The sequence below is a fragment of the Bufo bufo genome, chromosome 7 (genome assembly GCF_905171765.1).
Source record: "Bufo bufo chromosome 7, aBufBuf1.1, whole genome shotgun sequence".
Classification (NCBI taxonomy): domain Eukaryota; kingdom Metazoa; phylum Chordata; class Amphibia; order Anura; family Bufonidae; genus Bufo; species Bufo bufo.
Genome location: NC_053395.1, coordinates 188,409,045 through 188,697,402, shown reverse-complemented (window position 1 = coordinate 188,697,402; position 288,358 = coordinate 188,409,045). Strand labels below are relative to the sequence as shown.

The window sequence follows — 288,358 nt, the reverse complement described above, 5'->3', positions numbered from 1 at the left end:
AGCAAACTATGCTTTGCTGAGACTACTGCCACTCTCTGGATTTTATCTGTCTCACCCATCTGAGGTACCTGAAGTGGGACAACACACCTTCCAGCACTGTTCACATTACCACAGTATATGTATATATATAAAAACAAAAAAGTGATTTAGAGAATACGTCATTTTCTGATGTCACATTCCCTTTAAAGTCTAGGTATGAAATTGAGAACAGCTGCTTCACTTAAATGATGGTGATCTGAAACGTGATAACTTGCTCCATCCCTGGCTCCTTCTTCAGGCCTGTCATTGTGATGTGGTGTGAACTGTAACAGCGAAATAAAAGAGGGCGTCTGTTACAGTTCAATAAATGAGAATCGGATCCTGTGGCATCACGTGGTGGCTCTTCTCAGGCATCAAAGCAGACGACACCAATGAGCTGGTGAGGCAAAATGCATACCTTATGTGCAAAATCTGGAGTGCTCATCCTAGTGTAGAAAAAAGTAAACAAGGCCTCATGCACACGGCCGTATTGCGGCCCGGAAACGGCGGGTCGGCAATCCACTGCCGCCGGCCGTGTGCACCCCGCATGACGGATGTGGACCCATTCACTTGAATGGGTCCGCAATTCCGGAGATGCTGAACGGAGTCACAGAACGGAACACCGGAAGCACTACGGAGTGCTTCCGTGGTGTTTCTTTCCGTTGTTCCGCACCGCAAATAAATATGACATGTGATATGGGTCCGGCCCGCTGCACGGATGTTGCCCGTGCATTGGGGACAGCAATTGCAGTCCCCAATGCACGGAACGGCCGCACAACGGCTGTGTGCATGAGGCCTAAGGACTCGTGTACACGGCTGTCTCCGTTTTTGCGGTCCGCAAATCACGGATACTGGCCGTGTGTGTTCCGCATTTTGCGGAACGGGACACCCTGCCCTCTATAGAACAGTCCTATTCTTGTCCGTAAAATTGATTTGCAGGGCTGCGGAACGGACATTCGGATGTGGATAGCACACGGCGTGCTGTCCACATCTTTTGCGGCCACATTGAAATGAATGGGTCTGCAGCCGTCCCGCAAAAAATGCAGATCGAATGCGAACCAAAAATGTGTTCATGTGCACGAGCCCTAAGTTTCACATGCTGATCTCCCTGCAGACTTGTGTATTGTACTGTACTGTGCTGCAGACTCCTCTGCTCCAGTGCAGAATCTGAAAACCTACAGGTGAAACTCAAAAAATGAGAACATCGAACAAAAGTCCATTTATTTCAGTAAGGCCTCATGCACACGACCGTTGTTGTGTTCCGTTCCGCAAAATGGGGTTCCGTTGTTCCGTGATCCGTTTCCGTTTTTGTTTCCGTGTATCTTCCTTTATTTTTAAAGGATCACCAGACATGAAGGAAAGTAAAAAAAAGTCTAGGTCAAGTTTGCCATGCAAATGATAGGAAAAAAACGGACGCGGACGCGAATGACAATCTTGTGTGCCTCCGTGTTTTTTCACGGTCCCATTGACTTGAATGGGTCTGCGAACCGTTTTCCGTGAAAAAAATAGGACAGGTTATATTTTTTTGATGGACTGGAACCACGGATCACGGACGCGGATGACAAACGGTGCATTAGCCGAGTTTTCAACGGACCCATTGAAAGTCAATGGGTCCGCAGAAAATCACGAAAAACTGAACAACGGACACAGAATAAAACAACGGCCGTGTGCATGAGGCCTTATGCAAATAAAAAGGAATTGCATTAATGCAGCTTAAAATTAGAATTTTGTAAAAAAAAGGTTCAATATTCTAGGCTCAAAGTGTCACACTCTAGTCAGCTAATTAATCCATACCCCCTGAGCAAAGGGGACCCTCAACATTGTGACTTTGGGGTTTCATAAACTGTAAGCCAATTGGATCCTCCGGCTCAGTGCTGATGAAATTTCTTTGGGTCTTCCACTTGAATTTTTTGTTCCATAACCCTCAGGATCATTTAAGAAATTCCAAATGACTGTCTTACTGTGTCCCACCTCAGCAGCGATGGCGCGCTGTGAGAGACCCTGCTTATGCAGTTCAACAACTCGACCATGTTCAAAAAGGGAGAGTTTTTTTTGCCTTTGCCATCACAACGTGTGACTACCTGACAGAAAATGACAATGAATCCACATCTTTGCATAGATTTGGCCTTTTAAAGGCATGTGGTCCTAAACTTTTGATCAGCTGAAAAACAGCCTGTTTCAGTTTAATCGTTATTTTCAATTAATTGAATGCTCAAAAAAATGTTTTGTCTCACTCTCATTTCTTCTTCTTGTTGCATGTTGAAGCTCTACTTGGAACCTTGTTAAGATCCAACAATGTAAAATATGATTTTTTGCCATTTTTCAAGTGGTCTTAAACTTTTGATCAGGACTGTATGAACATGGGACCAACACAGATGTCTTCAGCTGCCAAGCGCACATGTAACAGGTCAGCCAGTGTCATAGGTACAAATCTGCTGACAGATGTCCTCTGGTGTAAAACACGTCATGATAAATCTCCTTCTATATTCGGGAGAATGCAGCATACAAGTTGGCTTATATCATCACTGCGTTCATTTTTGCTCAATATTAAAACCGCAGGATGAATAACCAGGGGCGTTGCTAGGTAAAACATTCGGGGCCTGGGCCCCTAATGTTTTGTCCCAGGCCCCGAATGTACCGCCTGCCAGATAGATAAAACTGTATTGCCATCCTCAGGACAGCAATACAATTGAATCTAATGCCCGGCAAGAGCTGAAGGACCTGTGATGACATCACAGTCCATGTGATCAGTTCTTAATGCAGGAGCTGAAAAGGACCTGCGATGATGTCACCGTCATGTGACCAGTGCAGGAGAGGACGGCTCAGCAGTGAAGAGAATTCCTGGGAAGAAGCTGTGGTGAGGTCTGCTACATGAGGAGAGGTAAGTGAATAGAGAGGCAGAGCAATGCTGGGAGTTGTAGTTATTTAACTGGGACTGTATGTTAGGGCTAAAGGGAGGGAAGTTATTTACATGGGACAGTGGGGTGGAGTGATGTTATTTACATGGGACTGAAAGTTGAGGGGGTGATGTTATTTACATGGGAATGCATGTTCAAGGTGGTTGGGGCACAGTGATGTTATTTACATGGGACTATATGTTGAAGGCAGCTGTGGTAGGGAGTGATATTATTTACATGGGACTGAATGTTGAAGGTGTCTGGCGGAGTGATGTTATTTACATGGGAGAATATTAGGGAGGTGATGGGACTGTATGTTGACAGTGGCTGTGGAGGGGGTGATGTTCTTTACATGGGACTATATGTTGAAGGTGGCTGGGGAGGGGGTGATGTTCTTTACACAGGACTATATATTGGAGGGGGCAGGAGAGATGGTGTGATGTTATTTACATGGGACTGTATTTTGGAGCGGGCTGTAGATAGAGAGGGATGTTATTTACATGGGACTGTATATTGGAGGGGGCTGGAGAGATAATGTGATGGTATTTACATGGGACTCTATGGCGGAGGGAGGGAAATAATGTTATTTACATGGGACTGTATGGTGGAGGGGATGAGGAATTATAATTTCTGAGGACAGTAAACGAAGGAATATAACTACAGGGGGCACTTCAGGGGGCATTATAAATACTGGGAGGGCTTCAGGGCGAGCATTATAACAGTAGAGGACAATATAATTACTGGGGGCACTGTAGGGGTATTATAACAGTAGGGGGTGATATAAATACTGGGGGCATAGTAGGGGCACTATAACAGTAGGGGGCTAAATAAATACTGGGGCACTTTAGGGTGAGCATTATAACAGTAGGGGGCATTATAAATACTGGGGGGCATTTTAAATCCAGATGACATTAGGAGTTCTTATTACTACTGGGGGCTCTATAGGAGGGACTTATAGAGCCGCATTATTTCTACTAAGAGCACTGTGGGGGCCTTATTACTACTGAAGGGTCTGCAGAGAGCTTTATTACCACTGGGGGAACAATAGGGGGCCTTATTTGTACTGGAGGCTCTGTAAGGGCATTATTAATACTGGAGGGCTCTTCTACTAATGGAGGCACTCTTGGGGAGCATTATCACTGTTGGGGGCAGTATTACTAATGAGGGCATTCTAGAAGGGAATTACTATTGGTGGGACTATGAGGAGCACTATTACTATGGGAAAGATTATCTGTATGGCACTAACTTTTCTTCAGGATAGTATTTGGGGGTACAGAAAAGTGAGGAAGCTAATATGTCTGTGTGTCACACTCTGCAGAGACGAGGCGGCTGAGAGAAGTTGTCCGGACTGAATGGAGAAGATGATGACAGAGAAGATCTACATCAGAGGAGACGTCACCTGGGAGGACCTGGATGTGAGAGGTATGTGTTACTGTATAGCAAGTACAGTAAAATGTCTTCAGTGCTAGTGTTTGCGGGGGAGGCGGTTGGTCGACTTAGAGAATTGGGCAATATGAATTGGGGCTTGGGTCCCAGATCTTTTGAGACCCTAGCAACGCCTTTGGTAATAACTATACCGGAATAATTCTATTGCCTTCCATTTACATTAAACTATTAAATAAATAGGATTAATAAAGATGTTCTCGTAAATGTGCAGAAACAGGTGTAGCTGTGTCTTTGTGTGTTCTTTCATTGAAACACGTATTAGTACTGTAAAATGACTTTCATATTGGAATCCGGTATTTCAGAAATTCTGATGGTCAGGTGCTTGTTTTTGGTACAGAACAAAAAAATAATCTAGAATCTCAGAAGATATGAAATTAAAGAATAAAAAGAGAAAGCTGTGTTATTTCTAATTGGCTTTTCTTTCTGGGCCTGAAAGTAGTGTTTTCTATTACACTTTTCTGTGACCGTACAGAATACCATTTTGGAGAACATATGATTTTTTTTTTTTTTAACTATAGCTTTTTATTCAGTTTTATTCAGTTTTTTACAGTGTTCACCATGGGATGGGATAAATACGCTTATTCTAACAGTGGGCGTTTTAGGACACAACAATGACTATGATCTACCGTATATGTTTTATTGTTTATTTATTTTGGGGAAAGAGAGGTGATTTGATTTTGTTATATATATACAGTACACTGAACAGAAATATAAACGCAACACTTTCGGTTTTGCTCCCATTTTGCATGAACTGAACTCAAAGATCTGAAACATTTTCTATATACACAAAAGACCCATTACTCTCAAATATTGTTCACAAATCTGTCTAAATCGGTGTTAGTGAGCACTTCTCTTTTGCCGAGATAATCCATCCCACCTCACAGGTGTGGCATATCAAGGGACTGATTAGACAGCATGAATATTGCACAGGTGTGCCTTAGACTGCCCACAATAAACAGCCACTCTAAAATGTGAACAGTTTTGCCTTACAGGGGGGGTCAGAAAACCAGTCAGTATCTGGTATGGCCACCATTTGCCTCACGCAGTGCAGCACATCTCCGTCGCATAGAGTTGATCAGGTTGTTGATTGTGGCCTGTGGAATGTCGGTCCACTCCTCTTCAATAGTTGTGTGAAGTTGCAGAATATTGGCAGGAACTGGAACACGCTGTCGTATACGCCGATCCAGAGCATCCCAAACATGCTCAATGGGTGACATGTCCGGTGATCATGCTGGCCATGCAAGAACTGGGATGTTTTCAGCTTCCAGGAACTGTGTACAGATCCTTGCAATATGGGGCCGTGCATTATCATGCTGATACATGAGGTGATGGTCGTGGATGAATGGCACAACTATGGGCCTCAGGATCTCATCACGATATATCTGTGCATTCAAAATGCCATCAATAAAATGCATCTGTGTTCGTTGCCAATAACATACGCCTGCCCATACCATAACCCCACCGCCACCATGGGCCACTCGATCCACAACGTTGACGTCAGCAAACCGCTCACCCACACAACGCCACACACGCTGTCTGCTATCTGAACAGTGAAAACCGGGACTGATTCGTGAACAGAACGACTCTCCAAGGTGCCAGACACCATCGAATGTGAGCATTTGCCCATTAAAGTTGGTTAGGATGACGAACTGCAGTCAGGTCCAGACCCCGATGATGACGACGAGCATGCAGATGAGCTTCCCTAATACAGTTTATGCAGAAATTCTTTGGCTATGCAAACCGATTGTTGCTGCAGCCAGGGGAGCACCCAGGAATTTTGTCTAGGGGGGGTCCGAAAGGCAAAAAAATGTGGCATGTGTAGTGCGCTGTGCTAATTAAATTTTTCAAAGCCCCCTTTATATTTAAAAATGCAGGGAAGGGGTGTAGTGTGTTGCGCTGATTCTTTTACTTGGCGATTCTAAAAGTACTGCAGGAAAATAATAATGCGGCACGCCCATTATTAAAAGCCCCTCCTACATATAATAGGCCACTCCCAACAAACACTGTACAGCTGACATTCTATTGTTGAGGCCTGTCTCTACACATCATACGGAGAGAGGGGGAGGCTTGTCCTGGCTGCACTGCCTGCTTCACATAATACAATAAACAACAGGCTACAGCCAGGAAGCTCCTCCGCTCTCCTCCCTCCCCAGATCCTGCTCAAGGCCTGTGGTTCCCCCCACCATCTGCCACCCGCCCGTGGCCTGCTGCCCCCCTTGACCGTCCTCACCCAGCTCTGAATCCTCCTTCTGCAAATGGCAGGGGGAGGAGCCGGAGCATCTCCTCTCCTACATAGCGCCCCCTACCTCTTACATCCAGTGATGTCACCTTTGTTGTATACGTTCTCTTTCCTCATCTTCTCCATTCAGACCAGACCGCCATGATGATTTTTCAGCCATCTCCCATCTCTGCAGAGATTAACAAACAGACATTAGTTTCCCACATTTCCATCATCTTCACATCTTCTGAACACCCTCTCCTGCCACCCCCAATACTATACTGCAGAAACAGTCCCCCTGGAAATACTACTACCACACAGATAGTGCCCCCAATACTGTGCCTGCTGTGCCCCCAATACTATACTGCAGAAACAGTCCCCCTGGAAATACTGCTACCACACAGATAGTGCCCCCTTCAACAATTATTGGCACACAGTGCTCTAAAAAATAACTGCGCCCAGACACTAATAGTATAAAGATAATGTCCCCCAAAAATTATTGTGCTAAGCTGATACTGTGGCAGGGTGCCCCCCAAAGTAACAGTGCTCCCCAAAATAGAAATAATTCTCTGCCAGAGCACACTTAGTAGTAATAATGCCCCTATAGTGCCCATACTAGTAATCATGTTCCTCATAGCCCCCCAGTATTAGCAAAGCTCCGCATAATACCTCCTAGTACTAATAATTCTCCCTACAATATGACAGTACATGAAATACCCCCGCTTAGTGCCCGCTGTTGAGCTAATGTCCCCATAATGTATGCCAGTATAAAATACCCCTATATAGTGCCCCAGTAAATGCCCTCATAGTGCTCCTCTCCCCCTTCCCCATAGTGTCCCCCATAATATGCCAATAAAAAATGCCCCTTCTAAGTGCCACCATATGCTCCAATAGTGCTCCACTCCCCCTATAGTGCCGCTCTCCCCTATAGTGCCGCTCTCCCCTATAGTGCCTACCATAATGGGCCAGTAAAAAAATGCCCCCTTAGTGCCACCAGATGCCATAATGCCCCCATAATGTGCCAATAAGAATAAAGGCCCCTTTAGAGCCCCCACTTCCCCTTAGTGCCCCCAAATAATGCCCCTATAGTGCCACCAGATGCTCCGTAGTGCCATTCTCCCCTATAGTGCCCCCATAATATGTCAATAAAAAAAAGCCCCTTTAGACCCCCCAGATGCCCCCATAGTGCTCCTCTCCCCCATGGTGCCGCCCCATAATGTGCCAGTAAAAAATGCCCCTTCAAAGTGCCACCATATGCCACAATAGTGCTCCACTCCTCCATAGTGCCGCCCTCCCCTATAGTGCCTCCCATAATGTGCCAGTAAAAAATGCCCCCTTAGTGCCACCAGATGCCATAATGCCCCCATGTGCCAATAAGAAAAAAAGGCCCCTTTAGAACCCCCACTTCCCCATAGTGCCCCCAAATAATGCCCCTATAGTGCCACCAGATGCCCCATAGTGCCGTTCTCCCCTATAGTGCACCCCATAATGTGTAAAAAAAAAAAGCCCCTTTAGAGCCCCCATAGTGCTCCTCTCCCCCACGGTGCCCCCCAAATAATGCCCCTATAGTGCCACCAGTTTCCCCCTAGTGCCTTTCTCCCCTATAGTGCCCCCCATAATGTGTAAAAAAATAAAATAAAAAAGCCCCTTTAGAGCCCCCATAGTGCTCCTCTCCCCCATGGTGCCCCCCCCCCCATAATGTGCCAGTAAGAAGTTTCACCTAAAAAAAAAGTACCACCAGATGCCCCATAGTGCCGTTCTCCCCTTTAGTGCCCCCATAGTGCCAGCTCCCTCCCTCCAAAAAAACAAAAACAAAAAAAACAAAAAAAAAAATACACTGATACTTACCTCCATCAGCAGCGATGCGATGCAGGCTCTTCCGGCCTGTGTCCCTGCTGTGTGCTGCCCGGCTCAGGCGCGTGATGATGACGTCATCGCGCCGCCTGAGCCGGCCTCTGATAGGCTGCAGGCATTAGTGCCTGCGGCCTATCAGAAGAACAGGGGAGGGACACACCTCTCCCTCCCCTGCCGCAGCACAGGCATCTGTATCGCTGTCCTAAGGACGGCGATACAGATGGATTAGATATGGAGATGAGCGCTTCCACAATGGAAGCGCTTATCTCCTAGTACTCCTACTGGCCCCCCCCACCACCGCCGCGGCCGCCGCAATTACATCCAGGGCCGCGCCGCCTGTGGTGATCGGCGGTGCGGCCCTGAAGGATTAAAAAAATATATATTTGGGCTGGTTGTTCTAGGGGGGGTCCAGACCCGCTGGACCCCTCCTGTAAGTGCGCCACTGGCTGCAGCTGTCCGGGTGGCTGGTCTCAGGCAATCATGGAGGTGAACATGCTGGATGTGGAGGTCCTGGGCTGGTGTGGTTACACGTGGTCTGCGGTTGTGAGGCCGGTTGGATGTACTGCCAAATTCTCTGAAACGCCTTTAAAGACGGCTTATGGTAGAGAAATGAACATTCATTGCACGGGCAACAGCTCTGGTAGACATTCCTGCGGTCAGCATGCCAATTGCACGCTTTCTCAAATGTTGCGACATCTGTGGCATTGTGCTGTGTGATCAAACTGCACATTTCAGAGCGGCATTTTATTGTGGGCAGTCTAAGGCACACCTGTGCAATATTCATGCTGTCTAATCAGCACCTTGATATGCCACACCTGTGAGGTGGGATGGATTATCTCGGCAAAGGAGAAGTGCTCACTAACACAGAGTTAGACAGATTTGTGAACAATATTTCAGAGTAATGGGTCTTTTGTGTATGTAGAAAATGTTTCAGATTTTTGAGTTCAGCTCATGCAAAATGGGAGCAAAACCGAAAGTGTATAATATAAATATATATTTAAAAACTTTTTTTTTTTTATTGCTTTTTACACTTTTAAATCTCCTTAGGCTACTTTCACACTTGCGGCAGGACGGATCCGACATGCTGTTCACCATGTCGGATCCGTCCTGCGGCTATTTCGCCGTGCCTCCGGACCGCCGCTCCGTCCCCATTGACTATAATGGGGACGGGGGCGGAGCTCCGGCGCAGCATGTCAGGTTTTTTAGTCCGGCGGCCTTTCGCCGTGCACCGCCGGGCTGCGCCGGAGCTCCGCCCCCGTCCCCATTATAGTCAATGGGGACTGAGCGGCGGTCCGGAGGCACGGCGAAATAGCCGCAGGACGGATCCGACATGGTGAACAGCATGTCGGATCCGTCCTGCCGCAAGTGTGAAAGTACCCTTAGTGAACTTGAATATCCGATCGTTAGATCACATCCCATAGACTGCAATGATTTAACATGTTCTATGGAGGCCTGCAGGTACGTACTATTGCTGTGGTAGCCTTGGATCCTTCAGAGAGACTGAGGCTACTACAAGGAATGAACAGCTGCACTACGGTATCTGAGGGGTTAAAGGTCTGTGATCGGCATTATCGCTTATCACAGACAATAGCCCTGGATGTCTGCTGCTTAAAATAGCAGAAGCCTGGCTGCTATGGTGCCCACTGAGCTCAGGAGCATAGACTTCTGTTGGCTGCCACTGTAACCTAATCCATCAGAGATCTGCCAAACAATGAAACAACAGTTACTGGTTAGCTCAATTTATGTTTTCTCTTTAAAAGCTGCAGATTTTGTTTTGCGGACAAGAATAGGCATTTCTATTATCAGTGGCCCATTCCGTTCCGCAAATTGTGGAACGCACATGGGCGGCATCTGTGGTTTGCAGATGCGCAATTTGCGGACCGCAAAACACGGCATGGTCGTGTGCATGATGCCAAAGTTTGCCCATATAGACTTTTGCTGATAAAAAATTGTGTTCACCATGCCGAACAGATACCCGTCTTGGAAAATAAAAATAACGGCTGTGGGCAACTCTTTCATTAGATCCCCAAAACCTTCATTGTGAAGTGATGTCGTAAGTGTATTTGAACAGTGGAATTTTCCTCTGTTTCAAGTAAGTAGTTTCTCGGTATCAATCAATTCTCATTTGCATTTCACTGTTTAATAAAAGAAATGGACAGCGGATGTCATCACATATTTGCATGAAAAAAAAGCGGACATATTTCATGTAGTTAAGGACGTGAGCGCCGCCTACTGTTTAAAAATGCAATAAAAGATTTTATGTAAAAAAGGTCATTTGCTTACAGAGAGGATCCTTGTCCTGTATCACTCCGGTAGACATCTTCTATTAAGTGAAACATATCTTTAGGGCTCATGCACACGACAGTATGCCATCCGAGACATACGGTGAGCGGGCCATATGTCCCGGAGCGGCATACATCGTGCGCACGGGGGTTACTAATATACTGTGCGCATCGGACCGGCCGCGGGACTATTGTCCTGCACTCATAAGATCATATGATGCTGTGCACTCCCATGCGTACGATCAATGCCGCTCAGGGAAATATGGCCCGCTCACGGACCGTATGTCTCGGAGGGCATACGGTCGTGGGCATGAGTCCATATACTGATAAATAAAAAAAGTCTGTTTCTGGTGTTTATTCCCAGGGATCAAAAGGCTTAAAGGGGTTCAGAGCTGAACCCGGACATATCCCCTTCTTCACCCAGGCAGCCCCTATGAGCTGTATTGCGCAGGGCAAGGGCTGTTTGTTTATATTTTTTACACTGATAGGCGGGGGCTTCCACCTAGCAGTGTATTCGGTGATGTCACCAGCACTGATGTGCGTGCTTTAGCGCTGCCCTAGACGTTCTCTACAGCCCATTAGTGTCAGTGATGTCACCGGGCTCACTGCTGGGCAGAAGCCTCCACCTAGCTTTACCCATGGAGAGCTCGGTACGTCACTGGATCTCCAGAAAAAGCCTTTGCCCTGCACGATCCAGCGATCCTTGTCAGGGGGGGGGTGCCTGGGTTAAAATATGGGTATTTTTTATTTTATTTTTCATCACTAAGTGTAAATTCACCTTTCTGGTCTATTCACAAAACCGTATTTTTCGTCTGCATGCACGTTAACTTGCACGCCACTTGCACCATTGTTTTTCAGCATGGACCCTCAGTTTGAGAACCTCAGGGAAATTCTTATCTTGGTCTGTGCCTCACGAAAAAGTAAGGACGGTAAAATATATCAAATATGTAGGTCAAATTGTAGAAAAAAGATGCGACATTTATCAAAACTGGCGTAAACAAAAACTGGTTTATTTGCCCCTAGGAACCAATCAGATGGATCCTTTCATTTTCCAAATGAGCTCTGATAAATGAAAGGTGGAATCTGATTGGTGGCTAGGGGCAACTAAGCCAGTTCTTCTTTACACCAGCCTTGATAAATCTCCCCCATGGATCACACAAACATGTAATAATTTATTGCTTGTCAGTATCATTTATAAACATGTACAAGACGCACTTAATGCACATTTTCGCCAAAATATACAGGCCCATCCACCACGTCAAGGTGGCCTCTTTTGAGTGGGTCCCTACTCTAATTGGCAACATGGTGACCACTGCTGCTGCAACACAGCATCTGCAGGTGGTGAGACCCAGTGGTACCTGGGAAGAGACCACCTTGACGTGGTGAGTGGGCCTGTGCATTTTGATCAAAACGTATATTAAAGGGGAATAAACATATTCTACGCTTTTCAAACCAGCACCTGGTTCTGAATACTTTTATAATTGCATGTAATAAAAAAGTTTGCATAGCCACTGAGTTATTCAATCAAATTTATCAAATTTATCTATATAGCGCCACCTGGTGTTTGTTCTTTTCCTTTGTTTTTTTTGTCCACCTCACTCAGCGGATCCAACATGCTCAGTTTAAATCTTCAACTGCCGCCAGCCATATGTTCTGTTCGAAGCTGTGGAAGTTACAGGGAGAGAGAGCTGAAGCAGAAAGGACACGTCCCCGAGCTGCCAGACTGAAGATAAATCTAGCAGAGCAATTGGAGCAATGAATGGGAAGATCTCTGGATCTATGTGAGGTACAGGGCTGGTTCTAGCTTTGTTAGAAAGAGATTGTCATGTATTATATGATGTCTCATTTCTCATGGCATAACCTCTTCAAGTGCCTCGCGTACATGTTTATAAATTATGATGAGAAGCAGTATATCACTGCATGGCATGTGCCATCCAGATTTATCAGAACTGGTGCCAAGGAATACGGACTTACTTACCCCTAGCAATCAATCAGATTGATCATTTTACTTTCCAAAGGAGCTCTGAAAAATATAGGGTGGAATCTGGTTGCTATGGGCAACTAGGCCAGTTTCTGTTTGCACCAGTTTTGATTAATCTCCCCCCCCATGTCTTTTTTTCCTCTACATTTTGACATATCAACTATTTATTACTATAATTATTAATTAGTATATATAGATATATAGGGATAGATAGATATTTTTGTAATGCTTTTAATATCATTACTATTAGTAATATATAAAATAATATGTTACTTAATGAATATTAGTAATATAATAAATATATATATATATATATATATATATAACAGTCTATATATATGTGTGTGTGTGTGTATATATATATATATATATATATATATATAAAAATAAATAAAATGTTATTTGCAGCTTGTGGCACAGTGCCAGGAAAATGGATATCTCCAGTCCGGGTGACCTCTGGGAGGGCTCAGGAGGTGGGGATGGGAAGAGAGGGACACTTTCTATTATTACAGGGGAGCAGCTGGGATACCAAAATAGGATGTGCCATTCCCTCCCCTTTGCATAGCGACTCTCCACAATCCCAGATCCCCGTGTGCAGCTCATGCCAAAGATGGTCAATGAGGAGGCGCTGCATCCAGTGGCATCAAGCCTGGGAAACACTGCAAGCGCCAAAGCAGCTGACAAGCCATTAACACTTCGCAGCCCACGCTGACAGCTCTGCAGGTAAACAAAGAGAAGGCATGTGAACCAATACGACGTGATAAAGCTCAGGGGGGTCTGCACACAAATGCAGGATGCACCCATGTGCATGTGAGCTAAACCCATTGACAGAGAGGAGACAAGCCAGAGACAAAGAGGTAATCATCAGGAGCATAGAAGTGAGAGGGGTTTTGCAGCGGACTATACATAGGAAGTGCATCCCCAGCCTGTGATCTGCAGAGGCCATCGGTTAGGGCATCTATTAGCTCTTGGCACATATGCTCTATAGATAGGAAGTTGTAGAGCGGATATATTATTGCTTGCATTTGCATGCTTGTGGCTGTGTGCCCTGGTGTAAGGTGCACGAGGGAAGTGACTTTATCCTAAGGCTGACAGCTGACAGCTAATCCTCGGGGTGGATAAGAGGAGGCATTGATGGTAATAGCTTTGCAGTCGAGTCTTGGCTTTATTTACAGTAACACAACCGCAGAAGCCTGCGCAGGAGGCTCCCCACACAATAGCATTTCATTATGGTTAATATTACGATGACGTGCAGCGATCTGCGGGAGGGGGGCATTATTTTGGGAAGCTGGGGTATAGTCAGGTGAATAGAAAATGCTCCACGAGGCCGAATCTGATTGTTCTGTAGGCTGCAAAACAAGTGATCGAGTGACCTGCGGTAATGTATCCAGAATATACCGTATCGTATGTGTCTTTGTACTCTAGAATAGAGCATTGCCACTGTGTAGCCTTGTAATGTATACGTCGTTCCTTTGGTTTGGTTTTAGGTATCATCACAGTCAGGGGTTGTGTGCCCTGCTATTGATTTTCCAGTCCACAGATGACAAGTATTAATCTTATTATGTCTTTTCTTCTTCTGATCCTTCCTTGTCTTATTTTTATACAGCCATGTCACAAAAGGAGCTGGAAGATTACTGTCTTTTATACAGTGGCCCGACCCACCATGTCGATTTCCTTGACTCCTTCAGGACATTTTATAAAGAAGGTCTCTTCACCGATGTCACGTTGATGAGCTCCTCCGGTAAGATTTTTCAGTGCCATAAGGCTGCTTTGGCTGCCTGTAGCCACTACTTCAAGGTAATGTTCACAGCGGACATGAAAGAAAAGTCCAACAGTCAGATCAAGTTGTCTGGCATCGATCACTCCACCCTCGAAGCTCTACTGAATTATACTTATACTGCACAGATTAAGATAACAACTAAAAACGTCCAATGTCTTCTGCAAGCGGCTGACCAGCTCCACTTCGTATCGGTCAAAGAGGCTTGTGAACAGTTCCTGGTGAGACATCTGGATGTTGACAACTGCTTGGGAATGCATTCTTTTGCCGAATTTCATGTGTGTCCGGCTCTGGAAAAGGAATCTAGAAGAATCATTGTATCTAGGTTTCAAGAAGTTTGGACTCAAGATGAGTTTGTGGACATTGGTGTTGAGAAGCTGCTGTATATCTTCTCTCAGAAGAACCTCAATGTGTGGACGGTGGAGGCTCTTCTGCAACCTCTGGTTAGGTGGATTGCACACGATTCCAGGAATCGCCTAGAACATATTTACAAACTGTTGAGATGTATTAAAGTTGACGTAGATGAAAATTATCTCAGGAACTCTTTGGAGCTGCATAAGAAGAACTTGCTCAAAGAAAATAAGATACACTCTTTACTCTGCTACGCTTTACGGACTAAATCACAAGAAGTGCCCAAAAGATCAACAGCCAACATGTTTATAGTTGGGGGCTACTACTGGCATCCCTTATCTGAAGTGCACATCTGGGATCCTAAGAGCAACCACTGGGTTCAGGGAGCAGACATGCCTGATCATACCAGAGAGAGCTACAGTGCCGCCAGTTTAGGACCTCACATCTACATCACCGGTGGCTACAGGACAGATAACATAGAGGCGCTGAGCACGGTGTGGATTTATAACACAGAGACAGATGAGTGGACAGAGGGGTGTCCGATGCTTCACGCAAGGTACTATCACTGCTCCGTCACACTGGATGGCTGCGTTTACGCTTTAGGTGGTTACAGGAAAGGAGCTCCTGCCCAAGAAGCAGAATTTTATGATCCATTAAAAAAGGCCTGGTTTCCCATTGCAAACATGGTAAAAGGTAGGTAGGCTTTGCATACCGTATAACATCCACGTAACTCAAATGGATGCATGCAACAAAATGTCTATGGAGGTTTTGTTCCATAAGGCACACCTAGGCCATCTAAAAGCTTACCACATTCTTCATCTCCTTTTACTTCCTTGATTAAACCAATGGCCCATCATCCACCAAACTGGTGGGGTCACTTGTCAGCAGGCTCGGACTGGCCCACAGGGGTACAGGGGAATCCCCCGGTGGGCCCCTGAGCAAAGTGGGCCCCTAGTCTCCCACCCCCTGCACAAATGGCATATGACACAGTAGACTTACTGGATTTCATACATATATTCACTGTACAGCACCTCAACCAGCCTATGTTCATATAAAAAACTTGTTAGGTTATTTATTATATTCGAATGTATCCGTATGGTGGGCCCCCAAAATAAATTTTACTGGTGGGCCCTAGGTACCCCAGTCCGACACTGCTTGTCAGTGAGGGCACCTGCACACGGGTGCAGGTTTACTAACAGACAATCCGCACAAATTTCCATACTTTTTTTTGTGCGTTTCCGCACCAAACAACTGCTTGTGCTACTTGAGCTTTTTGGTGTGGATTTGATGCGGTTTTGCCGCAAATCTCACCCTTCCATAGAAAAGAGTGAAAACTGCAACAAAAATCGCAAACATAATTCACACGCTGCATGTTTCTAAATCCACACGACAGATCGATTTCTGCATGGAAGAAAGGTGCTAAGTGTACAGGAGATTTGTCTAATCCAGGCATGCTCAACCTGCGGCCCTCCAGCTGTTGCAAAAATACAACTCCCAGCATGCCCGAACAGCCTACAACTATCAGCCTACAGCAGGGCATTGTGGGAGTTGTAGTTTTACAACAGCTGGAGGGCCGCAGGTTGAGCATGTCTGGTCTATTCTCATAAACTTTGCTGGTTATGTATTACACAGTGGTTTTTTTCCGGATGAGAATCCGCACGAAAAAAAAACATGTGTAATCCGCAATGTGTGCAGGTAGCCTGAGGATATGTTTACATGGGGAACATAGGCCGCTGTGAATTTGCATGCAGATAATCTGCAACCTTTTAGAGGACCAGTAGAGTGGATGACATGTTAAAGGGGTTGTCTAACCACAGACAATGGGGGCATATCGCTTGGACTCGCACCTCTGGGACCCGCACCTATATCGGGAACGGAGCCCCGCAAGGTGGTGGCTGGAGGACTCTGGTCCGGTCACCACCAAGTGCACTCCCCATAGAAGTGAATGGGAGCGCACCGCACATGACCGGCCACCGCTCCAATTCACTTCTATGGGCCCCACGGAAATAGCCGAGCTAGAAATAGCCAGCCATTTTCGGCGGCCCCATAGAAAATGAATGGAGGGTGGCTGCGCATGCGCAGTGCGCCCTCCAACGCTTTCGGGGCTCTGTTCTCGATATCGGTGCGGGTCCCAGGGGTGGAACCCACACCTATAAGGCTTTTCGAGATGGATTTTTCTGCGACTGTTGCGTCGCAGTCGCAGCATGTTGCATGTTGCAGTGCGACACCATAGACTGCCATTATAAAAATTGTCGCGTGACATTAGTGCAACAAAATGTTGCGCTACAAATGTTGCAGTGTAGTTGTGCCCTATCTGTCGCGCGACTAATGTCGTCGTGTAGACGTAGCCTAAAACAATGGGTGCATATCTTAGCGAAATGCCCCCATTGTCTGTGATGAGACAACCCCTTTAAGAAATCTCATCCACCTGCTGCTAAAAATAAAAAATAAATCTGCAGCATAAATTGACCTGCATGGGAATTTTAAATCTGCACCATGTCAATTTATACTGCGGATATCCACAGTGGATTTCACCTTTTGCAATACATGCGGTGGAATCCGTGGTCAAATCAGTGCAAATTCGAACCATACCCTATGGCTAACCTCTGGCACTCCAGCTGTGGTGAAACTACGACTCCCAGCATGCTCCATTCATTTCTATGGAGTTCTGAGAACAGCCAAGCAAGTGTACATCATGGGAGTTGTAGTTTTACAACAACTGGAGTGCCGGAGGTTAGCCATCACAGCCCTAGGGATAGCTTCACAGCACATTTGGGCAGTACACCAGAGGTATATAATTGAATAAGCATATAGTTGCCGCTCAGGGACAGGTCACCACTGAGGCCGGTGGATACTTCTCGTGATGTGTACTGGTTGAAGGCAATCACACATCTGCTTATATTTGACGTAATTCTTCCCATAGGTGTGGGAAACGCGACCGCCTGTGTGCTGCGTGATGTCATCTATGTCAGCGGAGGTCACTATGGGTACAGAGGAAGCTGCACGTACGATAAAATTCAGAGCTTTCACGCGGACCTAAATGAATGGAGCGTCTTATCTGTGTGTCCACACCCAGGTAGGGGCGACATTTTACTGCTAGGACTGCGTCACAGTAAGTTACACGGAGAAGCTCTTCACTTCACACAGCCGTATAAATAAATGATGCTAGGCCTGCCACAAGGGGGAGCTCTTTGCATACATAGTTATATAGCTCCCATTCAAATTGATGACACCAATACTAACCCATATGTGCCATACTCCCCCCATAGCGACTGAGTCTAGGAGATCTCTTCCATTTTGGGAGACTCTTTGACAATCCAGGAGTATATTATTATATGGCTCTGTATGTAGCACTAAAATCTGATATTTATTGATTGATATGTGATCTACTGTATGGAAATGTCTCCTTTTACCATGTCTGTCTTTCCTTCTTCAGAGTATGGACTGTGCTCCATTGCACTACAGAATAAGCTTTACCTGGTCGGAGGACAGACTACAACTACTGACTGCTATGATCTTGACAGCAATCAGTGGGTCGAGTTGGCGCCAACTATGGAGCGGAGGATGGAATGTGGCGCGATTGTCATGAATGGATTTATATACATCACTGGCGGCTACTCCTGGTCTAAAGGCACCTACCTGCAGAGCCTAGAGAAGTACAATCCTGAATCTGACAAATGGGAGCTGGTGGGAAATCTTCCTAGCCCTATGCGTTCCCATGGATGTGTCTGTGTATATAACGTATAGGAACACGCAATGAGTCTTGTAGCAAATCATCCAATGTGAAGTCTAAGACGTCTGCTCAGGTCCATGGGGTTAAACGGGTCCCAAACTATTAGTCAACTGGCATTGGTCAAATACGTTGACTGGACTTAGTGATCAAGGTGCCCTGCATCCAGTCTGGCATGCTGTGAACTCACTCTAGAAGGGATTGTCCCAGAATTTGATATTGATGACCTATTCTGGCCGAGCAGCTGGTTGAAGAGGCCGCAGTGCTCTGGTGAGCGCTGCGGCCTCCTCACAGCTTACCAAGCACAGCGCCGTACATTGTATAGTGGTTGTATTTGGTATTGCAGCTCAGGTCCATTCACAGGAGTAGAACTGAACCGCCAAGGCCATGTGACAGAAGAACCCAGGGTTGGACTGGCCCATCAGAGTACCAGGTGGGCCCAAGCTCTGACAATATTGGACCCCTAGTAAAACAAGGCCTTTAAAGGGGTTCTGTAGTTTGTTTTAACTGATGATCTATCCTCTGGATAGATCATCAGCATCTGATCGGCGGAGGTCCAAAACCCGGGATCCCTGCAGATCAGCAGTTTGCGTCGCGGCCTTCGCGCTGTTTACCGCTAGCCCAGTGAAGTCACGACTAGTATCAACTGGCCTGGGTGTGCCAGTTGATTCTAGTCGTGACGTCACTGGGCCAGCGGTAAACAGTGCGCCGCTCCTAGAGCGCCGCTGCCTTCTCAAACAGCTGATCGGCAGGGGTCCTGGTTGTCGGACCCCCGCCGATCAGATGCTGATGATCTATCCAGAGGATAGATCATCAGTTTAAACAAACTGCAGAACCCCTTTAAGGTCTTATATACACAGAGGGTGGGCCCTCAGAATCATTTCCTCTGGTGGGCCCAAGGGACTTCAATCCGACGCTGGATGAACTTGACATCACTGACCTAGGAAGAGGTTGCAGTGCTCAGTGACCTCTTCAAACAGCTGATCGGTGGGAGTCCCGAGAGTCTGACCCCCAGCAATCAGATGTTGGTGACTTATCCTTGGGATAGGCCATCAGTATCAATATCTCAGACAACCCCATTAAAGGGGTTTCCCGTTTTTAATGAATCATTCTATAATGAAAGGTTATGCATCTTCCTTATATAGTTTGTGTCTCAATTCCTCACCTTATTCGAGATCTCTGCTCCCTGTCAGTGAAGAGCCCTGACTGACACAAGTGCATGTCTAATTAATTCCAGGAAACCTCTTTGACACCGCCATGCCACTGTGTGAGCAAGACTATGTCAGGACTAATTTTCAGTTTCCATTCACAAAAAGCAAGCAAAGGTCTAGGAAAAGGCAAGGAATTGAAACACAATGTATGTTACAAAGCTGCATAATGTTTCATCATATGATGGTTAACAAGTGTTCCCATCTTAGATGTCTATGGCAAAGCCACCGGACATGCCATAAAGTCCCCTGACCCCTCTGGTGACATGGCCCTTTCCATAGACCACACGTGCAGTTCTCTCCATTCACTTTTGTAGCAGTTCCCAAAACAAGAGTTCCCCCTCATTCTGGAGATAGATACAGGTCCCAGAGTTGGTACCCACATCCGTCAGACATTTATGGCATATTCTGTGGACATGCCATAAATGTCCAAAATGTGAATACCGCTTATGGGTCATTGAACATGTAAGTTTGTCTTTAAAAAATGCCACATTTTTTAGCAAAAACTCAGCGGACAGAAGTTACAAGCTGATGAAATTAAAATACATCCTAAAAACACTGGATATTTTTTTCCCTTTCCCATAGAATTATCTATAGAAACAAAAGTTTGAAAAAACACAAGTAAAACAGTGGCCCAGATTAAATTTAGACCGGCTGTCTAGACCTGCTCCATATTTATCACAGGGTCTCAGGCTGAGGCCTCTTGCACACGACCGTATGCCCTCCGAGATATACGGTACGTGAGCGGGCCATGTGTCTCGGAGCGGCATTGATCGTGCGAATGGGAGCACACAGCATCATAGATTACCCTGATGCTGTGGACGTCGGGCCGCACACTCATATGATCTTATGATCCCGCGGACAGCCCCGACGTCCACAGCATCATTGTAATCTATGATGCTGTGCCCCCCCGTGCGCACGATCAATGCCGCTCCGGGACATATGGCCTGCTCACTGACCGTATATCTCGGAGGGTATACGGTCGTGGGCAAGAGGCCTGAATGATAAATCTGGTGCAGGGTTAGATCTGTCTACCGCTATACCAACTATTGGTTGGCTCACTTTGAGACCCAATTTTACGTCAGAAATGTGGCGCAACTTTGGCACAAAAAGGTGCCTATTACCCAATGCCCTTTCCATTATTGTCACCCGTTTTACTTTAAGCCACGCCGTTATCAAGTGTTGAAACCCTAGAAAATTAGAGTGGGTTTTATGCCTCTGTTTGACAAATATTTAAAAAAAAAAAAAAAGATACAAAAACGCAGCACGCCACGTTCTTGTATCCTGCAGAATAAGGTAAAAAAAAAAAAGAAAAAGTTTTTTACAATGGTAAAAAAAAGTATACGTTTTTTCATGCTATGGAACTCTATGGTGAACGGATGCCACTGTATGGCATCAGTTTGAGGCATCCGTTTAACGCAGGGATGCCCAACCTGCCGCCCTCCAGTTGTTTCAAAACTACAGCTCCCAGCATGTCTGCTCAGTCTACAGCAAGGCATGGCGGGAGTTGTAGATTTACACAGCTGGAGGGACAGGTGAAGCATCCCTGGTTTAAGTTATACGTGTTTTGTATACGTTAAACTGATGGGAAAAACATGATGTGAATCCAGCCTTATTTATTTATCCGCAGTATAGATGATAGATGATGGATAATACATTGGTCCCATAGAAGCGGGTGGAGTGATGGACCAATGTGCACTGCCACTCCATTTACAGAGGGGACACGCGACCTCTTTGAACTTGGGATTGCAGGGGGTTTGACCTCTGGAAATTTTGATGACAAATGGACTTTCATGTAATACATGGATGACTCGAGTCACTAATAGGCCATCCTGACAGATGTTACATAATGACTCCACTTCTTCCAGTTTCCATGAGGCCACGTGCTAATGGCGCTGTACCGGCTAAGTAGGTGAGATTTTTGAAATCCCATTTACATGGTGCGGAAATGTTCTGCACAGAAATCCGAGGCATTTTGTTTGTTTGTGCGGATTTTCAGTACAGATTTTGCAGCGAGCCCCTTGGGAACCAGTACAGAGGATGGGAGTGGTAGTGGCTTGATGAGATGTGTCACGGTGTACTACCTCAGGCTGTTACTCCCTGGAGATCAGTGCAGTGGTGGTTTAAAGACTCAGGCCAGAAGTAAAAGAATAAGGCCTCGTTCACACGGGCGAGTTTTCCGCGTCGGTGCAATGCGTGAGGTGAACGCATTGCACCCGCACTGAATCCGGACCCATTCATTTCTATGGGGCTGTGAACATGAGCGGTGATTTTCACGCATTACTTGTGCGTTGCGTGAAAATCGCAGCATGCTCTATATTGTGCATTTTTTTTAGGCAACGCAGGCCCCATAGAAGTGAATGGGGCTGCGTGAAAATCGCAAGCATCCGCAAGCAAGTGCGGATGCGGTGTGATTCTCACGCACGGTTGCTAGGTCACGATTGGGATGGGGACCCGATCTTTATTATTTTCCCTTATAACATGGTTATAAGGGAAAATAATAGCATTCTTAATACAGAAGGGGTTAAAATGGAGGGGTTTAAAAATAAAATAAAAATTAAACTCATCTTAATCCACTTGTTCGCGCAGCCCGGCTTCTCTTCTTTCTTCTTCTTTGATGACCTGGGAGGAAAAGGACCTTTGGTGACGTCACTGCGCTCATCACATGGTCCATCACCATGTTATAAGGGAAAATAGTAAAATCTACACAAGACCTAACCCAAACCCGAACTTCTGTGAAGAAGTTCGGGTCTGGGTACCAAACATGCCGATTTTTCTCACGCGCGTGCAAAACGCATTAAACCGCTTTGCACTCACGCAAAAAAATCGTGCATTTTCCCGCGACGCACACGCATCCTATCCGGCCCTCACACTCGACACCCGTGTGAAAGAGGCCTAAAAGTCTCTCTTTACTTAGTGCAAATGATAATGTGTGGTACATCCAGCAGTAGTTGTACAAAGTGCAGTTTCTGTCTCCAGATGATAAGGTGGGTAAGGTGATATACACCTCAGATATACTATCTTGCACTTCTGGCTAACAGCTGTAAGTTGGTGGATATGTGTCCACTGTGCAATGCAGGCTTTGAATTGGTATGGCCTGGTTGCTGTTTAGGTGATGGGTGTCTGAACCATAGTCCCTCATCTGCAGCAGGGTCTGTAAACCTGTAGTAGCTGGTCACTCTGTTGACTATCAACACTGAAGCTTTTCAGGTTTCCTAGTGTTCTTGCAGTCTCTTTGGAGTAGTGGTCTCACAGGAGAATTGGATGTCTTGCTGGTCTCTAAGACCCTCGGAGTAGGAGCAATTGGACGCGCTTCCACACTCCTTACTGTCCTAGCTAGAATGTCCCCTCCTGGCAGGAAGCAGGACCAGCCCACTCCTACCAAGAGGGGAGGAACAAGGTGGTTAACCCTGTTCCTGCCAACCACACCATCCATACCCCATCTGCTAGTGTACCTAACATAACAATTGCAGATACCCCCAGGTCTGGGGTACTGCAATTTAACCCTTTGCATTGTGAAGTGTGAGATCTGGGGGAAATCTGCAAGTAACACAACAACATCTGCATGAAAATGCACATAAACTCCACTATGCGCACGCACCCTAAGTGTTACACAATGATGACTCCACTTCTTCCAGTTTCTATGAGCCATAAAATCTCACACTGGGTTTTTATACTGGAGGTTCAGTATGTCTATACTGTATCTTCATGATATGTCAAATTCTTAATGTTCTCCCGTTTCTACTTCCATCCCTGTTCTAGGGTTATTGAAAACGTCATAGTTATATAATAAAAAGTAAAATGTCCATCTCTGAGGCTGAAAATAATCCGTTAAAAATGAATTTATGTTTAATAGTAAATGATTGTCATGTTATGTCATGATTTTATGAAAATACTTGTTATTTAAAGCACAATTTTTTGTCATAAAGTGATTTTTTTGTATGAGTAGGTGCAGATAGCAGATTTATATGTAAATATGTTATTCTTTTTTTATGTTGCTCCTTGTCGCTATGAATGAGAATCTAATAAAAAACAAATGGACATGTTGCTAATATGGAGAATGTAAATAATTCATTTTGGCCTCATTCACAGGACCGTATTTTTGGTCCATGTCCAATCGACATTTTTTACGGTACGGACGCAGACCCATTAATTTCTGCGAGGGCGCAAAAAATGCATCTGTGCGGCTGTCCCACAAATGATAGAACATGTGCTATTCTTGTCTATTGTGCATACAAGTACAGCCATTTCTATAATAGGGACTAAGACAAGTGTGGGATGCATATGGCCACAATCTGCATTTTGAGGATCTGCAGTTTGGGTCGTGTGAATGAGGCCCTATTGTAAATTCACACTTATTAACACTCTTATAAAGGGCTTCATACACTGCTGGAAATTGGATCACTTGTGGGGAAGGTTAAAAAGAAAAAAGATGCTGGTTAGGCTCTGTTCACACACACACTGTTTTCAGGATACATTTTTGCCATAGGGCAGGTCCACAGAAGTCTATGGATATGCTTAGTGTTTACAGCAAAAGCATGTTTTCTCTGAAAAAACAGAACGTGCACTTCAAATGAAGTCTGATATCCCGTAACATCCCGTTTCCCCACAATTGACATGTATCACCTGTCTACAGGATACGTGTTCCAGGCGTTTTCTGAGATTTTTATACTGATGACCTCTCCTCTGGAGAGGCCATCAGTATCTGATTGTTGGGGCTCCATTAGTCACGTGGCATAGGAGCATCTCAGCCCCATAGAAGTGAATGGGGCTGACCGCAACACCAAGCACAGCCACTATACAATTTATGGCGCTGTGCCTGGTGAGCTGCAAGAAGGCTGCAGCGCTGACTGGAGCACCGCTGCCTTCTCAAACAGCTGATCAGCGGGGTCCCGGGTGTCGGACCTCCACCGATCAGATAAAAGTCTCGGAAAACCCCTTTAAAGTTGTTGTCTGACCCTTGAGTCGACAACCCAATTTGTGCCCCTAAAATAAAAAAACGCCACTCACTGGTTCATGGTCCTGCTGCTGCCTTTTTCCCAGCTGTTTCCCTCAGGACCAGGAAGAATCTTGGTCCCATGACTGCTGCAGCCAGTCCTAGGCCTTAGTGGTCACATCGGCTTGAGCGATACGTCACAGCTTTCAGCTCCAAGGCCGGCCAACCCCTTTTAATGTCTGGTCGCTGTGTGTCCTACTACTGGTACCTCCACTAGATCCACCTCACGTTCCTGTGTACTTCATGACTGATGTCAGAAGACATTTGACCCAGAGCGTGCACGCTGCCACGTCTTTCCAGGCCTAATGGACACCCAAGGACAGCGCTCGGCTGTTTCCGTCAGCCCCACGGACACTGAATGGATTGGGACTGCACTCGCTCGACCACAGCTCCATTCAATGTTCTCCTCAATGTGACCGTGCATGAAATAGGGGCACAGAATTTGGGACCTCTGTTCTATTGATCATGGGAGTCTCAGAGATCCCCAGCCATCAGGCATCCAGCACCAATCCTGCAGCCAGGTGATAAAGGGTCATTTTGGAAAAACCCCTTTAGGTCACTCCCTGACCCGTCTGCTTCAGCAATGGGGCTGGGCGATATGGCCTAAAATCTATATCGTGATATAATTTGAAGCATGTGCGATATAACGATATATCGCGATATATTATTTTCTTCTGTATGTATATAAATTACAAAATTTGTCAAGAAATTTTTAAGATGTGTATCGTGTAACAGATCTTTTTCCAAACAGTGTAAAGATGAAGTGTTAGTAAAAAAATAAACATTACGTTTCTTCCTGCTGTCCTGATTACTTATTTATATTGCACACAAATAAAGCTGCACATATTTGAACTACAAACCCTTCAAGTTCCACAGGTTTCTTTTCCATTAAAGGGAACCTGTCATCACCTTTATGCTGCCCATACTAACGGCAGCATAACGTAGAGACAAGTGAGGTGATTTCAGCGGTCTGTTATTTATAAGTTAAAAGTAAGTGGTTGCCGAGAACCAACATCACAATCATTGCAGACTGGGCCTGGAAAAGAGTCACGACCACCTGAGAAGAGTCCTGGTTATTCATGAATTCCTGCTCTCCTGCCCACCTGCTGATGGCTGACAGTCTTTTACCTAGTTTTCTCGGTTTCTCTCTAGGAGAGAACTGCCAATCATCAGCAGATGGGCAGGAGATTAGGAATAACCAGGACTCTTCTCAGGTAGATTTGACTCTTCTCAAGGCCTGGGCGGCAATGATTATGATGCTGGTTCTCAGCAACCACTTACTTTTAGCTTATGAGTGACACATCGCTGATATCAGCATTTCTGTCACTGATGACAGGTTCCCTGTAAATATACAACAAATTTTAAACTTGCAATATGTAGTGCAAATACGAACATGACTGAACAACATCAGTGTTTATGCTCCTCGCGTGCCGTGATTAAACTTTCTTGCACAGCAGACAAGGTTTTTCGCCAGGAACACAAGTTTGTCCACAGTCTCGGGCTTCAGTGCAGATCGGTGGCATCATGTTACTAGGTTGCCACTGGTGCTGAATGCCCTTTCTGAGGGGGCACTCGTGGCAGGTATGCAATGGTATTTCTTGGCTAGGCTTGCCACCCTGGGAAAATTAGCCTGGTGCAGCCTCCACCACCAGTGAATCAGCTTCTCCTTCTACATCCAATGCCTGCAGGTGACTCTTAAGCTCAATTTCTATTGCTCCTCTGTCAGTGAAGGCAGCTGGGCCAGGCTGGGCGGATGCATTTTTAAAAAAGCTGCCCAGACTTCTGCTTGGTTTCTCTCTGGGCTTCTCCATCAGCTCCTGTGCTTGTGTGTGATGGTGGCGACTCTGTGGCAGACACAGCCTGAATTTCTGCTGCTGCTTTTGTCAAGATGAACTCTCTTCGGTCATCTGCTATACATGATGACCTGAAGCGTGGGTCGACAAAGGAGGCCATATCCAGGAGGTCATCAGTTGCAGGGTCTGAGTACTTCTCATTTAAATGCTTGAGGATGGCTCTCTTCATGTCCTTCGTCAGGTCTGTGTCAATGTCATCATCAGCTAGAGGAAGAACTGTGGTGTTTAGAAGGTGGAGCACAGGTTTGACATACGACACACTCGCATAGTCTTCTCCAGACAGAGCATCTGTGAACTCCAACAGGGGATTGAGGGTCTTGTCCATAGAGTCTAACACATCAATGTCCTGCCATGTTGGTACCAGGTTTTCCTGTCTGCTCTGAGGACCTGTGATATGGACTTCTCTTGTTCAAGCAGCCGCTGAATCATCTGTTGTCGAGACCCCCATCTTGTTGGTGTTTCAGTGAGGAGGCAGGTTTAGCTCAGCCTGGGCATTAGCCATTTCTCTCTTCCTTTTCCATGTGTAAGAAAAGACACTCACTATTTTCTTGCCAATTGCATGTTCCACACGGGCGTCTTTAAAGAGGACCTTTCACCGATCCTGAAATTGTGAACTAAGTATCATGACATATACAGCGGCGCCCAGGGATCTCACTGCACTTACTATTATCCCTGGGCGCCGCTCCGTTCTCCCGTTATGTCCTCCGGTATGTTCGGGGACTTGGTTATAGTAGGAGGAGTCTGCCCTTGTTCTGCTGGGCGTCTCCTTCTCCTAGGCTGTAGCGCTGGCCAATCGCAGCGCAGAGCTCACAGCCTGGGAGAAAAAACCCTCCCAGGCTGTGAGCTCTGCGCTGCGATTGGCCAGCGCTACAGCCTAGGAGAAGGAGATGCCCAGGAGAACAAGGGCAGACTCCGCCTACTATAACCAAGTCCCCTAAGTCTCCGCCTACTATAACCAAGTCCCCGAACATACCGGAGGATATAACGGGAGAACGGAGCGGCGCCCAGGGATAATAGTAAGTGCAGTGAGATCCCTGGGCGCCGCTGTATATGTCATGATACTTAATTCACAATGTCAGGATCGGTGAAAAGTCCTCTTTAACACTTCTCTCTAAGGAAAAAATTGGAAGATATTATTAGCACAATACCCCCACATAATGTTCAACTAGTCTAGGACTAAAAGAAATGTTTACCTACCGATGGCGAGGTGGAGCCTGTCCACGATATTTGCGCCATTGTCGGTGGTTATGCAGACTTGTAACTCTTCTTTAAGTCCCCATGATGCCAGCACTTCCTTTAATCCCTGAGATATCAGTTCACCCGTATGATCCTCGGGGAAATAAGCTGTCTGTAGGCATCTGCTGCACAACTTCCACTTGTTATTGATGAAGTGGACTGTGAGACTAATGTAAGGCTCCATTGTGCGACTCGTCCACAAGTCCGTAGTAGTTCCATAGTGTTTTATGCTCCGGAGTTCTTTCTTCACTTGCTCGCGGATTTTGTCATACAGTTTGGGCAAAGTGTTTGCGGCTAGGTACCTCGTAACGTGGATCGAGTGTCTTAATCATGTTCTGAAAGCCGGCACCATGTCCTTACACAGGTACAGGGTAATGGCATTTGTCATATCAATCCACCGCCGATTTCTTTAGAAAATGCTTTTAAAATATGAATCTGGAGGGTAGGGGCAGGGCCACCTTTTTGGTTTCCACTTGACTGACTGGGCGTTTGTGGAGGGCGCAGTTTTTGGCTATCTTCGTATTCCAAAACGAGCTTCGTTTTGAGGTGATAAAACAAATTAGTTGTATTCCCTGTCTTTGCTATTATTCTCGCCCGGCATAGTTTGCAGATTATATTTTTCTGCTCAATATCTGACTCCTTAAACCCAAACCAGGTCCATATGACCGACGTCGCACCGGTCTTCTTTATGAGCACCTCCTCCTCCCCACGTGTAAGCTCCTCCATGCTTGTGAGTTGAGCAAAACAGGCAAAGCTTGATGACATCTAGGGCTGCAGGAAACGATGATTAATACTCAATTGCTAAAATAGAGTACTCTAATAAGAAAAACCTTCTTAAACTAACGTAATGCTAATTGTTTTATGAATACAATATTTTTATTTATCAGCCCCATGACATTGCCATCATTTATGTCCCCCAGCCCCATGTTATATCATCCATGTCCCCCAGCCAGCGCCATCAGCCCTATGTTATATCTTTCATGTCCACCAGCCAGCGCCATCAGCCACATGTTATATCATCCATGTCCCCCAGCCAGCGCCATCAGCCCCATGTTATATCATCCATGTCCCCCAGCCAGCGCCATCAGCCCCATGTTATATCATCCATGTCCCCCAGCCAGCGCCATCAGCCACATGTTATATCATCCATGTCCCCCAGCCAGCGCCATCAGCCACGTTATATCATCCATGTCCCCCAGCCAGCGCCATCAGCCCCATGTTATATCATCCATGTCCCCCAGCCAGCGCCATCAGCCCCATGTTATATCATCCATGTCCCCCAGCCAGCGCCATCAGCCCCATGTTATATCATCCATGTCCCCCAGCCAGCGCCATCAGCCCCATGTTATATCATCCATGTCCCCCAGCCAGCGCCATCAGCCCCATGTTATATCATCCATGTCCCCCAGCCAGCGCCATCAGCCCCATGTTATATCATCCATGTCTCCCAGCCAGCGCCATCAGCCCCATGTTATATCATCCATGTCCCCCAGCCAGCGCCATCAGCCCCATGTTATATCATCCATGTCCCCCAGCCAGCGCCATCAGCCCCATGTTATATCATCCATGTCCCCCAGCCAGCGCCATCAGCCCCATGTTATATCATCCATGTCCCCCAGCCAGCGCCATCAGCCCCATGTTATATCATCCATGTCCCCCAGCCAGCGCCATCAGCCCCATGTTATATCATCCATGTCCCCCAGCCAGCGCCATCAGCCCCATGTTATATCATCCATGTCCCCCAGCCAGCGCCATCAGCCCCATGTTATATCATCCATGTCCCCCAGCCAGCGCCATCAGCCCCATGTTATATCATCCATGTCTCCCAGCCAGCGCCATCAGCCCCATGTTATATCATCCATGTCCCCCAGCCAGCGCCATCAGCCCCATGTTATATCATCCATGTCCCCCAGCCAGCGCCATCAGCCCCATGTTATATCATCCATGTCCCCCAGCCAGCGCCATCAGCCCCATGTTATATCATCCATGTCCCCCAGCCCCATGTTATATCATCCATGTCCCCCAGCCAGCGCCATCAGCCCCATGTTATATCATCCATGTCCCCCAGCCAGCGCCATGTTATATCATCCATGTCCCCCAGCCAGCGCCATCAGCCCCATGTTATATCATCCATGTCCCCCAGCCAGCACCATCAGCCCCATGTTATATCATCCATGTCTCCCAGCCAGCGCCATCAGCCCCATGTTATATCATCCATGTCCCCCAGCCAGCGCCATCAGCCCCATGTTATATCATCCATGTCCCCCAGCCAGCGCCATCAGCCCCATGTTATATCATCCATGTCCCCCAGCCAGCGCCATCAGCCCCATGTTATATCATCCATGTCCCCCAGCCAGCGCCATCAGCCCCATGTTATATCATCCATGTCCCCCAGCCAGCGCCATGTTATATCATCCATGTCCCCCAGCCAGCGCCATCAGCCCCATGTTATATCATCCATGTCCCCCAGCCAGCGCCATCAGCCCCATGTTATATCATCCATGTCCCCCAGCCAGCGCCATCAGCCCCATGTTATATCATCCATGTACCCCAGCCAGCGCCATCAGCCCCATGTTATATCATCCATGTCCCTCAGCCAGCGCCATCAGCCCCATGTTATATCATTCATGTCCACCAGCCAGCGCCGTCAGCCCCATGCCATAGCAGCCATACCCCCAGTAGATTTAGGCCCCTGCTAATATACTTACCTTTCCTGCAGGGTGCACGGCCGGCTGATGGAGTCCGCAGGAGACGGACCGCGTCTTCTTCCCAATGCACTGGGAGGGACCTGACATCACACACAGCGTCAGACAGCGCGCTGACGATGTGTGAACGCAAGGCCCTGCAGCGCGGTGCTGTCGGGAGGCCACGGAGCGGTGAGAAGCTTCTTCAATTCACTACTGCTCCGTGGTCATCTATCGCGATGTGGCGATATAGCTAAAATCTATAACGTTGCCCAAATTTATGGCGATAATATCGTATATATCGCAAACCCCTATCCAGCAACACAGCAGCATGTTATAGAATCGAAACGTCCACTGGAGGCAGAAACGGGTATATCCTGCCGGTCTGACACCCTTAGGGCTCATGCACACAAATGTATTTTTTCCCCGTGTCCGTTCAGTTTTTTTTGCGGCCCATATGTGGAACCATTCATTTCGATGGGTCTGCAAAAAAAGAAAACTGAAATTACTCTGCGTGCATCCCGTATCCATGTGTCCGCAAGTCCCTTCTGCAAAAAAAATAGAACATGTCCTATTAGATTTGCGGACCTGGAGAGGCATTGTTACAATGGATCCGCAAAAAAGATGGATGTAAAACGGACGTCCTCCTTTTTTTTCATGTGGAACTGTGTTTTGCGAATTGCAAAATACATACGGTCGTGTGCATGAAGCCTTACCTCAATGTTCTGGTGCTGGACCATGGGAGTAAATACTGGACAAAGGGGTCTCTTACTGGTCTAAATGTTAGCCATTTGGTTCCAAAGACCCCAATGTAATGCAAAACGCGTAGCCTTAAAATACGGTTACAAGCCATGTGGCATCTGCAGTTTTTGTCAACACATTGACTTCAATGGGCCTGCGGTCCGCATTTGCAGACAAGTATAGGACATGGTCTATCTTTTTCGGAGCAGACATACGGATGTGGATCGCAAAATACATACGGTCATGTGAATGTACCCTTTGAAAGAATATCATGGTACGCTCCAGGGGAAATCTTTACTGAAACATATACACTAGAGCAGGGCTGGCCAACCTGTGGCTCTCCAGCTGTTGTAAAACTACAATTCCCACCATGCCCTGCTGTAGGCTGATAGTTGTAGGCTGTCTGGGCATGCTGGGAGTTGTAGTTTTGCAACAGCTGGAGAGCCGCAGGTTGGCCTGCCCTGCACTAGAGGGTTCAGACAATGATCGATGGCCATTTCACGTCACAATGATGCCTCTTCAAGGTCCTTAAAGGAATTGTCCCACAAATAATATTCTAGTTTTCAAACCAGCACCTGGATCTGAATACTTTTGGAATAACATTTAATTCAAAATTTAGAATAGCCACTGAGCTACTCAATAAAATCCATCCATTTCTTTTTCCGGCTCACTGAGATGGTCGCACACGCTCAGTTTCATCCTTCAACTGCCTCTTGAGCTGTGATAGGGAGAGAGAGAAGCAGAATGGACACGCCCCCTTAGCTGCAGCAGAAAGGACACTCCCCTTCAGCTGCCAGCTCCATATAAATCTAGCAGAGCAATGAATGGGAGATCTCTGGATCCGTGTGTTGTACCTTTGTTAGAGATTGTCATGTGACGTATGATGTCCGATTTTCATTTTCCACATTAATCATTGGATAACCCCTTTAAAAATAAAAAAAAAATCCACAAAACTCAAAATATGATCCAACCACCTGTGTCAGATAACGCCCTGTGGTAAGCCACGCCCACAAATCACACCCCTTTTACCCCATGGTCGTTTTTATTTTTTGGGGAAGCCGACCATACAGATCTTTGCATGAGATAAGTTCTCGGTCCTTGCAGGCGCCGGCTTCAGTGCACTAGCCTCTGCCGGGACCGGCTCCGTTCTAGAAACCAGCCGAGGAGCCCGAGTTTCTGCCGCTGACCGGCGAGGAGGGTGTGCTAGCTGCTGCATGCCGGGAGAGGGCGGTGCTGAGCCGACTCTTCCTTTAAAGCAGCGCGTCATCCAGCGGCTGCGATCGAACAGCGTGCGACTTGTAAACCCGGAGAACCGCGGCGTGCTCAGGTGAGGAGAGCCATGTGCTGGCCGGAAATGCTCCGCTCCATGAACGTACGGGTGTGGGTACACGAGAGGAGCGCCTCGGGGAGGCAGTACGTAGGCCCCGGCGTGCGGCCTGTACTGCTCCCTACTATCTGCTGTACCTTTATATAGGTGTTAGTATACTCGGGCGAGTATATAAACTCTGGCAGGGAGGGGGGTTATTCTACCGCGCTCACGTTTTTTGATTATTTTTCTCAGTCCGGGTTACGTGGACTATTCCGCGCCCCCCCCCCCCCCTTACACGTGGTTGCTGCCAGGCGTGATGCGCTGATCTCCTGGCTGTAGTTGCTGCTGGTAACCTGTAATTGTGGCAGCTGTGAAACTACAACTCCCGGCATGCCCGGCCTTTAGTTCATTGAAAGGGCATGCTGGGGGTTGTAGTTTCCTTACATCTGTAAAGCCACCAGTTGCAGACCACAGCAGTGTGGATAGTCTGGGGTGGTGTATAACCGCTGGACACTGTACAGCCTATCCGGGTTTGGGAATGTAGCTTCTAAATGGGAGGCATCCTGCAGAGGGGAAGTTTTAGGCCTCTTTCACACGAGCGAGTTTTCCGTCTGGATGCGACGTGTGTAGTGAACGCACAGCCTCCGGACTGAGTCCTGACTCATTCATTTCAATGGGTCTGTGTACACACGGATCGGCTGTATCGTGGGTGTAGACTTTGTGTGAATCCATCCATCATGTTGGATTAAGGCGACTTTCACACTTGCGGCAGAGTGATCCGGGAAGCAGTTCCACCGCCAGAACAGCCTGTCGGATCAGGCAATCTGCATGCAAACGGACAGCATTTGTAGATGGATCCGACTTACAAATGCATTGCAAGAACGGATCTGTCTCTCCGTATGTCATCTGGAGAAACGGATCTATATATATATTTTTCACACTTTTTTACCGGTCTGCGCAGACCAAAAGGACAGATCCGGCATTGTGGTATTTTTAATGCCGGTTCCAGCACTTATACATTTCATTGTGAATTAATACCGGATTCGGCATTTCGGCAACTGATCCGGAATTTTGGACGTAGATAATACCGCAGCATGCTGTGGTATTTTCCCCTTCTAAAACGCCGTTCAGTGACTGCACTGAAGACATCCTGATGCTTCCAGAACGGATTTCCCTCCATTCAGAATGCATTAGGATAAAACTGATCAGTTTTTTTCTGGTATTGAGTTCTAGGACGGAACTCGGTGCCGGAAAAGAAAAACGCTAGTGTGAAAGTATCCTTAGTCAAGGAGTCTCCTTGTTTCCCTATCTCCATTGAGATCAGTCAGCCGAACATGCATGTGGAGTCAGGAGTAACAGCCGGTGACTGAACATGCATTTTAAGTGTATGGCCAAGTTAAATGGAGTCTGTCAGCAGTTCTGACTCCTCAAAACTGCTCACTGCGTTATATAGGGGATGGAAAGAGAAAGAAAGACAGATCATCGGTCCCTCTGAAGGATCCGAGGCTATCACAGCATTAGTTCCTATGGAGGCCTGCAGGTCGCAAGGCTCCATAGGAATGTAGCAAATCCACCATAGACTGCTATGGTAATTCATTGCTGTGTATGGGACAAGCAATCTTGCAAGGAAGTTTTTAACAAATATATATAAAAATCAAATCATGTTAACAGATGCTCTTTAAATAAATCCATACGTGCATTCCCTATCCCCTCTGCCATGCCCGTTGTGACCTGGGGTTGGCGGCCTCTTGGCACAGAAACTGAAGCGTGTGTCTGCATGTGGATTAGCCCCGCTGAGTGAGGCTAAGAGTACTTTCACACTAGCGTTATTCTTTTCCGGCATTGAGTTTCGTCCTAGGGGCTCAATACCGGAAAAGAACTTATCAGTTTTTTCCTAATGCATTCTGAATAGAGTGCGATCCGTTCAGGATGTCTTTTTGCCTTTTCAGGACAGAGATAATACAGCAGCATGCTGCGGTTTTATCTCCGTCCAAAATTCCAGAACACTTGCTGGAATGCCGGATCCAGCATTTTTTCCCATTGAAATGCGTTAATGCTTGAGTGTTCCAGCAAAACGGATCTGGCATTGCGGTCAGACCGCAAAAAATGTGGAAAAAAAAATTAATGCCGGATCTGTTTTTCCGGATGACACCGGATTGACTGATCTGGTATTTCAATGCATTTGTCATACAGATCAGGATCCTGATCAGTCTGACAAGTGCCATACGTTTTGACGGATCCGGCAGGCAGTTCCGGCGACGGTACTGCCTGCCGGAATCTTCTGCCGCAAGTGTGAAAGTACCCTAAATTTGCAACAAGCAATCCTCAAAACCATGGCAGAAATCTGGGGGTCAGCCTTGCATTTCTGCTGTGGGATTCATGGCAAATGCGCATTGGATTATTCCGGGGCATGTAACTCCGGTTATCTGTTTTGGCATAGCCATACACCACTGGATTCCCATTGACCATATTGGGATCCAATGAGTTTCCGGCATAAATGCTGACTTTCTGCTGGCCTCATGCAGTGATATTTGTCCGGCAGAATGCCTTAATTTATGCCGGAAATCCGCTGGATCCCATTATAGTCAGTTGAGATCCGGCGGTGCTGGATATGGTGACTGGTAGTCTGATCCAGTGGCGGCACAGACCTCCCCTTAGAGGGGCATTTACCTATGTGACATATAATTCATTACTGGATTGTCTATCTGCATCCATGCATGGATTATATTTTGACGGGAGCCGGGGCGCAGGTTGTGTCTCCTGTGCCAGCAATGTTCCTGCTTCCCGGTGGGTGTAGGGTCACCGTCTGCTGGCCTAAACCTCTGAGGCCTGGGGCGTTCATTCTGCATGATGAGGCAGTGTTTATAGTCGTCCTGGTCATCACGGAGTCATCCTCCCTAATTCCGGGGATATGATTACTGGGTCACCCAAAGCCTTAGGCTTAGTGATTCCAGCTATTCTCTGTGTACGGCGATAACATGTTTATCCAGGACTAATAGAATATTGCTCTGCAGTCTCGCACGTTGTATCCGAGGCCCCCAAATAGAGTGCGTTCTAGAAGTACCTGCACAGGGAGCACATGCAGCATCATGGACTCCTGTATACAGCGCCTGAGTATTGATGGGGTCATTTATTAAGGTCGGCGTTTTAGTCACCGGTCTTAATACTCCTTGCGCTGGAGCTGGATGCACCAAAGTTATGTATTTGCCATCCTCTACATAACTTCGGTGCCTCCACCGCCTGTCTAAATCTATGCCAGCTCCCTTGCTGGCGTAGATTTAGAAAATTTTCTGTGCGTAAAACAGGCCCGTCTTACTTATTTTCTACGCCTATCAGCCCGCCTGCCTACGCCACGCCACTTTTGGCGTGAGTGGGATAAGGTTACAGATTCGACTAGGGTTGTTTCGGGTATCAAACTTTTGATACCCAATCGATACGATACCGGGATTTGCCTTTTATCGATACTAGGCTGCGCTTCTGCACAACCCAGTATCAGAGAACATGGATCGCGCTGCTCTCAGCGCGGCCATGTATCCTCAGCAGCACGGGGAAGAAGGAAGTAGTCTGTCCCTCCCCCTCTGTGCTGCTGCCTCCAATGAGAGCGGAGGAGGGGAGGTGGCCACTGCACCACCAATTAACGTTTTATATACAACTACAGCTGGCGGCAGAAACGCATTGCCGGCACCCTGCCTCTGACATGGCGCTGCGATCCGCAGCAGTTAACCCTGCAGGTGCTGCACCTGAGGGGTTAACTGCCGCTGATCGCAGCTCCATGTCAGAGGTCAGCTGCTGGCATTGTGTTTCTGCCGATGGCTGTATTTGTATTAAACGTTAACTATCATTGGTGGAGCAGTGCGCCCTCCCCAGTATTAATCATTGGTGGCAGTGGCCAGAGTCCCCTCACCTCCTCTTGGCAGCTTCTGATCGGAGCCCCAGCAGTGTAATCCTGGGGCTCCGATCGGTTACCATGGCGTCCAGGACGCTACTGAAGCCCTGGCTGCCATAGTCAGCTCCCTGCTGCTGTGTGCACAAAGCACAGAGCAGCAGGGAGAGTGTGAGGTCCTATTCACACTGATAGAGCTCTATCAGGGTGAATAGGACAGGGGATGAAAGATCCCAGGTTCTAGCCCCTAAGGGGGCTATTAGTTTATTAAATAAAAAAACACACACCAAAATATTAAGTATAAATCACCCCCTTTCCCAATTTTACATATAAAATACACTGCTCAAAAAAATAAAGGGAACACTTATACAACACAATGTAACTCCAAGTCAATCACACTTCTGTGAAATCAAACTGTCCACTTGGGAAGCAACACTGAGTGACAATCAATTTCACATGCTGTTGTGCAAATGGGATAGACAACAGGTGGAAATTATAGGCAATTAGCAAGACACCCCCAATAAAGGAGTGGTTCTGCAGGTGGTCACCACAGACCACTTCTCAGTTCCTATGCTTCCTGGCTGATGTTTTGGTCACTTTTGAATGCTGGCGGTGCTTTCACTCTAGTGGTAGCATGAGACGGCGTCGACAACCCACATAAGTGGCTCAGGTAGTGCAGCTTATCCAGGATGGCACATCAATGCGAGCTGTGGCAAGAAGGTTTGCTGTGTCTGTCAGCGTAGTGTCCAGAGCATGGAGGCGCTACCAGGAGACAGGCCAGTACATCAGGAGACGTGGAGGAGGCCGTAGGAGGGCAACAACCCAGCAGCAGGACCGCTACCTCCGCCTTTGTGCAAGGAAGAACAGGAGGAGCACTGCCAGAGCCCTGCAAAAGGACCTCCAGCAGGCCACAAATGTGCATGTGTCCGCTCAAACGGTCCGAAACAGACTCCATGAGGGTGATATGAGGGCCCAACGTCCACAGGTGGGGGTTGTGCTTACAGCCCTACACCGTGCAGGACGTTTGGCATTTGCCAGAGAACACCAAGATTGGCAAATTCGCCACTGGCGCCCTGTGCTCTTCACAGATGAAAGCAGGTTCACACTGAGCAGACGTGACAGAGTCTGGAGACGCCGTGGAGAACGTTCTGCTGCCTGCAACATCCTCCAGCATGACTGGTTTGGCATTGGGTCAGTAATGGTGTGGGGTGGCATTTCTTTGGAGGGCCGCACAGCCCTCCATGTGCTCGCCAGAGGTAGCCTGACTGCCATTAGGTACCGAGATGAGATCCTCAGACCCCTTGTGAGACCATATGCTGGTGCGGTTGGCCCTGGGTTTCTCCTAATGCAAGACAATGCTAGACCTCATGTGGCTGGAGTGTGTCAGCAGTTCCTGCAAGATGAAGGCATTGATGCTATGGACTGGCCCGCCCGTTCCCCAGACCTGAATCCAATTGAACACATCTGGGACATCATGTCTCGCTCTATCCACCAACGTCACGTTGCACCACAGACTGTCCAGGAGTTGGCAGATGCTTTAGTCCAGGTCTGGGAGAGGATCCCTCAGGAGACCATCCGCCACCTCATCAGGAGCATGCACAGGCATTGTAGGAAGGTCATACAGGCACGTGGAGGTCACACACACTACTGAGCCTCATTTTGACTTGTTTTAAGGACATTACATCAAAGTTGGATCAGCCTGTAGTGTGTTTTTCCACTTTAATTTTGAGTGTGACTCCAAATCCAGACCTCCATGGGTTGAAAAATTAGATTTCCATTTTTTAATTTTTGTATGATATTGTTGTCAGCACATTCAACTATGTAAAGAACAAAGTATTTCAGAAGAATATTTTAGGCTACTTTCACACTTGCGTTAGGAGCGGATCCGTCTGGCGTCTGCACAGACGGATCCGCTCCTATAATGCAAACGCTTGCCTCCGTTCAGAACGGATCAGTTTGCATAACCATGAACAAAAAATTATTTTTTTTTTTTTTTTGTTCATGATAACGCAAACGGATCCGTTTTGACTTTACATTGAAAGTCAATGGGGGGCGGATCCGTTTGAAAATTGAGCCATACTGTGTCATCTTCAAACGGATCCGTCCCCATTGACTTACATTGTAAGTCTGGACGGATCCGTTTGCCTCCGCACGGCCAGGCGGACACCCGAATGCTGCAAGCTGCGTTCAGGTGTCTGCCTGCGGAGCGGAGGACAAACGCCGCCAGACTGATGCATTCTCAGCGGATCCGCCTCCACTCAGAATGCATTAGGGCTGGACGGATCCGTTCGGGGCCGCTTGTGAGCCCCTTCAAACGGAGCTCACAAGCGGAGCCCCGAACGCTAGTGTGAAAGTAGCCTAAATTAACTCAGATCTAGGATGTGTTATTTTTGTGTTCCCTTTATTTTTTTTGAGCAGTGTATATAAACAATAAATAAACATATTACATATCGCCATGTCTGAAAAGTCCAAAATATTTGAAAAATCTCTTATGTGGTTAACGCAGTAAAAGAAAAAACGCGTTATTTGCTTTTTTTTTTTTTTTTTTTTTTTTAGTCACCTTGTCCTCCTAAAAAAAAAATAGGATAGGACTGTTATGGGCCGGACGTTCCATAAAATGCGGAATGCACGTGGCTTTTTTTTGTGTGGCATCGAGTATCACAATATTTTTTTTATGGTATCGAAACCGAATCAAAATTTTGGTATTGAAACGACCCTAGATTCGACTGCAAATCCCCCTTTGCATCCAAATTTGCGACAGATATAGGCCTAAAATCTGATCATAATGGACCCCTGAGTCTACAGCGCAGTGTGAGCCCATTGACATGTAGGTATGTACATGAGACTTTGCTTTTTCTATTTTACTCACAAATTTTTCGTATTTTAGGCTTTGAAATGGCTGAAAATGGGAACAATGAAGAAGTGCAAGACTTGGATACAAAGATCTGTCAGCAAGTTGAGGTAAGTGTTCGTAACCATTGTGGCGCACTGTTAGGCTGATTGTAAACGTCAGATATGTCGGCTGAAGAGCTGATGGTCTCTCCTGACCCCTCCTAGCATGCTTTTGTTCTGAATAGGGAGGAAGATGCTGCCGGACACGAGGCAGCGGCTTATCTCCCCGAGAACAACACAATTGCACAGTTGAAATTTCCTGACATTTGCTGTCAAGAGAAAGCCGTGAGGGTACAATTCCACGTCGCGGTCGTGTCACGCTTGCCTCAGGCCGGCAAACACACTAGATAATTGTCCGGCTTTTAGGCTACTTTCACACTGGCGTTTTGGCTTTCAGTTTGTGAGATCCGTTCAGGGATCTCACAAGCGGTCCAAAACGGATCAGTTTTGCCCTAATGCATTCTGAATGGAAAAGGATCCGTCAGAATGCATCCGTTTGCCTCCGATCAGTCTCTATTCCGCTTTGCCTGCAGCGTTTTGGTGTCCGTCTGACAAAACTGAGCCAAACGGATCCGTCCTGACACACAATGTAAGTCCATGGGGACGGATCCGTTTTCTATGACACAATCTGGCACAATAGAAGACTGATCCGTCCTCCATTGACTTTCAATGGTGTTCAAGACGGATCCAGATGTTAAAGATAATACAAGCGGATCCGTTCTGAAGGGATGCAGATGGTTGTATTATCTGAATGGATCCGTCTGTGCAGATGCATGACGAATTCGCACCAAACGCAAGTGTGAAAGTAACCTTAGGCTGCTTTTACACAGTCGGTGTTTGATCAGTGATGGTGAATAAAAGCTAGACATGGATCCCATACAGAGATGACTTATAATGGGAAGACTTGCACCTGTTTTATATTTTGGACCCGCACCTGGTTTTCGCTCACAATAACTGATGGAAATCCCTGACCAAACACTGACTATGTGATGTTGTCCGATATTCGGGCAGATTATCGCTAGTGTGCATTTGTACAGATGCTCGTTGGCGATAATCTGCCTGTGTGAAGGTGTCGCTGATCACTTGATGAACATTGGTGCAGTCACCATAATCACTGTCTGCGGGCAGCAGATCGTGCCATCTACACAGCACTCTGATTCTGTATGGGGACAAGCGACGGCATCAGCGATCGCTCTTCCCCCTACATGTAAGTGCAGCGGTCTCCTTCACTGATGAGCAGGCAATTGCTGGGAAGGAAGCCTTGCCTCCCGAGAGTCGCTTGCTGCACTGGGCCATGTAAAGGGGCCTTATACTTGAATGGTGACTCTAGACTGCTTTACACTAATTATGCTCTTATGTTCTTTAAAGTACTATTTCGGTGACCACAATCTGCCGAGAGACAAGTTCTTAAAGGAACAAATTGGCCTAGATGACGGCTGGGTGCCACTAGAGACCATGATCAAGTTCAACAGGTACGACCCCAGAGCTGACTGTGTTGTGCTGTCATTTACTATCCGGTTGTCTGCAGCTTATCTAAGTTTAATGTATTTTTGTTGTTTTTGTGTTTTTTTTAATAGGTTAAATAAATTGACAACAGATTTTGACAAGATTCTTGCAGCGCTTAAAAAATCCAAGACTGGTCTGCTGGAGATTGACGAGGAGAAAACTAAAATTAGAAGGTCGCCAGACAAGCCCTTACCTGAAGTCACAGAAGAGTACAAGAACGCTGTAAAATCTAGATCAGTCTACATTGTAAGTGGCATCTGTCGGTGTAGATACTGGCTCTCTCCGTGTGTATGGGGGCTAACTAGGAGGGGGCTGTATGGGGTGTCGGTCGGACTCCGATGTCCTGTCACCAGCAACCATCTGATCAAACTCTTTGCATGGACACATAGCTGTGGTTCACCTGATTAAAACGCGGTTTTTCTTTTTGTTGATCTGAGTCTTCGTTCCCGGGTTATACTTTTTCTGAATATGTAATTTAGGGCTTTGGTGCAGTGAGGGCGTCACCATTGCTCTTATTGCAACCAAGCTTTGCTCCTCCATGGCTGCTTTGAATGACAGAGCCAGGGAGAGGGGCTCACCACAGAAATTAGTGGAGCTTGGGTGCAACAAGAGCAATGGTGACGCCATCATTGCACCCAAGGCCCAATTGGCATACTAAGAAAAAGTATTGTATTTTGGAAACGTAGCCTCAGATCAACAAAAGAAGAACCGTTTTAATCGGTGAACCACAGCTATGGGTCTATGCTAACAGGTGGGGAGGTTGCTGGTGACTGATTCGCTTTAAATATGCGTTAGTGTCAAAACGCCAAATTAAAAACATATTATTTTATAATGACTTCAGATCTATGCAGTCTTTAAAGGGGTTGTCTCACTTCAGCAAGTGGCATTTATCATGTAGATGGAGGTAATTAGTACTTACTAATGTACTGTGGATGTCCATATTGCTTTGTTTGCTTCTTATTTCCATGGTTACGACCACCCTTCAATCCAGGATTGGTGGCTGTGCTTTCATACTATAGGAAATCCTACAGTCTGCAAGCATGACCACTCCTGCTGGATTGCAGGGTGGTCGTAACATGGAAACGAGCAGTGTATAATGTGATGGCAAATGAATCCAGCCAGAAAAAGGAGGCAATATGGACAATCGCAATACATCAGTAAGTGCCTTATATTAACTTTCTCTACATGATAAATGCAATCTGCTGAAGTTAGAGGACAACTTTAAAGGGGTTGGCCGGTCTCTACGTCCTGATTCTTCTTGACACACAGAAAATGGCTCCTCACACAATCACTGCAGTTTGAGAGCTGGAAGTGGAGAACCATGAAGCATTGGAACATGAGCATTTAATTAATCCTCTGGACTTTAACTATCAGGCGTGTGATGAGCAGAATGAATGCAGGCCAGATACACCAACCTAACTGTTTTTTGCAGAAAGGGTTTCAGCCTGATACAACCCTGGATGATGTCAAAGAGTGGCTTGACGGCAAGGGTCCCATTGAGAACATTCAGATGAGACGGACACTGCAGAAGACATTTAAGGTCAATATTCTACTACAGCCTCCATTCCTATAAACTTTTATTTATTGCCATAGTATATCAATAACCTGGTCTTTATATCTCTTCATAGGGTTCCATATTTATTGTGTTTGATACTGATGAGGCTGCAAAAAAGTTCTTAGAAAACCGAGATCTCAAGTTCAAAGATTCTGATATGATCATATTGTCAAAGTAAGTTTTGGTTTATTTAAAAAAAAAAAAATTGTAAAGGGGTTCTCTGGGATTGTGATATTGGTGACCTATTAGATCGGTGGGGTCTGACTCCTGGCGCCACATTAGCTAGTTGTATCCGTACGTCTTTGGAGTGTGGGAGAAAGGCAGAGTACCCGGAGGAAACCCACGCAGAACATACAAACTCCATACAGATATTGTCCTTGGTTGAATTCAAACCTAACCCCCCCTCCCCCCCCCCCCCCCCCCCAGTGCTGCTAGGCACCAGTGCTAACCACTGAGCCATCATAGGCTTCTCTTGAGTAATGGACTGTCTGCAGCCACTGTTCTAGGCCTCTTGCCCACGACCGTATGACATCTGAGATATACGGTCATCGAGCGGGCCATATGTCCCGGATTGGTATTGATCGTGCGTACGGGAGCGCATAGCATCATAGATTACAATGATGCTGTGCACATCGGGCTCATATGATCGTGCACAGCATCATTGTAACCTATGATGCTGTGTGCTCCCGTGCGCACTATCAATGCCGCTCTGGGACTTATGGCCCGCTCACGGACCGTATATCTTGGAGGGCATACGGTCGTGGGCAAGAGGCCTTAGTATGTTTAAGAGCATATGAGGGACATAGGGGGTAATTTAATCATCTGAAATATGCCTAAATTAGGTGTATTTCAGGTGCAAATGGTGGTTCAACAGTTAGTTGTGCTGCTATTTGCGTCCTCGCGCCAAGTCTAAAACTGTGGGTAGGAAAGGTCCGGCCTGTCTCGTTCATCATGTTCTATGCCTGTTTTAGGAATAGAAAATGGTCTAAATGGTGAGGCCGGCGACTCTTCATAACTTCGGTGGATCCAGCGCAGGGGTTTTATTAGGACAGCATCTAAAATGCCGGCCTTAATAAATGTGCCCCATAATTTTGAAGGATGCTAAATCTCCACAAAGCTTAAAGCAGTGGTGCTTACACTAGGCAAAGATGTGACTGGCAAAATAAAAAGCCGTAAGATTTCCGAATGTTGCAGACAGTCTTGCAGTCTGACAGAACCTGAGTGTGAATATTTGTCTCTTCCTTATTCCACAGGGATGAATATTTTGCCAAGAAGAATGAGGAAAGGAAGCACAAGCAGTCTAAAGCCAAAGCAAAGTCTAAACAGTAAGTAAATGTCAGATTCTTCTACAGCGCTCTGTAAACGTGAAGGTTATAATGGTAGCCCATTCTACCGGGAAATGACCCAATCCTAAACTGGTGGCCAGCTGACAGAATGTAAAATAGTAGGAAAGGGAGGCCTACTTTTACAGAACGTCGCTGTATACACTTGATGTTTTCTTAGACACTTTAGATCCAAATGTTATCTTACTTACCGTAATTTTTATTTTATTTTTTCTATTCCTTCAGGGAGAAGGCTGATGCCCAGAAGCAAGCAGAGGAAGCTGAAATGGTATGTGTGTATGAGCTTTCTATACCTGACACTTTATTATAGTTACTTTGAAAAGAATAAAAAAAAATCTTTGGTGGTCCAGGATCAGAATACGGGGGCATAAACATGGACACCAGCAAAATGCACCCGGAGGCACGGACTTGGATGCAAACGAAAGCCCTTCCGGGTCCGTGTGGCTGCACTGCAAAATATAGGATGTGTCCGGCACAGCTGGTGCTTGAGTTTTGTGGATGCACTCTAAAGGCCTCTGTGTCAGGGTCGCGTCCATATAAAAAAAAAAAAAAAAACTTATGTTTCATCCGTGAAGGATCCTTGTGTCCGTTTTTACCATCTGTGTGTCATCCGTAATTTACGGAAGTTGTTCAGCTGAAAATTAATTTCCGTAGAATCTCCTATTGGTCTTCAGTGAAAAATTAAGTAAAAAAAAAAAAAAACGGATGCGTGTTGTCAGTGGTTTTCACAGACCCGTAGACTTCAATGGGTGTGCTTGGTCTGCATCATGGATCAAAGTAGTGCATGTTCCCGTGTGGTGTGTTTTTTTTTTTTTTTTTTTTTTTTTTTTAACTTATTTATTTATTTTTTCTGACCCACGGTCAGTTAAAAAATAAAAAAACTGAAATGTGAACACATTTAAATCGATGGGTACGTGTGTTCTGTCTGCATTTTTTGCGGACAGCACATCAGTGAAAAATGGAAATGTGAATGAGGCCTTTAACTTTAAGAAACAGCATTGTCTGGTGGTGCAGCTTATCCTCATTAATGTGCTGCAATACCACACATGACCTGTGGTTAAGACTGCTGCCTTTTCAAGGATTGTATAAGTAAACCATTGACTTAAATGGGAGCAGCGCTGCAGTAACAAGCACTGTCCATTACGATGTTCACAGTGCTCTGTAGTTCTGGCCCTGAAGCTACACAGAACACGATTGGTGAGGGTGCTTGCTGGACCGCTGACAATCTGCTAATGATGGCCTTTCTTGACGGTAGGTCATTGCCTTTAGGCTGGACAACCCGTATAAGGATGATGCTGTAGGCAATGAGCAGGCTGATGTATGAGACGAGTACAGTGGAGTCATTTTAATGCACACTGTGACCTGTAATATCTGTGTTTCCAGAAATCACTAGACGAACAGACTGGTTGCCTCCTAAAATTCTCAGGTGAACTGGACAACATGACTTCCAGAGAAGACATTCATGCATTATTTCAGAGTCATGGGGAAATCAAGTGGATTGATTTTAGCAGGGGAGCGAAGGAGGTAAGTGTCAGTACTGTCCAAAGTGAATGCCTAGGATGTGCTCTGAAGACCTTGTGCGTACTAATGATCTCAAAACCAAATCTTTCCAAGGGAATTATATTATTTAAAAGCAATGCAAAGGAAGCATTGGAAAAAGCCAAAGCTGCAAATAAAGACAGCCTGCAGCTGAAGGAGAAGGATGTGACCTGGGAGCTACTTGAGGGGGATGTGGAGAAAGCGGCATTAAAGAAAATCATGGAAGATCAACAAGAATCTTATAATAAATGGAAAGGAAAAGGTGAGGGGCTGTTTAGGCTCATATACATGGCCAGGTTTACACATCGACTCCTGTGGGGACCTACTGTACCTCAATCAGATGCTGCACAGTTCATCATAATGAGGCACCCTGAGCGGCTCAGTTACTCAGTACAGCCTGTACTCTGCGGTGTGTATGAGGCCAGAAAGCTGTATCAATGGTCGGTAGCCTGGGCATTGCTCACAAGGTTTTTTCTAGGACTTTCTGGCTGAATATGTAATGAGACGAGTCTTGGAATACTCTGCCTTTGACAGGTCGTGTGTACCCCTAAAAACATATTCGCACAATGTGGCACTGCACACTGAGCAAATCCAGATTGTAAAGGTCCTGGAACGAGACCTGCTTAAAAGAAGGTTGTCCCTCCATTATAATTCCTAAAAATTAAAAAAATATATATTTTTTTTGCCATTTAAAATCATCCAGTGCAGATCGGGGCAATTATCAGGAAGGAGCATTCCTAGGAATGCTCCTTCACTATAATTGCCTTGTATAAAGGTGGCGCAGACGCTTGTTCATCAGGTGAAAGCATTGTTCGTACGGACGCCTGACTCATCCTTTCTGGGCAGCAATTGTTCTGTGGAAACCGTGATCCTCTATTCAGAAACGAGGAGTCTATACTGGGTCTCAATTGCTGCACAATCAGACAATTATCAGGAACAAACTGTTAGTTCCCGATAATTGCCTGCACAGTGTAGCACCACCTGGTGTTTAAATGGACAGGCACATTGCTGTACACTTTGAAGTGGTTTTCATGTATAGGTCATAAATATCAGTGATGGGTCTTGCCCCCAATCAGCCGTTTGAAGAGGCACTATCCATTACATGACTGCTGTGTTTGGTATTGCAGCTCGGGGTCATTCACTTGCATGGGGCTTAGGCTGTGTGACCACTGAGCACTTGTCTGCAATGTTATATTGAATGGTCTTCTTAAAATCTTATTCGCAGGTGGAAAGAAAGCTAAAGGAAAAGGCAGGGGTGGAAGAAATAACGATTCATCCAAAAAGAAAATACAGTTCCAGGGGAAAAAGAAGAAATTTGAAAGCAGTGACGAAGAGGACATGGAAGGTACTTAAACTTTAAATGTAGGAGTACAAGAAAGGAGCATAAATACAGACAGCCACCACTTATGTTCTTTCCATTATGGAGTCAAGCTATGTGCATAAGGGGCAGTTTATTGCATGTGCTTGACCCACTGAGGATGAGGTCCAGAAAATCTTAGGGGGTCATTTACAAACAGATATATGCCAAAAAGTGGCATATATCTGTTGCAGATTGCAGTACAAAGGTCCTTTTGTGCTGCAGTCTATGGGTCTTAAAAAGGGGGGGGGGGGGGGGCGGCATGGCGCGGGCTGGTAGGTAGGTCAGTCTCATTTAACGAAAAAATAATGTGAAGAGTATTGTGGAATTATAGAAAATGGCGCTCCCACTAGCAATTTTTTGAACAATAGAGAATTTGGGAGAGCCTAAAATATAGCTTTTACTATTAATTTATATAAAATATATAGCGCCACAAACAGATGATTGAAATATGGCTAAAAGTATGGAACAGTCTTACCATTCCGACGCCCCCTGATAGGGATCAGCCTAGCGTGGTGGAAATAATACTGCGTCTGGGCCGAGGGTTGGATGTGGTCGTAGGTAGATTCAGGTTGTAGATTGGTGCAGGGAACCGTTGTCCCTAATGCGCCCTGATGGGGGAAGGGGGCAAAGCTGCTGTTCACCTGCCTATCTACACAGAGTTCCTACCCCGCAAGGGGCGGCCCTGTCCGGATACCTTACCCTAGATGAGGCGGGAGGGATACCTTACCCTAGATAAGGCGGGAGGGATACCTTACCCTAGATAAGGCGGGAGGGATACCCGCCTTATCTAGGGTAAGGTATCCGGACAGGGCCGCCCCTTGCGGGGTAGGAACTCTGTGTAGATAGGCAGGTGAACAGCAGCTTTGCCCCCTTCCCCCATCAGGGCGCATTAGGGACAACGGTTCCCTGCACCAATCTACAACCTGAATCTACCTACGACCACATCCAACCCTCGGCCCAGACGCAGTATTATTTCCACCACGCTAGGCTGATCCCTATCAGGGGGCGTCGGAATGGTAAGACTGTTCCATACTTTTAGCCATATTTCAATCATCTGTTTGTGGCGCTATATATTTTATATAAATTAATAGTAAAAGCTATATTTTAAGCTCTCCCAAATTCTCTATTGTTCAGTCTCATTTAACATTTTATATGCCCATTTTATGCATAGATAATGGTCTAAATTTACACCAGCAAGGGAGCTGGCATAGATTTAGACAAGAGTAAAGCCTGCCTAAGTTATGTAGAAGCCAGATGAACCGCCAGCGCAGCAGGGACAATGACTGGAGTCTAAATTGCCAGTCTTCATAAACGTTTGTTGTGCCCCCTTCACTATAGGATCCTTCAAATACACTAGATTTAGGGAGTATTGCCAAAACTGTCAAGTATTTGCCAGGTTAAGGACTGCTACCCAATGCATACCCTGGCAGTTTGGGTTTGCATATCTATAGTGTATTTGCGCAGTGTCACTTGGATGCATTTTCTTATACAACACCTGACTCATTTCAGAATCTGAAAAGACTGATGTTTCTTCATCTGTCGATGTTAAAAATGGGACGGAAGTGCCAGGAAGTCCGAAAAAGAGGCAGCTGGAGGACAAGACCTCAGATGGACCAGAACCCAAGCAGCTGAAAGCTGAAGAGCAGTAAGCTGGTGCTAAGTTTTAGATGCTCCAGAATTTTTGTTTTTTTCTTCCTTTTTTTTTTTTTAGAAAACTAATAAAAGTACAAAAATATGGATTGCCTATTTTAAGCCTTTCAGATGCCGAATGTCAGCGAGATGAGAATCTAAATAAATACATTTCAGTGTCAACCTGCAAAGATTATTATTATTTTTTGTTAGATTCAGTTGACTGGCACTTAAACATTTTATATTTATGTTCTTGTTAATACTCAATTCCTTCTGGATTATGTGTAAAGAGAAATTGATCTCTAAATTGTGCTTTAAACCTGTATATCGAACTATTCAATAAAATTGTTATTAAATGCTGTGTAGTTCTTGAGAAAATCCTGTGAAGTAGTTGTACATGTGTGAATAATATACAACTCAAAAATGAGTTGTGCATGGGAACGGTATGGCAAGGTAATGTGTACAGTGATGGTGCCATCTAAAAAGCCTTCCTCGTAGTTGGGCCCTCTGCAGACATTAAAGGGGTTGTCTGCCTTTTTTCTTATATCCGATCTATCCTTTACAGTAGCTCTGTGTCCTTTGCACAGTTTCACATAGGCCAGTGATGTCGCGTCTCCTTGGCGCAGCTCAGCCCTATTCACTTCAATGCTGATGACCTATCCAAAGGATAGATCATCAGTAAGAAAAAGGCAGACAACCCCTTTAACAAAAAGCAGACTACCTAAACACTGGCCTCCTAATTAGCTAGATGGAGCCCAAAGCCGCTTGTATGACTGCACAGGACTTAACCACAATGTAGTGGCACCATGTGGTCGTACCCTAAAAATCCCTTACAAGATTATGGCTGATTAGGATGATCTGCAAACCTAAAAGACCAAGGAGTTATTTCATAAACATGGATCTGCTATTGAAATAATGGGTTTAAAATGAAGGATCACAGAGGGGTCCAAATCCTGGGACCCCCACCACTGCATTCCCTCTCAATGTAGCAGCAATGCACATCGGTCTTCTGCTACCCTTTTTGTGTTTATAGGACTGACTAAGCACTATATCGGACCCCTATTGATGACATCTCCCCCCTCACATGCCAATATTTATCCTCTAGTATGTGGATAGGTGATTAAATTTCATGTGATAACTGCTAAGGGTACAGAAAATCTGCACTTTAGTATGCATTTTGGTGCAGATTTTCTTCAGATCTCACCCATACATTGAAAAGGGGTTAAATCCTCACCAAAAATCACCCAAACAACTTACATACTGCAAATTTCAATTTCCACATGGAACAAAAGAGCAAAGCGGTGTACATGTGATTTATCTAATCTCATACACTTGGCTGGCCCTGTATTACACACTGGTTTTTCCACACGTAAAAAAACCACATGTAGGGCTACTTTCAAATATGCGGCAGGGGATCAGCAAAAAAACACATCTGTTCAGAACAGATCCAGTTGTATTCAGGGTGGATAAAAATCAATTATTTAAGAAAATAATTTAAAAAACTTTTTTTTTTTTTTAAATAAAATGCTTTTTGAGGAAAATATATTACCATCCAAAGGTTATTCCATCATGAAATAAAGATTAGTTTTTTAATTATGTAGAATAAGGCTGTACGTAGACTCCCATATTGTTGAATGGATTAGGCAGTGGCTGAGGGACAGACAACAGAGGGTTGTAGTCAATGGAGAACATTCAGACCATGGTCTTGTTACCAGTGGGGTACCTCAGGGATCTGTTCTGGGACCCATATTTGTTTAATATCTTTATCAGCGAAATTGCAGAAGGCCTCGATGGTAAGGTGTGTCCTTTTGCTGATGACACAAAGATTTGTAACAGGGTTCATGTTCCTGGAGGGATACACCGAATGGAAAAGGATTTCGGAAAACTAGAGGAATGGTCAAAAATCTGGCAACTAAAATTTTATGTTGATAAGTGCAAGATAATGCACCTGGGACGTAAAAACCCAAGAGCAGAATATAAAATCAGTGATACAGTCCTAACCTCAGGATCTGAGGAAAGGGATTTAGGGGTCATTTTTTTCAGAAGACTTAGGCCTCATGCACACGACTTTTTTTTTTTTTTTGCGGTCTGCAAAAACGGGTTCTGTTTTTCCGTCCGTGGGTCTTCCTTGATTTTTGGAGGATCCACGGACATGAAAAAAAAGTTGTTTTGGTGTCCGCCTGGCCGTGCGGAGCCAAACAGATCCGTCCTGAATTACAATGCAAGTCAATGGGGACGGATCCGTTTGACGTTGACACAATATGGTGCAATTTCAAACTGATCCGTCCCCCATTGACTTTCAATGTAAAGTCAGGCGTTAATATACCATAGGATCGGAGTTTTCTCCAATCCGATAGTATATTTTAACTTGAAGCGTCCCCATCACCATGGGAACGCCTCTGTTAGAATATACCATCGGATTTGAATTACATTGTGAAACTCAGATCCGACAGTATATTCTAACAGAGGCGTTCCCATAGTGATGGGGACGCTTCTAGTTAGAATATACTACGAACTGTGTACATGACTGCCGCCTGGCAGCCCCCGATCTTTTACAGGGGGCTGTGATCAGCACAATTAACCCTTCAGGTGCCGCACCTGAAGGGGTTAATTGTGCGTATCATAGCCCCCTGTAAGAGATCAGGGGCTGCCAGGCAGCAGACCCCCCTCCCCAGTTTGAATATCATTGGTGGCCAGTGTGTGCCCCCCCTCTATTGTAATAGCATTGGTGGCCAGTGTGCGGCCTCCGTCGCCCCCTCCCTCCCTTTATTGGAATATCATTGGTGGCCAGTGTGCGGAAAACAAAAATGGAAAATGGCACAACGGCCACGGATGCACACAACTGTCATGTGCATGAGGCCTTAAAGGTAGGCATACAATGTCATAGAGCAGCAGGAAATGCTAGCAGAATGCTTGGGTGTATAGGGAGAGGCATTACTAGTAGAAAGAGGGAGGCGCTCATGCCGCTCTACAGAGCACTAGTGAGACCTCATTTGGAGTATTGTGCTCAGTACTGGAGACCATATCTCCAGAAGGATATTGATACTTTGGAGAGAGTTCAGAGAAGAGCTACTAAACTGGTACATGGATTGCAGGATAAAGATTAAAGGACCTTAACATGTATAGCTTGGAAGAAAGACGAGACAGAGGGGATATGATAGAAACTTTTAAATACATAAAGGGAATCAACAAGGTAAAAGAGGAGAGAATATTTAAAAGAAGAAAAACTGCTACAAGAGGACATAGTTTTAAATTAGAGGGGCAAAGGTTTAAAAGTAATATCAGGAAGTATTACTTTACTGAGAGAGTAGTGGATGCATGGAATAGCCTTCCTGCAGAAGTGGTAGCTGCAAATACAGTGAAGGAGTTTAACCCCTTAGGGACACATGACGTACCGATCACCGGCGGGCAGTGATCGGAACAGGCACCTCGGCTAAATGCGGGAAGGGGGGGGGTCCCCCGTGACACCAAACCCCCTCCCCCTCTGTCGCCGATCGCCTGGTGCGGCGGCGCCATCGGGTCCCCATGGGGCTGTGGGGGGGGACCCGATGGCATGGAAGGCAGCGCGATTCCTACCGGTGAAGAGCCTGTGAGATCCAGCCCCCTGGATCTCACAGGCCCCGGAAGCTGTAGGAGTAATACACACAGTATTACTCATACAGCCAATGCATTCCAATACAGAAGTATTGGAATGCATTGTAAAGGAATATACCCCCAAAAGTTCAAGTCCCAAAGTGGGACAAAAAATAAAGTTTCAAGTAAAAATAAACAAAAACATCATTTTCCCCAAATAAAGTTAAAAGAAATTGGTAAAAAAATAGGGAGGGGGGGGGGGAAGAAGTATACATTGGGTATCGACCGGCTCTATAAACATATCACATGACCTAACCCCTCAGATGAACACCGTAAAAAAAAAAAAAAAACTGTGCTAAATAAACAATTTTTTTGTCACCATACATCACAAAAAGTACAACAGCAAGCGATCAAAAAGGCGTTTGCCCACCAAAATAGTACCAATCTAACCGTCACCTCATCCTGCAAAAAATTAGACCCTACCAAAGATAATCGCCCAAAAACTCTCAGAATATGGAGACCCTAAAACATGATTTTTTTTTTTGTTTCAAAATTATTATTGTGTAAAACTTACATAAATTAAAAAAAAAGTATACATATTAGGTATTGCCGCGTCTGTGACAACCTGGTCTATAAAAATATCACATGACCTAACCCCTCAGATGAACACCGTAAAAAATGTAAAATAAAAACTGTGCTAAATAAACCATTTTTTGTCACCTTACATCACAAAAAGTGTAATAGCAAGCGATCAAAAAGTTGAGAGCCAACTTCTGGCAGGCCCGCCCTGGCTGCCTCCGTAGCAGCCCCAATACAAAACGAGTGGGTGCGAAAAACAGCTGTAAACTGAAATTTAGTCAGGGCGGAACCATCTTGATGAGTGAAGAAATTAGACCCCCCAGAACGCAGAGCTCTGTATTCCGTAACCAATCGAACTGGACAAGCCATCCCAACAACTTGGTGGAGGGGGATCCACACCCCTCTACCAAACTGATCCGTCTTAGATCTGCGAACCAAAACTCTGATTGCCCCATTACCAAAGACTACATCCTGAAACAGCAACCCCCCCGGTCTCTTACCAGAGGGAGGGAGCAACTCGCCCACCCAAAGGGCAGCAAAAAAGGCTAAACTAAAACAGACAGAGAACAATTCAGCTTCAAAAGGCGAAAAGCACACAACCGAACAAGCTTCGACCAGCCTGCATAACAGGCCAAACGCAACGGGACGCCTACAGTCCCTAAGAACATATTCCTTCTTCCAACCCCTCAGAGCCTGCCTAATAGTGAAATGTTTGGAGACATCAGGCCAACCACAAAGCTGGAAGTGAAAGGCCACCCCAGACAACCGGCGCTGAGCCACTGGTGCAGACACACCCATAGATCTCAACTTGAGCAACCACTCAACTGTCACTTCTAAGCGGAGGCCGTCTTGTGCCGCTACATCTCTGGTACCCACGACAGACAACCAGTCAGCCCAGGCCTTACCGTGAGCCTACCAAGTCACGTGAGTCACCGAAGAACTGATAAGGGACATCAGCTGCTGAGCACCAAACACCATAGGTGCTGTGGACATTTCTCCCCAACTTGCTCCGCCTCTGGAAGTAGTTCCCAAAAAACCTGCCAATGAAAACGGGAAAGAGCGTCAGCAATTCTGTTATCAACACCTGGAACGTGGCGAGCCCTGAAAAAAAAAATTATGCTCCAAGCAGCGCAAAACCAAATGTCGCAAAAGCGCAATCACTGGCAAAGAAGAAGAAGACAGACGGTTAATACAATGAACTACCCCCAGGTTGTCAGCCCAAAAATACACGTGATGATCCGAGAGTTTTCTGCCCCCAAATCTCAACAAGCGATCAAATCTCAACTGCTACCACAAAACGGGAATAAGCGATCAAAAAGTCACAAGTCATCTCATCCCTCAAAAATCATACCCTACCCAAGGTAATCGCCCAAAAACTGAAAAAATGGCTCTCAGACTGTGGAAACACTAAAACATGATTTTTTTTGTTTTTGTTTCAAAAATTGCATTATTGTGTAAAACTTACATAAATAAAAAAAAGCATACATATTAGGTATCGCCGCATCCGTGACAACCTGGTCTATAAAAATATCACATGATCTAACCTGTCAGATGAATGTTGTAAATAACAAAAAATAAAAACTGTGCCAAAACAGCTATTTCTTGTTATCTTGCCTCACAAAAAGTGTAATATAGAGCAACCAAAAATTCTATGTACCCTAAATTAGTACCAACAAAACTGCCACCCTATCCCGTAGTTTCTAAAATGGAGCCACTTTTTTGGAGTTTCTACTCTAGGGGTGCATCAGGGGGACATGGTGTAAAAAAAAAAAAAACAGTCCAGCAAAATCTGCCTTCCAAAAATCGTATGGCATTCCTTTCCTTCTGCGCCCTGCCGTGTGCCCGTACAGCTGTTTACGACCACATATGGGGGGGTTTCTGTAAACTACAGAATCAGGGCCATAAATATTGAGTTTTGTTTGGCTGTTAACCCTTGCTTTGTTACTGGGAAAAATTGAAAATTTGCCATAAAATTTAAATTCTGAAATTTCATCTCCATTTGCCAATAACTCTTGTGGAACACCTAAAGGGTTAACGACGTTTGTAAAATCTTTTTTGAATACCTTGAGGGGTGTCGTTTCTTACATGTGGTCACTTTTATGGAGTTTCTACTCTAGGGTTGAATCAGGGGGGCTTCAAATGGGACATGGTGTCAAAAAAAACAGTCCAGCAAAACCTGCCTTCCAAAAACCGTATGGCATTCCTTTCCTTCTGTGCCCTGCCGTGTGCCCGTACAGCGGTTTACGACCACATATGGGGTGTTTCTGTAAACTACAGAATCAGGGCCATAAATATTGAGTTTGGTTTGGCTGTTAACCCTTGCTTTGTAACTGGAAAAAAATTATTAAAATGGAAAATCTGCCAAAAAAGTGAAATTTTGAAATTGTATCTCTATTTTCCATTAATTCTTGTGGAACACCTAAAGGGTTAACAAAGTTTGTAAAATCAGTTTTGAATACCTTGAGGGGTGTAGTTTATAGAATGGGGTCATTTTTGGGTGGTTTATATTATGTAAGCCTCGCAAAGTGACTTCAGACCTGAACTGGTCCCTAAAAATTGGGTTTTTGAAAAATTTCAAGATTTGCTTCTAAACTTCTAAGCCTTGTAACATCCCCAAAAAATAAAATATCATTCCCAAAATGATCCAAACATGAAGTAGACATATGGGGAATGTAAAGTAATAACTATCTTTGGAGGTATTACTATGTATTATAGAAGTAGAGAAATTGAAACTTAGAAATTTGCAATTTAAAAAAAAAATTTGGGGTAAATTTGGTATTTTTTTATAAATAAAAATTATTTTTTTTACTTCATTTTACCAGTGTCATGAAGTACAATATGTGACGAAAAACAATCTCAGAATGGCCTGGATAAGTCAAAGCATTTTAAAGTTATCAACACTTAAAGTGACACTGGTCAGATTTGCAAAAAATGGCCTGGTCCTTAAGGTGAAATAGGGCTGAGTCCTTAAGGGGTTAAGCATGCATGGGATAGGCATAAGGCCATCCTTTATATAAGATATGGCCAGGGGCTATTCATAGTATTCAGTATATTGGGCAGACTAGATGGGCAAAATGGTTCTTATCTGCCGACACATTCTGTGTTTCTATATGTGTAATTTTTTTGGTAAATAAATTCCATTAATCCATTCACAATGTCATGCTCTTCCATAGGTTTTTGTAAGATTATTGGGCAGTTTCTCTGTCTACAAGATATTATCACAGATGCTTGGTTTACTTTTGCAGTTCTCAAAACTGAATTTGACTCAGCAGAGATCACAAGCCTCTTCTTCACAGCAAATATAACATGAACAGAGTTGAGAAAAATACCTTAATCCTAACTTCTACAAACCTATGAATACAGAATCAACCTAATCAAACTAATATGTTGTTATTCTAAAAATCTTCATCTACTTGCATATTATAAGTTACACCAGCAAGAATTAGTCTTTATGTAGAAAACTATGATTTAAATCAAGCCTTACTGAAGGCCATTTATGCCTTCTTTGATCCACGTGGACCAAGCGGGTTTTGTCCCGGGGAGGGAAACTAGGGACAACACCATTCACTCTCTGGCCATCATTAATAGGGTTAACAAAACAGGGTTCCCTCTTTGCCTTCTCTGGATAGACGCTGAGAAAGCGTTTGATCGAGTAGATTGGACCTTTCTAGGCGAGTCCCTGAGGGCGTTCGGTTTCGGCCCCGGCATGATAGTTAGAATACTTGCTTATTACCGAGACCCTAGCGCCCAGGTCCGAGTTAATGGATCATTATCGACACCTTTCCGTATCCATAATGGCACCAGGCAGGGGTGTCCGCTCTCCCCTCTGCTATACATTATGGTTATGGAATTTCTAGCCAGAGCTCTCAGAGCCAATGAGTCTATCAGGGGCCTGAGATTGGGAGAACTGGAGTCGAAGATTGCCATTTATGCAGATTATCTCCTTATTTATTGTACAGACCCATTGGTCAGTTTTCCTAATATTCTAAAGGAATTTTCGATCTTTGGAGACCTTAGCAACTTTAAAGTTAACCTCCATAAGTCAGAGGTTCTTAATATTACCCTCCCACCAGCCATGGTCAATACTCTGAAAACCTCATTTCCTTTCCATTGGGCCCAGGGCCATATTGTATACTTGGTCACGGTTATTCCCTCTAACTCCTCAGATCTCTTCCCATTAAACTTTAGCCCCCTTATTGAGGAAATTAGGAAAGATTTGCAGGGTTGGAAGAGTTTACCGCTATCCTGGTTTGGTAGGATCCACCCACTTAAAATGAATATACCCCCACAAATCTTGTACCTTTTCCGCACTATTCCCATACCCCTGCCGAGCGTCTTCTTCAGAACTCTTAGATCCACGTTTTTAAAATTCATCTGGGCAGGCTTTACTCCCAGGTTGGGGATGAGATTCTTGGTCCGCCACAGGTTAAGGGGAGGCGCGGGGGTCCCGGACCTCCCAAAATATTATATAGCCGCAATCCTTTCATATATTTTGGACTGGTTTCATAATGGACATTCCAAAAGGTGGATTCAATTTGAGAAGCAGGAGGTGGGGTTTCCAGTTCAGAATCTGCTCTGGATTTGTAAGTCTAAAAGACCTCCGCGGCTCCCTCTGTTGACCTCGGGCATACTAGAAATATGGGATAAAAGTGCAATACCCCTGGGTCTCACCCTATTCCCCAGCCCCCTGACCCCACTTCTTGATAACCCTGCTTTCCCTTTGGGCGTGGGACGTAAATCGCTTTTGGGTATGGATAGTAAAGACAACCCTACTATATCCCTAGTTATAGAGAAAGGCTCCTTGCGTCCGCTGTCTTCCTTCACGGAGGGGTCATCTAGAGGGGCATGGCTTTGTTACGGCAGTTTAAAGACTTTCTTGACCTCTTTAGGCCCCAAGGAAAAACTTTCTAGAGACCTCACTACCTTTGAAGCGCTTTGCCTCCAATCAACCCCCCCCCCCCCCCCCCCCACACACACACTTAGTGTCTCTGATCTACGGGCTGCTCCAGAGGAGGGACGACTCTGTTTCGACCCTGCCCTTTGTAAGAGTATGGGAAAAGGAACTAGGGAAGTCATTTTCTTCAGAGCAATGGGAAAAGGCATTCGAGTTGTCACCTAAATCGTCCGTAAGTTGCGGTCTCCAGGAAAATAATTTTAAGATCCTGTCCAGAAAACAGGACACCAGACCTGTTACATTCTTTTCTCCCTTCATGCCCTAGCACATGTTGGCGATGTGGCCAGGAGGTGGGCAATATGACACACATCTGGTGGTACTGCAGTAGACTAACACCCTTCTGGAAGTCCCTCAACGACCTATATGATCGAGTCAATGGTAGCACAACTAGGTGGTCACCGGAGGGAGCGTTGCTCTCTATGTTCCCTGGTTCTACCTCCACGCTGAAAAAAGGCCTCCTGAGATTCTTGTGCAAGCCGCTCACCTGGTCATACCTAGATTCTGGAAATCCACTACTGCCCCTCATCTTAAGGATTGGCTCATCACCTTTGAGAAAATTAACAGAATGGAGGAGCTCCTGGCAGAGGACACGGGCAATTCCAATAAATACTTAAAAATTTGGACCCCTTGGATTTTGTTCAAGGGTTCTAGTGAATTTCAATATTGGTTGAGCAGGGTTGATGCCAGTTCTTAAGAGGACCATACCCTCCTACAGTGTTTTTAGGACTCTCTGGAGTTTGTGTATGAGTTCTTGTGTGTATTCTAACCGTGCAGGTTTGGAGTTATTTTTGTTTGGTTCTGCTCCTCACTACAATACTGGTCAGGAACCATCTTTTCTCTCTCCTCCCCCCCCCCATGTGTCTCATGTCTAACGTCTTGTATTTCTATGTCATGTTGTCCCCATCGGGGATCCATTGCACATATATGCCTGATGTTGATTTTATTGACTTGTCTTTTAACTTGACAGTGTTCACCATCTACTAAATATGTGGTCCTCTGATTGTACGGTCATGTATGTACACAGCCTCGACCTGCAATCGAGGTCTGTTTTCGTTGTATCGCATCATTTCTTGGCTTTTTCTAATAAAAGAAATTGAACAACAAAAGGAAAAACTGTTTGTGCTATGCTTGTGTGAACCCAGCCTCAAACTGGTTCTCTAGAGGCAGCAGATTGCTATGCCTTTTTTTTTGTCTTGCAATTTTTCTACAGTGATCCCATCTCCAGTGGCCCCTATAGAGGTTTAATGGAACGGCAGTGTGCATGCTCAGCGCGACCGCTGCAGTCAGAATCAAAGCAACTGAAAATCCATAAATTGGCATTGAGCTTTTTAGATTAAAAAAAAAAACGAATAAAATTTCAAACATTAAAATATAAAATGAATATTTAAGTCTTCAGATCTTGAATATCAGTCAAAGGAGAATCTAATGAAATCCACTTCAATATCAACCTGCAAGAATAAAAAAAATTTGTGTTAACTTGAACAGCAAATAGAACTTGCTTTATAAGTTGTTGTTTTTTTGGCTAATACGGACGTAAGATCCCACAGTATTGGCAACAGGACTAAAGCCTCATTCACCCGTCAGTGATTTCCATCAGTGATTGTGGGCCAAAACCAGGAGTCGAGGAGCCTCCAAAGACATGAGGGAAAGATCTGCACCTGGTTATGGCTCAAAATCACTGACCAGACACTGATGTGTGAATGAGGCATAATACTGAACACTGCATGTAAGCTAGGGTACAGCAGACCATAAGGTGAGATGTAAATAAGCTTCTATTAGGAGGGCAAAATGTGACCCTCTAATGCTACCCTATAAGAATATTTTTCATAAGAAACAGGTGCTCATATGCAGGCTACTGTTTCAGGGTTTTTGCCCCTCATCAGCGTGAAGCAGGGTGAGTGGCCTTTGATGTGGATTGGGGAGAATACATTTTTTCCCCTTTGTGTAGGCCAGACAGCTATGGTCTGATGGGACAATGAAATACCCAATAATCTCATGTTGGAAGCACATTTGTTTGCTATGCTGACGAGGGGCGTTTTAGTAGCTATTTTGCACACAGTTATGTATGACAGGGTTTATAGAATCCAATTTTTTCAACAGCCTACTACAAGATGATGGCAGAATATTATTTACACAGTCTGCATTTTAAATCATTGATGTTCAGGCTGAGCCAACACCCTCACCGCCCTTTCAACTAAATAGCTGGTAGCGGACTAAATCTAACAATGTGGGGGGGGGGGGAATAAAGTCCACTGAACCCACCCATGGTCTCATGTGTATGAAGAAGGCTGCATGAACTGTAAAGCGTGGCTATTCTACCACCTGCAGGCAACTTACTGATTTCTTCTTGTGGAACTTATACGAGGCTGGCAGGTCATACCGGAGCTCTGTAAAACACACAAGACCGTGTTTTATGACACCTAAGTGCTAAAAAGGTTCAGCAATAGATCTGTTCCTCTTGGTGGAGACATTTTACCGCTATACAAAAAAAAAAAAAAGCGTAGACTCTGTTCACGTCTCTGCAGCATTCATAGCTTCCAGGGAAGATCTGGTCAGACAAAACATCAGTGCACGCTGCAGGTAAAATGGCAGGATCCCTGACGGACCCCATTATAGTCAATAGGGTCCATCAGGCTCCATTCATGTATTTTACTAAACGGATCCCACGCTTCTATTATTTTCATTGTCCTGCACTTATAAAGGAGCAGAACAACTGAAATACCTACCCACGGGTGTAAACAGAGCCGAAAATATACAGTACATTAGCACAAAAGCAAATATCGTAGTAAGCACCATGGCTTAGAAGAAATTATCTACACACATTTGGGAAATACTTACCAGCTATTACTTCCATCTTTACCTTCCAATCTGCAGCCTTCTTTTGAATATGCTAGAGAAAGGATGAAATGACATTTTTAAACAATTATTTTAGCTGGAACATTACGGCAGCTCTGGGTTTTTGCTACATTACACATTATGCTGTATAGATGATGGCTTATACATATAAAATCAGCATACTTCTCTTGTAGATGTTTTATGCAGAGAATAGACAGATGTTCTTGCCATCTGCAGGGCATTCTTCAGAAACGTCATGTCCATGCCTGATGGAAGGAATTTTAGATAAATATAAATTAAAACTGATTACTCAAGTTTCTTACAGAGAAGACAAGGAGAGACCGGTAGGACAGCAAATTATACGGACTGGGGAATACATTTAAAGGGGTTGTCCGGGTTCAGAGCTGAACGCGGAAATATCCCCATTTTCACTCAGGAATGAAATGCTCCGATGCTCCTATCAGGGGACAACCCCTTTAAAAGGCTATGGTCATCTTTGGAGGCATTTTTATTACTGTATTCTACTCATTTTGGGCTAAGATTATTTTTTTTAATTGGTCTTTATTAAAGATTTTCAACAGTTTTCCTCTACAGCTTTCACTTTTCAGGGCACCTGCAGACTGTTGCTTTCTTCCTAACAGCTCATTATAGCTACATTTTTTATTTTTTTTGCAGTTTAAGGCCCCATTTACATGACTTCATTTTTGGTCGGCATCCGATCCTCATTTTTTGTGGATTTGATTTGGACCCATTCAGTATCTGTGCGCATTCATATGTCAGTTCCGCAGTCCCGTAAAAAAGATAGAACGTGTCCTATTCTTGTTCGTGTTGCGGACAAGAATAGGCATGGTTACAGTGGGTCTGCAAAAAAAAAAAACACGGATGCTACACAGACTTCATCCTGCGTTTTGCGGACTGCAAAATACATATGGCCGTGTAAATGCACCCTTTTAGGGTATAGCTTAAGTGAGTGTTTAGGAGCTGTCAGGAGTTCAGAGATCAGGGCAACAGATTGAGCCGTCAGAACAGCTTTTTCACAGATTGACTGTGAAGCAGAAAACAACAGTCAGTCTGCAGCCGTCCTGAAAATGAAAGCTGTAGAGGCAAATGTTTGCTTCTTCCATAAGGGAATAGATTGGAGATGTGTTTTACAAGCATATGTCAGTACAATACTTTGCAAGATTAAAAGACATTTGGGGTCATTTATCAAACTGGCGTAAAGTAGAACTGGCTTAGTTGCCCATAGCAACCAGATTCCACCTTTTATTTTCCAAAGGAGCTTTAAAAAATGAAAAGGTGGAATCTGATTGCCAACTAAGCCAGTTGTACTTTACACCAGTTTGATAAATGACCCACATTGCATTTAGTTGCATTCTTGCACTGCAAATATACAAAGAACTCTACCTTTATTATGCTTTGTACCAAAAGGAGGATTCATTATGACAGTGTCCACAGATTTCTCGAGGCTGGTGCAAGGCCACGAGCAGATGTCACATTGAACCAAATCAACGTTTAGAAGTTCAAATTCTTCAGCGTTTGCTCTAAATATGTCTAGTGCATCTTCATCTATGTCAAATCCTATACATAACCTGCAGGACAGAGGCGAGAGCGCAAAGTGCATGGTTAATCATACAAAAAGCTTACACGCGGGGAACATTGTTACTCCAGTCTAGTTACTCGTAAAAATGAAGATCACCACAATGAAAAACCTCTAAATTCAGGTTTGACTTTAGATCGCTCCAGGAAGCAGAGATATGAAGAGCTGTGTGGTGGGGTCCGCACAATATACAGCTGCCCTGTGTCTGGGACACTTACCAATCCGGCCCCATTGAAGTCAATGGGTCTGTATCCGAACCGCGGATCAGTTGCGGACCAAAACCAAGGTCATGTGTATGTCCCCAAGCATCGTACCTCAGGATGGCGATACAGTTGAATACTGCAGCTGGGGCGACAGTATTTTAAGCTGGACTGTGGTATTTTGTGCTGTACTGTACTGATGGCGTCGCCTACTTATGTTGGCCCTGCCTTCTGTCAGTTTGGATCCACCTACATGGGGCCACTTTTAGATTTATTTATTTTTTCCAGGGCCATTTTAAGTTCCCAGTCTGCCCCTGATTTGGCGAGACGGATCTTGTTCATGGAGCGGTTTCCTGCAGAGCTGCTTAAAGGGAGTCTTTAACGCAGATTCCCCCTATTAACCTAATAACAGTGTTATGTCCACGGCATCCCTCCTATTAAAACGGTGCTTACCGTTTGTTCCTTGCTAGCATCGTTGTGGAGAAAAACACTTTTAATCCGCATGCAAATGAGTCTGTGAAGGTGCCCGGGGCGGCGTTACAACGGCCGGTGCCCAGGCCCCTGGGTCATTTTCATACGAAGGCACTCCCCCTCCGCCGAATCTGCCCGCCCTTAGTCTCTGCTCTAACCTCCCTCCTCCCGTCCGTAATCCCGCTCATGCGCCGATGAACGCGATATCGGCGCGTGCGCATTGAATGAGCACTGTCGGGCTGGGGCATCGCAGTTTAGCGTGCGCATGCGCGGGATTACGGACGGGAGAAGGAAGGTTAGAAAAGAGACTAAGGGCGGGCAGACGCAGCGGAGGGGGAGTGCCTTCGTATGAAAATGACCCAGGGGCCTGGGCACCGGCCGTTGTAACGCCGCCCCTGGGCACCTTCACAGACTCATTTGCATGCGGATTAAAAGTGTTTTTCTCCACAACGATGCTAGCAAGGAACAAACGGTAAGCACTGTTTTAATAGGAGGGATGCCGTGGACATAACACTGTTATTAGGTTAATAGGGGGAATCTGCGTGAAAAGACTCCCTTTAATGGCCTGCATCATCATCATCATCATCATCAATTGCCTGTATCATCACTCCTGTACAAAGTGCTATTCCTGGATCCATCTGCCCCTCCTGCGGACACCCCAATGGCCTGCTGGGTCATCACACCACCACAAACCAAAGCTTCTGACTGCCTCGTCTAACTTTACAATGTCTAAATATTAGACACTAATAGTAAATCTGCCTTACTGTGTTATGCTGAGTGCAGGACTTGATAGGGTTGTGCATGACAAAGGGTTCAAAGAAAGAACCAGCGTCATGTACCCCTCAGTCCCTGCAACAATTGGGGTCATTCATCAAACTGGTGTAAAGTAGAACTGGCTTAGTCGCCCATAGCAACCAATCAGATTCCACCTATCATTTTCCAAAGGAGCTGTGAATAATGAAAGGAGGAATCTGGTTGCTATGGGCAACTAAGCCAATTCTACTTTACACCAGTTTGATGAATGACCCCAAATGTTCTTGTGAATGGGTGCGACCTAAAACATCCCAGAAATCAGAACGTTTTTCTTGGTGAGAGGAGGTGTTCTGTTAAAAAAGCAAGGAATATGCGGAGGATTTTTTGACTTTCCAGCAGCTCGAGAGAAGACCATCTCTTTCCTCCACTTAATGGGAACGTGTCACCAAAAATGTTTTCTGCCAGTTAAGGCTAGGCATAGTGGCGACATTTGTTGCGTGACTTCTTGTCGCAGAAAAGTCGCACAAATTTTTTTATAATGATAGTTAATGGTGTTGTACTGCGACTCCAACACTACAGTCGCAAAAATTGTTGTGTCGCAGCATATTGGATGTCACATTGTGACATCATTGACTATCATTACAAAAAATGTTGTCCGACATTGGTGCGACATGAATGTCACGTGACACGTCGCAATGTATTTGAACCCTTATTGTCGCACGACATATTGCTGTGTAGTCCTAGCCTAAAACCAGATAGTGACACATCTCGGCCATCTTGCCTGAGCTGTTCTTAATAGCATTTAGAAAGCATTAAGAAAATTGCTTTGCGGCAGCCCCATGGTCCGTAGACACAATGGTCAGGAGGGGACCTCATTGACTTCTATGGGAGAGTTTTCTAGGCATGCTCTGTGACCTGTGGAGACGTCATTGTACAAGGAAAGAATAGAGAAGCTCTGACAATCACCTAATGTGAATGGTGGATCCTGTCTTATCTGTACACAGAGGTTATATCTTTGCAGGCAGGATCAGAATGGCAGATAAAAGTGTAAAGTGATATGTACAGACCAAGAAGTGGCAACATTTTATGGTTTGTGTTTAAATATAGATATGAACATGGAAAATTAAAAATAATTTCATAAAAAATTCTTAAAAAATATGTTTAACATAAAAACGTGATCTAAACAATAGGCCATTTTCTGATGACAGATTCCCTTTAACACAAACTTTTATATGCAGACTTATAACCTAGTACTTACCCTCCACCCAACATAGCTGCCCCAATGCTAAGTACTCCACACCCACAGCCGAGATCTGCAATGACTTTATCTTCAATATCACCGTATGTGTTGTGGATGGTATACAGCATACATGCTAAAACAACAAAATAAAAAGTTATGAGTGGCAGTCGTCAAATTTGGTTTGCAAACCCGTAATACTCATGGCAAACCTTAATATTAAAACACGGTACCCTGTGGAAACAAACGTAGAAGTAGGTGGAGGAGGTTGGGTGAAGGCCTTTGAGCAGAGTCATATGGAGTCCTGGGAGCCATGCTGTAGGCTGAGGATAGGCCATCAATATTAAAGGGGTATTCCCATCTTAGAATCCTAGTGATATGCCCCCATTGTCTGAAATGAGAAAACCCCTTTAAAAAAAAGGTTGAGAAATTGGATAACCCCTTTAAAGTACCAGAAAAAAAACCTTTAACGGCTTGGATGCCCTTTTTTCTTGTTTTGTATATCATCATAAACGCTTATTAACCCCTTAATGACCGCAAATATGCGTTTTTTTATGGTGGTCATTAACGGACTCCAAGCTCCTTTTATGGAGAGCAGGAACTTGGCTTTCATCTGACAACGGCCCGCGTCAGCAGTATGAAATCACCGGGTGCCGATGTCTTCAGATGGCAGCTAGGGATCTAAATAAAGGGGTTTTCCTATCTCAGACATTGGGGGCATATCGCTAGGATATGCCCCCATTGTCTGATAGGTGCGGGTCCCAGCAGAGAACGGAGGCCCGAAAGTTGAGGAGAGCACATGCGCAGCTGCCCTCCATTCAATTCTATGGGGTCACCGAAAATAGCCAATCGTTGGCTGGTCATAGAAATGAATGGGAGCGGTGGCCGCACAGTGCGCTCCCATTCAGTACTACGCGGAGAGCACTTAGTGGTGGCCGGACCCAGGGAAACACAGGGTCCTCTGGCCACCACCTTTCCCGCTATGTTCACGGTGTAGATGCGGGTGGGAATACCCCTTTAAGGCCCTAGGTCTGCCTGCAGTGTATGTCTAACAGGCTGTGCCAGTAAAGCGTATTAGAGAAGAGATTAGGATTGCATATCCAAGTCCTTTTGTGGGATTAATAAGTATAAAGAAATATAAAAATAAGGTTTTTTTAAAAAAAAAATCTCCAAAAATACACCTTTTTTTACATTTAAAGAATGCTTTTTAATCGAAAAAAATAAATTGCAAAAGTAAAAACCCGGTATCACTGTGTCCGTGAGGACCTGCACTTCACAATTATGTAATTTACCCTGCATGGTGAACATAAAAAAAAAAAAAAAAAAAAGCAATTTTGTTGCCACCTAAAACTAAATAAAAACCGATCAAATAGTGTTGTCATGTACCCCAAACTGATACCAATGAAAGCTACAAGTCGTTCCGCACACTGGGGATGTGGTGATGCCAATAAAAACGTTATAGCTTTTGGAATGCGGTGATGAAAAAAAAAAATGAAAAAAATAAAAATAAAATCCAACTGCCACTAAGGCCCCAAATGCACAGAATGGGGAAGGGGTTAAAAAAAAATCTGTATGAGTGTAGTAGAACATTAAAGGGGTATGCCACTAACAATAGTGTTGAGCGAACTTGTGTTTTCAGTTCAGCGTCTAAAGTTCGGGTCATCAAAGTATCCCGTTATGGATTCCGCTACCACGGACCATAACGGAATTTAGAATCCATAACGGGATACTTCGATAACCCGAACTTTAGACGCCGAACTTAAAACACAAGTTCGCTCAACACTAATCAGCAACCTTCAGCACACCAGCTGTTCTGAAACTACAACTCCCAGAATGCTCTATTCACTTCTCTGGGAGTTGGAAGAACAGCCAAGCATGTTTGCATGCTGGGAGTTGTAGTTTCACAGCAGTTGGAGTGCCAAAGGTTCCTGATCCCTGCACTAACAATAAGCAATCCCATGGCCCAGATCACAAGAGCAGACAGAGGTCCCGCGTGCCCCTGTATGAATGGAGCAGAGGTCCGGATACCCCCTGGAGCAGCACTGCGCATGTGCAAGCGCTGCTCCGCAGGCGCCCTGTTCTTGTGATCTGGCATTATGACATGTATCTAGAAGGAAGGCAATAAATAACGCTGCACATCTGACCCCCCATCACAGACCATCCACTCACCTGCAATATGTGGCCTGGTTGGATACTGCTCAAGCAGCAGCTTGGGACTTTCAAAGACATCCACTTGTTGCAGGCAGCCCTCCAGCTCCTTCAGCTTCATTTCTTAAAGGAGCACTAACAATATCCCGAGAAAAGCTGAACCATGTGTCCTTTGTTACAGGAGGCAGACGCCCTCCACACAGGCTGGAGTCATTCCCGTGCTTAGCGCATTGAATACAGTCTATACACACAGGCCAGCTGTGCAAAACTCAGCTTCCACACCTGTACAGGGACGGTCCGTCACTCTACAGCGTCCCCGGGAGCCTGAGTCCTCACAACTAGTTCCGCAGAAGAAACATGCACTGAAGACCTGTGCTCTGCTGCCCCCTGCTGTTCAATTTAATGTATACACATATAATGCATACAGATAATAATAATAATCTATATATATATAAAAAAAAGACATATGTATTTATGTTCCACGAAAAACTCAAAAACGCAACCATCCATTTCAATGAAACGCGGTATACACGTACCAGGAAAGAAATCTTGTGGGGGTCTCAGCTCTCTAGGACGTACCGTTCCCGAGATATTCCCCAAAAATGACCTGCATTAGCCAATACAAGCCTGCAAGTCTTTCTCTTCATATCCCAACTGCCATACACACGGTGACATGTCCCTTATCAGCCAATAGAAGCTCGCAGGTCCTACTCCAGGTTGCCATAACAACTGATCACAGGTTTTAGCAGTTCGCAGGTTCTATATTCAGTCATATGACGTATGATGGCACAACTACACTGCTACATGCATGGAGGGCAGGGGCCACTATTAAACGGACGGGCGTTGTGGAGTCCACTGTTAAAGGGGTGCTGTGGAGTTCACTGTTAAAGAGGTGGGCACCGTGGAGTTCACTATTAAAGGGGCAGTCCCTGTTAAAGGGGCAGCCACTGTTAAAGGGGCAGCCACTGTGAAAGTCACTGTTAAAGGGGCGGTCACCGTTAAAGGGTCGACCACTGTGAAAGTCACTGTTAAAGGGTCGGTCACCGTTAAAGGGGTTTGGCCACCGTGAAAGTCACTGTTGAAGGGGCGGTCACCGTTAAAGGGGCAGCCACTGAGAAAGTCACTGTTATTTAATATAAAATTGCAATAAATAAATACTCGAGCAACACCGGGTCATCAGCTAGTAGAAAATAACATCCAATGTTAGGGGCACATGTAAGGGCACAGCCAGGGTTTCCTTTCTGGAATAAATTGGATAACACTGACAGACACGCTGCGAGTCCGAGGCGTGGAACTCACTCGTCTGAAAGGGGCCTAATTGATCATAATGATTATAAGTGATCAGGGGTGTAATTTGGAAAGGCTAGGCACCATAGCAAACTTTGAAATAGTCCCCCCTTCCATTGAGCATTAATATTGCACACCAAAATGCACACTACTGTGTGCATGAGACCGAAATCTGTTCTACAAAGTAGCACTGTCTGACCTGACAGCTCCGGGCAGATTTTAGGAGTTTTCTGACACTTTCTTACTGATGACCTCTTCTCAGGATAGGTCATCAGTATCTGATCAGTGGGGGTCCGACACCCGGCACCCCCGCTGATCAGTTGTTTGAGAAGGCACCGGTGCTAGCGGGAGCACCGCCAACTTCTCCGCCTTTTCCTAGTCCAAGTGACGTCATGTTCATCAGTCACATGGCCTAGGCACAGCTCAGCCCCATAGAAGTGAATGGGCCTGGGCTGCGATACCAAACACAGCCGTTATACAATGTTCGGCGCTGTGCTACTGCAAACTCTGGTGCCTTCTCAAACAGCTGATCGCCAGTCCCAGGTGTCAGACCCCCACAGATCAGATACTGATTACCTATCCTCTGTTGCAAAACCCCTTTAAGAAGAAGAGGACTGTGAAGCTATGCTGCATACACTGTGAGTAATGGTACACATCAGGCTTGGACTGGCCCACAGGAGAACAGATGAATCCCCTCTGTGGGCTCCTGTGCAAATTGCCCCCGGGCCCCTGTGCAAAGTGCCCCTGACTCCTGCACAAGTGGCACATGATACAGTAGACTGACTGCACTACATATATAGATATAGTCGCCAAAAAAATGGACCATAATCTTCACAAAGGTTTGTGAAGATTATGGTCCATTTTTTTGGCGACATTTATGGCTCCTTGTGGGTCGGTTTTTTCGAGATTTATTTCTGTCCGGTAACAATTGGGTGAATATATAGATATAGGCAGTATACGGCATCTTAATCAGCCTATGTTCATATAAAAATAATTGGTAGATGATTTAGCAGATGTCACGGATGGTTATGCAGAAAACTAGAAGTCACAAATAAAGATCCAACTGACTTGATCCCAAACTAAGGAACAAATGGGTGAGCCCTATAAAAGGAATGGGTAACGGGAGGAGAGGACCCGATGGCCGTGAATGAGGGACCATGGCTCGAGCGCAGGTCTTGCAGGCTGCCACAAAACCCTTAACCGTCTTACGAAGAGCCGGCCAGCAGAATCTCCGAGCAATGAGATCCACTGTGGCTCTACCCCCCGGGTGCCCAACAAGGACAGTATCGTGGTGCTCCTTAAAAACCTTGTGTCGTAAAGCGAGAGGCACAAACGACCTCCCAGGGGGACAAAGATCAGGAGCCTCTGCCTGGGCTGCCTGAACCTCTGCCTCAAAATCAGGATAAAGAGCAGAGACGACCACGCCTTCAGCCAAATTGGGACCCGGGTCTTCAAAGTTCCCCCCTCCCGGAAAACAACGTGACAGGGCATCCGCCTTCACATTCTTAACCCCAGGGCGGAACGTGACAACAAAATTAAACCTTGAAAAGAACAAAGACCATCTGGCCTGTCTCGGGTTCAGACGTTTGGCTGACTCCAAGTAGGCCAGATTCTTATGGTCAGTAAACACGGTAAAAGGGTGTCTGGCTCCCTCTAACCAATGGCGCCATTCCTCAAAAGCTAATTTGATGGCCAACAACTCCCTATCTCCCACATCGTAATTTCTCTCTGCAGAGGAGAGTTTCTTCGAGAAAAAGGCACACGGTCGCCATTTGGCAGGAGAGGGACCCTGAGATAAGACCGCACCCACCCCACCTCAGAAGCGTCCACCTCAACAATGAAGGGCAGTGAGACATCAGGTTGTACCAAGATGGGAGCGGAAGCAAAACTCTCTTTGATACTAGAAAAGCCCTTAAGCGCATCTACCGACCAGGAGGAAAAATCTACCCCCTTTTTAGTCATATCAGTGAGTGGTTTAACAACAGAGGAATAATTCAAAATAAACTTCCTTTAATAATTGGCAAAACCCAAAAAACGCATCAGCGCCTTCTGATTCTCAGGAAGCTCCCAATCAAGCACAGCGTGGACCTTCTCAGGGTCCATGCGAAAACCAGAAGCGGAGAGAGAAAAAAAAAGGAATTGAATTTCTGGAACCGCAAACACACATTTTTCCAGTTTAGCGTACAATTTATTCTCCCGCAGAATGAGCAAGACCTGACGTAGGTGGTCCCGATGAGTCTTGAAATCAAGAGAAAAAATCAAAATTTCCCATTAAAATCAAAATTTCCCCATTAAATGATAAAAAATGCTGTTCACAAAATGTTGGAAGACGGCCAGAGCATTCATCAAACCAAAGGGCATAACCAAATTCTCAAAATTACCCTCAGGGGTATTGAAGGCCATCTTCCATTCATCCCCTTCCCTGACCCTGACTAGGTTGTATGCCCCTCTTAAATCCAACTTAGGAAAAACTTTAGCCCCAACAATCTGGTTAAACAGGTCCGGGATCAGAGGAAGCGGATATGGGTCACGAATCGTGATACGGTTCAGCTCCCTGAAATCCAGACAAGGTCTTAAAGAACCATCTTTTTTCTTAAAAACAAAACAAAAACAGCGGCCACAGGTGACTTCGAGGGTCGTATGTGTCCCTTTCTCAGGCTCTCAGAGATATAAGAACGCATAGCGACCCTTTTAGGTTGAGAAAGATTGTATAAACGAGATTTAGGCAGCTTGGCGCCTGGGATGAGATTAATAGGGCAATCGTACTCCCGGTGAGGGGGCAACTCCTGGACACCACTCTCGGAAAACACATCTGAAAATTCAGAGAGAAAAGATGGTACAGTCTTGGTAGAAACCTCTGAAAGAGACGCCGTGAGGCAACTCTCTCTGCAAAAGTCAATGGTGGGGTTATGTTTAGTGAGCCAGGGTAGCCCCAACACTAGAGGAGTAGGTAATCCGTTTAAGACGAAACATGACACATCCTCAACATGAGCATCACTACAGTCAAACGGATATTGTTAACTATGCCCTTTAACGATTTTTGAGAAAGTGGAGCGGAATTGATAGCAAATACAGGTACCGTATGTCCTTTCCCAAAGTGCATACCTGGAAACCATGTGTTATAGCAAATTGATTATCAATGAGATTGACAGATGCTCCACTATCTACAAAAATCTCACAAACAATGTTCTTGCTCTGTAGCGCCACCCTGGCAGGTAGGACAAAACGGGAACTACAAGCAAATTGAAAACCTTCAATTTCCGCATCAACCTTGCCAATAGTAACAGATGGAACGTTTTTAGAGGACTTTTTTCTTCTTGTCTCATTATTACCCTCAACAATTTCCCTGAATCTCCTAGAGGGGCAAACATTTGCCAAATTATTTATACCTCCACAACAGAAACAAACCCTCCTCTGAGAGCTGAATCCTTTATTATTAGAGGCAAGCAAACCCAGTTGCATGGGCTCCGACTCAGAGGGGATTGAGAGAGACTGAGACCCCTGCGCACTGAATGAGACAGCCCCACTGTCCTTGGACTGAATATGACAGGAAGGAGTGATCTCTCCTCTCTCTCTAAGATGCCTGTCCGAGAGAGAGGCAGACTCCAAGGAGGTAGGTCTCTCATGAAAGGCAAATGCATCTTTTAATCCCTCCAAAAGACCATGGCAAAATTGACTTCGGAGTGCAGCATCATTCCAACCAGTATCAGCTGCCCATCTCCGAAATTCTGAACAGTATATCTCTGCGGACTGTTTACCCTGGCATAAAAGACGCAGTTTAGATTCAGCCAGAGCAATACAATCCGGATCATCATATATCTGACCCAGGGCTACAAAAAATTCATCCACCGATCGGAGGGGCCGTGCCCCCACCGGCAGCAAAAAGGCCCAGGACTTAGCGTTATCCCTGAGCAGCGAGATCATGATCCCCACCCTCTGCTCCTCATCACCAGAGGAATGGGGAAGTAGGCGAAAATTGAGTTTGCAAGCCTCTCTAAAATGAACTAAATTCTCACTACCCCCGGAGAACGTATACGGAAGCGAGATCTGCTACCTCCAATGAAGGACCCTGCATGCGGTCAATAAAGGTTGAAACCGGATCCATGCTTAAGACGTTTTCGGCGGTTTATAATGTCACGGATGGTTATGCAGAAAATTAGAAGTCACAAATAAAGATCCAACTGACTTGATCCCAAACTAAGGAACAAATGGGTGAGCCCTATAAAAGCCCTAGAGCTCTCCCTGACTGCTCAGCCCATGCAAAGATCTTTATGATAGAAAATTGCATGCCCCCGTACCTAGACTGAGTGACACCTGAAAACCCTATAATAGTGTGGGGACACGACCACCGGCTCCCTGCACTCAATACGGAGGGAGTCAGGGTCACCTTGTCATGCCCCGCTCTGACGATGTGCGGAGGTCGGCCAGGATAGCAGCACGAGTTTAGTGTTTGTTTTGGAGCCGTGCTGGATCCGCCTCTCATCAGGTGCACTAGGTGGGGTCATTAGTTTAACCCCTTAAGGACACAGCCTTTTTACACCTTAGGACCAGGCCATTTTTTGAAAATCTGACCAGAGTCCCTTTAAGTGCTGATAACTTTAAAACGGTTTGACTTATCCAGGCCGTTCTGAGATTGTTTTTTCGTCACATATTGTACTTCATGACACTGGTAAAATGGAGTAAAAAAAAAAAATTTTTTTGCACCAAAAAATACCTAATTTAACAAAAATTTGAAAAAAATTTGCAAATTTCAAAGTTTCAGTTTCTCTACTTCTGTAATACATAGTAATACCCCCAAAAATTGTGATGACTTTACATTCCCCATATGTCTACTTCATGTTTGAATTGTTTTGGGAATGATATTTTATTTTTTGGGGATGTTATAAGGCTTAGAAGTTTAGAAGCAAATCTTGAAATTTTTCCGAAATTTACAAAAACTCAATTTCTAGGGACCAGTTCAGGTCTCAAGTCACTTTGCGAGGCTTACATTATAGAAACCACCCAAAAATGACCCCATCTAAGAAACTACACCCCTCAAGGTATTCAAAACTGATTTTGCATACGTTGTTAACCCTTTAGGTGTTGCACAAGAGTTATTGGCAAATGGGGAGGAAATTTGAGAATTTCATTTTTTTGTCTAATTTTTCATTTTAACCCATTCTTTCCACTAACAAACCAAGGGTTAACAGCCAAACAAGACTGTATCTTTATTGCCCTGACTCTGCCATTTACAGAAACACCCAATATGTGGCCGTAAACTACTGTACGGCCACACAGCGGGGCGTAGAGTGAAAGGTGCGCCGTTTGGTTTTTGGAAGGCTGATTTTTATGGACTGGTTTATTTACACCATGTCCCATTTGAAGCCCCCTGATGCACCCCTAGAGGAGAAACTCCCTAAAAGTGACCCCATCTAAGAAACTACACCCCTCAAGGTATTCAAAACTGATTTTGCATACGTTGTTAACCCTTTAGGTGTTGCACAAGAGTTATTGGCAAATGGCGATGAAATTTGAGAATTTCATTTTTTTGCCTAATTTTCCATTTTAACCCATTTTTTCCACTAACAAAGCAAGGGTTAACAGCCAAACAAGACTGTATCTTTATTGCCCTGACTCTGCTGTTTACAGAAACACCCCATATGTGGCCGTAAACTACTGTACGGGCACACAGCGGGGCGTAGAGTGAAAGGTGCGCCGTTTGGTTTTTGGAGGGCTGATTTTGCTGGACTGTTTTTTTGGCACCATGTCCCATTTGAAGCCCCCCTGATGCAACCCTAGATTATAAACTCCATAAAAGTGACCCCATCTAAGAAACTACACCCCTCAAGGTATTCAAAACTGATTTTACAAACTTTGTTAACCCTTTAGGTGTTGCACAAGATTTAATGGAAAATAGAGATACAATTTCAAAATTTCACTTTTTTGGCAGATTTTCCATTTTAATATTTTTTTTCCAGTTACAAAGCAAGGGTTAACAGCCAAACAAAACTCATTATTTATGGCCCTAATTCTGTAGTTTACAGAAACACCCCAACACCTCAGGCAAGCGACTGAGCAGAGACCAGAGCAGCGGAGCGGGGAGGGAGCACGTAAGTCAGTGCCAAGTGCTCACTACTCCCTCCGTCCTCCAGCGCGGCCGGCAGCCCGGCAGGCGCGGCAGCAGCTGCGACGTGGTCAGTGCAGTGGTGTATCTTGGTTTTGTGCTGCCCTAGGCGAGACTAAACTCGGGCACCCCCCTAATATAAATTTGACCCACCCCTTCCTGTCAAGGCCAAACCCCTTTCTCTCTAAACCCCACCCCTTCCTATGTGCCATCCACAGATCCCCCTCCCCTAAACAGTGCCATCCACAGATCCCCCCTAAACAGTGCCATCCACAGATCCCCCTCCCCTAAACAGTGCCATCCACAGATCCCCCTCCCCTAAACAGTGCCATCCACAGATCTCCCTCCCCTAAATAGTGCCATCCACAGATCCCCCTCCCCTAAATAGTGCCATCCATAGATCCCCCTCCCCTAAATAGTGCCATCCACAGATCTCCCTCCCCTAAACAGTAATATCCACAGATCCCCCTCCCCGACGCTCACAGGAGTACATTTATAAACTAATCAGTAACTTTAACTTTAATCATTGCTGATCTCTTTACTTGGATACCTTACTCTGTCTTAGCTCCGGTAACAGCAGGCAGTGCGGGTGGCGCTCACTGACGTCACACGCCTGCGCCGCCTAGTAGGAGGAGCAGGCGCGTGACGTCAGTGAGTGAGCGCCGCCCCCTGCACTGCCTGCTGTTACCAGATCTAAGACAGAGTAAGGTATCCAAGTAAAGAGATCAGTAATGTCAATGTTTAAAGTTAAAGTGGCTGATTACAGTTTATAAATGTACTCCTGTGAGCAGCGTGGCCCTGTATATTCTAACCCCCAGGCAAGCGTCCTTGTCACCATGGGAACGCCTGGGGGTTAGAATATACCATCGGATTTGAGTTTTCCCGATCTCACTGAGAGCTTGAAAACTCAGATCCGATGGTATATTCTAACCCCCAGGCAAGCGTCCCCGTCACCATGGGAACGCCTGGGGGTTAGAATATACCATCGGATGTGTAAATAAAAAAATAAATAAAAAAAATCAACAGAAGGCGGCCCGGACGGGCCCCCAGTGGCGTAGGGCCCCATAGCCACTTCTATGGTTGCTATGGCGATCCCTACGTCACTGCTGATGATCTATCCAGAGGATAGATCATCAGTTTAAACCAGGCATCCACAAACTGCGGACCTCCAGCTGTTGCAAAACTACAACTCCCAGCATGCCCGAACAGCCTACAGGTATCAGCCTACAGCAGGGCATTGTGGGAGTTGTAGTTTTACAACAGCTGGAGGGCAGCAGTTTGAGGATGCCTGGTTTAAACAAACTGCAGAACCCCTTTAAGCATTCTTTCACAGTCTATACATCTGTAACCAGAGAAGTCAGCCCAGCTGCTTGCCCCCCCCCCCCTCCTCAGCGTTGACTGAACAAAGGGAGGAGGGGGGGCTCCTTGAGTCAAAGGAAGAAATAGTTTGTAACAGCTTCAGAAAAGTTAACTAGTTACAGTCCTAGAGATACAAAATATAGAATGAAATTCACACATCTCTAACAGCTGCAATATCTTTGTCTGAGCTTAGCAACATCAATAGGAAAGTTATCAAACTCCTATACAAAACAAAACAAACCCGCGGATAATGATCACCTACAATTCTTTATTAGACAAATATGCTGACATACATGATAAAACACAATCAAGAGATGCAAAGGAGTGTGGATAAAAAACCTCCAAACCATAGGATATAACAGTGATAATGTTGCATAAAGTCACTGCAGTATATGTGCTACACCAGAGAAGGGCAAGTATGTAGTATGCCGAAAATACTATACTATAGGTATATGCAGAGCAGCCGGCAGAAAGGATATAAAAAGTGCCACTATAATCCCGGCAGAAACACATAGACCGCAGACAGGCATAACATAAGATACGGAAGACATACGGATGCATTTCCGTATGAATTTCGTTTTTTTTGCAGACCCATTCACTTTAATGGAGCCACGGAACGTGATTTGCGGCCAAATATAGGACATGTTCTATTTTTGCACGGAACGGAGATACGGAAACAAGGAAACGGAATGCATACGGAGTACATTCCGTTTTTTTGCAGACCTATTGAAATGAATGGTTCCGTATATGGACCGTATACGGAACGCAAAATACGGCCTGCAAAACGGAAAAAAAAACACGGTAGTGTGAAAGAGGCCTAATGATAACAAACCTGGCTGGAGGAACAGCCCTGGCGTCCGTTTCGCTACACTAGCTTTTTCAAAGGGCATCAATAGGAAACTTGCCTACCCCTTACTATATAAGAACCTCCCCAGCAGCCATTTTCTGCAGTTTTTTGCATTTATGAGAGAGAGAGCGGTGACATTGCTGTGCTCTGTGCTTTGTTGTATTACAGTTAGCTTATATATATAATACAGATAGTGGGAGATAGTCAGTGTAGGTTATATCCTGATATAGTGGAGCTGATAGGTTCTGCTGTCCATACATACATGCTGCAGACATAGCGCTGTGATGTCACAAGTTCACAACAATACTTAGTGCACCAATCTGTAATATGTAGTCAGACCTGCTAAAATGTGAAGTTGCACGTATTGCGCCAAAATATGCGCATCATTAATTGCCGATTTGCACAATCGCGAATATATTAGAGCACTCTATCTGCATAGAAAGCTATTGTAATGTTCTGCCGTGCCAACCATTTTCTCCAGTCTCAGGAAACTTCTAGCAGGTTGAAAAATGTAGCAAAAGTGACCCACGCCCGTATTGCGCGCGCATTACGCGAATAGTACATTGCCGATTTTCGCAATCAAGAAAATAATCAAATTTATTACGAATATTCGCCCAAATATTAGCGAAATATCGGGAATTCGAAAATTGCCCCTGCCGCTCATCACTGCTCAGCAATCACGCGGATCTGCCCCAGTGACTCCAGGTCACAGAGTTTGGGCATGTCAGGTACCTTTTATGAAGCTACCGTATTTTTCGCTTTATAAGACACACCCAGGTGTCAGAACATTTAGGCCTCTTTCACACGGGCTTCCCGGATTTGCTCCGGATGCGTCGCGTGTGCATTGCGGGAAAACCGCGTGAGTAGGCACGCAATTGTAGTCAGTTACGAGTGTATCACTGTACAGCAGCGGCTGCATGAAGCGCACGGCGTCATAGCAACCAATGACGCCGTGTGCGCTCCTGCTGTCAGCAGGAATCCCGGCCGGGTTACCACGGACCGCTCTCGGCCGCGGAACACGGCCGTGTGCATGAGGCCTTAGTTAGAGACTCATTCGATTCTTTGTGTTAAAAGAACCGTGAGTCACTGGAACAGTTTACACTGAGGCTGATGACCAGGCTGCAGCAGTGATAAGGTTAAGGGACAGACAGCAGTCAGCAGAGAGATAAGAGAAGTGACAGGACACAGAGTTTAGATTACAGGTTGAATTAACCCTTTAGGGTCAAATTGGCTTCTCAAGGAGATATATATGTTAAAGGCATCCCTTCTTCTGTCTCATTCAGTAGCTATATAACTATTGAGAGAGATGTATTTTTTTTAAAATACATTTACACATTTAACCCTCCATTTTAATTATATTATTTACCCCAGTGTTAAATTCACCCCCCCCCCCCGTTTTTTTTTCTACAGTGGGGTAGATAATTACACACAGGGTTTTAAAGAATAAACTTCCTGACCAAGAGCCGACTCAGCGAGTCAGCAAGTGAATCGAAGCATTCGCACATGCGCATTGCGCAACCTTAGCTTCGGTTCACTTGCTTCTTGTCAGCTCAGCGAATGAACCGAAGATTCGATTCATGAATCAGTTCATTTGAAAGATCCGAACTTCCCATCTCTAGTTTACTCGCAGTAAACCTTTCCGGCAACCTGTAGCAGTGTCCCCTTCTCGGCGCGTGCGCACAGTGCAAGAAGAAGCCGATGCCAGCAGTCCGCAACGGCGCATCAGGCTGAGCCTGTGCGCACGCGCGGGATCTCAAAGCGGGAGGAGGAGGAGGGAGGGAGAGGCGGCACTGAGGAGCAGAAGGCGGCGCTGGGCACGAACGGCGATGCGTGCGGCCGGGCACCATGCATCCACAGACCTCCCCTGCTTGGGCACCTTAATTCAATGATTGACAGGTTAGTAAAACCTGTTTTTCCGCAGAATAAAGCCACAAATAGCTTTTATAAGGCCACCTTAGAAATCAGAATGCTGCCCTGGACATGAGCAGATGTTTAGCTCACAGGGCTAATAGGTGGTGACAGAATCCCTTTAATTATATACATAAATATGATAATTTGGGGCAGGGTAATGAGCCCAGTCCTCCACACCATAGAGCAAAGTGTGCAGATACTGCATATGTCTGGAAAATGTAATAAAAAGTTCGTAAAAAAAAAAAAAGAAAACCTCCCTGAAATGAGAAGTGCACCTCCCTGAAATGAGTTTTTGCAGGTTGGGATGTCTGATGTATGTACCCTATCCTAATTGCCGAGGTACTGGGGGCACTATGGGGGTGGGGGAGGAGCAGGGAGGAGGACCGAGGACATTATACTAATGAGGGGGACATTATATTAATAATACAGAGGGAGCCAAGAGGAATCAACATTTTTTCTATGATACTCTGCAGAGACGAGAAGCGGCTGAAATAAGGGATCATGGCGGTCTTATCTTCGAATGAAGACGTTGAGGGAAGAGTCTACATCTCAGGAGACTTCACTGGATGTAACAGGTATGGTGCTGTATTCTACTCTATATGTAATAGCGATGTATGTAATGTCCATCCAAATATCTGTTTCATGGAACGGTTGGGGGAGGAGATTGAGAATTTGGCCCACGCTGCCGCAGACTTCAGATCACACTGAGCATGTTCTGAATTTTGGGGCCTCACACCCATCTACCACATTATCTGTATTTAGAGAGTTATCACTGTGTTATCTGTGGAGTTACGTAGGACTGCAAGTGATATCTACTACATTATCTGTTAAAATGGACGTGCCCACTAGCTTGGGGAAAGGCGCAATTTTTGGCTTGCCCTGGGTGCTGCCAACCCACACTACGCCACTGCCTGATGGAACAGAGTGAAAATTCAGATTCTTCTACTAGAGAATCTGAAGGCTGCACAGAGACAGGGGTTCAACATTTTTAACAAAGACCAACTGAAAAAATGATTTTTAGCTCAAAAGGAATACAATGCATTAGTAAAAACAAAATTGCACATAGGTGTACATGGCCTTTAAGGGGTATTCCGATAATCACAAATTATTCCCTATCCACTGGATAACTGCTGGATCAGCGGAGGTCTGATCGCTGGGATCCCCACCAAAAGTTACAACGTGGGTCTCGTGTCCTGTTCTCCCCAGCCACAAGAGCGCAGCCAGGAGTTAAATGAATAGTGGTTGAACATGTGGGCCTCCGCTCCATACACTATGGCACTGATAAGGATAACCAAGCTGGGGCCCAGGGCCCCTGTCCTAGTGGTTGGTGGGGGTCCCAGCAGTTGGAACCCCACAGATCTAGCCGTTATCCCCTAACCAATGGATATGCCACCACTTTCCAATTGAAATCACTTGTAACGATCAGATTAACCCTTTAATGTTTCAATCTTGGACTACCACAGCACTCTCTGTGTGAACCCCTAACCACCAATCAGATTCCGGCTCTTATTTTGCTGAGCACGTTCGGAGAGTGAAAGCAGCAATCTGATTGGTTGCTATGGGCTAGCGCGACACACTGCAGATCACGCTCAGTCAATCCCAATGCGTCTGCCTGCCACCCGCAGTGCCGAAAAACTGACGGCAGGGGTCAGCGGAGATCTCGCGAGAGAAGACGCGCTCCATGTATGGAAGGCACAACAAAAGTAAATCCCAGTAACCCTCCCGAGCAGTCATCATGGCGGCAGAGCCGCCGCCGCCGCTTCTCAGCCGGGATAAGGAGGCGACAGCGGCTCAATTGAAGGGCGAACTGAGCCGTGTGACGGACCGGAGCCGGGAGCAGCTGAACGAGCTTTTGGACTGGGTGCTGTGTGCGGAGCGGCCGGCGGGGGAGGCGCTGGACTGGTGCAGGTCGCTGCTGGCCGGAGGGGACAAGTTCGAGGACTTCTGTCAGGCGGTGCGCTCGTACGATAACGCCACCCTGTGCGGCCTGGTGTGGACGGCCAACTTCGTGGCGTACCGGTGCCGGACGTGCGGCATTTCCCCCTGCATGTCCCTGTGTGCCGAGTGCTTCAACCAGGGAGAACACGCCGGCCATGACTTCAACATGTTCCGCAGCCAGGCCGGGGGGGCGTGTGACTGCGGGGACAGCAATGTCATGCGGGAGAGCGGGTGAGTGCTGCCTGTCACTGCGTGTCACCTGCGGGGGACTACAACCCCCAGCATGCTGGGGAAGGAGCGCTATTCCATAGTCCTTCCTCGGGTGTGTGTGTGGTGTCCATGGCCCGGTATTAGGGGCTCATCTGGTTCAGGACCTTTTCTTTACCTGTTTTCTGGATCCTTACACCAATAACCTAAGTACGGTAAATGTCATTTGCGGACCCCCGCGTCACCGGAGGCCAAGCCGCTTTTCTCCTTCATGTCATTGCTTCATTGACAGGTGAAGAATAAAGCTAGGTTCACGCCTGATCTGTGATATGACAGCGCCCGACCGACGCCATGGACTCCAATGGGGCGCGATTGGTTTGTCTTACGGCGTCCATGGTTCTGCCGGACCACATGACGCAGCCAGAACCTCAGTCCCAGTGGATCCCATGGACGTTTTTATTCCAGATGTTTCGGTGGGATTGATCGCTGTTCACACCGCTGTCATGGCTTCCTTTACGGGAATCATGACGCAGTGCCTGATCCATCACACGCAGTACGCTTCAGGCTACAAGAATCCACGGGCCTAAGGGTCCTTGTACACGTGACACACTTTATTCTTGTGCGGTGCAGACTGACAGATACTGGGGGTCATTTATCAAACTGGTGTGAAGTAGAACTGGCTTAGTCGCCCATAGCAACCAATCAGATTCCTCCTTTCATTTTTTGACAGCTCCTTTGGAAAATGAAAGGTGGAATCTGATTGGCTGCTACGGGTGACTGAGCCAGTTCTACTTTACACCAGTTTGATAAATGACCCCCACTGTGTCCAGAGGTCAGCCTGTCAGGCATATACCAAGATGATGTGCAGAGGTCTCCAGCCTCGTTTCCTGACGCTTAAAGGGGTTGAACCTGGACATACCCATATTTTCACCCAGGCAGCCCGCCTGATGTTAGCGATCATTTTCAGGAGATCTGCTGACGTACCGGTCTGCCAGGAGGAAGCTTCCGCCCATCAGAGCCAGTGGAAGCCTCCACTTAGCAGTGTGTTATGGTAAATAAAAAAGCCCTTGCCTTGCGCTGGATTGAAATGCTCCGATGCTAACATCAGGGGGGCTACCTGGGTGAAAATGTGGGTATATCCGGGTTTAGCTCTGAACCCAGACAACCCCTTTAAAGGGGTTGTCCTGCCATATATATTGATGACCTATCCTCAGGATAGGTCATCAATATCTGATTGGCAGGCTGCCTGTCGGACCCCCACCAATCAGCTGTTAGGTGAGGAGGCGGCGCTCTATACCAGCACTGCTTCCTGCCCGTCGTCTCAGGAGTGCAGTGTGGTGAGGAATACTTGAAATTACACTGGGCTGCATCTACACAGCTCGTCAAACTGCTGATCGGCGGGGGTCCCCGTAGGTCATCAATATAAATGGCAGGACAACCCCTTTAAATAGCTGCAGTGCAGATACTGGGTATTAAGAGTGAAAGTCCATTATAGATGCGACTCTTAGGCCTCATGCACACGACCGTATTTTTGGTTCGCATTTTTAGCGGATCGAACTTGGACCCTTTGATTTCTAAGTGGCCGACAAAAATGCTTGTGCCGTCTGAATCCTTTCGCCCGTGCCGTAAGTGATAGAACGTGTCCTGTTCCTGTCAGACAAGAATAGGCATTTTTACAATGGGGCCTGCGAAAAGTGTGGGATGCATATGGACCGCGTCTGTGTTTTGCAGATCTGCGATATTCGCACTGCAAAACGGACACGGCGGTGTGCAGGAGGCCTTACCCAGGAGGTAGATGCCGGGGAGCTGTGGGAATACTGGGACATCCCTGTTACCACTGGACTACAATAGTGTTTATGGAAGCCTAACGCTAGAGGGCGCTTAGGAGCACGACACTGCTCTATGGGAACATTACAATGTGTGTATATAAATAAGGGGCACGTTGGGTTAAAAGACATCTGTCAGCAGATTTGTCCCTATGATACTGGCTGACCTGTTACATGTGCACTTGGCAGCTGAAGGCATTTGTGATGGTCCCATGTTCATATGTGTTGGCATTGCTGAGAAAAATTATGTTTTAATATATGCAAATGACCTCTAGGAGCAACGGGGGTGTCACCATTACACCTAGAGGCTCTGCTCTCTCTGCAACTGCTGCGCTTCTCAGCAATGCGGACACATATGAATATGGGACCAACACAGATGTCTTCAGCTGCCAAACGCACATGTAACAGGTTGGCGATGTAACACCAGGGGATCAGCAAGTAATGTTTTTTTGTTCCATGCGGACACTCATTTAAAGAGGACCCGTCCCCTCTCCTGACATGTCTGTTTTAGTAACTACTTGCATTCCCCATGTAATATCAAATCTGGAGCCTCTATTCTTATGACTCTGTTGTTCCATTCCTTTATTATTCTTGCTTGAAGTTATGAATTGTCTAGCGGCTTGCAGTAAAGGTCCAGATGGGTGTTACCAGTTGGGGTGTGTCCTTGCACAGTCTGACAGCGGCAGCACTGCTTGTACAAAGTCAGACACACCAGCTACAGGTAACACCCAGTAGTACCTTTACTGCAGACTGTGGCCATTTGTAAACTTCTAGTGGGAATAATGCAGGAATGGCACATCATAGTCACAAGAATAGGTGCTCCAGAATTATTATTTTTTGCATGAGAAATGCGAGTAGTTACTGAAACGGCTGATCTTTAAGGGGCTGTTCACATCAGGCTAGGGCTACACGGCGACTGTTGTTGTGCAAAAAATGTTGCGTGACATGAATGTCGCCGTGTAGCTTAAGCCTAATATATATGTTAAACCAGAACATGATGTGAACGCAGCCCTAAAAATGTTCTTGCTGAAACAGACTCTTAAAGGTGGTGTCTCTGTAATGTGTATGGCCTTTATAGAAGGGGTGTCTATCAGGGAACCTGGTAAAGTGACGTTACCCTCTGGGGTGTCATCATTTTCCTTCCGTTATCTCCAGGTCGGTGAGATCTCGAGAGGAATGCAGAATTTCACACGGGCGAGTATTCCGCGCAGATGCGATGCGTGAGGTGAACGCATTCCACCTGCACTGACTCTTGACCCATTCATTTCTATGGGGCTGTGCACATGAGCGATGATTTTCACGCATTACTTGTGCGTTGCTTGAAAATCACAGCATTTCTATATTCTGTGTCTTTCACACAACGCAGGCCCCATAGAAGTGAATGGGGCTGTGTGAAAATCGCATAGCATCCGCAAGAAAGTGCGGATGCGGTGTGATTTTCACGCATGGTTGCTAGGAGATGATGTTAGTAAATGGGAATGAGCAACCCCGGACCCCATTAAAGTCAATTCACTGTATTATTTTCCCTTATAACATGGTTATAAGGGAAAATAGCATTCCTAATACAGAATGATTACTAAAATGTCCATTGAGGGGTTAAAAATAAATAAATTAATAAACTCCACTCATCCACTTGATCGCGCAGCCGGCACCGTCTTCTTTCTTCTTCCTGCAGGACCTGCAAAAGGACCTTCAATGATGTCAGAGCAGGTCCCCATCGATCAGATACTGATGACCTATCCAGAGGTTTACTAAATCCGCCTCAGTGTGCCATCTTGAACAGTGTATTGTAACCCTTTATCTGTGACGTGTATTGGAGGCCGAGCTGAGGGAGTCGGGGGGAGATGGCTGTTGATAGTTTGGCCAACAACTATTGAATGTATATGGCCGCCTTTACTCTGCTACTTGTTGGTCTGGCGTGTGCCCATAATGTTATCTGGCATTGGGTAAAAGGGTTGGCCACTTTCTTGAGGAACATCTGTAACATCCTAACCTAGCCGGCACTATCCTAGCAAACCCCCTTTCAGTACTCCATTTCAGTGTCCCTCGCTGTCCATGGATCCAGTGTTCTACCGGTGTGGTGGTCGCTGTGTCCATTGCAATCAAGATGGTTGTGGTCGCACAATTTACCCACGTGACCGCTGCCCTGGGCGCATCCTCTTCTGCGCTTGCACTGAAAGCATGTATCGCCTGCGCTGATGCAGTAGATTCTGCTGCATGATGGTGCACATACTGTGAATGCGTGCTGCCCTTGCGCAGAAGTGGGAGCTTCTGGGAGGAGGAGGGGGGGGGGGGGGTCCCTGGGTTATCCAAAGCAAGCAGGGCCCTCGCTCCTAGTGTTTCTGTTGTATATTAGCTGGTTACGTTGTGATGTCTTTTGTTTCGTACATGAACCCTGCCCTCTGAATTATAAAGCGCTGCGGTATATGCTGGCGCTATATAAATAAAGATTATTGTTTTTATTACTAGGTTATGCCATCCCTTTTTGATCATGGGGGTTCTGACTTCTAAGACCCCCAGCGATCCTGAGAATAAGAAGGCAGTAGCTTTGATTTTGCACTGGGTCCCCTTCTCCGGTCTCAGACATGGCGTATTGTACAGTCCGGGAAACGCGGCCCGTATGTTGGGCACCGGACTGACGGCGTCTTGTCTCCTAAATCACTATGATGCAGTGAGTTCAGATCAGATGAGCCTCTGTCTGCCCAGGGGACGTGGCTGACACTCAGGCCCTGTTTGCCGGATTATATACGGCTAGGGCTCACGCACACAGCCGGAAGTGTTTTGCGGTCCGCAAATTGCAGATCCTGGCCAAGTGCAAGGCACCATTTTTTTTTCAAACTTTATAACGGTCAAGAACAGGACATGTTCTATCCTATTGCGAGGCCACGGAATGGACTTGTGGATGCGGACGGCACACTGTGTGCTGTCTGCTTCTTTTGTGGCCCCATTAAGCTGACAGGGTCGGCATCGGGTCCGCTAAATACGCTGATCGGATGCAGACCAAAACTACGGCCGTGTGCATGAGCCCTTACCTGCAGAGCGGCGCGCCCGGCCACATGGCTCTGCAGGGAGTTGCAATTTTGCCTCATGCATTTGAGTGGAGCTGTGCTGCAGTTACCATTAAAGCGGGGTCTCGGGGGTCTCTGGGCAGGGTAAAGATTTTTCAGCACTAGACTAATGCTAGTCTATCAATCATAGGTTAATTGCACATCCTACAAGTGGGCCACCCTTTACATTTTTGCCTCTTTCATGTATATCTGTAGTGTTACTATTCTCTTCCAGTTGGGCACTTTTTGCATGCTGTCTGGCAGGCGCTCGGCCTCGGCATTATCGGCATGCTATTTTCGGTCACCTGCTCCTATAATGGGAGCCGCCTAGTAGTCTGTGCCAAGTTTGGGGTGAGTCAGACTTTTCTGTCTAGTACACAGAACAGAAGCCTGTGTTGTCGCCCGGCCTCACCTCCTTCCCAGAGGCCGGAGGAGGATCCCAGCCTATTAATAGTGTCCACGGATAAGGATCTTGATCCACCACTTGTTGACTCCTCCGAGCTGTCAGCGTCGTCGCTCTTGGCTGACTCCTGGATGAGAAGTGATGCATGTGATCTACTCGTTGTACAGTAAACTCGTGCTTCTTCTGCAGCACTTTTTTAGTTTCAAAAGTTGGTTTTATTGAAGAATGAAATAGGATAAGGTTACAAAACCAGAAACCATATCATAAAAGAGCACCTCACGCAGGAGGTGGTTAATAATAGGTGTAAAGTTTTATGCATGTAGTATCCAACAAAAAGGGATAGGTGAATGGGGAAAAAAAACAATAGATTCACATACATCAGGTAACAAAAACATGGTATCCTTGTGAATGCAAGGCTTGGATACATGGAGGGGGCAGATGTAACCCAGGCATCTCGGAGCATACATTAGGAGAAGTCCATAACCTCTAACCAAAGTTACAATGACAAGTAGGGTATCCTATGAGAAGTGTGGGAGGAGGCCAGCCACGGCTGCCGGAGTTTTAAGTATGATTCCATCGTATCCCCCATATTAGCTGTAATCTTTTCATATATGGCCATTCTATCCATTCGTTGCAAGACAAAGGTCGTTGGATCGCCATTTGGCCGCTATGTGTATACGCGCCGCGAGCAGGAAGTGTTGGGCCAACTTAAATGGGGCGTATTAACCTGAGATGAGTCAGAGCTTGAAAATACTCTTCTCTGGTCACACAAGTAAGATATGACTCTTTTATGTTAATTTGCATATGTATCAAATCTTTTTTTTTTTTACGCAATAAAAGCACACAGAGCTATGGGGACTGGGTATTGCGGATGTGCTAGCAGCGATCTAGCAGCCCATGTCCTCAGCTCTATACACAAAATCCCGATGACAGGTTCCCTTTAACTGATCTGCAGATGGTAAGTCAGACAGTCTTGTCAAGCGGTTGGCGGACCACCATGACAAACCACTCGAGTCCATCCCAGGTGGGAAGGCCGGGTTAGTCAATAGAGAAGTAAGGGAAGCAGGCTTGGATTGGAGACCTACCTTAAAACGGACTGATCGCCATAGTTGGATAGCATAGAAAGGTAGTAGGGCCTTAGATTTAAGGTCAGTAGGGAGAGGATTTGTATCCCAAAATAATGCAGGCCAGAAAGCTGGGGTAATCCATGTATGTCTCCAAGGCAACCCATATCGGGGGATGCCGATGACCATGGACCAAAAGAAGTTGTGCAAGCGAGCAGCTTTGTAATATTTGGGGACTGAAAGACCTCCTTTTCGTTTATGAAGAAACATGACTTCAAGTTTAATCCTCGGCCTTCGACGCACCCAGATGAAAGAGGAGAGGTCTCTGTGTAGTCGGTGTAGATCCGCTAGGGGAACCTGGATGGGTAAGGTTCTAAATAGATACAATAAACGTGGCAATATTACCATCTTAATGGTATGGATCCTACCTAGCCAAGATAATAATAAAGGCGAGTCCCTTATCTCACTGAAGAGCGGAGTGTAGTTAAGGCTACTTTCACACCTGCTTTCACAATGCATTCTCAATGGAGGCGGATCCGCTCAGAATGCATCCGCCTGCCAGCGCTCAGCCTCTGCTCCGCTCAGCGAGCAGACACCTGAACGCTGCTTGCAGCGTTCGGGTGTCCGCCTGGCCGTGCGGAGGCGAGCGGATCCGTCCAGACTTATAATGTAAGTCAATGGGGACGGATCCGCTTGAAGATGACACTATATGGCTCAATCTTCAAGCGGATCCGTCCCCCATTGACTTTCAATGTAAAGTCTGAACGGATCCGCTCAGGCTACTTTCAGACTTAGAAAATTTTCTAAGTTATAATGCAGACGGATCCGTTCTGAACGGATGCAAACGTCTGCATTATAGGAGCGGATCCGTCTGATGAAACATCAGACGGACCCGCTCCGAACGCTAGTGTGAAAGTAGCCTTACTTTGTACGTATTGGACAGTTGTGAAGTAATAAATATTCCCAGATAGGACAGCTTGCTAGGGCAGGTGCGGAAACCAAATTCCCATTCTATCAGGGCGACAGTATTGGGAGGGGTGTTACAATGGAGGACCTCAGATTTAGAAGGGTTAATTTGTAATCCAGAAATCACTAGAGAATTCTTGTAGGAGGACGTTGAGGTTGGGAAGGGAGACAACTGGGTGGGTGATTGTAAGGAGCAGGTTATCTGCAGCACTTTTTTGTTTAGGCCGAGGCTTCGAAAGTCCGGCGAGAGGGCAGCGTTCGTTAACTTATAGCGGGCTCTTTCTTGTGGTTGGTATAGAAGAGAATTTATTCGCTCACCCGGTCTGGCTGTTTTGTTAAATTCTATAACAACTTTGCTTAGAATTCTGCATTGTGCCGTACCTCTGTTATTCCTCCTGGAAGTGTATAAATAAATTGACAGGTGTTGCGACTTGGCGACGTGTCCCTACACGGTCTGACAATCAGTACTGACTGTACAGGGACATACCTTTTGGGCAAGGGAAACAGCAATGCCCAGTTGTCAATTTGTATTCATAAATGTCTTGGAGGAATAATGGAGGAACGGCTCATTGCAGAGTTCTAAGGCTTGTAATTTCATGAGCCATACACCTATTTACTGAGCAGACGTCAGGAGAGCTGACAGGTCCTCTAGAGGTTGTCCAGGATTCTTCCTCCACCCCTGTCTATATGCTGAGTGGGGTATGGCAGGTCTGCCCCTCTGACTCTAATAAAGCCGAGTTGCAATACCACACACAACCCATAAAACAGGGGTGGTGCTGTTTTTGTAAGTATCAACCATGTTTTTCTGATCCTTAGGACAACTCCTTGAAAGAGGCAAAGGAAATGGCTAGCTTATTATTACCCCACCTTACAGAGAACTGCTTTGCCTTCTTAAAGGGGATCAGATCTTCCGTTTATTTGAGCATCAGCTTCTGTACTTAAGAATGGCCCCCACACCGTGTACGGAGCTGTAGTGTTCCTGTTTACTTCCTGAACCTGCGGCTGATGGGGGGGGGGGCGGCGAGGGAGGCGAGGGAGGCGCCGGCGGTTCTCGGACCCCCACCAGTCTAAGATTGATGTCTTATCCTATTAATAAGTCATTCATTTGTTGGTCCTGGAACACCCCTTTAAAGGCATCTGTCAGCAGATCTGTACCTATGACACTGGCTGACCTGTTACATGTGCACTTGGCAGCTGAAGGCATCTGTGTTGGTCCCATGTTCATATGTGCCCGCCTTACTGAGAAAAATTATGTTTTAATATATGGAAATTACCCTCTAGGTGCAATGGGGGTGTCGCCATTACACCTAGAGGCTCAGCTCTCTCTGCAACTGCTGCGTCCTCTCTACTTTGATTGACAGGGCCAGGCAGTAATGATGTTTTCACTGTCAAAGTGCAGAGGGCACGGCAGTTGCAGAGTCTCTAGGTGTAATGGTAACGCCCCCGTTGCTCCTAGAGGCTCATTTGCATATATTAAAACATAATTTTTCTCAGCTGCAAAGTGCACATGTAACAGGTGTCTCAGTGTCATGGGTACAGATCTGCCAACAGATGTCCTTTAAAGTTGCAGGTTTCTACAAAGGAAAAAAATAATGGGGGGGTGTACTGTAATAACCCACAGTGTATACACTTCCCTCCCAATGGATTGTGTTTTATGACAGTGTGTAATGAAGTTGCTATTTATAATCTGGAATAGTTTCACCTTCGTAATGACGGGCTATTAAAATGGCTGCTTAATGATTCCCTGTGCACTAAACACATCTGCGAAGAGCCCCAGCACATCTGAGAGTTCCCGCTACGTATCTCCTACATACATCATGTATGTGCAGGATGCCGGGTCCCTCGTTTTAGGGCCTCTACGTGCAGCCAATAATAAAACCCCAAAAACCCTTCTGTGGTCTGATTGTCATGAATTGTCTGAGTAACCTCCTTCGTCGCCCTCCCTTTCTCTATAATTCTTGCCATTATTTTCTGCTGCGGCTACGGCTGGGCGTGGACATTGGGGGCGCACTGCTGCTAGGGGGCACCCACAGTACATTCTCTCAGTTCGTCGTGGTTTTCAAATTGACTGCAACAAAAAGCAGTTTTGTTGTTTATGGGCTCGACAAACTGCGGTTTTGCTGCTTCATCGCTGCAGTAAAGTTAAAATTTTGCCTATCTGCTGTTTTGTGGCTGCATGGCAGGTGCACCTGAGCTTGGGTTCACACGTTGTGGAAGAGCCGTGGCTAAGGGCTCTTTCTCATGACCGTATGGTCGCCTTGCCCATGCTGCGGGCTACAATGCATGGGCCCTGGCCATGTGAACTCTGTGCTGTGGTGCAGGCTCATTGACTTGAATGGGTCCGCGATCCGCAACATACGGCAAAAGATACACCAACTGCGTGCCCGCCATCTGCGGACACTGACCCATTCACTTGGATGGGATCTGCGATTTGCATCTGACAGTCCGCACCATAAAAAAAAAGTAGTGCTTAACTAGCTCCCCCCCCCCCCCCCCCCAAAAAAAAAATTAAAAAAATAATATAATAAAAAAATAAAAAAAGTAATCTGATCTGTGGTTCTCAATAAGTCGGATAGCTTTTTTTTAATTTTTTTTTTAAATCCAGACTTCCAAAAGGATGTGCCATTAACGCATGCAACTAGTGCTTTTCTCAGAGGTGAGTTTCTGGTTTCCCCAGGAGCAGGAAGAACCAGCATAGTCACCCGCAGCACCTAGTATTCAAGCTCTGCCGAGCAAGGACTACACAAATACTAGGTAGGTAGTTTAGGAAACTTGCTAATGAATAATGGTTGTAAGGATCCTTCCTACACAGCTTTGTCTGTGGTAGTTTTTTTGAAAAAAAAGAACGCCTGTCTTGATCAGTTTTTTTTGTAGTTATTTTGAGCTATTTTTGATGTGCCAAGCAGCACGTGACTCAGCAGTAATATGTCACTTGGGGACATGTCATCGCTAAGGGTGGGTTCACTTCACGTTTTTGCCATCCGTTTAACGTACAGTCGTGGCCAAAAGTTTTGAGAATTACATACATTTTGGAAATTGGAAAAGTTGCTGCTTAAGTTTTTATAATAGCAATTTGCATATACTCCAGAATGTTATGAAGAGTGATCAGATGAATTGCATAGTCCTTCTTTGCCATGAAAATGAACTTAATCCCAAAAAAAAAAACCTTTCCACTGCATTTCATTGCTGTCATTAAAGGACCTGCTGAGATCATTTCAGTAATCGTCTTGTTAACTCAGGTGAGAATGTTGACGAGCACAAGGCTGGAGATCATTATGTCAGGCTGATTGGGTTAAAATGGCAGACTTGACATGTTAAAAGGAGGGTGATGCTTGAAATCATTGTTCTTCCATTGTTAACCATGGTGACCTGCAAAAAAACGCGTGCAGCCATCATTGCGTTGCATAAAAATGGCTTCACAGGCAAGGATATTGTGGCTACTAAGATTGCACCTCAATCAACAATTTATAGGATCATCAAGAACTTTAAGGAAAGAGGTTCAATTCTTGTTAAGAAGGCTTCAGGGCGTCCAATAAAGTCCAGCAAGCGCCAGGATCGTCTCCTAAAGAGGATTCAGCTGCGGGAACGGAGTGCCACCAGTGCAGAGCTTGCTCAGGAATGGCAGCAGGCAGGTGTGAGCGCATCTGCACGCACAGTGAGGCGAAGACGTTTGGAAGATGGCCTGGTGTCAAGAAGGGCAGCAAAGAAGCCACTTCTCTCCAAAGAAAACATCAGGGACAGATTGATCTTCTGCAGAAAGTATGGTGAATGGACTGCTGAGGACTGGGGCAAAGTCATATTCTCCGATGAAGCCTCTTTCCGATTGTTTGGGGCATCTGGAAAAAGGCTTGTCCGGAGAAGAAAAGGTGAGCGCTACCATCAGTCCTGTGTCATGCCAACAGTAAAGCATCCTGAGACCATTCATGTGTGGGGTTGCTTCTCATCCAAGGGAGTGGGCTCACTCACAATTTTGCCCAAAAACACAGCCATGAATAAAGAATGGTACCAAAACACCCTCCCAACAGCAACTTCTTCCAACAACAGTTTGGTGAAGAACAATGCATTTTCCAGCACGATGGAGCACCGTGCCATAAGGCAAAAGTGATAACTAAGTGGCTCGGGGACCAAAACGTTGACATTTTGGGTCCATGGCCTGGAAACTCCCCAGATCTTAATCCCATTGAGAACTTGTGGTCAATCCTCAAGAGGCGGGTGGACAAACAAAAACCCACTAATTCTGACAAACTCCAAGAAGTGATTATGAAAGAATGGGTTGCTATCAGTCAGGAATTGGCCCAGAAGTTGATTGAGAGCATGCCCAGTCGAATGGCAGAGGTCCTGAAAAAGAAGGGCCAACACTGCAAATACTGACTCTTTGCATAAATGTCATGTAATTGTCGATAAAAGCCTTTGAAACGTATGAAGTGCGTGTAATTATATTTCACTACATCACAGAAACAACTGAAACAAAGATCTAAAAGCAGTTTAGCAGCAAACTTTGTGAAAACTAATATTTGTGTCATTCTCAAAACTTTTGGCCACGACTGTATACAAAAACCGTAGATATTAACGGATGCCTCAGACCGATGCTATACAGTGGCATCCATTCACCATAGAGTTCCATTGTAAAAAAAAAAAAGTATACGTTAACAGATACGTGTGGTGTTGTTTTTTTTTTTTTAATACCGGACTCTGCAGGATACAAAAGCGTGGTGTGCTGCGCTTTTGTATCCTTTTATTTTATTTCATTTTTTACTACGTATAACTTAAATGGATGGCAAAAAAATTATATGAACCCACCGTTAGTCCCGACTGTGACTGCAGCGATAAGCGAGACATGGCCCCCATGCGTGCAAAAGTTGACAGATGGAAGATCAGTGAAGGGAATCAGCGGAAGTTGCCACAGGCAGATCTTGACATGTGAACGAACTCTTTGGAGTGAATTCAGACGTGGCGTATTTGCAGTGTGGATTACGGATTTCGGAAACATTAATCCACAGGTAGCGGATTTTCACTGTGGACTTCACCGCTTCAATGGAAAACATATCAACCGTTCTGATTTTCTGATAGTGAACCTTTTACAGACCGAGTGCCCAAACTGCTACTCAAAACCCACTTATTTATCTCAAAGTGCCAACACGGCAATGTAACCTGAATACTACAGTCCAGTATAGTATATCTTCCATGTACATTATCATTTAGCTATAATAGCCTGCCTACATTCAGTGCGCTGCCTGTGCCGCTCATAGTGCGCCTGCGCTGGTGAATGGCAGGAAAAGTTTAAGGCATATTGGTGCACCATAGACTTTTTCCAGGGTGTGGGCGCCCACAGAGAGGGCTCTGTTTGCCACCTCTGGCACCCTTGCCATAGGTTCGCCAGCACTGGTATAGTGTGTCTGGTCCTGTACTTCTATACAGCCTCTATTATTTCTCACATTATTTTTCTGGTGACCCATGTTATTGATGGATCTGTGGACACTTTATATAATGGATGTAAAACATGGTCATGTATGGGGACTCTATAATAAAAGTTATTGAACTACGTTTTGACCGGCGAGGGTCTGAGTGCAGAGACCCCCACCAATCCCTAGAGCAAGGAGAGAAGAGCTCTGACAGCTGCAGGAGACGGACCATAAGACTTTCTATTGAACCCGACTCGCTTCCTCTCCTCCAGCAAGGAGAGCGGGTGCCATATGGGAGCTCTTCTCCCTCCTCGTTCTAGTGATCAGTGGGGGTCTCAGCACTCCAGCCCTAACCCGATCAAAACTTTTGATATGTTTTTATTTTTTTATGAAAAATCAGTGACCCTTTAAACTGTCAATGCAATTCATAGCGGCAGTCGGACACGAGGGACGTCTCCCATGGCAGACACATTCAGCCGTCTGTCTATAACAGCATTTTCATATTCCACTTCAGAAGAAGACCTTGTGTTGTCATAGCGATGGCGGGAAATGGCCTGTAAAAGATTACCCTTCCATCTTCCCTTTGTAGCGGGCATACCTCTCTGCCACAAAGACTCTGATAACCATTCAGTTACATGAATAGCGGAAACACACTGGAATAATGTGGGAGCCGCTGCGAGGGTTACCAGATCTCCACCACCACCAGATTACAATGAGTTTTAATTTTTTGCATTTTTAATCACATACAATAAACACATTGGTGGTTAGAGAGGTAACATGGTAATGATCTCCAGTAATTACACTGCAGATTCACAGTGGCAGGTTGCATTATACCAGGATATGTCATAATTGTCTGATGGATGTGGGTTCCTCCACCGGAACCCACACCTATCCCTAGAATAGGGCCCCCATGGCAAGTGGACTGTGCTACGCTGTTTCTGTAACTTCCATTCACTAATGTCAGAGCTATTAAAATGGCAAAGGGCAACCCGCTGTCTAGTCCCGACCTCCTCTGGCTATCCCATCCAGACAGGAGGAGGACCATCTGAAGATGGGGAAACCCCTTTAAGGAGATCGTCTAAGATCTTGATATTGATGGTCTAGTCCAGGGATCAGCAACCTCCGGCACTCCAGCTGTTCTGAAACTACACTTCCCTGAATCCTCCTTTCACTTCTGTGGGAGTTACAAGAACAGCCAAGTAAGTTTGCATGCTGGGAGTTGTAGTTTCACAGCAGCTGGAGTGCCGAAGGTTGCTGATCCCTGGTCTAGTCTCAGGATGTTTGGTGGAATCTGTCACGGATTTCCCTCTTAAATAGGAGATCCTGCAGAAGGTCCTCTCCACCAATGCAGTGTTGGGTCTTTGATGTGTGCTGATGTTTTACTATGGCATTTTCTTTTCTCTTACAGATTTTGCAAAAGACACCGAGTAAAGTCGAGCTCTTGTGTTCCCACTGTGCCCCAGGATTTGCTGGTGATGTCAGAGCTGGTCATCCCTCGTTTCATCTTCTACCTTATTCAGTACTTGAGAGATGGCTACGGCGAGCCAGGTATGTACAGTAAAGTGACAGAAGCACCTGTAAGGCCTGAGCTGGACGATCATGGCCATATGCCACTTGTGATGCCATTTGCTTTTCTCTCCTTGTTTTGTTCTTCAACAGAAGTGAATGGGAGGTAGCGTTGTGCTGACACATGGTGCCAGTGCAGAAAAAGAAACAACCCACATGCACCACCGTAAAGGTCATTGCATTTGCTGATGCAGGACTTAAATGGGGTTGTCCAGCCGCTTTAATTTTTTTTTACCAATACTATACAATTAGAATACTCCTCTCTTTACCAGTCCCCTGTCATTAGCAGGATGGCACTTCCCAGGTGCTTCTGGTGATCACCTGGCGTCCCAGTGGTAGGACCCCTACTGATCTAATAGTTATAAATGGGCATTCTGGTAATTTGAAGTAATCCCCTATCTACAGGATAGGGGATTACTTCAAATTACCAGAATGCCCATTTTAAAGAGTTCTTTTGGGACCCTGATATTGATGGCCTAGGTTTAACAATACAGTAATTCAGTAATACAGCTCCAGATATAAAGTGTCTGTCTTGTCACTTCTATGAGACCCGCACATCAGTGCATGGGTCACGGACCCCTAAGAATATCTTTCTGAACACCTATTGAAGGTTCACTCCCCATCCTGACCCCCCAGGGAGCCACCCCGGACACTTTGAGTGATTGTGTAAAATATCTCCGTCCAGAGTGGACAGGATAAGAAGGAGGAGTCCTTCTAGAAAGAGATGGAGTATCCCAGCCATGATGAAAAGGAAAGTAATAAACGGGACCTTTGAGTGCCAGGACCGCATGAGCATTCAGCCAAATATCTAGTATAAGAAAATAACATTGAAACCTATGAAACCAATTAAATAAACTGTGGCCCCTCGCGCTCAAGTTGCCCCTGACTCATATCAAAGTGATCTCAGATAACCCTGCAGTCCTGTTGAGTCTCGTAGTGCCCGTTAGCAGTAGGTGCAGTTGGCCCATCTCACACAATGGTGGCCCATTGCAAGGATATGCCACCAGTGTCAGATAGGTGAGGGTCCCACCTCTGTGAAGGAATGAACGTGCACCACGCATGTGCAGCCACCCTCCATTCACTTCACGGGAGTTGAGGAAATGGCTGAGTGCGCTCGCTCTGCTTTATTTGGAACTCCCATAGAAGTGAATGCGCGGTACACTCTTCTTTGCTTTGTGGGCCCCCTTGCACCTCTGGGGCCCACACCTAGCTGACATTGGTGGCATGTCCTAGCGATATGCCTCCAGTGTTTGAGATGGGTATACCCCATTTAAAGCACAAACCCCCACTTTTGCTGGACAGAAGAAAAAAAGGAACAAAGGATCAGGAATATCGGGACTTGTGGGTGAGAGATCCAGAAACAGAGATTTGAGGGTCCTTTCTCAGTATTGGTTTTTCGTAGACCCCGTTCTGTATGTTTTCTAGTGGCTGTGCCAGGTACTGCTACTCGCTCTCATTACAGTGATGCCATTCAATAATGAAAGGGACGCGGCCCTTTTCGGAGTGCCACACAGCCTTTTCAGTCAGCCGATCGGTGGGTTACTTGGAGCAGGACCTCCACAGATGTGATATTGATGTTTTTTAAAAAAAAAATTCTAACGAGATACATCCCATGATAATACAGCTTGAATTGGAGGGCGTATGATTCTGTAGAAGGGGCTGTGTTGGGCCTGTGTCTGCTAACATGTTGCATGTGGGAGTGCTGGCAGATTGCAGGTTCTGTGCTCCGGTTACCCGTTTGTCCTCTTGCGTGTCAGCAGTCAGTCAATGCTCATTCATACACTGAGATTATGATAGTTAATACTCTGCTTTACCCCTTTATAATCATTGGGGATCTGGCGGTGAACTGTAGAATCTGACATTGTGAACTGCCGTCGCCTATATGTGAACCTACCTTTAATGGACGGATAGCCCCTCTAGTCTTGACAGGAGCAGCTTCTAAAATGAGTCTGTCTGAGGCCATGTGAAATACTGCATCACATTGCAACCATTGGAAACAATAGATGTTCTGATACTGATGACCTATTCCGATGATGGGTAATCAATATAAATAAAGCAGACGACCCCTTAACACTCGGTCCAACATCAATGAAGTGTTTAGCTACCAAACCAGGTTGAGCAGCAGCATCTCTCCCACGGCATCCAATACAAATCTGGATCTCTGTTTTCACTATGGTTTTTTTGTGTGTGTAGGCACTGCACAGATTATAGCCTGCAGTGGGAGTTTATGAATTTTCTGACAACTTGGAAAAGCGCAGTACTCTAGTGCCGTTGTCACCGAAACCTTCCAATGCCCTTTTGGCGGGAGATGAAGGCATTGGAGTGACTGACATGATGGTGACCAGATACAATGCTGCCAAATACCACAGAAAACAGTTTTTAATGTGAGCTGAGAACGGGGAGAAGAGTCATGGGGGGGGGGGGGGGGGGGTTAATACAGATAGGGAGAAGCCTGTCAGTCAAGGCGGTGCCCTCCATGACTTCTCCCCATGCCTGGCTTTTTAAAGCTTTTGTTTTTAGCCAGGGAGCCCATCCTGGCCGAGGTTTGGGCAGGATGAAGGTCCTGACAGGTTCTGTATAATAATCCATAGACACAATGGTCTGGAGTGGTATAGATGAGCTTGTGAATAGTGGATCCTGTCATATCTATAGACAGGTGATGCCATTACAGGCTGAATTAGAATGACATATAAGCAGATAACTGGAGCAAAGTGACCTGCACAGACCATGAAGTGGCGCCTGTTATCATTGGTCTTAGTGGCCGGTTCGAAAACTGCAGGATTTTTTATTTTATTTTTTTAAATATAGATATTGGCATGGAAAATTAAAAATAAAATATTTTAAAAAATATGTTAAACATAAAAACATGATTTAAACAATAGGTCATTTTCTGATGACCCATTGAATTTAAGTAACAATTCCCTCATAGCTTTTACTTTTTATATCCGGCAGCCTCCATTGCTACTGTGAGCCTTAGGGCTCATGCACACGACAGTATCTTGCGTTCAGTATACTGGCCGTTTTTTGAGTTCAGTATGCGGTACATATACTGAACCATTCATTTCAATGGTTCAGCAAAAAAAAAAAAAACTGAAGTGTCTCCGTGTGCATTCCGTTTCAGTATTTCCGTACCGTGAAAATATAAAACATGTCCTATTCTTGTCCGCAAATTACGGTGCTTGGCTCCATTCAAGTCAATGGGTCCGCAAAAAAAAAAACGGAACACATACGGAAATGCATCCGTATGTCTTCCGTATCCGTTCCGTTTTTTGCTGAACCATCTATTGAAAATGTTATGCCCAGCCCAATTTTTTCTATGTAATTACTGTATACTATATATGCCATACGGAAAAACGAAACGGCAACAAAAAACGGAACAACAGATCCGTAAAAAACTGACCGCAGAACACTGTTGTGTGCATGAGCCCTTACAGTATATGTATTGGTCTGTGGTTGTTATATAGATGAATAATGTAATCATTGCAGTTGCTGCCAGTTCAGTAAAAGACGTCATGAACAGGCTTGTGAGGTTTCTAATCGGCTACTAACCCGTGGCACCCGTCTGGCGCACTCTACTTGCATTTCTATGCTATTTTCTCAGTACGGTACCTGACTGACAAATTCCCCGATTGTAGAAAGCCTGTTGCTAGGTTACATTTACCGTCCATGCTGGAGATGTAATTACAAGAAATGTAAAGTGGATTTCTTCATCTTCTTTACTATTTATTGGCTGCAGTGTGTATTTTGTTTCCTATAAAACGATTTTGGAGAATTGCTAATATTCTGGAGGCCTGTCCCGTTAGCGCAACACAAAAGCATACATGGTTATCAAGACTGGTTCTTTCTGTGCCAGTCTTAAAGCGGTTATCCAATGTCTAAAGCATGTCCCATATAGATTATACTTACCCCGCTCCCTAGCACCTGCATTGCTCCTGTTCCCCGTGTGGCTGCCACTGCATCTCCCCTTCGCGCGGATCAAAACATCTGGCGACGGGGGGAGCAGCTAATAGGCTGAGGTGGGAACGAGCTTGCCTAGCATCGCGGGTGACACTAGGGAGGCTTGTCCCCATCGCGGCCTGCTATTGGCTGTCGTCCCCCCCCCCCCCCCCCCACATCACCAGATGTTTTGATCCGCGTGGCGGGGAGATGCAGCGGTGGCCACGCAGGAAGCTGGAGCGACGCGGGTGCTGGGGAGTGGGATAAGGATAATCTATGTGTAGGGACATGTTTTAGACATTGCCGAAGTATGACCCTAATTTATGATGAGGCGCACGCCTTGTCATAAGTTAGGTGTATCCTCCTGCGGTTCTTGCGCCTAACCAGAAGTGTACAACTGCTCAGAGATGCCGTAGAAAACTGGCATAAATAAAAATAAATTTGTCTGGGTGGCTGTCACACCCTTATCATGCCCCCTTTTAGAAAAGTGGCAAAGATGGCGAAAAAGTGGGAGATGCGACAATTTTCTAAAAAAGTCGCAGTTAAAAAAAAAACAACAAAAAAAAACCTGTGACTTTTTTTTTTTTTTTTAACACCACTTTTCAGGCGCAAAGGAGATAAATCTCTCCCTCTGGTTATGCGCTAATTGTGGTCACTGTTCCCGAAAAGAATCTGTTCTAGGAAAGTGCAGAATATCCTGAATATCTCCGGTTTTCAGCTGCGTTCTGGTAATGGCAGTTCATAAAATCCCATTCACTATTGTGCAAATTACCAGTACGAAAAAAGGCTCCGCAGCGTCATTGTCGTCAGGGGTTATTTATCCAAAACGGAATGATTTGTGTCTTTCTGGTGCATACAGTACAATAGAACATCTTTCTTGTTTTTTTTTTATAGATTCCGCATCTGATAAAGATTTCCAGAAAACCCTACAAGCTTTGGATCCACAAATATCTTTCCTGGAAGATTTAACCAAGATGGGGGGAGCGATGCGAACGGTCCTTACACAAGTTCTCACCAACCAGCAATATTACAAGGACCTTTGCTGTGGTAAGTTGTGTACTCTGTTTTTTTAGGGTATATGAGCAGTGCAATAAAGGCTGGTCTTAAAGGGATTGTGTGCCTTAAACAACCCATTCTTGGATGCTCTCTTTGCACGCAAAAAAATCTGCAAACAGCTCAGGGGTACAACAAAGAACCCACTGAGAACAGTGAATACTTCAGGAGGCATCACACCAGTCAGGACACAGTGCAGAGCGGGGCATGCAGAAGACCAGGGAGGGAGAGTGCAGCCGAACAGCGCCTCACTCACCGCTCCTTGTGCCTCCTGCATACCAATGACTGCTTCCATGCTTATTAGCATACGCACTATAAGGCCCCTTGCAGAGGAGCTTTTGTCACGCTGTGAGTCCGCAGCGCAGCACCCGTCCTGATCTCCCAGCACTGACGGGGTCACATAGCATTATATTGATTTATGATGCTATGTAACCCTTACAGTTCTGGAATGTATTGTATGACACTGACAGCATTATGTCAGTGTCATCTAATACATTCCAGAACTGTGAGTTACATAGCATCATAAATCAATATAATGCTATGTGACCCCGGCAGTGCTGGGAGGTCAGGACGGGAGCTGCGCTGCGGACTCGCAGTGTGACAAAAGCTCCTGCTCCCGGTGACTGCATTTGATTTCAGATCGGCTCCCGGCACAGGCAAGGGCTTACCTGTGCATCGCCGGACGGGTGAGTCTACTTTACTAAAGATGGCAGCCCGCATGTGTTCGCTTGCGAACACTGAAAACTGACCATCACTGCTGCTGACCTAATGTGAAAAGTATGGGGGACAAGAGATCCCATGCACCTTCCATCAGGCTGTGTCAACTGAATGGTTTCTCATCTGGCCTGGAATTACCCCATGTAAAAGGACCTAAGTAAGAGAAAAAAAGAAAAGCCCTTTTAAAAACAGGAAAAGCCCAGGTAGAATATGTGGGAACGTGCATGACGTCCATGAGCTGCTAATGATGGCAACGTGTGAATAGTAGAAATAATCAGCAGAAGACGCTCATCTCATTATTCCCGTGGGCGTCTGATTTATAACAGTATCAGGTTTATCCGAGGCAGCACTCCGCTCCCAGAGGTCATTGTTTTTATCAGTTGTCTCCTACCCTTGTGATACTACAACTCCCAACGTTATATACGGCAGAGTTAGAGCAGGTCTGGCCCTCCGTTGGAAGAGATATCATGAAATGTTTTATGCACAGACTCAAGAAGTTATGTGATTTCGACAACCCCCTTTCTACAGGGACGGTCACCGCTACCTAGCAGGTTGCCAGGGAACTCCATGCGATCAGGGTTAATCGCTCCTCAGCTTTTCCTGCAGTGGTGCTGTGAAGTATTAAAATGGATCTGTCATATTAGGTTATATGCACATGGCAGATTTTCCTGCAGTTTTTGCTGGGTTTTTACGCCAAAATCCACATGGGTCCCTTTTGACGATTTGCCCCGAGATCTTACCCTTTGCATGGCAAAAGGTGAAATCTGCACTGAAAATCCATATAAACAATAGGCAGATTTCAAACTCTGCAATGGACGTCCGTTTTGCATCGAAAATTTTGACAATTTGTACGTGAAATTTTGGAAATCTCATCTACTTAGGTGTATGAAAATCGGCGAATAATATACACCATGTACATATATTCTTAGGACTTCCTCCTTTTTGCCCGTGATTGGCCCTTTGGGGTGCTCTCTCGATCATTACATCTGATTTAATAGCAAAATCCACACAGCACTTTGCAGCATCTTTTATAGGGATTTTGTTGGTGTTTTTATGACCTTTTTAAAAAAAACAAAAAAAAAAAACTGGAGACCAGATGATAGTTTACAGGAGTTGTATAAGATGTGTTTTTTATTTTATTTCTTAACAAACTGCAGGGATGGTGTTATTAGAAGAGGCTCCTGCGACACTGCTCCTCCTCCCACCACTGCTGCAGCCAATCACTGACCTCAGCTATATACGGCATGAGACCGGTATGGCCAGTGATTGGCTGCATCTTGGACAACCCCCTTTAAGATTTCTAGCAAATGATTACAGGTCTACATACACAGTGTCTTTGTTTAGGCAGTTTATGCCATTCCCACGTTCCCCCCCCCCAGCTATGTTGTCTCTGTAATAAGGGATCCTTCAGGATTTCATGCTGTCTGTGGCTTTGGATGCATGAGTCTTCTAAGAGGTTACCTTCAAGAAAATTCTTAAAGTGATGCTCCGATTCAAGAAAAAAAAAAAACAGAATACCTACCTGGTGCCTTCCTTTTCATCTTTTCAGTTGCGGATCTGTAGCTTCCCGGGCTCCTTTTTTCGTCTTCCAAGATGGCCGCATCGCTTCTCAGACTACCTGACGTACACTGTTTCGGTAACCTAAGACGCTTCCTACTTGCTCTTTGATTGGCCAGCACTGTTCACCTGAGCAGAGCTGGCCAATCAGAGGGCAGCAGGATGCAGCGGGTAGTCGGACCAGCAGTATGGCCATAGACATAGAAGAAGAGCCCAGGGATTGGTGGCTCTGCAAAAGATGAAAAGGAGGTAACCATGTAAATGTTCTCTTTGTTCCCCAGTTAGGGTCCATTCACACGTCCGCATCCATTCCGCAATTTTGCAGACAGCACACCGTGTGCTGTCCGCATCCGGCGCTTCCGTTCCGCGGCCCCGCAAAAAAGAGAGAGCATGTCTTGTCTGCAGCCACAGACAAGAATAGGCATTTCTATCATAGTGCCGGCAATATGCAGTCCGCCAAAATGCAGAACGCACGTGGCCGGTGTCTGTGTTTTGCGGACCTCAAAACACTTGCGGAATGGACCCTTAATGTGTTTATTTTTTTTTTTTCTTGAAAAAACAGATTCATCATGGCTCGCATGTTTTAGGGCTCATGCACAAGAATATGTATTTTGTGCTCTTCAAAAAACGGATCTGCAAAAAATACGGATGATGTCAGTGTGCAGAATGGAACAGCTGGCCCCTGATAGAGCAGTACGATCCTAGTCCGTAATGCAGACAATAATAGGACATGTTCTATTTTGTGGCGGAATGGACATATGGAAACGGAATCAATTTTTTTATTTTTTGCGGACCCATTGAAATGAATGGTTCAATATATGGTCCCCAAAAAAACAGAACGGACACAGAAAGAAAATAAGTTTGTGTTCATGAGCCATTAACCTGTGGTTACATGTCCTAAAGCTCTTTATGAGCACTTTCTCCTCCGCCTCCCTCTTTAAGACCAACAGGTTGTTCTCTGAACCAGCACCATAATGTGCAGTTCACTGCTGAACACTCTTTTATTTCATCATGAATCAGATCTCTGTGGGCACGTGTGTGGTGAGGACAGATTGCAAATCTAAGTTCCAGAAATCTGGCAAAAGTCCTGTGTGTAGGAGGCCGGCTTAAACACTTCATCTTTCTTTGTACCATATGACTAGTGGGGAATGATGGGGGTGAATTACACTTCTACGATATGTGAGCAAATTGCATAAATAACAACTGAATGAAATGTTCCCTTTGTTCATATGTTTCACCTTCTTTCCATTCCTTACTGATACATCTGTGATTCCTTAAGTAAAATAAAAGTTACCTATGGTGAGGGGGACCTTGGCGGTTGTGCTACTTTCACACTAGCGTTTTTGCTGGATCCGGCAGGGTTCAGCAAAAACGTTTCCGTTACTGATAATACAACCATCTGCATCCGTTATGAACAGATCCGGTTGTATTATCTTTAACATAGCCAAGACGGATCCGTTTTCTATTGTGTCGGATTGTGACAGAAAAAGCGGATCTGCGGTTTTCTCTCCGGTATGAGAACGGAATGCATTTTGGAGCACTCCGTTTTGTTCAGCTACGTTTTGTCCCCATTGACTATGATTAGTTTTTTTCCGGTATTGAGACCTTATGACGGATCTCAATACCGGAAAATATTAACGCTAGTGTGAAAGTAGCCTTACTTCGGCTCTTGTTTTAAAAAAAAAAAAAAAAACTGTCACCGCTCCTGACCTGCCTATTTTTATAGCTACATGCTTTCTCCACGTATTAACGTTTCTGGAACATCTATTCTTATGTCTGTATGTTTTCTGCCATTCCTTTATTATTTGCACTATAAGTTAGGGTACTTTCACGCAGTAAAGTTTTCCGGTATGGAGTTCCGTCACCGGAAAAAAAACGCTTTAGTTTTATTCTATTGCATTCTGAATGGAGAGTAATCCGTTCAGTATGCATCAGGATGTCTTCAGTTCAGTCACTCTTACGGTATTTGACCGGAGAAAATACAGCAGCATGCTGCAGTATTTTCTCATTCCAGAATGCCGGATCCGACATTAATTTCCATTGAAATGTATTAATGCCGGATCCGGTACTAAGTGTTCCAGATCCGGTTTTCCAATCTGCGCATGCGCAGACCTTTAAATCTGTGAAAAAAATAAATACCGGATCCATTTTTCCTGATGACACCGGAGAGACGGATCCGGTGTTTCAATGCATTTGTCAGCCGGATCTGGAAACAAATGGTATCCGTTTGCACATGGATTTCCGGATCCAGCATTCAGTTCTGGTAACGGAACTGCCTGCCGGAATCCAACAACGCAAGTGTGAAAGTACCCTTATGAATGAAATGCTATTAGCCTTCAGTAGGGTACAGAGGGGAGGTAACCAGTTGGGGGGGTGTCCCTGCACAGACTGACTATCCAATCAGTGCTGCCATTTTCAGACTGTGCAGGTACACCCCCCCGACTGGTTACCTCCCCTCTGTACCCTTACTGCAGACTGCTAGCAATTCATTCATAACTTCTGGTAGAAATAATAAAGGAATGGTACAACATAGAGCCATAAGACTAGATGTTCCAGAATTGTTATTACATGGGGAATGCATGAAGCTATTAAAACAGGAATGTCAGGAGAGGTGAATGGTCCTCTTTAAGTTGTCCCACAGTCAACATTTTTCACCTATTCACAGGATAAGTAATAAATGTCTGTTCGCAGGGACTCCCACTGATCACTAGAATGGGGATCCCAAAACTCCTTGTTCCTCCTGACTACATGAAGACATTAAAGCCAATCTCACATAAACGTATTCAGTCCGGGAAACACACTCCATGTGAGGGTTGTATTTCCCGGACTGAACACAGCATCGCTGATGTGAACTCGCTGTATCATAGTTATTCATGATGCTGTGCGTTCCTGCTATCTGTCATTTCTCTAGGCTTTGAATGCATGCTCGACTGCCAGTCAGCTGAAAGTAATTTTTAGGCCAATTTCACAAGAGCCTATTCAGTCCGGAAAACGCACACTGAGTGAGGGTGAGTCTACTGAACTGTACAAATGACATCATGTGAGTACAGTTCAGTACACCCGTGGTCAGGCAGGAACACACAGCAATCATAAATCATTTTGATGCTGTGAGTTTGCATTAGAGGAGCTGTGCTCACACAGTATGTGTGTTTCCCTGACTGAATAGGCTCTTATGAAATTGGCTTAACGATGAGTTTCAGTTGACCAACAGTCGAGCATGCATGTTTCATCCCCATTCAGAACCTAGAGAAATGGCTGACAACAGTGCTTTGCTGTTTTCTTCTGCCCCTAAACAATGAATAGAGGGGCATGCTCGACCACTGTTATGTTCAAACTCCTCACTGTGGTGGAGGACCCAGGACCCCTGTTCTAATGATTTGTGGGACATTTATATCCTATCTTGTGGATGAGCGAGTTAGGCCTCTTGCACATGACCGTATCCGTTTTGCGGGCCACAAATCACGGATCAGCAATTTTTGCTGGATCCATTGTAAAAAAATAAAATTAAAGCCCATTCTTGTCCGCAAAATGGACAAGAATAGGATAGGTTCTATAAAGAATAGGAAAGGTTCTATAAAATGCAGATCAGACACTAACCAAAAATACGGTTGTGTTCTTGAGGCATTTAGGTGGTGATCCTTCTGGGGCAGCAGGTAATGGAACTGCAGTCATGGCAAAAAAAATCAAGGTTTGCTCCACATATAAAGAATGAAAAAGTGTACCTTTTAATAAAGTGTATGTTCACTATAGGTTCCACTGAGAATACTTGTACAAAGAGTCATGAAAAGTACCTTATTGCCCTAAAGGGGTCTGGACTAGCATTTCCTGAAGAGAAACAGCCGAGCGGGAGCCAGGACAAGAGCACAAGTGCTTTACCAGTGCAAGGTTTGTGAAATACATTTCCTCTTTCTTCCATGTAGACTGTGTGTTAGGGCTCATGCACAAAACTCTGTGTTTTGCAATCCGCAAATCGTGGATCCATAAAACACGGCTATGGGCTGAGTGCATGGCGGATTTAAAAAAAATAAATTTTTTAAACTCCTGCAAAAATGTCCTATCGTTGTCTGCAAAACGGACAAGAATAGGACGTTTTCTCTTTTTTTTTTTTTTTTTTTTTGAGGGGCTGTGGAACAGATCTACGGATGCAGACAGCATCTTTTGCGGCCCCACTGAGATGAATGGGTCGTTTTTTGCGGATCGCATGCAGGCCAGAACTACGGACATGTGCATGAGGCCTTAGTCTGTGGTTTGTGTGTGTGCAGTTTGTCGTGTAAAGTTACTCCTACATCCACAAGATCTGTGTAGTCTATGCAAGAGAAACTTCCATGTTATAACTGAAGAAAAACCAAGAAGTGCTGGAGTACCTTCTCCTTTGTGTCATCCCTCCATTATCACTTCTGGAAATGTGTATATGGGGGATTTGCTAACTTGGTGTTCCCATTCACCTCGTAAATAGGAATTGTCCATATAGTTTGACACAGTTCACAGACCCCACAATCTGACACAGTTCACAGACCCCACAATCTGACACAGTTTTTTTTATTTGTTTGTTTTACAAGTCACTCCATGCCCTCTACCGTACTTTCTGTCTTTGCTCTTTTCCTCACTTGTTTGAACTTTTTGCACAGTAAACTTACCGTATTTTTTGCTTTATAAGACGCACCTGATGACAAGACGCACCCCAGGTTTAAGAGGAGGAAAATAAGAAAAAAATATTTTTCATCAGACCTCATATCATGCCCCCATAAATATCAGGACATCAGATCAGGACCCCATGAATGTCAGGGCATCAGATCATGCCCCCATGAATATCAGGGCATCAGATCAGGCCCCCATGTCAGAACCCCATCAGACCTCAGATCAGATTAAAATAACAACCTCCTCTTACTTATCCTGCTCAGCGGCTCCTCTTCACCTCTGGCAGAAGTTGCGCTCCCCTGTCTTCCCGGCCTGCACTGCTCTGTCACCTGACACTGTATGTGGTCAGGACAGTGAAGCGCCGTCCCAAGCAAGGAAGACCAGGGAGGGTGAGTTCTACAAGCACTTGTGGCGCTTCGTTCCCAACTCCCGGTACCTAATTCCTACTAGTGAGCGCGCTTCCATAATGGAAGTGCTCACTAGTATTCGCTTTAGAAGACGAACGTCCATTTTCCCCCCACTATAAAGCAAAAAATACAGTAATTGACTTTTTCAGTCAGACCGTTCACTGTTACCAGAAAACCCCCTTAGTGGCTCATTGTACATTATACTGATAAGTGCAATGCTCCTCTGTGGGCATCTTTATCTAGGCCCATCAAGAGAATTATACCGCTGTCACACTGTTATTCACATTCTACCATTTACTATTACATTAGGAGGTAACATCTTTTCCTCACAACAGCAGTAAAATAACCATGGGGTCGCTACAGCAGGAAAGAATTTAGTATTTAATTTTCCATGGTATAGTCACTACCGAAATGAAAAACAGCCAAAAATTCTGAAAAAAAAAGTTTATATGGATTTAAAAACAAACAAAAAAACCTACTTTCTGATGGAAGTGTCTATTTAACAGGAATAACAGATGAACGGCACAATGCAGAAAATGTGTTCTGGAATGGTATTTTGTGCCTGTCTTCAAGGCCTTTTAAAATAGTCTGAAAATATATTATCTAATTGATAACATTTTTATTTATGAATTCATATTTGATGCAGAAGGGAATTTTTCTTGAACTCAGTTTTTTTTTTTTCTGTAGAAACTGCAGGAGCGAATGCAGCGTCAGCACAGTCCGATTCTTCTGATGAGGTTGGTGAATTGCTGTTATTTTTTACTTTCCATTATCTGTAGCCTTCCTGCCTTCTGTGGTATAGAGGGTGGAGGTCTGGTGATACTTCATTGCTTATAGTGACCATTCACATCTGTCATTTTCTGACATTGATTTGAGCATTTTAGTTAATGCAGCGGTAAGATGGTTTATGGGCAATAGTATTTCCTTTATTTTGTACAATATCTTCTGTTATGCTGTAATGAGGAGATATATTCATTTTGTGATAATGCCGTACAGCACATATTATCTTCACAGTTCTATCTTTTATAAAGGGACAGCTGCCATGCGAGTGAATGGTGCTCGGCCTACGATTTTACTGCAAAGCGAACCGGTTTTCAAATCAGTTAATAGCTGCAAGACTTTCTAGTAAAACAGCAGTTTGAACTACAAAACTGGGCAGCGATGATCGGTCTAAGTGTTAGCTGCACAATTGTGCGGCCACTACCAGTCATTTGATTAACCTGGCTAATTTGCGGCATCCTGGCCACTCTGTTTCCGTACCTTTTTAAAGAGTGATGGGTTAATATCTGGTAATAATCTAATTTTAAATGTATGACTATCTTCATGAAATTTGTCTACTTGGGCTAAAGTTGTATTAATCTTCCAGGAGGACCAGGATGACAGATCATCTGTAGGGAAACGTAAAAGAGTAAAACTCAGCACAAGTGCCAAAGGTATGTATACTTTCACATGACCCTGCTGACTTCGTTCTAGGGCTGTCACCGAAAACAAACATCATCTGAAATGTCAAGTGTCTTGTGTTACACAGCTTGGAACACCCCAAACTGCAACCTGCAAGACATCCGTGTTCCTCAGTCAGTCTTTCTGGCTTCAGATGCACGCTCTGAGAGCAGAAACCGTCCGGATGTGGGCTAGAATAACTTAGTTAAAAGCTTTTACATACTTACAATTCATTTGCTGTTTGTTATATGAACTTATTACCCCATCCAGGTGTAATTAAATTGTTGTTTAGGCGGTTTATGAAGCCAAAACCAGGAGTGGATCTTAACTACTTAAGCCATCTGGCAGGTCTGCATCTAACCCTGCAAGGAAGTTCCAGATTTTTCCTGGTATTGGTACAAAAACTGCATCACTGTCACATGTCGGAGGCCCAAGGCAGACCTCCGGGACATCATGCAAACAGGACACAGGTAAAACAGACAAAGGACCAAAAAAGAACTTTTATTACAAGTGTAATAAAGCACACAACAGTAAGCAGGTAGGCAATAGTGGTAGCACTACCACAGAACCAAGCATTGGCAGACCAGAAGCAAAACCCAGAGAGCGGAGAGCCAGTGAGCCCCGTTCTTCACAGAGTGCCTGGTGGTGGGAATGAACTGGGCCGAGGGCTCACTGGTCGCACCTCCAGGAAGGTCCCGTTACACTTGGCCCCTACCTGCAGAGAACCACTCTGGTGCAAGCACCAGCGGATCAGACAACAATGGAACAGACAACAAGACGAATGGGAACCAGTACAGAAGCAGATGCTTGAACCCCAAGCAGAATGGAAGCATGGCTGTCTCAGGCAGAGCTGCACACAAACTAAAGATACAGACAAGAGATTCCCCCTCCGGGGAAGCCAGGGACCCTCTCATGAAGGCATGACAAACACTGGATAGGAACAGGAGTAGAAAGGAACTACAGGCAGACGAGAACAGACAAGGATCAGAAGCAGTAAGCACTGCCAGGCAGGACATAGGACAGACTACAATCAGAAGCAGTTTAGCACTGCCAGGCTAAACAAGAAACGGACAAGGATAACATAAACATCATACAGGGCAGGTACAGAACAGACATAGCCTCAAACACCATCACAGAACAGGTGCAGGAGAACAGACAAGGCAATAACACCAAACCCCTCACAGAACAGGTATCGGAGAACATCAGACAAAGCAGCAACAATGCATTACCAGGTGACACCACAAACAAGGGCAGATAGGAAAAAAAACCTGGGTCAGCAGCAAGGGGCTACACCCAGTAAGGCACTGGACAGAAGATAGACTGACCACAAGCCCCACAGCTCACAGATGGATATAGCTGGATAACGAGGGCACCTGATAAGCCACACCCAGGACCAGACCAGGGAATGTTAACCACACCAGAACAGGAGTACCAGAACCACAGACACACAGGCTGCAGTACAGGATGTTGCCCCTGGCAACCAGCATACACTGAGTCCACCGCAGTCAGTACGCCAGAGCACAAACAACCAGTGTCACAGAAAAGCATCCATATTCAGACCCTGTTCACACACAAGGCTGCAGCCAGCGCACATCGCTGAACCAGCAGGCATGGGGAAACCCACAGCCAGTACACAAGGTGCAGGCAGTCAGCCTGCACGGCACCAGAGACATAAGCCACAGAGATGCAGACACTGGAATACACAAACATAGGACACAGTTCACACACTACACCGCAGCCAGCATGCAGTCCCACACAACCAGCATACACAGGTGTCAGCCTGCAGCTAGTACTTGAGGGAACCTGCAGCCAGGCTGCAAGGCAACAGTGATAAGAACTGCACAGAGAAGCAGACACTGGGAGAGCAAACATTCACAGGCAGCAGTTAACAGAAGACACCGCAGCCAGCACGCAGCCCACAGGAGGCAGCCTGCAGCCAGCCTACACAGACACAACTGTCACAGTGAACCGCACTGTGACCATCACAAAACCGTATAAAAAAACCTCCATGTACAGTTGCAAGAAAAAGTATATGAACCCTTTGGAATGATATGGATTTCTGCACAAATTGGTCATAAAATGTGATCTGATCTTCATCACAACAATAGACAATCACAGTCTGCTTAAACTAATAAAACACAGAATTAAATTTTACCATGTTTTTATTGAACACACCATGTAAACATTCACAGTGCAGGTGGAAAAAGTATGTGAACCCCTAGACTAATGACATCTCCAAGAGCTAATTGGAGTGAGGTGTCAGCCAACTGGAGTCCAATCAATGAGATGAGATTGGAGGTGTTGGTTACAGCTGCCCTGCCCTATAAAAAACACACACCAGTTCTGGATTTGTTTTTCACAAGAAGCATTGCCTGATGTGAATGATGCCTCTCACAAAAGAGCTCTCAGAAGACCTACGATTAAGAATTGTTGACTTGCATAAAGCTGGAAAGGCTTATAAAAGTATCTCCAAAAGCCTTGCTGTTCATCAGTCCACGATAAGACAAATTGTCTATAAATGGAGAAAGCTCATCACTGCTGCTAATCTCCCTAAAAGTGGCCGTCCTGTAAAGATGACTGCAAGAGCACAGCGCAGACTTCTCAATGAGGTGAAGAAGAATCCTAGAGTGTCAGCTAAAGACTTACAAAAGTCTCTGGCATATGCTAACATCCCTGTTAGCGAATCTACGATACGTAAAACACTAAACAAGAATGGATTTCATGGGAGGATACCACAGAGAAAGCCACTGCTGTCCAAAAAAAACATTGCTTCACGTTTGCAGTTTGCACAAGAGCACCTGGATGTTCCACAGCAGTACTGGCAAAATATTCTGTGGACAGATGAAACCAAAGTTGAGTTGTTTGGAAGAAACACACAACACTATGTGTGGAGAAAAAGAGGCACAGCACACCAACATCAAAACCTCATCCCAACTGTGAAGTATGGTGGTGGGGGCATCATGGTTTGGGGCTGCTTTGCTGTGTCAGGGCCTGGACGGATTGCTGTCATCGAAGGAAAAATTAATTTCCAAGTTTATCAAGACATTTTGCAGGAGAACTTAAGGCCATCTGTCCACCAGCTGAAGCTCAAGAGAAGATGGGTGTTGCAACAGGACAACGACCCAAAGCACAGAAGTAAATCAACAACAGAATGGCTTAAACAGAAGAAAATACACCTTCTGGAGTGGCCCAGTCAGAGTCCTGACCTCAACCCGATTGAGATGCTGTGGCATGACCTCAAGAAAGCGATTCACACCAGACATCCCAAGAATATTGCTGAACTGAAACAGTTCTGTAAAGAGGAATGGTGATGAATTACTCCTGACCGTTGTGCACGTCTGATCTGCAACTACAGGAAACGTTTGGGTGAAGTTATTGCTGCCAAAGGAGGTTCAACCAGTTATTAAATCCAAGGGTTCACATACTTTTTCCACCTGCACTGTGAATGTTTACTTGGTGTGTTCAATAAAAACATGGCAAGATTTAATTCTTTGTGTGTTATTAGTTTAGGCAGACTGTGATTGTCTATTGCTGTGACTTAGATGAAGATCAGATCACATTTTATGACCAATTTGTGCAGAAATCCATATAATTCCAAAGGGTTTACATACTTTTTCTTGCAACTGTATACAAGAAGCCGAAAGCAGACAGGTCTGACTAAGCTCTTCAGTTGCATGCAGATGTATTTTAGTTGGATTAGAAAAGGAAAAATTGTTCCCATTCCACAAACACAAATATTACTCCCCCCCCCCCCCCCCAAAAAAAAAAAAAATAGAAATTGCCTTCTCACCACAGTCTACACAGTTAATAGATTTGATCCAATAACAATTAAGAGTTTTTCACAAAATGTATCTCCTATCTATAGTATGCAAAGAGGTGTCTCTTGGAAAATTAAACCATATCCATAGTACAACCGCTTGGAAGTGGCGCTAGCGAGATGGTTTTCTTTTCTCAGGAGACATCTAGGGTTGAGTGGTAAACCGGTGTCCACGATATACCGCGGTATTTGGTCACGTCATAGGAGCGGTCATATGCGTGCTGACCACTCCTAAATCTGTGTCAGCCCGCCTCTACATCCCTGCATATGCGTACCGTACACATTACTTCCTGCAGCGGCCGCCCCCGGCTCCTCCTCGCTCCCATATTTAAGTCTCCGCCCACTGGCCGAGCACAGGCGCGAAGCGCGGAAAGTCAGTCAGCAATCCGTGTCCAAGCCAAGGTGGGGGAAGAGGAGTGAGAGACCTTAACGGCCCAGGTGTCAGAAATAAAGGTTGTACTGTCTGTCTTCTGCGGCCCTGGCCCTGCCTGCAAGCTGCACTGCACATGGTGATGGCATCCATACAGGAGCAACAAGACATTATTATACTGATGGCGGAGGAGTTACAAATTGTTGTCCCATACAGTATAATGTCACCTTGTGGCCCCGTTACAGTATAGTTCCTTAGTCCAGACAGTATCATGTCTCCTGGTGGCCCCATGCAGTATAGTGACTCTTGTGGCCCACTGCCTGCCCATACAGTATATAATGTCTCCTTGTGGCCCCATACAGTATAACGTCTCCCTTGTGGCTGCCCCCATACAGTATAACGTCTCCTAGTGGCTGCCCCCATACAGTATAACGTCTCCTTGTGGCTGCCCCCATACAGTATAACGTCTCCTTGTGGCTGCCCCCATACAGTGTAACGTCTCCCTTGTGGCTGCCCCCATACAGTGTAACGTCTCTCTTGTGGCTGCCCCCATACAGTGTAACTTCTCTCTTGTGGCTGCCCCCATACAGTGTAACGTCTCCTTGTGGCCCCAAGTGTTTTTTTCTTCTTAATGGGTATCTATCGCGATATATATCGTTATCGCGATAAATTTCTTAACGTTATCCGTGGAATATTTTTGAGATCGCCCAACCCTAGAGACATCTCTTTGCATATTATTTTCCCATAGAGCATTACCAATAAGTCTCCATACCGTGGAGTACTTCCAGTAAGACTCCTATGTGCAGGATACTTACCAAGTGCTCATGCACACGGTCATAGACAGTTTTGCGGTTGCAAATTGCAGATCCGCAAAACATGGATACCGGCCGTGTGTGTTTCGCATTTTGCGGTTCAGAACATCCTGCCCTCTATAGAACTATCCTATCCCTGTCTGTAAAACGGTTTAATTTTTGCTGCCCCATTGAAATGACTGGGTCCACACCAGACTCACAAAAAGTGCGGATCAGGTGCAAAAATACATTTGTGTGCATGAGCCCTAAGTGTCTGATCGTTGGGGTCCACTAAGAGATTGCAACACACAACAAAAAGTGTGCACAATAACAAATGTATTATAAAAATGTATATACGACTATTGCAATCAGCATAGTACAACCCCGCACAAAAAAAAAACTGTCACAGAAACTATTAAAAACAATCCTAATCTTATCGGTCACAACAATATGTTATCCCCTAGTAGCCATCCTAGGTAATCCAATAAAATATCATCAAAAGTCTAGTCGTCCTAAAAGTGACCATTCCCAAATATGAATATAATTAGATGAAGAACTCATACTAGGACTTGATTCTCTTGTTAATTCTGCCAATTTTTTTTTCACAGATCAGTCTATCATGGATGTTCTGAAGCATAAATGTTTTTTAGAAGAATTACTCTTTTGGACTGTGAAGTATGAATTTCCTCAGAAAATGGTCACCTTCCTGCTCAATATGCTACCAGACCAAGAGTACAAGGTAATCTCACTGCCTTCCCTTCCCTCAGTGTAGGGGAGTCGGCATCCATTGTACCTTCCAGGAACATTGGGGGAGATTCATCAAACTGGTGTAAAGTAGAACTGGCTTAGTTGCCCATAGCAACCAATCAGATTCCACCTTTCATTTTCCAAAGTAGCTGTGAAAAATGAAAGGTGGAATCTGATTGGCTGCAGCGGGCACGTTGATATATAGTTATAACTCCAAACATAGTCATAACTCCAAAGACTGGCAACTAGCATCAGGACATCAGGCCTGCAGTTATGTCTTTTTTTAATTATGTTATTTTAATATGTAGCTAGTTTTGATTTTATTAACTCTTGGTCAATCCATTTTAAAGGCGTTTTCCACCTTTGGGGGCCTTTCAGCCAGATCCCCTGACCCCCACTCCCATCGCCAGATCTGTGGAGGGTACCATACTTACCTGCTCCCGCCACTGGGTTCTGGCTCCTTTGTCCCCCACTGTCATGCTGTGGGTCACATGACACATAGGAGACATGTAGCTTTTTACAGCCAGTCATTGGCTGCAGCAGCCACGTGACACTCATCAAGCAGGAATTTTACCAGTGGGGGAGCTGGAACCCAGCGGTGGGTAGCAGGTAAGTATGCTTACCTATGCAGGTCTGTCAGCTTTGCAGGGGTATGGCTGAAAGGCCTCTGAAGGTGGAAAACCCATTTAAGGGCTTTAAGCATTACAGTTCTGTTTTAGTCAATGGAAGATTCTTGTTGCAGGCTTATCGGCCTGAAGATCTATGCATTAGAACAGGCATCCTCAAACTGCGGCCCTCCAGCTGTTGCAAAACTACTACTCCCAGCATGCCCAAACAGCCGTCGGGTATCAGCCTACAGCAGGGCATTGTGGAAGTTGTAGTTTTACAACAGCTGGAGGGCCGCAGTTTGAGGTTGCCTGCATTAGAAGATAGGGCTCATGGTGCTACTGGTTGCTTGGAATCATGGGACATGTAACTTGCTGGTCTGTGCAGGGTTAGGTGAATACAGACTTTTTCTCATGAAAATCAGTGCATCAGTGTTCTGAAGTCTGTCTGAACTTCTGTTACGCTGGGCACTAAAATTAAAGCTGAACCCGGACATATCCATGTTTTCACCCTGGCAGCCCCCCTGAAAAGCTTTTTCTGGAGATCCTGTGACGTACTGGTCTCTCCATGGGAATGCTAGGAGGAGGCTTCAGCCTAGCAGTGAGCCCAGTGACCTCACTGGCACTAATGGGCGGCCTTTAACGCTGCCCTAGCCTGTAAAATGGCTAGGGCAGCGCTAAAGCCTGCCCATGAGAGCTGGTGATGTCACTGGCAACACTGCTTAGCGGAAGCCTCCTCCTATGAGTGTGAAAAATATAAACAACCATGAAATGCTCCGATGCTAATGTCTGGGGCCTGCCTGGGTAAAAATGGGATATGTTGACAACCCCTTTTAAATGCCATGCTGGCAATTCCAACACTGCCTACTTGCACAGTGCCTAGTCAAAAGTTGCTATTGGATAATTCTTCTCAACTTCTCGGCCACTAAGTTGTTTTTGTGATTTTAATTTGCAGATTGCGTTTACAAAAACTTTTGTTCAACATTATGCTTTCATAATGAAAACCTTGAAGAAAAGCCATGAGTCAGACACAATGTCAAACCGAATTGTGCACATCAGCGTCCAGCTCTTCAGCAATGAGGAGCTGGCTCGTCAGGTGACTGAAGAGTGTCAGCTTCTGGACATTATGGTTACCGTGCTGCTCTACATGATGGAAAGTTGCCTTATCAAAAGTGAATTGCAAGGTAATTACAAGCCTTTCTCATTTAGTTGCATTTTTCCCCAGAAACATACATAGGTTTTATATGGTTTCAAGGGAAGCTGACAGTAAGGTATTCAATATTTAACTAAGCACATTACCTTATCCTGTCCAAGCATGTCATCCCTAATAGGGATCGACCGATTATCGGTTTTACCGATATTATCGGCCGATATTCAGTATTTTGACCGTTATCGGTATCGGCATCTATTTTGCCGATATTCCGATAACGTATGGGGAACAAGGATTGCGCTGCTCAGCGCGCTCTGTGTTCCCTCAGCAGCACAGGGGAGAAGGAAGCAGTGTCTCCCTCCCCCTGTGCTGCTGCCGCTGCAGCCAGTGAGAGGAAGGAGGACAAGAGGAGGGGCTGTGGCCGCTGCACCACCAATGAAGAGAAATCTCTCATTAATTCATATACAGGAGGCGGGAGCTGGCTGCAGAATCACATAGCCGGCTCCCGACCTCTATGAGCGGTAGCTGCGATCCGCGGTAGTTAACCCCTCAGGTGCCGCGGATCGCAGCTATTGCTCATAGAGGTCGGGAGCCGGCTATGTGATTCTGCAGCCAGCTCCTGCCTCCTGTATATGAATTAATGAGAAATTTCTCTTCATTGGTGGCGCAGTGCGCCCCCCCAAGCCCCCAAGTATTAATCATTGGTGGCGCAGTGCGCCCCCCCCCAGTATTAGTCATTGGTGGCAGTGGCCACAGGATCCCCTCTCCCCTCCTCCTCCGATCGGAGCCCCAGCAGTGTAATCCTGGGGCTCCGATCGGTTACCACGGCAGCCAGGACGCTATTGAAGCCCTGGCTGCCATGTTCAGCTCCATGCTGCTGTGTGCACAAAACACAGAGCAGCAGGGACAGTGCGAGATCTTATTCACCCTGATAGAGATCTATAAATAGGTGAATGGGTGAATAGGACAATGGTTCTAGTCCCTAAGGGGGCTAAAAGTTAGTAACAAAAAAACACCAAAATATTAAGTATAAATGAAAGATTTTTTTAAAAAAAATATAAAAATACACGTTAACAATAAACATATTAATTTTCAGCAGATTTGTGTAGGAATTTTTTATATATTTTTTAAAATGAAAATTACTAGAACATCGGTATAAATTATCGGCTATCTGCCTGAAAGTTCACAAATTATCGGTATCGGCCCTAAAAAAACAATATCGGCCGATCCCTAATAATGATCTCGAAGAAAAATTACATATATAACAATAGTATAAGTGTCCGTGAAAGTGAATATTAGCCTAGAGATTGGACCCTTTTAAAATGTAGCTTTTATTAGTTCAATTAAAAAGCAAAAAATATCACCCTATGATAACTGGGTGACCGAAAAACATATATATCAGGACAAGATATCGCCCAGCTACCACCGTGAATTGGTGCAAATAAGATGTAAGTGGTGCAAATTCCAAGGGCACTTATGACATTTATGAGAGGTGTGGGATGTAGGGAAAAAGGTTAGGGCACTTATTATGGGTGCTGGGGATGGTTCTCTCCCTGTACCCGCCCTAGATTAACCCTTTGCCCAGGGATGATCCCTGATGGTGGGATCACACTGTCCCCGTACCTACCCTGTCTGGCCCTGTACAACCCTGTAACTTGGGAATTTAACACATATACTGATGTTGATTTTAACCCTGACGCGTTTCCCCACTACGGTTCATCAGGGGGTCGGTTAAAGGATGATAATTGTTATGAATAACATCATAGATCAAAGCAGGATAAATAGATAAATAAAAAGTGTAAATACTATGTCCTGGATGATGCCGTGAGGCAGGCCATACTTGGGGCAAGATAACTCACACAGACTCTCTTATCGATGAAGAGGGATGTCACTGGTCACCCAGTTATCATAGGGTGATATTTTTTGCTTTTTAATTGAAATAATAAAAGCTACATTTTAAAAGGGTCCAATCTCTAGGCTAACATCCCTAATAATGCCCTTGTCTTAAGTTTGTGTTCTATGAATACAGAAAAAAAATTCTTTATTCAGCACTCCTGCTGTATAAGCGCTTTTAAGTCAAGGCGGTTGGCTCAGAGCTGTGGTTACATCATCTCCTGTCCACATCTTGCACAGACACAGACTTTCTCCTCCACAGCACCTACATATTGAAGCTGAGTTTACAGCTGCGCAGTTCAGTGCTTCGCTGTGCATGCGCCAGATAGTGGGGAGAGTATGGGCCTGAAATGTCCGCTACTCTGTGCAGGCGTCATGTAGGAGAAAGTCTGTGACTGCATGAGATATGGAGAGAAGAAGGGATGACGTAACCACAGCTCTGAAACATCAATCAAGGGGCAGGAGGCAGGATCTGGGTGTGACAAGCTTGACTTGGAAGCTGCAAGAGCCGGTCTCATTATAAGAGTTGTGTCATGGAACATATTTCACATTTTTCAAACCAGCTCCTGGACCTGAATACTTTTGTAATTACATGTAATTAAAAATGTAGTATAGCCACTCAGTTATTCCATAAACGGTATCTGTATAACGCCACCCGCTGTTTGTTCTTTTCCTTATTTTTTTTGTCCGTCTCACTGAGCTGGTTGAACGTTGCTCAGTTTTAATCTTTAACTGCCGCCTGCCATATGTTCTGAATGAATGTGGAGATATCTGGATCCATGGGAGGTACAGGGCTGGTTCTAGTTTTGCTAGAAAGAGATGGTCACGTACTATATGATGTCTGATTTTTCATTTATTAAATCAATCATGGCATAACCCCTTTAACTTGAAAGCGTTCATTAGCATACAACAGGAGCGCTGAATAGAGATTATTTTCTTGGTATTCATAAAACACAAAATCAAGAAAAGGCACCGTCAGTGTTTGGTCAGTGATTTTCCATCAGGAATTTTGAACCAAAACTAGATTCGGCTTTAAACAAAGAACAGGTGCAGATCTTTCCCTTAAACGTCCCTTGGCTGAATTTGATGGACTTGCAGTATGTCTTTTTTTCAACCGTATTAACTATATGTAGTTATGTAATCTTAGGTCTGTGCAGCTCCAATCCTAGTTTTAGCTCACATCGCGCTGCCTTCCAGTGATGAGCCTGTGAGATCCAGCCCCCTGGATCTCACAGGCCGGAAGCTGTATGAGTAATACACACACTTCCGTGTCATGAGGAAGGGCTGGAATTGTCTCTGGTAGCCCGAAACGCGTAGACAAGACTGCTAATTTTTGTAATTCATGGATGAGTTTTTACCGCAAGCTTAATAAACGCATATTCCTTTATCCAAGTGGAGCTGGATTTCTTTCAACCTCTTTTTGCATGAGTAATACACACAGTATTACTCATACAGCCAATGCATTCCAATACAGAAGTATTGGAATGCATTGTAAAGGATTAGACCACCAAAAGTTGAAGTCCCCAAGTGGGACAAAAAATAAAGTGAAAAATAAAGTTTCAAGAAAAAAATAAACAAAAAAGTAATTTTTTTGTCACCTTACATCACAAAAAGTAAAACGGCAAGCGATCAAAAAGGCGTATGCCCACCAAAATAGTACCAATCTAACAGTCACCACATCCCGCAAAAAATTGGCCCCTGCCTGAGACAATCGACCAAAAAATAAAAAAAATATGGCTCAGAATATGGAGACACTAAAACATAATTTTTTTTTGTTTTAAAAAAGCTGTTAATGTGTAAAACTTGCATAAATAAAAAAAAGCACCTTACATCACAAAAAGTGTAATAACAAGCGATCAAAAAGTCATATGCACCCCAAAATAGTGCCAATCAAACCGTCATCTCATCCCGCAAAAATCTTACCCTACCCAAGATAATCGCCCAAAAACGGAAAAAACTATGGCTCTCAGACTATGGAAACGCTAAAACATTTTTATTTTTTTTGTTTCAAAAATGAAATCATTGTGTAAAACTTGCATAAAAAAAAAAAAAAAAGTATACATATTGGGTATCGCCGCGTCCATGACAACCTGGTCTATAAAAATGCCACATGATCTAACCTGTCAGATGAATGTTGTAAATAACAAATAAAAACTGTGCCAAAACAGCTATTTCTTGTTACCTTGCCTCACAAAAAGTGTAATATAGAGCAACCAAATATCATATGTACCCTAAACTAAACTAGTACCAACAATACTGCCACCCTATCCCGTAGTTTCTAAAATGGGTTAACTTTTTTGGAGTTTCTACTCTAAGGGCGCATCAGGCGGGCTTCAAATGGGACATGGTTTTAAAAAAAACTGTCCAGCAAAATCTGCCTTCCAAAAACCGTACGGCATTCCTTTCCTTCTGCGCCCTGCCGTGTGCCCGTACAGCGGTTTACGACAACATATGGGGTGTTTCTGTGAACTACAGAATCAGGGCCATAAATATTGAGTTTTGTTTGGCTGTTAACCCTTGCTTTGTAACGGGAAAAAAATTATTAAAATGGAAAATCTGCCAAAAAAAGTGAAATTTTGAAATTGTATCTCTATTTTCATTAATTCTTGTGGAACACCTAAAGGGTTAACGACGTTTGTAAAATCAGTTTTGAATACCTTGAGGGGTGTAGTTTCTAGAATGGGGTCATTTTTGGGTGGTTTCTATTATGTAAGCCTCACAAAGTGACTTCAGACCTGAACTGGTCCTTGAAAAGTGGGTTTTTGAAAATTTCTGAAACATTTCAAGATTTGCTTCTAAACTTCTAAGCCTTGTAACATCCCCAAAAAATAAAATGTCATTCCCAAAATGATCCAAACGTGAAGTAGACATATGGGGAATGTAAAGTTATAACTATTTTTGTAGTTATTACTATGTATTATAGAAGTAGAGAAATTGAAACGTGGAAATTTGCAATTTTTTTTTTACAAATTTTTGGTAAATTTGGGTGTTTTTTTTTTATAAATAAAACTTTAATTTTTTTGACTTCATTGTACCAGTGTCATGAAGTACAATATGTGACGAAAAAACAATCTCAGAATGGCCTAGAGAAGTCCAAAGCGTTTTAAAGTTATCACCACTCAAAGTGACACTGGTCAGATTTGCAAAAAATGGCCTGGTCCTTAAGGTGAAATAAGGCTGTGTCCTAAAGGGGTTAATTGGACGTTATTAATAATATTGAGCCGTTCTGCAACAAGGGCTTAACTGTTTTTGTAGTTGTCTGAGTCTTTCTACTTTCACTTTGTGTGGTCATCTAATAACCCTTAGTGAAAAGTCAGATCCCGCTACTAAAGAATTTCATGGCTGCACAAAGACAGTGGTTCAAAATTTTTAATAAAGACCAATTGAAAAAAAGATTTTTAGCTCAAAATGAGAACAATGCAATAATAATAATAATAATAATAATAATAATAATAATAATAATAATAATAATAAAAAAAAAATAAAATTGCCCCCAAAGGTGAACGTAGCCTTTAAAGGCTATTTCCATCTGAACATTTGTGTCTTTTATGGATATCTCACTTAGTTTTGAAAAACCCATAGAAGTAGTAGAGTAGAGTAGCCAGCTCTCTATTCACTTTAGCACCCATTGGGGTCCCGTTCTCCCTAGAGAACCAGGCCCCCTAACTACATCCTGTGCACAGGGCTACAGTGCTATTTTCAGTTTAAAGGGGTTTTCCAATAAATAACATGTATCCACTTGTCCACAAGATAGAGGCTGAATGCGTGATAGCTGAGGGCCCAACATTTGGAACCCCTCTCTGATTCCTGAGTGTACTGTGTCAGTGCCCTGGCAGTTTACATGCGTGACCACTCTAGGGTCCTAGTGGTCATAGACTTCATATGAATCTGTACACCATTTGCTCCACTTTCCAAGGAGAGCCGAACAGGAGCAAAGGGGCACAGGGCTCGGCTAATTTTTTAATTATCAGTGGGGTCTCGCTGTGATATGTCAGAAGTTTATCAAAGTGATATATAATTGATTATTGTCTTGTTTAGTAGTAGTAGTAGTAGTAGTTTTCATCAGTTGAATTAGTTTGTAGTGGAAAATGAATAGAGATAAAGAAGTTAATGCCACCAGTTTACATCAAGTCGCTTTCTCATGGACCGGAGAATAAACCGTTTCTTTAATACTTCAAAAGGGTTGCAGTGTGAAATTACAATGGGGAGCTGGAGGGTCACTGTAACGAAATAAAATGTAAGGAGACCACAGTTTACTTACATTTTTATTTCATGGGAAGTAATATATTGACTTTCCTTAATGTCCAGTTGTCATGGAATCAGAATACTGTATGTATTGTATTTTTTGTCCTTCTTTCCGTTGATTCACACTTGTATTTTCAGATGAAGAGAACAGTTTACATGTCGTGGTAAACTGCGGCGAAGCGCTACTGAAGAATAACACATACTGGCCGCTAGTTAGTGATTTCATCAATATTCTTTCCCACCAAAGTGTAGCTAAGAAATTCTTAGAGGATCATGGGTTACTAGTTACTTGGATGAATTTTGTATCATTCTTTCAAGGTAGGTACTTCAGATAAGTTTTTGCTGTGTAGTGGGCTATAAGGAATACGTTTAGTTGTTTGCAATCAATTTAGTTGAACATTTTTTAATCTTTCACCAGTGCCCAAAGCACAACCACTTTTCCTTTAAAGGTGTTGTACAGTCAGTATTTACGGATGACCTATGCTCAGGATAGGTCATTAATATCTGATCTGTGGGGGTCCGGCACCCCTGCCGATCACCTGTTTGAAGAAGAGTTGGCGCCCCATGCGAGTGCTACTTCCTCTTCATTACACTGCTTGTCCTATCGGAAGTGCAGTGTAATTACAAGTACTTGCTGTGTTCCATTGAATAGAGTGAGTACGTGTAATTACACTTCGACACTGCTGCAAAGGAGACGACATGCAGTACAACTCCTTTAAGGTTGTTGTTTTGCTCAGGCCGATTGACAGGCAGTTATCAGGATCGAACTGTTTGTGCTCAATTATTGCTTGATCGTGAGCGAAGATGATAGCTGTATATGCAGCAATAATCTGCTCTGTATGGGGATGAACGATCACTACTGGTATATTGGGAACCAGCATTTGTACGAACCTTTGTTCTCGATAATTGTGCTGATAATCTGCTAATGTAAATTGGCCCTTGGGGTAGGGCCAGACTGCATGGTTGGGATGTGGCTGAGTACTGCATGGCCATGCAAGCGACATCGGGATCATACTAACTCATAATTAGAGCTGAATTGTTAATTCAGTGTTCATTGTTAATGACTGGTTCTGTGGGTCACCACGTGGCCATTACCAAAAAACACAGAATTAACAGTTTGACTCTAATCGGTTAATATACTACACACATCTTCCTGTCAGTTTTCGATGCATTTTGATTTATTTTTTTGCCACAGAGGTGTGTTGGAAGGAAATAAGAAATATAAAGGAAAGATTATACGTCTCCTTCCCGCTGACTCCACTTCTGGCTTTGGGTCAAAAACTTGCATCAAAATCCATTTTGCGGACTGCAAACAGCGAATCCACAAAACACATTTACTGTCCGTATGCAACCTGCATCACTGTGCAGACCCATTGACTTCTATGATATCTGTCGTGGTGTGGAGGCATGGACCTGGAAGTATACAGAAAGGCTTCTCTGTGCTTCCAGGTCCTTCCCTCCACCCCTCAAAAGATAGAACATGGCCCATCTTTGGCCGAATCTTGCGGATCGCAGACCTATTGGGTCTGTGGGGTGCACACAGCCAGTGCCCATGTTTTGCAGATCAACGGTTTACGGCCTAAGGCTGCATTCACACGTCCGTGCTGTGTTGCAGACCCGCAAATTGCGGATCCGCAACACACCCACAAATTGCGGATCCGCAACACACCCGCCCGGCACCCCTATAGAAATGCCTATTCTTGTCCCAAAGATCAGGGCCGCGCTCCGCAAATGCGGATGCGGACAGCACACTGTGTGCTGTCCGCATCCATTCCGTCCCCATAGAGAATGAATGGGTCCGCACCCGTTCCGCAAAATTGCGGAACGGATGCGGACCCATTTTGCGGACGTGTGAATGGAACCTAACTCTCAGTTTTGATCAATTTCCTTCTACTGGTTATCGCCATATTCATATAGTTGTTCTGTTAACAAAATGTTCCCAGGGTTATGTGGCAAACTTAAAGCATTGACCTGATGCGAGTCTAAGATCTGTAATATCTATAAAGTGTTAATCAGAAAATGATTCGTTTGTATTTTTTCCAGGTATGAATTTAAATAAGCGGGAACTCAATGAGCATGTGGAATTTGAGTCCCAGACATACTATGCTGCATTTGCTGCTGAACTTGAAGCCTGTGCCCAGCCAATGTGGGGTCTTCTGTCACACTGCAAAGTGAGGGTGAGTAAAATATTTTGCTGCCTGTATGGCTTAAATGTCTTAAAAGGCATTTTATGGGATTTAAATAATGACTGCCTATCTACAGGATAGGTCACCAATATGAGATTGGTGAGGGTCCAATTTCCAGCACTCCTACCGATCAGCTGTTGGCCTCTTCCTCCGTATCGGACATCGCGCCCATCAGTCACATGGCATTTGTGCAGCTCAGTCCCATTCAAGTGACTGGGATTGAATGGTGCAATACCCAGCACAGCTGCAATACATTGTATGGCAGGGGTTGCAACCTCTGGCACTCCAGGTGTTGTGAAACTACATCTCCCATCATGCACACTTGCTTGGCTGTTCTCTAAACTCCCACAGAAGTGAAAGGAGCATGCTGGGAGTTGTATTTTCAGCTGGAGTGCAGAAGGATGCTAATGCCTGGTGAATGGCATTGTGCCTGGTATACATTGTAAAGGCTTATCACTGCTGCCCCATAGTTAGATATGTGTGTGTGTGTGTGTGTGTGTGTGTGTGTGTGTGTATATATATATATATATATATATATATATATATCAGGAATGACCAACATCCGGCTCTCCAGCTGTTGTAAAACTACAACTCCCACCATTCCCTGCTGTAGGCTGATAGCTATAGGCTGTCCGGGCATGCTGGGAGTTGTAGTTTTGCAACAGCTGGAGAGCTGCTGGTTGGCCAGCCCTGATATATAGCTCTGCAGCAGAATCTTCATTGGTCTTAGAGCTGTTTCCAGTTTTCTGTTCTGGAAGATGCAGAGGCATATGACTGACGCAAATGTGCCCGACAACTCCCATTTACTATAATGGGGTCTGTTGGTTTTCTGTTATGGTTTGTCTTTTTGCTGAACAAAGTACAGCTGGATGCAGTGGTATTTAAAGGGATCGCAGTGCTCTTTTAGGGGCTGTCTCATTTAAAGGGGTATTTCCATCTGAGATAATGGGGTCATATCGCTAGGATATGCCCCCTTTGTCTGATAGGTGCGGCTTCCACTCCTATACCGTGAACGTAGTGGGGAAGGTGGTAGCTGGAGGACCCCGGGTTTGCCCAGGTCTGGCCACCACCAAGCGCTCTCTCCAAAGTAGTGAATAATATAGTAAGCTTCCACTGGACTTCCACTGCGCCCAATTTTAGGTGCAACCTAAACAGGTGAGCATAACCACACTTCCTGTACTCGGAGGCTACTAGTGCTTGACATACTCGCCCTATGAGCGCCTTTTTCTTCTTGTGGCCACCATTTGCCATAGTAGTGAATGTGAGCAAACTGCGGTTGCGCAGACACCGCTCCCATTAATTTCTATGGGGCCAAAGTAAATAGCTGAGCCAGTGGTTGGGTATTTTCGGTGGAAACAGAAACGAATTGAGGGCGGCTGCATTCATTTTTCCATTCTGTTACACACTGCTCGCTTCCATGGTTGTGACCATCCTGCACTCCAGTAGCGGTGGCCGTACTTGCACCCTATAGTAAAAATATTTTCCTATATTGTGCAAGCCCGACCACCGCTGCTGATGCCGAGCCAATAATAAAATGCAGATCAACGACATGTATAGATCTTTTTCACACGGGTCCATGTAATGGGAAAGGGGGACAAACTACTGCTATTACGCTTGTTCGTCCCCTATTCACTTTGCATATTGTCTGTGGCACAGGGCCATGATGATTTTGAATGCCATATGAAAGATCTGATCATCTGACAAATGAGGGTTTTGTTGATTTTTCACATGATCTGTCACATTTTTACTCATTACCTTTACAAAGTTCATATCCAATAATTGGCCCAGTCGTCAGCCAGTGGAAAAGGGCTCCCACTCTTATTTACCCGATATTCGGTTAGGACGTTTGATGTGGCATAGCCTGATGTCTATAGAGAAATCTATAATTCTATGCAAGGTCTTCTGTGGAAGGACATGGGCATATTTCTGCTTTGAACTTGATATTTATCACCAAAAAACGGGGTTGGGTTGGCCATTTGGATTATTAAATGTTTTCCATCAGAATTTCTAAAGATGTAAATGCTCCTTAGAAATCTTACTAATGTTTCTTTCCTAATAACTTGAGTTCGTTCTCTCTGTAGGAGACTCAAGAGTACACAAGGAATGTTGTCCGGTATTGCCTTGAAGCCCTTCAGGATTGGTTTGATGCCATAAACTTTGTAGATGAGGTAGGTCTGATGTATCGAACAATTTTGCATTCACTGTTATCCTGTATAAATTAATATTTTGTATGTGCTTGAAGGTCTGACTGCAGCGATGCCAACGATCATGACAACTAGGAGACTGATGGATTATTTCAATGAAACACCTTTTGGCTTTTCCCAGACATGGGGCCACCTTGATCTGTGCTGTGTGTCTGCATTGCAGATTGGCCCCATTCAAGTGTTGGTGTTTCACAGGTTTTCCTAAACCATGGGTGCCATGGGAGGAGGGTATAGAAAAGTCAGAAATGTCCTATTTGAACTATAATCTTTGTCTTTTCATACTGCTCGACAGTTTTCCAAAGTGACAGAAAAATTGGGCAGGGTTTACCGGGAGGGGTGGGGCCTCCTACCAGTGGTGGGGTCTAATAGGCAGCTTGTCAGTTTAAGGGTCCATTCACACGTCCGTAAGTGTTTTGCAGATCCGCAAAACACTGACATCGGCAATGTGCGTTCCGCATTTTGCGGACCGCACATCGCCGGCACTTAATAGCAAATGCTTATTCTTGTCCGCAATTGCGAACAAGAATAGGACATGTTCTATTTTTTTTCGGGAATAGAATTGCGGACCCGGAAGTGCGGGTCCGCAATTCCGGATCCGGGCTGCACATCATGCGGCCCAATAGAAATGAATGGGTCTGCAATTCCGTTCCGCAAAATGCGGAACAGAATTGCGCACGTGTAAATGGACCCTAGTACTGATGGCTCAAATCACTTCAGTGCAGTATTGCAGTGCATTACACTATAAATCATGGTGTCAGAGGATCCAGTCCCCTAATAAGACAAAAAAATTGTAGAAAAAAAAAGTGTACTATTTAAAAAACTGGAAAAAATCCCCATTTACCCTTTCTACCACGAGCCAGTTTTCACCTTTCTGCCCAGGCCATTTTTTGCAAATACGACACTTTTTGTGGTAATAACTGGAACACTTTTATTTATCCAGGCCATTCTGAGATTGTTTTCTCGTGACACATTGTACTTCATTATAGTCATACATTTGAGTCAATATATTTCACCTTTTATTTAATTTATTTAATTAATTAGCAATTTTCAAAATTTCAGTTTCTCAGCTTTTAAAACTTAGTGATGCCTCATAAAATATTTACTTAACATTCCCCAAATGTCTACTTTATGTTTGCATCATTTTGTAAATTGTCATTTTAATTTTTAGGACGTTAGAAGGCTTCGAATTTTAGAAGCAATTCCTAACATTATTAAGAATTTCCAAAAACCCACTTTTTAAGGACCAGTTCAGGTCTGAAGTCACTTGATGGGGCATACATAGTGGAAACCACCCATAAATTACCCCATTGTAGAAACTACACCCCTCAAGCTACTCAAAACTGATTTTACAAACTTTGTTAACCTTTTAGGTGTTCCTCTAGAATTAAAGGAAAATGGAGATGGAATTTAAAAATTTAACTTTTTTTGGCAGATTTCCCATTTGAATCAATTTTTTCTTTAACCCCTTAAGGACTCAGCCCTATTTCACCTTAAGGACTTGGCCATTTTTTGCAAATCTGACCAGTGTCACTTTAAGTGCTCATAACTTTAAAACGCTTTGACTTACCCAGGCCGTTCTGAGATTGTTTTTTCGTCACATATTGTACTTCATGACACTGCTAAAATTGGGTCAAAAAAGTAAATTTTTTTGCATAAAAAAATACAATTTTTACCGAATATTTTGAAAAATTAGCAAATTTCAAAGTTTGTTTCTCTACCTCTGTAATACATAGTAATACCCCCAAAAATTGTGATGACTTTACATTCCCCATATGTCTACTTCATGTTTGTAGCATTTTGGGAATGATATTTTATTTTTTGGGGATGTTACAAGGCTTAAAAGTTTAGAAGCAAATTTTGAAATTTTCAGAAATCTTCAAAATCCCACTTTTTATGGACCAGTTCAGGTTTGAAGTCATATTGTGAGGCTTAGATAATAGAAACCTCCAAAAAATGACCCCATTCTAGAAACTACACCCCTCAAGGTATTCAAAACTGTTTTTTCAAACTTTCCACAAGAGTTAATGGCAGATGGAGAAACAATTTAGAAATTTCTATTTTTTGGAAACTTTTCCAATATAATCAATTTTTTCCAGGAGTAAAACAAGGGTTAACTGCCAAACAAAACTCAAAATGGGTTGCCCCAATTCTGTAGTTTGCAGAAACACCCCATATGTGGTCGTAAACTACTATTTGGCTAAACGGCAGGACATAGAAGGAGGGGAACGCCATATGGTTTTTGGAAGGCAGATTTTGCTGGACTGGTTTATTTACACCATGTCCATTTGAAGCCCCCCCTGATGCACCCCTAGAGTAGAAACTCCACAAAAGTGACCCCATCTAGGAAACTACGGGATAAGGTGGTTGTTGTTTTGGGACTATTTTAGGGGTAAATATGATTTTTGGTTGCTCTATATTACTCTTTTTTGAGGCAATGTACCAAAAAAAAAAATTCTAAAATTGTTTCTACATTCGCTATTTAGTTTTGTGGAACACCTAAAGGGTTAACATAGTTTGTAAAGTAACTTTTGAATACCTTGAGGGGTGTAGTTTCTTAGATGGGGTCACTTTTTTGGAGTTTCTAGTCTAGGCTACATCAGGGGGGGCTTCTAATGGGACATGGTGTAAAAAAAAAAAACTGTCCATCAAAATCTGCCTTCTAGAAACCGTATGGAGTTCCCTTCGTTCTATGCCCTGCCGTGCGGCTATATAGCCATTTACGACGGCATATGGGGTGTTTCTGCAAACTACCGAATCAGGGCCATAAATATTGAGTTTTGTTTGGCTGTTAACCCTTGCTTTATTACCGGCAAAAAGGATTCAAATGGAAATTTTGCCCAAAAATGGGTGTTTTGGCACCGTTTTTATTTTATATTTTTAACACCGTTCATCCGAGGCGTTTGGGCAAAAGTTATTTTTATAGCGACGACTTTTACGCACGCGACGATGCCCAATATGTATGGCTGTCAGACTTTGGAGACACTAAGCAGGCATCCTAAAAACTGCGGCCCTCCAGATGTTGTAAAACTACAATTCCCACCATGCCCTGCTGATGGCTGTAGGTTGTCTGGGCATGCTGGGAGTTATAGTTTTACAACATCTGGAGGGCCGCAGTTTGAGGATGCCTGCACTAAAACTAATATTTTTTTGGGAAAAAAAAAATGTTTCCGTGTCTCCAAAGTCTGAGAGCCATAGTTTTTTATGTTCTCTAGGGGACTGTTGGGGATTATAAAAATTTAGTATTGTGGACAGCATAAGGACATCCCTCTTGTCCTTATACCTGACCAGCAACAGGTTTCCACTGGTAAGTGCACGGGTCTCACCCCTGGGGATAGGTACCTGGAGGGGGTAGGCAGGGAGGCCGCGTTGATTTTTCCGCACGGTCCCACAAGCGAACGTGGATCTGGCGGCAAGGGACCTGAACAAGGGAATGCTGGTATAAAAGTTATCCACGTAAAGGTGGTAACCCTTATCCAGCAGTGGGTACATAAGGTCCCACACGAGTTTCCCGGTAACACCCAGAGTGGGGGGACATTCTGGGGGTTGAATCCGGGAATCTCGCCCCTCGTACACACGAAATTTGTAAGTGTACCCTGAGGTACTCTCACAAATTTTGTATAGCTTCACGCCATACCTCGCCCGCTTTGTGGGAATATATTGGCGGAAACTGAGTCTCCCCTTGAACGCAACGAGAGACTCATCAACCGCGACCTCCCTTCCAGGTACGTAGGCCTGCTGAAATGTGGCCCCAAAGTGATCGATGACCGGCCGTATCTTATACAGACAGTCATAGGCAGGATCACATTGGGGTGGACATGCTGCATTATCGGAATAATGCAGACATTTCCGGATGGCCTCAAACCGGGAGCGTGTCATGACCATACTGTACAGTGGGGTCTGGTATAGGACGTCCCCACTCCAGTATTGCCTGACACTGGGTTTTTGGACTAGACCCATATGCAGCACGAGGCCCCAAAATGTCCTCATCTCGGCTGCACTGACCGGCGTCCAGCCACCGGGTCTAGCCAAAAATTAGCCTGGGTTTTGAGCGACGAACTGTTGGGCGTACAGATTCGTCTGCTCCACCATCAGATTCACCAGTGGGTTACTGAAAAAAAAATTAAAATAGTCTATTTCAGTAAACCCCACTGTGGGAATCTGGATTCCAGGATTGCCAGCAAAATCCGGAATCTCGGGCTCAAAGTCCACTGGGGGACACCAGCTAAGTTCATCGGCAGGGGGCTCCGGTGGACTTATTTGGTGGGCCGGGAAACCAGTACGAACCCCAGGGCGGCTCGTACTAGGGTGGGCCACAGGATCCCTAGCATGTGGGGCCCCTGGCTCTGCCTGGCGGCGTCTCCGCCGCCTTGGTGGCTCATCGCCATCAGATGATGATGAGGAGGATGCGGATGATAAAAGGAACGTGGGGTCATCCTCATCCTCACTGGGGCTCTCAGAGTCGGAGGCAATCTGGGCGTATGCCTCCTCGGCCGAGAACATCCGGCGGGCCATGGGTGTGTGTGCGTGTGTAAACCTTTATTATATGTGCGTGTGTGTGGGGGCAACGGGTGTTCGCGTACTAAAAAAGGCAAAAAAAGAAAGGGCAAGTGTTAGGGAAAAAAAAGTTCAAACTTGCTGATCAGCGGTCGGTGGGGTGCGATGCGCTAACAGTGGACGGACGCTAAAAAGTGACGGCCAGTCAGCGCACGCAGAAAAAAAAAAAAAAAGTGGTGGTAAGGGGGCTGGTGGTCAGGGGAGGGGGGGGGGGGGGGCAAGTGGCAGGGGGGGATCTGGGGTCTGATGGATGGATCAAAGAAAGTTTGGAAATAAAAGTTTTTTTTTTTTTTTTCCTAACTAACTTTCCTCTTCTTTCCCTGCCTAACGGTGCCTCTCCCTCACTGACCCTAACCTACCTGGGTGGCGATGGGTGCAGGAGGGTGATGGATGCCGATTAGGGGGACACAGGAGCTGGTTCTGGAGGTGCTGCACGGTCAGGGTGCTGGACAGGAAGAGGAGGGGAGAGAGGAGCGCAGGAAGTTTGAATCTCGCGCCTCTCTCCCCTGCACCAATCAGCACCCTGGACAGCAGGCATCAGCACCAGGGCCAGCACCGCCTCTTCAAATCCTCGGACTGCGATAGGTGGTGTATAATTACGCCACCGATCGCAGTCTTTTTCCGGTTCATCGGGTCACATGAATTGACCTTCGGTTTTCTGCGATCGTCGATGCGGGGGGGTCAAATGACCCCCCCACTGCATTGTTACGGGATGCCGGCTGAATGATTTCAGCCGAAATCCCGTTCCGATTAACCCCTGGGGCGCCGGAATGCCGATTTCAAGTTAGGACGTACCGGTACGCCCTGAGTCCTTAAAGGGTTAACACATCGAGGGTTAACAGCCAAACAAAACTCAATATTTATTACCCTGATTCTGCGGTTTACAGAAATACCCCACATGTGGTCGTAAACTGATGTAAGGGCACACGGCAGGGCGCAGAAGAAAAGGACTGCCATATGGGTTTTGGAAGGCAGATTTTGCTGGACTGGTTTTTAGATGCCATGTCCCATTTGAAGCCCCTCTGATGCACGCTTACAGTAGAAACTCCCAAAAAGTGACCTCATTTTGGAAACTAGGGGATAAGGTGCCAGTATTATTGGTACTATTTTGGGGTACATATGATTTTTTATTGCTGTATATTGTTTTTTTGTGAGGCAAGGTAACAAAAAAATGGCTGTTTTGGCACTGTTTTTATTTTTAGAGCAGGTTGTTACGGACGCAATAATATCAAATATGTCTACTTTGTTTGTTTTAGTTTGACATAATAAAAAAAAAAAATTGTGTCTCCATTTTCTGAACGCCTTATTTTTTTATTTTTCTGCCGATCGTCTTGTGCAGGGGCTAATTTTTTGCAGGTTTTTTATTGGTACAATTTTGGGTGCATATGATTTTTTTGATCATTCATCCATCAAAAAAATCAATCTTAGCATAGGTTACTGCTGCGGCAGCATTATGCATAAAGCAATCTTTAGTCCAAAAACACACTTGGAAGTCCAGCTCAAATCAAAAGCAGGGGAACTTTATTTCAATGGTTTAAAAACTTTGCTTTATTTCCTGTATTCATTTCCTGTAACAATCTTTAGTTTCTTCACATACCACTGTTTTTCTTGAGGTTTTTCCCTTAGTTACGGCTGTTTTAAACATTTACAATATGAGGACCTTCTCAAGATGGCTTCTCTGCCAGTTCTCTGAGGCCAAAACTGCTTTCCCTCACTTCCCATACACACTTGCTGTAGCCAGCAGCTCCTTGTCAGCCAATCAGATTGGATTACTGCGAGACACGCCTCCTCACTGTGAAGCCTAATGCAGGCATGCAGTGTGAAGGACCGCCCCTCCGTCTTCCTAAACGGTCTTTTAAGGGACCAGTGGAAAGGGGCAGGGGACATTAATGAAAGCTGATATTATAAGGTAATTACAGATCTTTTGACAATCATTGACAGACTAACTCAGGTATACATGCCTAGCTCTAATAAACTAGCAAATAAAAAAATATGACAGTTACCCTTTAAGGCCCAAAACAGGCCTGGTCCTTATAGGGTTAATTATACAGTTTACTGCATAATTCATGCAATATGCTAATTTCTGGCTGCTATATTTAAAAACCATTAAAATTCTTTCTTTTCTCAGCCGGCACCGAATCAGGTTACCTTCCATTTGCCTCTACATCGCTACTATGCCATGTTTTTAAGCAAGGTAGGCAAATTGTTTGCTGTGTTATTCTTGGTTTCTCTGTTTTTGTTTGAGTAGAAATGTGAACAGAAACTTCCTAAAATTCATGTCTCAACGTATCCATGTGTTCACTTTACACGTTTGTTTTTGTCACTAGGATTTTCAGCTCTGCGGTGCCCTTATGGGCTACCCCCTGAGGTCAAGGGAAGTGTGTGTGGACATTAGGTTCCTCGCCCTACGGCCCCACCCCCTGCAAACCCCTTGGCCTCCTTCCGGGGAGAGGCCAGACCTCGACTGAGGCTCTTGGCCAACACCTGGAGCAGCAGGGCTGAGGGATGTCCACTAGTCCCAGCCTCTTGCAGGAGCCTTCTGGCCTGGAGGGAATGAGTTTCGTTTACAGAAAGGGACTGCGACCTAGCGTGCATTTGTTGTGTGGCATGCTGCACGATTTTGTTGCAGATACAATATCTGGCTTGGCTTTATTTCCTTGTCCCAAGGCTTGTTGGAGAGTCAGTTCTTGATTCATAGGGAGCCACTTCAAAAAAGTGGCACGAGGAGGATGGTTCGCTAAATTGACAATGATAGAAGTCACAAGCTGAAATCCTGAAACTACTGTGCTGTGGTTATCTGGCAGAAACTCCCCAGATGGGCATCTTAAAGTTTTGTCTTCACTATACGTATGGGGTCATTAAAAGGGTTATCCCATGATTGATGTTAAAAATGAAAATCCGACCTCATACAGTACATGACATTCTCATCCTTACAAAGCTAGAACCAGCCCTGTACCTCACATGGATCCAGAGCTCTCCACATTCATTGCTCCAATTGTTCTGCTAGATTTATCTCAGGCTGGCCGTTCAGGGGATGTGTCCTTTCTCATGGGACATGTCCTGTGTGCTGCAACTCTCTCCTTGTAAACGGTTACCGCTTCTAGGAGAAGATATGGCTAGTGGCAGTTGAAGGATGTAATTGAGCATGTGCGACCTCCTTAGTAATGTTACTGAGGACAGATCCATAAGGAAAAGAACAAACAGCAGTTGGCGCTGTACAGATAGATTTTGAGTAACTCAGTGCCTATACTAAATTTTTGATTACATGCACATACTGAAGTATTTAGATCTAGTTGCTGGTTTGAAAAATGTAGATTTTGTTTGTTGAAATATCCTTTTAAGGTTCCACAAAACACGGACACTGGCAATGTGCGTTCCGCATTTTCGGACCGCACATCGCCTGCACTCTGATAGAAAATGCCTTTTCTTGTCTGCAATTGCGGACAAGAATAGGACATGTTCTATTCTTTTTGGATCCGGAAGTGCGCATGCGGACAGCACATTTCGGCCCCGTTGAAAATGAATGGGTCCGCACCTGTTCTGCAAAATTGATGAACAGATGCGGACGTGTGAATGGACCCGAAGAGAGATTTATGAAAAGTAGTGCACGAGGGAGGTGGAGTTGCTGCTTTAATTTCTTTATAAGGTGCACATTAACGACAATTTGAATCTTACAATCTTTTATGGGAAATTCACCAACTTTTCCTTTGTTTTACCTTTTGATAACTAATCCCTGTTGTGTAGACCCATGTTAAAGAGATTCCAGGCATATCCTCCTGACTTGACATTGGGCAATGTGCTCGGGTTCCTTATTAAAGGCGTTGTCCGGGTCTACAGCTGAACCAGGACATACCTCCATTTTCACCCAGGCAGCCCCTCTGACAAGAGCATCGGAGCAGTTCTTGCTCTCTCCTTTGCCCTGCGTTAAATCGCGCAGGGCAAAGGCATTTTTAGGAGTTCCGGTGAAGTACCGGGGCTCTCCATAGTGCTGCCAGGAAGGCTGGTGACGTCACCGGCACTGATGGGAGGGCTTTAGCGCTGCTCTAGCCAGCGCTAAAGTCCGCCCATCAGAGTCGGTGACGTCACCGAACACACTGCCGGGTGGAAGATTCCGCCCGGCAGTGTGTTATGATAAATAAAAGAGCCTGTGACCTGCGCGATCTAGCATTAAATGCTCCGATGCTCTTGTCAGGGGGGCTGCCTGGGTGAGAAAGCTCTGAACCCGGATAACCCCTTTTAAATGCTCACTGAATTTTCGGAAAACTTTTGATATGGTATAGAAACATATCAAAAGTTTTTATCATGGTTGCCTGAATGCTGAGACCCCCACTGATCCCTGGAACGAGAAGAAAAAAAGCACTCGGACAGCGTACTTTGTCTCCTCGCTGCAGAAGGAATCCAGATGGGCCCATAGACTTCCATTAGGCCGTCTCCTGCATTGTGTTGAGAGTGTGATTTATATGAGCGCTTCTCTCTACTCATTCTAGTGATCGATGGGGGGGGGGTCTCATCACTCAGAGTACACATCACAGTGTAAAGTGTACCACTATTAGGACATCTGCCTCAGTGTTTTTTGAGGAGGATTTTTAAGGAAGTTTCCTGGCATTTTTTTGTTTCTTGGTATTTGTTTTTTTTAATTGCAGAATTTCCAGTGTGTTTTTTCAGAAGGGCAAAAAAATGTGTAAATATATAGTAAAATATGCGACCCAAAATTGCCACTCCAAGAAAACAATTGAGTTTTGTGGTGGTTTTTAGAAGCCAAATAAAGCGCCCCACCCTATAAAAACAACAATAAAAAGTGTGGCAGCGCATCCTTAGAGAGCAGGGATCAGCAACCTCGGGCACTCCAGTTGTTCTGAAACTACAACTCCCAGAATCCTCCTTTATCTTCTATGGAGTAAGTATGTTTGCTGGGAGTTGTAGTTTCGCAAACAGCCGGCGTGCTGAAGGTTGCTGATTCCTGTTATAGAGTTTCTAGGTAGGTTTAGGGCCTGTTCTCTAAATTGGCCTAGCAATAAATCTGCAGCTCCCGCCTGGTTAACACAAAAGAAGCTGCAAACTGCAAATGTATTCTCCCTGTTAAATAGATATGTGGAGAAAATGAGCCATGACCCCTGGTAAGTAGGAATAATGATCTTGCTAATTATAATGTGCCTGCCGTCTCCTGTTTACACCTCTTTAGTCAAATGAAGATTGAACGTCTTACTATTTTCTCTTCTCTCTGGCAGGCTGTGAAGTGTCAGGAAATAGATTTGGATTCTATTTTGCCTGACCAGGAAATGCTGATGAAGCTAATGGTCCACCCGCTTTTAATTCAGGTACACTGGTTTGTGCAAGTGTTATGTTGAATGTAAAAAGGACTGCTGATGTCGGGCTGCTGCCACATGTTCAGGCTTTTTTATGCAGTTTTTGAAGCCAAAATCCGGTTTGGATCATAACGGGAGAGAAAAGCATTAGGGCTGACACATCTTCTCCACTTCTTTCAATCCACTCCTGGTTTTCAAAAACTGCATCAAAAAACCTAAACGTGTGGCAGCACCCTCAGGTGGAGATTGGCATAGATCTTTCTTTGCAGAATTTGTTGGGACCCACGTAGGGGTGGGCGACATGGCCTAAAATCTATATTGCGATATAATTTTAAGCATGTGCGATATATATCGCGATATATTGTTTTCTATATTATGGGGGGATTAAACTTTTTTTTAAACTTTTTATTTAATAACTATTAGCCTCCTTAAGGGCTAGAACCCTTGTCATATTCACCCTAATAGAGCTCTATTAGGGTGAATAGGACTTTATACTCTCCCTGCTGCCCTGTGCTTTGTGCACACAACAGCAGGGAGCTGACCATGTGCCCCCCCCAAGCCTCTCATGTGCCCCCCCCCCCCTAGCCTCTCATGTGCCCCCCCCAGCCTCTCATGTGCCCCCCCCAGCCTCTCATGTGTGCCCCCCCCCCCCCCCCCCAGCCTCTGATCCACCCCCCAGCCTCTCCCTCTTATCAGCCCCCTCTGGTAACTCAAAGCCACCCCTCCCTCCCCAGTATTAATCATTGGTGGCAGTGGCCACAGGGTTCCCCTCCCCCCCCCCCCCCCCCCCCCATCATTGGTGGCAGTGGGCAGTTCCGATCGGAGTCCCAGCAGTGTAATGCTGGGGCCCCGATCGGTTACCATGGCAGCCAGGAGTCACGCTACTGAAGTTCTGGCTGCCATGGTATGTTAGTGAGCAGCATTATACTCGCGTGCGCCGTGGCCGCCGGACGCTCCTTCTTCTCATAGGTCTGTGCGGCGCATTGCTATTGCTGTAAGCATTAGCAATGCGCCGCACAGACAGAAGAAGGAGCGACCGGCGGCCACGGCGCACGTGAGTATAATGCTGCTCACTAACATACCATGGCAGCCAGGACTTTAGTAGCGTCTTGGCTGCCATGGTAACCGATCGGAGCCCCAGCATTACACTGCTGGGACTCCGATCAGAACTTCCCACTGCCACCAATGCAGAGACTGAAGAACATTCCCGACACCCGACCTCTGACAGGATGCTGGGATCCGCGCGATTAACCCCTCAACTGAGGGGTTAATTGCGGCGGATCGCAGCGTGCAGTCATAGGGGCCGGGATATGGTTGGAACATTCATTGGTGGCGCAGTGGCCACAGTCCCTTCCCTCCTCCTCCTACTCTGTTCTCATTGGTGGTCAGCGGCAGCCGCGCACAGTGGGGAGAGAGGGATTCCCTCCTTCTCCACTGTGCCGGCTCAGGAGAACATGGTGCGTGCCGAGAGAGCGATCATATCGCGGTCCGGCGATATGCACAAAATCCATACCGTGGCACAAATTTATATCGCATATCGCCCACCCCTAGTCCCACTTACAGTCAGCTACTGGAAAGTTTATCGCCACCTTGCTGTGCCTTCGAGAGGTTTTCTCCTTTTTAGATATTGATGTTCTATCATCTCGGGGCCCAACACCCGGCACCCCCTTGATCGGCTGTTTTTGACAGCCACCAGAGCTGGAAACAGGAGGCTCTGTCCACTATTTAGAGGCCGTACCAGCGTATTGTGGTCCCCCCGCCCCCTTCAGGTGAATGGGTGCTGAGCTGCCCTATGCACACACAGCCACTACACAGTGGGTGGTACCTTCTACTTCTGTTTGCGGCATTTTCTCGGTTTTGCAATGTGGCAAAAGCTACTTCATTCCAAATGTGTTGGAACAATGGTTTGGAAAAGCGGACCTTTCATATAAGGCATGAACTCCCACAACGTACTATTTTTAATGTAACTCTGTCATTGCAGTGTAGTAAAACATAGTTTTATTTGTGAGATTGTAAAATTAACAAAGCTGAGACTTCAAACTGAATGGTAATGGACGTTGGACTCTTATAAATTGTAGCACCAGAGTAGTAGTAATGTGCAAATCCTTGTTCTATGCCTTGCATTTATCATGGAGAATGTATAATTTACTCTGATTTGGAATGTGTAGTCGCCTTAATTCCTTCTGGTTTTGTTATAGGCAAACTTGTCCGAAATCCACAGCAACATGTGGGTACGGAATGGCCTTCAGATTAAAGGACAAGCTATGACCTACGTACAGTCACATTTCTGTAATTCCATGATCGACCCTGATATTTACCTGCTGCAGGTAGGTTCTTATGGAGAATGCTCATGTCCTGCTGCGGTTTTATATTCAGAGCTAAGCTTACTTGCTTTTACCTTATTCAGGTGTGTGCATCAAAACTAGACCCGGACTACTTTATTTCATCCGTTTTTGAAAGGTAAGATTACAAAATTGAATATAACTAGTCAAGACATTTATCTGTTTTTGAACAATAAAATAATGTGCACTTTTTAAAATATATATATCTCTTTTTTTTTTTTTCTGTGTCTCTATTAGGGTTGAGTAAATCTGGGTCGGATTACTGTATTCTAACCCGATTCTTTTAAAAACTAAGTTAAGAATATCATCTCTGTCCCACTGTAATATGTATTGCCTCCGCGGAGGTCTTTTTGAAGTTTCAGCGGATATCGCGAGACTTACTTCATCTCGCCTCTATCACATGTCAGTTTGCTTATTCGCATAAATTTTTATATCAAAATACAAAGCTGAACTCAGCTTTGTTAATGAGGCACGAAGCAGAGTTTGTCTTAGTATTTGTGATACAGTAATTTATGCAAATAAACGAAGTGACAAGTGATAGAGGTGAGATGAAGTAACTCTCCGGATATTTAATGAAACTTCAGAAAGACCTCTGCGGAGGCAATACATTTTGCAGTAGAACAGAGCCCATATTCTTAACAAAGTTTTTAAAAGTATCTGGTTTCGGATATCTGAACCCAATTCGCTCAACCCTAGTCGCTATATTTAAAACTCTCCCTTAGGGCTCATGCACACGACCGTATGGCTTTTTCAGTGTTTTGCGATTCGTTTTTTTTTTTTTACGGATCCGTTGTTCCGTTTTTTGTTTCCGTTGTGTTTCCTTTCCGTTTTTCCTTTCCTTTTTTCCGTATGCCATATACATTATACAGTAATTACATATAAACAATTGGGCTGGGCATCACATTTTCAATAGATGGTTCCGCAAAAACGGAACGGATACGTCAGACATATGGATGCATTTCCGTATGTGTTCCGTTTTTTGCGGACCCATTGACTTGAATGAAGCCCAGCACCGTGATTTGCGGACAAGAATAGGACATATATTTCACGGTACGGAAATACTGAAGCGGAATGCACACAGAGACACTTCAGTTTTTTTTGTTGAACCATTGAAATAAATGGTTCAGTATATGTACCGCATACTGAACAAAAAAACGGCCAGTATACTGAACGCAAAATACTGTCGTGTGCATGAGCCCTTAGAAGTCAATGAGGTCCCCTTCTGTTTATTGTGTCTATGGCCCATAATGACTTCTGTAGAGCATATCTCTAAATGCTGTTAACAGTAGCTCAGGCAAGATGGCCGCCCCTATCGTCTTGCATAGAAAATAGAATTTAAAAAAAATCTACAATCAGATTAAAAAAAAGTCTTTATTATCTATTTTTAATTAGCAGAAATTTTTTTTAGTTGACAAATTGGGCCAGATTTATCATAGCCCGGGCGCATACGCCAGTCTATGAAAACCAAGCGCACTGCCCGAGGCTGCGCCTAATTTATGACTAGGCGTATGCCTTGTCATAAATTAGGCGCAGCATCCCACAGTCCGTGCTCTTGCTGATATTTACGCTAGTCTCTGACATCAAAAGTTATAAGTATGGTGGAGCCTCGGGCCTTGCACTCGCTATTCCCGCTTATTGGGAAAGTGGGTGGAGAAAAACCTCTTGAACAAAAACTTTTGGCCAAGTGGTGCTGAAAAAGTCACAAACGCGCAGCTTGCGACTTTTTCACGTCATAAAACTGGTGGAAACTTTTGATAAATTAGGCCCATAACCTTTAAAATGATTGCCTATCGTAACGACAGACCACCGCTAACTGCAGTGAAGTCTGTTACTGAATCTGTTACCTGTGCTTAGTCTACTGAAGGAACGTTGCGAAGTTGTAGTGCATAAAACATGGATACGTGCAGGTATCTCCAGGAAGGTTTGTTGCTCCTTTGGTCAGTTTCACGTTGTTGTATGCTGTTCCAATTCGTATTAAATGTTCCTTTATTTCATCACTAAGGTTTAAGGTTGTAGACCTTTTAACAATGGCCTCCCAACACCAGAACACAGTTCTGGACTCTGATCATGAAAGGTCGATGCTTGAAGGGGCGCTGACGTTTCTTGTTATCCTGTTGAGTCTACGTTTACACTTAGGTAAGTTGCGTGGGAGTTTGACTTCTCTATGGATAAAGTTGTAATAAAGCATTCCCCCAGCTTCATGCTGTTTTATTTTAAAGCCCCTTCTAACTGCCCACTGAACCATACTTTGGTGGTGATACTACTTTTCCACCAGACCCCAAGGCTCTGAAGTTCCAGTAGTTAGATGTAAAAAGCAGCCCTTGTCTCTCATTGGCTGAGCTCTGCAACCGCAGAGCATCGCAGCGAAGAGGCCGTACATTCAGCTTTCTGACAGACACCTAGACACTGAGGTGTGCATTCACAGTTCACTCTGGTTTCATGTTTATTTTGCTGCAATTTTTGCATAAATCTCATGTAAGCCGTGCTATTTTGTGAAATTGTGCCCACAAATGGGACAAGCAGAGGCAGCTTACACTAGGAGTAGCTGGGGAACGCATAAAGAAACAGGACAAAGGTAAAGTTCTAATGTGGCTGAGCTCTACTACGGAGGCATGAGAAATCACTTCTGATAGGAGGTGCCCTTTAAACCTTGTTGCTACACCTAACAGCAGTAATGTTATATCCCCTGGTGCTCGGTTGGTTCCTGCTAGTTTACTTTCTTGGAGTAATGATTGGCTCCACTGCAGTCTATCACTGGCCTAAACTCCCGGACAACCCTTCTACAGCTATGTCATATACAATAAATTATGTTCTGCCATGGATGTGTCAACCACCTTAACCTTTGTATTTCTGAATTTAGGAATGACCGATGACGAGATCCTCAGAGCGGAGATGATAGCACAGTTATGTATGAACGACCGTACTCACAGCTCACTACTTGATCTTATATCCTTTTACAAGTAGTTTTATCTCCAATGTATTGGTTTGAATTGGCTTTAAAATCTTTAAAGCGTCATAGCTCGCAATTTCCATTGGTTCATCCATTGCCAGTAGTGTTTCACAGTTGTGAGCGCACCTTTCACCATTGCTTGTGCCATCTGTGTTTGATCTAAAGCATACATTCACAGCGAATGGTCAGCAGTGCGGTTCTGTCCAGCCCCTGGAAGGTGGGCTTGCAGCGCCTAAGCATTCGTGCCTACCTGCACTCATTACACCTTAGCACAGGGGGGCAGCAATTGAAACTACAATTCCCAGCATGCTCCATTCATTTCTATGGGAGTTCTAAGAACAGCAGAGCAAGTATGCATACTGGGAGATGTAGTTTCACAACAGCTGCAGTGCCGGAGGTTGCCTACCCCTGCATTAGAAGATGTCTTGCCCCATTGTCTTAAGAAGGGCATAAACCTTGGTGATGGAACCTCTGTACACACTTTTCTATTACAATATTTCTGTCTAGTTTCTGACATGACCGCCTTAGTTTGTTTTCCTCAACCTCTAGTTAACATTCCAGAAAGCCCTAATCCCAAGAGCGGTGTAATGCCGGGAAGCTGCAGCTCTGAATCTGTATTGTCGGCAGTTGCTGACTTTAAAGCTCCCGTGTTTGAACCTGGAGGTTCAATGCAGCAAGGAATGTATACACCGAAGGGTATGTATCTCTCACTGCAAAGGTCGTCTTGGATAACATCCATTTTTAATAACTGTCCTACTGTAGTTCTTAAAGTGATGTCAAGTGTCATAGCTGTCACACTAGGTCAGAGCTATATATGTGATAAAGAACACAAGGATGTAGAAATTCGGGTTGTTCTTTTATTATTGAATTAAAGGGCTACACCCATCTCACCCACCCATTCATGACCGAGAATGGAATACCTGTTGTATTTTCAGCCAGAGGTGGCTGGGTTCTGGAAGCAGACAAGCAGTCTATGCCATGCTGCTTCTGTGACTCCCATATTCTATGTTTTTCATACCAACACCTGGATCTAAATACTTTTGCAATTGGGTGTAATTAAACATTTAATATAGCTACTGAGTCATTCAGTAAAATGTATCTGTATAGCGCCACCTGATTATTATTATTATATTTTTTCTCGCCCATATTCCTTGGGGGACACAGGAAACCATGGGTATAGCTCTGCTCCCTAGGAGGCGGGAGACAAAGTGAAAGCTGTAAGCCCCTCCTCCATCAGCTATACCCTTCAGCCTGGAGAGAGAGACTGCCAGTTTTTTGCTTAGTGTCCAAGGAGGCAAGACACTCCCTGCTTAGGCAGGGTTGCTTTCCTAAATTTTTTTTATTTTTTGCGTTATTTGTTGTTTTTAATTCGGGTTTTTTCTACTTGCAGGGACAACAGAGGCGCACTAGACCCCTCTGTTTCTCCCGGGGTTGAGTTGCGCCAGTGCCGGTAATGCCGCACTGCCGCCTCCCCCACAGAAGACAAGGTGGACCAGGGCAGCCTCGCTCCCCTGCGTCCCGCCAGCTCAAGGGTCGCCCGCACGCCAAGTCCCTCCCCCGGCTTCCTGCCACTGCGGTGCCAGTAGCTGAAGGGGCGACCCTGCTGGATGGATTGAGGGTGAAGACAGCGGATGGTGAGAGTGGCTGCTCCAGCCTCCCCTTCCCTCCTCCCTCCCACCGCTGCTACGTCTACGCTTGAAGGCAAGCGTTTTTTCCGTTTTTTCCTGTCCGCGGGTCTGGTAGGACTGTTAACCCCCTCCGTGCCACCAGTGCTGCTGCTTGGGTGTAATCCCCGTTCCGTTTTTTCCCTGGGGTCTCCCACTTTAAGTGCAACATTTTTTTCCACCATGTCAGACCCTTCTGCAGCCGCCAAGCCTTGGTACCATGCCTGTACCGCTTGTAGGGAACCCTTTCCCCGGGGGCAGTCTGATCCGCACTGTCCTGCATGCCGAGCTCCACCGCAGCCTCAGTCGCCCGCTGTGTCGCTCCCTGTTTCCTCTGACCCGCCTGACTGGGCTAGATCCCTGTCCCAGGCCGTGGAAAGCCTCACCCATGTCGTGGGCCGCCTAATAGACACGCTGCCTACCCCACAGGACGCCACTCTTACTGTCGCGCCCTCCGGGTCCACCGCTTCTGCCGCTGCGGCGGGTTCACCCTCTCTTAGTGACCCTTCCCGAGCTAGGCACTCTCAGAAGCGTTTTAGAGTAGAGCGAGCCTCCTCCTCGGATGCCTCCCTCTCCCCGCCACGCGTGCGCACTCAGACGGGCCTCTCCTCTCCAAAGGATTCGCCCTCTGAAGGTGAATTGGCGGCTTCGGATTTGGAAATGGACTCTGCCCTGCCGTCCAAGCTAGCCTCAGCGATGGGTCAACTCATCTCTGATAGTCGTGACACCTTTAAGGTGCAATATGACCCCCCTAGCTCTGACGCAGCTAGCGTCTCCTTTATCAGACCCAGGCAGGCCTCAAAAGTCTTTCCAATCCACTCTGATTTCTCCTCCGTGGTGTCTAAGGCTTGGGCTCGCCCGGACGCCCGTTTTGTCAATCCCAAGAAGCTGGACATTTGCTATCCTTTTCCAGCCGATGTCGTGGCCACCTGGTCGTCCCCACCCAAGGTGGACCCCCCTGTGGCCCGTCTGTCAAAAAACACGGCCATCCCTGTTCCCGACGGGTCCTCTCTTCAGTCAGCGGAGGACCGTCGCATGGAGACCCTTTCCAAGGGCATTTTTGCTGCCTCCGGTTCTGCCCTCAGACCGGTTTTTTGCCTCTGCCTGGGCAGGTAAAGCAATCTCTGCTTGGGGAGTGCAGCTGGAACAGGAGTTGGACTCGGACGTCCCCATCCAGGACCTACGTTCCTTGGCCCAGCTTATTGTTCGGGCCGGGAATTTTGTTTGTGAGGCCTCCCTTGATGCGGGAGCCCTTATAGCACGCTCCTCCACCCTGGCTGTTTCCGTCAGGAGGGAACTCTGGCTGAAGGTTTGGAAAGCGGACGCTGCCTCCAAACGTTCCTTGGCGGGGCTACCTTTTGCGGGTTCCCGCCTTTTCGGGGTCCGCCTAGACGAGCTTATTTCGGAAGCCACGGGTGGTAAAAGCACCCATCTTCCTCAACCTCGTTTTCGGTCCTCCCGCAGGACCTCTGGGGCTCGCCCCGCAGCTGCCGCTTCGGCCCCTCCCCAGGATAAGCGTAGGAAGCCGTTTTTTCGGGCGCAGCCCTCCTGGCGCAGGCCGCAGGCTGCCCGCACACCCGCAGCAAAGCAGTCCTCTGCCTGAAGGTGCGCCCCCACCCACCCGGGTGGGGGGCCGGCTCCTCCTTTTCAGGGACGTCTGGATGGCTCACGTCTCCGACGCCTGGGCTCTCGAAATTGTGTCTTCCGGATACAAAATCGAATTCGCGTCCTTCCCTCCAGATCGGTTCTTTCGCTCCCGCCCGCCGCGGGACCCGAAAAGCGCGGCTGCGTTCTCCACGGCCGTTCAAGCCTTACTGGACAGGGGGGTGATTACCCCCGTTCCTCTAGAGGAAAGGTTCCAAGGGTTCTATTCGAACCTCTTTGTAGTTCCCAAGAAGGGAGGTTCGGTGCGGCCCATTTTGGACCTCAAAAAGCTCAACAGTTTTCTCCTCCTTCGACGGTTTCGGATGGAGTCCCTCCGTTCCGCGGTGGCTTCCCTGGAGCGGGGAGATTTTATGTCTTCCATCGATATACAGGATGCCTACCTCCATGTTCCGGTAGCCCGGTGTCACCATCGCTTCCTCCGATTCGCCGTGGGGGACCTTCACTTCCAATTTGTCGCCCTTCCCTTTGGGCTGGCAACAGCCCCCCGGGTGTTCACCAAGGTCCTGGCCCCGGTTTTGGCCTTACTCCGCTCCAGGGGTGTTTTTCTGCTACCGTACTTGGACGATATCCTCATCAAAGCTCCGTCCCTTTCTCAAGCGGTTGCCAGCGTGGATCTCACTCTAGAGACCCTGGCGAGGTTCGGTTGGGTCATCAACTTCCCCAAGTCCTCCCTTCCCCCCTCCAGACAACTGGTCTTTCTGGGAATGCTTTTAGACACGGGAGCGGCAGAGGTACGTCTTCCCTCGGAAAAACGACTGATCCTCCGTCGGGCGATCCGGGGTCTCCTTCTCCACCGTCGACCGTCCTTCCGCTTCTGCATGCGGGTCTTGGGGCAGATGGTTGCCTGCTTCGAGGCGATCCCATTTGCGCAGTTTCACTCCCGCCCTCTCCAACGGGCGATCCTCTCCTCCTGGGACAAATCGCCAGAGTCTCTGGATCATCCCTTCCATCTATCGCCTCCGGTGCGGTCATCTCTCCGCTGGTGGTTGCAGTCCCCTCTTCTGGGCAGGTCCTTTCTGCCGCTCAACTGGTTGGTGGTTACAACCGATGCCAGTCTCTTGGGCTGGGGAGGCGTGTTTCCTCCCCGATCCGTCCAGGGCATTTGGTCTCCATCGGAGTCCAAACTCTCGATCAATGTCCTGGAGCTGAGAGCGGCCCTTCTGTCTCTGCGACACTGGACTCATCTGCTGAAGGGTCATCCAGTTCGTGTGCAATCGGACAACGCCACGGCCGTGGCGTACATAAACCACCAGGGGGGCACTCGCAGCGCTGCAGCGATGCGGGAGGTCACCAGCATTCTCCGTTGGGCGGAAGCCCACGTCCCGGCTCTATCTGCAATTTTTATTCCAGGGGTGGACAATTGGGTGGCGGACTTCCTCAGTCGCACCACCGTCGACCCCGGCGAGTGGTCTCTTCACCCGGAGGTGTTCGAGGCCATTTGCCTTCGTTGGGGCATACCGGACGTGGACCTCATGGCCTCCAAGTTCAATCACAAGGTCCCCGCCTATCTGTCCAGGGCCAGGGATCCGGGAGCTTGCGGAGCCGACGCCCTCGTTCTTCCTTGGCGAGGCTTTGCGCGTCCATACATATTCCCTCCCATCCCACTCCTGCCCAAGGTCCTTCGGAAGATCGCGGCGGAAGGCGTCTCGGTGATTCTGGTCGCTCCGGACTGGCCCCGCCGGTCTTGGTATGCCGACCTCATGCTGCTCCTGGCAGACGCGCCCTGGCCGCTGCCCGCCAGGGAAGATCTTCTCTCTCAGGGACCGATCTTCCACCCGCGTTTAAGGTCCCTACGTTTGACGGCGTGGTTGTTGAGACCACCGTCCTGACACGTAGGGGTTTTTCTGCGGACGTCGTCCGCGCCCGTAAGCCGTCCTCTTCTAGGATCTATTATAGGACCTGGAGGACCTATTTGGGGTTCTGTGCCGATCTGGGGATTCCTCCGCTCCGCTTTTCTCTCCCCACCGTTTTGTCCTTCCTGCAGAGCGGACTTGCCCAAGGTCTGGGTCTTAGTTCTTTGAAGGGTCAGGTGTCTGCGCTGTCCATTTTGTTTCAGCGCCCACTGGCCCCCCTTGGTCCTGTCAAGACCTTCCTTCAGGGCGTGGCTCAAGCGGTTCCCCCGTACCGCCCTCCGGTACCGCCCTGGGACCTGAACCTGGTTCTCTCAGCGCTCCAGGCTTCTCCTTTCGAGCCTCTGCGGACGGTTTCCTTGCGACTTCTGTCCTGCAAGGTTATTTTCCTTGTAGCCGTCACCTCTCTTCGGAGGGTGTCCGAATTGGCTGCACTCTCCTGTCTGGAACCTTTCCTAGTGTTCCACCAGGACAAGGTGGTTCTTCGTCCGGTCCCTTCCTTCCTTCCTAAGGTGGTCTCCGCCTTTCATCTGAACGAGGACATCGTTCTCCCCTCTTTGTGTCCTTCCCCTTCCCACCCTCGGGAGAGGAAGCTTCATCGCCTGGACGTTGTCAGGGCGCTCAAGGTTTACCTGGAGGTAACCAGCTCTTTCAGGCGTACTGACTCTATCTTTGTGGTTCCGGAAGGGTCCCACAGAGGGATGGCAGCGTCCAAAGTTGCTATCGCCCGTTTTGTCAAGATGGCTGTTACTGAGGCTTATCTCGCCAAGGGCAAGGTTCCGCCCCTTGGTGTTACCGCTCACTCCACTAGAGCGGTCGGGGCTTCCTGGGCTCAGAGGAATCGGGCTTCTACGGAGCAGATTTGCAAGGCGGCCACTTGGTCCTCCTTGCACACCTTCACCAAGTTCTACAGGGTGCATACTCATGCGTCGGCTGACGCTGCTTTAGGCCGTCTGGTGTTGCAGGCGGCAGTTGATTGATGCCTCTGGTGTTGGTCTAGTTTGTTCTGGTCCCTCCCTTCTGGGACTGCTCTGGAACGTCCCATGGTTTCCTGTGTCCCCCAAGGAATATGGGCGAGAAAAGGAGACTTTTGTATTACTTACCAGTAAAGTCTCTTTCTCGCTCTTCCTTGGGGGACACAGCACCCGCCCTTCATTTGGGTTTACAGTTGTGGTTCCGGCTTGGTTGCCCCCGTTGGGGCTTGACAGTTCTTTTTCCGGTTGGTGGTTATCTTTCACTACTTGGACACGCAACTGGCAGTCTCTCTCTCCAGGCTGAAGGGTATAGCTGATGGAGGAGGGGCTTACAGCTTTCACTTAGTGTCACGCCTCCTAGGGAGCAGAGCTATACCCATGGTTTCCTGTGTCCCCCAAGGAAGAGCGAGAAAGAGACTTTACTGGTAAGTAATACAAAAGTCTCCTTTTTCCTCTGTCCACCTTCCTGAGATGGTCATGCGCTCTCAGTTTAAATCTTCAACTGCCACAAGCCATATTGTCTTTTAGAAGCTGTAGCAGTTCTTGGGAAAGAGCTGCAGCAGAAAGGACACACAACCTGGGAAAGTACATGCCCACTTAGGGTACTTTCACACTTGCGGCAGGACGGATCCGACATGCTGTTCACCATGTCGGATCCGTCCTGCGGCTATTTCGCCGTGCCCCCGGGCCGCCGCTCCGTCCCCATTGACTATAATGGGGACGGGGGCGGAGCTCCGGCGCAGCACGGCGGTGCACGGAGAAAGCCGGCTCGGGGGCACGGCGAAATAGCCGCAGGACGGATCCGACATGGTGAACAGCATGTCGGATCCGTCCTGCCGCAAGTGTGAAACTAGCCTTAGAAAGGACACACTCCCCCTGAGCTGCCAGCCTGAAATAAATCTAGCAGAGCAATGAATGGGGAGATCCCTGGTTCCATGTGAGGTACAGGGCTCCTTCTGTGATCATGTACTATGTGTTATCTGATTTTTATTTTTACATTAATCGTGGCATAACCCCTTTAAATGGGAATTATGGAAACCGCATAGAACAGAAAGGGTTAGGGTTTATTCTTGTCCTGGCTAGAAAAGGCATATTTATGTTTGCTTGATCCTGAGCAGCTTTATGCACAAGACAGAGCAGTATGTCAAAAGTAAATGGCTGGCTCCTAAAAAAAAAAATCAGGGCTCGGAGTCCTTTGTTTTTTTCTTTTTGTACATTGAATTTAGCTTTTTTTTATTGGCAAATAAAATCAAAGAATAACCTTACTTGATCTTTATGTAAATCTCCCCCCTATGGAGCAACCCACTGCCTTTTTTTAAAGGGGTTGTCTCATCATGGACAATGGGTGCATATCGCTAGAATATGCCCCCATTGTCTTATAGGTGCGGGTCACATCGCTGGGACCCGCACCTATATCGAGAACGGTGCTCCGCAAGGTGGTGGTTGGAGGACTCTCTGGTCCAACCACCACCAAGCCGGCTCCCTATAGAAGTGAATGGGAGCGCACCGCGCATGCGCAGCCCCCGCTCCCATTCATTTCTATGGGGCCAACAGAAATAGCCGAGCCAGCGCTCGGCTATTTTCGCCGGCCCTATAGAAAATGAATGGAGGGCGGCTGCACATGCTCAGTGTGCCCTCCTTCACTTGTGGGGCTCCGTTCTCGATATAGGTGCGGGTCCCAACAGTGGGACCCGTACCTATATGACAATGGGGGCATATACTAGCGATATGCCCTCATTGTCCATGATGAGAACAATGGGTTGTCTGGTCAATTCAGATTATTTCTAAAAGCCTAAGAATAGCGTAAAAATATTTTAAGAGAAGCAAACTCTCCTCACTGATCTGCTGCTGCTGTTCTTCTGAAGCTCGTCAGGTCACTGCCGGTTTCTGCTTCCCGGTCCAGTCTTGACACATTTCAGCCGATCACTGATCGCAGTGGTGACCCGCCTGAGCACGCATTTCTGTGTGAGTAGAGTACGGCTGCCTTCACACCTGTCGGATTTTGTTGCAGAAAATGTCTGCGCCTGAAAATCAGTTCCAATCACCTGAGTGGGGCATGCAGAAATCTGTGTGCTTACTGCCAAAGCAAACCCATTTCAGTTGCATACATTTTCTGCAATAAAACTGCTGCATGTGAAGGCACCCCATCGCTTCGTTTATAATTTTTTTTTTACCATTGTGAGGTTTTTGTAAATAATTTTTATCGCCCGTCAATCTTTTATTCTGTGTAATTGAAGGGTTGCCTGTACACAGGGGTTTTTGCAGTGGTTTTACAGCGTTTTTGGCCAAGTGAAACACATTATTATAATATGCTTCATCTGTCCATGCCGCAAGGGCCAAAAACTACATTGCAGAAATACTATTATTTCTGGTAAAATCGGGAGCTTGTATGGTTCCCCTATAGATGTTTGCCATGTAATAAACTGATTGAATGTATGGTCCATATGCCATGCAGTACTATGCCTGCCGTTTACATTTACCCAGAATAACTCTGCACTGCCTACGTAGGGGGCTGCCGGCCCTCAATAGCCGCCTTTTCCCTATTACCGCTTGTGTACCAGGGGTCACGACAAGAGAAGGGTCTTCTGGCATACATATTGTTCTCCTGAAAAAAAAATATATGATTTTTTTCCCCTGCGGCGTTCCTAAGGTCTGTATGTAATCATCGGAAGGTACTAATTATAAAAATTTCCATACTCGTCCATTGACCTAATATATAGACGCGCACACAGTTTATTATAGTTTTAGCTACTGCAGTAGTAATTCCTCTCGGCACCGAGATTTATGTAAAAACATTCAGTATTGTTAACCTGCAGCCTCCATGTCTTATACATATTGACCACCAGGTGGAGCTGATAGCATGCGCCCTTATTGTGCCGCTTTCAACAATCCCTGTTATTATGTGAAAATAGCCTGAAAATCCAGGGTTTAAGCTCATGATTCATGAAACGACTTATCGCGCACTGCCCGGGATCCAAATAAATACCAGTTTAGTGGGGCGGAACTGATGAGCTGATATTTTTATTTTTTGTCTCTTCTTTAGAATGTCATTGCTTCTCTTGTTGAATAGCTGTGATAGTAGGATCATTTATTTTTACATTCATATTTCTGTTGTTTGCGCTGGTTTTGTAGGTTAAGACTGCGAACCAAAGGATTTCATATTGTTGTAATTCTTGCTTTAATTAAATGAGATGTATCCGAGGAAAGGGATTTAGGGGTCATTATTTCAGAAGACTTAAAGGTAGGCAGACAATGTCACAGAGCAGCAGGAAATGCTAGCAGAATGCTTGGGTGTATAGGGAGAGGCATTACCAGTAGACAGAGGGAGGCGCTCATGCCGCTCTACAGAGCATTAGTGAGACCTCATTTGGAGTATTGTGCGCAGTACTGGAGACCATATCTCCAGAAGGATATAGATACTTTGGAGAGAGTTCAGAGAAGAGCTACTAAACTGGTACATGGATTGCAGGATAAAACTTACCAGGAAAGGTTAAAGGACCTTAACATGTATAGCTTGGAAGACAGACGAGACAGAGGGGATATGATAGAAACTTTTAAATACATAAAGGGAATCAACAAGGTAAAAGAGGAGAGAATATTTAAAAGAAGAAAAACTGCTACAAGAGGACATAGTTTTAAATTAGAGGGGCAAAGGTTTAAAAGTAATATCAGGAAGTATTACTTTACTGAGAGAGTAGTGGATGCATGGAATAGCCTTCCTGCAGAAGTGGTAGCTGCAAATACAGTGAAGGGGTTTAAGCATGCATGGGATAGGCATAAGGCCATCCTTCATATAAGATAGGGCCAGGGGCTATCCATAGTATTCAGTATATTGGGCAGACTAGATGGGCCAAATGGTTCTTATCTGCCGACACATTCTATGTTTCTATGTAAATTACAATGAAGAAGGCTTGGACTACTTTCACATTAGCGTTTTTTTGTGGATCCGTCATGGATCTGCAAAATTGCTTCCGTTATCATAATACAACCGCATGCATCTGTCATGAATGGATCCAGTTGTATTATGTCTTCTATAGCCATGAAAAATCCGTCATGAACACCATTAAAAGTCAATAGGGGATTGATCCGTTTTTTTATTGGGTCAGAGAAAACGGATCCATCCCCATTGACTTACATTGTGATCCGCACCACATCGCAGACAGAAAAACACTGCAGGCAGTGTTTTGGTGTCCGCCTCCAGAGCGAATGGTGACTGACTGGCAGCAAACTGATGCATTCTGAGCGAATCCTTCTCTATTCAGAATGCATTACAGCAAAACTGATCCGTTTTTGGATCACTTTTGAGAGCCCAATGACGGATCTCAGAAACGGAAAGCCAAAACGCTAGTGTGAAAGTAGCCATACTAAGAAATTGTCCATGGTCTTGGCCTTGCTTATTGTGCAGTTGATGACCCCGGGTTTAAAGCGGTTATGTTATCAGAGATTACTTTCATATGGGATCGTGGTGATCAGGTGAATGAGGAGTGGATCTCCATTCTTTCCTGAAGGTGCATTTTTGCTTTTACCTCCTTTCCTGAATGGAGAGAGATACTTCTGAACATATGACCTGTAAGCGTGTACATGATCAGACATTACATGCCTTTAACCTCCTGCTGGATTCAGACCCTGCCTTGGTGGTGGGACTACAGGAACAGAAGAGCGGACTGTGCTACACTGTCTCTGTAGCTTCCATATAAAGGAAGAGGTGTTATGGAAGGTATGTAAGACAGCGCTATGCTGTTTCCTTAAGACTAGGTTCACATCACGTTTTTCCCATTCGTTTAACGTATACAAAAATATTACCATGAAACTGATGCCATACAATGGCATCTGTTCGCCATAGAGTTTCATTGTATGTATGTATGTATGTATGTATGTATGTATGTATATATAATATATATGTATATATATAATATGTTTTGTTTTGTTTTTTTAACTGGACTCTGCAGGATACGAGAACATGGTGTGCTGTGTTTTTGTATCCTTTGATTTTCTAATGTATACGTCAAACGGAGGCATAAAACGTGATGTGAACCCAGCCTAACTTGTGAGATGCCCATATATAGATCACTATGGTGCATTTCTTCTGTAACCCCCACTTGTATTGGAGCTACAGAAACAGCGGAGCACAGCCCGTGTGGCTATTTACCAAGTTCTGTCCACTCCATTCAGCCAGGACAGGGTGTGGGGGGCTGCTGCTTTAGAGGTAGGTGGGACCTGTATTTATGGCAGATCTTGTGGTGCAATCAATGTATGAGATGGGACTAACCCTTTAAGAAGAACAGAGCTCTAAGTTCACTGAAAATGCAATGTCCCTTTACACTGGACAGCAGAGCAGCAGATTGTCGAGAAGGAAGCCTTTCATTTACATGCAGTTATCTCCTCCACAGTATGGGGAGGAATGATCACTAACCCTCTTCCCCATACTGAGTCGTTGTTTGCCGGCAGCAGATCGTGTTTGCACAGCACGTTCTTCTGCCTGTAAATTGAATTATCCGATGAATGAGTGTTTCTCTCGTTCATCAGGTAATTGGCGGTACATTTATGCTGCCAGATAATCACTAACGAGCATTCCTTAGCAATTATCTTTGGGACTCTCTTTAGTTCTTCATAGAACCCTGTGACGATATAAATTTGGTTCAGTTAAACCGCAGGAGGTCCTGCTATATGAAATGCAGCAGTGTTTTGCCGTTTTGACACTGCATCTCGTTCCCACCTTGTGGCCCTCCTTATTTTTTCTATAAGTGTCTTTGTTTTGATTCCGATCTGCTGTGTCTTCCCCCTACAATAAAAAGAACCAGTAAAAAGAAGTCCTCTAGTTGTCATTAAAATCTTTTGCAGTCTGTTTTTAGTTTTATCTGTTTCTGGGAAATTGGTGACATCCTATGTACCTGCTGCCATTACATCCCCCCTTCCCCTTTCCCAGACACCTTTCCCAGACCATTTACGTCATGGGTGTCAAACATGCGGCCCGCATGCGGCCCGCAATGAATATCTTTGCGGCCCGGCAGTCTAGTATCTCTGAACATGAGCGCTGCTATCGGCGCGCTCATGTTCTCTCAGCAGCACGGGGAGAAGGAAGCTGTCCTCCCTCCCCCTGTGCTGCTGCCGCTGCCACCAATGAGAAGAGAGGGGGGGAGGAGGGGCGGGCGCACTGCGCCACCAATGAGGAGAGAGGGGCGGAGTAGGGGCGGGCGCACTGAGCCACCAATGATAGGACTATTCCCATTTCCCACACAGAGTGGCGCCCAGCGATGTCTCAGCACTCACCATTAGTCCTGGGCGCCGCTCCGTTCGCCCCCAGTGCCCCATTACTGTCTCCTCTCCTGCTCCACATGCTGCTGATTACTATCGGAGCGATGGGAGGAGACATCAGCTTCACTAGTGGGCGTTCCTTCTCCCTGCGCTGCGATTGGACAGCGCTACAGCCAGGAAGAAGGAACGCCCACTAGTGAAGCTGATGTCTCCTCCCATCGCTCCGATAGTAATCAGCAGCATGTGGAGCAGGAGAGGAGACAGTAATGGAGCACTGCAGGCGAACGGAGCGGCGCCCAGGACTAATGGTGAGTGCTGAGACATCGCTGGGCGCCGCTCTGTGTGGCCTGATAGTGAAAGTCAGTCTTTAACACAATACAGGAGGCGGGTGCCGGCAGCAGAATCGCATTGCCGGCACCCTGCCGCTGACAGGGAGCTGCGATCAGAGGCAGTTAACCCCTTAGGTGCCGCACCTGAGGGGTTAACTGCTGATCTGCCAGTACCAGCCTCCTGTATAAAGGGGAAATTTATCATTGGTGGTGCAGTGTGCCCCTCTCAACCCCCCATCCCATTAAAATCATTGGTGGCACAGTGCGCCAGCCCCTCTCAACCCCCCCAGTACTAAAATCATTGGTGGCAGTGGCCACAGGGACCTCTCCCCTCCCCCTCATTGGTGGTGCAGTGGCAGCTTCTGATCGGAGCCCCAGCTGTGTAAGCCTGGGGCTCCGATCAGTTACCATGGCAGCCAGGACGCTACAGAAGCCCTGGTTGCCATGGTAACATCCCTGATGCTGTGTGCACAAGGCACAGAGCAGCAGGGACAGTGTGAAGTCTTATTCACCCTAATAGAGCTGAATAGGACAAGGGATGAAAGATCCCAGGTTCTCGCCCCTAAGGCTACTTTCACACTTGCGTTCAGAGCGGATCCGTCTGAGACGGATCCGCTCATATAATGCAGACGGTGGATCCGTTCAAAACGGATCCGTCTGCATTATATTGTAAAAAAAATTTTTTTTTTTTGATGCGGCCCACATAAACTTAAATTATTTTTTTTTGGCCCATGTTAGCCTTTGAGTTTGACATGCTTGATTTACGTGATACAAAAAATCTCAGAATTGGGCTGGTTGATAAATGTGAAAAAATCTTGCCTAGTACCAGCGACAAAAATGAAGTTCTTAGGGGTAATGCTAGATTCAATTACCCAGACTTCATCTCTCCCACAGGAAAAGTTGGAATCTTTCAGGGAGAGAATAAGGAATTTCCAGTCTCAGAAACAGTGGTCTATCAGAGGGGCCATGAGCATCCTGGGAATGATGACATCATGCAATACAGCCGTAGCATTGTGTCAGGCTCACACCAGGATAACACAAACCTGGATTTTAGGGAAATGGGACAGAAAACAGTCCTCCCTAGGCAAAAAGGATCAACGTCCCTTACCACTTAAAGTCAGATTTGAACTGGTGGAAGGAAAGGGAAAATCTGCCAAAAGGCGTAGCCTGGCTAAAAGTTCCAGAAATTCAAATTATGACAGACGCAAGTGGCATCGGATGGGAGGCAAAAGTGGCCTCCTCAAGCTGTCGGGGCAAGTGGTCAGACATATTAAAGAGCAGATCATCAAACTACAGAGAACTGCGAGCAGTCTGGGAAACCCTAAAAGTATCTCAAGACATGTTATTCAAAAAGCATCTAAAAATATTTTCCGACAATACAACAACTGTGGCCTATCTAAAACACTAGGGAGGCACAAGATCTCCAAGCTTGAGGGGACTGGCAGAAAAAATATTCTTCTGGGCAGAAAAGAATGTCCTTTTCAATTACAGCAATCCATCTCAAAGGTTCAGAAAACATAGAAACCGATTATCTCAGCAGAAAAACATTAGACCCAGGGGAGAAATTTTTCAGAAGATTTCCAAAAGATGGGGGAGTACCTCAAATTGACCTATTCACTTCAAAAACAAATCTGAAAGTAAGGCGTTTTTGTTTCTTAAATCCCAGAGAAGAACTATGGGCTGTCAACGCTTTCTCAGTCAGGTGGACTTGGAAACTCGCATACGCCTTTCCTCCCTGGGCCCTAATCCCTCGGGTCTTGCAGAAGATATTAACAGACCCAGTAACGGTGATACTAGTGGTCCCCTACTGGCCCAAGAGAAGCTGGTTCTCCATCCTAATGGAGATGGCTGTGGAAGAACTGTGGAAAATACCATTTCAGAAGGACATTCTATCGCAGGGCCCAATCCTTCACCAGGACCCCAGCCTGTTCAAGCTATCAGTCTGGATCCTGAAATCGAAATCTTAGAAAGTAAAGGGCTTTCGGAAAAAGTCATTAATACTTTGAAATCTAGTAGGAAGAAAGTCACCTCGGCTATATATCTCAAAATCTGGAAAAGATACTGTAGTTGGCTAGAGGAAGTCTCCCCGAATAGGTCACCCCCATGTATCCAGAAAATTTTAGATTTTCTCCAGAGGGGGTTGGATATCGGCCTTAGACCTAGTACGCTAAAGGTCCAGATCTTCACCCTGGGGGCCTTGTATGACATGGACTTAGCCAACCATGGATGGATAAAAAGATTTATAAGAGCTGCCTCCAGACTAAGACCATCTCTGACCCCAAGGTTCCCCAGTGGGATTTAAACTTGGTCTTGAGAGGACTAATAGTCTCTGTTTACTCCTTTTATCGGACATTTCAATTAAACACTTTTTATTCAAAGCAGTATTTTTAATAAAAATTTCACAGGATGGAGGGCACTCAAATGACTGGGTATGTATATAGGAATTCAATTGCATATGAGGTATATCTCGTTTTTTATTATTAGTTGCAAAATTGTGCCTTTATATACAAATGATGAATGTATATATCAGGATGAAGTAGCAACGTTCGATAGTGATATAACATACAGAAGCAATAAAATTTCATCACGCAATAAAAGTTATTAAAATTGTATCAGGAACACTGTGATTCCTCTTATAAGGTGAAAAAGTAAAAGGGTCCTTGTATGACTGAAGGATGCCTACCTATGCAGATGATCAGTCTGCATATAGGTCTTATACTGTAGTCTAGTGGTGAAATAAGTCTGCTTATGTCCGCTTTTATCCTGAAAATACAGTCACCTTAAGGAAGGAAGCAGGAACAGTCTTACCCCATATAGATGTATTCCGGGGAGCTGCTGCAAAAAGGTGTCCTTACTGAGGTCGTCCGATCCTCTGCGGCGTGTGGCGGTGGTGCGCACGTGTTCTTCAGCGTCTTCTTCTATTCCGGCTTCCTGGATCGCTGCGTCGCTCTCTGCTATACAGGTTGTGACGTTCCTATGACCGGAAGTGTCGGTCTGTTGTTCCGGCCTGCTGACCGATTTGTCAGCGAACTATATATTATTATTCACCTTTAGTTGATAAAAGGGCTTTTTTTAGTACATAGTCCAAGTACTATTCTGGGTAAAACCAAACGCGTTTTGGTGCACTCTTGCACCTTTATCAGTGATGAAGGTGCAAGAGTGCACCGAAACGCGTTTGGTTTTACCCAGAATAGTACTTGGACTATGTACTAAAAAAAGCCCTTTTATCAACTAAAGGTGAATAATAATATATAGTTCGCTGACAAATCGGTCAGCAGGCCGGAACAACAGACCGACACTTCCGGTCATAGGAACGTCACATCCTGTATAGCAGAGAGCGACGCAGCGATCCAGGAAGCCGGAATAGAAGAAGACGCTGAAGAACACGTGCGCACCACCGCCACACGCCGCAGAGGATCGGACGACCTCAGTAAGGACACCTTTTTGCAGCAGCTCCCCGGAATACATCTATATGGGGTAAGACTGTTCCTGCTTCCTTCCTTAAGGTGACTGTATTTTCAGGATAAAAGCGGACATAAGCAGACTTATTTCACCACTAGACTACAGTATAAGACCTATATGCAGACTGATCATCTGCATAGGTAGGCATCCTTCAGTCATACAAGGACCCTTTTACTTTTTCACCTTATAAGAGGAATCAGTATTCCTGATACAATTTTAATGACTTTTATTGCTTGATGAAATTTTATTGCTTCTGTATGTTATATCACTATCGAACGTTGCTACTTCATCCTGATATATACATTCATCATTTGTATATAAAGGCACAATTTTGCAACTAATAATAAAAAACGAGATATACCTCATATGCAATTGAATTCCTATATACATACCCAGTCATTTGAGTGCCCTCCATCCTGTGAAATTTTTACTATATCGATTATTTTGGCAATTGGTACTGCCATATTTGGAGAGAGCACCTAACCGTGTCGTGCAAGTCAGTAGAGCCTTTTGCAATACTTTTTTCTACTTTTCCAGTATTTTTAATAGCTATAACATCAGCTAGACGCCTGGGAGAAATTCAGGCCCTCTCCTGCCGAGAAACCTACCTTTCAATTTTTTCGGACAGAATAGTACTCAGATTAGATCCAGGTTTTCTTCCAAAAGTGGTCTCAAATTTCCATAGAGATCAGGTAATCATCCTACCTTCCTTTTCTACAGACCCACAAAATTTAACTGAAGTACAGTTACAGCTCCTGGACATAAGAGATACAATTATCCAGTACCTGACAACTACTAAGGAATTTAGGAAGGACGACAATCTCCTTTATTCAGTTTGCAGGTCAAATTAAGGGGAAAAAAGCTTCCAGGGCCTCCATAGGTCGTTGGATTAAAACCACAATATCCTGCTGTTACTCAATGGCGGGTCTTACTAGTCCTGGTAACGTTAGAGCCCATTCCACTAGGGCAATGGCGTTTCCCTTGACAGGATTTGTAGAGCTGCTACCTGGTGAAGTATAAATTCATTCATAAAGCATTATCGTATAGATGTCTCTGCTTCTACAGCTCTGACCTTTTGGCCAGAAAGTTCTGCAAGCTGTTGCCCCCCACCAAGTAATCTGGTAGTTCTCATGTTTAGCAGTCATGGTGGATGAAATGAAAAACCGTAATTAGACTTACCGGTAATTCTCTTTCCTTAAATCCACCATGACGGCTCAGATATTCCCCCCCTTAGTTGATCAGATATTGAGTTTGAGGAAATACTACAAAAAAAATAATAAAAATAAACAAAAAAAGAAAATTTATATAAAAAATATAATATAGGTTTGCACCCACTTTGGTAATTTGTAAACACTGAGGGTGAGAGTGGGTGGTGGCCTTTTAAACTCTGTGTGTTCCTGCCCCTATAGAGGTCAAGGGGTCAATCTCATGTGTAGCAGTCATGGTGGATTCAAGGAAACAATTACTGGTAAGTCTAATTACTGTTTTATTGGCAATTTTGCTAAATATCGAAGAAGTCTTTTGCCCATCCCTGTAAACAGTCGTATGAACTGAACGTAACCAGTTGGTGAGGGGTTAAGCCCATTCTTCGAAGTACATTACTCAGAAACATTTGCCTTCAGGATACGACCACATTTCTTCAAGCAGCGGATCTTCCAGGGCATTGTAGCACAAAATATCATTTTTTCAATTTGCATTTACTTGACCTTTTGCGTAAACCCTGATCTCATACGATTCTACACCTTTAAGGGTTGTCGTTGTGGCGTGCTGTATTCTAGGCCTGGAATTTGTGGTATTGATGCAAAAAATGCAGATTTATAGAGAAAGATGTATAGGGGACATTTATCTTTTGAGAGAGGTTTTTATGTCTAGTTGTACATTGTGTAGTTGCGCCAAATGTATGAAATGGTGCACAGCTTTCATGTATTCGATGCAAGTGCATTGTGCTGTGTGACTTGGGCTACTTTCACATCAGCGTTGTGCTGTCCGGTTTTGAGATCCGACACAGGCTCTCAAAACCGGAGGAAAACACTTCAGTTTTGTCCCCTTTCATTGTCAATGGGGACAAAACTGAACAAACTGGAACTGAGTGCACAAGATAGCATTCCCTTCCGGTTTGTTGCATTCCCATTCCCAAGCTGATTGTATATATGCAGTTTACTGTAACCACTAATTGACCGATGCAAGTCTTCACTTCTCTTTCTCTCCTTGTAAAGGTGAGGCCTGGGACCAAGAGTTTGACCCTGTGATGGTTATCCTCCGTACTGTGTACCGCAGAGACGTGCAGTCCGCCATGGACCGATACACTGCATTGTAAGTGGCATCATTTGTACTACATGAATCATGTCTTATACGATTTGCCTCGAGACGCCAGCAGTTTGCCATGTTGGTCACATCTGTACGAATCTGCAAAACTGCTTTTCTCGCCCATTTTCCTTGGGGGACACAGGAGACCTTGGGTATAGCTCAGCTTAGGAGGCGAGACACTAAGTGAAAACTGTTAAGCCCCTCATCCAGCAGCTATACCCTCAGCCTGGAGAGAGAGACTGCCAGTTTTTTGCTTAGTGTCCAAGGAGGCAAGAAACTCCCTTCTCTGCAGGGCTGTTTTTTTTCTCTCCTTATAATTTTTTATTACATTTTTTCTTCTTCTCTTCAGGGACAACAGAGACGCACTAGACCTCTCTGTTTCTCCCGGGGTCGAGGTGCGCCAGTGCCGGCATCTACACTGCTGCCTCCCCCACAGAAGGCAAGGTGGACTAGAGCAGCCTAGCTCCCCTGCATCCCGCCAGCGTAAGGGTCGCCCGCACACCAAGTCCCTCTTCCAGCGTCCTGCCACTACGGTGCCAGTAGCTGAAGGGGCGACCCTGCTGGAACGGACAGAGGGTGAAGACGGCTGATGGTGAAAGAGTGGCTTCTCCCCTTCCCCCTTCCTAGGCGGACTACTGCACTATCCCTGGCTGCGGGCTGGCCATGTGCATGACCTCTTTACATAGGTGGAATTCGGCAATTCACTGGATCTGCTGCCGGCCATGTGCATGCCCCCCTTCCATAGGCGGAATACTGCACTCTCACTGGAGGTGCTGGCCACGTGCACAACCTCCTTCCATAGGCGGAATTATGCACTCTCACTGGATTCGCTGCCGGCCATGTGCATGCCTCCTTTCCTTAGGCGGCATAATGCGCTCTCACTGCCTGTGGTTGTTCTCTCGCCTGTACGTTGCTGGCCATGTGCATGACCCCCTTCCATTGGCGGGGTGCTTGCACTCTCGCTGGACTTGCACTCCCACTGGATGCGGTGCTGGCCATATGCATGACCGCCCCTCATTCCATAGGCGGAATTTTGCACACTCACGGGACTCAAGGCTGACCTTGTACATGCTGTGCTGGCCTCGTGCATGTCCCCATTCATTGGCGGGGTAGTTTCACTCTCACGGGATACGGTGTTAGGTGGATTATTACACTATCACTTAATGCGATGGTATCCATGTGCATGTCCCCCTTCCCTAGGCGGACTTCCTGCATTCCTACTGGATTCAGTGCGGCCATGTGCATGACCCCCTTCTGGGCGGAATATGGTATGCCCTACTTCTCTGAAGTCGGTACTGGTCTTGAGCATCACCCCCTTCTTAGGCGGGCCTTTACACTCTTGCCGAATGCAGTGTCTGCCAGGTGCATATCCCCCTTTTCTAGGCGGACTGCTTGCGTTACATCGCATACTGTACTAGTCTTGTGCAGGACTCCCTTCCAGGCGGCATATTGCACTTCTGTAGATACTGTGGGGCTCTGTCGATGGCCCCCTTCCCAGAGTAAATATTTACAGTGGGTGAACATTCATGCGCGCTCTGTGCATTGTATGGGCCGTGTATGCCTTCTCCTTCCGTAGGTGGGTTGGCATTCTCACTGCTTACGGGGCTGACCGTACGTATGTCCCCCTTCCTCCCGCGACATACGTGTTTCCCTTGGGTTACGATGCTAGCCGCATGCTTTACACTCTTCTCCGGAGAGATCATTCTGCTTCCACCTGGTCCGGACGCGGTCTACTTGCTATCTGCCTGCACCGAGCTAGGCGGTGCTCATTCTCGGGTTTGGACAGTATTTTGCGGTTCTGCTTGTGGCAGTATTGACCATGCTCGTTGGCCCTTCCACCCGTGGAGTGTTCATGACTGCTGGATGCGTACCCATTGCGTCCTCCTGCTGCTTTGCTTCCCTGCACAAGCGGTCTCATGGACGAGAGGGTTGTCTGCAGCACCCTTCGAATTCTAGGTTGGCTCTGGCGGGACTACGGTTCCCTCACCTACTACCATTCCCTCCTCTTCGGATGTGGTGTGGTATGAGTCCTTCCTATGGGCGCCCTCTGCACTTTAATGCCGCTCTGCTGCCAAGTTTGGGTCGCTCTCCTTTGGAAGGTCACCCGATGTGGCTTCTGCCCTGGTCAGGCTTCAGAGGCTGTTCCTTCACAGCCCTCTCCTCGGGAGAGTATGGTTGTTGACTTAGATGGTTCTGGAGTTCCTGTTGTGACCTCGGACCATCTCCCTCGCTCACACTAGCTGTACTGGCCGTGTGCCCACTTGCCGTGCCTACCGCGTTCTGTCCTCACGCTTAGGTGACAGATTGCGTTTTTCCGTTCTAGGCGGGGGTCCTGCTGTAAACTTACCTTCTCGGTAAGTTGACCCCCAGGCTTGAATCTGGGTCTCTACAGTGGTAACGGTATCGCTTCCGGCACTTACCTTCTATTCCTTGCCATATTGGCCCTTAAATGGTAGGCCGTAGTCTCTCACTCCCTGGACTGGTAGTCCGTTCGCTCGGGTCTGAGGTAGTGATGATGCCCTCAATTATACCTCATCCGTCTCGAGGTTAGTTGTCTCTGCCTTACCTGCCGTTTTTTGTTCCGTGACTACTATCTTCCTGTTGTACTGGGGGTAGCCGCATTGCGTTTCTACAGCAAGGCCATCTTCATCCCTTCCTGCTGTTGTCCCTGCTTGAGGACTACTCTTCGGTCAATGATTGTCCTTAAATCTCCCTCACAGGAATGGAAGAACCCCTTGCTCTGGTGGCACCATCGACATGGACTTTAGCCTGACTTGTCCTGGCATCTGTCTGCTACTGGACGGACCCCTTTCGGTTCCTTCCGTCCGCTCTTCTGCTCCCCCACTCCGGGTTGAAGTTGCTCGTGGGCCGATGGACCAGCTTTGCCGGACTCTTCCGCCCGTGCTACTGGTCTGCGCCTGATCAGGTCGTTTTTTTTTTTTGTTTTTTTTCGGGCTTGCTGGTTTTCGCACTCGGCCGTGCTTCGTCCAGGATCTATTATCGGACTTGGAGATCTTACCTCCGGTTCTGTGGGAAGCGGGGCGTTCCCCCACTCCGCCTTTCTCTCCCCACGGTTCAGTCCTTTCTCCAGTCGGCCTGGGACTGAGACTTTGTTCCTTGAAGGGTCATTGGTGCCTCTGTACCGTCCCCCGGTACCGCCCTGGGTACAAAATACTGTGCTCTCGGCGCTCCAAGCTTCCCCCTTCGAGCCGTTACAGAAGATCTCTCTACGCCTTCTGTCCTGTAGGTCCTGTTCCTTGTGGCCATCATGTCTCAGACGGGTGTCTGAATTAGCGGCCTTTTTTCTTGTTCTGAGCCTTTCGGTCCTTCCCCACGACAAGGCTGTTCTCCATCCCGTTCCTTCCTTCCTTCCTTCTGACGGTGGTATCTGCCTTTCTTCTCGACGAGGCCATCGTCCTTTCCACTCCTGGGAACGGACACTGCGCTGCTTGAACGTTGTTCGGGCCTCGAGGATTTACTTGGAGATCACCGGCTCCTTTCGGCGCTCTGACTCTTTTTGTGGTAACGGAAGGTCCGCGCATAGGGTTGCTGGCCTCCAAGGTGGCTTTCGGCTGCTTCATCAATTGGCTATTGCTGAGGTTACCGCACCAGGGGCAAGGTTCCGCCTTTTGGTGTCGCCGCTCATTCCACCAGATCGGTCGGTGCCTCTTGGGCCAGAGACATCAGGCTTCAGCCGAACATTTGTGCACGGCGGCCACTGGTCTTTCTTGCATGCCTTTACCAAGTTCTACTGTACAGGGTGCATACTTGTGCATCGGCGGATGCTGCCTTGGGCCGCCTGGTTTTTGCAGGCGACGGTTCTTGGAGCTGTGGTCCCTCCCCTCTTGGACTGCTGTCGGACGTCTCAAGGTCTCCTATGTCCCCAAAGGAAAATGGGCGAGAAAATGAGATTTTTGTATAACTTACCAGTAAAATCTCTTTCTCGCTCTTCCTTGGGGGACACAGCACCCACCCATTCATTTGTTTTTTCTACACGGTTACAGACTTTGTTTACCCCGTTGGGTAGTTGGCTGGTTGGTTCCACATTGTTGGTCATTGCCTTTTCTCACTACTTGGACACGCAACTGGCAGTCTCTCTCTCCAGGCTGAGGGTATAGCTGCTGGAGGAGGGGCTTAACCGTTTTCACTTAGTGTCACGCCTCCCAGGGAGGTGAGCTATACCAAGGTCTCCTGTGACCCCCAAGGAAGAGCGAGAAAGAGATTTTACTGGTAAGTTATACAAAAATCTTTTTTTTTTTTTTTGCTTAGAATGAACAGTCGAGCATAATTCTTGCTTCTTATACACAAATGATTTTATTTTTACTAAATATCAGTAAAGGGCACGAGTTGTGGGTGTAAAATGCTCTCCTGCAATTTAGATGACATTGGGGGTTTCATTTCCATTCTTCTCGTAGTGTTTTTGGAATGAGCCGTCAGAATGAATGATGCATTGCCTTCCAGCGTGAGCAAATATTGCTTAACCTTTATTCCACAGCAATTTATTTGCTAATTGGTTGCTGCAGTTCCCTCAGGTCCTGCTACAAAGAGACTTAAAGTAACCTTGTCCTTTTTTTATTTTTTGTTCTTTGAGGAAGGTGCGTTTTCTGCATGGTTTGTGAAGAGCTTACTAATCTCTTTGAAGTGAATTTCCTCCCGTTTGTTCCAATTTTTGTTTTGGTCGTCTACATGGTTCCACAATGTATTTCTGTAACATTTGGTTATAGGAGTTGAGGGTCATATTGCTTTCCAAAAATAGTGGTCCACATGCGCTGCAGACTTGGACTTCAAAACAACTTACTGGTTGCCACCACTAGGTGGAGCTTGCTTTATTCATTTATGCACTGAACTCAGTTACATATTATGCAGTAAGCTCCCACTGTAGGTGGCTGCAGCCAGAATGTTATTTAAAGGGGCTGTCCAGTTTTTCTTTTTTCTAACTTATTTCTGCAGCGTGTTGTACTTATTGAAAAAAATAAATAAATCACATTTACATCCTGGCTGTATTCTACAGTCTTTCGGTCCCTGGCGTTCGGGCGGACAAGATCACGTGCACAGCTGTAGCCAATGACTGGCTTCAGCGATGACGTGTTACCAAGTGGTACTTGACTGCAGGGTTATGTGCTGCTTAGGGGCACGATATACCCATGTATACAGGGGATCCTGAGCTGTGTGTCAGCAAATGAAGCTACACCTGCTATAAAGATAGGAATCCTCCCAGAATGCTGAATCTAAAACAATTTGGCATTGAAAAGTGGTCTTCCAGACTACAGAATTAGGTTGTATATAATATATATGGTACAGCATTGTGAACTGAAAGAATGTGTCCGTTTATGTATAATTTCTGCAATATTCAGTTTCCATGTCTGATCGTTGGGGGTCTGACCAATATGACCCCTGATGAGTGCTATAAAAGATGGCAGTGACCACTTCAGTCTTCTGTTGTTTCCTCGCCTTCTTCAGAGGCCACAGGGATTTTAAGGGCCCCATTTTTCGGTTGCGTTTTATACACAGCTTTAATAAGATTAGAAGTATACCGAAACTGCTGAGGGCTGGCTGCCATGTGCCTGAAATGTTCATGAGGTTGTTTTTGTGCTTTTACAGTTTAAAGCAAATCGGTCGATGTCCTGGAAACCCGTGGCCGCCTTACAAGAAGAGAACCCCTCTACATCCAAGTTACAAAGGGCTTATGAGGCTCCTGCACTGCAAAACTTTGCACATTGTCCTCTTCACTCTTCTCTACAAGGTGCGTGTGGCCGTAGTGATAATACTGCACGGAAAGCAGAGTCTGCTAGGGGATATGCAGAGTCTGCTAGTAAACCACCTGAAATACATAAGAGTCTCTACACACTTTGCTTGAAATACTTGACAGTTAAACTAATAATATAACAAGCAATTAAATGGTTTGCTCCACCATAAGAACTTATCCCCTAACCACGAGAAAAGAGATAAATATCTGCGCCAGTCACAAGAATGAGGTTGCAGTTCCCATAGTGAATGGTGCAGTGGTCATGCATGCATGCAGCTGCTCCATTTCAATCTGTAAGACCAGGGGCATAACTATAATTCATAGGGCCCCATAGCAAAATAAAATGGGCCCCCACCGCCTAGTGTTAGAAAATGAAAACGGATGCATAAGGGCTCATGCAAATGACCATAGCCTGTTTTGTCATCCGCATTTTGCGGGATCGGAACATCCTGGCCTCTATAGGACAGTCCTATCCTTGTCCGTAAAACAGACAAAACTGGGACATGTATTTTTTTGCGGGTGCCACAGAATGAACATACTGATCTGGACAGCACATGGTTGAAGTGAATGGGTCTCTATGTGACATGCGTAACTGATACGGAAGAAAAAAAGCGTTTGTATGCATGAGCCCTAACAATAATTAAAGGTATGTATAATAGCACCATATAACACACAAAACACATTCCCCACAAAAAGGTACAATGTTTTTGCACGTAATGGTGTCCCTCCCAACCTCTGGGTCCCATAGAAAGGTGTATGGCTATAGCTACACCCATTGAAACTGTTGAAGGATAGGCAGTCTCTGGCAGTCCCAAAGAGGTGAATCTAGCGATGGGGTGCAATTCTGCATGTTTGACCACCGCTTCATCCAGTCTGGGAACTCCTGTGGATAAGTTCTTATAGTGGTGGGACTTCCCATTTAAACATCATTTAGGTGAAGAGTTATTTAGCAGTGCTGTTATGTTTTTTTGCATTGTCTAATCTATTTTTTTTTTACTTTCAGATCTTGATGGATCATCAGAACATGTCAGAGCATGTCCTCTGCATGGTCCTGTATCTCATAGAGCTTGGATTGGAAAATTATCCAGAGGACGACCCTTGTGATGAGGTATAACTCTCTCTTTTGTTTTATCGCCTCCATTTATTCACTTTGCTGACACCTTTTTATCTGTGTTTTTTCAGTTTTCCACATCATTATGTCTATAAAAAGAAAATCCTAAAATCATGCAGTTTTGACTCTGATCACAAAGCATCATAGTAGTCTGACACTTGCTGTTCTGTAGAGATCACTTCTCAGCAACCTTCTCATGTTCATGACAGGCAAAATTGCAGTGAAAGATAAAACTTTTGTATAAATAACACAGGATCACACTATTTACAGGTGGGGGTTACAGCTTATCTACTCCCCCTCTCTGTACAGTGACCTCGATGAATGCCTCCACTCTACAGGTTCCTATGACCCATGTGGCTACTGTAAATCGTGTCTCTGAATGCTGTTAACAGCTTCTTAGGCAAGATGGCTTCCCCCTTGGGCCTGTTTCACACTTGTGTTGTTGTTTTCCGGTCCTAAGATCCGGTAGAGGATCTCCAAATCAGAAAAAAACAACGGTTCTGTTTAGTCCTAATGCATTCTAAATGGAAAGAAATCTGTTCAGGATGCATCAGGATGCCTCCTGTTCTGTCAGCATACTGTTTCTGCAAGCTGAGGTTTTGTGACCGGTCCTAGAAAAGTAACAAACCAGATCTGTCACTTAAAAAAACGTAGGTCAATGGTGGCAGATCCGGTTATTTACAATCATATAAAACTGATCACCCATTGACTTTTTTTTTTTTTTAAACTCGCTTTATTGAAAAGTAACAAGCAAGAAATGCAATAAAACAGTCACATTCAAGTACAATCAATTACACATCACAATGCCTAGGTGTAATACAGCAATAAAGGTTGTCCTATTTAAGTCATTGATGGTCAAGACGTATCAGTAGTGCACTTAGCAGTAAGCATCCATACCAAAAACGATGACACATGGTTAATTCTCTACAGTGAACATTGATCCGGATAGCCGCAGCAGGTAACAGAACGTGATGAGACAATTAGGTTATAGAGTGCAGATGATCTGCCGTGGCAGTCAGAGGAGAGTCGCACCAGGGTCCCCATATCTTTTGGTGCTTCTGTGAGCATCCTCTACGGGAATACATAATCTTCTCAAAGGGAATTATTTTATTAACAAGGGTCTTCCATTGAGTGATCGTGGGTGGCCTGTCCGCCATCCACCTAAGAGCAATAGCTTTCCTGGCTAAAAACAGGACCTCCCTAATGAAGGTGAGTGTGTAGCGTGGTCTCGAATCCTCGTCTAAAATTCCCAAGACGCAAATCTTCGGGCAAACCGCCAAAGTATCTGGGATCAGGGAAGAAATGAGCTCCACTACCCCCCTCCAGAATGATTGAATGTAACTACAGTCCCACATCAGGTGCCAAAAATCCGCGCCCAACTGAGCACATCTATGGCATCCGGTGTGTGATCTTCTACCCATTTTATATAGCCTAGTAGGGGTGAGGTAACACCTATGCAGAATAAATAACTGAATCAATCTGTTAGTAAGGGACGGGGATACAGTTATCGGAGCTTCAAGGGCCTCACTCCACTCACCATCTGTCAATGTGGGTATATTCCCTCTCCATTTACATTCTGCACTCAGTGGAGAAGCTGAAATTTTAAGGTTGAGCAGATGTGTATATAAGGCGGATATCAGTCCCCTCGGTCCTTGTGTTCTGAAGACCCCAATGAGCGGATATTGAGATACTTGTCTTTTAAGATCTCTAATCTGGGCCTGAAGGGCGTGTCTCAACTGCAAATACCTAAAGAAGTGTGGCCTTAAGACACCCGCTTTGGTCTGTAACTGAGTAAAAGAGAACAGAATGCCATTCTCATAGAGATCTTTCAAATAGCAAACACCGTACCCTCTCCATATCCTTTCTCCTTCACAGTGTAACAAATGTGGAAATAATGGGTTGTTCCATAGTTGTATATCATCTGGTAAGTCACTGTATTGCTGCATCTTTGCAGCCCTCCACACCTGATGCGCCAGCTTGTGAATCAGTACGGGTGGACCCGTTAGAGATAACGGGCCCTCCAAAACCGGCCACAGGGTGGAGAGATGCAAATACTCCTGCAAGTAATATTCTGAGTTAGGAAGCACATCCTGGGTCACCCATGGCACTAAATAGCGCAACTGGCCGGCAAGGAAATACAAGAATAGATCCGGCAGGGCTGCCCCGCCCTCGTCCCAGCTCCTCTGTAAGGATTTCACGGCCAATTTACGTCTGTTCTTACCCCATATAAATGTTGCCATGAGAGAGTGAAGTTTATCGAAGAATTTGCGTGGTATGGGTACACACGCATGTTCCAATAGGTACAAAGCTTTGGGCTAAAGTATCATTTTGATTAGGTTTACGCGTCCCATGATAGACAACGGTAGGGTATTCCAAGACTTAAATTTATCTATGAAATATGACACCAAGGGGCTCGTGTTTAGGTCATGTGAGGTGGCAGGGTCTTTAGTGATGTTGACTCCTAAGTATTTGAATTTGTCAACTACCATTAGATTCTGATATACCGATGGCCACTCTGCGGCCCATAGCGGCATTATGGCCGATTTTGCCCAATTTATGCATAGACCAGAGAAGACCCCAAACTGCTCAATCAATGTGATTGCTCGGGGCAAGGTAACCTCCACTGAGTCCATGTACAAAATGAGGTCATCAGCATATAGGCCCAGTCTGTCCTCCCTATTTCCCATAGCTATGCCTTTAAAAACACTATCCTGCCTGATTCGTAATGCTAAATGCTCGATAGCTACCGCAAACAAAAGAGGCGACAAGGGACATCCCTGCCTGGTCCCCCTGTATAGTGCAAACGTTGACGATAGAGAGCCATTGATCAGAATATTCGCGGATGGGGATTTATAAATGATATTGACCCACCTAATGAAACTAGGACCAAAACCAAAACATCCAAGGACGTGTTTCAGATAAGGCCACTCTACAGAGTCGAACGCCTTGGCTGTGTCAAGCGCAGCCAACGCCCACAGTCTCCTGTCCGCGCAACCCAGCTGAGCAATAACCTGCGCCCTACGTATGTTGCTGGAGGTAGATCTACCAGGGATAAACCCAGATTGATTCTCATGTATAATGGACGATATTACTCTGTTCAATCTGTTTGCCAGAATTTTTGTGAGGATTTTGTAGTCTAGATTTAATAACAATATAGGGCGGTACGACCCACACTCTGTAGGGTCTTTGTCAGGTTTTAACAAGACTACAATAGAGGCCTCGTACGACGATTCTGGAAGACCGTCAGCATCCAGGGAGGCGTTATACATGCGCAGAAGCTGTGGTGCCAGAATATCCCTATATTTAGAATACACCTCCAATGGAATCCCGTCTGGCCCGGGGGCTTTGCCTAAATTAAGTCCCGCTATCGCCTCCTCTACCTCTTCCAGGGTGAATTCCCCATCCAGCATTTCCCTATCCAGAGCAGACAGTTGCGGGTGGGAAACCTCCTGAAGGTAGTCCTCTAGTATCTGTGTGGTATACTGAGCACGAGAGCCATACAGGTCTTGATAGAATTCCCTGAACCGATCCAAGATACCCTCAGGCTCAGACACCACCTCCCCTTCCCTGTCGCTAATGCGTAATATCGGCGGAGACATGTTATTCCTCCTCACTACCTGCGCCAGCACCTTCCCCACCCTGCTGCCCTGTTCAAAGGTTTGTTGCTGCATGAAAAGCATCCTACGGTCACTTTTTTCTTGCAAGTGGTTCATGTACTGTCTACCCTTCATCATCCAATCCTTCCTATTCTCTTCAGTGGGGTCTAAGACATATGCAGATTCTGCATTCCTGCACTGCGTGCCCAAGTCCTCCTCCCTACGGCGAGTGATTTTCTTAATGTAAGAGATGGATGACTTAAGGCACCCACGCAGGAAGGCTTTCAGAGTCTCCCATAACAGGGCCGGATGAGTGTCAGCTGAGTTAACAGCGAGGAATGAATGGAGTTGGTCAGGTATCCTATCATTCAGGGACATTAAAGATAACCAGAACGGGTGTATGCGTTGTTTGGGCACACGGACAGCACAGTAGGGATCAGTGATTGAGGCCATTATAGGTGCATGGTCAGATGGACCCTGGGATCCGTAATGTATCTCTCGAGTAGCCATAAAGGTGCCAGGGGTGCCCAGGAGGTAGTCAATCCTAGATAAGGCTCCTCTAGAAGGAGTGAAGCAAGAGAATTCAATTCTGTCTGGGTATCTCTCCCTCCAAATGTCCAACCACCCAAGCTCATCTAACAGGCGAGCCAAGGCAGTTTTACCCGGAGTCCGTCTGCAGGAGTCACTGGACGGGTTGCAAAACCTATCCTTCACAGCGTCTAAGGTCAAGTTGAGGTCCCCCATGCCAAGCACCCCGGCCGACGGGAACTGTGCTGCAAATCCTGCCGCAGCCTGTAGCAGGGAAAGATTGGCAGGGGGGGGTTGTACATATTTAGAATCACATAAGGCATACCATTAATGTGGGCGTATACAAAAACAAACTTCCCCTCAGGGTCAACAGACGTGTGATGAGGTTCCCATCTGACCGCCCTGTGGATCAATAATGACACCCCTTTAGAATACGAGTTGCCATATGCACTTTCCACCCACTGAACCCATGGTTTCCTAACTCTCCCTCCTGTGTCCGTGGTGAGGTGCGTCTCCTGCAGACCCAAGATATGCGGCACGAAGCTGCGGATATGTGAAAACACAGCCATTCGTTTCCTAGGTCCGCCTAAACCTCTGACGTTCCAGGACATCACTCTTAAACCCGCCATGATAAACACCAGGTAAAGACACAAGGATAATCACCCCTCTCCTGGGGTTCACCAAGGCAGGAATAACGTGCACTGTGTAGGACTCTCACATCTTGCTTGTTAGACATTGCATCAATAGCGAAAAATATTGCAAATACACTAAACCACCCCAACAGGGGGTAAACATAATCACATCTATGTGAACAAGTGGCCATGTGTTTGGGGGACCTGCACGGTGAATATAGGTGAAAACCCAATGCAGGTGGAGTAGCTGGCTCCCCCATTTGAAGTTATATCTGCTGATTATATGAAAACTTGGCATGAGGAACTGCCCGCAATTAGCCCTCAATGACCCTGAGGCCAGTTAACCATATGAATTAATACTTTACCCAGCTCTGACTTGGATCATTGTTGGAAAGCAGAAGCATAGGGGAACAATAAAGTAAAAGTCATGTATAGGTATAGGGGCAAGCAGGGTACAGTCCACGCAGCAACTTTTTCATCTCTCAGGCATGTCCATGAAGAGCTTCAGATGCAAGCCAAATCATCTGGGAGGGGAACGTCGGCGTCTCCCAGCCAACCAGTCCTCCGCTTCGGCAGGATTGGAGAAGAAAAGTGACTTGTCGTCATCTACAACTCTCAGGCGAGCAGGATACGCCATGGAATATTTGAGGTTTAGCTCCCGGAGGCGTCGCTTGATAGAGACAAAGGTAGCACGTTTCTTTTGAAGGTCAGCAGAAAAATCCGGATACAGTGAAATGTTCGCAGAGCCTAATGATATCTTCTGTGCGACCCTGGCCTGTGCCAGAATGAGATCTCTGTCCCGCCAGTTTAACATGCGAGCTAGTAGAGGTCTTGGGGGGGCACCAGGAGGTAACGGCCTGGCAGGTACCCGGTGCGCCCTTTCCACCGTGTACGCAGCTGAGAAAGCAGCATTGGGAAATATCTCTTTGAACCATCCCTCCAGGAAGACCGCTGGATCTGGGCCCTCGGCCCGCTCAGGCATGCCAATGATGCGCACATTATTGCGCCGCGCACGGTTCTCGAGGTCGTCACATTTCTGGCGAAATAGCTCCACAGACGCCTCCACTGCAGTGATCCTTGCCGGTAAGGGATTGGTTAGATCCTCCAGGTCTGATACTCTGGTCTCGGTCACTCGGACCCGCTCGCGCAGCTGCTGCACGTCTTGGCGTAATAGGCCCAGGTCCACCCTTACCTCATCTATCTTCCCGGTCAGGGAGACCTGGCACCCAGTAATGGCTGCCATGAGTTGCTGGTGAGAGGCTTGCAGGGTGAATTCAGGTTCAGCCTCCGCCTCGGTGAGTGGCTGTTGTGACGACTGGTTCCTGGTGCTGGCCGCACGTGTCGGAGACGGAGCCGCGGCGCCATGTTGGGAGTCCTGCCTGGCAAACTCCTTTAGTCGCTCCGCCGCCAACTGTGCCTTGCTGGGGCTCATGTCAGAGGTAGAGCGCTGGCTGCTGGTTTAGGTAAGCTCGATGGGGCAAATTTCATCAGATGTGGGGATCAGGATGGCTCAGGATAGTTGGCGGGAGCCGGAGCTTCACTCAGATGCGGCCGTCCATTATGGCAGTTGGCCACGCCCCCCCCACCCATTGACTTTTAATGTATTTAGTGATGGATCTGTTTTTTTTTTTCCGTTTTGATTTCACACAACCACATCCGAACGGAACAGATGCATCCTGATGTGCAAAATCAAACCGGATCCGTTTAATTCCGGTTTTGAGATCCTCTGCCGGATCTAAAAACCGGAATTAGCAACGCAAGTGTGAAACAGGCCTTAACCATGTAAAGGAAATAGAATAAGCAATCTGCAGTCAGAAAATAAAAACAGATCAGAAAACAAAGAAAATGTGTGATTGATACATTCCATACATATGAGAATTGCTCAAGTGTGTTGTAGTTACATTTTTGAATAGAATTTTACTTTACTAGACTTTTACTTTTCTTTTTTTTTACATGTCACTTTTTCATTTCAGGACACAGCTGGACTGGATCGATGCCATGACAGCTGGTTTCCTGGTAGCAGTTTGCTGTGTAATATGCGGCATGTCATAAACTTTGTGCGTGTTCGTGTACCTGACACTGCTCCAGAGGTGCGAAGAGAACCTCCAGCAAGCACCAGTTCGGATAGCCATTCATCTGCACATGTAAGTGCTGCTGCAGGGTAGATGTGTCGCCTTGTCTAAAAAAATCTAATATAAAAAAAATCACCCTAAGGGTCCATTCACATGTCCGTAATTTGGGTCCGGATTCGTACCGCAATTTGCGGAACCTTTCACTTTCAATGGGACTGGAACGGATGCGAATCCGTATTTCCGGGATCCGCATTTTCGGGATACGCAATTCCGTTCCTGAAAAAAATAGAACATACCAATGCAATTGCGGACCAGAAAAGGCATTTTCTATTATAGTGTCTGTGATGTGCGGTCCACAAATTGCGGATAGCACATTGCAGGTGTCCGTGTTTTGTGGATCCGTAAAACACTTACGGACGTGTGAATGGACCCTAATATTACAAATATTACGTTAGAATTCTTTAGCAATATTCTACTCACCCCACAAACATTCAAAGGAAGCCTGCATCCTTTTTATGCTGCTCAAACTGCTGCTAGCATGAAAACGTGACAGCCTACCTCATTAGAAACTCTGTAGTTTCGAAGAACCTAATTTAACAAAAAAAAGTCCTGCACGGGGCAAAGAGTCCTCTGTGTGGCTTCTCCCTGCTCGTCTTGATTGACAGGTCTCTTCCTATTTGCGTATAGGGAGAGACCTGTCAGTCTAGATGTGTCGGGTGGGATAATCTGCACAGCGGATGTTTCTCCCTGTTCCAGGATCGATTCCAGAACTGCGGTTTATCTGAAGAGCCACGGCCTTTCAGAATAAATATAGCATTCGGTAATGAGGTAACCTGCTGGACGTTTATGCTGCCTTTTGGTTCAGGCAGCTTGAAACGTTTTATTTTTTGGCAAAGTATTGATTGCTAATTATGTGAGCAGGTTTTTTATGGGGTCACTTACTAATAATGTGAGGCACATGGAAGTCGAAGGCTACTTTCACACTAGCGGCAGCCTTCTCCAGCAGGCTGTTCCGTCGGGTGAACAGCCTGCCGAATCCGTGCTGCCGCTAGTGCACGCGTGCCGCCGGAGGTCCGCTCTGGCCCCATTGACTATAATGGGGGCGGGCCGGATTTCCGGCGGCAGCACGGCAAACATGCCGAGAGGCGTCTGGAAGAAAACTACGACATGTCGCTAGTGTGAAACTAGCCTAAATTGATAAAACCAAGTGCCTCACAATAATAGTAACCCCATCATGTACCTCCTCACATAATGCACAGCATGGGGTTACTGTTAATGTGCGGCACATGGTTTTTATCAGTCTGGACCTCTATGTTCCTCACATTAATAGTAAATAACCCCATCATGTACTTCACATTAACCCCATGTTGTCTATTATGTGAGGAGGTACATGTTGGGATTGCTTACGTCGCCGTCCAGTCATAGCTTAATAGTGTCTCTGAAAAGACCCACAACATTTTTTTGTAATGATAGTCAATGGTGTCACAATGTGACATGCTGAGACGCAACAGTCAACCAAGTCGGATTATTATTATTTTTTTCCCAACTGTCGCAGTTGTAGTATGTCGCATTGCAATGTTGTTCAACTTTTCAGCAACACAGGTGGCCATGTAGCTGTACCCTTTTTTGTCACACGACACATATCACCGTAACATTAATGTGAGGCACATGACTTTGTCAGTTTGGACCTCCATGTGCCTCACATGAATAGTAAATAACCCCAACAAGTACCTCCCATAACCCAATGTTGCCCATTATGTGAGGAGATACCTGTACATGATGGGATTACTTAGGGCTGTTGCATATGAGTCCATTGCAGGAATCGCGCTCCGTGTTTGAGTGTGATCCTCCGTACTGCACTTGCAGGAGCGCACGGCATTATCATGATTTATAATCATATGTGCCTCTGCTTGACCTTCCTTCTACATCAGGGCTGGGCAACCTGCGGCCCTCCAGCTGGGATTTGTAGTTTTACAACAGCTGGAGGGCCGCAGTTTGCCCATCCCTGTTCTACATAATCATAGTGACATAAAGCTGATAATGCCGTGCGCTCCTTCAAGTCCAGAACGGAGGATCATGTTCACACACACAGCGTCATTCCTGAAATGAATTTACAATGGCTTGTGTGAAACATCTCTTACTATTAATGTGAGGCACATGACTTTATCAGCTTGGACGTCCATGTGCCTCACATTAATAGTAGGTAACACCATCATGTGACTCACATTAATAGTAAGTGACCTCATCATTAACCCCATGTTGCCCATTTAATTGAGGTACATGATGGGGTCACTGTTGCTATTGATGTGAGGCACATGGAGCTACTAAAGTAATAAGACAATGTGCCTTACATTAATACAGAAATATAGCATGAAGTACATACCTGTAAAAACAGCAGGAAACTTCTCCATCAAGATCCTTCTGGATGTTGAAGCATAAAGGACCTTTGATGTCACCACCATGTGACCAGTAACAAGTGGATGTTACTGGTCACATGGTGATGACATCATGAAAAGTCCTTTAAAGGGGTTGTCCGGGTTCAGAGCTGAACCCGGGCATACCCTTATTTTCACCCCGGCAGCATCCCTGAGGCTAGCATCGGAGCATCTCGTGCTCCGATGCGGTCCCGTGCCCTGCGCTAAATCGCGCAGGGCCCGGGCTCTTTTGTTTTCAATAACACACTGCCGGGCGGTATCTTCCGCCCGGCAGTGTGTTCGGTGACGTCACCGGCTCTGAGGGGCGGGCTTTAGCTCTGCCCTAGCCGTTTTACTGGCTAGGGCAGAGCTAAATCCCGCCCATCAGTGCCGGTGACGTCACCGGGGTTCCTGTCAGCCCCATGGAGAGCCCCGGTACGTCACCGGAACTCCTAAAAATGCCTTTGCCCTGCGCGATTTAGCGCAGGGCAAAGGAGAGCATCGGAGCATGAACTGCTCCGATGCTCATGTCAGGGGGGCTGCCGGGGTGAAAATGGAGGGATGTCTGAACCCAGACAACCCCTTTAACCTGCGGCTCTACAGCTGTTGTAAAACTACAATTCCCACCATGCCCTGCTGTCGGCTGATAGCTGTAGGCAGTCTTTGCCTGGGAGTTGTAGTTTTGCAAAAGCTGGAGAGCCGCAGGTTGGCCATCCCTGATCTAACAACGTAAGGACTGTGGTGAGTTTATCCTTTCCCTGTGCTCCCCCCCCCCCCCCCCCCCCGAGACTTCCCCATCAGGCCACTCGGTTATATTATTGGTGGCTGTGGCCAGCCGCTCTCCCTCCTTCTCCACTTGCTGGCCGCTTATGAGAACATGGCGTCTGCCGGGCTTTGCATGCACCATGTTCTTTGGTAGAGTCTGATACTAGGCTGCGCTATAGCACAACATAGTATCAAAAAATGCCAATCTCAGGCTCAAATCGAACCAGGTAAAAATGAATTGATATATTGCATGCAACCCTGCCATGTAACATAAGGGTCAAAATTCTTTTTTTTTTTGTTTTTTTTGTTAAAGCACCAAATCTCTCACACAGCGGTAGTGTTGATGGATAAAATTCTGGCTGTTTGCATCCACCACTAGAGGGAGCTCACTATGCAATAATGTATACAGTGCTCCCTAAATGCCTTACTAGCTGTAATAAGAGCCTTCCTAGTGAGGACTGAAGGCATATATACAGTGGATATAAAAAGTCTACACACCCCTGTTAAAATGTCAGGTGTCTGTGATGTAAAAAAATGAGACAAAGATAAATCATTATCATTAGATTTACCATGGAACACAGTGAAGACAGTCATCATCAAGTGGAGAAAATATGGCACAACAGTGACATTACCAGGAACTGGACGTCCCTTCAAAATTGATGAAAAGACAAGAAGAAAACTGGTCTAGGAGGCTACCAAGAGGCCTACAGCAACATTCAAGGAACTGCAGGAATATCTGGCAAGTACTGGCTGTGTGGTACATGTGACAACAATCTCCCATATTCGTCATATATCTGGGCTATGGGGTAGAGTGGCAAGACAAAAGCCTTTTCTTATGAAGAAAAACATCCAAGCCAGGCTACATTTTGCAAAAACACATCTGAAGTCTCCCAAAAGCATGTGGGGAAAAGGTGTTATGGTCTGATGAAACCAAGGTTAAATATTTGGCGATAATTCCAAAAGATGTTTGGCCCAAAAACAACACTGCACATCACCAAAAGAACACCATACCCACAGTGAAGAATGGTGGTGGCAGCATCATGCCAACGGGCTGTTTTTCTTTAGCTGGAACTGGGGCCTTAGTTAAGCTAGAGGGAATTATGAACAGTTCCAAATACCAGTCAATATTGGCACAAAACCTTCAGGCTTCTGCTAGAAAGCTGAACATGAAGAGGAACTTCATCTTTCAGCATGACAACGACCCAAAGCATACATCCAAATCAACAAAGGAATGGCTTCACCAGAAGAAGATTAAAGTTTTGGAATGGCCTAGCCAGAGCCCAGACCTGAATCCGATTGAAAATTTGTGGGGTGATCTGAAGAGGGCTGTGCACAGGAGATGCCCTCGCAATCTGACAGATTTGGAGTGTTTTTGCAAAGAAGAGTGGGCAAATCCTGCCAAGTCAAAATGTGCCATGCTGATAGACTCATACCCAAAAAGACTGAGTGCTGTAATAAAATCAAAAGGTGCTTCAACAAAGTATTAGTTTAAGGGTGTGCACACTTATGCAACCATATTATTTTATTTTTATATTTTTTCTTCCCTCTACCTAAAAGATTTCAGTTTGTTTTTCAATTGAGTTGTACAGTTTATAGGTCAGATTAAAGGTGGAAAAAGTTCACAAATTATTTTTTTGTCTCATTTTTATACATCACAGAAACCTGACATTCTAACAGGGGTGTGTAGACTTTTTATATCCACTGTATATATATTTTTTTAAGTAGGTGCCCTAATGACAAACTCCTTGTGCTTTAACAGATTTACCTACATTAGAAGTAATCTTTTCATTATCCATTAGCAGGCTCCCAGGCGGCCTTCCTTCCAGAGAGAGGTAGATGTGTGATGTTTGTCCTTGGATGGCTTGAAATGCTTCAGGTGTTTCATCCTTGGCTTCTGGCCTTGCATGGTGTTTAATAACCCATTAGTGTAGTAAATGGATTTTATGTGAAATTTCTAAATGCATTGGTTACATAGATATCGTGCAGACATACAGCCGTGCGAAGGCATGCGCTGCGGGGACCATGACCCTTCATACTATCGAATAAATCCACTTTTGTCGTCAGTTTAAATAAAACGATATTCCGGTACATTGTGTAAGAAGCCATAAATGAGCAGTCATGAAAACAGTGCAAGTGTTTGGGGGGGAAAAAATAGCCTCTAGTATCTATGAGCAATTCTTCACCATAACAGTACGGTCCTTTGAGGCTTAACATGTAAATGAATACACAAAGGCTGGCATCTTAATTTCCAGGCTGGTACACTTAGTCTTTGATACACGGCAATGTTTGCTGATGCAGTCACATTGATCGGAGAGCCAGGCAGTGACTGGGCTATTGGGAATAAGCTTCTTTGTATGGTCCTCGGCTTAAAGAGGTTGTGCAAGAATGGGGAGGGGGGGGGGGGGGGGGGGGCAGTTTGCCAACTTAGCCAAGCCTGTAAAGGGAAGCTTACTTACCTGCTTCCCGGTGCTGGCTCCCCTCTCCTTCTCTTCCAGGCCTACTATGGAGGAGAAGGAGAGGGGAGCCAACACCGGGAAGCAGGTAAGTAAGCTTCCCTTTACAGGTCCGGCCAAGTGGGAGAGTTTGCTAACCCCCCAATTCTTGCACAACTTCTCTAAAGGAGGTGTCCCACCATTAAATATGATATTTATTGTTTAGATTGTAGAAAATAAGCAATGTTTACCGTTTATATGCCATTAAATATGGATCCAGTGAAGAGCGATGACGTTTAATTCCATGGAATTAAACTTTCACGTGGAGCCACCTGGTGTTCAAAGTGTATAGCAGCATTCACTTCAACCTCCTGAGCTGATTGCTAGTGGTCACACAAGCTCAGTCAGTCTCCTCGCAGCCAGGTCTCTTCATAGTGATCCTCTGTTCACTGCAGGCAGCCAAAAGAAATGGTTTTCTGCTTGTTTGGGAAAGGGCAATGTCTCTGCAGTAGCAGGGCAGTAAAACTGAGGAGACTCCTTCCACATGGGAGTAGGGCTACTTCCACATCTGCGTATTTGCTGTATCCGGCATGGATCAGCAAAACGCTTCCGTCTAGATAATACAACCGGCAGAATCCGTTATGAACGGATCCGGGTGTATTATCTTTAAAATGGCAATGACGGATCCGGCATTAAAACCATTGTAAATCAATGGGGGACAAATAATCTGTCGGATTTTATTGAAGCAGATAATGAAGTCAAGATGTCCTTAGAGGGCCAGCCTGCCCTCTAATGTCCCCTGATGTCAGCAGATGTCAGGGGTGAAAAGGATTAGGCATGTTAGATTTCAATGTGCCCATTGTATCTGGCAGCATCTTACTTCGCGCCTCTACAGATAACACATTAATGATCTGTCTTGCCGAGCATGCATATGTATGTATGGATGGGTTGGCAGGAATAATTGTTCTCCAAACAAGCATTCAGCCGACTGCTATCTAAGGTGTATAATCAGCGTTTGATAGTTAATCTGTGTATTCTCCTATAGGTGGATTTACATGTGTAGATAATCCGGCAGATTATTGGAAGCGCTCTTTTCCGACAATCTGCCTGTGTAAAGGTTCCACAGATTACCCGATCTATAAGCAAAATGGTCTTCATGCAGAACCTTATATATTGTTTCTGGGCAGCAGATTGTGCTGTCTAAACAGCGGTCTGCTGCCCAGGAACAATGCAGCTGTACGAGGACGAGCGATTACAATAGCCATTCCTCCTCCTCCTACTGTGGAGGTGATCACTGCATGTAAATGCAGCTCTTCACCTCCACTGAACGAGCAGCCGACAGTCAGAAAGAAACGCTCCCTTTCCAACAATCTGCTGCTCGTCTCAGCATGTAGATGCACCTTTTGCTGTTGGTTCAGCCTAACCTTGCTTTATTGTCCTCTGTTCTAACTGTGCTTCGTGTATATTTTTTTCCATAGATTCCGTCTTTCTCATTGCCTCATTCAACAGAGTTGTTTTTTTTTTTTTTAAAGAAAAAAAAGTTCATTTTGATGAATGGCATTGGAAGGGACTGCATGTGCGTTGGTTATAAATGACCCAGTAGTCCTGGCCTGTGCATGGTTTTCTATGCAAATAAAGTCTAATCATTATGTGCCAGATTTATTTTATTCTGCATCAGTTAAGCGTAATTGCTAATCTTTTTGCTCTATATTCTAAGCAGTTATTTATGACCTTTCTTGTACCCTTCTAATAAAGTGGGAACAATGAGGTTTTGAAAGCGCAGTACGATGAAAAAGACCTCACGTGAAGTACTTTTAAAATAGTGGTCTGACCATGGAGACAACGTCATCTTTCATCACTGCTGTTATGCAAAAGTGCAGCATAAGTTCAGTGGTTTCGAAAAAGTATGTGTTAGGCTCCATTCACCTGTCCGTATAATGGGTCCGCATCCGTTCGGCAAATTGCGGAAAGGGTGCGGACCCATTTATTCTCTATGGGGGCAGAATGGAATAGACACTAAGTGCTCTCCGCATCCGCAGCGCGGCCCCCGATCTTTCGGTCCGCATCTCCAGAAAAAAATAGAACATGTCCTGTTCTTGTCTGCAATTGCAGACAAGAATAGGCAGTTCTATGGGGGGTGCTGGCCGCGTGTATTGCGGATACGCAATGCACTACAAACGTCTGAATGGAGCCTTAGAGGGGTTTTCCTGGACTTTGATATTGATGGCCTATGCCTAGGAGGTCCAGTGTCTGACACCCCCCACCATTCAGCTGACTGAAGGTGCCGTAACAAATCAGCTAGCTCCATGTCCCCTTCATTGTTTACCAGGCACTACTCCATACATTTGGTAGTGGCTATGTCTGGTATTAAAGTTCTCTGCAGCTCCATTCCATTCAGGCACCGCTACTAACAAAATGTAGTGGTGCCTGGTAAACCATGAAGCGTGACGCAGGGCTCTTTCTGGTGCATCACGACTCCTTCAGTGATCTCTAGTTGGACCCCCACCAATTTGATATTGAACTCATATCCTAAGGATTGATCGGTAGAATGTGGGTCCCAAGCCCCTCCTCGTTCCTCCTCATTGCATGACTGCAGTGAGGATGTTTGAAGAATGGGCTCTATTAAGAGTCTGTAGGGCAGATTGGAAGAGTAAGGTATGTCCGCCCCTTAGAATAGACTCTTGGTGTGCAGTAAGGAGGAACAGGGGGCTTTGGACCCCCTGATCTAGTGACCTTTGTTGGCTCCTAGTGATCAGCTATTATATGTCCTATGGATAGTTGATGAATGTCCACTGTGGCACAGCCCCTTTAAATAGTAGCTCAGTATGAGTGAGTGTTAGTACACCGCAGTCACTAACTCTTTGAATTCATGTGTTTTCCCCCCAAGAACTCCGGCACTGCTCAAGTTTTCAGTTTGGTTGCTGAACGGCGGAAGAAGTTCCAGGAGATAATAAACCGGAGCAATAGCGAAGCCAATCAAGCTGTGCGGCCTAAGACCTCGGCTCTGAAGTGGACAGCGCCTGGCTCTACGCCGCAATTAACCACAGTGATTTTAGAGGTGAAGGAGAGCATGCTGTCCTTACTGATCAAGCTTCACCAGAAACTGTCTGGGAAGACGGACTCCTACTGCCCACCTTGGTTGGGGGATCCAGATTGTCTTATCCAAGCAGATTTATCCAAATACGCTCATGGGGATGGAGTGACTGCTGTGGAAAGGATTTTATTGAAGGCTGCAATAAAAAGCTGCTTGAACAAACTTAGCATTGATGAAATTTGTCGGAAAGCTCCTCCACCTGTCCCACCCAAAAAGTCTAGTCCTGCAGAGAAGAAAACACTGGATAAAGAGGAAAGGTAAGCGAATACTGCACTGGTGCCTTATTGAAAGTAGTAGAAAGGGCTATATTAATATTATATAAAGGGGTTATACAGTCATACTCTACCACCCGAGGCAACTGTCCGATGCCCAGCAAGTATCGTGCATGGATTTCATTCAAATTAGTTGGACCCATGCACATTACTTGATGGTTGTAAGCCAGTTGCCTCAACAACTGTTCCATCCAGTGTGCGATCTTGTGTCTCCATGTCAGATTGGGTTGTAGAGTACAAGTATGGCTGGCCATACATAATAGGGCCCCTTTACGCTTTGTATAAACGCACGTTGGCGATAATCTGCCTGTGTAAAGGTGCTGCTGATTACCCAATGAACAAGCGAAACACGTTGGGTCAGTTATCTAAAGTATCGTTTGAGGGCAGCAGATATTGCTGTCTAAACTGCTGCCAGCAAACAATGATTCTGTAAGGGGATGAGTGATGGCCTTTGCCATCGCTCCTCCCCACGCTGTGGAGTAGATCGCTGCATGTAAATGCCGCGTTCTCCTTCACTAACGAGCAAGCGATTGCCAGGAAGAAACGCTTTTTTCCGACAGTTGTCTCCTCAATTGGGCCATGTAAAGGGTTTTCTCATCCGTATCATTGGGGGACACAGGCTTGACCGTGGGTATAGCTGCTGCCACTAGGAGGCGACACTAAGCACAAAAGTGCGATCTCCTCCCTCCAGCTATTCCCTTCCTACAGGGACTACGCTAAAACAGTTTTAGCTTGGTGTCCGTAGGAGGAGGTCTGCTGATTTTTTTTATTTTTTTTTTTATTTTTTTATTTTCCCCTTTTTTTATTTTCTTCTAGCGGGATTACAGGCAGTCCTAGCTGCCTGCACTCCCACCCAGGAGACGGGAGACCAGGGGGTCCCCAAGCTCGCTGCTCCTTCCCGGTCTCCAGAAGACAAGGAGGACCAGAGGTTCCTAAAGCCTCTGCATCCCGCCAGCCTTGGGGTCACCACGGCCGCCCACGACAAGTCCCCTCTGTTTCTGGTGTAGCATCCCTCCCCAAGGGGCCGCACACCAAAGGTGGTGACCCGGCTGGAACTAGGGGGGCAGAACATGCCAGACAGTTAGGTATTCCTGGCTCCAACCCCCCCCTCTCCCTCTTCTCAGGTTACTTGCTGTGGATGACCCCCACAAAGGCTTGTCCCCCCAGGCGGGCAAAGGGTTAACAGCTGCGCGCGGTGGCTCTTCTGTGGGGGTGAGGGGTGGCCCTCTGTGCTTGCCAAACTTCTTTCTGTCGTGGCAGCCCCCACCTGTTTCTCTCTCCTCCGTCAGGGCCGCTTGTAAATTGAGGCCCCGGCTTCTACTGCGGCCTACTTCAGATCCGCTCGCCGCGGGTACTTCTCACCCGGCCGACACCTCCGCTCGGCCGGGGCTCCTTGCGGCAGCACCGTTATACGGAGGGTGAGAAGGAAAGACCTCCAGTGGGTGCGCCAGCGCTTCTTTTAATTATTGCGGGCGGGGGATGAGTTCTCCTAGTTTCCCCCCTCCTTCATCTGTTCCAGCATGTTTGGCTAGCTCACATCACGGATGCCTGGGTACGAGAAGTTATCTCGGAAGGTTACAAACTCAAGTTCTGTTTTTTTCGCTAGTCTTCCCCGACCGTTTTCGCGGATTCGGACATTGCAACCATGGACCCGGGGGAGTACCTGTCCTCAATAGACATCAAGGACGCTTACCTACATGTTCCCATCTGCGTCAGTCACCAGAAATATCTTCGGTTCGCAGTGGGACCTTTTCATTACAAGTTTGTGGCCCTCCCGTTCGGTCTTGCCTCAGTCATGCCAGGGGGATAGTGGCTATTCCGTACTTGGACGATGTCCTGATCAAGGGTTCGTCATTCCGGACAACGGCGGACAGCCTACATGTCGTCCGAGACACCCTGTAACACTTCGGGTGGGTTCTGAACCTATCAAAGTCATGTCTTCATCCATCTAGACAGCTGATGTTTCTGGGCATGCTGTTCGACACCGATCGGGCCAAGATATTCTTGCTCCTAGACAAACTCTCCACTCTCCTTAGTCAGATACTCTCATTGTTGCGGCCTCAGCCTCTTCCCATTCGCCAGTGCATGAGGGCTCTGGGCTACATGGTCTCTTCCTTCAAAGCAGTGCCCTATGCACAGTTCCATACCAGGGCTCTTCAGCGGCACATTCTGACCAAGTGGGACGGTTCCCCGGCCTTTCTGGATCAACTCATCTGTCTCCCTGTCTCCGATGCTGACATCGGGCCGCTCCTTCCTTCCCCTCCACCTGATTCTGGTTACGACAGACGCTAGTCTCTGGGGCAATCTGGACAATCTCTCGGTCCAGGGCACCTGGTCCCACGAGGAATGCTCCCTTCCGATCAATATTCTAGAATTGCGGGTGATTCGCCTCTCTGGTTCATTAGACCATCTCTAGTTCGGGTTCAAACCAACAACTCCACGGCAGTCGCATATCTAAATCACCAGGGCGGCACCCGGAGCCCCGCAGCCATGTCTGAAGCAGCTCTCATCCTCTCTTGGGCGGAGAGCCATGTTCCAGCTCTGTCGGCAATTCATATCCCCAGCGTCGACAACTGGATCGCCGACTTTCTCAGCCGAGAGAGACTCGATCCCGGCAAATGGGCTCTGCATTCACAGGTCTTTCTTGCGATCTGCGAGCAATGGGGTCGGCCGGATGTGGATCTCATGGCCCCCTGCTTCAACCACAAGGTAGAGAACTTCGTTGCAAATTCCAAGGATTCTCTGGCTCGGGCGTCGGACTCCCTTGTGATCCTGTGGACGCAGTTCACGTTTCCTTATGTGTTCCCTCCTCTCTCGCTCATTCCGCGTCTTCTCCGAAAAATCTGGTCCGAAGGTCTGCCCGTCATTCTCGTGGCCCCGGACTGGCCACGCAGAGTATGGCACGCATCCCTAGTCTCCCTCCTCGCTGACTAACCCTGATGTCTTCCCCTTCGCGGACCTCTTGTTGCAGGGACCGATCTTCTACCCGAATTTAGGGTTGCTACATTTAACGGCTTGGCTGTTGAAGCCGCTGTTCTAAGGGCTCGGGGTTTCTCGGATGCTGTTGTCCAGACCATGATTCGGGCTAGGAAGCCGTCGTCCTTCCGGATCTATCACCGGACCTGGAAGTCCTACTTTAGTTGGTGCGAACACCACCAGTTGTCTCCCATTCGGTACTCGTTGCCACGACTCTCGTATTTTCTGCAGTCGGGCATGGACTTTGGGCTGGCTCTCAGTTCCCTGAGTCTCGGCCCTTTCTATACTTAGCTGAATTTGGCTTCACTTTCTGTGGTTCAGACCTTTCTGCAGGGGGTGGCTCACGCTGCGCCCCCTTACCGGCCTTCGTTGAATCCTTGGGACCCTAATCTGGTGCTCTCCAGTCCTCTCTGTTTGAGCCTTTGCAGCAGGTGTCCCTTCGCTTCCTGTCCTACAAGGTGGCCTTTTTGGTGGCAGTCACTTCCATTCGTAGGGTGTCTGAACTTCCTGTCGGTCGCCCTTCCTTATCCTCCATCAGGACAAGGTAGTCCTTCGTCTGGTCCAGTCCTTCCTTCCGAAGGTCGTGTCGGCATTCCATCTCAATGAAGAGATCATTCTCCCTTCCTTTTCTCCTGCCCAGTCTCATCCTCGTGAGCAGTCGCTCCACACTCTGGATTTGGTTTGGACCATTTGCATCTATCTGTCTCAGACGTCCTCTTTCCGGCGGAGGATTCACTATTCGTCCTTCCAGAGGGACCGAGACAAGGGCTGGCTGCGTCCAAAGTTTCCATTTCCAGATGGGTTCATTTGGCCATTGTGGAAGTGTACCGCATCAGTGACCGGGCTCAGCCCTTCTGTGTTACTGATCATTCTGCGCGGGCAGTGTGCGACTCTTGGGCAGTACATCATGGGGCTTCGGCCCTTCTGGTGTGCAGGGCGGCTACCTGGTCGTCTTTGCATACTTTTCCCAAATTTTATAGAGTGCACACCTTTGCACCTTCTGACGCTTCTCTGGGGCGTAGAGTTTTGCAGACGGCGGTTCTTTGATTGGCTGGAGGGCTTCTTCGTTTATGGCCCACCCCTGGGACTGCTCTGTAACGTCCCAAGTCAAGCCTGTGTCCCCCAATGATACGGATGAGTAAACTACATTTTTGTACTTACCGTAAAATCGGTTTCTCTTCCGTTCATTGGGGGACACAGCTCCCACCCATTCTCTCTGGTTATGGGCCTCGTTGTGGCCTGCGTGATTCTGGGTTTGTACATTGTTTGGTTTTCCTGTTTTTCCTTTTGCTTCTCCTACTGCTTTTGCACAAACTGTTTTAGCTTAGTCCCTGTCGGAAGGGTATAGCTGGAGGGAGGAGCTCACACTTCTTTGCTTAGTGTCGCCTCCAAGTGGCAGCAGCTATACCCAAGGTCAAGCCTGTGTCCCCCAATGAACGAAAGAGAAACTGATTTTACGTTAAGTACAAAAATCTAGTTTTTAGTCAGCTATTTCTCCCAACCACTCTATACACATGCTCAACCAAACATACATGTGGGGAGAGGGGAAAAAACCTAACAAAAAGATCAGGCAGTGAAATCCAACTGCCTAATCCTTATCTGCCCTTGCAGCTGTCTTCGAGGGAGAGTTGGGAGGCCCCCATACACGAGATTGTCGTGAGTCTGTACGACATTTATGTAGTATGTTTGGCTAGCTTTATGCATGCACCACCCACTTTTATAGGCTTTGTCTGGTATAGAGACATCATTTTAAAAATTCTCTTTTAAGACATTCTGAGTAGAGGGCTCCCTCTTTTGTGACCTCTGTCAACTAGGCTAGGGCTACATGGTGACACTGGTCGTGGACAGAATACATGAGCAGAGGTGTTCCCATAGAAATGAATGGGATCGCTGTGCCAGTTGTAAGAAATCCAGCCGTGTTGGATTTCTTGCGAAGAGTGCGGCAATTGCATTCACTTCTATGGGTTCACCACTACTCCAGTGAACGTGGCTGCAACGACTGTTGGGCGACCAGTTTTGCCATATACCTGTACCTTAAAAGCTGTGCACCCTGTGACGAGTTTTTAGGGAGTGTTCTTACAAGAAAAGATTGTCAAAAGCAGATAATTCCTATAGGACATTTTCCCGCATGTCAGCAAATTTTTGCTGCTGAGATGGCCTGAAATCCACACCAGCTGTGGCGTTTGTTAGGCCTAGTTCACACTTTAGTTATTTTATCAGTTATTGGGAGCCAGAACAGGTGCAAATCTTTCCATTATACCTTATTAGGGATGAGTGAATCAACTTTGGATGTTTCATCTGAAGTCGATTCGCTCATCCCTATACCTTATCTCTGAGTAGGCTTCACTACTGGTTTTGGTTCACAATAACTGTTGGAAATAACTGATCAACTAACTGAAATGTGAGCTTGGCCTTACATGTGGATTTTGCCCCATGTTTGCCTTGGATTTCATGCCCTGCAGTGTCACAATGCTTGTAATACTACCTTCGGAGGCAATATTTTTTTATGATTGCATGTTACTCATTTTTGGCTAAAACTCATTTTTTTCAATTTACCTTTATTAAAAATATTGAGCTGTTCTGTTACAAAAGGTTAACTGTTTTTCTAACTGTGTGACAGGTACTTTCACTTTGTACCGGTCATCTAATAAACCTTATCTCTAAACGACTGAGGAGGTCATAAACGCTTATTTAAGCGCATTCTTATCCGTAAAATAAGAACTGGGCTATAATTTATGTTTAGGAGGCCAGAGAGAAGGAGTTTGTCTGCTCCCTAGATGACGGAAAAGACTAAAGCCAAAGGGTGCTTCTAGAGCATGTCAGCTCTGTACAGAAAGGTTTTTATTGTGTGCCTGGGAAAATTTGATAAGCTGTAAAAAACACTATTTGTTTTGTCAAATCCATTATAATTCTAAATGGACACAACAGAGCCATAATATCAGTCCTACGTCTTTTACCATAATGGGGATCGGCGGAGATCTGACCACAACCTAGCAAACATGCAGAGAGTCGGCCGGATGAGAGAAACCACATCGTTCAAGCTACTAGCCGATGCTCTGCATATTTGCTGGGTTGCAGCCGGATCTCCCCTGGTCCCCATCAGAGCGCCTTCACATGTGGCATGACTCTTTGTGGCAGAAAATTCTGCGACTGAAAACCAGTTCCATTTACCTTAAAGGGGTTGTCCGGGTTCAGAGCTGAACCCGGACATACCCTTATTTTCACCCAGACAGCCCCCCTGAGGCTAGCATCGGAGCATCTCATCCGATGCGCTCCCTTGCCCTGCACTGAATCGCGCAGGGCACGGCCTCTTTTGTTTTCAATAACACACTGCCGTGCGGAAACTTCACCGTGTTCGGTGACGTCACCGGCTCTGAGGGGCGGGCTTTAGCTCTGCCCTAGCCGTTTAACTGGCTAGGGCAGAGCTACATTCCGCCCATCAGTGCCGGTGACGTCACTGGGCTTCCTGGCAGCCCCATGGAGACCCCCAGTATGTCACCGGATCTCCAAAAAATACCTTTGCCCTGTGCAATTTAGCACAGGTCAAAGGAGAGCATCGGAGCATGAACTGCTCCGATCCTCATGTCAGGGGGGCTGCCGGGGTGAAAATGGAGGGATGTCCGGGTTCAGCTCTGAACCTGGACAACCCCTTTAATGGGGCTTGCAGAAATCCATGCGCTCGCTGCCCCATTTAAATGAATGGAACTGATTTTCAGTTGCAGAATTCTGCCACTAAATCTGCCACGTATGTAGGTTCTCTTTTATAGTGAATGGGGCCGGACGACGATGCGGTAGCTTTCCGGCAGTGCTGGAATGCAGAGAGATCCGGCAGGCTGTTCCTGGTCTAACAAATGTACACTTGTGGTGACGGCACAATGAACTAGAATGCATCGAGGTGACAGATTCCCTTTTAAAAAAAAAAACATGCAGGGGGCCCCAAAATCCTCCCAGATAATGTTGCCTCCCACAACACTATTAAAAAAATGTAAAAAAAATAAATAAAAAATAAAGTAGTTTTTACTGGAGGGCCACTTTAACTTTTTATGTGCAAGAGGTCCAGTTTTGGACAACATTGTGTGACCCTCCCCACCACCACGCACATGAGGTTGATTGAAAACCCTCTGCTGATCGTTTATACCATTTGCTGCATGTACCGCTGGTCGTTGTAGTGCATTCCATTTAACCCTTTGCTACACGGCAGACCTGTTATATGCTGGGTCTGTGACATGCTCACATGTTGCCGTAGTTGTTGACGGCTCTGAATGAAGATGAATCTAATTTGCCGTTGTCATGCGGTGCACACATTGCCGCCTTCATTTGTCACCCCCCCCCCCCTCCAATCTCCAGTGGAGTTTTCTGGTAATGAAGATCGAACAGCCTATAAGGCTCGATGATGACCCATTTGTGGTTGCTTCGACCTGCCGACAAAGACAAAAGGTGGCATTACCCACATGACGCGCTGTCGCCATAGAAACTGAGATCCGGCACTCGAGGAAAGGCTGAGAAGCCTTGCAATTTTTTTTTTTTTTTTTCCAGCCTCAGTGTCTCATCCCCGTGAGCCATCACGGAAAATTACTGAGCTGCACTGAATCTGTCACAGTTAGTTTATGTCTTCTTATTAGGGATCTCTATTTACAGTCAGACCCGGTTAACTGGAAGCGGAACGTGGATGACGGAACGCATGAATATAAAGTGCTGATGCCACACAAGGACATGCCAGTACAAAGCTAAGCAAGGGTGGGGACTGGGGACTTCTGTCCCCTCCGGAACCCCCTTGATATAGAAATGTTATGTTTGCAAAAATCTCTGCACCAGATGAGTCTGTGCTTTCACTTTTAAAGGGGTTGTCTGAGTTATCTTAAAAGGGACCCCATGCCAGTAAATAATAACAAAAAAAAAAAACCTTTCACCTGTGCTGGTCACTGCACCTCTGCTCTATTCCTCCTCCCAATGCTTGTATACAAACTGCAGCAGTAACATACGGGTATACAGCTCCTGACCGCTACAGCCAATCAGCGGCCTTGTGCCGTTATACTGCTGAGAACAGAGATTGGCTGTAGCAGTCATGTGTTGTATACCAGTCACCACTGCAGCCCTCAATGCAAACCAAGGGAAGAGTGGAGCTGAGGTGCAGGAGGGGGGAGTATAGGACGTTTTTCTATTTTTATTTTAAGGTATTTGCGGTCATGACGCCCCTTTTGCTCAAGTTGGACATCCACTTTAATTCAATGGAAAATGTATTTAATGCACTTATATAGCGCTACTATATTCCACAAAGCTTTACAGACATTGGCATCACACTGTCCCCAAAATCAATGAGGTCACGATTAAAGAGGTTGTGCCAAATTTATAAAGTAATCCCCTATCCACAGGATATGGGATAACTAGCTGATTGCTGCGGGTCCAAATGCTGGGATCCTCCCTAATACCCAGAATGGGGGTCTGGTGTTCCTCAGTTCAGATGGAGCAACAGGTCAAGAATGTTCCCTGCCTCTCTATTCATGCTCTGTGGGAGCACCAGAGATAACGGAGTGCTGTACTCTAATAGAGAATGAATGGAGCGACAGTACGTATGCTCGACCTGTTGCTCCATCAGAACAGGGGAACAGGAACCCTGTTCTGGGGCATTGGTGGGTGTCCCAGTGTTTGGACCCCCACTGATCAGCTTATCCCCTCTTCTGTGGACAAATATCCCGGGGATAACTTTTATACTTGACACAATCCAATTTCCAATGTGCCCCCTGTTTTTGTGCAATTATAACTTTTATTATATGCTAATTAGCCTCTAGGAACCGGGGGGCATTGCACCTGCTCCTAGAGGCTCCGTTCGACCACCTCTTTCCACTCCCTCCTACTCTTGATTGACAGGGCCAGGCTGTCCCGTTCACTCGCCGGCTTCCTCACTGCGCCTGCACCGAATACTGAACGGGACAGCGCAGGCATGAGATTTTCCCCAGCAGACAAGGGCGGCAGGAGGAGTCTAACGCTGGCCTGGCCCTGTCAATCATGAGTAGAAGGGAGTGGACACAGGTGGGCGAATGGAGCCTGTGCAATGCCCCCCCCCCGCCCCCGGTTCCTAGAGGCGAATTAGCATATAATAAAAGTTATAATTCCACAAAAACGGGGGCACACTGAAAAAAAAGAATAGCAGTGTTAGTCAGGTGACATTTGCACATGTATCATGTCAGCCTGTTTAAAGGGATTCTGGCACCTCTTTTTACCCTATAGAGATGCGGACATGCACGGCTAGATCGCCGCTAGCATGTACACAATATACCGGTCCTATATCTCTGAGTGGTTTTATTGAGTGTAAAAAATGATATAATATATATATATATATATATATATATATATATTATAATGTAAATCAGCCTGGAGTCCAAGGGGCTGTACTAACCGTTCTGGAGCCCAGCCATGCCCCCTGTGAAGGAGCCCAGCACCGCCTGTATCCAGGAATCTCGTCCTTGCTCACGAAGTCAGATCGCCGTAATCTCACAATGCGCGAGCTCGCGCATGCTCAGTGCCGGCATAGTGTTGCTTCCCTGTGCTTGCATCAGCCTCAGGGAAGGAACTGCGCTAGGGTTCATGGATCCTGGTGATCACATCTAAAGCCTTAGGCCTCATGCACACGACTGTTGTTCTGGTCCGCATCCGAGCCACAGTTTTTGCGGCTCGGGTGCGGACACATTCACTTAAATGGGGCCACAAAAGATGCGGACAGCACTCTGTGTGCTGTCCGCATCCGTTGCCCCGCAAAAAAATATATAACATGTCCTATTCTTGTCCGTTTTGTGGACAAGAATAGGCATTTCTACGATGGGCTGCCATTAGGCACACGGGCGGCTTCAGTGTTTTGTGGATCCGCAATTTGCGGATCGTAAAAAAAACAGAACGGTCGTGTGCATGAGGCCTTATCTACATGTCAGTGTTTTGGTCAGTGATTTCCATACGCGATTGTGAGCCAAAACTAGGATTGTTTAGAGCCACACCTGGTTCTGGCTCAAAATCACTGATGGAAATCACTGACAGAACACTGTGTGAATAAAGGGGCATTCACACGACTGTGCCATGTTTTGCGCTCCACAAAACACGGATGCTGCCCGTGTGCGTTTTGCAATTTGCCGAATGGGTGGCCCATTATAGAAATGCCTATTTCTCGTACATTCCATTGGGGGACACAGACCATGGGTATAGCCTAGGTCATTACTAGGAGGAGACACTATGCAAATAAAAAAGATAGCTCCTCCTCCCCGGGCTTTACCCCCATGCTCCACCGGGAGGACCCCAGTCTTGCTTAGTGTCGGATAAGGAGGTGACATTTTCGACTTTACTCCCGTTTTTTTTTTTTTCAACGTTTTTTCTGTGTCTGAATCATTTCCACGCCAGTGAATGTATTCCTTCAGAAAGATGTTCATTTATACGGCCTTCATTACGTTATATTTGTAGTCGCTATTTGTGTACAAGTAATCGTATTAAACATAAAGTTTTATAAGCGCAATAACCCTCCTTATCTGCGGTAATTTACAGCGGATCATATATTGTGTGTAATTAATACACCCCTTTGTTTTGGACATTAAATGTATGTTATACAGAATCGAGCCTTTCTTATTTTACGATTGCAAATCTATCATTGCTTTCACTAGTGGCCTCAGATGGATTATGTTAAACAGTGGACGGGATCCCTTCACATTCGGTTCGCAGATTGAGTTTGACTGCCACAGAAATCTTGCTACTGTTAACAAAGTTATACAGAGTGTGTGTATGTATGTATATATAATTATATAATATCACACACTAGCAGGAGGACCCGGCTTCGCGCGGGTATATTTCATCTATTTCATTTTAGTGTTTGTGTGTGTCGTTAAAAGATATTGACAGTATCCCACATAACTGTGACCTCTACAGCACCCCACCCCTTTAACAGTGAACTCCACAGTCCCCCACCCCTTAACACTGACCTCCCCCCCACATTGCCCCTCCACTTTAAAATGAGACCTCCACAGCAGCCCATCCCCTTAACTTTGTCCTTCACAGCAGCCCACCCCTTTAACAGTGAGTTTCAAAGCAGCCCACTCACTTGACAGTGACCTCCTCAGGGGCCCGCCCCCTTAACGGTGACCTCCACAGTACCCCGCTGCCTTAAAGGGATTCTGTGACCAGATTTAACCCTATTAAGCTAGCTGACATTATCGGCATGCCAATGTCAGCTAAACCTAACTAGCCTATTCCTACTTTTATCTATGCCTCCATTATGCCAGAAATCTAACTTTTATAATATGCTAATTAGTCTCTAGGAGCAGGGGGGGGGGGGGCGCATTCTTCCTGCTCCTAGAGGCTCCGTTTTCCCACCTTCGTCGCCTGCCTCCAAGTCCTGATTGACAGGGCCAGGCAGCGCTCGCATCTGTCTGCCAGCCCTGTGCTCTGGTGAAATCTTGCGCCATTCAGCATTCGGCGCAGGCGAGGTGAGGGAAAGACCGCTTCCTCACCGCGTGACCTATTAATGTGACCTATAAACTGTACAACTCAATTGAAAAACAAACTGAAATCTTTTAGGTAGAGGGAAGAAAAAATATAAAAATAAAATTATATGGTTTCATAAGTGTGCACACCCTTAAACTAATACTTTTGTTGAAGCACCTTTTGATTTTATTACAGCACTCAGTCTATCAGCATGGCACATTTTGACTTTGCAAGATTTGCCCACTCTTCTTTGCAAAAACACTCCAAATCTGTCAGATTGCGAGGGCATCTCCTGTGCACAGCCATCTTTAGATCACCCCACAAATTTTCTATGGGATTCAGGTCTGGGCTCTGGCTAGGCCATTCCAAAACTTTAAAGGGATTCTGTCATGAGATTTTACCCCTATAACCTAAACATATGCTTATGTCCGGAGTAATAATAAGAATCCTAAGCTGGCATTATTAACCTCTTCAGGACACATGACGCCCGGCGGGCGCTGATCGGAACCCGATGCCTGCTCAAATCATTGAGCAGGCACCTTGGCTAAATGCGCGGGGGGGCATTCCTTTTCTTCTGCGCTTTGCCGTGTGCCCGTACAACAGTTTACGACCACATATGGGGTGTTTCTGTAAACTACAGAATCGGGGCCATAAATATTGAGTTTTGTTTGGCTGTTAACCCTTGCTTTGTTACTGGAAAAAATGGATTAAAATGGAAAATTTGCCCAAAAATTTAAATTCTGAAATTTCATCTCCATTTGCCAATAATAATCTTGTGGAACACCTAAAGGGTTAACGACGTTTGTAAAATTAGTTTTGAATACCTTGAGGGGTGTAGTTTCTTAGATGGGGTCACTTTTATGGAGTTTCTACTCTAGGGGTGCATCAGGGGACTTCAAATGGGACATGGTGTAAAAAAAAACAGCCCAGCAAAATCTGCCTTCCAAAAACCGTATGGCATTCCTTTCCTTCTGCGCCCTGCCGTGTGCCCGTACAGTAGTTTACGACCACATATGGGGTGTTTCTGTAAACTACAGAATCAGGGCCATAAATATTGAGTTTTGTTTGGCTGTTAAGCCTTGCTTTGTAACTGGCAGCGGCTTCGTTGAGCAAAGTGCGCATGTGCTGGCCTCATGCGCACTTCGCTCAACGAAGCCGCTGCCCGGAGTCAGCGGCGCATCAGGCTGAGCCTAGTGCGCAGGCGCGGGATCTGGCAGAGGGACAGGGTAGGATCGCGGAGGCGGAGCTGAGCTAGGGAAGGCGGCGCTGGGTGCTGCCGGGCACCCTGTATTAACGGACCTCCCCTTGGGCACCTTAAGTGAGTGATTGACAGGTTATAAAAACCTTTTTTTTGTGCACATAGAGCCACAGTGAAGTTTAATAATGCCAGCTTAGGATTCTTACTATTACTCCGGACATGAGCATATGTTTAGGTTATAGGGGTAAAATCTCATGGCAGAATCCCTTTAATCTTCTTCTGGTGAAGCCATTCCTTTGTTGATTTGGATGTATGCTTTGGGTCGTTGTCATGCTGAAAGATGAAGTTCCTCTTCATGTTCAGCTTTCTAGCAGAAGCACCTTTTCCCACATGCTTTTGGGAGACTTCAGATGTGTTTTTGCAAAATGTAGCCTGGCTTGGATGTTTTTCTTCGTAAGAAAAGGCTTTCGTCTTGCCACTCTACCCCATAGCCCAGACATATTAAGAATATGGGAGATTGTTGTCACATGTACCACACAGCCAGTACTTGCCAGATATTCCTGCAGCTCCTTGAATGTTGCTGTAGGCCTCTTGGTCGCCTCCCAGACCAGTTTTCTTCTCGTCTTTTCATCAATTTTGGAGGGACGTCCAGTTCTTGGTAATGTCACTGTTGTGCCATATTTTCTCCACTTGATGATGACTGTCTTCACTGTGTTCCATGGAATATCTAATGCCTTGGATATTCTTTTGTCCCCTTCTCCTGACTGATTCCTTTTAACAATGAGATCCCTCTGATGCTTTGGAAGCTCTCTGTGGACCATGGCTTTTGCTGTTGGATGTGACTAAGAAAATTTCAGGAAAGACCAACTAGAGCAGCCGAACTTTATTTGGGGTTAATCAGAGACACTTTAAATCAGGGCTCGACAAATCCCAGGCGCCAGGTCGCCATGGCGACCAGGAATTTAGTCCTGGCGCTTGGGTATTTGTCAGCCCGTTTTCAAAGGTGCCCGGGCGATGGGTGAGGAGCTGCCGTTCTGTCCGGAGGCAGCACCGTTTGAAACAGCTCATCCAGTCAGTGAGGCACAGCACACAGAGAGCGAGACGCTGGCAGCAGGGAGGGGAGGGACTCGGGAGGAGTGTAATCTGATCCTAGAGTGGAAGCTGCTTCTGCCAGCCCCTCCCCTCCCCGCCCACCAACCAATCAGAGCTGAGGCAAGGCAAGCACTAGCAGCTCCGAGTCACACAAGTAAGTACAGGGAGTCTAAGTAAGAAAGAATCGAATGAGTCACAGGTTAAAAGAATCTAAAGATCCGACTTAGTTAGGGACTCATTCAATTCTTTGAGTTAAAAGAACAGGTTACACTGAGGCTGTGCTGATGCTTTTGCAGCAGTGATAAGACAGTGACAGGACACAGTTTAGATTACAGTGTGAATTAACCCTTTAGGAATCAAATCGGCTTCTCAAGGAGATCTATATGTTAAAGGCATCCCTTCTCCTGTCTCATTCAGTAGCTATAGGACTAAGGCTACTTTCACACTTGCGGCAGGATGGATCTGGCAGGCGGTAACATGGTATACAGCATTATTGGGGGGGCTCTATGGAGAAGTGGGGGGGGAAGCACTATGGGGGCACCTACTGGGGGCTTTATGACACGGCTCCGCCTGGCTCCTAACTTTTTTAGCTGGCTCCTAGATTCCAAGGAAATTTGTCAAGCCCTGCTTTAAATGATGGCAGGTGTATGCTGACTCCTATTTAACATGATTTTGAATGCAATTGCTTAATTCTGAACACAGCTACATCCCCAGTTATAAGAGGGTGTGCACACTTATGCAACCACATTATTTTTTTTTGTTTGAAATCTTTTAGGTGGAGGGAAGAAAACAATTTGTTTTTCAATTGAGTTGTACAGTTTATAGGTCACATTGAAGGTGGAAAAAGTTCTGAAATGATTTATCTTTGTCTCATTTTTATACATCACAGAAACCTGACATTTTAACAGGGGTGTGTAGACTTTTTATATCCACTGGGTGTAATGCAGTTATTTCTTCAAGGGACTGTGCGTGCCGCAGTTACCATTTTCCACTGTTTGAGGGTTATTCTGACTCTTTGATATTAATGGTCTATTCAATATCCGAGTTACTGAACTTCTAATTTGAAGGAGGACCACATAGGGGCTCATGTGTCCAAGGGCTGTGACCTGGGCCAGTCAGTAGAAGTGGTAGTGCCACTAGGAAAGGATCGTGGCACTTTGGTTTTTCCTGGTGGCTGATCTTGCTCTTTATATGCCACCTACGTCTGGGTGTCCGGTGCTTAGCCATTGTCTTTTGATTTGCTGGTGGTCACTTACATGTAAAACGCTTCCATATATTTATACCTGTAATTAAACTCTGATTTTTATAACGCAGACGTCAGAAGGCCAGGGAGAGGCAGCAGAAGTTACTTGCCGAATTTGCTTCAAGGCAGAAAAGCTTTATGGAAACGGCAATGGATGTTGGTGAGTTTGTTAATAATTGGTAGTTGTATGTAATGTGTAGTTTACTTAGCTTTTTTTTACCTCTTCAATATGTTATTTTCTTTAAATCTTTGTGAAATAAGTCTTCTGTCTTAACCATTTTTTATGTGAAACGTCATAAAGTGTTGTGTGTTTTGTAAGGGTACTTTCACACTTGTGGCAGAGGATTCCGGCAGGCAGTTCCGTCGCCGGAACTGCCTGCCGAATCCGTCAAAACATATGCAAACTGATGGCATTTGTCAGATGGATCAGGATCCTAAACCATATGACACATGAATTGAAATGCCGGATCAGTCTCCCCGGTGTCATCTGGAAAAACGGATCCGGCATTTATATTTCTTCACATTTTTTGCCGCAATGCCGGGTCTGTTTTGGCGGAACACTCAGCATTAATGCATTTCAAGTGTTCCGGAATTTTGGACGGAGATAAAACTGCAGCATGCTGCGGTATTATCTCCATCCTGAAAAGGCAAAAAGACTGAACTGAAGACATCCTGATGCCTCCTGAATAGATTGCTCTCCATTCAGAATGCATGGGGATAAATCTGATCAGTTCTTTTCCGGTATTGAGCCCCTAGGACGGAACTCGATGCCGGAAAAGAAAAACGCAAGTGTGGAAGTAGCCTTGCTTTGCATTAAAACCTTGCTCGGCTGTCCTGTACCTCCCATAGGAGTGAATGGAGAGCCACTGGGATGCACTGCTACTCATTCTCCACCTGGATACAGCGGGTGGCAGCCACCTCACCAGAAGGAAACCGGGTTGGAACTCGAATCTGTCAAATGCTTACTTCTCATCCTGTGGATGAGAACGTCCCTTTAAATGTTTCAAGTATTTGAAGGGAACTTGTCATGCTGTACTTGTAGTCCAGTTTGTGAGCAGCATGTTATAGAGCAGGAGGATCTGAGCAGATGCATAGTTTTGTGGAAAAAGATTCAGTATAACTTTTTATTCATTTGCTCATTCTGTGCTTGGGAGTCCAGTGGGCGGTCCTACCCAGTGTTTGACTGTTATCTCTATGTACTCTGATATGGGGAAGGCTGTCAGTCACTGAATAAGAACCGCCTACTGGACTCTTAAGGATGGACAGACCAGGGATATAAATGAGCAAACTGCAACTTATACTAAATCTTGTCTTATTACTCTGTATTATTTGTATTTAAATTTACATCTCTGCTCTTTCGACCCTTATGAGTCCAATGGGGATCCTATTCGGTGACTGACAGCCCTATCTGTTATCATTATATACTACACAGTCCTAAAGATAGGTCAACAATATTTAAAGGGGTTGTCTCACTTCAGCACATGGCATTTATCATGTAGACAAAGTTAATAAAAGGCACTTAAAGGGATATTCCCATTACAGACAATGGGGGCATATCGCTAGGTTATGCCCCCTTTGTCTGATCTGGGACCCCACACCTATAATAAGAACAGAGCGGGGAAATGAACGGAGAGCGCACTGCGCATGCGCAGCAGCCCTCCATTCATTTCTATGGGGCCGCCAAAGTAGCTGAGCACTGGCTCGGCTATTTATGTCCGCCCGTTAGAAATGAATGGGAGCAGCGCGTGCGCGGTGCGCTCCCCATCACTTCTATGGGAGTAGCACTTGGTGGTGGATGGACCCTGGGAAATCCGGGGTCCTCCAGCCACAGCGCTCCACACTCCGTTCTCGTTGTAGGTGCGAGTCCCAGAGGTGGGACCCGCACCTATCAGACAATGGGGGCATATACTAGCGATATGCCCCTATTGTCTGTGATGGGAATACCCCTTTTAAGGTCCCTTTTTAGATGGGACAATTGAGCAGGTGATTGTCAGGAGTGAAGTGTTCTTTCCCGACAATCACCTGCTCGTTAGTGGAGGAGACCACGTCTATTACGTGCAGCGATCTCCACAGTGTGGGGAGCAGTGATCACTAAGGCCATCACTTCTCCCCATACAGACTCGTTGTTTGCCGGCAGCAGAGCGTGTTTAGATTGCGCGATTTGCAGCCGGCAAACAACGATTTAGGAGACCACATGAAAGATCCACTTACCTGACAAACAAGCGTTTTGGGTAATCAGTGGCACCTTTAGAACACCAGATAATCGATGACAAGCGATTCTACGAACACTCGTTCGCGATTATCTGGCAGATTCTCGGCCTGTGTAAAGGGCCCTTTACTAATTTACAGTGGTCCCTCAAGATACAATGACCTCAGGATCCAATATTTTCAACTTGCATTTGTCTCTCATGGGTCATTGTATGGTAAGTTGAAACTAGATTCAACATACAATGTCTCAGATTAAGATTCAACCAATCACCATGGCCAAATCTCTGGTAAAATACCTATATTGATGTCTAGTAGCTCCTCTGTACAGTACAGTGCGGTACTACATGTCCTGCACTGCCCTCTCTATGTGCTCGGATTGGCTGCTTCTTTGGACATCAGATGAGGGCGACTCCATTTTCTGTTGCAATGTGTGCTATACAGGACCCTGAAGAAGTTCCTGTCCTCATCATTGAAAGTTATTTACAGCTTCCGGCATCTTCTCCTGACTGTTATATGTAAGGACTTGCTTTATCTGCCTTAGTTATCTGCTTATTTTTCTTAAATTTTCTTTTTCTCTTATTTTGGGATGACATTTGGTTTTTTTGGAACCAATTACTAGATTACAATGGTTTCCACATACAGTGGTCATCCCCTAACCAATTAACGTTGTAACTTCAGGGACTACTGTGCCTCCTTTGCTGGCTTGATTAATTTTTCTATTATATTATACACTCCTCATATCCAGGGGTTATGACCACCCTGCAGTCCAGCTGCGGTGGACGTGCTTGTATACTAAAGGAAAAAGCGGCGGCCTCCACAGGAGTGCACATAGGCACGCATGCGCAGCAGCTTCCGTCCCGACCACCTCGTATCTGTGCTGCAGCGGTGGCCGTAACCTCTATAGACGACCAGTGAATAATGTGATGAAAAAATTAATGAGGCCAGCAAAGGAAGCAATATGGACAATCGCGATACATTAGTAAGTGCCTTGTATTAATTTTCTCTACATGATAAATACCATTTGCTGACGTGAGACAACCCCTTTCAGTTCTGGAGATCGCGTTTAAACGGGTTTTCCATGAGTCAAATATTGATGAACCTTATCCACAGATTGGTGGGGGTCCGACTGCTGGCATCCCCATAGTTCAGCGGACCGCAGCACTTCGTTAAAAGCTGCTGCCTTGTCAGACCAGTGACGTCACATTCATTGGTCCCATGGTGGCCAGTGTGCAGCTCGGTCTCATATACAGTGTACGGCTCTGTGCCTGGTAATCTTTGAGGAGCATACGAGTGCTGCGGCCCTTACAAACAGAAGATGGGCCGGGGTGCTTGGAGTTGGTGCCTACTGATCTGATATTGACCTCTCCTGAGGACAGCTCATCAGTATTGTAAACCCATAAAACCCCTTTAAGCTAGTATGTGTCCTACTTAATTCCTGGAACAGCTTCTGGAGCTCCCAGCCAAGTCAGTTCATCACACTATGGCAGAGTGTCACACTGTGCAGACAGAATAGAAATGTGCATTATAATGAGGGAGCCTTACATAACTGTGTTAGTATTATTGGCTATTGCAGTAAATTGCAAGATCATTGTTCCATAAATGTAATAATAACACAAAAAATAAAAAACTGCCCAAATGACAAGTGTCACCACTTTGTGTCGGCCCCACTAAATATTACTGAAGTGTCTGAATGTGCTTGTTTGGATCCCAAAGCTGCTTCTCTGCAGGAACCCATTCAGTTATTCAGCAAACTTGCTGCAGGGAACAAGCGATGTGCCCATTTTTTACAGAAGGTGACACAAATTTCTGAACACTTGTCATTTATTGAAACCGGTTAGAAAAATAAATTAGTTTTTACTGGCCTTTTGAGGATAGTCTTGCCGGGCCTGGGCGAGAGATATATTAGTGTGCTAATAGCTCCTTTGATGCCAGGGGAATTTCTTGACATGAAATGTTTTGCAAAGGAAAATGGAGCCTCGGGGCATATCGGGCAACAGTACTTAGCACGGTGAAGGCCCGTCTGACAAGCTGTGCGACCTCCGCTATACGTACGCGCTGTGGAGAATTCAAACCGGCATCAATTTAAAGGATAGAATGAAAATCTGCACAGTAGGGCGTCCTCTCTCGTTTAATAAAATGGCAGTTTACTGATTAACAGATTTTGTTTTATAGCTTATGGTTGTTCATGAAGAATTTTTTTACTTGTGTGTATTGCTTATGCAAAGTGTATGAAAAATCACTATACATTTGATAAATGTAGTGCGGTATATGTACTAAGCATATCCATGGGCCTCCTCTTAGCCTCCTTTGGGCCGGTATACATTGTATACTGCAAAAAATAACTATGCTTTAGTTAAGTAGATGACGGTATCCATAATATGGTGCACAGTAAAAGAAAAAAGTATGCCCCATGGCATTTTTTTTTGTAGTCTGACCCTCCAAGTGACAAATGCCCCTGCAAGCCTTTACATTGGAATATGTTGCAGCCTTCTGTCGGAGGTATACCGTACGTCAAGCTTTTCCTGGCATATGTCAAATGGAAGACAAAATCATAATGTAAACATAATGTTTGTTTTTTTTTTGGGCTTTGTAAAATTGTATAAATGTGGTGGTACTCGGTAGTAGTAATAGTGCATAGGACAAAAAGACGTTCTTTTAATGACCTGTTCAAAACACGTCTACTGTGCAGACAAAAATGCTTTTATTTGCAGTGAAAAGGTACCTGGTTTTATCTTGTGGTACTCTACTCGTGTGCGCTGGCACATGTGAATATACCCTAAAAGAATTGTGTGCAAAATCATCTGATTTGCCAGAGCATGAATTACAAAAACAGCAAGTTTTCACAGCTAATTGACTGCTGATTTGTTATTGATATGTACTGGGACTTACTGCTGTGAGAGAGGCAGAGAGAGCTGCTTTTATTTTTTATTTATTTTTTAATATATATATATTCTGATGACCAATCCTCCACATAGGTCATCAGTATCTGATTTGGTGGAGGCCCGACACCCTGGACCCCCACTGATTAGCTGTTTGAGAAGACATCGTCGCTCTCAGTAGCACTGTGGCCTTCTAATGCTGTTCCTAGGCCGTGTGACGTCACGTTCATCGGCCACATGGCCGTTTGAAGATAATGGCTCGGAGCTGCAATACTATGTGCGGCACCCTGCTTGGTAAGCTGAGAGAGGGCCGCGGCACTACTACAGTCCAAGCCCATCTCTCCTGCCATGTGAGTGAGCCGCCGGCAGCATTCTGATGTATTCATTGTAAACTCCAGTCCTATTTGGCAGCCTAATCCCTATGGACAGAAAATGAATAATTCTATATATTTATATTTTTACCTATGGATAAAATACAAGCAGCCATTTTGTAGCATCCTGTTTTCTGCCAGTGGTCTCTACAAGACCAGGACCATAGTGTTGCTTTGGAATCATGACTTAAAGGGGTTGTCACCCCTGCTTTTTCTAGCTTTGCACCCCAGTCCTTCAATGCTGATACCTTCTTCCTGGCTGCAGTGCTAATGTCCCATACACGCCAGGTCACATCAATCAAAATTGCCTCTTATCCCTGATAATTGTGGATTGATTTTGAAACCTTTGTTCAAACTGAATAAATTGAACCTGTTAATAGCACTATACACTGGAGTGCGCAGCGGTGGCCTTATTACATATACTGTGCAGTCAAGCGCCGGCCTCGGCAGCATTCAGCACGTGGCTGCTGAGGCCAGTGATTGGCTGCAGCAGTGATGTAGTGTGCGCAGGTGGTCAGCGATGCAGCCAGGAAAAGAAACCGCAGCGAGGAGGAACGGAGCGTGGCATAGGAAGCAATAGAGGAGAAAAGTGGTGATTATGCCTTGTTATTGTAGCACTTTACTGCTGCTGCTGGGAAGCTTTCAATTTAACTGGAACAAGCCTTTAAAAAAAAATTAGGGCTAAAAATAAAAGGCAAAAATCAGTTCTGGTGCATGCAAATCACGTGCATTGAAAACGCCTTGTTTACTGCCAGTCACGGTGGGATTTCTTCCTCTTGCTGTTCTGTATTCATTGGTTTTCCACAAAATCTCTGCCAAGCACGAAAGTTATATTTATATTATAAGTAGAAGTGGGTGAAAAATTGCTAGCCACATGAGATATTGCTGAATGAGGCTGGAAATAACCCAAGATTCATCTAAACACAGAGAAACTGTGATCCTTTATATGGAGGGTTAGAACTGTTATCAGGAGATAATGTAGTTCACAGAAGTCTGCGTCACAGAGCGGTCACCCCGGCGTGACAACACATTATTTCTCTCTTGCTCGTTACAATCACAGGATTTTTTTTCCAGTCTCTTTTCTTTTTCCCCTCATTGTGACAGTATAACCGTACGCTTCTCTTTATTACCGCGGAGGTCAGTAATGCGCTCTGTGAATAGCAGAGGACCGTTGTTACTCTCAGCCGCCAGCTCTGTATAGATCACAAATAGATGGTGGATTGGAGGTTAGTACGAGATGTGTGACCTCCTTAAAGGGGTTTTGGAGCCTGCTTATGGAGCCACTGAATTGTTAAATGTGCATCTGTCCTAAGACAATAACTCCAAGGGCTCATGCACATGGCCATTGCAAAATACGGATACCAGCCGTGTGCATCCTGCGCTTTTCCGCAGGCCCTTTTGTAGAAATGCCTATTCTTGTCCTTAATTGTATGGGGGATGGTCAGCACTCGATCCAATGCGCACCGGCACGGAAAGGAGAGAAACTCCACGAAGCAATGTGATAGATTCCCAGCGGACGCTCGTTCTGTTCAAATCATAAGCTCTTTATTCAGGATAAATGTACAAGTATAAGGACGCGTTTCGGCCCGTCCTTCATTCGTCAGCTGACAAAGGCTGGACGATCCGAAACACGTCCTTATTCTTGAACATTTATCCTGAATATAGAGCATATGATTTGAACAGAACAAGCGTCCGCTGGGAATCTATCACATTATTCTTGTCCTTAAAACAGGAAAGGATGCGGACAGCACATGAATTACACCTGCATGCCCCATAGGAATTAATGGGTCTGCCTGCGATCCGCATCTTTGCAGATTGGACGTGGATCCAGTAGACGGTCATGTGCACGAGCCCTAATTTATAGTGCAGTTTTATAATGGCGTCAGTCATTCTGTGCACTTTTATTGTACTATTCCACTGCAAAGTGGCTTTTTTTTCCCAGAATGCTGCCCCTGGTGTGATCAGCCCAGGTCATTGCCCCTGTTCATTCCCGACCACGGCACCCCTAACCCAAACTGACGCATCCTAGTAATTTATGATGCACAATAGAGCCGTGATCACATAGGAACGGACTGCATCATAAATTACTGTGATGCAGTCAGTTTGGTCGGGGGTGCCGTGGTTGGTCCAGGAGATGCCGCCGACACACGGTCCATATTTCCTGGATCAAGTGTGGTCGTGTGGATTGGTGCTTACCCTACCGTATGGCAGCCATCAAAATACATCAGGATAGCCATCTTTGTAGCCTCTCATAAAGAGTGATTCTCCGTTCTGGCTAGGAGGGGGGGTCGGTTGGTAAGCTAATATTGCTGTAAAAAGTTTAAAAAAAACAGAGCACGAGATAAGTGCGACCCAATGTCTGGGGTCAGTTCCAATGTGGTGGATTTTCTGCGGATTAGATATTGCACAATACACGTGGATTGTGTTGTGGAAATGCCATCCACATGTAACGGTAGGATTCCACCTGAGAAAATGAGCACGCCTTGGCATTTACAATCCTTAGTGTGCTCATTATTTTGCAAAAGCGCAGTGGATTTTCTCCAGGGATTTCACATGAGGCAAGATCTGAGGCAGAAAAAATTGTCTACGTGTGGCCTTACCCCTAAAGTTTAGATACATTTATGATTGCAGTCATATTTGCAGCAGTAAGGGCAGAATTAGCAGCTCGGAGACTGATAGTGGTCAGGCAGCCATACGATGTCAGAAGACTCTCCTACAAAGCGGTGGCTGCTGCAAGGAGAAGGTCTGTTTGTTGTCCTCTAACTTTTCTCGGTTTTATCAGCTGTCCACAGGGGTTGCAGGAGGCCTCATGTGAAAAAGGGATTGCCATACAGACAGCGCTTCGTGTAACTCCACCAAAATACTGTGCAATAAAATGGTGCTAGAGGTGATGGGCCTAAAAGAAGATGGCTGGAGCGTAGTCCAATAGTGTTATGTACAGGTAATCTAGTAGTGTGCTCAGAAAACATCTCCCACCCCTACAAAAAAATACTAAGCAAATAAAAAAGCATGTTGTATCAGATTTTTATATATTTTTTTTGCATTTTGTCATATATATTTATACAACCTTTCACCCTATAAACCATGCATAGTCTGGAGTATATAGTCACATACAGTTCACAGGCCACATAGTTCTAGGTACTGTAGGTAGATAATATTTGAGGTTTATCCCCTGAAATACAAAGTCACCAATAAATATGGGTCCATCTAGAGCAGGGAGCATTGGATCTATGGTACAACAAGAACGGAAAAGTCATCAGGGAGACAAATAAGATTACATCGGATCAGTAACTGGCGCCAGTTCTAAGTATCGTTTTTAAACAACCAAAAAATAAATAAAAATGGCCAGATGTTAATAATCCTGGAGAGAAAAACGCTGTATAACTGCACCGTGTGAATAGTCCCTTGTGGAGAACCTCTTTAGGTTACATTCACACGACCGTATGTATTTTGCAGTCCGCAAAACACTGATCCACAAAAAATACAGATGACGTCCTTTTGTCATCCGTATTGCATCCGTTTTTTTTTTTTTGCGGCTCCATTGTATTAATGCCTATCCTTGACTGCGAAACGGACAAGAATAGGACATGCTCTATATTTTTTGCTGGGCTACGAAACGGCCATACGGATGCGGACAGCACACGGTGTGCTGTCTGCATTTTTTGTGGACCCTTTGAAAATGAATGAGTCCGCATCCTACCCGCAAATAAAAAACATTTAAATAAAGCTTATTTGAAGTTTCTGAATTGACCTGCGGTTTGCTGCGATTGCCGACATGGGGGGGGGGGGGGGGGGGGTCACAGGATTCCCCGGCGCATTTAGCCAAGGTGCCGGCGGGCGGTGATCGGAACTATACATGACGTACCGGTACGTCATGTGTCCTTAAGAGGTTAAAGTGAGAGAGTTTCACTGGAGCAGATTATAGATTACAGGTTACATTTCTATTGTACCGCTGTGATAAAAGGAGACAGATTTTCTTTGAGTTGTTAAATTGTCTTTTTGTGGACGCCGTTCGCTTTGTGCCGGGGACAATACTTTTGGAAATGCAAAAATGTGTTTAGAGCTTAGAGATTGCAGACGTAGGTGATTAATGAGCAATCAGCTGTTTCATTAATAAAACCATAAACAGGTTAGCTGTGTGTTCCTAGATGGATGAGTAGAGGTTTCAGTTGTTTTCTGTTTGAGTTGTGTATTTGCAAAAAAGAGAAAGAATAAACTTTTTTTGCTAGGAGTAATTTTTGCAGTTGGATTTGTCGCATTTGTTAAAAAAAAAAAAATAAATATATATATATATATATAATATGTTCTTGCTGAGAAGCCGTTGCATTTTGCGGCCAACCACATCCTTGCGGCCACTACATGGCAACCAGCCCTAAGGCCACTTTACACGAGTAAATGATCAATTTGACCGAGAATCGAACGAGTCGTTTAAAATGTAAGCACAACTTTTGTGAGTGCATTTGTGTAATAGATCGTGTGTCAGGCGAAAAGATAATTGACAGTGTGGGTGGTGTCCACCCTCTTTGGAATCGTATATGCTGTAAACGACATCGGTTTACACTTGTGGAATTCTGGATGATGAATGATGATTTTGGCCACGTTCACATCTCTGTAAGGAGATCTGGCTGGCCATTCCGGCACACAGCAGTCTTCTGGATCTCGCAGAATTCGGCATTGCTGGATCATCTCCTTCACCTCCAGATCCCCATTGAGTGGAAGGAGGTCTGGCGGTTATCTGGCCTCTTTCCGGCATAAATGCTGGGCCTCCTAAAAGTAGAACGAGGCCTTATTGGGGTCATTTATTAAGATCGGTGTTTTAGACGTCAGTCTTAATACCCGTTGTGCTGGTGCATGATGCGCCTAAGTTATATAGAGGTGCTGGTCTCTACATAACTTAGGCGCATCCACTGCCGGCTTAAATCAACGGAGCTGGTGTAGATTTAGATAATTTTCTACACCTACTGTAAAACAGGTGTAGAAAATAATAAATGAGATGGGTGGCCCACCCACACCACACACCCTTTCTCGCTCGTATCATTGTGGGACACAGAAGACCATGGGTATAGCTGCTGCCACTAGGAGGCGACACTAAGAAAAAAAAAGTGTTAGCTCCTCCTCCCAGCTGTACCCCTTCTGCAGACACTGAGCTAATCAGTTTTAGCTTAGTGTCCGTAGAAGGATGACATTTTTTCTGCAGGCCTGCCAAAGTTTTTTTTCTTTGTTTTATTTTTCAGGTTTGGGCTGCGGTGGGCTCTCGCCACCTGTTTTTCCCACACTTGAGGGGGGAGACCAGCGGGTCCTCAAGCCTGCTGCTCGTTACCCACCTTTGGAAGACAAGGAGAAACAGTGGATCTCAAATCTGCTGTTACCCGCCAGCTTCAGTGTCACCTTCGCTACTACTTTGGAAGTCCCCCCAGTTACCGATGTAGCCGCCCTCCCCAAGGGGCAGCACACTGAGGAAGGTGACACTGCTGGAATCAGGGTGGGCAGAAACCGTCTGGGTAAGTATATTACCTACCTCCCCTGCTGCCCCTCCTGTGCGTGAGCCCCCTTTCTCCTGTGTTCTCTAAGTGAACACAGGAATATATGTTGTTTCTCCTAGACCTTGCCCCTGTATCTGGTGACTCATTGCCTTGTTCCGACCTCCGGTCCCCGACCCCATCCACGCCCTGTGAGCCATTTCAGGCGGTCTCATGTCTCCTTCGGCAGCCGCCACTTTTCTCCTCAGGGCATCGGTATGCCCGCTCCTGGCCTCCTTGTTTCCCAGTGCACTCCGCTCCCTCCCTACATCGTCGCCCCAACCGACCGGAACTTCTTCCAGTCGGCACCGCCTGTACTCGAGACCCCGGCTCTGCGGTCTACTAGGCCGCATCTCCCAGCGTGTTTCGGGGGCGGGATTTGTATTTTCAGAGCGCCACAATTTCGCACCCATGCTTTCGCCCCACCAGCTGCCCAATAAGCGCCGCCCTTGCCTTCTGCTTAACCCCTTCCTTGCCTCAGTACTACTGTGCTGAGGAAAGTGCTTACTGGGCTCTCTGCTAAGGCTTACAGTGCTGGTCATTAGTACAGACGGATGTGGGTTCCGTTCCCCTACCTCTGTTTTGTAAGAATTGAGGTGTATGTAAAAAAAATTATAATAATAAATATATATATATATATATATATATATATATATATATATATATATATATATATATATTTTTTTTATATATTTATCAACCTTTGGAGCTATCTGGTCCTTCTGGATCGAGTTCCCATGCCATTCTGTAGGCAGAATTTCTTTACCCTACCAATGGATACATACGTCCTATAGCGTAAGCGGAATCCTGACACTACTGCTGGATACCGCACTCACTGTAGCTTTCCCTCCACTGTAAAGCCTGTGGCATGGGGGGAGTAATTGCCCTTGCACTGGATACCGTGCATCCTGTAGCATTAAGGCCCCTTTCACACGGGCGAGTATTCCACGCGGATGCGATGCGTGAGGTGAACGCATTGCACCCGCACTGAATACCGACCCATTCATTTCTATGGGGCTGTTCACATGAGCGGTGATTTTCACGCATCACTTGTGCGTTGCGTGAAAATCGCAGCATGCTCTATATTCTGTGTTTTTCACGCAACGCAAGCCCCATAGAAGTGAATAGGGTTGCGTGAAAATCGCAAGCATCCGCAAGCAAGTGCGGATGCGGTGCGATTTTCACGCACGGTTGCTAGGAGACGATCGTGATGGAGACCCGATCATTATTATTTTCCCTTATAACATGGTTATAAGGAAAAATAATAGCATTCTGAATACAGAATGCATAGTAAACTAGCTCTGGAGGGGTTAAAAAAAAAAATAAAAAAATTTAACTCACCTTAGTCCACTTGATCGCGATGCCGGCATCTCCTTCTGTCTCCTTTTGTTGAATAGGACCTGTAACAGGACCTTTGATGATGTCACTCCGGTCATCACATGGTACGTCACATGATCTTTTACCATGGTGATGGATCATGTGATGACCGGAGTGACGTCATCAAAGGTCCTTTACCCAGGTCCTAAAGAAAGAATACAGAAGGAGATGCCGGGCTGCGCTATCAAGTGGATTAAGGTGAGTTAAATTATTTTTTATTTTTTTTTAACCCCTCCAGTGCTATTTTACTTTGCATTCTGTATTCAGAATGCAATTATTTTCCCTTATAACCATGTTATAAGGGGAAATAATACAATCTACAGAACACCGATCCCAAGCCCGAACTTCTGTGAAGAAGTTCGGGTTTGGGTACCAAACATGCGCGATTTTTCTCACGCATTACAATGTTTTGCACTCGCGCGGAAAAATCGTGGGTGTTCCCGCAACGCACCCGCACATTTTCCCGCAACGCCTGTGTGAAAGAGGCCTTACCCTTCTTTTCTAGGCGGTGTACTTGCTCTACCATGGGATACTGTACAGCCCATTGCATTATCTACCTTCCATAGGCAGCATAATAGCACTACTGCTGGATACTTTACAGCCAGTGCCATTACTCTCCTTCCATAGAAGGAGTAATTGCACCCCCACTGGGTTCTGTACGGCCCGTAGCATTATCCTCTTTCTATCGGCGGAGTGTTTACATCCCGTTGGTTCCTATACGTCCGGTAGCATTGCTCTCTTTCCATGGGCGGAATATTTATACCACCACTGGATACTGAACATCCGGTAGCGTTACCCTCCTTCCAGAGGCGGCGTAGTTGCACTACCATTGGATCTTATGCTTCCGGTAGCATTACCCTCCTTCCGTAGTGGGAGTATTTGCACTTACTCTGGGTACTGTACATTCTGTAGCATTACCCTCCTTCTATAGAGTAATTGCACTAACACTGGATCCAGTACAGACTATCGCATTACCCTTCTTCCTTAGACGGAGTAATTACACTTCCACCGGATACTTTTGGCCTTGTTGCATTGCTCCCTACGCAGGCGGAGTGATTGCACTATTGCTGGATATAATCTGTCCTGTCGGTTTTCCCCTTTATGCAGGTGGTTTAGTTGCACTGCAGTCATATACTGTAGATCCTGTAGCATTATCCTCCTATAGAGTAATTGCACTATCACTGGATCCTGGACAGACTGTCGCATTACCCTCCTTCCTTAGGCGGGGTATTGCACTTCCACCGGATACCATACGTCCTGTTGCATTAACCCCTCCACAGGCGGAGTAATTACTCTCATACTGGATATCATCTGTCCTGTCGGCTTTCCCCTTCTATTGGGAGATTAGTTGCACCACAATTGCATGCTAGAGATCCTGTAGCATTGCCCTCCCCCCCCCACCCCCATTGATGGAGTAGTTGCACTACCAGTAGACCCTGTGCATCTTTTCGGTTCCCCTCTTTCCATCAGCGGAGTAATTCCACTACCACGGGAACTGTTTCTCCTATTACAATATCCGTCTTTCTTGGGTGGAGTAATTGCTTCAACATCGTCTACTGTGACTACTCTCATTTGTTCCTTGTTGCATGGCATCCCGTTCCATGGGTGGCCTATTGGCTAGACACGGTACCTACAATCGCCTTTATCCCCCCGTCATAGGTGTTATTTACTGCTGTGACTGCTTCACACTACCCCCTTCCTCAGGTAGTCTTAGTTTGGATTGGTGTCTGACGCCTACGTGGCAGCCTCTGTCTTCCAGGTTGGCCTATTTTCTTAGCATGAGCGGGGAAATCCCCCTTGCGAACAAATCTGCGACGGATATACACCGAAAAATTTGCGGATAATAATAAATGACTCCTATGTGTCTACATCAGCGATCGCTTGTCATTCAGTCTTTTACACTACTTGATGACTGATCACTTTCACTCAGTTTTATGATCTTTTTAAACTATTATCTTCTCAGGTAAAGGGGCCTTTAGCCAGCCTTCACTTCCCTAGACATTTATCTAATGTGCTCATAAACTACAGGGTGCTGCGTAGGGTGATATAAGCAAATAAATTGGGCGTGCGGGATACTTGAAATGCACTCGCCTAGTTGAGTCGTGCTATTGAAGGGCTTCATCTCTTACAGCGTATCCTGGAGAAAAGGATAGATCCGATGGAAAAAATGTAATACGTTTTGAAACGTCCAAATAAAAATGAAAGTTTGTCTACTACTGATCTTTATTTTTTTTAAATAGTCATTGTACTTTCGACAAACATTGCATAACCCTGTAGTACAGATGATTATCCGAGAAACCTTGTACTATATCTTAACAGAGCAAAATGCTTTCTCCACTTGTCAGACTTCTTTCCCCCTCCTAAACTCTCACTGTGAATTTACTGTTAAATCCATCTTCGGAGCTCACTGAGGAATCAGGTTACATGCTGCCCATAGAAGTACGTGGAGAGGGATGGGGTAAGGAGGAGCCAAGTGAGAGAGAAGCAGAGAGACACACACAGACATACTGCTGCAACTAATAGTAGGTGGTTTGCTGTCTCACGGCTGCTGTATTCACATCTGCTCTGTGCTTCTCTATAATGTCCTTGCTGCTGTTATTTCTCTGTATATTAGAGATATTGATAGGTGAGCAGGATCTCCTATACATCATAGCAGCATGTCTTCACCCACTCGAAGTTTAGGGACAACTGAGAATTGGAGATATGGCATTCATACACGGCTCTCGACATTCACTTCTATTTCTGAAAATAGGCAACTAAACCCACGCAGCTATTTTCTGAACTCCCATAGAAGTGAATTGAGAGAGCAGTGTATGCACACCCACCTCTTCATTCACGACCGTGTGAGACGGGGCACGGGTCTCGACATAGGTGAGGGTCCCAGAAGAGAACGTCCTATGAATTTGCTATACAATCCCCCTCAAAGGGATTGTTTCAAACAACCTCTGTCCCCGTGTCCTATTAATGCATATTGACGACATAGAGGGGGTCCTTCCCTGCTTCGGATCCCCGTCTGAGCCAGAACAGAGCTCCTTGGTCAGAATAGTGCCTGTTTCGGTAGATTAGAGTCTTCCATGTTATAAGCCTCATTCACACATCAGAGTTCCACAGATGTGTGCTGTACGTGTTCTTCACGGACAGCACATGCCCCCATTCATTCATTCATGTGTGTATTCACACATCAGTGTTTTAGCACGGTCCGTGTTCACGGATCCATCACACCCAATTATTGTGAATTGGTCCGTGAAAACCACAGATGCCATCCGTGTTTCATGGATCATTAGGAAGAGATGCTTTGAAAAATATTTTTCAGCTGTTCAGTGTCAGGGAAACACGGATGGCACACGGACCCAACACGGATCCATCGCTGACATCTTCGCAGAGGCATCACTGACCACCTTTTCACAGATTTAAGCACCGACACGGACGTGTGAATGAGGCTTTACACGGACAACCATTCTGAATGGCACCTGGTCAGAGAAGGCTCCTGTATGTCCAAGACATACAGTGATCGTCTGGTTACCAATGCAGCTGCTATATGGAAGCCGTTGTCTCTGATGAGACCATCCCATTGAACCTTTGGGTAATGACATATCAGCTGGTAATCTATTGGCAGTCTAGCTGTATTAAACGTGAGAATTTTAGGTGAATACTAAGCGCTTAGCGATTGATTTTTGGTTACATAGGAATTTCTATTGCTTTGCACATTTGTTAAGAAAATGTTTTCTTTGCCTACAAAAGAGATGTCTGGTAATATCCTTATTAATTATGAATGATGTGTTTAACAGAATCACCCGAATCTGATGTGGCCATGGAGATCGCCTCATCAGAACAGCAAGTGTCTGAACCGACGTATGACTGTGTAATATGTGGCCAGAGCGGCCCATCCACAGAGGACCGGCCCATTGGTCTAGTGATTTTGTTGCAAGCAACCTCTGGTAAGTTGTCTACATGTGTTTTACGTTTTCACCACAAATTCTAAAGGTGATGCTCAGCTCTGAAAATTCCTGAACTTTACTACCCTACAGGGGTAATCAGTAAGGGTCCATTCACACGTCCGCAATTTTGTTCCGCATTGCGGACCCATTCATTTCTATGTGCTGCCCGGACACAAAATTGCGTACCCGCACTTCCGGGTCCGCAATTTCGTTCCCAAAAAAAAAAAAAAATAGAGCAATTGCGGACAAGAACAGGCATATTATATTAGTGCCGGCAATGTGCGGTCTGCAAAATTGCGGAACGCACATTGCCGCTGTCAGTGTTTTGCGGACGTGTGAATGGACCCTAAATCGGTGGAAATATGTAAGGAACCGTTCTCCTACTCTTATACTGCTGCATATTTGCTGTTCACACCTGTAGGACGGCTAGATACTGTAACAACCCCTGGGGACTGCAGTGACAGTCCTTTTGGTTGTTCTTCACCTTTGTAAGAACAAAAAAATCTACGAAACAAGATTATGTATCCTTATATGCATATTTACAGGCAGTAGCGAGTGATTTCTCTAAGGGTAGGGTTATACTTGCGTTAATTGGATCTGGCAGAGAACAGCCTGCCGGAGTTTACCGGATTTGACCTAGCTGGATACTGCCATTTACTGCCATACTACATTGACTATAATGGGATCCGACCTCTTTTCGGCATAAATATAGAGCCAGCATTTTGCCCGGCAGATCCCATTACAGTCAGTGGGGTCTGATGGTGAATGGCAGTATCTGGCTCAGTCGGATCCCTTGAGCTTCGGCAGACTGTTCTCCACCTGAACAGCCTGCCAGATTCATTTAACGCAAGTGTGAACCTACCCTAAGGCCCCTTTCACACGAGCGTGACTGATTAGGTCCGGATGCGTTCAGGGTGCGTTCAGTGAAGCTCGCACCATTTTGCAAGCAACTTCAGTCAGTTTGGTCTGCGCGGGTGCAATGCGTTTTAAAGTGTTTTTCACACGTGTGATAAAAAACTGAAGGTTTACAAACAACATCTACTAGCAACCATCAGTGAAAAATGCCTCGCACCCGCACTTGCTTGCGGATGCAATGCATTTTTCACTGAAGCCCCATTCACTTCTATGGGGCCAGGGCTGCGTGAAAAACACAGAATATAGAACATGCTGCGTTTTTCACGCAACGCAGAAGTGATGTGAGAAAAACAAAACTTTTGTACACAGACCCATTGAAATGAATGGGTCAGGATTCAGTGCGGGTGCTATGCGTTCACGTCACGCATTGCACCCGCGCAGTAAACTCGCTCGTGGGAAATGGGCCTAAAGAACAGTAAGGCAATGCAACAAGAGACAAATAGTAGCATGGTTAGATTCTGGTTGTAATGTATGTGATTTAAATCTTTATTTTGCCATTTTTATCATCCGTTAATTATCTGTTATGTGTGAACTCTTTTAGTTTTGGGACACCGTCGAAAAATCTCTGAGCCGAAGAAGCTTCCTACCAGTGAAGAGGAGCAAATCTATCTGGAGGGAACATGTGCTGCAGTGCATGATGTCAGACTCACCGTATTACAGCGCCATTTCAAAGATGTGAGTACTGCTAGCATGTGTCTAACAGGGGCTTGTATCCCAGTTAAAAACAGGAGCATTTCTGAAAACTGTAGCCTAAAGGGCCCTTTACACGGCCAGAGAATCCACAAGATAATCGCTAATGCGCGTTCATAGGAACACTAGTTAGTGATTATCTGGCGGTGTAAAGGTGCCACTGATTACCTGATGAACGAACAAAATGCTCGTTTGTCTGTTATTTGACTGTGGGTGCTGACACCTAAATCGTCATTTGCCGACATCAGATTGTGCTGTCTAAACACGCTCTGCTGCCGACAAACAATGAGTCTGTTATGGGGACGAGCAATGGTATTAGTTATCGCTCCTTCCCATACTGTGGAGTAGATGACTGCATGTAATAGCAGTGATCTCCTCCACTAATGAGCAAGCGATGGTCGGGAAGAACACTTGCTGGTTTGTCCCTTTTTATAGGGACCTTAAGAAAGCAAAGGAACCTAGTAGACTCAAGCACAGTAACGGTATGTTCACACGTGGCATATCCCCCATGGATTTTCAATGTAATTGCGGGTGGAAAATCCCCTGAATACAGTAAAAGCAAAGTGGCTGAAATGTAAAAAAATGCAGATATTGACATGTATTTTCCATAGCAAGATCCTCCATGTATGCTGTTATGGTATATGGCAGGAATGGCCAACCTGAGGCTCTCCAGATGTTGCAAAACTACAACTCCCAGCATTCCCAGACTGCCTACAGGTATCGGCCTTCAACAGGGCATGGTGGGAATTGTAGTTTTACAACAGCTGGAGAGCCGCAGGTTGGCCATGCCTGGTATATGGTATTAGTGAATTTGAAAATACGGGACCAACATGGTCCCGCAGTCCGGCATCACTCGCGTCCTTTGGATTATGAAGCAGACCTTGGCTGCATATTGCCTACCCTAAGAAAATAGATTGCTGAGGGATCATGGCTCAGTTCCCTTCTGTATCTTTGGACTAATAATTTCCCCTTCCAGTTGCCAAGGGATTGTGGTGGTAGAGCCTCCCTGGACCCTTTTTAATTAGCCATTATGGTTCTGTGTAAATGGGATATCCTTATATTGTACAGATACCCTGTATCCTCTTGAGCATAAGCTGCTCCTGTTGACCCCATTCTATCTGTCATGATATAAGGCCTATGGATTGCAGTTGTCCTAAAATATACAACTGGCCACTGATCAATTTAAAAAGGGGTCGGTTGTTTTGATCAGTCATTTCTTATCTTCGTCCTTTTTGTAGTCTCCCTCTACCTTTTTCCCCGCCGCCGTCTTAATGGAACCCCTCTGATGCTCAGTGAAAGGCAGTTTCATCTCAAGAGATCTCTCGCTTTAGGCTCCGTACTGCCATCCATCACGGGTTGAACATGCCTAGAGGTGAGCTGAGATTTATGAGCACGATGCCCTGAACGATTAGTTTCTGAGTTGCTAGACCTGGTCAGGAAAGGATTCTCGTATAACTTCTTGCAGGATTACTGTTTGAACTGGCAGCGAATTAGTAGAGCGTCATTATGTTTAAAGGGGTTTTCTGACATTTTACTACTGATGACTTATCCTCAGGATAGGTCATCAATATTTGATCGGTGGTTGTCCAACACCCGGGACTCCCGCCGATCAGTTGTTTTAAGAAGGCACCGGCAGTCTTCTCACAGCTTTCCCTAGGCCAGTGACGACACGTTCATCGATCACATGGCCTAGGTGCAGCTCAGCCCCATTGAGGTGAATGGGGCTGAGCTGCAATGCCAGGCACAGCCACTATGCTATGTATGGCGCTGTGCTTGGTGAGCACGGAGGAGACCGCAGCTCTCACAGGAGGTAGAATTTGCTTTCCTGTACAGTGTTCCACTGCAAAATAAAAATTTGGTGGTATCCATCTTTAACAATGGTGGCTATGGGCTATTATTATGGCTGGACCGGCCAACCATTCAGTGTATGCGTGGTATCCCAACTCTCTTCACAGATATGAGGGAAGATAAGGATCTTGACAATACGGCTTGTACTAGGCTAATTGCAGTTAGACTTGATGGTGGTTTCAGCCTTGAGTTGTGTGTGTTACCTGAGAAATCCTGCGCACTTGGCTTTGAATGGCTGCGGTGGCCGCTCTTGCTTTGTCTGTCTGCCCTCCAGTAGCTAAAGAAGGCTTTAATAGCTCCGTTTATCCTTCACTGTCAAGAGCTTATGGATTGTTTGTGCTTCAGATGTATTCTTTTCTATGTGATAAATGGAAATCGCTGGGCTGTGAGTAACATTGCCAAAAATTCCCTGTGAACGGGTCTGGCTGTGTATTGATTGCAATTTCAGGGCTTTGAAATCCGCAAGAACATGACAGGTCACAGGTCAAGCTCTAAGGATTTCTCATGAAATGCTCCACTGTCTGTGGACTTAACATATTTGATTGTGTTTTTAGTGAAATCTGGGTTCTCGATGTTCTCCACCTTGCTGTACATGCAGTGAGGCTTCTGTACAGAATTAACGGACGGTTCCAGTGACCGGTCCTATTTTTTTTGGGGGGGTGGGAACGAAAATGCGGACCCGGAAGTGCGGACCCCCCATAGATTTGCAGATGTGTGAATGGAGCCTAAGGGGATTTAAGTTCGTATTGTTCCATCCTCTTGCACACAACCATATGGCTTTTTCAGTATTTTGCGTACGCCAAAAACGGATCCGCAAAAAATACGGATGATGTCCGAGTGCATTCCGTTTTTTGCGGAACGAAACAGCTGACCCCTGATAGAACAGTACTATCCTTGTCCATTATGCGGACAATATTGGACATGTTCTATCTTTGAACGGAAATGGAAGGCATACAGACTTTTTTTTTTTGCGGATCTGTTGAAATTAATGGTTCCATATATATAGAACGCAAAAAACGGAACGTAAACGGGAAAAAAAACTTTCATGTGCAAGAGCCCTAAAGCTATATATTGGTAGACGTTATGAAACGGGGAGCAGAATAGCCGTCCCATACATATACAGCCATTTATCTGCCATTGACTACCATTTTATACAGCTGTATTGAAAAGTGTAATCCGTTACGGGTTTCATTACAGTTGAAGCTGTGGAGGCCCTTCGGACGCTGCTTTTTAATGTTTTGCTATTAACATCTGAAGGAAGTTTAGGCTCTGCTTACTTCTCCCTTTTGGCTTTGTTAAACGTATATGTGAGGAGTATTCCTTGATTTATACCTCCTATAGTTAGGTCCATATATATTTGGACACTGACACAAATTTATTTTTATTTTTTACCTGTTTACTAAAACATGTTATAGTTATATAATGGACATAAATTCCAGACTTTTAGCTTTCATCTGAGGGTGTCCGCATTAAAACTGGATGACGGGTTTAGGAGTTTCAGCTCCTTTACATGTGACACCCTGTTTTTAAAGGGACCAAAAGTAATTGTACAGTTGACTCCAAGGCTGTTTAATGGGCAGGTGCGGGCGATTTCTTCATTATTTCATTTTCAATTAAAGGGAGTCTGTCATCAGCATTTCACGTTTGTAACCCTTCCCATAGCTTTCAAGCATGCTTACAGTTAATAAAAACGTTACCTTTAGCATCAATCCTGGACTTATAAAACCGTCAAAAAACATCTTTGTAGCATATGCAAATGAGGGCTCGCAAGTGCCCAGGGGCGGCGTTACGCTCGTAGGTGCCCTGCTAGCTCAGCCTTTTCTTCGCTTCCCCTGCCCCTTCCTTCCCTCCGCCCGCCCATCCTTTCCCTCTGACCGCCTATCTACTAACTTGTTGTTTCGCCGAGATCCCGCGCCTGCGCAGTCAGGCCGGCGCATGCGCACTGTGATGCCCATTCCTTGTGCGGCATCACAGTAGGGGTGGGCGATATAGGCGATATGCGATATAAATTTGTGCCACGATATGGATTTTGAGCATATCGCCTATATCGCCGGACAGCGATATGATCGCGCTCTCTGCACGCACCATCTTCTCCTGAGCCGGCACACTGGGCACAGTGGAGGAGAGAGTCCCTCCCTCCCCACTGTGCGCGGCTGCCGCTGACCATCAATGACAAAAGAGGAGGAGGAGGGGAGGGACTGACAGTAAATTATTGAGTTTTCACGATCTCAGTGAGCGCGTGAAAACTCAAGTCCGATGGTATATTCTAACCCCCAGGCGTTCCCATGGTGACAGGGACGCTTGCCTGGGGTTAGAATATACAGGGCCACGCCGCTGACAGTAGAACATTTAAAAACTAATCAGTAACTTTAACTTTATTCATTGGTGATCTCTTTACTGTATACCTTAGCTCCGGTAACAGCAGGCAGTGCGGGGGGCGGCGCTCACTCACTGGCGTCACGCGCCTGCTCCTCCCACTAGGCGGCGCAGGCGCGTGACGTCAGTGAGTGAGCGCCGCCCCCCGCACTGCCTGCTGTTACCGGAGCTAAGGTATACAGTAAAGAGATCACCAATGAATAAAGTTAAAGTTACTGATTTGTTTTTAAATGTATTCCTGTGAGCGTCGGGGGGGGGGATCTGTGGATGGCACCGTTTAGGGGAGGGGGGGGGGGGGGGATCTGTGGATGGCACCGTTTAGGGGAGGGGGGGGGGGGGGGATCTGTGGATGGCACCGTTTAGGGGAGGGGGGGGGGATCTGTGGATGGCACCGTTTAGGGGAGGGGGAGGGATCTGTGGATGGCACCGTTTAGGGGAGGGGGATCTGTGGATGGCACCGTTTAGGGGAGGGGGATCTGTGGATGGCACCGTTTAGGGGAGGGGGGGGGGGGTCTGTGGATGGCACCGTTTAGGGGGGGGGGGGGATCTGTGGATGGCACCGTTTAGGGGAGGGGGGGATCTGTGGATGGCACCGTTTAGGGGAGGGGGGGATCTGTGGATGGCACCGTTTAGGGGAGGGGGGGGGATCTGTGGATGGCACCGTTTAGGGGAGGGGGGGGATCTGTGGATGGCACCGTTTAGGGGAGGGGGGGGATCTGGGGATGGCACCGTTTAGGGGAGGGGGGGGATCTGGGGATGGCACCGTTTAGGGGAGGGGGGATCTGGGGATGGCACCGTTTAGGGGAGGGGGGGATCTGGGGATGGCACCGTTTAGGGGAGGGGGATCAGCTCCCTGCTGCTGTGTGCACAAAGCACAGGGCAGCAGGGAGAGTGTAAAGTCCTATTCACCCTAATAGAGATCTATTAGGGTGAATATGACAAGGGTTCTACGTTCTAGCCCTTAAGGAGACTAATAGTTATTAAATAAAAAGTAAAAAAAAGTTTAAACACGCCCCCCCAAATATAGAAAACAATATATCGCAATATATATCGCATATCGCACATGCTTAAAATTATATTGCAATATAGATTTTAGGCCATATCGCCCACCCCTACATCACAGTAACTATTGCGCATGCGCCGGCTAACGGCGTAAAGCTGGCGCATGCGCGTTAATTACTGTGATGCCGTACAAGGAATGGGCATCGCAGTGCGCATGCACCGGCCGACGGACTGAGTGCGCAGGCGCGGGATCTCGGCGAAACAACAAGTTAGTAGACAGGCGGTCAGAGGGAAAGGATGGGCGGGCGGAGGGAAGGAAGGGGCGGGGGAAGCAATGAAAAGGCTGAGCTAGCAGGGCACCTACGAGCGTAACGCCGCCCCTGGGCACTAGCGAGCCCTCATTTGCATATGCTACCAAGATGTTTTTTGATGGTTTTATAAGTCCAGGATTGTTGCTAAAGGTAACGTTTTTATTAACTGTAAGCATGCTTGAAAGCTACGGTAAGGGTTACAAACTTGAAATGCTGATGACAGACTCCCTTTAAAGGGAGTCTGTCACCAGATTGTGACCTTATTGACCGCTTACATAGCGCTCTAGCATAGCAGTCTATGATTCTAATGGTACCTTTTGATGTTTGCTTGTGAAGTTCCCCCAAGGCAAAAACAGACTTTTATTCATATGTAAATTAGGGCTCGCAAGTGCCCAGGGGCGGCGTTCACCTCGTTGGAGCCCAGGCTGTTCTGCCTCTTTTCGTCATATCCCTGCCCCAGCCTCTTCCTCTGCCCGCCCCGCTCTTCCTTTTCGTCCTCCTTCTCTGCAGCGAGATCCCGTGCCTGCGCTATCCATTGCTTGGCCGGGGGCATGCGCACTGCGATGCCCATTGTGGGTGTCTCTGGTCCGCCTCCTCGCCGCTGTTTCTCGCCGTTGGCCTGCGCATGTGTAGTAGCTACTGCGATGCCGTGCCCACAATGGGCATCGCAGTGCGCATGCCCCCGGCCAAGCAATGGATAGTGCAGGCGCGGGATCTCGCTGCAGAGAAGGAGGACGCAAAGGAAGAGCGAGGCGGGCAGAGGAAGAGGCTGGGGCGGGGATATGACGAAAAGCGGCAGAACAGCCTGGGCACCAACGAGGTGAACGCCGCCCCTGGGCACTTGCGAGCCCTAATTTACATATGAATAAAAGTCAGTTTTTGCCTTTGGGGACTCCCAACCAAGTGAACAACACTCTCCAGGATATAGGCGTATCAATATCCAGATCTACCATAAAGAGAAGACTGCATGAAAGTAACTACAGAGGGTTCACTGCACGGTGCAAGCCACTCATCAGCCTCAAGAATAAGAGGTCTAGATTGGACTTTGCTAAAAAAAAACATCTTAAAAAAGTGTTCTGGGAGAACATTCTTTGGACAGATGAAACCAAGATCAGCCTCTGCCAGAATGATAGAAAGAAAAAAGTATGGCGAAGGCACGGTACAGCTCATAATCCAAAGCATACCGCATCATCTGTAACACACGGTGGAGGCAGTGTGATTTCTTGGGCATGCATGGCTGCCAGTGGCCCCGGGCCCTAGTGTTTATTGATGATGTGACACAGGACAGAAGCAGCCGGGTGAATTCTGGGGTTTTCAGAGACATACCATGTGCTCAAATCCAGCGAAACTGATTGGTCAGCGTTTCATAATACAGATGGACAATGACCCAAAACATAAAGCCAAAGCATCCCAGGAGTTTATTAAAGCAAAGAAGTGGAATATTCTTGAATGGCCGAGTCACCGGATCTGAACCCAAAAGAGCATTTCACTTGTTAAAGACTAAACGTCAGACAGAAAGGCCCAGAAACAAACAGCAACTGAAAACCGCGGCAGTAAAGGCCGAGCATTAAACAGGATGAAACACGGCGTCTGGTGATGTCCATGAGCTCAAGACTCCAGGCAGTCATTGCCAACAAATGGTTTTCAACCAAGTAGTAGAAATTAACATTTTATTTACAATTCTTGATTTTATCCAATTACTTTTGAGCCCCTGAAATGAAGGGATTGGGTTTAAAAAATTCTTTAGTTCCTCACATTTTTATGCAATCATTTTGTTCAACCGACTGAATTAAAGCTGAAAATCTGAACTTCAACTGCATCTGAATTGTTCTGTTCAAAATCCATTGTGGTGATGTACAGAACAAAAAATTAAAAAAATGTTGTCTCTGTCCAAATATATATAGACCTAACTGTATGTCTCCATAGGCCCTGTTCACCCATCATATGCCGAAACAGCGACCTTTTGACATACACTGACCTGTATGTGTCTGCTTATGTGTTTTAACTGTATAGGAAAGTAGGCAATGTAAGCATAAAAAAAAAAAAAGGTGGTGTGTGTGTATATATATTTATATTATATACCACTCACAAAAACAAGTTAGGACTATTTGGCTTTTCTGGGGAAATTTTATGTAAAACGTAAAATGTTCACACTCCAGTGATGATATAACATTAAAGTAGGGCATTTAAATAGAAGCAGCAATGGTGATTTCCTCATCTCAACAATTTATTGAAACAAGTGAATGGGGCTGAGTGTGATACCAAGCTCAGCCACTATACAATGTAGGGCGCTGTGCTTGGTGAGCTGCAAGAAGGAAAATTAAAGCTATTTTTTAAGTTGCCTTCATTAATAATTACCTACTGTTATCTGCGTACAACTGTTATGCAAACTGTTGTGTCTCCATGGTAACAGACTACGATAAACCCTGTGTAGTCTGACCTTGCAGTTATATTCTCAGCTATCTGTCCTCTATTACTTTGTGATATGCCAAATTTATGTTAGGAAGCCGTAGGGGATATATAGAAGGGTCTATGACCATAAGGTCAAACTATACAAGGTTTGTTGTATGTTACCTTCGAGAAACATAAGTCTGCATAGCAGCTGTAGACACAAAATGGTAGAACATGTTTAGCCTGTTTGCAAAGTTTCTTTTTTTATATTGTAGATGCATAAAATAACGTGAATGAGCAGGTGGGTGTATCCATTAAGGATTCTCTGCTCTGGTTCATGGAGTGGGGGGGGGGGGGGGGGGGTAAAGGGGGTAGTTTAGCCTTTAAGTGACGGCCTATCCTCAATCCACAGCTTGTGACCTCCCCCCCTCCCCCCCTCTTTTCTCCAATAACCATCTGCAAGTTTTCTGTACTCTATTGTTTTCTACCTGCCAGAATATTGTGGAAAAAAAGCACATATATGTTATAGTCCAGGGATCAGCATCCTTCGGCACTCTAGCTGTTGTGAAACTACAATTCCCAGCATGCCCCATTTATTTCTATGTGAGTTCTGAGAACAGCAGAGCAAGTATGCATGGTGGGAGTTGTAGTTTCACAACAGCCGGAGTGCCGGAGCTTGCCTACCCCTGTTATAGTCTATGCACTTTAACTAATGATTGATTCTCCTTAACAGTTTAATTTGCCTTGATATTGAAAAACTGATTGAATGATCACAAAAAAAAAAAAAAAAAAAATATCCGTAGCACCGACTCATTCGGAAATAGAAGCGGAAATGGGCAAACCTCCTACAGCTTGGCTGATCTGCAGACGTTGCTCCCATGCTGTTCCTGGTTGATTTGTTCTTGCTGGTTTCTAAATTGTATGGGAGTGTCAGAACTTTTACAGTTTCTAAAGTGTATCTGTCAGTCTGTCTTTCCTCCAGGCTTAAGGGGATGCAAATGTGATGTCATTTTTTTTGTTCCATATTTTTACTTCTTTCGGCCTCCACTAATCCCAATCTGATGTTCCGTTGTATATTTAGAGGGCAATGAATTAACTTAGGCTACTTTCACACTTGCGGCAGGACGGATCCGACATGCTGTTCACCATGTCGGATCCGTCCTGCGGCTATTTCGCCGTGCCTCCGGACCGCCGCTCCGTCCCCATTGACTATAATGGGGACAGGGGCAGAGCTCCGGCGCAGCACGGCGGTGCACGGCGAAAGCCGCCAGACTAAAAAACCTGACATGCAGTAATTATAGTCAATGGGGACGGAGCGGCGGTCCGGAGGCACGGCGAAATAGCCGCAGGACGGATCCGACATGGTGAACAGCATGTCGGATCCGTCCTGCCGCAAGTGTGAAAGTACCCTAAAACTTTCCCAAATCGAATTTTGAAGCATAGCCACAGTCTTATCAAAAGACTATATATTGCTTGCTTGAATGGTCGCAGATGCTTTTACCATAAGTTGACATGAAATGTATTTAATTTGTTTTATTAGGTGCTGTGCATTGTGTTTTGGACCATTGGATAAACATTTTTTATTTTTATTTTTTTTACATTTTCTGTAAAATTCAATAAACTCTGCTTACAAAAAAAGGACTATATTTTGACACTGAGATGTTTGACATGTTGTAATCATGTTGGCTTCAAAGGCTAGGCTGAACAAATTGATGTGAGTAGTCTTGGAAGGGTTACTAAATAATAAGTCTGTATAGTCGTGTCCTTTTATACTACATATTGATTGCTTTGGACACTCCGTTCTCTCTAAAAAGGTCTCCCTGATCACAGGACCGCTGCTGGAACTGTTAGCTGTAATATGTGGGGCAACCCTGCAGCAAATGTCTAGTTTTCCTGCAGCGCCACTACAGGGGAAATAATGTATTACACAGTTCCCTTTTAAATTGGTAAGTGTCTTCGTAAATGCACGTTCCTCCAGATGAGACGTTCGTGTCTGCTCTCCATTTTCGCTAATAAATCAGGCTACTAATTAGGGAGCCACTCTTATAATTCACAATTACCTAATAGGGTATTTCAGAATGTGTTTTTTAATAATCAAGTAATCTTGATTATTACAGTGATTCAGTTGTGGTGGAATTCACCCTAATTTCTAACCCCTTCTGTTTTGTTTTTTTTTGTTTTGTTTTTTATATCCAGAGTTCCTGTCTCCAGTCTGTATCGATAGGTTGGGAAGGAGGAGTATATGTACAAACGTGTGGCCACACACTTCATATAGACTGCCATAAATCCTACATGGAGTCATTGCGGGTAAGTTATGCACCTTTCTTATATTTTTCAGTTCCTCTCCAAAGACAAAATTTTGGCTTTTTGCAGCCACCACTATGTGGAGCTTACTGCATATTGTTTATACACTGAGCTGTTAATAAAACAGTATACAGTAAGTGCCTAAGCTCCCTCTAGTCATGGCTGTAGATGGCCGTGCCATTGCATGGGATTTGAGCCCTGTATCAAAAAATGGTGCACTGATCCCTATAAATTGAATGGTCACTAATTTTTTACACAACTATGCACAAATCAGTAGCATTTGTGAATATAAGAAACTTTGTAACATATCTCATCAGAGGATGCCTCTTTTTCCACTTATCAGTTTCTTTTCTTCCTCTCCCTCCCACTGATATTCTCTGGAGAGATCAAGGCAGATGTCCGCTTCTATGAGCAGTATATAATATGACTCTTTAATAGGCTGACGGTTCGTCTCACTCTCTCAGGATGGAGAATATTAGTTTAAATAGTGGGCAGCAAAATGAGCCTGATAAGTGGAGAAGGAGGCATTTTACTCTAACATATGATAACATCTTACAAATTTTCTTGACTTGATTTATGCATAGTCTGGAGATAGATTAGTGTCCATTTAAGAAAAGAATCATGACAAACACAACATGATGTTCAATATGTAGGTTCACGTTCAAGATACCTTTTAGCAATATTACCTTTACTCTCTTCCATTAACAGAATATAAGAATAGCTTCATATCCATGAAATGAGTTATGTGTAGAGATTATTATAGAAGTTCTTTTTCATTTATTGCTAATCAGAGTCCTTTGTGCTTGTTTTCCCAGAATGACCAGGTCCTACAGGGATTCGCTGTTGACAAAGGAGAATTTACATGTCCTCTCTGCAGGCAGTTTGCAAACAGTGTCCTTCCTTGCTTTCCTGGAAACAATATAGAGCGAAGCCTCTGGCAGAGTCACGCTCATGGAAACAAGAGCATGAGAGAGCTCATCAAAGAGGTGGAGGAGCTTCAAGAGCAGCTGGGAACTTTCCCAGTAAGCATCAGTGTAAGGCCAAAATATCTTTGTTACTTCCACTCTGTCACCTCTTCACCCCATCATTCTCTCACCACCAATTTTAATTAGTCTAGTGTTTAAATTTATGTGTTTGTGGGATGACCACGAAGTTGCAGACTTCATTTAATATTTACAGTCTAGGCTTTGAGACAACATGCTTCTTTAGGTGCTCTCCATAAGGAGATATAGTTTACTCCGAATCCTGACTTAGGCCTCTCAGCCAGTTAAGCCAGTACTCACTGCTCTGCACTGATGAGGGGTTATCACCCCGAAATAGTTGTCTGCAGATAAGATGCTGACTCAATTATCCAAGTCATGTCTCAACTCCTTTTTAAAAGGTCGAACAATGACTTATAGGATAGCTGCCTTACCTCTGGTGGCATTAGAAGAAGAGCTTTCTAAGAACTCCTTTGCATCTCTCCTTCCCAGAATTCCAGAGGAGCGTTGCCTGACCTATAAGACTGGCGCTCTCCATAAGAAGATATAGTATCCCCTAAAATTTTATATTACAGAACACAAGTCTAATATATTATGCTTGTAACCAGTATATAGGTTACCAGTGTAGCACAATGCCAGGTTATTTGTTCATTCACGCTGATGTCAAGTGCATAGGCCCATTAAAGCGACAGGAATATCATTTTACATGGAGTGTCTTGATTAGGCTTGCCTAGGTCATTGGATCACTAAGAGCTGGATGCCATTTATTATATTCAGTAGCAGCAAGTTTGCAAAATTGGGTCTAACGCTTGGGTCTATTTGATAGACCAAAAAGGGATTATTGGAAAGGATGGTGTTGATGAAGCTTTAAAAATAACAGTGAAAAAAACAATACAATGGAATATCAATCAACACCCTGTATTTTTTTTTGTGTGGCATTTCTGGGTAAATAAGTTCAATTTCAAGAAAAACAACTATTTTACTAATAAAATGTGGTCTAATTGTTCTCCATGTCATGATTATAGACAACACAAGACGTTCATGCCTTTTGTTGAGAACATTGAGTAGTGAACTGCGCAGTAGTGAACTGTTAAACTTAATACCCTGCAGACCCCCTTTTAGCAGAGATCACCTCTACCAAGTTTCCTGTAGCTGTAATTAAGTTTTGCACAACATTGAGAAAGATTTTTGGACCTTTTTTCTCTGCAAATGTGTTTCAGTTCATTACTATTTCTGGGATGCTTTGCATGCACAGCCCTATTCAGATCATGCCACAGCACCTCAATAGGGATAAGTTCTGGATTCTGCCTTGGCCATACCAAAACACAAATCTTCTTTTTCAACCACTCTTTAGTTGATTTACTTGTGTGCTGTGGGTCATTTTCTTATTGCATCACCCAACCTCTCTCATCTTGAGGTCATGGACCTCTGGCCTTGCATTTCCCTGTAAAATGTTTTGATACACCTTAGAATGAATCCCTCAATGATCAAAAGGCATTCAGGTCAGCTGAGGCAGCAAAGCAAGCCCAAACCATGATGCTACCTCCACCATGTCATGCTTGGGTTCTTTCTCATGTCCCTCAGGCTTGCCCATTGTGCCCTTGGAGTGATCTTGACAGGACACCTATTATCTGGGAAAATCCTGAATTTCCTCTCTTGATGATAATTTGCCTAACCATGGATTGATGTGTCTTTAGCAATGCTTTTGTAGCCCTTTCCAGCTTCATGTGTCTCTATAATATGTCTGAGGCTTTCTGAAAGTTGTTTGCATCTAGCCCTGCTTCACACTAACCATTTGAGAAGAACATATTTGTCAGTAACCAGGCTTTGTTTGCCTTTAATTAATATGCAAAGCCCCTGTGAAGTTCACAGTTTCATTCTTATCACCTTAATGAAAACACCCTTTGCTAGTTAGCTTTTGGATAAGTCAGTAACACAGATGTTCACTTTTTGGCTAGGGCTACATGGTGACGTGTCGCTGAAAAGTCGTGCATCATTTTTCATAATTATAGTCAATGGTGTCGCACTGCGACATGCTGCGACTGCAACAAGACAGTCGCAAAAAATCCGTCCAAGTTTTTTTTACTATCATTACAAAAAATGTGGCAAGACATTGGTGTGACACGTCAGTGTAGTTCCCTTTTTGTTGTGTGACACATGTCGCCGTGTAGCCCTAGCCTTTCTCCCTTCACTGTGGATGTTTGTTCAGTGTACTCAAAGACATGAACGGTATAGTTTGAATGTTTTTCTGAGATTGTGTTTGTGTGTATTTGACCTGCTTTTTCTCATGTGTATACACTATATTGCAGCTTTTTGCCAGATATGAGCTCAATGCAGGGTTTTCCAGTGGCAGACAAATCCATCATACTTCTTTCCTAGGCTGTTGCTTAACCTGTAGAGTTAACTTAAGTCCCAGCGCCATACATGTACGGTCCGCTGCCTCCACCGGCATCATTGAAAATCGCAAAATTAGATACCGCAGTACACACTGACCGCACATTTAAGGGGTTTGCGGAGCTTGCCATCTCCCTGTCTCTACCCATCGGGATCACGTCATTGCAGCTGCTATGGCAGCCGATGCTTTACACAGCCCTCAGGGCCTGCCAGCTACTGAGGCCTATAAGACCCAACCCCGAGGCTAAAATCCATAGGGCGATCCTTCACTTCTGAGCCATTATGTGCCCATACATTAGTTTATAACCACATATGGGGTGTTGACGTATTCAGGAGAAAATGAGTAACAAATTGTGGGGTGCATTTTTTTTTTTCCTGTTGCTGTTTGTGAGACTGAAATATTTGGGCCTAAAGCAACATTTTCTTGTAAAATATGTAAGTTTATATTTTTACAACCAAGTGTTTCTAAATTGTATGAAACACCTGCTGGACCAAAGTGCTTACTTGCACTCCTTTAAAAATTCCTTTAGGGGTGTAGTTTCCAAAATGGGGTTACTTTTTTGGGGGCTTCCACTGTAGGATACCTCAGGGTCTCTTCAAATGCAACACAGTGCCCCAAAACTATTCCAGCAAAATCTGCCCTCCAGAAACCATATGACGATCCTTCCCTTTCCGAGCTTTGCCAGTTGCCCATACAGCAGTTTAAGATCACATACAGGGTGTTTCCATAAACTGCAGAATCGGGGTAATAAATATTGAGGTTTGTTTGGCTGGTAACCCTTGCATTGTTACAGGAAAAAATGTATTTAAATGGAAAATCAGCAAAAAAAAAAGGGTCAAATTTCACCTCTATTTACATTCTTTCTTGTGGAACATCTAAAGGGTTAACAACATTTGTAAAATCGGTTGTGAATAATTTGAGTGGTGTACTTTCTAAAATGGGGTCATTTATGGATGGTTTCAATTATGTAACCCCTCAATGTCACTTCATAACTGAATTGCTCCTTTAAAAAGTGGGTTTTAGAAATGTTCTTAAACTCTAAAAATTGCTTCTAAAATTCTAACCCTTCTAACGTCCTAAAAAAATAAAAAGACATTTACAAATGGTGAATGTTAAGTAATGCCTATTTTATGAGAAAATCAAATTTTAAAAATTGCTAATTTTTCTAAATTTTCTGTAAATGTAGGATTTTATTTCATTTTTCTTATAAATAAAGGTAAAACATATCGACTCAGATTTCCCACTAGCATGAAGTACAATATGTCACGAGAAAACAATCTCAGAATGGCTTGGATAAGTAAAAGCCTTCCAAAGTTATAACTACATAAAGTGACACACGGCAGATTTTCAAAAATCGGCCTGGACCATAAGGTGAAAAGTGGCGTGTACTGAAGGGGTTAAAGCTGACCCTAAATTGGGCAAATGTTTGTTTGGTCAACCGTAACTCCCAGTCATGGGTCAGCTGAGAGTGTGTGATTACTTCTGCATGGTCTGTACTTTTGGCACACTTGTCCTGGCCACTGCCTTGTAAATCAAGATGTCACTTTAGAGGTACGTGAATACAATGGACGTCTATTACACTGATGGGCACGCGTCACTATTGAAATGACTTGGATAGCATGAGGTGCTATTAACCAAGAACATGTGGCTTCATAATGACAGGTCTGCTTTTTATTTTTTTCATTATTAATTTTGGTGATTCATTGGGGCTGCTAGCGACAAATGATTGTCCTCCACAGATCTAGGGTTTGCCACTTTCATGACATGTACCCTTACACAATGTTCTTTTGCTTTTAGTCAGAAACTAATTTAAGCAAAGAAATGGAGGCGGTGATGAAAGACATCAAGAGCACTACACAAAAGAAGTATACAGACTACAGCAAAACGCTCGGCTCCCCTGACAATGACTTTCTCTTTATGTACTCTGTTGCCCGGTGAGTCTCCCATTCACTTTGCTGGTACTACTATTATTTAGCCCTTCTCTCCGCTGTAGAATCTTATCAAATGTTTCTAAATGCAGGATGTAAATTACCTTAAAATAGTTTATTATTTTCTGTGTGTAGTGAGACTATAATTATTGCTGTGATCAACAATTTGATACTAGTATCAAGCCCGATGAGGGCCTGAGTAATAAGTGAATTTGCAACTGTTGTTGAGTCCTTTAAAAGAAGGACTTTGTCTGGTTGACAGCCATATAACATAACTTGTGTCAAAATTTTCTCGGCATGGTACTTAAAGGGCATCTGTCAACTGATTTGTACCTGTGAAACCTGTTACATGTGCACTTGGCAGCTGCGCATGGCCGGCCACTCTCCCCCCACTTTGGGAATATGTTCTGAAGATAGGTGGGACCCGCATCTATGTGGCATATCCTTGCGATAGGCCAACAATGTCTCTGATGAGACAACCCCTTTGAATGACCTCTGTCAGCAGATTTGTACCTATGAAACTGACTGACCTGTTACATGTGCGCTTAGTAGCTGAAGAAATCTGTGTTGGTCCCATGTTCATATGTGTCCGCATAGCTGAGAAAAATGATGCTTTAATATATGTAAATGACCCTCTAGGAGCAATAGGGGCGTTGCTGTTACACCTAGAGGCTCTGCTCTCTCTCTCTCTCTCTCTCTCTCTCTCTCTCTCTCTGCAACTGCTGCTCAAAATACAGTAACATAAGCAATAGGCAATCGGAAGTCTGATGTAACATGGCATGTGATCAGTATCAGGCGCAGCATTAAAGGACATTTCAAGAGTGACTCATGAAAGAAAAATATCAATGCACCCAGGGAATGTCTTAATAAAATCTATGATGAAAGGGTTATAAAACCCAGTGTTACAGTATGAAATACAGAGTCCTGTCAGTCCCGGAAGATCTGCTAAACATGTGCAGATAATTTATAGATCACGGATCTCCAAGAGCTTCTCCTGAGCACATGCTGGAAGCCCTCTCACTACCCCGACCACTGGACCCATCTCTGCATGTAGATAGAGTCCTTAGGGGCCGGACAGCGAGGGCTTAGAAGTAGACAATTTAGCATAAAAAATGAATATCCCAACCAATAAAACCAACTAACTGAACAGTGGCCCATCTCGCTCTATCTCCCTCTACCCAATCAGTATCCGGGTGATCTCAGAGGGCCCAAAGTTTCTGCAGCCCAGTTTGATCTCAACGCGTCCACTATCTGCCTCCATTCATTTCCATGAGACTGCCGAAAATAGCAGAGCTCTGTCTCTGCCATCTCAGACAGTCCCATAGAAGTGAATGGACCGGTAGCCGTGCTTGCCATTTATTTCTATGGGACTTCCGAAAATAGCCTTTTGTGGAGATAGGTGCGGGTGACATTGTTAGCCAATCCTAGCAGTATCTCACCAGGAAATTCACTGTTAAAGGGGCTATGCCAAGATTGCTGTAAAAAATGAAAATCAGACGTCGTATAGTATGTGACAGTCTCTTTCTAACAAAGCTAGAACCAGCCCTGTACCTCACATGGATCCAGAGATCTCCACATTTATTACTCTGCTAGATTTCCATCAAGCTGACAGCTGAAGGGGAGTGTCTTTTCTGCTGCAGCTCAGGGGGCGTGTCCATGCTCTCCCTATCACAGATCAGGAGGCAGTTGAAGGATGAAACTGAGCATGTGTGGCCATCTCAGTGAGCAGGTCAAAGAAATAAGAAACAAAACAAACAGCAGGTGGCGCTATAGAGATACATTTTATTGAATAACTCGGTAGCTATGCTACATTTTTAATTACATGCAATTACAAAAGTGTTTGGATCCAGGTGCTGGTTTGAAAAATGTAGAATATTTTTCGTGGGACAACCCCTTTAAACCAGACACACTGCCTTGTTGGGCTAGCTCAGCTGAATGTAATGCTACCTTTTGCTTAGCGATCCATTGCTTCATTCTGGAGAAAAAAACACTAACTCCATAGGCAAATGAGCAGTTAAGTGCACTGAAGGTGGGCCAAAGTCACTCTGTGCACCCTTATTCCTCCTGCTTTCTCTGCCAAGCCCTCCCTCTCCTTCTTGATTGACAGGACCAGGTGAGAGGACTATGCAGGAATCTAGCCAATTCAGAGGCAATTTTCCTCCCAGACCACTGATCCGTGCAGAAAATATCGCAGCATGACTGCTCGATGTGCGATCCACTTTAAAACTCATTGGTGTGTCCAGCCAGACCACAGACAAGATTTTCTACTGCTTGTCTGTACGGAGTCTGAGTGACAGATCAGAAAATTTTAAATTAAATTTCACTTTCATTTCCTATGTAAACTACTCCACCGCATAAACCTACACCTGTGGTCTATACATGTTTCCTCTGTAATCTGGGTACTTGCCTGAGTTATACTGTAGTTAGGACATAGATTTTAACATTACACCTTATTTCACATGTAAATTTGTGTACCGATTTTTCATTTTACCGAGTTCTTTTGGTTTCTGAGGATGTTGCTAAATAGCAGAAAATATGGTATTCTGCCCATGTGCAAAAAAATATAAAATCCCAGCCCTAGCTTCTCCAGCAGTAGACTTCTTTCTGTGAGCAGTACAAACCGCCCGAGGAGCGGAAAATTTCTAGCAGACAGATGCCCTTATCAGCAGAAACCAGATGCAGCTCCGAGCAAGAGCATTATCAATTTTAAATTGCTTTTTTTTTTTTTTTTTCAGAAGAGTAGAGAGGATTAAAACATTCCTTGGAAAATAGGTGGCATTAGCAGCAAAAACTTACTGATGTTAATACGTAGACGCCATCTTTTTTAAGACACGTAAAAAAAAAATTTATGCTGAAGAGCTTGAGAAAAATTGTTGCTGACATAGGATTTCATACCCATTGCCCGCGTTAATTCTCAATTTCTGTGATCTCTTTTAAGAAGCTTAAATAGTTAAATGATGTCATGGGAGTCGCGTGATGAGTCACATTACATTTGTATGCTTAGGACGATATGATTTGATATTCTGGTAACGTCCTGATGACAGGCGGCTCTCCAAAAAATAATTGGGTGAAGATGAACTTGGAGGGAATTTTTTTTTTTTTACCGTACTGGACTATAAGACGCACCTAGGATATAGAAGAGGAAAATAAAAAAAAAAATTTTTTCATCAGACCTCAGATCTGACCCCTCCCCCCCCCCCCCATTCCTGCTCAGATCAGACCCTCCATTCCTCCTCAGATCAGACCCCCCAATCCTCTCAGATCAGACCCTCCTACCTTCCCTGCTCTGGATGTGCTCAAACTCAATGCTCACTGGTCTTTAGCAGGCCCGCACTGCTCTGTGAGCTGATGTCGCGCAATGTCAGGTCTTAGCTATCGCCTGTGCGCACTACGTTCTGACTCTGTGCGCAGTCAGGATACGTGCAGTGAGGCTCCCGGAAGAAGACCAGGGAGCAGCGAGTACAGCCAACGCAGCTTACCCTGTTCCTCCTGCATGCTGATGACCACTTCAGAAATGGAAGCATATTTTTTAATGGAGACACAGGCCTCCTTTTTGTCAAACTTAATTTCTTTTTAGCAACTACTTACATTCCCCATGTAATAATTCTGGAGCTTCTATTCTGTGATGTGCCACTCCTTTCTTATTCCTGCTAGAATTTATGAATGATTATCAGCAGTTTGCAGTGAAGGTCCAGACGGGCATTACCAGTGGCAGCACCCATCAGTCAGCCTTCATTGCAAACTGATGCTAGTTTTATTCTTAACTTCTAGCAGGAATAAGTTAGGAACAGCACAACATAGTCATAAGATTAGATGCTGCAAAATTGTATCCGACTTACGACAAACTATGAATACTCAATCGATTCAGGCAACTGAAATATTAAATGCATCTGGGGAGAAAAATGCACCTATTGCCCCCTTTTTTTTTAGGCCATCCAGGGGTCCAAGACTGAGAAAAATGGGGTTACAACAATTAGAGAAAACACAATCCAATAATAAATGGACAGATAATTAACCCCTCTTCATATAAAATAACGGAAATAGAGGGGTTATTATTACAAAAAGGCCTTACTTTTGCACCAGTTCCGCAATGCGATACATTTACATGGAATAAAGATATTAATTTGTTTGCACGCAAACTAGCACTCCACAAAACACACTTACATTCTGAACATGATTGGAAATTTTTTTTATAATAAGGAGAAGAAATGTGTTGAAACCTTTGGAGAGGCTGGTTAGAGAGAATGAAGGTCTAGAAACGACTCTAGAACCACCTTTTACGTTAAAACCTAAGTCTAAGTTAACACCCCCCTTCTCGCAGTACAAAGAAATTGACACCTTTGTAAATTTAGTTACTCAGGATATACAAGCGCTAAAACTACGCAAAGACCGAATCAGGTCAAACTTAACATCCCAAGAAAGTTGTGCCTTAGATGCCTTGAGTAAAAATGATATGTTGGTAATAAAACCTAGTGATAAGGGTAGTAACATAGTTATACAAGATAAACATGACTATGTTGACATGGTACTAAATTTATTGAATGATAGGCAAACATACCAATTATTATCTACAAATCCTACTGAAAAGTATTTACAAGAATTGAAACAACTTCTTACAAAAACTAAAATTGACAATCTGATCAGTCAAGAGGAATTCCAATACCTACACTCAGGTCCATGACTATTGGGACATGGACACAATTCTAACATTTTTGGCTCTATACACCACCACAATGGATATGAAATGAACAAGATGTGCTGTAACTGCAGACTGTCAGCTTTAATTTGAGGGTATTTACATCCAAATCAGGTGAACGGTGTAGGAATTACAACAGTTTGCATATGTGCCTCCCACTTGTTAAGGGACCAAAAGTAATGGGACAATTGGTTTCTCAGCTGTTCCATGGCCAGGTGTGTGTTATTCCCTCATTATCCCAATTACAATGAGCAGATGAAAGGTCCAGAGTTCATTTCAAGTGTGCTATTTGCATTTCAAATCTGTTGCTATTAGTGAAGCAAGCCATCATTAGGCTGAAAAAACAAAACAAACCCCTCAGAGAGATAGCAAAAACATTAGGCGCGGCCAAAACAACTGTTTGGAACATTCTTAAAAAGAAGGAATGCACCAGTGAGCTCGGCAACACCAAAAGACCCGGAAGACCACGGAAAACAACTGTGGTGGATGACCGAAGAATTATTTTCCTGGTGAAGAAAACACCCTTCACAACAGTTGGCCAGAACAAGAGCACTCTCCAGGAGGTAGGTGTGTGTGTGTGTGTCAAAGTCAACAATCAAGAGAAGACTTCACCAGAGTGAATACAGAGGGTTCACCACAAGATGTAAACCAATGGTGAGCCTCAAAAACAGGAAGGCCAGATTAGAGTTTGCCAAACGACATCTATAAAAGCCTTCACAGTTCTGGAACAACATCCTATGCACAATAATAAAAGAAGTGAAGAGATGGACCTTTTTGGATACGGCGCTGCTGCAGAAGAAGTCAGGACTCGGTTGATAGATAAAAGAGGATCTTTATTACTAGTTTGGTCTACGCGTTTCAGGGGCGAACGGCCCCCTTCATCAAGACAATAGCCGTCTATCTGTACATTGTGGGTGTGTTTGTTATTCTGTTTTATTCTCTCTGTTTGGGCGCGCTATCCCCGGACTCTGGTGGGCGGGGAGAGGGAGGGGACAGGGGCGGGAGTGCACGAGGTCTCCGTGACCAGGGTGACACCCACAGGAGGTATGTTGGATGCCGGCCCGATGTTATGTGGGCGGTATTAGTTGACGCGATGTTTGAGGGTGGTGCGTTTGGTGACGCGCTCTTTGGGCGGAGTTCATATCGCATGACGTGCTCAGGGGACGCGATGTTTGTGGGTGGTGTGTTGTGACGCGTTCTCTTGAGCGGAGTGGACGTCACATGTTGTTTGTGGTTGATCTAAAGGCCCGATTATTCTGGGCGGAGTTAGTGCTGGATGATGTGCTTCTCGATGGCATCCAGCGCTTACATCCTATGGACAGATGAGACTAAAATCAACTTGTACCAGACTGATGGGAAGAGAAGAGTATGGAGAAGGAAAGGAACTGCTCATGATCCTAAGCATACCACCTCATCACTGAAGCATGGTGGTGGTAGTGTCATGGCGTGGGCATGTATGGCTGCCAATGGAACTGGTTCTCTTGTATTTATTGATGATGTGACTGCTGACAAAAGCAGCACGATTAATTCTAAGTGTTTCGGGCAATATTATCTGCTCATATTCAGCCAAATGCTTCAGAACTCATTGGACGGCGCTTCACAGTGCAGATGGACCATAACCCAAAGCATACTGCAAAAGCAATTAAAGAGTTTTCTAAGGGAAAGAGGTGGAATGTTATGCAATGGCCAAGTCAATCACCGGACCTGAATCCGATTGAGCATTTCACTTGCTGAAGACAAGACTGAAGGGAAAATGCCCCAAGAACAAGCAGTTACTGAAGACAGTTGCAGTAGAGGCCTGGCAGAGCATCCCCAGGGATGAAACCCAGCGTCTGGTGATGTCTATGCATTCCAGACTTCAGGCTGTCGTTGACTGCAAAGGATTTGCAACCAAGTATTAAAAAGTGAAAGTTTGATTTATGATTATTATTCTGTCCCATTACTTTTGGTTCCTTAACAAGTGGGAGGCACATATGCAAACTGTTGTAATTCTTACACCGTTCACCTGATTTGGATGTAAATACCCTCAAATTAAAGCTGACAGTCTGCAGTTAGAGCACATCTTGTTTGTTTCATTTCATATCCATTGTGGTGGTGTATAGAGCCAGAAATGTTAGAATTGTGTCGATGTCCCAATATTTATGGACCTGACTGTATATAGGAAACCGTCACCCAATGGATACTTACATTGGAAAAGCTGGCATCCCTGCCCCTCCAACGGGGCAGTATCTTAGGGTGCATCGTAATTGCTCAAATGAGGAATCTTTTCTTGTAGAAAGTGAAGAATTATTGACCAGATTTCAGGAGCAGGGCTATCCTACACGCCCACTGATAAAAGCCTTCAAGAGGGCAAAGATAAAACTAAAAACAAAAAAAAACTAGAAGACCTAAGACAAAATTATTAGATGTATAGGAACATATGATGGTTACACAAAAGAAATATGTAACATTTTGAGAAGACACTGACACATCTTACAGTCCGATAAGGATTTAAACAGTTCTCAGTTTACATCCAAGTATAACCTACCGACGAGAGCCGAATCAAAAGGACTATTTGGTTCACAGTCCTTACCAGGAACAATCCCTTGCCTCATCCAGACAGAGGGATAGTCCAAAGGGATCAGCACCATGTTTGGACTGTTCCTTCTGTAAATTTATTTTAAAAACACAATTTTTCACAAATCCTAGTGATGGAAAGAAGTATGAATTTGGACAACTGATAACCTGCAAAACCCAGGGGGTGATTTATATTGCGAAGTGTACCTGCCCAAAATTATATGTAGGGAAAACAACGCAAGAACTAAGACGAGGGATATCTGGCCACCTTAATGCTATTGAGGAAAAAAAGGACACGTCAATTGCCAGACATAAGATATTTTCATAATAATAACCCCAACCTTCTAAAATTCTGGGGGATAGAAAAAGGATTTTTAGGCCCAAGGGGAGAAAATGTAGATAAAAAGCTATTGCAAATTGAGGCCCATTGGATCTATAAGCTCAATACAATGAGCCCCATAGGCCATAGAGCAAGGGAGAAAATATCTAAATTGATAAACAATAAAAAAGGTAAAATGGATAGTGAAGATTACATGAAAAGCTGTTGACAGGATAGTAATCACCTTAGCTATTATGTAAGATCTTTAGACATTACTGCAAAAATATATATATTTTTTTAATAAACAGGGAATTGCTGTAAAAGTAGATGAAATCATTAAAAATATACTTAGTCAAGAGTGAATATAGTGTAGTGGTACAAAAATATAATAATACGGAATAATTAAAGGTTACAGATTAAAATAATCATGATTAATAGATTAAAATAAAAAATATAAATTGATCAGGATTATTTTAATCTATAAACCTATCGATTAAAATAAAACTATTAATAAAATATAAATCGGTGATGAATTGAAAATCAATCAATCATGATTAAAAATAAATAACAAGTATTAAAAATTGATAAGAGTAAAAGCAATATAAATATAAAAATTACAAAGGGTAAATCATGAACTATAGATTAAAATAGTAGATAGAATATCTGTGATACTAAATAGTGAAAGATGAAGAATAATAATTATTATAATTATATTGGGAAAATTAGGATTAATACATTACAATGAAACAATAAGTACAAAATAAAATTTATAAAATAACGAAGTAGAGTTTTACATCAATGTGAACATGTTATCTCTTTCAAATGAGAAAAAATTACTAAGTAGAAGGACATGCGCAGGGAGGATAAAGATCTGGAGATAAGACTAAGTGCCGAAATATGCGCAGTGAAGAGACATCAATAGGAAAATGACTATGTGTAATGAGATGCGGAGAGAGACTGAGAGTATACTAAGTATATAATCATGCACAGGGAAAAAGGAGAAATTATGCTAAGACGAAGGGCATGCGCTAAGAGGTACAGTCCCATACGCAAGCGTCGGGTAAGGCTACTTTCAGACTAGCGTTCAGAGAGGATCCGTCTGATGTCTGCACAGACGGATCCTCTCCTATAATGCAGACGTTTGGATCCGTTCAGAACGGATCCGTCTGCATTATAGTTTAGAAAAAATTCTAAGTCTGAAAGTTGTTCAGACGGATCCATCCAGACTTTACATTGAAAGTCAATGGGGGACGGATCTGTTTGAAAATTTAGCCATATGGTGTCAACTTCAAACGGATCCGTCCCCATTGACTTACATTGTAAGTCTGGACGGATCCGTTTGCCTCCGCACGGCCAGGCGGACACCCGAATGCTGCAAGCAGCGTTCGGGTATCCGCCTGCTGAGCGGAGCGGAGGCTGAACGCTGCCAAACTGATGCATTCTGAGCGGATCCGCGTCCACTCAGAATGCATTGATAGCTGGACGGATGCGTTCGGGGCCGCTTGTGAGACCCTTCAAACGGAGCTCACAAGCGGAGCCCCGAATGCTAGTGTGAAAGTAGCCTTACTCATCTGATAGGTCTATGGCTACGGACGTCAGATACCTGAAGCTCTAGCTATCGGCAGGGCCGGTTCTAGGTGAAATGGGGCCCTGGGGCGAAAAACAATAAGGCGCCCCCCCCCCCCCCCCCCCCCCATGACACTTGATGACTTTTTCAGAAGAAACTGTATATTGTGGGGCACGGTGTATGCTATATGTGTATAACCTAAACATATTTCATATGAAAACTTAGTTACTTGGCTTGACCCTTGGGGATCTCGGACACCACTTCACCACTTGGCTGGGGGGCTCGGTGGAGCTGATGTTGTTTTATCCTAATGAGAAAGATTTCATAATAAGTATTTGGAGAAGGGGCAGAGGGATAGCAGAGCAGGGAGAGGCTGGTGTCATACCATAGGGGGAGTAATAAAGCCCACCATAATGCCCCCCCCCCCCTCTCCCGTAGAAATAATTCTCCTTATAATGTAATTACCCCCTTGTAATGCCCCCAGTTGAGCTAATGTCCCCATAGTGCCCCCATAATGTGCCAGTATAAAATACCCCTATATAGTGCCCCCAGTGTGCGCCTCTTCCCCATCCCTCCTAGTGCCCCCCATAATGTACCAGTATAAAATCCCCATATATAGTGCCCCAGTAGATGCCTTCAGTGTCCCCCATAATTTGTAAGTATAAAATACCCCTTCTCAGTGCCCCCGTAGATGACCCCATAGTACTCCTCTCCCCCTTTCCCAAAGTACCCACCATAATGTGTCACAGTATAAAATGCCCCTATACAGAGCCCCCGTATAAAATAACCGTTCTTTGTGGCCTTATTAGATGTCCCTATAGTGCCCACCAATAATGTGCCAGTAATAGGTGCCCCCATAGATGTCCCCCAATAATGTGCCAGTAAAATGTGCCCTCATAGATGACCCCCAATCATGTGCCAGTAATAAGAGCCTCCCCACCATCATGTGTCAGTAACAAGAGCCCCCCCCTATCATGTGCCAGTAGCCAGAGGACCCCCCTATCATGTGCCAGTAGCCAGAGGACCCCCCTATCATGTGCCAGTAGCCAGAGGACCCCCCCTATCATGTGCCAGTAGCCAGAGGACCCCCCCTATCATGTGCCAGTAGCCAGAGGACCCCCCCTATCATGTGCCAGTAGCCAGAGGACCCCCCCCTATCATGTGCCAGTAGCCAGAGGACCCCCCTATCATGTGCCAGTAGCCAGAGGACCCCCCCTATCATGTGCCAGTAGCCAGAGGACCCCCCCTATCATGTGCCAGTAGCCAGAGGACCCCCCCTATCATGTGCCAGTAGCCAGAGGACCCCCCCATATCATGTGCCAGTAGCCAGAGGACCCCCCCTATCATGTGCCAGTAGCCAGAGGACCCCCCCTATCATGTGCCAGTAGCCAGAGGACCCCCCCTATCATGTGCCAGTAGCCAGAGGACCCCCCCTATCATGTGCCAGTAGCCAGAGGACCCCCCCTATCATGTGCCAGTAGCCAGAGGACCCCCCCTATCATGTGCCAGTAGCCAGAGGACCCCCCCTATCATGTGCCAGTAGCCAGAGGACCCCCCCCTATCATGTGCCAGTAGCCAGAGGACCCCCCCTATCATGTGCCAGTAGCCAGAGGACCCCCCCTATCATGTGCCAGTAGCCAGAGGACCCCCCCTATCATGTGCCAGTAGCCAGAGGACCCCCCCTATCATGTGCCAGTAGCCAGAGGACCCCCCCTATCATGTGCCAGTAGCCAGAGGACCCCCCCTATCATGTGCCAGTAGCCAGAGGACCCCCCCTATCATGTGCCAGTATCCAGAGGACCCCCCCTATCATGTGCCAGTAGCCAGAGGACCCCCCCTATCATGTGCCAGTAGCCAATTGCCCCCCCTGCCTATATGGAAGCGCCGGCCCTGGCTATAGGTGGTGAGATACGATACCTCACCGCTGCTAGTTGTAAGACAACTGTCAATTCACATTTGGAGCACTCCAAATGGATAAGAAGGGAGGAGGAGAAGGGATCACCTCCCCTGTAAATACACATTTAACGGAGCACTCGTGAGGACGCCACAGTGGTGGCGAAACATGTCGGAGGAGCTCTAGTTAGTTTTTAGATTAGAAGCGCATTGGTGATTGAGTAAGGGAGCCGTACTGCAGACGTCTCCCTGCTTTCAACTAACAAGCAGCAGAGACATTTGTGAGGACAAACCGACTTAGCGGCAGGTGATTTAGGGCTAGTCTGTCTGGCGAGTCCTGGCAGTAAGGGAAGGTGGAATTTGGTTATCTAGGTCACAGCAAACTGCTTCTGCTAATTGAGAAATAAACTTTCCCCTGATTGATGAAATTGATGCTAACAGGGTGAACTTTGAGAATATAATAAGTTACTTACTTCCCTTATTATTATTCTTATTATTATTATTATTTTTATTTTTTTTTAAAGGGATTCTGTCATGAGATCTTACCCCTATAACCTAAAGATATGCTCATGTCCGTACTAATAACATGAATCCTAAGCTGGCCTTATCAAACCTCCCTGTGGCTCTATTAACCCAAAACTGGTTTTTATAACCTGTCAATCACTTACCTAAGGTGCCCAAGGGGACGTCCGTTAATACAGTGTGCCCGGCTGCACCCATCGCCGTCCGGTGCCCAGCGCCGCCTTCTTCAGCTCAGCGCCGCCTCCGCAATCCTCCCGTCCCTCTGCCAGATCCGGCGCCTGCGCACTAGGCTCAGCCTGATGCGCCCGTGCAGACTTCTGGCAGCGGCTTCGTTGTAAATAAACACACATCGTTTTCTGTTCATTTTATTTTAAACAGGACCATAATATTAGTAATATTTTAACAAATAAATAATAGGCCAAAAACTGAACTTTATAGCCTTTTGCTATTTGGTTGTTAATATTTACAAATATGTTCTGGGCCAAAAAGGGTCTTTGTTTATAAATATATTTCCAGGAAATAAAGCAGAGCCTTATTTTTATCCTGGCCCTCGTTACAGAGCCCATGATCTAGTTCAGCCCAACTAGAGCCCAACCTGCGGCCCTCCAGCTGTTGCAAAGCTACAACTCCCAGCATACCCGGATAGCCTACAGCTATCAGTTTACAGCAGGGCATGGTGGGAGTTGTAGTTATACAACAAGTGGAGCACCGCAGGTTGGGCATCCCTGCTCTAGTTGGACCTGGAGGTAAATATCTGCCGGAATAGTGCTCAATACGTTCAATTTTCAATAATTTAATATTTAATTTGCAAACTTGCTAGAGTGTTTGCAGCACCTGATAAGTAAAGGCAGAGGTAGCCCACGCTCAGAAGGGTGTACTGCCCGCTGACTGTGTACTGCATACAAACACCTCCAGGTGTGCTGCCTGGACACTACTGATACACGGTATAGATAGGGAGCAAGTTGGGGGGGGGGGGGGGGTTACAAAGCAGCAAGGGAAAGGTTAAATTAGAGGAATGTGTACACTTAGTAGCCATTTTTTCTCCTTTATTGCCCCAATGTTTGTGAAGTAAATAATAATAATGTCGGTTAAATCATCCACAGCTTTGTGCATGCAGCTCCTGTACAATCTTGTGTGCCTCTATGATTACAGGTTACAAGCCAATTAACAGATGTATAGGTGGCACCTGCACAACAAATGGCCATAAGTTTCCTTGGCCCTTTAAATGGGGAACCTGATTTCTTAGAACTAAAAAAAATCTACTATTCCAAATGGTGAATAAGTGAGTGATTCCTGCATAGCTCGTTACATTAATTGTAACTTTTATTTTACTTACAGAACAAATCTGGAACTGGAACTTGTCCATCGTGGAGACAATCTGTGCTCAGGAGGAGCGAGCGCGGCTGGAAAAAGATCCTGCTTAAGTATGCTTGAGTTTTAGAATTATATTATTCCCAGTGATAATTTTAAAGGGGTTATCTCCGATTTCACCACCACCACCAAATTAATAAAAAAAAAAAAAAAACTTAACTAAAATGAATTAAGAGCCAGAATGCATTTAACATAACAAAAGAAAGTCACTCGTCTGTTTGCCTGTGCTCTGTTCCTGCGCTGAGGGTCCTGGCTTTGCTGCCTCCAGTACACTGTGGACTGGAAGTGTGACATAATGTGCCCCACTGTAGCCATCCACCGGTCTCAGCGGTTATGTGTCACTTGAGGACACGTCGTCCCTGAGGCCAGTGAATTCCTGCAGCTGAATATGTGAGGACAGATGGAACATCACTCTTCAGATCCCCAGGAATCCGCGCTGGAAAGGAGTGACAGTGAACAGGTGAGTGGCTTTAGTTTTTTATGTTAAAAGCATCATGTCCCTTTATTCATTTTAGCATGAGGGTGGGACAGTATACCTCTGCCATATTTCTGTGTTATACCTACACATTGTGACCATCTCTCTGAAAGCAATATTTTTTAAATGGTGCAACTCTGAGGCCCGTCATTTTTTTTTTTCAGCCGTGCTTCAATAAATTACTATAGAAATGCTGTTCAGTTTAATCTCCATAGATTGCAATTAGGGATGAGCGAATTTTCCTATTTTGAAGTTCGTGTGCGGGTTCGTGTTGTGGTATTTACTGAGGTGCGTTATGGATTTCGTTACCACGGACCATAACGCAATTCCATGATGGAATGCATAACGGAAAGCCTTTAGAGGCATTCCGTTATTCATTCCGTCCTAATAGAAGTCTACGGCCTGCATAGCGGATCCGTCCGGTTTACATTATGCTGGAGTCCTCTCCTGCATAACGTAAATCGGACGGATTTTCCCTTTAAGCTGCAGTGTCAAAGAATCTTCTGCATCTCTTAGAACCGGTTTATTTCCTAGATTCCAGTCATCATCAGTCACCTTCCGCTGTTAGGTAAAACTGTTGTATCATTGCTGCCAATGACGCCCTTGAAATAAAAAAGCGCTGGTGACCTGCACGTCTCGGTGTTGCTTGCCGAGTCTATTTTCAGTCAATTAAAAGCCTTAGAACAAGACACTCCTCCTCCGTACGTTTTCCAGCAGCAGTAATGAGGTGTCTTTACTGTGATTAAGCACAGCACTCCATAATAGTCTTGTAAGAAGTGTTAACTTTGTCGATTAGATATTGCATTAAATGGGATGCAGTGTCCCAGGTGAGCTCTTACAGCAGAAAGCATCGGGGAAAACGGTCGGAACAAATAGGTCAAGTACTGTTTTAGTAAATTGAGCTATGAGGACGCTTCCACTCGGGAAATGTAAATGAGGAATGATTGATAGAGCTGCCTGTGTCGGCTCCAGAAACAATGTGACAAGGTGAGCAATGGTCCTGCCCACTGCATTTAACTGCTGCCCTTCTCCGCAATGACCACCTGAGCTATTTGTGCAGATTCTTGGTGATTTTCTCATTGTTAACCCAAAATTGTGTTGGGGACCGTGTTCAGAAAAGTTCCAACTATCCGTGTTTTCCACAGGCTTCTACTCATGTACTTCTAATCCCGATTCATTTAAAGGGAATGTGTCGCCTATCATTTTTTCGCTGCCAGTTAAAACCAGTGACACGTTCATTTTGTCTAATCCACCGTATTTTATTTTCTGATTTTGTTCTTAGATTTTTTTTTTTTATTCTATTTTCTATGTAAGATTATGGGTCAGCCATCTAACAGCATTTAGAGACTTACAGCAGCCAGGTTTCTGTGTTATCTTGGTCTGTCTGTGATATGTGTCATTATTTTCTTGCCTGTGATGATAATGAGATGACTGCTGAGAAGTGATTTGTACAGACTAGGAAGTGGCTCCTATTGTTAGGCTTAGTGGCTAGTGTAAAAAACGGCATTTTTTTTTTTTTTTTAAATATAGATTGTGATATGGAAAATTAAAAAGATCACCCAAAAATAGATTTAAAGGGGTTATCCATCCCCTAATGCACGGGCCCCGCACGGGTTATACTTGCCTCCCTCTCCTGCTGCATCTCCCCATCGCGCGGATCAAAACATCAATAGCAGACCGCGACGCTGGGGAGATCCCTGTCGCGGCCTGCTATTGGCTGGCGCAGATCTTCCTTGGGGAAGAGGACAGGCCGGCTGGCCCCTCTCATTCATCATTATTTACTGCAGACTTAAGCATTTTGGATCTATACACAATAATCCTTACTCATTGAAAATGTTATGTGATTGTTGCACATAGCATTTGCCATGAGTAAGGATCATAGTGTATTGGTCTGAAACGCGTAGGCCGAGAGATGGTCGTGACTGTGTCTCCTCTCACCTTAGTAACTGCGAGATGAGACAACCCTTTAAGATGAAATGCTCATGCGAGTGTTGCAGTGAGCATCCAACCGACATGCAGATGTCTTTTTAACAAATGATGACCGTTCTTAAAGTATGCAGTCTCCAAATGGACAGAACCTTAAAGGGGTTATCCATGTAAATATAATGATGACCTATGCTCCGGATAGGTCATCATTATCACATTGGCCGGGGTCCGAATCTTGACACCCCCTCTGATCATCTGGTACAGGGAGGCGCCATGCTCTTTCTTGTATTGGTTATGTCCAATAATCACGTGTCTGAATCCTATTCCCTCATGAGACTGTGGCTATACACAGAGGAGCCGTCCCATGAAGACAACTGTATCCTGTATCCAATCATAAGAATGCGACCCATTCTTTTCCCGTTTGAATGGAGCAACAGTCATGCATGCACGCAGCTACATGGGGCTGCTGAAGATAGCCAAGCGCTTGGGCAGTCCCATAGAGCTGAATGGAGTGGCGGATGTGCATGTGTGTCTGCGGCCCCACTTACATGGGCCCCGTTCTCATGATCATCAGGGGCTGCATCAGATCACTTCTGCTGATCAGACACTTATCTGTGATAATTTGTCATAATGGGATATCCCTTTTAAACTTTCCTTGTGTATGAGTGGGGAGGGTGACACAAAAAATTGCTAACTTTCCTGCTGCATATTTTGTTTCTTGCTATGGTTGAAGCTACTTATTAGAGACTCTTGCTGCTCTTTAGTTGCAGTTTGAGTCTGAATATTGTTCACTTCACTTCTGTATAAGTCTTTCTTTTTTCTTTTGTGTCTTTAATGGCAAGAGGTTCATTATGGGGTTTCTCCCAGAAAGTAATATTTATGCAAATTGAAAAAGAAAAGGCCTTCAGTATCAGATCAGCGGAGGTCAACCTCGTGACCACCCTTGATCACCTGAGTGTAGGGACGATAGCACTCCAACGTGTGCCGCATCCGCTTCATAGTTTACCAGGCGCAGCACCGTACATTTAGCAGCATCTGTAAGTGATATTACAGCTCAGAGAAGCTTAGTCCCGTTCAGATGACTAGGACGGAGCCAGGTGCTAGGCACATCCACTACCATAGGTGCAGAGCTGTGCCTGGTAAATAGCGGGATAGTGGGATCTGCAGCCCCTTCAGTCAGTTAAACAGCAGGGGTGCAGACAGTCTGACATTGGCCCCTATTGTAAGGATTGGCCATCCATTTTGTAGTTCTGGAGAACCTTTTCAGGAACCCCTATATAACATTCGATAGGATTGTCAGGGAGCACATTGCTAGAAACTCCTGGCAGAACTGAGGGCAGAGAAGCGATGGGAAGATTTGGCTGGAATGGACCATGCCCTGCTCTATCTTTTTGTGGCTTTTGACAAATTACGCCTTCCACTGAAGGCCGCTGCAATGTAAATCAATATAGTTTACGATGAACGCAGATCTTTGCCTGTGTACTGGATATGTGTCCCTTTATCGGCATTGAAATCACCTGGGATGTGTTAATTGTTTAATCCATGGTATCTAATTAGAGCTGACTGGACTGTTTTACATTTTCAGTAGTTCATGTTTGCAGTAGTGGGACATATTAATGTACAGTATGGCTATGTTCACCCAGAAAAATATGCAACAGAAAAGTCAGGGGCAGAGCGGAATGGAAATTTGCCTCTGAGAACATGTGGTTTTTGGTGGCAAATTCGCTACAGGTACTCCTCCTGCTCATCAATGTACGCTTCTCAAAATTGAAATGGCAACACAGGAAGGACAAGCCGCAAGGTTATGCACATCAAGAGAGTAGCAGGTATTGCGAAGATCTGCAGATGATCACATTTTAAAGCACCTAGCTCCAATCTGTGGCATGTGGGAGGGGCAGGAAAGCCAGTTAGAAAGCAAATTCTTTAGCCATAGGAAACCCCCAAAAATGGATCAAGTTGTGTGGGATGATTGTGCGATGCCTCCTGTTTTTTGACATGCCAGTTATCACCAATTGTCGCAAACTGAGAGGGAAGACTCCTTGAAATGGTAGTTGGGAGAACGACGACGAAGTGGATTGAAAGCAAGAGCTGAACCTTTGCACGGAGGGATTGTCTGATTAGTAGAATGGCGCAAAGTGATCCATTCTCTACTGCAAATGAAATCGGACATCTCGTCCCAAGCCTAGGGCAGCAAACATTGGCCTATGAGTCAGACGTCCAGCTACAGGTGTTCCATTCACCTCAAGCCACTGCTCTCAAAGGCTATGATGGTGCACAGCAAGACAGGAATGGAGGTCTATCCTTCTTGAGCAATGAGTCCTGCTTTTGTCCCGAATTCAATGATGGCCAGAGATTGGTCTGGAAACCACATGGGCAAATCCATGAAGAGGCCTTCACAAGGGAATACCATACCGGTCCTACTGCTGAGATTGTGGTGTGGGGTGGCATGATGTACGGTCAAGGACTAGAGTCTTCATTTCACACTAACAACTCGGTGTTACATTGATTTGTTTGTGGAACCAGTGGTACAGCCATTTCTTGAAAGTGTCATGGGAGCCATTTTTAAACAGCATAACGCCAAGCCGCATGTGCTACTGTGAGCAGACTGTGTGGCCTAAATGTGCTACCATGACCTGCAGCATCTCTGGACTTGTCTACCATCGAGCACGTCTGGGACATCATTGATCGGCAATTGAAGAGGGAGCTGCCAGTTCTTGATGATTTTCATGCCCAAGTGCAGTCAGAGTGGCATTACATTCCTCAGACAACCATTAAAGGGGTTGTCTGGACTTTTTCTATTGATGACCTATCTTTTGTTTTGAATATTTTCTTTCCATTTTGTTATCATTTGCATATCAATTAACATGTCTATCGTTCCTGTGATTTCCATAATTCCACAATTTTTCCTTCTTGTCGTTGCAATTTCAATATTGAGTGATATATTTCATCCCTTTCCCATTGACTTCAATGGGCAGAACATCCTCAATCTTCGAAGATTGCTTAAAGGGATAATCCAATGATTCATGTAAAAAATTAAAATCAGACATATTGTACATGTAAGTTTCTTTCAAAGAAAGCGAGAATCCGCCCTGTACCCTGGTTTTACCATACCAAATGCAGTGTTTCTTTTGACTGTGTGAACATGACGTAAAGGCGAGTGATGGCCTTGCGTCTTTTGTACTATTACTTTTATTTTAAAGGGCATTGCATCCAAAATCTGTCATGATTAGTCTTATTGTTCTCATCTGTCAGTTTTAAAAATTTCCATGGGAACCATTGTGTTTCCCATCTCCCTCATGGGTTATCACCTAGTTATGATGCCGTATAAGAATGAATGTCCAGTTCAGGAGTCTTGAAATGCAGGGTAACCACCCCATGTATATAGGGGTTTATACAGGAAAATGTGATGTGAGTTAGGGGGTTATATGGAGTGGGCTCACGCGCTGAGCTCGCTCCATACACAGTGGATGCCAGCTGTGTAATACAGCTGACACGCACTGGTAGTGACCAGAAAGGTAGATGACTATAATCCTGGTCATATAACCCCTTAGATGCCGCTGTCAGTAGCGACCACGGCATTTGTAGGGTTAGACAAAGGGGGGGCTCTTGTGAAGGCCCCCAGGGATGTCATACTAAGCTGTTCGAGCTGAGCCTGAGGACACAACAGCGGTTGGCTGAAGTGGATCAGGTCACCATGCCAGGAACACATCAACGCCAAAGCCAGCAGTTGGCTGCAGAGGATCAGGTGAACATGGCCATGCCAAGGTGGAAGACAACAAACCTCGGATCAGGAGATGGAGACATGGGAGCCAGTGCTGAGGACGGGGGCAGCAGGGAGCAGGTAAGTATGATCCTTTCAGTACTGGAGACATCACTAGAAATGATGCATTCCTGGACAACCCCTTTAAACCAATGTTGTATTGGAGGTACAAAGAAGAAAGGGCTTGTGCAATGTGCACTGTAAGTACAGTATTAGCAGGAGGAGATGTCTTGTGTACACTAGTTTAAATGTTACTGTGTAGTTTGCCATTACTCCTTATGGTATACAGTGTACAGGTCATATGGATTTATTGTTATTTTTTTATCAAGTGGAAGTTGGGCACTAGATGGCAGTGTTCCCCCTCCGTTCAGTCACAGATCCCTCTATAAAAAGAATGCGTCACCTCAGAGGATGGCGAATATTTATAGACCGCTTGTGGCATGAATGTCTGCATGCAGATCAGGAGCCACGTTTGAACTTTAGACATTTGTGCTTTAAAGGTCACATTGGCCATAATGAATGCTTCTGATAATATGCTCCATTGTCATTACATGTATAAACATTAGATGAGTTTGGGGACTGTTGCATAATTAACCCTTTACATGAATACAGAATCAAGCTTTTACCACAAATTGACATTCATGTCGCTTCAGTCAGATTTTTCTTATATGTCAAACTGATGGGTGTCAGATAGTGATCCCCACTGATCTTGAAAACAAAAGGCTGCACGTGTATAGTCTCTGTTGGATTGTTATGGAACCGATTCGACCTATGCGACTGAGCAGTGTCCTAAATCTCAACTGTCAGAAAAAATCCTTTAACCAATATTCAGGCCTCAATACATACTTAAGCCCGGGGGTGTTTAAAACATTAAAAAGAAGCGTTCATCTTATAAAGGCCCTGACGATCCAGTGCAACAGCTCCTGTCCGCGCTCGACCAGTACTGATGATATGCCATTCCTGCTCATGTGACCACTGCAACTAAACACCGGCCTCAGCGGTCACGTGGAAGAACCGCATATCACAGCCTCACAGACTCATTGGTGACATTCCTGCTACTTGACCGCTAAGGGTGCACTCACACTCTGCAAATTTCTGCGGAAAATTCTGCAACAAAATCCGCAGCGTGTGACCAGTGATTGACTGCAGCGGTCACTGGACTGGGAACGACTCTAATCACTTCCAGTTTAGTGGCAGCGCTGGTTATCGGGACCTTCCAAAGTTGACTTTTTTTTTCTTCTTCATTGTTTTACACATCCCACAGGCTCTAATTAATTTTGATTTGAAGAAGAACCACTTTTAAAGAGGACCTGCCATCTCTTCTGACATGTCTGTTTTAGTTACTACTTGCATTCCACATGTGATATCAATTCTGGAGCGTCTGTTCATATAAGGGTCCATTCACACGTCCGTAAGTGTTTTGCGGATCTGCAAAACACGGACACTGGCCATGTGCATTCCGCAATTTGCGGACCGCATATATCGCCGGCACTATAATAGAAAATGCCTAATCTTGTTCTATTTTTTTTGCGGAAACGGAAGCACGGATTGCGGAAGTGCGGATCCACAAATGCGGATGCGGATCCGCAAATGGATGTGGACAGCACATTCCGGCCCCATTGAAAATGAATGGGTCTGCACCCCATTTTGCGGACGTGTGAATGGACCCTAACTCTGTTGTGCTGTTCCTCTGTTATTCCTACAACTTTATGAATTAAATTGTCACCAGTTTGCAATAAAAGTGCCACTGAGTGTTACCGGTTGGGACTATGTCCTTGCACAATCTGACACTGGTAGCACTGACTGTGCAGGGACAAAACTCCAACTGGTAACACCCATCTGGACCTTTATTGCAGACCAGTGGCAATTCATTCATAAACTTCTAGTAGGAATACTAGAGGAGTGACGTAATTTTTTTTTTTAAATGAAAATGTGCTCCATAATTATTACATAAGATATGCAAATATTAACTAAAGCAGACATTTCAGGAGAAGTGACAGGTCCTCTTAATTATTTTTTTTTCACAAAATTTTCTTGGCTTTTCTATAAAACTGACCATAAAGATGGCTGACCAGCACCCCGACTCACTATAACTATCTTTGTCTTAGCTCAATGTGCTCTTTTGAAGCAGTGATCTGCCAGCAAGTTTTGCTTCTGACAGAGGATCGGGGAGGTTAATACTAAGCCTGTCGGATTCTTCTTTCTCTTGGTGGCAGAAAACTAGCTAGCGGCCCCCATAGGCAGTATTTTTTTTGGCAGCTCCTGTGAAAATGAGCGGGATCCTCAGACAAATCTTACATCTTAAGAAAACCTTACGTTGTGGCATGTTGCTTGTGCCAGTGGTTTAACACAGTGTTTCACTTTCTTTTGCAGATCAGCTCTTCCATGTCTTAGCCATGCACATGAGGCTGTACAGCATTGACTCCGAGTATAATCCGTGGAAAAAGTTAACACAACTTTTGCCAAAGAAAGATCCCCAGTAAGTGTTTGTATAGAATTTAGTGACAGCTGACACCTGTATAATTTACTCTGTATGGGAATAGATTTTTTGGAAGTTTGATACTTTTGAACCATCTTTTCAAAAATGGGAAATGGTTTTTATGTTTCCAAATTGTCTAGGATATTTTAAAAATTGCCTTGTTAATAAATAGGTAAAGTATCTGGTATGTTACTTTTTAGTTCTCTTGACCTAGATCCACCAGTGCCCGATTCCCTCTGCATTCGTCTACTATGATTGCCAGCTTCTCAGATTGGTCGGCTCTGCCACCATCAGCACAGCCAATCTGAGAGGTGGGGATAGTGTCTCAGACAGTTGACGCACAGTGGGCATAGGGTAGTCTGACAAGCTAGCAGCCATTGTAGGTGAATGCAGAGAGGACCAGGAATTGGGAGATCCGTGGCAGATGGACTAAAAAGGAGGGTACCAGGTACTTCACCTACATACTGTATTTCTCGCTCTATAAGACGCACCTAGGTATTAGAGGAGTTTTTTTTCTCCCAGGCTGTGAGCTGTGCGCTGCGATTGGCCAGCGCTACAGCCTAGGAGAAGGAGACGCCCACAGAACAAGGGAAGACACCGCCTACTATAACTTAGTAAGCGAAGATACCGGAGGGCATAACGGGAGAACGGAGCGGCGCCCAGGGGTAATAGTAAATGCAGGGAGATCCCGGGCGCCGCTCTCCATGGCAGCATACTTAGTTCACAATGTTTTTCAAGGTGAAAGGTCCTCTTTAACTCCATGGCTGTGTGAAGAGAAAGAGGCAAATCAGAGCTGTGTAATAAAAAGTGCAGGTCCAACTCCTATGAACATTAATATTAGGCTTCAGTCCACACAGAATTTTGGACATAAAAACTAACTCCTCGGTCTCTGTGACTTGGACTGCTCTGCTCCCCCATGCTGCAGTGTGAATGACGTCACCAGCTTTAGACCCCTATGTTCCATGCTGGGTATTGATATTCTGAAGTTATGGTGACGTCTATCACATGAGTACTGCTTTTTTGCAGTTTTCATAGCAATAAAATTCCAGTCCGAGATATACTGTAACTACTATGATATGAAAAACCACCGTCCAGTCGCTGAGTTAACTTACATAGACTTAGCAGTAATTAGAAATGGCATTTTTCTCACTCTTTTATAAGTAGAGGTATTTCCTCTGTTATTTTCTTCTTTTTTTTCCCCTGCCTGTTTTTAGTGGCATTTAATCAGTGTGGACTGTTCAGCTAACAGAGGATGCCGTCTGAGCGTCTTGAAATGCTTGCTCATGAATTTGTAACTCTCCAAGGGGCTGTTAGTGTCTAAAAGCATTGCACTTACTACTGTGATTGCAATTTGTGGCCCAGTTGGCGGTGCCAGGAATCGTGCTCTCTGGAGTACCGTGGGCTTGATGTTTCAATTAACACTCTTTGTTACTTTAGCTTATTTGCCAATTTCTTATTTGCATCTTAATTTAAGTACAATGCTCATTTGTTTTTCTCAGAAAGATGCCTGTAACGTCTAGGTTGTCTAGAAAGAGAGACACAAGAGCGCACCCTGGTGCATTACCCTAAAAACAGTGGAAAGACATGCAGTGTGCACAGGTGCTTGCCAAGCGGAGCTGTGCAGTCTCAGGCACAACTCTGGTGTCTGCATGGTAAATTAGTCCACCGCAGGCATAGTTGCTGCTCACTCCCTCTTGACCAAGGATCACAGATATGAGTAAAATAAACAAAAAATGATAAATGGGTATAAAAGAGTTCTGCTAAGAACACTAAAAATGTGTTAATAATTATAGTTGTGGGCAGTGCAACGCGTTTCGGAGGCATAGAGCCTCCTTCCTTAGGCACATAGCATAGTGCAGGCATGCTCAACCTGCGGCCCTCCAGCTGTTGCAAAACTACAACTCTCATCATTCACGGACAGCCTACAGAAGGGCATGGTGGGAGCTGTAGTTTTAAAACGGCTGGAGGGCCACAGGTTGAGCATCCCTGGCATAGTGCATATGACATGAGAGTTCTAAGCAGTAAAACCGGAAGAGACGCAAACATTGGAGAAATTGAGTTCAGCCGATACACACACTACATTTACATAAAAATATATACTGTCAAATAAGTCCTCTAATGAAAAAAAGATCTGAATGAAAATGTTGTAAGCGGTTAAACAAATAGTGACATGAGTGAGAATTTTGAGGCAGGGGACGTAATAAACAGACCACTGTATATGCTACCATAGTAAATGGTAGACGGGCTAGGTATATTGCTGTGGACTAGGACTTTACGAGTAAGGCCCCTTTCACACGGGCGAGTATTCCGCGCGGATGCGTGAGCTGAACGCATTGCACCCGCACTGAATACCGACCCATTCATTTCTATGGGGCTGTTCACATGAGCGGTGATTTTCACGCATCACTTGTGCGTTGCGTGAAAATCACAGCATGCCCTATATTCTGCGTTTTTCACGCAACGCAGGCCCCATAGAAGTGAATGGGGTTGCGTGAAAATCGCAAGCATCCGCAAGCAAGTGCGGATGCGGTGCGATTTTCACGCACGGTTGCTAGGTGACAGTCTATTCACTGTATTATTTTCCCTTATAACATGGTTATAAGGGAAAATAATAGCATTCTGAATACAGAATGCTTAGTAGGTGATCAATTGAGGGTTAAAAAAACATAAAAAAATTAACTCACCTTCTCCTCTTCTTCGCGTAGTTCCCGGTCTCTTCTTTACTTCTTTAATGATGAACTACCGGCTAGGACCTGTGGTGACGTCAGATCACATGCTCCAATCACATGGTACATCACCACGGTGATGGACCATGTGATTGGAGCATGTGATCTGACTTCACCAAAGGTCCTTTAGCCCACAGCTCATCATTAAAGAAGTAAAGAAGAGACCGGGAACTACGCGGTAAGAGGAGAAGGTGAGTTAATTTTTTTTATTTTTTTTTAACCCTCAATTGATCACCTACTAAGCATTCTGTATTCAGAATGCTATTATTTTCCCTTATAACCATGTTATAAGGGAAAATAATAACATCTACACAACACCTAACCCAAGCCCAAACTTCTGTGAAGAAGTTCGGGTTTGGGTACCAAACATGCGAGTGCAAAACGCATTACAATGTTTTGCACTCGCGCGGAAAAATCGCGGGTGTTCCCGCAACGCACCCGCACCTTTTCCTGCAACGCCCGTGTGAAAGGGGCCTAAGGCCTCTTTCACACGAACGATACGGATTGGCTCTGGATGCGTTCAGTGAAACTCGCCCCATTTCGCAAGCAGTCAGTTTTTTCTGCAATTGCGTTCAGTGTTTCTGTTGTCCCCAGGCAGGTGCAGTCAGTTTTGATGCATTTTTCACGCGCTTGAAAAAAAAGATATAAGGGCCCTGTCGTCAGACTACCTTTGACCGTATACAGGGACAGTGGTCTGAGATATAATAGTGAGATTCCTGATGATGCTTTTCCCTAATATATTTGTGCCCAAGCCTAAAGGTGTGTTTAGACGCGCTGAGCAGCAGCAGATTGTTGGGAAGGAAGTTTTTCTTTTCTGCTTTTTGTTCATTGGAGGTGACCTCTACATTTACATGCAGCGATCTCCTCCACAGTATGAGGACGAGGGATCGCTATTGTGATTGCTCAACCTCATACAGCTGCATTGTTTCTGGGCAGCTGATCGCTGTTTAGGCTACTTTCACACTTGCGTTAGGAGCGGATCCGTCTGGTGTCTGCACAGACGGATCCGCTCCTATAATGCAAACGCTTGCATCCGTTCAGAACGGATCCGTTTGCATAAACATGAACAAAAAAAAATAAAAAATTTTTTTTTTGTTCATGATAATGGGGGACGGATCCGTTTGAAAATTGAGCCATACTGTGTCATCTTCAAACGGATCCGTCCCCTTTGACTTACATTGTAAGTCTGGACGGACCCGTTTGCCTCCGCACGGCCAGGCGGACACCCGAACGCTGCAAGCTGCGTTCAGGTGTCCGCCTGCTGAGCGGAGGCTGAACGGAGCCAGACTGATGCATTCTGAGCGGATCCGCCTCCACTCAGAATGCATTAGGGCTGGACGGATCCGTTCGGGGCCGCTTGTGAGAGCCTTCAAACGGAACTCACAAGCGGAGCCCCGAACGCTAGTGTGAAAGTAGCCTTAGACAGCACAATCTGCTGCTCAGAAACGGTAATTTAGGTGCCTGCACGAACTACAGGATCACCCGTTGACTGTTTTGCTCATTCATCAGGTGATCAGTGACACCTTTACACGTGCAGATTGTCAGGAATGAGCATTCAAAGCAATGTTCATTCCTGATGATCTGTCCGATTATTGCCCCTTGTAAATCCATCTTAAAGCTGCCCATTAGATGGGCACAGCCAACCGCCTGATGTTTATGGGAGTGTCCTGATTTTCTCTTAACAGCATGAGAGATGTCACAGTATGTGAAAGAAGGATTGGGTTGCTGAATTTCAACATGTCCGATCCCTTTGTTCTAAGGGGAAAGGCGTCTGTTAAAGGCTTTCTGCTCTCTCCTATTCAGAAGACAAGCACGCGCGGCTGTGCGTTCATGTGTATGGGATGGTCAGGGAGAATACAGCTGTAGCTGTCGACCAAACTGTCTAATATTTGCGGCCGGCCTCAACTCCATATACCCTGTGCACATCTGCTTAGGGAAAAGAGACAAGCACCTAAATACGGCGTCACGATTTCACGTGCTTAGTAGCAGTATCTTGTACTTTCCTTCTGTAAATGCTTTTATGTGTTTGCCTTCTCAGGACAAGCGATGACGAGAGAGCAGAGGTTCCTTTGCTCTTAAGAGATGTCACCTCAATATTGCTCATTCAGGTCCTAACAATGCCCCAGCCGCTGCGCAGAGGTACGTGAATATATTTCCCATTAAAATTGCTTTTGGGGCTGAGGGAAAAAAAAACGGTGTAATCGCTGCAGAATCCGTTGTGTCTGATCAGTCTACAGTAATAATGGCTGTTCCTTATCAGCATAAAGTGACATTGGGCTGGGAATTCACTTGTGGTTTGACTGGCTTATCTGTGTCCCCTGTCATAGTCTTTTATCAGCCATTCAGTAGAGTGAAGGCACAAGGCCTTAGAGGGAAGAGGGAGGATAAACTGCCCAAATCTCCGAGCAGAGAAATAAAGTCCTTTCTTTGACCTTTCTGTGTTTCAATGGCTAAGTGTGGATTCATTTTTCACAAGCTTACGGCTGCTTAAAGGTGAAAGCTACCAAATGATTTTGCAATTCAAGGATTAGACAGGTGAAATCACATGAAACTGGAGGTGACTTTTAAAGGTAATTACTGTTGCTGTAAAAAAGTTAGTTCAAAACAAGGTTTAGCTAACCTATTTGGACAGAAATTCATTGTGCTGACATAATCCGCAATGCTTAACAAACATTGCTATCACTTGCTGTCCCCAAATGGGACTCAGTCTAAGCATGGAAAAAATCTCAAAATTAATATTTAGTGTATTATTTAGTAAATATTTAATAATTTCACGTTTCTGAAAATGTTCAGGATTATTGCAGAGATCACACATCAGTGCCATTTGGGCAATAACCACATTCAGGGCATCTATTTATTGTAACGCCCAACTACCATATTTGGCTTGTAAAGTGACCGTAGTGTGCACCCCTCAGCTTGGAGGTTAACCCCTTATTGCCACACGGCCTATACCTATGTTAAATGTGCCTGTGTTTTAATATGAATTCAAGGATTCGAGAATAGAAAAGGCTCATGCAGGCTAAGTGAATAAATATATTTACTAGATGTGATTAAAAAAATATAAAACAGACAAATCACAATCGATCACCTGTCCTGCAAAACAGTGGGGATGCCCCTTTTGCCACGCTACCAACGTAGCACATGGTTGTCGCCCCATGGTAATACAAGAGAGAGATAGTAGCCTACAACATCCTACCTGGATGATGTTCTCGTTGGAGCGGAGTTCTTTTTTCTTTGTGCACAGAGGTTTATAGCTTTCAGTCACCTCCTCCTCCTATGGATGTCTAGTGTGCAGTAAGCATGTCCTGTGAATTAACCACTATGGAATGAATGTGGCCTGGTGGTCATGTGACACAGAACGATGGCTTTGTATATGTTTAATAACTATCCCTAATTCACTACATTACAAGGAATATGAAAGGTAATATAATAATTAAAGGGGAAACTTTATTAAAAAACACACAAAAAACAAACTTCTAACACAGCCTGTTAAATTAATTACATTAACCAACGTTAATGTCACATTCCCTAAAGTAAGTTAAAGCATGTCTGTTGTTAAGAATAAGCCATCATGTTTTCATGTGCATGTTTGGGTAATGTCAGTATTTTTTTTTACCTCCTGTTAGCTGTATCATTTATTTTTTAGTAGGTTCCCCACTGCAGGCATTCTCTCCCAGCCTGCAATACAGTGCCTGCTTCTGACACTGTTGTGCTTAGTTTGCCACTACTTACTAGAAGATTATGTGTTCCAGAGAACTGATTCCGGGTGTACATGTTTGTGTGGACACTCTAACCACCCCCTGACCCTCCTCTTCCTCAAACTGTTTCTCTTTGTGTTATATAATCATTCATGACTTGGTTAGCATTGCAGGTCAGTAAACAGTTACTTAGGCTACATGCACACGACCGACCGCAAAACACGGATGCCGCCCATGTGCATTCCACAATTTGCGGAACGGAACAGGACGCCCATACATAATAGAAATTCTTACTCTTGTCCGTAAAACGGGCAAGAATAGGACATGTTCTATATTTTTTTTTGCCGGGCCACGGAACGGAGCAACGGATGCGGGCAGCACACAGAGTTCTGTCCTCATATTTAGCTGCCCCATTGAAGTGAAAAAGTTCGCATCCGAGCCTCAAAAAATTCAGCTCTGATGCAGATCCAAACAACGTTTGTGTGCAATGAGGCCTTACAGTAAGAGTCAACTATAGTGGTAATATCTATAGCAAAAAACATAAAATCCTGCACTTTAGGCCACGAAGCCTTATTGTAGGCACTGCTTCTTGGTCTGTACAGATCACTTTACCACAGTTATCTGCCTATCATTATCAAATATCACCTCTCTACAGATAACACAGGATCCACCATTCACAATAGGTGATATCAAGGCTTCCCCTCCTGACCTCTGCACAGGTCACAGAGCATGCCTAGAAAACCCTCCCATAGAAGTCAGTCAGGTTCCCCTCCTGTCCATTGTGTCGGCAGCTTATGGTGGTTGCTGTAAAGCATTTCTGTAAAGGCTGTTAAGAACGTGTTGGGCAAGATGGCTGCCCCAAAAAAAAAAATTATCTAAAGTCAGAAAATAAAAAAAGTTCTTAAAGAAATTTAAAAAAAAAAAAATATATATATATATATATATATATATATATATATATATATATATTTGTGTCGATCTCTAGTTTTAACTTTCCCAAAAAAGTGCAGTCTTTAAAAATCATTTTAGTTTCCTAACAAAACCCCCAATGTTACATTGTGCCCTTGAAATGCTGCTCTGGGAATAGTATTAACTGCCTTGTTAGCTGTTGGATATACTTGGTATCTCTTTCAATCCTACATTGATTAAGCTAAAGTAAATGTCATTATACTACTCAGGCTTTTCAATTCAAGGGAAAATTGATCTGAACCCATCACCATGAAAGAGCACCACAAATTAAGTCTTTTATTATAGTAGAGCTTTTTATGATTGAGGTCAGAGTGTTTATAGGCATAATGCCATCTACTGGGAGCCCGCTGCCTGGCCACAACTGCATTAAAGTGCAGGATGCAACGTAAAAGCTGCAAGTCAACGCTGTATAATGAACCCAAAAAATTGTTGGTTTTGCTATGTTTTTAACCCCTTCCAGATATTTGACATTACATTAGGAGCGGATCAAATCAAACACAAGCTTGCTGGCTAACACTACATGTTGGACTCCGCTGGCAGCTCAGGGGGAGTGTCCTTTCTGCTGCAGCTAAGGATTCTTGCTCTCCCAATCACAGATCAGGAAGCAGCTGAAGGATGAAACTGAGCATGTGCAGCCATCTCAGTGAGCAGGACAAAGAAATAAGAAAAAAAAAAAAACAGGTGTTGCTATACTGAAACAGCAGGTGTTGCTATACTGACACATTTAATTGAGTAACTCAGTGGCTATGCAAAATTTTTAATTACATGAAATTACAAAATAATTCCGATCCAGGAGCTGGCTTGAAAACTGGACAATATTTTTCATGGGACAACCCCTTTAATGAAGCTGAAATGGCAGGGAGAAAGTAAAGGGCTGAAGTAATCCAAGTCTTCTTCTTCTCTGCCCCATATTGAAATGATTGCCTGCAGACCATTTTGGTAATCAACGCCATAGAACACTATTTTTGTAATATTAGATCTGGAGCTTGAATGGATACACTTGGGTGCTTCTCTTGTTTTTTTTTAGGTCACTCACTGAAGGTACACTTTACTCATTATTTTCGCACATGCATTAGCACTGAATAAGAAGGAATGTAGAGAAGTGGATGTCCCCATCGACACAAAAGTCTTTGGGGGAGATTTATCAAACTGGTGTAAAGTAGAACTGGCTTAGTTGCCCATAGCAACCAATCAGATTCCACCTTTCATTTTCCAAAGGAGCTGTGAAAAATGAAAGACGGAATTTGATTGGTTGCTATAGGCAACCATAAATTTCCCTGCTTGTTTTGTAATTTAGGTCTGATCAGAGGTGGGTGTCGATGGTAAGAGTTGCTAGTATACTTTTTACCCTTATATTTTATCTTAAAGGGGTTGTGCACCTTGGAAAGGGGGGAGGGGGGGGGGGGGGGGTAATTTGGCAAACCCTATCTCCAGGACAGACCTGCAATGGAAAGCAGACTTACCTGCTCCGCTGGACTCCCTGGATCTAAACTCCACTTTTGTCTTGACAAATGGTCACATGATGCAAGGGGAGGAGGTCACTGCGGCGGCGTCAAACAAGATGTTTACATCCAGGGAGACCAGTGGAGTAGCTAAGGTCAGGAAATGGGTAAGTTCGCTTTCCTTCGCAGGTCTGCCATGGGGGGGGGCCGGGTTTGGGTTGGCCAAAAATCCTCCCAAAGGTGCACAACCCCTTTAAGTAATTTAATAGAGCATTGCCTCTTTAGATATGCTGCACTAGACAGTCTCAACTATGCGCCTCTCTGCAAAGAAAATGAATCCTCATAGAATTAAGCATATGTGCCATCCAGGGTGCAAATTCCAATTAGGCTACTTTCACACTTGCGTTTTTCTTTTCCGGCATAGAGTTCCGTCACAGGGGCTCTATACCGGAAAAGAACTGATCAGGTATGTCCCCATGCATTCTGAAAGGAGAGTAATCCGTTCAGTTTGCATCAGGATGTCTTCAGTTCAGTCGTTTTGACTGCTCAGGCAAAAGAGAAAACCGTAGCATGCTACGGTTTTCTCTCCGGTGAAAAAAACTGAAGACTTGCCTGAATTTTTTCCCATAGGAATGAATTAGCGCCGGATCCGGCATTCAGAATACCGGAATGCCGGATCCGTCGCTCCGGCATGCGCATGCACAGATCTGTAAAAATGTGAAGAAATGTACAAGACGGATCCGTCGGTCCGCATGACAAGCGGAGAGACGGATCCGTCCTTGCAATGCATTTGTGAGACGGATCCGCACCCGGATCCGTCTCACAAATGCTTTCAGTCAGCGGCGGATCCGGCGGGCAGTTCCGACGACGGAACTGCCCGCCGGATCACACTGCCGCAAGTGTGAAAGTAGCCTTAGTCTTTTTGCCCTTATTCAGATTACCAGTTTTTACTAGTATATTCTTCTTGTCCATTATTTGTCCATTAGGCTGGTGTATTACCTACCTCACCATTGTTCTGAACATCTAATAACTTAAAGGCTATTTACACCATTGGTGGCAATTTTGTTTTATTATTGCATTGTACTTATTGTGCTCATTTTGTGCTAAAATCTTTTTTTTCAATTGGTCTTTAATAAAAATGATGAGCGGTTTTCCCTGCACAGCTTTTTCTCTCCCCTCAGTCAGGCAGGGAGCTCATGTGCTCCTGATCTCTGATCTCTGACCTTTATAAAGACTCATTAAGGCTACTTTCACATTGGTGTTTTGGCTTTACGTTTGTGAGATCCGTTCAGGGCTCTCACAAGCGGTCCAAAACGGATCAGTTTTGCCCTAATGCATTACATTCTGAATGGAAAAGGATCCACTCAGAATGTCTGTTTGCCTCCGTTCCGTCTCCATTCCGCTTTGGAGGCGGACACCAAAACAGAGCCAAACTGATCCGTTCTGACGCACAATGTAAGTCAATGGGGACGGATCCGTTTTCTATGACACAATAGAAAACTGATCCGTCCTCCATTGACTTTCAATGGTGTTCAAGACGGATCCTGGCTATGTTAAAGATAATACAAATGGATCCGTTCTGAACGGATGCAGACGTTTGTATTATCTGAACGGATCCGTCTGTGCAGATCCATGACGGATCCGCACCAAACGCGAGTGTGAAAGTAGCCTAAAGCTCAGTTCTTATCTTACTGATAAGAATGTGGCTTAAATAAGTGTTTTTATGACCTTTTAGTAATTTAAAGATAAGGGTTATTAGATGACTGCACAAATTAAAGTACCATTCATAAAGCTAGAAAAACAGTTAGCCCTTTGTGACAGAACCAGCTAAATATTTTTTAATAAAGACCTATTGAAAAAATTATTTTTTAGCTCAAAATGAGTAAAATGCAATCATAAAGAAAAATGTACCTGACTGTGTACAGAGCCTTTAAATGGGTTCTCTGGGAATTAAGAAAATGAAAATACCTAAATATTACTTTATTATAAATATATTCCCCATTACGTTTCATTAGCTACAGTATATTAGTTTGTTTTGTCTAGGGAGCAATCATTAGGAGAAATAAAATGGCCGCCGTCCTATTAGTACACACATTACCTGAATTGTCCTAGTCACACAGCAGGGCAAGTTACTTCACAACACTGAGGTAAAGAGCTGCCTCCTCCTTCTCCTCTCTACTTGTAAGGGATTATGATCCTGAATACAGCTGATAAGATCTTCAGCTGAATCTCTGAAGGAAAGGAGCTCATGAGGGGACATGAAGTACAGAGAGGATGGACAGGACAGACTGGTAATGGAGACTTCATACAAATGCTGCTGCTCATTACTCACATTTCCACCATCCTCTCTGTACTTCACATCTCCTCCATTCCTACATAGATTCAGCTGAAGCTAATATTAAACTGTATTCAGGATAATAATCCCTGACAAGCAGAGCAGAGAGGAGGATGAGACAGCGCTTTAGCTCAGTGTTGTAAAGTAACTTGTCCTGCGGTGTTATTAGGACAGGTTTCTGGTGTACTAATAGAACAGCGGCCACTTTGTTTCTCCTATTGATTGCTCCCTAGACAAAACGAGTCATTATAACGAAAGATATTTGGGAATATATTTATAATAAAGTATTATTTAATGGGATTCTGTCACCAGTTTTCAACCCTGTCAGCTAAACATATGCTGATGTTCAGGGCCTCATCACGATTCCTAATGTGGGCTTATAAATGTCATCTGTGGGCTTATTTAGCTAAAAAACTGCTTTTACTAACCTGTCAGTCAAACAAATAAGGTGCCCAAGGGGATGTAAAGCGATGCCAGGTGCCAGCCGCACCCGCCGCCATTCGTGCCCAGCGCCGCCTTTCCAGACTTCTGTGCCGCCTCTCGCTCTCCCTCCCTCCCCCCTCCTCCTGCTGTAAGATCTTGTGCGTGCGCACAGGCCTCTGCCTGATGCGCCCGTGCGGACTTCTTTATTTGGCTTCTTCCAGCGAAGTGCGCATGCGCTGGCACTTCGCTCAACCCCTGTATGTGCGAGATCTTACAGCAGGAGGAGGGGGGAGGGAGGGAGAGCGAGAGGCGGCACAGAGGATTAGGAGGTGGCACAGAAGTCCGGAAAGGCGGCGCTGGGCACGAACGGCGGTGGGTGCGGCCGGCATCTTGCATCCATTAACATCCCCTTGGGCACCTTATTTGTTTGACTGACAGGCTAGTAAAAGCAGTTTTTTAGCTAAATAAGCCCACAGATGACCTTTATAAGCCCACATTAGGAATCGTGAAGACGCCCTTGAACATCAGCATATGTTTAGCTGACAGGGTTGAAAACTGGTGACAGAATCCCTTTAAGTATTTTCATTTTCTTATGTCCTGGAGAACCCCTTTAAGTGTTGGGATTGGAAATGCTAGGTCCCTAGTGATCTTACCTGACATGCTGACATTCTTGCTTTTTAAGGGTAGAAGTTTGAGTCTGTGGCCAGACCCCAGTGATCAGTGTTAATGTCACATTAGCACTTTTTTGGGGATTTAATGTAGAGAAATTTTAGATTTAACTCATTAACAGATGGCTCCAAATGAAGCACCTCAATTTTAAAAAAAAACACCCGCTTTTAATAGCATAGTTTACAGTTGCTTTTGCTTTGCAAGCGGCTCCAATTACTGTCTTTGTTATCATTCAGCAGAGTTGCGTGCTCGGACTCTGCGCCTGGCTCTATAAAGTCAGTCTTTTGGCTCTTGTCCTGTACTGTTAACATTTGTCACATGGAAGAGCAAATTAGCCTTTATAAACCAGGAACATTAGACATCAGCAGAAATCCAGCATGACAGTTTTGCGGCTTGATCCTGCCATTAGGTATCGTAAATGTTCAAGCAAGCCTGTTATTGGACATGTCACTGTGCACTCACTTTGGTCTTAAAGGGAACCTGTCACCAGGATTTTGGGTATAGAGCTGAGGACATGGGTTGCTAGATGGCCGCTAGCACATCCGCAATACCCAGTCCCCATAGCTCTGTGTGCTTTTATTGTGTAAAATAACCGATTTGATACATATGCAAATTAACCTGCGATGAGTCAGAGCTTGAAAATATGACTTCTCTGGTCACAAAAGTAAGATATGACTTTTATATTAATTTGCATATGTATCAAATCGGTTATTTTACACAATAAAAGCACACAGAGCTATGGGGACTGGGTATTGCGGATGTGCTAGCGGCCATCTAGCAACCCATGTCCTCAGCTCTATACACAAAATCCCGTTGACAGGTTCCCTTTAAAGCGGTTCTCCAGGATTTAACATTTGACCTTTTCCGACATCACTGCCGATCTGCTGTTCGGAAGTCGCTCCAGTACCACAATTACACAGCTTTGTCCATTGTGTAGTAGATGGAGCTGGTAACTGCATCATTGCTCCCATTCACTTCACAGAGAGCAGTGCTGCAGTAAGCAGCTCTGTCCACGACCCTGTGTATGGAGCTGTGTAGTTTCCAGTGCGAAGCTACTCCCAAACAGCTGATCGGTGTGGTGTCAAACTAATGCTAATCTGATATTCATGACCTATCCAAGGGATAGGTTGTCAATTATTAAATCCTGGATAACCCTTTTAAATTTTGATGACCTACACTTGGGCAAATGCTACAGCCCCTTCTTTCACTTGTGACATCACATTCAGATCACATGGACTTTGTGCAGCTCAGTCCTATTCCAATTAATGGGAATGAGCTGTAGTACCAGGTATAACCACTATACAATATATGGTGCTGTACTTGGTATGCTATGAAGAGGCTACAGTGCTCGTCTTAATGCTGCGGCCCCTTCAAACAGCTGGTCGGTGGGGCACCAAGAGTTGGACCCCCGCCTATCTGATAATAATTATCTATCCTGAGGATAGGTCATAAATATGTAACTGCCAGAAAGTCTTTTATCATGCCTTACTAGGGCGTGCAAAGTTAAAGGGGTTGTCCCACGAAAAATATTCTACATTTTCATTTTCCAAAACAGCCCCTGGATCTGAATACTTTTGTAATTACAGGTAATATAAATTTAGCAAAGTGACTGAGCTGTTCAATGAAATGTATCTGTATAGCGCCACTTGCTGTTTGTTCTTTTCCCTATTTTTCTGCCCACCTCACTGAGGTGGTCGCACAAGCTCAGTTTAAATCGTCACTTGTCATCAGCTATATCTTCTGTTAGAAGCTGGGGCAATTATAGGGAGAGAGCTACAGCAGAAAAGGACACACTACCTGAGCTATCAGCCCCCCAAAAATCGACCAGAATAGTTGGAGCAATGAATGGGTAGATCTCTGGATCCATGTGAGGTACAGGGCTGGTTCTAGCTTTGTTAGAAAGAGATTGTCATGTGCTATATCATGTCTGATGGGGTAACACCTTTAATAGAGGACGACTTTTGCGTCTTTGAATCATGATATACATTCTTTTTACGATTTTCTAAGGTAAATCTGTATGTAAGGCTCGTTTCACACCAGTGGTCTGAAGTATAATGGAGTCCGGCGGACACGACCGCTGCATGCTGCAGTTGGTGTCCGGCCGATCCTCCACTTGCCTGCTGGAATATCCTGCCGGTTTGTAGCTACCGCTGGTGTGAGGGTAGCCTAAGCGAGCAGACTGACAACTATATTGCTACCATTACTGCTCCCATCTAGGCTGTTGATCAGCATCCTTAGTTCTCTGAATGGAACAGCTGCCTGTTTTTGCTGCGATACCCAAGTAGACAACCTAATACTGTTTTACTGGGAAGGCTTACCATGTAACACATCTGGGAACATATAGAATGGCTGAGTGGGATTTAGAAGATGAAGACTATAGGCCTTATGTGTTGTTTTTTTTTTTATAAGGTCAGTAGGTTGCTAAATGGCTTGTCTGGGGAAAAAAAAAACATTTTCATATCGCCCTTTAGGGTATTCTCCATTAAAGGTGTTTTCAGTTATCCCGATATTTATGACCTATGCTCCGGATAGGTAATCGGTATAAAATCAGTGGATGTCCGACAGCTAGACGGTCCCTGCAGACGCTAGAGTCACCACATTGAATGAAGCAGGAAGCTGTGCAGGGATACTGGAGCTCCACTCCCATTCACTCATCTGTGGTGGACTATGCTATTGTCTTGCCGACGTAAAACATCTGGAAGTTAGGTCAAACAGAGTCCAACGTTTACATTTTTTGGACTCCATTTGGCTCATTAAGGTGATTGGATCTGCCAAAGGATACAAATGAAAACTGTTTTCAGGTATTTAAACTTCTCCCCTTGGTGGAATGCTCAGCAGATCCCTAAAACGTGCCCTGAACCAGAGCAGAAAGTGGCTACAAAGAGCGTCTCTCACTCTGGAGGACTCTGTTTGTCCATGCCTTACACAGACAGTTCATTGATGTCATTGGGAACAGTGTAATTCTTCACGTCACCCGTGGTGGCACCGCAGGGAAACTGAACACTTGATATGTGATTCCCTTGCAGAATATGGTTGGGTGCTTCAGCAGAGGGAAATTTTTAATAAAAGGGATTTCCAAAGTGGAAAACCCCTTTAAAAAGATAAGCAAGTAGGATTTCTTACATGACTAGCTATGCCCTGTATCTTCCATTTACGTCAGCATATTAGTGGACGCTGTTCTCAATGATGGCTATGTTGTTTGCTTCTCATCTTAAAAATGCTGCCTGCGTACAGATATCCTTCAAGTCAGTGATCACATGTAAAGCAAAATTGATTGTCAAAATAGAAAGACGTTCACTCCACGTGTGATTGATTGTGTTTCCTGCGGACAGATGAGCGGCTTCAGATCCTCAGGTCTGATACAAGGCACCACCTTTCCTTCACTGTCAGGCTTGTGTGTTTGTATAATACTGCATCAGTATTCACTTCTGCCCTAGATAGTCCGTTAAATAAGAATTGGCGCTGCTATTATTTTCCGTCTGTTACTGTCAATCTGCCTAAAGAATTATTTCATCATTTGCAGCCTTTACCGTCGGCCATTCCTGCTTTTTCGTGTCTTTTTCCAGTAAATAAAAATGCCAAGTCCACTTGCCAGAACTGCGGTGTTCAATATAGTCTCTTTTAAAGCTGTTGTATAAGTCTTCTGATTGATCAGCCGGCTGAAGGCAATAATAAAACTGTTCTGTTGAAGCAAAGCCAGCCAGAAAATCGTTCTTAGCAAGGAGTTAGACTTTCTCAATAAATGCCCCATCTAAATTCCAAGCAGTTGTAGAGACGAGCATGATCTAGCAATGTTGTTTTAGGCCATATGTGGTCGCAAAGAGTCCCTTAGACTCCCTAGTTCGTAGCGGTAAGTACTCTCTCAATGTGTAAACCCTGCCAAGAATGCTCATTCCCTTTTTTTCCCCTGCAACGTGGGCTCCCATTTTAATCAGTGGAGGTTAAAGCATTTATCATGTAAAGAAATGTAATACAAGGCACTTACTAATGTATTGTGATGGTCCATATTGGCTCCTTTGCTGGCTGGATACATTTTTCTATCACATTATACACTGCTCGTTTCCATGGTTATGACCACCCTGCAGTCCCAACAGTGTGGCCAGGCTTGCATACTATAAAATAAAAAAAAAGCACCAGCCTATGTGCGATCCCGGTCACCAGAGAAGCTAGTGCTTTTTCCTATAGTGTGCAAGCACGACCACCGTTGATGGAATGCTGGGTGGTCGTAACCGTGGAAACGAGCAGTGTATAATTTGATGGAAAAATGAATCCAGCTAGCAAAGGAGGCAATATGGATAATAACAATACATTAGTAAGTGGCTTGTATTAACTTTCTCTACATGATAAATGCCACTTGCTGAAGTGACAAAACCCCTTTAATGTTAGGCATTTTTGCAGCAGATTTCAGTGCAGAAACTAGAACCCAGTAATGGATGATACTAGAGTTTGTAGCCTGCCCAATAATGTTCCCTTCTATAGAATTGGCTGATGAGGAGTTCTACTTTACTATGTACATAGTCATGTTTGGGCACTTCTCTAAAGATTCAGTGCTGCCTTACATCTGGTGACATTAGAGGCAGAGCTTGTTAAGAGCTCATTTGCATCCCTTCCCTCCCAGTCACATTAAGAAATGTTACACTGAACCCAGTGATTCCATATCTGGCCACAGACACAGATCACTGTAGGCCAAGAAGTACCCTTTCAGTTCATCGGCTGCACTGCTACATAGCCATCTTTGGTTGTGCGACGGGTGTTGTGGCAAAGATCACCATATAGCCCCCAGCATTATTCATAAGTATTCAAGAGGAATGACGCAACTTAAAGGGAATGTGTCATCAGTACACGACCTATTGTTTAACAACCTAACTGTGGAAAAGTAGCTAACTGGAGGGGGAGGGCTGCTTTAATATTTCCTGAATGGTAGCAGCTAGAAACACTGGTCTTGTTTGAAAGGTGGCATTCCAAGCTTTCAGACAATACCAAAATGACAACAATATGAATATGTTCCGGACAGGAGAAGATATCACTGATAGAAATCGGGATGCTGTGAATGCAGCTACAGGGAGTGCAGAATTATTAGGCAAGTTGTATTTTTGAGGATTAATTTTATTATTGAACAACAACCATGTTCTCAATGAACCCAAAAAACTCATTAATATCAAAGCTGAATATTTTTGGAAGTAGTTTTTAGTTTGTTTTTAGTTTTAGCTATTTTAGGGGGATATCTGTGTGTGCAGGTGACTATTACTGTGCATAATTATTAGGCAACTTAACAAGAAACAAATATATACCCATTTCAATTATTTATTTTTACCAGTGAAACCAATATAACATCTCAACATTCACAAATATACATTTCTGACATTCAAAAACAAATCAGTGACCAATATAGCCACCTTTCTTTGCAAGGACACTCAAAAGCCTGCCATCCATGGATTCTGTCAGTGTTTTGATCTGTTCACCATCAACATTGCGTGCAGCAGCAACCACAGCCTCCCAGACACTGTTCAGAGAGGTGTACTGTTTTCCCTCCTTGTAAATCTCACATTTGATGATGGACCACAGGTTCTCAATGGGGTTCAGATCAGGTGAACAAGGAGGCCATGTCATTAGATTTTCTTCTTTTATACCCTTTCTTGCCAGCCACGCTGTGGAGTACTTGGACGCGTGTGATGGAGCATTGTCCTGCATGAAAATCATGTTTTTCTTGAAGGATGCAGACTTCTTCCTGTACCACTGCTTGAAAAAGGTGTCTTCCAGAGACTGGCAGTAGGACTGGGAGTTGAGCTTGACTCCATCCTCAACCCGAAAAGGCCCCACAAGCTCATCTTTGATGATACCAGCCCAAACCAGTACTCCACCTCCACCTTGCTGGCGTCTGAGTCGGACTGGAGCTCTCTGCCCTTTACCAATCCAGCCACGGGCCCATCCATCTGGCCCATCAAGACTCACTCTCATTTCATCAGTCCATAAAACCTTAGAAAAATCAGTCTTGAGATATTTCTTGGCCCAGTCTTGACGTTTCAGCTTGTGTGTCTTGTTCAGTGGTGGTCGTCTTTCAGCCTTTCTTACCTTGGCCATGTCTCTGAGTATTGCACACCTTGTGCTTTTGGGCACTCCAGTGATGTTGCAGCTCTGAAATATGGCCAAACTGGTGGCAAGTGGCATCTTGGCAGCTGCACGCTTGACTTTTCTCAGTTCATGGGCAGTTATTTTGCGCCTTGGTTTTTCCACACGCTTCTTGCGACCCCGTTGACTATTTTGAATGAAACACTTGATTGTTCGATGATCACGCTTCAGAAGCTTTGCAATTTTAACAGTGCTGCATCCCTCTGCAAGATATCTCACTATTTTTGACTTTTCTGAGCCTGTCCAGTCCTTCTTTTGACCCATTTTGCCAAAGGAAAGGAAGTTGCCTAATAATTATGCACACCTAATATCGGGTGTTGATGTCATTAGACCACACCCCTTCTCATTACAGAGATGCACATCACCTAATATGCTTAATTGGTAGTAGGCTTTCGAGCCTATACAGCTTGGAGTAAGACAACATGCATAAAGAGGATGATGTGGTCAAAATACTCATTTGCCTAATAATTCTGCACGCAGTGTAAAAGTAAAAGGAGGTTTTACCCGCAATTATTCCCAACTCTATTTTTAACAGTGATTTCTCCTCTGTTACTTGGACTTTAGTTGTCATTTTGGTCTTGAAAGCCTAGAATGTCAGCTTTCAAACAAGACCAGTTGCATGTTTCTAGCTGCCACCATTCAGGAGATATCAGCATCTAAAGCAGCCCTCCCCCCTCCAGTTAGCTACTTTTCCCACTGCCTGAGCTGGACTCGGGCAAAACAGTTAGGTGGTTAAATCACATTTTTATGTCTAACATATTTTTAAAGAGTTGATGATGTTATTTTAAAATTTCCATGTCAATATCTATTTGAAGCAAAAACCATAAAATCCCGCAGTTGTCGCACTGGCCTCTAAGCCTACTAATTTGCGCCACTTCTTAGTATGTACAGATCATTTCATTGCAGTTATCTGCTTAGCTGTCATTTTAATCCTGTCTGTAATGATATCACCGCTGTGTATAGATAAGGCCTGTATTACACCAACAGATTTTCTGACCAATCAGTGGTCATATGGCTGTTTACACACACAGATCTGGTGTTATACACACACCAACTATTGGTTTGATTGGACAGAAATTGGTCAGATAATCAGTTGGTGCAAGACAGGATCCACCATTCACAATAGGTTATTGTCAAAGCTTATCTATTCTTTCCTTGTACATTGACCTATGCAAAGGTCAGAGCATGCCTAGAAAACTCTCCTATAGAAGTCAATGAGGTCCCCTCGGGACTGTTTACGGCCCATGTGGCTGCCGTAAATTTTCTTAATGCTTTCTAATTGCTGCTAAGAACAGCTCAGGTAAGATGGCCGCCCCCATAATTATGTTCAGGAAATAGAATAAAAAAATTCTGTAATCAGAAAATAAAAACTGATTAGAAAAAAATGTGTTTCTATCTGGTTTTAACTGGCAGATACAATTTTTGGTGACACATTTCCTCTAAAGAATTTTAAGAAAAGATGCTCCAGAATTGTTCTTTTAAGGGGAATACAATAAGAGGTCTGGAGAGGTGACAGGTCCTCTTCACCTGAGATTTCTGACACTTGAGCCCCAACCTCGAGCATAATTTTGTGGATTTCGAGTAGGTTTTCATACATTGACTAATTTTCAAAGTTAATGTTTCATTTGCAGAGCACTTCACCTGCATTGTGAAAGTACTTTACTCCCTACTCTATACTCAAGCCCTCATCGCAGTCACTGTCCGGTTCAGTGCTGAGGACCGAGCAACTTGGAGAGAGTCTGGAGCCCACAAAAAAGTAGGTGTTTTTGGATGTTTTATTTCTTTTTCAGTCCCTTGAAGAGATTAGATTGTGAATAATGTCTGCCACGTTCCCGCCGACTTTTATGTTTAATGTCCTTTTTATGTTTTGTTTTAAATAACGATGACATGTGGAAAATCAATGCCTGCTGTTTTTGTGAGAGCCTTTTCGTGATGCTCTGCTAGGGAATGAGCTATAAGAAGGAAAGGTGACATTCTTCAGCCATCAGCCCTTATGAAAAGTTTTGGCTCCAAAGGTGCAGAGGTGGCAGAATCATTCATTGTATAACTGATGTCCTGACAAGCAGACAGCCTCACAAAATACTTCACTGGCACAACAAAAAGGCATTTAAAGTTCCGCCATTGTGATGATGGTGTTCTTTCCCGACCTCTGTCTATTCTAAAAGAAATATTGTAGAATTTTTTTAAACTTAAAGGGGTTGTCTCACTTCAGCAAATAGCAGTTATCATGTAGAGAAAGTTAATACAAGGCACTTATTAATGTATTGTGATTGTCCATATTGCCTCCTTTCCTGGCTTGATTAATTTTTCCATAATTTTATAAACACTGCTCGTTTCCATGGTTACGACCATCCTGCAATCCAGCAGCAGTGGCCGTGCTTGCACACTATAGGAAAATAATTCTGCAGTCCCGTCCACTATAGTGGCTGGCACTTTTTTTTCCTATAGTGTGCAAGCAGAACCACCACTGCTGGTATGACCTGTGCCAGAAATCCGAGGCTGGTAGTTGGTATTTTAACCACAGATATGCAGATTGATGTTCCTCAGATCCCCTTGAGTATTAGCCTAACTTATTGGGTCTTATCTGCCAGATTTTCCATGTGGAAGTAAGCTTGATACATATTCTCTTGGATTTTTTTTTCCATCTGGGGACAAAAATCTGCATGAGTTTTCCAAGGAGGTTGCTGAAACCCCATTTACATGGGATGCAGAATGGGTATAATTATTTTTTGTATATTTTGGGGTTCTGTCCCCACTGGAATCTGTGTAGCCCAACATCAGTGTATATGAGGCGAGAGGGATACTTGTTGGCGGAATGATCTTTAGGTGGGTTGTGTCAAGCACACCGAGTATTTAATCCATAGTTTGCCTATGCTTCATTTCTTCCAGATTGCAATATGTTTTTTATTTTTGTTTGTTTTCTAGAAGAAGAAACCCTATTAAAGTTTCTCAATTGCTGTTTTGTCCCGGTCATTTTGATGCATCTTTTGATACATACGCTATACAGTAGGTGTTTGTGAGATTGTGTTTTCAGCACGACAGCGTCGCGCTGATACTCGGCGACGTGGTGCCGAGATCTCGCACTCACTGGGATAGCGACAGCACATCCCAGCAAGCGCGTCATAGAAGAGACGGGAGATCCGACTTGGATTCCCGCCAATTCTACACGTGTGCGGCGTTTGTTATGAATCCTGAGGGGGAAGTCCCCGCCGGATTTTAAATAAAAATCCGGCCTGGGTCCCGCCCTCAGGAGCATACCGGGCCCTTAGGTCTGTTATGGGTTGTAAGGAGAGCCCCCCCTACGCCGAAAAAAACGGCGTAGGGGGTCCCCCTACAATCCATACCAGACCCGTATCCAAAGCACGCTACCCGGCCAGCCAGGAAGGGAGTGGGGACGAGCGAGCGCCCCCCCCCCCCCTCCTGAGCCGTACCAGGCTGCATGCCCTCAACATGGGGGGTTGGGTGCTCTGGGGCAGGGGGCGCACTGCGGCCCCCCCACCTCAGAGCACCCTGTCCCCATGTTGATGAGGACAGGGCCCCTTCCCGACAACCCTGGCCGTTGGTTGTCGGGGTATGCGGGCGGGAGGCTTAACGGAATCTGGGAGCCCCCTTTAATAAGGGGGGCCCCCAGATACCGGCCCCCCACCCTAAGTGAATGAGTATGGGGTACATCGTACCCCTACCCATTCACCTGCAAGAAAAGTGGTAAAAACACAAATAAACCACACAGTGTATTAAAATATTTTATTTTTCTGCTCCGGAGGCCGCCCCCTGTCTTCTTTATTAGCTCTTTTACCAGGGGGGGCTCTTCTTCTTCCGATATCCCGACGGGTCTTCTCCGCTATCCGGGGGGGGTCTTCTCAACTCTCCGGGGTTCTCCTTCTGTCTTCTCCTTCTGTCTTGTTGTCTCCTTCTGTCTCCGGGGGGGGCTCTTCTTCTTCCGATATCCCGACGGGTCTTCTCCGCTATCCGGGGGGGGTCTTCTCAACTCTCCGGGGTTCTCCTTCTGTCTTCTCCTTCTGTCTTGTTGTCTCCTTCTGTCTTCTGTCTCCGGGGGGGGCTCTTCTTCTTCCGATATCCCGACGGGTCTTCTCCGCTATCCGGGGGGGGGTCTTCTCAACTCTCCGGGGTTCTCCTTCTGTCTTCTCCTTCTGTCTTGTTGTCTCGGCGCACCCCGATTCTTCGTCTTCTCTTCTTGTTTTCGCCTCTCTCTGTTGTTGACTCGGCGCACCCCGGTTCTTCGTCTCGCGAGACTCGGCGCACCCCGATTCTTCGTCTCGCGAGACGAAGAACCGGGGTGCGCCGAGTCAACAACAGAGAGAAGAATCGGGGTGCGCCGAGTCTCGCGAGACGAAGAACCGGGGTGCGCCGAGTCAACAACAGAGAGAAGAATCGGGGTGCGCCGAGTCTCGCGAGACGAAGAACCGGGGTGCGCCGAGACAACAAGACAGAAGGAGAAGACAGAAGGAGAACCCCGGAGAGTTGAGAAGACCCCCCCGGATAGCGGAGAAGACCCGTCGGGATATCGGAAGAAGAAGAGCCCCCCCTGGAGACAGAAGACAGAAGGAGACAACAAGACAGAAGGAGAAGACAGAAGGAGAACCCCGGAGAGTTGAGAAGACCCCCCCGGATAGCGGAGAAGACCCGTCGGGATATCGGAAGAAGAAGAGCCCCCCCTGGAGACAGAAGACAGAAGGAGACAACAAGACAGAAGGAGAAGACAGAAGGAGAACCCCGGAGAGTTGAGAAGACCCCCCCGGATAGCGGAGAAGACCCGTCGGGATATCGGAAGAAGAAGAGCCCCCCCTGGAGACAGAAGACAGAAGGAGACAACAAGACAGAAGGAGAAGACAGAAGGAGAACCCCGGAGAGTTGAGAAGACCCCCCCGGATAGCGGAGAAGACCCGTCGGGATAGCGGAAGAAGAAGAGCCCCCCCTGGTAAAAGAGCTAATAAAGAAGACAGGGGGCGGCCTCCGGAGCAGAAAAATAAAATATTTTAATACACTGTGTGGTTTATTTGTGTTTTTACCACTTTTCTTGCAGGTGAATGGGTAGGGGTACGATGTACCCCATACTCATTCACTTAGGGTGGGGGGCCGGTATCTGGGGGCCCCCCTTATTAAAGGGGGCTCCCAGATTCCGTTAAGCCTCCCGCCCGCATACCCCGACAACCAACGGCCAGGGTTGTCGGGAAGGGGCCCTGTCCTCATCAACATGGGGACAGGGTGCTCTGAGGTGGGGGGGCCGCAGTGCGCCCCCTGCCCCAGAGCACCCAACCCCCCATGTTGAGGGCATGCAGCCTGGTACGGCTCAGGAGGGGGGGGGGGGGGGGGGGCGCTCGCTCGTCCCCACTCCCTTCCTGGCTGGCCGGGTAGCGTGCTTTGGATACGGGTCTGGTATGGATTGTAGGGGGACCCCCTACGCCGTTTTTTTCGGCGTAGGGGGGGCTCTCCTTACAACCCATAACAGACCTAAGGGCCCGGTATGCTCCTGAGGGCGGGACCCAGGCCGGATTTTTATTTAAAATCCGGCGGGGACTTCCCCCTCAGGATTCATAACAAACGCCGCACACGTGTAGAATTGGCGGGAATCCAAGTCGGATCTCCCGTCGCTTCTATGATGCGCTTGCTCTCCATCGCGGCAAGCCAGCTCGGCGCTGGCTCCCGCGATGGGGCTCGTATGTGCTCAATCTCGCCGAGAAATACGGCGAGATTGACACAAAATCGGGTTCACCTACTGTATGTCTTCAGTGGATGCCACTAGAGCCATTATATCTTTATTGTATGAATCAGCTTTTATTGTACAGACTTTAGAAAACCTGTTCGTTTGTTTTTTGTTTTTTTTGTATACAGTCATTGTTCTAACCTCTGCCATTTGCTGTGTTATATTATTACCATTGACACCTGAGGTTCCGTCTTTGGAGTCTTTTTTTAAAGGGATCTGTTTTTGGTCTCCCTGACAGAGCTCATATTCTCCCGGGAAGTCATGGGAAGCCTTGCTTGGTTTTGTGATTAACGAATTATCGTCAGGAAAGCTATACCAAGAAGAAGAGGCGGAGGACGTTACAAAGGTACCCAGACAACATGCGGTGTGGTGGACTCCTATATACTCCTATATATTCAGCCTTTTATCCTGCAAAGTTTATCCATAGGAAGGCAAAAAAAAACTGTGAGGTAGAAGCCAATTTTTCTCATTTTAAGGGAATAATTCCTTCACAACTCCATTCAGGCAATCGGTTTAACTACCTGGATCAAAAACGCTTCTCCAAAATTCTAGTAAGGCCTCATGCACACGAACATATTTTCTTTCCGTGTCTGTAGCGTTTTTTTGCGGACCGTAGGCGGAACCATTCATTTTAATGAGTCTGCAAAAAAAATAAACGGAAGTTACTCCATGTGCATTCCGTTTCCGTATGTCCGTATTTCCGTTCCGCAAAAAAAAAAAACATGTCCTATTATAGTCCGCAGTAAGAGGCCAGCAGTTCTTCTTATCTGTTAGGGAAAAAAATAAAACTGATCCTTTACTTTGAGGACCAGTTATGCATAGTTAGCATCGGTTTGCACTAAAAATAACTGATCTTTTTGTGAGCATCAGTTATAATCAGTTTGTGTCACTTCCGTCAGAGATCAGTTATTTTTGATGGGAGAAAGTCTTTTTTTATCTTCTGAAGGACCAGAAGAATGGAAAGCTAAACGGTGATGTGAACTCGTCCTAACCTGTAATATAATTACACTTCTTGAACTCATTTCCTGAGTTTGCCTGAAGAGGTGGTGATGGCAGAGAGTTCCATAGTCTCACTGCTCTTACCATAAAGAATCCTCTTCTATGTTTGTGTACAAACCTTCTTTCCCACACAGAGGATGTCCCCTCGTCACAGTCCTGGGTATAAATAGATCATGGTAGAGATCTCTGTATTGACCTTTAATATCTAGTATATAGTAGTTGTTTACCAAGTTTTTTTTGCTTCTGTGCATAGTACACATTATCATATGTTCTGCTCGTTCAGTCTTTTTTTATTTATTTTTTATCAAAAATTTTAATTACCAAGAAAGGAGAAATAGACATGCACCTCATCCCAATCCCTGTAACCACCCTCCATGCTTCTTAATATTTGATTTTTATTTTTTATTTTTTTTTAGGTCGGCCCCATTGCTTGGACCTCACAGTCCATTGAACATCACCTGCAGCAATTTTGTCTGCCCTTCCTGAGGCTCACAACCCTTCTCCAGCACCATCTGTTTGGAGTAGATATTCCAAGCTGCCAGGTATGTTGCCTTAGAGTAGTTATTGCATTCTTTATACTAGGAACTGGTTCACATATTAAAACATATGATGCCCTGGTCAGTGCCTCCTCAGCCTTTAGTGTTTCTGCACCTCTGGGGATCCCCTGGTGGCCATGAGAAGAACAAATACAGAGGATGCTGCACATGTTCCTCTCCATTCAGGTCTATGGAAGTTACAAAAACAGACCAGCTCAACTGTCAAGACGGGTGGTGGCCCAAGAGGCAAAAACATGACCCTATTAGATATTTATGGCATATATTGTTGACATGCCATAGTTGTCTATAATGGTAAAACCTCTTTGTAGCATGTTTTCTGTTTTGCCCGAGATGGAGAACGAGGTTTTGTCTTTTCTTCTAGATCACTAATTAAGGTATATTTTTGCTGTTTTACAGGAAGAAGATGAATTTGTTGTCCTTTGCAGCTGCTCAGGAATTTTACTGTCAGTCCTTCAAACATCACAAGAGTTCACCAGCGCGGCCTGCCTAGACTGGCCTGTCCCTGCATTTGACCTAACGTTTCAGTGGTGCACAGAATTGGTTCTGTTTTCAGAAAAGCAGCCTGATCAATTTAATGTAGGCAACGGTTTTATTTTATTCTTGCTTTTTGTTACAATTTCACCCCCCAAAAAGTAAAAGAAAATAATACAAAAAAAACCTACACACATACATGTCACAATACAAGAATTATAATGGTGCACATGTGGCACTTATTTAATGCATTTCTCTTGATGTTTGTTGCCCCTCTGTGTACAAGGACTGTATGCTTAAAGGCTATGAACACCTTCAGGGCAATTTTTTTTTATAATTGCATTTTAGTTATTTTGGGCTAAAAATAATTTTTCACTTTGTCTTTAATATAATTTTTTTGTTCCACAGACTTAAATGGAATGTGTCACCCACATTTTTTCGCCCAGTTAAACCAGATAGTAACAGATAAAAAGATAAAAAGATTTATTTTTTATTTCATGGACTTGATTTTGGGTAGGGATGAGCGAAGTGAGCTTCGGATCCTAGACAGATCCCCAAACAGCATTAAAACGAAGTTTTGAGCGATGCGACTTGGGATCTAGGATCTGAAGCTCGCTTCGCTCATTCCTAATTATGGGGGCTGCCATCTTGTCTGAGCTGTTAATAGCATTAAGAAAGCATTTAGATAATTTATTTACAGCAGCCACATGGGCCATAGACACAGTGGACAGGAGGGGGGGACCTCTTTGACTTACATGGGAGAGTTTTCTACGTATGTGACCTGTGCAGAGGTCAGGAGGGAGTAGATAAGCTTTGAGAATCAGCTATTGCGGATGGTGGATCATGTGTTATCTATACATAAAGGTAATATCTGTAATTCTAATCCTGCCTGTTATGATAAGCAGACAACTGCAGTAAAGTCATCTGTACAGACCATGAGTTGGGGCCTATTGTTGTGGCCAGTGCAAAAACTGCTGGATTTTATGGTATTTGTTTAAATACCGATATTGACATGAAAAATTTAAAATAACTTCATAAAAAATTATTGAAAAACATGTTTAACATAAAAAACATGATTTAACCACTTAACGACCTGCACCGTACATGTACGGCGCAGATGTCCTTGACTGAAAGACATCTGATCCGCAGCAGGGGTCCGGCAGTAACTGATAGCCGGACCCTTACTGCATGCATCGGCATCAATGAAATCACGGATGCCGGCACATTAATCCTTGATGTGCCGTGGTCAGCGCTGACCGCGGCACGTTGCAATTTCTTTGCTGGGATCGAGGCTGCCATCGGGTCCCCGCGCTGCTGTGACGGGGACCCGATAGGAGGGAAGGCAGCCCGATGCCTTCCTTAGGCATCGTGGCAGCTTTCCGTGACAGCCTGTGAGATCCAGCCCCCTGGATCTCACAGGCAGGAAGCTGTAAGTGTATTACATTCAGTAATACACTTACAGCCAATGCTTTACAATTCAGAAGCATTGTAAAGGGGATCAGACCCCCAAAAAAATAAAGTGAAAAGAAAAAGTTAAGAAATAAAGTTTTACAAAAAATGTAAGTTTCAAGTAAAAAAAAAAAAAGGCCCTTTCCCAAGATAAAGTAAAAAAAATTTTTGGGAAAGAATAGGGAAAAAAAAGGAGACATATTAGGTATCGCCGCATCCGTATCAAACTGCTCTATAAAAATATCACATGACCTAACCCCTCAGGGGAACAAAAAAACTGCTAAAAAAAAACTTTTTTTGTCACCTTACATCACTAAAAGTGCAACACCAGGCGATCAAAAAGGCGTATGCCCCTTAAAATAGTACCAATCTAACCGACACTTCATCCTGCAGAAAATGAGCCCTACCTAAGACAAGACAATCACCCAAAAAATAAAAAAAAAACATGGCTCTCAGAATATGGAGACACTAAAACCTCATTTTTTTTGTTTAAAAAAATGCGGTTATTGTGTTAAACTTAAATAAAAAAAAGTATGCATATTAGGTATTGCCACGTCCGTAACAACCTGCGCTATAAAAATACCACATGATCTAACCCCTCAGGTGAACACCGTAAAAAAAAAAAAAATCTGTCAAAAGCCATTTTTTGTCACCTTACATCACAAAAAGTGTAATAGCAAGCGATCAAAAAGTCATATGCACCCCAAAATAGTGCCACTCAAACTTTAATCTCATTCCGCAAAAATGATACCCTACCTAAGACAATTGCCCAAAACATAAAAAAAACTATGGCGCTCAGAATGTGGAGACACAAAAAAAATATTTTTTTCAAAACTTATGTAAAACTGAAACAAACAACCAAAAAAAGTTGTCATATTTGGTATTGTTGCGTCCGTAACAACCTTCTCTATAAAATAGCACATGATCTAACCTGTCAGATAAACGTTGTAAACATCAAAAAATAAAAATGGTGCTAAAACAGCTAGTTTTTGTTACTTTGCATCACAAAAAGTGTAATATAGAGCAACCAAAATTTCATATGTACAACAAAACTGCCACCTTATCCCGTAGTGTCCAAAATGGGGTCGCTTTTTGGGGGTTTCTACTCTAGGGGTGCATCAGGACGGCTTTAAATGGGACATGGTGTCAAAAAATCAGTCCAGCAAAATCTGCCTTCCAAAAACCATATGGCGTTCCTTTCCTTCTGCGCCCTGCCGTGTGCCCGTACAGCAGTTTACAATCACATATGGGGTTTTTCTGTAAACTACAGAAACAGGGCAATAAATATTGAGTTTTGTTTGACTGTTAACCCTTGCTTTGTTAGTGGAAAAAAATGGATTAAAATGGAAAATCTGCCAAAAAAGTGAAATTCTGAAAATTCATCTCCATTTGCCATTTTTGGGTGGTTTCTATTTTGTAAGCCTCACGAAGTGACTTCAGACCTGAACTGGCCCTTAAAAAGTGATTAGATTTGCTTCTAAGCTTTCTAACATTCCCAAAAATTAAAATGGCATTCACAAAATGATCCAAACATGAAGTAGACATATGGGGAATGTAAAGTAATAATTATTTTGGAGGTATTACTATCTATTATAAAAGTAGAGAAATTGAAATTGGGAAATTTGCTAATTTTTCTAAATTTTTGGTAAATGTTTATTTTTTTTATAAATAAAAATGAAAAAAATTTTACTCAATTTTACCACTGTCATGAAGTACAATATGTGATGAGAAAACAGTCTCAGAATGGCCTGGATAAGTAAAAGCGTTTTAAAGTTATCACCACATAAAGTGACACTGGTCAGATTTGCAAAAAATGGCCTGGTCGTTAAGGTGAAAAATGGCTTGGTCCCGAAAGGGTTAAACAATCTGTCATTTTCTGATGACACATTCCATTTCAGATTCAGTCTGTAGAGTATCTTGCTCTGACACTGAATCTGTCAGGTTGCTGCTCTGACTGCTGTAGCCCTTATCTTTGAACTCCTGACAGCACATAAACACTTATTTAAGCCATATTCTTATCATTTTGGTAAGAGGTTAGCTATAATGAAGGTTTATGAGCTGTCTGGAATTCAGCTATAGATGCTATACATCCAGCAACCTGACAGATTCAGTGTGAAACTGAAAGCAAGATTCTCTGCAGACAGACTGAAACTTAAGCCTGTAGAAGAAATGAAATATTTTTAATAAAGTCCAATTGAAAAAGATGTTTTTTTTTAGCCCAAAATAAGTAAGATGCAGTCTTAAACAAATTGCCCACAAAGGTGTTTATAGCCTAAAAAGACGGCTCGTCTTCTCTCCTTACATGTCTGTTTTAGTAGCTACTTGCATTCCCCATGTAATAATACAATTATGCAGCATCTATTCTGGTCACAACCAGCTAGACCTTTATTGCAGACCGCTAACAATTTCTTTATACGTTTATAGTATGTGTCACGGATGTTCCTGCGACAGGTGGCAGGAGATCGGTGAGACTGGCAACACGTGGTTTGATCTGACATGTTTTCCGTTTGGATCAAATAACGTCTGTGTTGTTTCTGGTGCTTGTCGCACCTTCTTTCCCCAGGTGTGGCTATTAGGGTCATTTAACCTTCTCTATTTATAGTTGCTTCTCCCACAATGCTGTACGGTTTATAGCTTCTGTTTGGACCTTTGGAATAGATTGTGGTTGGATCTCGGCTGAGTTCCTGGTGCTTCCATAGCCCCTTTGAAGTTAAGTCTTTCCTTTCCCTTGTATTTTGTTTGGGTTTTGTGTGTTGCATTTCCCTATTGTTTGTATTAGGCCTGAAGGAGCCTCCTGTTCGTCCTTCCTTTTGAGGGAACAGGTAGTCTCGTCCCTGCCATTAGTACCAGGGTCCTATAGGGCTAAATAGGACTCTAGGTATTCCTGCGTATGCACTCGTCTACCTTTTGGGGTCTGTTCATACTGGTAGTCAGTCAAGATTTTGGTTAGGGTTTTCACTAGGAGGTGTCCATTTTCCTTCCCTAGTTCTCAGGCCTGATTCCCTGTTCTCCCCTTCCCTCCTATGCTCGTCCCACACCGAAACGTGACAGTATGTTAACAATAGAGTCATAAGAATAGATGCTCCAGAATTATTTCATGGGAAATGCATGAAGCTATTAAACCAGACATGTCAGGAGAGGTGACAGCATCTCTTTTGTGATGTGGTATTTTTTAAAAATATTTAGCAGAAGTATTTACAGAAATTAAAGGGAAGCTGTCACCATGAAAATGCAAAGTAATCTGCAGGCAGCCTGTTATAGAGCAGGAGGAGCTCAGCAGATTGTTATATAGATTTGTGTGGAAACATTCAGTAAAATTTGATTTAAATTCCTGCTCATTCTGGGCTCTAAAGTCCAGGAGGCGGTCCTATCAGTGATTGACTTCACAGTCATAGGGAAGGCTGTCAATCACTGATAGGACCGCCTCCAGGACTTCAAAGCCCAGAATGAGCAGAGATTTAAATCAAATTTTACTGAATCTTTCCACACAAATCAGTCAGTCTGCTCAGCCTCTTAACAAATCGGGCGCATCTCTGCCCTATTGTGCACCAGAAACTACAGGCTGGCGTAGACTTCAGCTAGAACCTCCTCCACTTTCTGGAGAAAGTTATCGTAACTGCAGCGGTGGCGCGAAGTCACGCCCCCAGCTAAGCCACACCCCTTTTCTCAGCACTTCAGAAAAGTGCCAGAAAGCTCAAAAAGTCAAATTATGGTGCACAGATGCTGTGCCTCATAATGTGCGACTTTTGTATGTCACAATTGTGGCGTAAAAGCATTGATGAATGTCCCCCTATGTCTTTTCTCCCAGACTCTGCTTATTCAAGAGACCAAGTGGGATTTACCAAGGCTTCTCCAGTTGCCAGAAATCTACAACACCATTTTCCAGTATTATCATAGGAAGGCCTGCAGTGTCTGCACTAAAGTTCCCAAGGATCCAGCACTTTGCCTTGTGTGCGGTACATTTGTTTGCTTGAAGGGACTTTGCTGCAAGCAGCAGAATTTCTGTGAATGTGTCCTGGTAAGACTTTGGTGTCATTACTTCATAATTTCCCATGCATCTACCTTGCAGGTCTTGTTTGCTATCATGTGATCCGGTACGATTTTATAGACCTGCCTGCTCTCTGCGGATAAGCCAAGAACTATAAAAAGTGTCCTCTGTCCTAACGTGATAGATCATATGTCATTAAATGTATTTGGACCAATCCTAGTATCAGAATATAATCTGCACAGTGTGACTTTGATTTCTTCCAGTCAATGCAGACATCCTGAATTTAACCAGTGAACAGTTAACCATTGCCGATACTGTTTATTCAGAGTTCCTCCTTGTTCCTAAGGAGTTCCTCTTTCATGTACACAAGGGAATATATCATGAAGTAATATTGATTATTACACCTCAAATGTGGTGACAGGTACTTTGTGAAATATAAATACTATGTCAAAAGTATATACAGTGAGTAAGGTTTAACTTAGTCAGCTGGAGGAGCGCAGTTTGAGGATGCCTGACTTAGAGTGTGCAGCCATTGACTTCTATGTGTTAGGGCATCTTTTAAATGTCTAAATCGAATTGTTCAGAGCACAGGTATCCCAATGGTATATTGTCATTTTTCAATGTAGACTTTCTTAGTTACACACTTTAGAGTTACCGGAAACTAGATTCTGAGATGTGCACATTACTTCCAAAAGCGTACCCGCTGCTGTGTGAGTAATGGTAAAGAAAGGGTTAAAGAGATTATGCCACAGCTGATGTCAAAAATAAGAATCAGACAGCATATAGGACATGACAATCTATTTCTAACAAAGCTCGAACCAGCCCTGTACCTCACATGGATCCAGAGATCTCCACATTCGTTGCTCCGCTAGATTTACTTCAGTCTAGCCGCTCTTTATCGGAAGGTGTCTTTTCTAAGTTTATAAGCTCTCTCCCTGTCACAATTCAGGGCTAGTGGCATTTGAAGGATGAAACTGAACGTGTATGACCACCTCAGTAGGTGGACGTGCACTTTACTATACAGATTAAACACCAGGGGGCACTATTATAATGAAATAAAAGAGAATATCTCACAACTGGAGTATTTTTGTAACAAAGTAAATTACGAAAGTAACTACGGTAGTTTTTCCTGCTGAATTATATTAAAATAACATGTAATGGTGTCTCAACCCTTTTAAGTACTGGTTTAATAGCAAAAAATAAGACTTTATTCTAATATTTGTTGTTGCTTATTCCTTCTATTACAGCACTCCCAGAACTGTGGTGCTGGTACCGGGATTTTCCTGCTAATCAACGCCTCAGTGATAATCATAATTCGGGGGCACCGCTTCTGCCTCTGGGGTTCTGTGTATCTTGATGCACATGGCGAGGAAGACCGAGAGCTCAGGTAATAATGCACGCCGGTTACTACCAGAGTTTCTGGAAGTACAAGATAATTTTCAGTGATTTATACAGTGGCGTGTCTCTGTATGTATCTTTTGGACCTCCACCACTGGTGCATTATTGTTTTTTTATTTTATTTCATTATGTTAAATTGCCACTATGCCATAAGGAAAAAAAATGCCTCATTACATCCTTTACCGTCTTTTCATAGACGCGGAAAGCCTCTTTACATCTGCAAGGAGCGTTACAATGTGTTGGAGCAGCAGTGGGTGACGCACACGTTTGATCACATCAATAAAAGATGGGGCCCGCATTACAATGGCCTGTGAAGATCAATGCAACTGCAAATGAAATTGCTAGCAAGAAGCAAAGGGCTTCCTACGGAAAGAAGAGGCTGGCGCGATCCCCGCCACCATAAAGCTTTTTAGTGATTAGGTGCTATTGTACTAATAACAACACTCCCCGGCAAGCACTAGAAGAGCTAAGTATACGAACGTCAGAAGAAAGAAAGGAACACTACAGCCGGTGTCGTCCTGCAAGCACAATGAATACTGAATGTTCAAGGCGCATTTCCGCTTCTTCTATAGATTTCTTTATAGTTTCTGTACATTTTATTTTTAATTAACTCGCTTCTAGCTTCATCCTTGTGTTGATTTGTATAGTCACTGGAGACTTAACTGACATATAGTGCACGCCTCAGTACAACAGGCCGACATTAGGGTTTGTTAGCGCTGCTTTGTATACCACCAGGGTCAGCGCACTGGTCATCCACCTCCAGTGCGAAGCCGCCAGAGGGGAGGGGATATGGGTGGGGGGGCATTGTTGTGAATATAATGTGCTGTGATAAATTGTGATATTTACGTTTTTGGGCTTTTGAGCCTTATCTTACAAACTACTCAACCATACTGAAGCAATGGTTTAGTATGGCCGGGTGGGTTTAATTGTATTTGCTAAATGGGACTGCACTTTTAAATGTTTGATAAGCTCACTGTAAACAAATCTATTAACGTGTCCTTTTTTTGTTTTGCTTTTTTGAGTGTTGATATGTAATTAGGAATCCATTGTAAAACACCTTTTGTTTCCTGTGAAATATTGTATAGTTACAGATGGTATACAGATGTTATTAATGACAATTTTACATTCAAATTGTAATCATATATAAATATTGCTGTATGTGTGTATAGAAGAAAATACACGCATTCAGGGACATATACATAAGTTGAGTTATTTGTCCAGAGGGTCTGCGAAAGTTTTTTTTTTTTTTTTTTTTTTTTTTTTTTTTTTTTAAGGCTTTGCTAAAACTGAATTTCATTCTCAGGAATTTTAAGACTCTCACTGGACATGAAATTGAAATGTGATATTGGATTGCTGTATTCTTTCCTTTACCCTCAAAGTTTTGTTCCAACTGTGTTCTTTCTGCAAGGGTAAGTGCTTTGTTGTATGCAGTGAACTAGGCTTAAATGACATCTGAGCAAGACATAGTCATCTAGGTCTTGTAAAAATGTACAAAACAATAAAACAGATCATCTAATCTGAAACCTGAATGTTTTTTTTTTGTTTTTTTGCTGTAGATGATTGAAGGCGCTATTAGGAGGAGATTCTAGTCTCTCATCAGCTCCGTATATCAGAGAGCTGCAAAATGTAGTTCCCACCAGCTTTTGTAAAACTGCACCTCCATGCACGACCTGCTGCTAACCCACCATAAAAATACACTGCCAGTGATATTAGCTCTCTTATGGTACTGTTTTTTTTTTTTGTTGTTTTTTTTAGCTAATAACACAGAGGGTCCTCCACCTCCTTATCTATTCTTTCTGGCAGCCAATAACCCTGTGAGAAGCCTCCCCTGTTATATCCCTAGCACTGAGCAGACACACAGTTCATTGAATTCATGCCTGTAGGAAGCATTTAAAGACCAAGGAGCACATTTATTAAGACCAGCTTAATAAAGCCCCATCGCTGTTGGTGGATCGCCGAAGATATGTAGAGGCTTCCGAGCTGTCTTCAATTTAGACCTTTTTCTACACCTGAAGCAAGCGTAGAAAATGGTAAATGAGACGTACCTGCCGACCCACCCCTTTCCACCACCGCCATGCCCACCTGGCGTGAGAAGTCACAAATTGCGACGCATCTAAGCCTTGAGCGACAATCTGTGCCCTAATACAAGTATTTAAGCTTAATAAATGACCCCCCAAATGTTTCTTTATTAATCAGGAATCTGTCAGTACAAAGGAAGATCACGCAAGCTGAAAACCAACATCCTAAACCTCTCTTTAGGAAATAGTTGGGGGGCCCCCATACACATTAGATGGTTTGAGGATCCTAATCTGACTCAATCCAAACGCCTAGAAGCTCAAGCGACCCCCCAAAACTACCAATTAACAATAGGGGATACCCTCAGACACATTTAGAGCCTAATTTGGGGCTCCTCGGTGACCCAAGAGGAAAGTTATTGTTCGGGCCTGGGCGCCACGGAAGACCGCGTGTTAAATTTACGACGCTTAACAGGCAAGTCTAGAACTTTTACGAAAGCCGAATTCTCCCGCCATCTTGCCAGCCCCCGCGAGACATCCCTGGCAGTAGAGACCCACCAAGATTTCATGCGAGATCCTGCCGACAGACCCGGTGAGTACTTGGGTCGGGACTGGACTGACACTGGACACCAGAGGTACCAAAGCCTCAGTGTTCTCTGAGTCCGCGGGCTGCCACGCTCTGTCCGCCACCCCCTCCCCCACCTGTATCTCGCTACCATGCCACTTAACCCGACGTCTCTCCTTCCCAGATTAAAGATTTTAA

At 45.2% G+C, this 288,358-nt stretch overlaps 4 protein-coding genes across 10 annotated transcripts; 3 read left to right on the top strand and 1 right to left on the bottom strand.

Annotated features, from left to right (window-relative positions):
• Nucleotides 1-13,350: 13,350 nt before the first annotated feature.
• KLHL23 (kelch like family member 23) lies at nt 13,351-19,005 on the top strand. Of its 3 annotated transcripts, none has more exons than XM_040440494.1 (4): nt 13,351-13,419; nt 14,303-15,517; nt 17,748-17,900; nt 18,261-19,005. In XM_040440494.1, exons 2-4 carry the CDS (start codon nt 14,305-14,307, stop codon nt 18,569-18,571), a joined length of 1,677 nt encoding a protein of 558 aa, XP_040296428.1. In that variant the 5' UTR covers nt 13,351-13,419; nt 14,303-14,304; the 3' UTR covers nt 18,572-19,005. The 3 variants fall into 3 exon arrangements, with proteins under 3 accessions (XP_040296428.1, XP_040296427.1, XP_040296429.1); XM_040440493.1 differs by having other exon boundaries at nt 13,400-13,553; XM_040440495.1 differs by lacking the exon at nt 13,351-13,419 and adding an exon at nt 13,764-13,833.
• Nucleotides 19,006-32,344: 13,339 nt separating this feature from the next.
• Nucleotides 32,345-48,645, top strand: SSB (small RNA binding exonuclease protection factor La). The gene is made up of 12 exons (XM_040440554.1): nt 32,345-32,599; nt 39,352-39,425; nt 40,725-40,828; nt 40,934-41,108; nt 42,295-42,402; nt 42,491-42,591; nt 43,671-43,742; nt 43,986-44,028; nt 45,144-45,284; nt 45,375-45,561; nt 46,525-46,644; nt 48,169-48,645. The coding sequence occupies exons 2-12, from the start codon at nt 39,360-39,362 to the stop codon at nt 48,306-48,308; spliced, it is 1,257 nt and encodes a 418-aa protein (XP_040296488.1). The 5' UTR covers nt 32,345-32,599; nt 39,352-39,359; the 3' UTR covers nt 48,309-48,645.
• Nucleotides 48,646-58,497: 9,852 nt separating this feature from the next.
• On the bottom strand, nt 58,498-66,759 carry METTL5 (methyltransferase like 5). The gene is made up of 7 exons (XM_040440556.1): nt 66,657-66,759; nt 64,509-64,623; nt 61,634-61,818; nt 60,413-60,495; nt 60,233-60,284; nt 59,732-59,781; nt 58,498-58,842 (listed from the first exon to the last, which is right to left on the bottom strand). Exons 1-7 carry the CDS (start codon nt 66,754-66,756, stop codon nt 58,801-58,803), a joined length of 627 nt encoding a protein of 208 aa, XP_040296490.1. The 5' UTR covers nt 66,757-66,759; the 3' UTR covers nt 58,498-58,800.
• A 13,058-nt stretch (nt 66,760-79,817) lies between these two features.
• On the top strand, nt 79,818-287,103 carry UBR3 (ubiquitin protein ligase E3 component n-recognin 3). Of its 5 annotated transcripts, none has more exons than XM_040441565.1 (40): nt 79,818-80,311; nt 94,404-94,543; nt 99,392-99,544; nt 105,575-105,709; nt 107,557-107,606; nt 108,236-108,302; nt 113,896-114,026; nt 115,595-115,823; nt 122,066-122,245; nt 123,971-124,104; nt 126,195-126,281; nt 133,000-133,065; nt 136,100-136,189; nt 138,376-138,504; nt 138,585-138,637; nt 140,522-140,655; nt 141,380-141,465; nt 142,024-142,165; nt 159,885-159,981; nt 165,577-165,718; nt 166,725-166,829; nt 173,562-173,732; nt 178,642-178,671; nt 182,159-182,622; nt 197,678-197,766; nt 213,749-213,898; nt 215,355-215,488; nt 225,628-225,738; nt 226,551-226,769; nt 230,908-231,044; nt 243,930-244,015; nt 252,497-252,602; nt 257,367-257,467; nt 272,625-272,749; nt 276,957-277,064; nt 278,134-278,259; nt 278,671-278,850; nt 284,003-284,212; nt 285,430-285,569; nt 285,777-287,103. In XM_040441565.1, the coding sequence occupies exons 1-40, from the start codon at nt 79,878-79,880 to the stop codon at nt 285,892-285,894; spliced, it is 5,589 nt and encodes a 1,862-aa protein (XP_040297499.1). In that variant the 5' UTR covers nt 79,818-79,877; the 3' UTR covers nt 285,895-287,103. The 5 variants fall into 5 exon arrangements, with proteins under 5 accessions (XP_040297499.1, XP_040297500.1, XP_040297498.1 ...); XM_040441566.1 differs by having other exon boundaries at nt 178,639-178,671; nt 226,551-226,757; XM_040441564.1 differs by having other exon boundaries at nt 178,639-178,671.
• Nucleotides 287,104-288,358: the final 1,255 nt, after the last annotated feature.

What these genes read in the sequence shown, in the direction of transcription:
- UBR3 (XM_040441564.1), top strand. Translation starts at nt 79,878, where the DNA reads ATGGCGGCAGAGCCGCCGCCGCCGCTTCTCAGCCGGGATAAGGAGGCG. An exon ending in ACACTGGATAAAGAGGAAAG is followed by an intron (nt 182,623 to 197,677) that starts GTAAGCGAATAC and finishes TTTATAACGCAG; the next exon opens with ACGTCAGAAGGCCAGGGAGA. An exon ending in GGAAACGGCAATGGATGTTG is followed by an intron (nt 197,767 to 213,748) that starts GTGAGTTTGTTA and finishes TGTGTTTAACAG; the next exon opens with AATCACCCGAATCTGATGTG.
- SSB (XM_040440554.1), top strand. Translation starts at nt 39,360, where the DNA reads ATGGCTGAAAATGGGAACAATGAAGAAGTGCAAGACTTGGATACAAAG. An exon ending in AGATCTGTCAGCAAGTTGAG is followed by an intron (nt 39,426 to 40,724) that starts GTAAGTGTTCGT and finishes TGTTCTTTAAAG; the next exon opens with TACTATTTCGGTGACCACAA. An exon ending in AAGCAGAGGAAGCTGAAATG is followed by an intron (nt 44,029 to 45,143) that starts GTATGTGTGTAT and finishes CTGTGTTTCCAG; the next exon opens with AAATCACTAGACGAACAGAC.
- KLHL23 (XM_040440494.1), top strand. Translation starts at nt 14,305, where the DNA reads ATGTCACAAAAGGAGCTGGAAGATTACTGTCTTTTATACAGTGGCCCG. An exon ending in CATTGCAAACATGGTAAAAG is followed by an intron (nt 15,518 to 17,747) that starts GTAGGTAGGCTT and finishes TTCTTCCCATAG; the next exon opens with GTGTGGGAAACGCGACCGCC. An exon ending in ATCTGTGTGTCCACACCCAG is followed by an intron (nt 17,901 to 18,260) that starts GTAGGGGCGACA and finishes TTCCTTCTTCAG; the next exon opens with AGTATGGACTGTGCTCCATT.
- METTL5 (XM_040440556.1), bottom strand. Translation starts at nt 66,756, where the DNA reads ATGAAGCTGAAGGAGCTGGAGGGCTGCCTGCAACAAGTGGATGTCTTT. An exon ending in AACCAGGCCACATATTGCAG is followed by an intron (nt 64,624 to 66,656) that starts GTGAGTGGATGG and finishes TTGTTGTTTTAG; the next exon opens with CATGTATGCTGTATACCATC. An exon ending in ATAAAACATCTACAAGAGAA is followed by an intron (nt 60,285 to 60,412) that starts GTATGCTGATTT and finishes TCCTTTCTCTAG; the next exon opens with CATATTCAAAAGAAGGCTGC.